This window comes from Pantherophis guttatus, chromosome 1 (genome assembly GCF_059756535.1).
Source record: "Pantherophis guttatus breed Tessera chromosome 1, ASM5975653v1, whole genome shotgun sequence".
Lineage (NCBI taxonomy): Eukaryota > Metazoa > Chordata > Lepidosauria > Squamata > Colubridae > Pantherophis > Pantherophis guttatus.
The window spans coordinates 319,592,042-319,836,080 of NC_142063.1; the positions used below are offsets into that span (position 1 = coordinate 319,592,042).

General features: G+C 39.9%; 3 protein-coding genes across 12 annotated transcripts in view; 2 read left to right on the forward strand and 1 right to left on the reverse strand.

The window, feature by feature from the left end:
* KIF13B (kinesin family member 13B) overlaps nucleotides 1–15,456 on the forward strand; it is a 147,755-nt gene extending 132,299 nt beyond the window's left edge. For both annotated transcript variants that reach the window (XM_060693089.2, XM_060693090.2), the window contains 3 exons: nucleotides 4,004–4,066; nucleotides 7,049–8,084; nucleotides 9,551–15,456. In XM_060693089.2, the coding sequence (XP_060549072.2) occupies nucleotides 4,004–4,066; nucleotides 7,049–8,084; nucleotides 9,551–9,849 (1,398 nt within the window). In that variant the 3' untranslated portion in view covers nucleotides 9,850–15,456. The remainder of the gene's footprint in view (nucleotides 1–4,003; nucleotides 4,067–7,048; nucleotides 8,085–9,550) is intronic.
* A 10,433-nt stretch (nucleotides 15,457–25,889) lies between these two features.
* Nucleotides 25,890–157,797, reverse strand: HMBOX1 (homeobox containing 1). 9 transcript variants are annotated; one of them, XM_087883314.1, is made up of 12 exons: nucleotides 157,468–157,797; nucleotides 144,318–144,381; nucleotides 90,458–90,542; nucleotides 73,468–73,947; nucleotides 71,041–71,126; nucleotides 61,763–61,873; nucleotides 50,469–50,622; nucleotides 42,539–42,621; nucleotides 41,209–41,304; nucleotides 37,965–38,056; nucleotides 37,627–37,728; nucleotides 25,890–27,867 (listed from the first exon to the last, which is right to left on the reverse strand). In XM_087883314.1, exons 3-12 carry the CDS (start codon nucleotides 90,478–90,480, stop codon nucleotides 27,730–27,732), a joined length of 1,365 nt encoding a protein of 454 aa, XP_087739440.1. In that variant the 5' UTR covers nucleotides 90,481–90,542; nucleotides 144,318–144,381; nucleotides 157,468–157,797; the 3' UTR covers nucleotides 25,890–27,729. The 9 variants fall into 9 exon arrangements, with proteins under 9 accessions (XP_087739440.1, XP_034277178.1, XP_034277177.1 ...); XM_034421287.3 differs by having other exon boundaries at nucleotides 37,965–38,059; nucleotides 157,468–157,771; XM_034421286.3 differs by lacking the exon at nucleotides 144,318–144,381 and adding an exon at nucleotides 156,752–156,787 and having other exon boundaries at nucleotides 37,965–38,059; nucleotides 157,468–157,517.
* On the forward strand, nucleotides 157,707–238,982 carry INTS9 (integrator complex subunit 9). Its single transcript, XM_034421284.3, has 17 exons — nucleotides 157,707–158,114; nucleotides 162,431–162,558; nucleotides 173,351–173,411; nucleotides 175,793–175,855; nucleotides 181,219–181,358; nucleotides 184,666–184,752; nucleotides 194,070–194,190; nucleotides 195,306–195,440; nucleotides 204,434–204,545; nucleotides 215,790–215,970; nucleotides 217,411–217,471; nucleotides 220,483–220,654; nucleotides 223,652–223,776; nucleotides 225,812–225,979; nucleotides 235,445–235,543; nucleotides 237,445–237,582; nucleotides 238,284–238,982. Exons 1-17 carry the CDS (start codon nucleotides 158,106–158,108, stop codon nucleotides 238,458–238,460), a joined length of 1,977 nt encoding a protein of 658 aa, XP_034277175.1. The 5' UTR covers nucleotides 157,707–158,105; the 3' UTR covers nucleotides 238,461–238,982.
* Nucleotides 238,983–244,039: the final 5,057 nt, after the last annotated feature.

The window sequence follows — 244,039 nt, forward strand, 5'->3', positions numbered from 1 at the left end:
AATCCAAGTGAAATGGATTTTTATTCTATTCAGTCACCTCTATTTTCATATGCTATTTTTACCCCATTATTTTTATTTTTATTTCTTTCACAAATATATATATTATTCCTCATCCCACTTGACATTTGAAATAGACTTTGTTTGGAAGGGCATAGAATTTTTTTAAAAATAAAATAAATGACCATGGCTTCCAGGATATTTTCTTGTATGCTTGTATTGTAGTGATCTGAGTATAACCCAGATTGTAGCACCATCCCACTGTGCTCAGCAATGAGATCAAATGTGTACTCTCTATTTGCCCCATGCTGACCTATATTCAACAGGCAGTTCTTCCATTCCATGTTCAAATCTAATGACAATAGTCATTAGATCATGTGAGTGCATTCTACAGTTTATTTCTTAAAAATGTTTGGACTCTATGGTTAGGGAGAAGTGATGATAGCAATGTTCATTTTGAGAGATCAAAATCTTTGAAGAAACCCTAGACCTCAACATATCCCACTTTCAACTACATTTATGGCACAAATTAAATATATGTGAAGAAGAAACAATATGTCAGGGTCCAAAAACAAAGAGAAACATTGAGATTCTTCTGAGCTTATTTCTTTAGTGTTTCTCATCTATAGATAGAAATCTTGCCAAACTAAAGCAGATCGTGTGATCACATATAGAGCAGACAACTATTAGTAAAAAGCCATTTTCACCCTCTTCCTGTCCTGCAAACCACGTAAACTACATTGTCTTTTGCTCCTCTGGAATGCACGTCCTGTCTCCTGGGAATTTGACAACATTCTATCACACAATGTGGAGTTGATCCATAACTTGGAGAAGGGAGAAGGAGAACTCCAAACTTCAAGGGAGATCTTACAAATCTGTGCATAAGCTTGGTGTGCTCTCCAGACTTGCAAGTTTTGTTCTTGGAGTTCTGGTTTGGATACTGTGTTCTAATTTGCTTTCGGTTACCTGCTTCAGCTCTCCCAATATGAAAAAGGAACTATATATGTGCCTGATGGTAGCACCATAGGGAGAAGAAGAAAAAGTCATGGATTCATCCTCTTAGTTACTGTAGATGTCTGTTCTCCTCTTACTCTTCCCCAAAAAGATATTTCTCTATTCCTATGAACTTCTTTTGCTCTTTTCATTCTTTTCTTTTATCTTGGAATTCTGGGGAATCTCTGCAGTTACCATTACAGCACCTCAGAATAGCAGAGTATAAAAAATATTTTATTCAGAAAGGAGTCAATATTCAGTCTTTGTTAGCATAAAAGAAATGTCTATGGATGCTTATGTGCATCGATAAAAATGCAAAAGATAGAATAGAAGAATAGAATAGAATAGAATAGAATAGAATAGAATAGAATAGAATAGAATAGAATAGAATAGAATAGAATAGAATTCTTTATTGGCCAAGTGTGATTGGACACACAAGGAAATTGTCTTTGGTGTATATGCTTTCAGTATACATAAGGAGAATCTGAACAATCTCTGAAGAAACAGCAACTGTGAAATGTTAGTAGGGAAAAAAAGGTACCCCACAGTTAAATGTGGAGTGGCAATACAATGGGTAGTAATGTGCATTGGTTAGTAGAAAAAAATGCACTAGCAATCACCCAAATGGAGGATCAAATTTTGAGAGGAGACTTAAAAGAGACCAAACAATCTTCCTGTTGTGCTTGCCAAAAAATGTTATTACTGCAAATGGAAATTATGGCTTTACAGTGCTGAAGGCTTACTGTGATTGGTGATTTTTGCCACAAGGCAGATACTCTTGGGCATTACAGAAATGGAAGATTATTTATTAGAAAGCAGTTAAGGTGTTAGATCTAGCTGGAAAGTGAAAACTGACTTCAGCAGCTGATTTTTTTTTAAAGGGAGGATTTAAACAAAAATTAAAGTGATGTAACATTTTCTGAGGGCAAATGAAGGATGGACATTTCTGCATTCGTGGAAATGGCAAGAAAAAGAGACCAAGAACAAACAGACATTGGTGTTCTGTGAGGGAAATTAAGAAACTGCTTTTGTTATAGGTAAAGGTAAAGGTTCCCCTCACACACATGTGCTAGTCGTTCCCAACTCTAGGGGGCAGTGCTCATCTCCGTTTCAAAGCCAAAGAGCCAGCACTGTCTGAAGACATCTCCGTGATCATGTGGCCAGCATGACTAAGTGCCAAAGGTGCACAGAACGCTGTTATCTTCCCACCAAAGGTCTCTATTTTTCTACTTGCTTTCGAACTGCTAGGTTGGCAGAAGCTGGCAAGTAATGGGAGCTCACTCCGTTACGTGGCACTAGGGATTCGAATTGCTGAACTTCCGACCTTTCAATTGATAAGCTCAGAGTCTTAGCCACTGAGCCACTGCAGTTAAAAGAAATGAGTTCACTTCAAAGAAAACAAGAGGGGAGGTTTTGTTTGACCTTCACTATGGGTTTTTGAAAAAAATTGGGAATGGCAGGGAAATTTCCCGTCTTTGAAGAAGAGCTTGTCAAGTGCAGGTAGTCCTCGACTTACTACTACAACAATTGTGCCCAGAATTTCTATCATAATGTGTTGTGGACATAAGTTGAGTCTGACTGATTTTTCAACAATTTTCACAGTGGTCTTTAAGCAGATCGCTGTGTTGTTAAGCAAATCACATGGTCATTATGTGACTCCAGCTTCTCCAATGAGATGGGTTCATTTTTTGCTGGAAGTAGGCAAAAAGTTGCAAACTAGCACATCACCAACTCCAAAGTAAATATGCACTTTTTCTTTTATAATTGTTCATATAGAATAAAATAGAATAGCAAAGTTGGAAAGGACGTTGGAGGTCTTCTAGTCCAACCCACTACTTAGGCAGAAAACCCTATACCCCTTCAGACAAATGGTTATCCAATCTCCTCTTAAAAACTTCCAGTGTTGGAGCATTCACAACTTCTGGAGGCAAGTTGTTCCACTGATTAATTGTTCTGTCAGGAAATTTCTCCTTAGTTCTAGGTTGCTTCTCTCTGTGATTAGTTTCCACCCATTGCTTCTTGTCCTACCCTCAGGTGCTTTGGAGAATAGCTTGACTCCCTCTTCTTTGTGGCAGCCCCTGAGATATTGCTGAGAACACTGCTATCATGTCACCCCTAGTCCTTCTTTCCATCAAACTAGACATACCAATTCCAGCAACCGTTCTTTATATGTTTTATCCTCCAGTCCCCTAATCATCGTTGTTGCTCTACTCTGCACACTTTCTTGCTAATTGCTAATTTGTTCTGTTTTTAAGAGGTTTATCATCTTAAGAAACCATTTTTTTGGCTAACTTTTTAGTTAAGGGGAGGTTTTAATAATCATTTTTAGGAGACTATTTTACAAAAGTACTTTATTGTTGGAATATTTTTACAGTTTAAAAAAAAAGATGAATTGAAAAATGCAAATATCAGCACTGGAAGTATATTGTCTTCAAAGAAAAGTATTACAAATGGTTCATCAAATATTCTTGGGTTGGGTGGAGATATAAATTTATCTGAATGTTTAGAAAAGAGCACCATAGAGCATGCTTAGGAAAGCATGCCGAAGGAAGTTAGTAACAAGAATGCTCAGTTCAAGAAATGATACTACACTGAATGTCCAGTCTTTTCAATTCAGGCAAACAGAGAATACTCGGAAAGGTGCTTTTGGGGGAGGCAGGCACAATGGATGCTAGGGGAGTTTTACTCTTCGGCATATTGTTACTGGCAGTAGCCACAATAACTACAGTGTGAAATAATTGGGAAATACTGTGTTCTCGTTGAGCTCAGGTTTTTAACTCTGATGTTGAGCAAATTGTAACAGCTTAATTTGCACTTAAAGTCATAAAAGAATGAAGCCCCCTATTTACAGCACACAAAAAAAATCTATTTAGCATTATAAGGGAACTAGGTTATCAGGACTCATTATGCCTAAACTATGATGCCTGTGAAATAAGTAACTTCCTACTGTTGTTTGAGAATTTTTTCAGCCATTCAGAGATTAATACAAAAGTAACGTCTTATCTTATTGCAGCCAGTCCCACGAATTACGATTCAGCCTGCCAGGATTGATGCCAGTCCTGCAAAAAGCCAACAGGTAGGTCCTTCTGAACTGTCCATGGTGCTGAATAACTACATTATTGTTACATGGAGATGGGAAGCAACAGTAATACCAAAACTACTACTAGAATAAGTAAAGAACTGAGTTTTCCAAAACATGGAGAAAGCTGTTATAGTTATTTATATGCTCGTGGTGCAGATTGGAGACATTTGTCTATGAATTATCCTGACTAAGCCCCAATGCATATTAAGCTTTCAGTGTCAGAAAGGGAAATCCCAGTTTATACCTTGATCCTGCATGAGCCAACTATTCTAATTGCTCAGTTTTCATAGATAAAGATCTAAGTCTTGTTGAATTATCAGTATCCTCTTGTAATATCATCACTAGTGTGTCCAGAGGCCAGCACAACCGCACTACTATGCCAAATAAGCAGTATTCCATGTTGTAGGTGTGCAACGGAATAAGAAATGGTTTGGGGGCTGTATCTCTCTCCTTATCTCAGATAATAGCACATTTTAGTTCGCATAATATCAGGTGATCCACAATTTTTCTTACGATTCTTCCTTTGCAAATATCATCTTGGAGTCTATTTCCTTGCTTCAGTTGCATCTACCGCACTAAAGTCAATTCTATTTTTCTGTCCTCCAAGGTCCTCTTGTAAGGACTGCACCTTCTTCTGCAGAAACATTCCTTTCCATGTGGCCTTAGATCAAAGATCTGAAGTTGCTGACTGGAATAGGGAATAGACGGAATGGGACTTTTAGTCTCCTACCTCCTTCTCCCCCAACGTTACTTTTTGGGCGATTCTCCTCTGATGTTTTTCCTTGGCTGACACGCCCCTAGCTGTTCGCCCTGGCCAATGAACCCTGGACCCTTCATCCCAAATGCTTTGGCGTGGCCAATTCACAGAAGGTGGGTTCATCTTGGGTTTTTCACCGCCTGGGACAGTTAGCTGACGGCTGCTATAAGCCAAACGCTTGTTAGGAGAAGGAACGGGAGGGGGTGGAAAGTAACAAAGAACAGGTTCTTGTTTCCCTTCCCTTTGAATGAAGCTGGGTACTTACCGCCCCTCCCCCCCGCTCTTCCCGTCCTGTTCTTTGTTACTTTCCACCCCTTCCCGTTCCTTCTCCTAATGGCGGCTAACTCCCGGGTGGCGAAAAACCCAGGACGAACCCTCCTTCTGCGAATCGGCCATGCCAAAGCGTTTGGGACAGAGGGTGCCATGGCCCATTGGCCAGGGCGAACAACTAGAGGCGCGTCAGCCGAGGAGAAACGTCAGAGGAGAATCGCCTGAGGAGTAACGCTGGGGGAGAAGGAGGCACAGCCAAGGGTAGGAGACCCACGAATAGACAAGCAGCAAAGCTTATCAGGAGACATTGGAAAAAAAATCTCATGATCTCAAGAGTTTGTTGAGGGCATGGGCTGGCAAAAGCCCATGTTTTTTCAAAGTTGGCAAGTGCTACTTCATATTTATTATATTGGGCGTATATGTATGTATGTGTAGGTATATATATCATATGCATATTATGAACTGTTAAGCATCGAAAGAGTCATTAATTCTGAAAGTGGTGGGTTTGTAGTGTTGCGGTTAACACATTTGGGAAGGAAGCCATCCTTGGCATATGGAGTTACACAAGGTGATACTTGATTTGGAAATGATGATTTATGTCTTCTGTGAGTTAAGCCAAATAACTGGGAGAGACTTATAAATCTGGCTTGTTTCCCCACTTCACATAAATTGCCTCTTTCAAACAGCAAACATATCTTTCTGTAATATAAATGATCTTTTAGTAAATAATAGGAGTCATATTTCATGTGCTATGTGCATTTATATATTAATCCTACTAGACTTTCAGCCTATTAGCCAGACTGCCTCCTTTGAGCCTGTTAATGCTCTAGCATAGAAATAAGCCACACACTCATTAGTATGTTATTCATACTATTTATTTTTACATATTTATTAACATATTTTTAGTTTTCCCATCACCCTAAGGATCTCAAAGTGGATTACAAGCTATAAAATGCATAAGATAAATAAATAAATGAGCCAGATAAAATATGTAATTCCATAAGCTGATACATTCATCCATTTTGGATATCAATGTATCCTAAATCGTTAATTTTGAATGTCTCTTATCCCAAATCATAGTCTTCTTCAGACTAGGAGAATTCTCACATATTGAATAATGAGTGACACTTTCTTCATAGGGATGGGGAAAGGAACTTATGGACACTTGGTATTAATGAATGCAAGGCCTCTTGAGTTGTTGGTATACTCTTAAGAATTCCTGCATGGTATACTGGGACTACTTTCTCTCTGTCCATGTATTATATATCCAGTAGCAATTGCAGACAATATGTCAGCCTTATGAAGTAGACCAGCTAGGAAACATGACCAGATCAGCTAATTTCATTTTATTGTAAAGCTGCATTAAAATGAAAATACAATTCTCCTTTCCCCCACCCAAGCTCCTTAACAGCCTGAGAAACTCTCCAGTTGTGGGCCCGCTATCCAGCCTCAGTATGTTGTTTCTTACTCGGCCACACCTTTGGCACTGTTGCTTTTCCCCAGTTTCCCACAGTTTTTCCCCACATACCATTACATAGTGGGGGGCATATATGCTTCCTGGAAGGGAAAAAACAATAACAGCACAAGGAAGTACAGGGAGAGGAATATGCTCTCTCTGCTTCTTTAAATTACAGAAACTGTATCTCAGAATCCAAGATGCTGGAGATCAAAGGATATTCTCTTCACCTCTGACTAAGCACTGTTAGAAAAGGGATAAAAAACCAGATGGATCTTGGATGATGCAGGAGGACTGCTCTTGTTTGCCCTTACCCAAATCCATCTTTCATCTTCAACTTCCTTCAAAATATAAATTAAAATGTTGCAAGCCTCTTTAGATATGGCAACAGAAGATGAACTAGAAAGACACAAATGTCTAGCTTATCTTTATTGTGTTGTTTTATGTTTTCTGAAATGTAACTTTGACAATCTCTGATCCTTTTCTGCTTCAGGTTACCCAAGGACAAGGAAGCAAAGGACCTTTTGAGGTGAGTTTGCAGTTGACCGAGTTGGGGAAGAACCTTGAAAAATCAACCAAAGTGCCTTTACAGCAGCCCACAGTGGACATCCAAGCACAAGATTCTCAAGAGGGTCCACCAAGTCCCTTGAGTGAAGCCTCCAGTGGATACTTCTCTCACAGTGTTTCTACAGCAACCCTTTCTGAAGCACTTGCATCAGGAAATGACCCCCATCTTCAACCCAGTAGTCAGATGTCCACCATAAATGATGCCCCCCCAAGTTCAACAACCCCTAAGGTGGTGTCTTCAACAGAGGGTCCTATAAAATCATGTTCTGATTTAGCTTCTCAATGTTGCCATTCTCTTCCAAAGAGGGATCCAGTTCTCCCTGGCCTTAAAGATGATCAAATTGACAAGGACAATGAGAAAGTGAGCCATAATGGCAACTTAAAATCAAGATCTGTTGATTCTGCCATTGCTCTAAATGACGATCAGGTTTCTCCTTCCCTAGTTACAGAGGATACACATTGCTGTTCTAGCTCTCCTAATAAGAAACAAATACAGTTGACACAGACAGCAGTCTTATTACCATCAGAGAGTCCTCTTTCTGTCCCAAAGGAGGCTCCCATTTATAAAACAGGACCTTCAAAGCCTCAGGCTATGGCAGACCTGTCTTCTCAGTCCAGCACTACAACTTCTCCCTTCAAAATCCAAAGAGTACGAACATCAGAACTCAAGTCCTTCTCCAGCATGTTGAGTGGGGATCCAGGAGCTTCTTTGTGTTCAGAGGAAGAAAAGAGCCGACAGAATTCAGAAGATTCAGACCAGAACAATAGCATAGATGCTGGTTCTGAAGGGAAATTGGACGCAGCAGCATCTGACTCAGAGGAAACCAATGAAATCCCAGATTGGCTGAAAGAAGGCGAATATGTAACTGTTGGCACGAATAAAATGGGCACCGTGAGATACGTTGGTCCAACAGACTTCCAGGAGGGAACCTGGGTTGGAGTCGAGTTGGATTTGCCATCAGGTAAGTGTTGAGAAATGTTGTTGGGGTGCAGTAAGGTGTACAGCACGGGTGTCAAACTCACATCATGTGACGTATCGCGATGTTTTTCTCCTTCATGGAGCTGGGGTGGGCGTGACCTGCGCATGATGCATCTGGCCTGTGGACCGCCAGTTTGACACCCCTGGTGTACAGGAAATGGTTGTGGCTGGCTTTGGTAGTTGTTTTTCTTTCCCTCAATCCATGGGCAATTCCCTCAGACTTTTATCTCTTATTAAAGGTCTGTCTAGTTTCTTTCACTGTTCCCCAGTGTAAGTCAGCCGCACATACAGATTTTTCTTAAGACATGTAGTGCAGTGCAGGTGGAAAAAGTCACCAGCATGATGAGCCTTTCTTCTTAATGTCCAGTATTGTTTGAAATTCTGCCACCTTCTACTTGGATTTATCTCTAGTGAAAAGAGGAACCGGCCTTCATTCAGATACAGTTCCTTCAACAAGAGTGATTGGAAATATGGTGGCCCATCCAGAGCACAGATAGAAATCTGGCTAATTGCAAAGGGTTTCTTTCCTGAGTGGCAGAAGCCACATTTTGCATCCGCAAGATTTATGGATGGGTTCACTTTGCCTGATTCAGTTTACAACATCTTCCATTTAAAAGATTTCGGTTGTGAAAAGTGCCTGGTGAATTAGTGATAGTAGCCAGAAATGGCCAATAGTGAGCAGCTTCATATGACCAGAAGTTCTGATTGTGAAAGTACAATTCCATCAGGCTTAACTTTGTATTTTGAATAGGCAAAGAAAGCTTGAAAACATATGATAATATATTTGAATTTATTTATTTATCTATCGGATTTTAGGTAAATAAAATAATTCTAGATGGTGTACAATTAAAAACAGAAAAGTCATATAAAATATATCAATAAAAGGAAGCAGTCAAGGATAGAATAATTAAAGTTAAAAGAGTGAGGGGGTGAGGGACTTCGAGGCACTAACTAAATCCAAGGTTTCTTGGTTCTCTGCCAGCCCCATATGAGTCTTCAGACTCCCGCCCAAAGACCAGGAGAGTGGGGGCCTGCCTCCACTCTTGGGGGAGGATATTCCAAAGGACAGGGACATCTGCCTCTATTTCTGAGCTTCCATATAATGATGAAAGTCTTGATAATATATGCTGAAAATATGCCATAGAAAGTAAAATGTTTATTATAAGACTGTATCATTACTCTGAATTAATTTGTGCAACTACCACCTCAGTTAGCAGGAAGGAGAGGCTTACTTTCCTATGTAATTTTTATGGAACCCAGGAAATATTATTGGCGGTAGAGGAAATAACACACAGATCCACTAGGAAAGTCTCCTGTGTGCTGATGTGTAGCCAAATGCTACCATGGGGTGCTATGTCATTGGGCAACATGTAGTATCCTTAGCCAGATGCATTTATTTCACAATTTAATGAAACAACCCTTTTCAAAGAAAATCTCTTTATCTCAAAGGGAAGAACGATGGCTCAATTGGAGGCCGGCAGTACTTCAAATGCAATCCAGGCTATGGGCTCCTGGTGAAGCCAAGTCGAGTCAAAAGAGCTACAGGCTCTGCAAGGCGCCGGAGTGCTGGAATGAAACTACAGGCCACAACTGGGACCGCAACTGAGCACCGGCGGAGTGGCACGTTCTCAGGCTCAGCCTCCAATTTGGCTTCTTTGACTGCTTTAGCCAAGACAGAAGGAGGATCAGTTCCACAGACCGAGAAAAGTAAAAAGAACACAGAAAACAGGAAATCATGGGCTACTTGAGAGCGTTTCCCAATGGTCATGTCTACCTGGCTCGCAACACTACTGTGTGAAGCTGACCCTTCCTTTCTTCCTTCCTTCCTTCCTTCCTTCCTTCCTTCCTTCCTTCCTTCCTTCCTTCCTTCCTGAATGGCCTTTCTTTGCACTACTAAGCCAGTTGGAGGAGATGGTTGATTTGTGTCAGAGTATATGCGTACTCTCAATTTCTCTTACTGAAATTTGTTGACCTTTGTCATGATGGAGTAACAATGAGACTCTTGATGCAAATGGTGACCTTTCCCAGTGTGTTCTTCCAAATCTCTCCTTTCATTCCCCGGCCGTTCAAAGGAAGTCTTCTATAAGAGATGTTGGCAGGGCTTATTTTCTAGAAAGACTGCCAAATGCTGCTTACTATCAAAACATTGTCCTTCCAAGGCTCATCATTAAACCACAGTAAACCATTGAGAATCATAGAATTTGGCAGATCACAGCCTATTGGAAAAAGTGCCTGTCTTCTTATGATCTTTAAACTGTTCTTGTTGATATCAGTGGAAAATATTGTCTCTTATTCTACTCGAATGGCGATTGGAGATTAGCCTACATGCATGTTGCTTTTCTTTTCTTTTTTTTAATTCCCAATTTTTAATTCTCAATGTGTTAGATTACAGTCTAACACAGGGGTCTCCAACCTTGGCAACTTTAAGACCCAGTCTTAGGGTCTTAAAGTTGCCAAGGATGGAGACCCCTGGTCTAACATATCTGACCTTTTCCATAAGGCTTTGCTTTTTTCCCCTCTTCTAGTGATTTATTATTATGGTTGACTGCAGAGTCAGCCAGATGTTTTGATTGGATTTGGCTTTTTTTTTAATCAACCAATCATGTCCTTCCCAAGGACCTTGGGTAGGGAGATGTTGTTGTTTCATGTTGTTAAAGGTATTATTAGTATTATTATTTTCAGCATTCCCTTCAGTGCTGTTGTATTTATAAAGTAAACCTCGGCATTGGGCATTCTTCGCCTTTGTTTTAAGTAACATAATGCAAAGAGGGAATTCAAAGCCCTAGAGGTAGGGTGGGCCTTCCTTATGATCTGGATTTTCACCAGTGATAACCCTGACTAAACTATGCTTGTCCATGTTGCTAGAGCTATATTATTTATTTGTTATTTATTGTTTTCTTTTTAAAGAGAAGCGTAGGGAATCCCTTGCGACTTACAATCAACCCACTGCCTACTGTTGCACAGAAACACACACGGTTCACGGTAATCCGCTTCTTTCCATATACTCACGCTGTCTTCCTCCTATGGAAGAAGAGGGGGTGAATTCAAAATGAATATACGTTATATATGCCTGCAGGATTTTGAGGTCACAACTTGAATGCTGCGCGTCATTTCCATGGGTGCAATTGGATCTTATCTGCAGAACTTTCAGCCAGCAGTGGCTTCTCCATGGCTTGAAAATCTCTTTTGGAAAAGTCCCAAACAGGGAGATGAAATTAGCTTTGTTGCCCAGATAGAATGAGGTTTAGCTATTTTTAAAATGAGGGCAAATAGCTCAGGGGTGAATCAGATGCTTTGCCTGCAGGAGGTTCCAGATTGAACCGAGCTACAGAGAGTGCTGAGAAAGGTCCTTGCTCAACAAACACTCGGGAGAACAATTGCCAGGAAGCTGTGTTACATGGGCCAGGGGTTTGGCCTCGGATAATCTGGCTTCCAATGCTCCTGTGAAAGACTGCAGAAATGTCCAAAGTAAAATGGTTGGAAATTGAGCAGAGGGATTTTATGGAGAACATTAGGCAATGGCAGACACACCTAAATGATGCCAATGAGAGGAAAAATCTTTCGGCTCCTCGGATGTAGCTAGCCACCAAAAGATATCGGAGACTGAGAAGGAGAACTGCTGGAATGTCTAAGGCAGGGGTGTCAAACTCAAGGCCCGGGGACTGGATCTGGCTCACGAGGTGCTTAGATATGGCCTGCAGGGTTGCCCTAGAAACAGTGAAGGACTGGTCTGAGCTCCATTTTTGCTGACAGAGGGTTGCAGGAGGCCATCCCAGCTGGAAACAGAGCTCGGGAGCCCGTTTTTGCTGGCAGAGCACTTAGGCCAGCACAGCCCCCCACCCCGACACAAGTGATGTCAAGTTAGTCACACCCACCCTGGCCACACCCACTCTGCCCCCCTCTCCCGCCAAGTTAAAAAACAACCCTAATGTGGCTCTCAATTAAATCAAGTTTGACACCCCTGGTCTAAGGGTTTGCTTAGCAGCCTATAAATTCTCATGACCTATATTTTTATATCCTCCTTCCATATGCTGCTAATAGACTCTCTTTGTACTGGTGAGCTTAAGGAAATTGATCTAACTATTACATCTTAAATGACTTCCTTCTGTACTAATTTGATTTTCTAACTGAAGAAAACTGTTATACAATTAAAGCTGCAGCTAAGGAGAATGAGGAAACTGGCAGCAGCGCTTCGCAGTTTCCAGAGCGCCTTCATTTTCTTGCTTGCTTTGTGTATATGGAATTGGAATATTTTATGCGTGTAGAACATTTACATGATTTCAAGAGGTCTTTCTTTCCAACAAAACAAAAATCATTTTTTTTTAAAAAAAAATCTTCCTGCCAATCCAGGCAGGATGAAATTATATTGAAGCCTTGTTAAAATCAATGCACTAATAATATTCTTAGATTTCTGCCCTCCTTCAAGATAGTTTTATTAGGTGGATGACAAACACTAGAAAAATGGTCCACCACTGTCCTGCTTACAACTACAACTTGGACGACTACTTTCTGTTTAGTTACCTACTGTTGAATTTTAATTTTTTAAATAATTTATTTTATTAGAAGTTTTACAAAGGACATAAAAATTAACATCAACTAATAAAAATAAAAAGCAGAAAAGGTAGACAAGAAAAAGAAAGAAAAAAGATAAAAATGCAGAAAGAAAGAAGAAAAAGATGATTATTTTTTTTTGATGTGCAGGCCTTTTCTAAGTTTTTTACATGCACTTTATCCTAAAGCAGGGCTGTCAAACTCCTGTCCCGTAGGCCAGATGTGACACGTGCTGGCCACACCCACACCCAGTTTAGTGAAGGGGGAAAATGTCCCAATATGTCATGTGATGCTGCCTTGACAACGTGAGTTTGACACCTAAAGGAAAACAGAGCTAGCCTCACAAGAAATGCTGACAGACTGTGGACAATTTAGAGTTTCTTTAGGGCTGTGATTTTCAAATGTTTTGAGTCCACATTACAGATCTTATTGGTTTTTTAAAAAAATTAAAAATCCCAGGATCCTTATCAAGAGAGCATTCCAGTGATAGAAAACTGGCTGCATGTGAGTGAACCTTTTTATTTTTGCCCTTAGACTCTCACATAAACCTATCAAGTTTTCACAAAACTCTAGCCTTCCATGGGATGCAGTTTTAGAAACCCTGATTTAGATACTTGTAAATTTGGGTTCATTATAATCTCTCTACCTCCTCTCTCTCTCTCTCTCCATCTCTAGTGCTGAGTCTACTTCTTCTCCCAACAATGTAATCTGTATTTTATTCAGCAACCAAGCTACACTATCTACAATGCAGAATAGCTTTCAAGGATTATTTGAAAAAATAGTGAAGGAAGAGGAAATAAGAAAGTGTTGATTTAAAAGCATACTGAGGGGGTAAAGAGATTCCCACTGGTTTTCTGGACTGGAAAAGTGAACTTTACAGGACAGAGCCTTTTCCAATAGTAAAATTCTTCTCTCTCCCTCCTCCTTCCCCAATTAAGCTCTATTTCTGTTCTTAAAGCAAATAGAGCAGGGATGGCTCTGGTGGAATAAGCTGAAGAGGTTTCCCCAGCTTGAGTAATCAGGAAGCTGTGTTAACAAAGGCAATTGCCTTGTTCAAATGGGTTTTGAAATATTGTTGAGGTTCTGCTTAGAAAAGAATATTCCTTTTGTTTCCGTCCATTAACTTCTAAAGCAAAAGCTTTCTGAAGTGCTCTACTCAAACCACCAGTCTTCTCTGCAACTAAGAAGTCTGTCTTAAACATTAAAATATTTCTAAAATGTTATCTAATTGATTTACTGCTGCATTCCTTTTGCACATGATTTGCATCCAACAATTTTAAGCAAAACAATGTTGTGATGGTTGTGATAGGCATCTGTAAGACTGCCTTGCAAGAAATGACATGTAATTCCAATAGCTACAGCTGTTTCATTTTAGCCAGGCCACACCATGGTGCCTTAGTTCAAAAGCTGGTTGACCATTACCCCTCCCACATATCTCACTGGCAATTGATTTATACTGCAAGCTTGGTTTTTTTCAGTGTGTATGGTTCAGTATCCCATTCTGAATGTTTTGGTTGCCATCATCTTCCTTTGTCAAAGTTCATACCTTTGTGGAAGAGATTTGAAGATTAGAAAGTGGTGAAAAATGTGCATGATGAGCATGTGCACCATGCAGCCTTCATAGAGAGGCTGTGTTATTTCAGTCTTGTCTGTAATATGTCAGAATTGGAAATTGACCATATCATGTGATGAGCAACATTAGTAGATCAGCCATGTAGTTGGAGCAGTTCCTTATAGTGAAACTAGGATAATGAATGGCTCTGTTTGTAAATTGCCCTGACAATGTACAAAACTCTTACGTTGAGATAGTATGGCATTGTCACTTAAAAGTTCTTAGGATCTAGGTTCAAACTCCCATTTATCCCCAAAGTTCACTTGGTGCCAATGGAAACTTCTACCAGATCTTTATCTAACAGGCTGCTTGTTACTTACTTCAAGTAATTGAAGTAATTTAAATGGAATTTAAATTAATCAATGCAAAAATTATATAATTCTCTTCTACATAAGTCTTCCTTTTATATCACTCTTCATAATCTTGATTGGTGCTGACTTATATGTTGCACCCATTGCAACATGCTAGGCAATGTTTAATAATGACAATTGGCACTCCATGGAATATAGGAGCCTGCATGATTCAAAGGCATCATCCTGTCTGTAGATTCTGCTTGAAAATTGAGACTCTTCATGGCAGATGCAACATCTCTTTACAGTTCTTACACAGTTCCTTTTCAGTGTCACAATGCCTTTCTTTTGGGCAGAAAAGTGGGATAAACTAATATTATTTTGTATCAGAATTTTAAAGTCATTTTTACAGAGATGAGGCCAAAAGCCACATGGAAAGCTATTCGGCATGACAGTATTCGCAGGGCCTCTCATGACTCTCATCACTGTCCATCTAACATAACTTAATGTTCACAGTTAAGGTATCCTGAAAGACCTACTGTACGAATAGAAGATGAGCTTGTATTTGGAGAACAAGATCACCTTCCAAGCAACTCTACCCACTAGGCTATTCAAAGCATTTCATTGCCTGGACACTAACTTCCTGTTTTTGAGAAGCTGTTTCTTGTCTGTTGATTTGTCATTTTGTAAATGTTGGGAACCTGTATATAAAGAACAAATGTTGAGACTGGTTTTCCAGAAGTATTGTTGGTTGTACCTTTTTAAAAGATGCTAAAATCCAAAGATTCTTGTAATGAAGTGTAAAGTTTGTAATGCTCTCTCTTGTATTATATACTAAACTTGTAATATTGTACCATATCTGTGACAAATGTTACCTAAATAAAATACTTTCCTTCTGTCAAGCCTCGTTCCACTTTTTCACCCTTCTTTTCTTAGTCGACTAATGCAGAATTGTTGGTTTAACTAGATTGGAATGAAAGATTCATACAATACATAGTCCAGGTCTCTGTTTGCTTAAAAGAGAAATGCAATTATATTGTCCAGCACGTGTTCTACAAAGTGAACAGATTTTGCACTATTTTTCTTTCTTTGCAAAGTTTACCTTAAGGTCCTCTGTGTGTGTGTACACAAAAAAACCCCCTGCTTACTTTTTTCTTTCCTACTGAGAGATTAAAAATGTACCCTATAGCACAAGGTAGATATAATTATAATTATATTGTTTGTTATCGGTTGGACACGACTTTGCAACTAACAATAATTATTATATTTTTCAAGATAGATGAAACTATATTCCCTCATCATGCCAGATTGAGCTGTGGTGCTCATTTTATGGTGCTGTGGAATGGTGGTTTTCGTATATTATTTTTCCTCAAATGAATTTGTAGGTTTTACTGATTGGAGCCCCAGCCATTTTCTAATGATATACAAACTGCATAACTCGTTCTAAAAAGAATACACATTCTGCTGGACTGAACATAGCTTAGGTTAAATAACTTACAGCTATATATTTACAGCTATACATATAAACATGTGCATCACACTACGAACTTTTGCCCCGTACAACTTCCTCTGCCATTTTTGTAAGCTAAATAACCCTCCATTCCTTGCAAATATGGTTTTCTTAATGAAGCTGCTCTAGTCACGGAGGGCATTGCCATTTGGTTTAGTGGCTAGAGTAGAGTAGAGTAGAGTAGAGTAGAGTAGAGTAGAGTAGAGTAGAGTAGAATAGGAGTATTAAGTATATTTGCCACCTTATAAAAATAATAAAGATGGGATACATACAACAAATAATGTAAGCCTGGTATTAGCAGTTTAAAGTCAACGTAGGGGTTTTTTTGCCTGATAATTGCCACATAAATATCAAAATTTAGGGAAGTGACCACCAGAAATCCTAATGGTGTCCTGATAAATCGCTGATTGTGTGTTCATGCCGTGTTGCGCATTCTGTCTGTTAGGACTTCTTTCCAACTTTCAGTACGTAATACATTTCTTTAAAGCTCATGTGTCATGCCATTAATCTGACAAGAAAACTTTTAACCACTTCACTAACTTCTATACTAAAAATATGTGTAATGTGTATTGTACTTGCACAAAAAAAAAGTCACCATGCTATTCACCCTTCATATGTTTTGTTCTTGTTTTAATGAAATGTCAGTTTGCTTTGCTTAGTTTTGAGAGCTATGTCCGGTAAGCTAGAAGGAGTAAACAGGTGCTGAATGTTTAGAGCAGAGGTCTCCAACCTTGGCAACTTTGTGAACTTCAACTCCCAGAATTCCTCAGCCAGCTTTGCTGGGAGTTGAAGTCCACAAGTCTTAAAGTTGCCAAGGTTGGAGACTCCAGGTTTAGAGGGTCTCCTCTCTTATCCAATCTCTCCTAAATTAGTTTAATTAATAACCTGACCATTGTCAAAAATCTAGGAAGTTTATATCTCCATTTTTAAGCTAGTTAATATTGAAATAATTTGCAAGACCTTGTCTCTGCAGGACTCAAACTAATTCTTTAGTGAGTTATTTCATTATGCCAAACTGTTAATTCAAGCATGATTTTCAATATGTATGTATGTCAGTAGTGGGCTTCAAATCCTGGCGCTACCGGTTTGCTATTGGTTCTGTGCATGCGCAGAGTGTTTTTGATGATGTCTGGGCAGGTGGGCGGAGCCTCCTGCTGCCGCTACTGGTTCGCCCGAACCGGGGCAAACCAGTAGCAACCCACCACTGATGTATGTATGTATGTATGTACGTACGTACGCTATGTATGTATGTAAAAATAGCCTGATATTTCCAGGATTTCTACCCTACATCTCTTCTCTACATCCAACTTCTTTATATAAAAAATAGTATTGAAATTATTATTTCCCAGTCCTAGCTACAAAGGCAAGTCTGAAGGACCAATTCCATCTTTATGTTAAAAAAGCATCAATTCCATATTGATTATTATTTTTAAAAAATCCCTTTCAGGGGGGTAATATCTGGAGTTTTCCCCTCTACTTCGTCCTACATTTTGTCAAACTACTGAACATATCTCCTTAAAAGTTTATAAACCAGTTGCATTTGCTAAGAGTAACAGTATAATACATGTCATCATAATCTCTCACAACACAGGGGATCTAAGGCTCCATTCTGCAGTTCTCCATAAATACTTTTGATGCTGACAAGATGGAGCAACTGTCTCATACAATATAAAGTAGCTTTCCTACATGTTTGCACCATACTTCTTTTTGTATGGTGAATCTAGGGCAGCTTCTAACAACCTGCAAGCGGGACTAGCCATGACTTCTGGCTATGGGACTAGGATAGAGAAGGTTGACTATAAACGTTCTTAAAGCAACTAAAGCTTACAGCTACCTCTTCACCTTCTGCAAATTGCCGAAATCCTGTCTATCCCATGTTTGGGCTCCCCATCATATAGCAATCTTTATCTTTTTTGATCTGGTTTCCCATAGAAATGATTGATATCTAAAACCTTATAATAAACAAACAACTAACTGAATACTGTAGACCCATGTATTCTGCCAAAGAGGTGGCCAACCAGGCTCTAGCTAGAAGAAAATCTTCTTCGTGTGACTTTGTGTTTTACCATGTATAAAAGCAGAGCGTTTTGGGGAAAAAATGACATCAAAGCAGGGTTGTTTTTTTTCAGTTATACATTTTAATTTTCTAGTAGGTACAATACTAAAATAAACACAAATTAAAAAAAGTTTATTAAAACAAAACTGTACAAAAAAGCAGTTATACTACAATTTAATTACAGAACAGTCTACTGTCCAAAAAGGCACTAATAATCCAGAATAGGAGATACAATGATACAGGACTCATTTGTTTTTTAAGCTAGTTTTTAATCAATACAATAGAGCACTTGTTTCTTTCCCCATTCACATACAGAAACAAGGACTTCTTCCACAGTCAGTACACACTGGTATAAATATGAGCCCTACTTAGAAAGATGTAGTGTCTCTCTCACCCCTGGAAGAAATGGTAAGGGTCAACAGTATGAGGCATGTAGCTTTAAAAGGAGAGAAAAGGTTTCCACCTGCAAAGGAAGAACCCTGGGAAACTAAATGGGAAATCAGTCAAGGACATTTCAATGTACAAAAGGCTCTCATAGCGTTAAATAAGAGCTTATACATAACTTTTTTTAAGTTGAGGGAAAAAAATTCTCAACGAAAGTTACACTGGAAAAATGTTTTGGAATTTAACATCCTGCATGTTCTCATACAACGAGGTAAGAACAGGATAGTTGTCAATGCTCCCACGGTTTTTCTAAAGAGTAGTAAGCCTCTTGCATTTTCTATTTTGTATTTCATCGTAGCCCGTTTTGGAGATTTCAGTGGAACACCAGCCTGGGTCTCTAGCCTGACCAAGTTGTATTTATATCAACCAAGACTGTGAGGTTAATAACCATTCTGAAAGTCAAATATACTTTAGAGGCAAAGAGGACAGATGCAGGTTTGTGGGAACTTGGCTTGCACTTTTCAAAGAAGAAATAAATCCCTTGACAGATTAAATTAACTGATAAAGTTAAGTGGCAGTTCCACTAATATCCTTCCAAAGAGGGAAGAAATATGAAAACTGAGAAATATTAATCAGATATGAGATAATCCTAATTTTTTTCTCTCATCACTCTACAATTTTTTTTAATCTTCCTATTTAGATTATTTGCTCTTTTATTTTTTTAATAGAATGGTTATAGGATTGGAATAAAAATATGCACAAGATACTTTGGGCATTTAAGACCATCCTACTTTTGTTCAAATCATGGCTACACTAGTCTGGCCTTTCAGTTTTCAATTGAGTAATAATTTCAACGTGGCTAAATGCCTTTGCCCTCAATTCCTGGGCTCGTGCTTAGGAATCTAAAGCCTGTCTGATTGACAATGATTTTTTTTCCTTGACGGAATGCCTTCACAAAGATATTTGGGATCTCAAACCAAAGACCGCCGAAAGCCTTGACCAACTTTAGCCAAGTGCCAAGTTGCTTCAGGGAAATAGAAATTCACTGACAAGATTCAACAACTTTGGAAGCAACTATGCCAAGTCCCAACAAAGCACATGTTGACATTGCTAAAAGCAGTGAGTTCTCAAACTTTTGAGAGTTTCTATATCTCTGCAAAACTAGTGGCAGCGTATACCCTGGCAATGGACCATTTTGGGGAGGAGGGGTTTAAGAGGAACAGGGGGAAGAAGAGAGAGACTGCAGCTTTTTCAAAAACTGTGTCATACATAGAGAAGACAGAGACAGAGAGATGAATGTTAAGAAAAATAAGTAGCAAAAGAAATTTGATTAAAAAAAATTCTCTCACATCCTATACTACATCCTCCTTCTGCTTAGCAGAAAATTGTACGTACACAAAAATACAAATACACAATTTTGTAGAACAGTCTGATTTTAATATATTTATATATATTTATATTTATATGAGTGGCAGGTTAATTTATTATATGGAGCTTTTTGCACTTTTGGCTCATATGCAACAAGGCTTATAAATTCAGCTTTAGCTTTTCATTCAGGTTTTTATTTTTATTTTTTTTTCTTCTTTATATAGCTTTTTAAAACAACTGTTTTATTCATTTTTTTTTCACATTTAAAGCAGCATCCAATCTGCAATAAGAACTGGTGGCAACAGCAAGGGGGTTGGAGAGTAGGGCGATAGACAGTCCAGTGTGGTTTGTGTGTGTGTTATCTATGCATATGTCAAAAAGGACGCTGAAATAAAAGGGATTGTGGCTGCAAGACAGGGAGACACAGAATTACCTCTTGAGGTAGGCTGAACTCAGTTATGGCAGGCCAAAACAACACCAGGCAAAGTGTCGGAGTGCCACCACAGTAGTGGATCAGAGAGGAACACAAGGAGAAAAGAGACAGGCAGTCCTGGAATGGAAGTTAGAAAATGCACAAACTTGGCTTGCCCATAAGCTACAGCAACCTGCAATTGATTAAGCTGCGATGTATTTCAGCTCAGAATGGAAGGAGGAAATAAATCTGGTCCCTCCTTACCCTCTTACACGAGGCATATTCACTTCCAATTCCCTAGTATAATGTTTTAATGCCTTCTCTCCCCATTATCTTAAAACAATGTTCTGGAATGAAAGATAACAGGTTTCTTCCTACACTGCTGGTTCCTTTCAATGCAGGAATCCAGCCAATGTAGAAATGAAATGTACTAATTGGGGGGTGGGGGGGGAAAGGGAGGGAGGAGTCGCTCAGACCTTTTTCACATTCATAAAAGATTGCTGGGAAGAATAGTTCATAACTTCTCTTCTGCACGTAGCAGGAAATGCAGATGAGGAGTTCAAAATGCAACCTTCCAACAAGGCGGCACTTTTTATGCAGAGGAAAATAAGAAGAGGAAGGAGGTGGACATGGACTCGCTTGCTACAGCACTTTTCTACAGCAATTCTTTTGTTAGGCTCTCTCATCATGGCCGTTTCCAAGATTATAAAACAATCAGGCAAGTGGTCAACAGTTGCGTTGGATTGCAATTCCAATGATTCCCAGCCCACAAGGGCAGAGTCAAATGGAGGGTGGGGGTGGGGAGAGAGAGAGAGAGAGAAAGAAAAGCAACTATGGTTGCTGTCCAGTTTATTCCGGAAGCTAATTCACATTCTAGGCTGCCACGTCCTCCCATATCAGAAGGACAAAGACCGGCAAGGCCAGTGTCTCCTACATAAAACCAGGTTCAGTTATCACATTAGGCACTTTTAGAATTGGATACTAAACATGGGAAACAGATTCTGAGCATCCTGAAAAACCAGGGAAACTGCTCAGTGCCATCTGCTATGGAAGTTAGCTCTTTCATTCACAGCAAATGGACCACAGAACTCACTGCTGAAAGTCGGTTTCCAAAGCTAGTCTTGTCTTGAACATGGGAGGGTGGTAAATGGTCTTGCCCGTTTAGACATGAACTTCTAGGGGATAAAGCTATTGCTCCCCTTCCACAACATCACAAAGCAAGGCAGACTTCCTCAGCTTGATGCCTCTAGATAAAACTGCATTTCAACTCTTATGTGGCTCTGTTGTGCTAGCTGGAAATTTTAGAAATTGACATCCAACACAACTGGAATTATGATAAAGGAATTTGCTTAAATACCCTCTTGAGATCCACATAGAACATCAGAGTTCTTCTCAGAATTATCTCAATCACAGAACACATTGATTTTAGGAAGACAATTGGGTATGATTATCCACAACAAAAGTTGCAAGGAGTTATGGAATTGACAACCAACAAAAGAACTGGGCTTCCCTATATTAGAACGCTATCATACCAAAAAGTTAGCGTTTCCTATCAAAAAATCAACTTATCAACTAAATCACATTTTGATCACAAGCTTCCTATGTATCTAGAAAAATGGCTATTGTAAGTCTCACACAGAGCAAGTAACAAATCACTAGAAGAAGTATTTTTCCTGGACAATAGATGCTACCAGCATTTTGCACTATGTTTTCTCTAGCTGGCTGAGTGGCTTAAATTGCTTGCACGGTTCAATATATTTTGCTCAGTGATCAAAGGCTGAAACTCATAATCGTTATGAATACGCCACGTTCGGAGGCAATATATTACTGAATGCCCGTTGCTAAGGGACTCACAACATAGTAGGAACAGAAAAATTAGTTTGTTTGCAATTTCAGTTAATACAAGCGTGGGAGGAAACTGTTCCACTGGAAGAAAGCTGATGTTACTCATAGAAGCTGCAACTAACATTTTATCAAGGGAGTCTTTTCAGGAAGGATGATGTCAACTACAAGCACAAGGAAATCCACTTATTGCCTTAAAAGTCTTTCCAGTCCAGGACACTGAAAAGAAGAGTAAATAGTATAGAGTGTTAAAAACCAGCGACACTATTTTATTAGGAAGCCCTTTTTAAAAACATTTGCTTCTAGTAAGAAATCTCTCATGTACTTGTACTAATAGTTTTCCAACAAGTTTCGATGTCTCCAATACCATGTCTATGACTAAGAAGAATGAATGAATGGAAAGCAAAGCAACATTTATAATATAAACAGATGCAGGATGCACAATATGAAATGAGGAGGGGGGCCAGTTGATGTAGAATGTTGTTGCTCAATTAGAGTTCTCTTCATGTGTCTTGACTCACAAATTCCAAAGTTCACAGTTAGGATTCTGACTGGAAATCATGGGATTGTAGTCCTCATATTTGGGGGCAGCATCGTATTGTAGACGGCTAGTCTATCAGAATCATATCTCAAACATTACATCAATCGAGTCTGAAGCCAATCTCAAAGCACTGCCTCTAAATCTAAGACTACAGAAGGTAGAACTGGGTATCGTGGACGCTCAAGAATTGAGAACTCATCCTCCAGTAGCAGCAATATTACAGTGATTTCAGAGAACCAGGCAATTCTGTAGTATTGAAAATATCCCAAGGCAACACCCTTCATCAGTTATTGAGAAAATATAATTTAGATTGTAGGTGGGCAAGAAGCTGAGAATTCAGACACAATTAAGCGATGCTTCTAGATCAAACTGCTTAAGATGATTCACAAACCATACTTGCTCATGGAGCAAGTAAAATATTCTATTCTATTATTCTATTCTATTATTAGTAACCCCAATTCCTCAACTATTCATAACGTAGGTGAGACACCTAATGAAAGATCAGAATGCTATATACAAAGCACAGATAAAAGCTCATCTTGGAAAGGCATTTTGGAAAGGCAAGACAAAAAATCAGTTTTGGGGTGCTGAACCCCAAAGCAACAGAGGATCCCAACAGAGGAGAAGAAAAGCCAATCACAATTTAATTGTTAGTAACAAGAAACTTAGCGCCTGAATTCAGTTAAAATGAAGAGCATTCAAATGCGGTAAGAACTTGTAACTTGACAAAGTTGGATCCAAATGTTTTTTGTCCTTTGAACAAAGCTTATCTTAGCAAAATGGGTCTTCTAGTTTACTTGCATTCACTCAACATTTCTTGCCGAGATCCTCTTTTTAAAGATTCAAGATCTCTTAACATGTCCACAATTCTTCTTGAATTAAGATAATTGTAGGCTACCTATTGTCCTAATGTTTTAACAAGTTCAGCCACTATACTGAAAGCTTGTTCATTGCTTCCTGTTACTTATTTGTATGTGCAATATATAAAAGGGGCTGAATCCAATAACTGTTTACCATAATTGAAAAGTGCTTCAGGCCAAGCCATGAAGACTTATGGCCCTTTCAGGAGACTGTACTACTAGATAAGCAGGGAAAGACTACAAGTTAATAGGAGAGACTGACTAAAAATGAATGACAAAATTTGCAATGGATGGCTTATTCAAGAATCCTGCTATTTCTGTTCATACCGGAACTAGCTGGTAGTGTCCTGCTAAAACTACATGCAAAGAAAGAATAAAACCTCAGTGAATAGCAGTGCCAAAACGGTCATGGGAAGCTCAGTGGCAAAAACCATGATGGCTTCATTTCATCAATGCTTCTCAGTTTAGGATATTACCATTATAGCAATGAGAATATAAAATTCTGTTGCAGTAGCTATATTTTACCAGGTCATTTAGCCCACAAAACAAAGTTGCTTCACTTCTTTGTTACCTGTCACGGAGAGACACATTTGCTTGTAAATGTCACAAGAAGAAATTCTCTCTGCAGCTACCAAACAACTCTTACATTTTTCCCTGAGTCTAAGGTCAAAACTCCTCATGGAGTTTACCTGCTCTTAATCGACAAACAAGACAGACGACAACAATTTGCTTCTGCTTTAGTGATCAACAGTTGATTTTTTAAAAAAATTACATATAATATAGCCAATGAAATATGCAAGCTGGAACAGCAAAATACTAGCAAAGCTCCAACATTTTAATTGGAATTGAATGGGTGTGATGAGAAGCCATCATCAAGGATCCTGATGGAGAAAGTGTGTGATGGAGATACTGTGTTTCCCCGAAAAGAAGACCCAACCAGAAAATAAGCCCTAGCATGATTTTTAAGGATGCTTATAATATAAGCCCTACCCCAAAAATAAGCCCGAGTTAAGACGGATGTATTTAGTACCGTATTTCCCCTGAAAATAAGACAATTAGAAAATAAGCCCTAATGCTTCTTTTGGAGCAAAAATTAATGTAAGACCTGGTCTTATTTTCAGGGAAACACAGTAGTAACTAGTCCCTGTTCTAGATCCATTGAGGGAAATAGAGGACTTATGTAGAAGGATTCCAGCTCAGTAATTATGCTCAGAAAGATCAGTTGATGGGAAAGATTTTTCTTTACTTCAGAGATGATGAGTAAGTCACACTAAGCTTACCGAGGTAGCCTGGCCAGCATAAGGAATCGTCCACTATTCTTAAGCAGAGGTCAAAGAGTAAAGAGCTGCTCCAGCCCCTTGAAAAGATGGCATTTTATTTTTCCTTATGGCCAATCACTTTTTCAAAATGTATTCATATCAATCTATTTTCAAAAATTCTGCCTAGTAATTATATAGCTAAGTACTATCTATGCAGTTAGAGCTAGTAGGTACCATACTACATGAAGCAACAGCATCTTGGCAGATATTCCCTCTTTATGATTTCTTTAATGACTTCTGAGAGCATTCAAGATATACGCAAAGAAAAAGAGAAACCATGACTACAAATAAAGTATTAGACTAGAGAATGGCCGAATTGCCCACCCAACTGCCCATACCAAAATGAGCAAATGGCCTGTCAATTTCAGGAACAGCATGACTTATTCCAACATTCTGAAGATTTTAAGCCTTTGGCCATTCCTCTACAAATTTCTATCATCTGCCTTGGCAAAGCACAGATGGGAACAAGGCCACAGACAAAGCACATTTCCAAATGTTGGGAACTGTGGCTCCAGCAGGGATTATATCATGGGAATGTCAGCATGTCAGTTTCATTCTGAAGTATACTAGTTGTTCATCAATGCACAGGCAGCTCAAAGGGCACAATGAATGGAGAAGAATTTCTGTGAACATTGAAGTAAGGTGAAAGTGAAAAGAGCACAAGAAAGAGGAAAAACACATGCTATGATCAAGTTGGTAAAGATACGTCTTGGGTTACAGGAATGCTTTTCAATTACCTCCCACTTCCTTCATTTCAAAACATCTTGCTCAGGAGAAACACCTGATGCTATTCGACCAGGTCCATTTCATCAGAGATGTTCCTCATGGACTATGTTCAAGGTTTATTATTGGATGACTGTAACATGAGCTTATAGCATGATATGGTTGATTTATCCAATGATATTTATTTTTTTAAAAATGCTCAAAATACAAATATATATATATATATTTTGTTAAGGAAAAAAAATACCAAAGTGCTACATATGATCAAGATAAAAGAACCAAAAAACCCCCCTCAAATTTGATTATTATTATTATTATTATTTTTGCTATATAGAAGTAGATTCATCTCACATTCCATCAGTATTTAATCACTAATTCTAATTTCCTAGATAGCCAATATCTGAATCCAATCTCAGATTGCCCTAACAATAGGAAAGTAAAAAAATAATCCTGTTTCCCAGGAGCACAAGAGCCACTAAATCCTTGGCTTGTGGCAACATCTAGTTCCTGCTGAAATATGGCTTCCAAGAATGAGTTAACCTGCTCAGACAGGTACAGCTTTCCAGCTGCTGAAGAAGAATAGAACAAAGAGAGACAAAGAATGTGTGGCTAGTTTAGAGAAGTAAAAAACATCAGGATGTGATACCTTGGAGAGCCAACACCACAAACAATAGATAGGGATCACTGCACGCTCTACTATGCAAATAATGAAAATTTACATGTATGCATATTTTCTGTAACTACCCTGTTTCCCCCAAAATAAGACATCCCCTGATAATAAGCCTAATCGGGCTTTTGAGTGCATGGCAATAAGGCCAAGCGCTTATTTCAGGGTTCAAAAAAATATAAGACAGGGTCTTATTTTCGGGGAAACACGGTAGTGAGGAGGAATATTAGGAGTTACTTCTTAATCCTTCCCTAGAGTGCACCATACTTTGGAGACAGGCTGTGGCAAGGAAGTAAGTGATTACCAACTTTTCAACCCAAGTTAATCTGCAACCTGATTACAGGCTGAACTGGAGAGCTATTTCTCATGTTTCATCACAGAATATGTGTGTGTAAAAATAAGTTATTCACTTCCATCAATGCTCATCCTATATTTGTATATAAATCATGTCTTTTCCAAGAGTAGGAATTCTTCATGAGGGTGTCTGAGAATATAATTGCATTATGTGGGTTTAGATGTTAATGAACTCGCCAGGGCTCATTTATGACTAACTGATAAAAGAATTGTGAATGATCCAATCACACCTACATCATTCCTTAGCCACCATCAGCCTTAGTGACCACTTATTGGAAGGAACACAGCCACAGTGGGTCTCATTCAGAGACACAGCCTCTTCTATAGATGGAAACTTTGGCCTAACTGGGGAAACCTAAGAATTGAGGGGGGAAATGCTTTGTTCCTCCCATAACACAACTTGCAAAGAAAACAGGAAGGTTATGTTGACCACGTCAGCAGCAAACATCAATCAAAACAAGCTGGTGGACTTTCCCTTTCTCCTTCCCAACCAGCCAGGACCTTTAGAAAAAAAGTACTAACCCTATGGAAAAGCAGTAAAGATTCTATTGCTGCACTGCCAAGGGAGGCCCAGTTTATTGGCACCTGGTAACAAGACGTTCACAACAGATCTGAGCTTCATCATAATCCCATTCCCTGTCCAAACTCTCAACCCATTTTCCTTCAAACCACTGAATCTCCATTGTCTCCTTTTGGTTTTGTAACAATAACAAGAGGAAATAAAAAAGTGTTAACACCAGGAAGTCTGAAGGATAATCCAAGTTTGTATGGTTGTTTTTCTACAGATTTAGCCTAAGGCTTGGAATCGAGGGCTGCCTACGACACCTGGAAGCACGTTCATGGAATGCTAAAGACAGAGCAGCAAAGGTTTTCATCTAGCTGAGGGGGGAGCACTGGGAGAGGGAGGTCAGTCGGCTTGGTTAATTATCTGACTGGGAGTTAATACTGAGAGTTTATACGCAGAGTCAGAGGGCACCATGCCATCTTCACAGGACAAGACCCTAAACGACGTACAAGAGACTGCAAAGTTATATTGTAAAGAAGGACACATATTAGGGACCAGGAAAAAGGCTGCTAAGGTGCTACGTCTAAAACTAAGTTACTTTCTCATCTGGGAGCCCTCCCCCTCCATCGCGTCATCAGTCATCATCCAGGGCCTCTGTTTTGATCTCGCTGGTTCCTTGCCGGGCCAACGCCAGAATGGTGTGATTTACCGCTGCCATCTCCACGGCTAGTGAGATAGGGTCTTGGTGGTCACTATGGCTAGTGTTGTCATCCTACATGAGCGGAGAAGGAGAAAGGAATGAAGAGGGGGAGGGGGAGGAACAAGTCTCATTAGCATCTTCAACAATAATTTCATCCAGTTTTAAAATATGTCTTATAAACAGTCCAATGTTTTCATTCAATGGGCTGGAGAAACGAGGATAAAGGGATTTATTTTAAAAGAACGTATTACATGCTGAACAGGCATTGGCTGAAGGGAAAATGGGAAGGAGGAGAGAGGGTATTTGGAGAAAATCTCATACTGGACAGATGAAAATGAAAAAGGAAAGGCACCCAAGGCAGCTTCCAAGCCTCAAGTTATTATTATGAGGCATAAACCAACCTACTAACCACCTGGAGAAATTCTGCCCTTGTCCTATACCTGCAAACAGAAACCTAAACTTGAAAATGGGGCAATGATATGACAACTAAATTAACAATGCCGTTTCCACAATCCAAATAACAGGGATGGCCACCAATGCTAGCTGACCTTACAATAACAATTTTTGTTTGGGTGTCTGTTGAAGTTGAAAAGTGAAAGAAGAGTCAGGGAGTAGGTGAGATGATTTGAAGTGGGTGCCTGGAAACAGATTCTGCAAGAACTCCAAATCTGTATAAATGTAGAACCACAACCTTATTCCACCACTAACCTATTGTACCAAATAAAATGTAGAGATGCAACTCAGTTTTAGACAAATGTCTATTAGACAAGTGAATACGACTGTGTATTCATAGAAATTCACTGACTAGTGGGTTTTTTTTCAATTAGAGAAGACAGTGAGTTAGCAGCAGAAGTTATCTGTTTATGTCCCAAAGGTGTTTTTTCAAGAAGCAACGGGACTTTCTGGTTTTTCTTTGAAGACGTTTCGCTTCTCATCCAAGAAGCTTCTTCAGCTCTGACTGGATGGTGGGGAATGGAAGGATTTATATTCCTTGCAGACAGCTGTATAAATCCTTCCATTCCCCACCATCCAGTCAGAACTGAAGAAGCTTCTTGGGATGAGAAGCAAAATGTCTTCAAAGAGAAACCAGAAAGTCCAGTTGCCTCTTGAAAAACACCTTTGGGACAACCATGACGTGGATGACTGAGAATCTCCATAGACATATCTATTTATGTGTTTGTATGAGAGAGAGAGAAAAAATGGGATGGGTGAAAGGATCTAAAAAACTTGTGTATGTACCTTTGGCTGCTTCTATACCATTTTTATTACTTAACATTCCAAACACTTTCAATGGGTTTTATGAAGGTCCAGAAAACAACTTCCACTTGCAATCCCTTCTATTTCACCCCACTCCCCATTTCTCCTGCCCTTTATTAAACCGCAACAAACATTACAAGAGAAAAGAAGAAGAACTAATTAGAATTATTTCTTTCTGAGAAGAATTTCTAGATATTCTTTTTAGTTTATAGTATTAGATATATTTATTGGTTGCTACCTAACTCTAGGATGCTACTCAACATAGGATATTTACAAATCAAAACAAAATAAAATTAAGAAGATACGGGAAATTATCTTTTATTGCTTCTCAAGAGGAAAATGGGAACAAGCTGTCTACCTTGTTATACCTGTATACCTTGGAGGCTATAGTGAATCCCTCTAAAAAATTTTTACTGAAGAGTCAAATCCTAATTTTGTTACCAAGCATGGGCTCAAGTGATGACCTGTTTTGTAATACATAAGCCCAAGTAAAAAGTAAAAAGTAAAAAGAAGATACAAAAGTTATTTTCTTATAGATTTAAATAACTTCGTTTTCCAACCAATCCAAATATATTAGCTAGGAATGAATGCTGTAGACCAGGGGTGTCAAACTCATGTCATCACAGCAGCGTCATGTGACGTATTGGGACTTTCCCCCCCTTCATTAAACTGGGTGGGGGCGTGGCCAATATGTGACACATAGGGCTGCCTTTGAAGACCATTTGGAAATTGTAACTGGTCCAGAATGTGGCAATGGACAGAGTTATGGTGTGCTGGTGGGTTAAATTGTGCCATAGGGCAGGCACCGCAACTGAAAAGGACAGACTTCTGGGTCTTATGAGACGAAAAGGTCTAGATTAGGCCTGTCAAACTGATGGCCCCGGGCCGGATATGGTCCATGCAGGCCCAGCTCCACAAAGGCAAAAAACATCCTGATATAGCCCACAATGCGATCGGGTTTGATACCCCTGCTCTAGAAGGTCAAGAGGAAAAGCCACTATGAAGGAACAGTCAGATAACAGGGGCCTGAGTCTGGGTCATGAAAGCAATTTAAGAAAACATCTCAGGCAAGCCTGTAATGCACAGAGGTAAAGAAAGGGAGGGGGAAGCACATTCAGGCTTGCAAAATTCTGTTACAACATCTATTACAGTGAAAGAAGTATTGACCTACATGGCATTTGTTTCTTAGTCTATCTATATCTTGTAACCTCATTGCACTCAACACTGTGTGTGCCTCTACATCCTGAACCAGTTCAAGCATCCAAATATTTTTCAAGGACAGAGCACAATCTCATAGTCCAACCAGGAAGTGTCTATGGCATGAGTGATTATGAGCAGAATCTCCCAGGAATGGATGAGCCTGTCATAATTTTATTAAATTTAAGCTTTTTTATATTACCATAGGCCTCGTCTAAATTAATGAAGGTATGTTTTCTTTCTCATATTTGTCCACTTCTCAATGACCAGTTGAGAACAAAAGAACAAACATTTGATCTGAAGCAAAAGCACTTTGCTTACCATCCCATCTCCTGCCTTTTCTATCAGACCTGTATGATATACCTTCCCATCTCTCTATAGTTGCTGTATTTTTCTTCATACAGAAATAACTGCATTTTTCCACTTGCACTCATATCCAACAAATCACACTCAAATCACATCTGTCCAGCTACATGTTGAGTAACATCTGAACCCCCGTCATCCAATATGATAGTATATCAATATCAGCAATCCCTTTATCTGGTCTACCCATGTGGTTTCCTTGGTAAAATATAGAGGTTGCTTATCACTGTCTTTTCTCATGCAGTATGAAATTCCTCTATCATGGCTACCTGATCTAGGTGCCTGTTTGCTCTAGCTGGGCAGCTGAGATGATTTTCATACCATGGGTGACCTACTGGGAGTTTATACTCTTGGCATTCACTCCCATTTTATTTAATTGTATCCTGCCTCTATTATTTTTACAAATAACTCAAGGGGACGAAGCAGGGGTGGGTTCTAAAATTTTTTATTACCGGTTCTGTGGGCGTGGCTTATTTTGTGGGCGTAGTTTGATGGTCATGTGACAATTCTTTAGGATTTAGCAGAGGTATTGGTCTACCAGGCTTTTAACTGCTTGCAGAGCTGTACCGGTCTACCCATTTGTTCTTGGAGGCTCCGATCTACCCATTTGTTTTTCGAGCACACTGGTCTACCACCACACTGCCTTTTAACACTGATCAGCTGTAGGGTGGTCCTTTGAAGCCCCACGGCAAGAGTTTAAACAGTTTTTTTCCTTCTAGCCGATCAGCTGGGACTCGGGAGGCAGCGAATAGATTGGGGGCGGGGCCAAATAAAAGGTAAGAATAACGTGGGGGGAGCAGGAGGGCCCAGCTCCCGAACAAAGAGAACCGGTTCGGTGATGTCATATCGTCACCGTTACCGGCTCGGCCGAACTGGGCCAAACCGGGAGGAACCCACCACTGGGACGAATGTATCTAAAACTCTTTCCTCCTCCTATTTTCCCCACAACAACAACCCTGTGAGGTGGATTGGGCAGAGAGAGAATGACTGACCCAAAGTCACCCAGCTGGTTTTCATGGCTAAAGCAGGACTTGAACTCACAGTTTTTGGGTTTCTAGCCTGCTGCCTTAACCACTAGACCAAACTGGCATATTGTATTATGACCATTTCCACACAAATCTTTAGATTATTCTTTCTAGCGTTCCCTCACTTCAGTTTCATCCTAAACTGATTCATCACTTTATTTTTAATTCCATTCATTCTATGGAAACTCTTTTTGTGGCCCTCTTTGCTCTCTGCAAAACCAATTCTTTACTTCCATCAAAATAACATCTTCTCTGCCTTTTTAATCTAAACCGTTTCTTCCTCTCGTTGATTATATTCTTTGCAGCTACCTGTTTTCCTCTACACACGCAGTACACTAGTTTTCTCTCATCTTCATTTTGGCAGCAATGTTTTCCTTAGATAATACAAGGCGTAGAAAGAGGGGCGGGGAGGATATTCTTTAAGCTGTGGTATTCATCCATTAAAACCAATTACCGGTATGCCACTTGATCAGCATGGCTATGGATGATCATGGTATAACACCTGCACCTCCAATTTCCTCCTTAAATGTTCTGGAATTCCCTATGCAATATGAAATGAAATTCCTTGGAGTGCTGATTCTTTGAAAATAGGAGGGCAATATACTGTATATCCTCCAGCCGCATGCAGGCTTTTTAATTTTTCAAATGGTTTCCAAATCTATTGAATAGTTTGCCATTGAAATTTGATTGTAGATTTTACTGCAAAACTGGACTGCAAATGTTAACACTAGTACAAACTTAGGAGTTTATATTTTTATTATTTATTAAATAAAGTTGATATCTTTTTTATCTTTAAAGGGTGTTTTTTTAAAAAATTTTTAAAACAATTCTGTTTTCTCTCAGGTCCAGAGACAGCTTCCACACAAAGTAAAATGTGTTTCTTAGCCCTCACAAAGTTGCCTGTCCTAATTCAAACAATGTAAATTTTACAGACACTTTTCGAAGCATGATTCTATTATTATAAGAAATTCTAATTAATGTATAAATAATATTTTAATAAATATTTAAGGAAGCATCTTCAAGTTTAAAAATCTATGGTTCATTCCTCACATTTGTAGTAGCCAAGTATATATGAAGGCATAAGAGCCCAGTGGCATAACACATGTAACATTTAAAAAAAAAAACTGTCTGAAACTCTGGAAAATTAACTGCTGTAAGCAGGTGTTGATAATACTGAGCTAGAGGGATCGATGGTTTAGTTCTGTGTTTGTGGAATATTGTAATTCATATAAAAATAGAATTAAAATGTTATAGCTATTAATCTACCTTAAATTAATTATAGCAACTGCACAATACACTATCCTGTATTCATTTGTAATTTTTTTTATATATTTCTAAAAAAAACCCATAGAGAATAAAATCTGGACAGAAAAATTGAACAGTCCAGCATATGTTCAGCAGCAAATGGCTTGACTTAATTAATATATTTTAAGAATGTATTATAGTCTTAAAGGCTAATGAGCCTGCGAAGACAATAGACACATTCAAATGATTATAAAACAAACTCTCAAACCATATTCGACAATACTATTCAAAAGAAAGTATTTTTTGGTTAAAAATAAAATAAAATATGAATGTAATCTAAAACCCAGGTGTCATCTGAAATAAATTAAGAAAAAACGCTGCCCCCATGTCTTAATTCTCTTTAAAACACAGCATGAGAGTAAAGTTAATTTTTCACATCGTGATGAAAGACTTTCTATAGCTTGTTGGTTAAAATGACACCCTCTAAGGCAGTGTTTCTCAACCTTGGTAGCTTGAAGATGGGTGGACTTCAACTCCCAGAATCCCCCAGCCAGCAGCGCTGGCTGGGGGATTCTGGGAGTTGAAGTCCACCCATCTTCAAGCTACCAAGGTTGAGAAACACTGCTCTAAGGAGTGTTTTCCTTCTGAACAGGTTAGCTTGGCTTAGTGTAGGAAGGAAGAAATCCATTGTTTGAATGGTCCACCTTCAGCTTATGGGCAGGCAGCTTTCAAAGGCCTTAAGTGCCTATGTTTCTTCTCTTTCATCTCCACTGTCATTCTATCCCAGAGGTCTTCAAACTTGGCCGCTTTAAGACTTGTGGACTTCAACTCCCAGAATTCTCCAGCTATGCTGGCTGGAGAATTCTGGGAGTTGAAGTCCACAAGTCTTAAAGCGGCCAAGTTTGAAGACCTCTGTTCTATCACAATGTCATATTCATTGTATTAAAATACATCCACCTGGCTTCTCAACATATGATGACTCACAGAGTTAACTCATGCCTAAATGACAAATCATAGGGGCTTTTTCATAGCTGCGGCCAAACCAACTGTTAAAAGAACCTTATTATCAGCAATAAAGTTGTAATGGATGGAGAGAAATATATTAGATACAGTATCTGCAACTTTTACCAGAAATCCTGGATTTGCTTGTAATGGGGAGGGAAATACATTTAAAGCCTTTCCTCCACAGACTGTTACACTCTGACTCTGAATATGTGGGCTAATACCACGGTTGAAATGTTGACTCACCTATGCTTTAAAATACGTTGAACTGGAGCCAGAAATTCAACTGGTATAGAAGAGATGTTACGTGTTTTGATCATTTTGCCCCAAATAATATACTGTACCAGCTGAAATTTCTAACCTGAGCATAATTAGATTCTGGGATCATTACTGTCTTCTCTAGTTTGAATTTAAGAAAGATGAAGTTTGAGAAATCTAAACAGACCAGTGCTTAAACATGTTTTTTTTTTAATTTTGATTAATTAATTTTAATTAATTAATTTTAATTAATTTGATTTAATTTTGATTTATATGCCGCCCTTCTCCGGAGACTCAGGGCGGCTTACAATGTGCTCAGCAATAGCCTTCATCCTTTTGTATATTTATACAAAGTCAGCTTATTGCTCCCACAACTGGGTCCTCAATTTACCTACCTTAGAAAGGATGGAAGGTTGAGTCAACCTTGAGCCTTGGCAAGATTCGAACCTGCAGTATTTGCAGGCAGCTGGTCTTAATAACCAGCTTAATAACAGGGTGCCTTACACCACCCTGTTGATTTAAAAACTGGGGTGGTATGGGAAGTAGGTGCGCTATCAGTGGTGAAATCCAAATTTTTTTACTACCGGTTCTGTGGGCGTGGCTTGGTGGGCATGGTGTGGCTTGGTGGGTGTGGCTTGGTAGGCATGGCAGTGGAAGGATACTGCAAAAACTCCATTCCCACCAGGGGTGGGTTCTACTTACCTTTACTACCGGTTTGCAGTGGGGCCGTGCGCGTGCTCTTCTGCACAAGTGCAGAAGCTTCTGCACATGTCCAGATGTCGGTGTCGGTGGGCAGAGCCTCCCGCAGGTTTTACTACTGGTTCTATAGAACCGGTATGAACCAGGGGCAACCCACCACTGATTCCCACCCCACCCCAGGGGAAGGATACTGCAAAATTTCCATTCCCACCCCACTCCAGGGGAAGGATACTGCAAAATCTCCATTCCCATCCCACTCCAGGGGAAGGATACTGCAAAATCTCCATTCCCACCCCACTCTGGGCCCAGCCAGAGGTGGTATTTGCCGGTTCTCCAAACTACTCAAAATTTCCACTACCGGTTCTCTGAACTGCTCAAAATTTCCGCTACCGGTTCCCCAGAACCTGTCAGAACCTGCTGGATTTCACCCCTGGTTTATATGTGGTCTCTCCAATACAGAATGATGTCAATCAAAAGGTTAAGAAGCAGTCATTACTTCTACTGAGATTTATAGAATATTATCTCCCATCATACTATTCCAAAACCCTCAAGAAAAGGACATGATTTTAGATGAAAAAACTGACCCTAATTCATCCACCTATCCTCCCACCCGTTTCGTTTTTTTTTTTTTCTGTTAAAATGCTACAAGCAAATATTTGATAGAATTTAACCACTGATATTTCCCTTCTTCATGTGGGCTCTGCGTCTCTTATTCAATCCTATGAGAGAACATTGGAGACAGTTCTATGGTCTATCCAACAATCCATTTACCAGCAGGATTTGTAATTTTAATCTGCATGTGTCTGGTTAAATGAAGAGAAAAAGAAATGCTGCCTCATCATGATCAAGACTAACTAACAAAAGAAATGTGGTCATCAGGTCACTAGAACCAGAATAAATTACTAGGCAGTGTAACATGAGCTCCTGAAGGAACAATAAAAAACCGTGGAAGCTCAACGAAACAATTGATTTCTCTTGTAGTCTTAATTAGATTTACACAAAGGGTACAGAAACAGAGAGTTGCATATGGCCTTACCAACCTATTGAACTTATACCCTGCTACAAACAATAAATCCAGAACTAGAACGTTCTCAGCCAATGGCTGCCCAATATTTGGCATAGTTAACAAGATTAAAGTTCTGTCAATCTGATTAGCTGAGTGAGAGCTTGACTACAGAAAAATTACAGACAAAGAAGATGGATTACAATAGATGATTAATTTGTTCCTAGCTGCCTTCATTCAGGTTAAAGGCTTATATTTTATCTGTTTTTATTTTCCATATTCCCACTAGAAACATTCAAAAAAGTATGATTCTTGTACAAAATATATCATTTCCATTAAAAACACACTGATCATAATAATGCCATCTGATCCGACCTAATTAATGCAGGAACCACAAAGCTGGAAGATTCTCAACAATGGAAGAAGACCAAGTGGGATTATCACAATTCTAAATAATTGGCCCCATTGTCCAACTGTCCCATTTGTCTTAATGATCAGCCAAGATCTACATGTGTCTAACTCAAACGTGAAATGTAGCCGAAGTGTCTCTTCTGTGAGAGAGCTTCTTTTTCTACTAATATCCCCTTATTTTCCTCTTTAGCAATCAGTTTCCTTTCAAGATTAAAAAGAAAAGTATTTTTAATTTCATTTCTTATATTTAAATTACCAAAATGTACCTAAGAGTAGTTTTAAAAATACGTGCATAAACTAACAGAAAGTATGGGGGAGAGAGGGGGAAAAGAAACATAATAAAATAGGAAGACTAGATGATAGTTACGGCCTATCAAGAATGCACAGGCCCTATAGCTCAAAGGCAGAACACCTGCTTTCCATGCCAAAGGTGCCAAATTCATGCCTTAGCATCTCCTGAAATGGTTAGGGGAAACTCCAATAAGTGAGATCTAGAAAATCATTGTAAACCAGTACTTCAACAACACTGTGCTAGATGGACCAGTGATGAAAGGCACTTCCTATGTTCCTAAGAATAAAAGCAATTTTTTAAAAAATAGTATTTCAAGAGCAGGGACAAATTATGAAGAAAGGTTTACCCTGCCTTAAAAAGGTAAACATGGTGGCACCAGGAGGTTAGATGGAATATTCTTGGTTGGAATTGAACTGCCGTATTATCAATTTACATCAATGCATTCAATTTTGGGAAGAGGAGCATGCAGCTATGCATTCATTGCACTGTGGGGGGGGAGGGGTGGGTAAGGAGAGAGTAAAACTCGTAGATCGTTATGTATAAGCAGGGCTGTGTGTTCCACATCAAATATGTGATTCAGAAAATTTGCAACTGAAACTTAAGCAAGTGGATGTGCTTTTATTTGGCATGAATCATTAACTATTTTCTTTCCAAAATTGAATTGTAATTTTTTGCAAGGCATAGACAGTGGGTATGACATGGACATCAAGGTTACATAAACAATGACATCAGAAGGCAGAAGATAATAGTTGTTAGAAAAGGAAAGAGTATTCGTCAATTTGGATGAGAGATGCTTGCCTCATCCAGCTGTTCCTCATACTTCATCGGCTGTTCAGGAACAGCATCCCTAAATTGACCATGCACAATTGCGCATATGCCCTCAGTCCAGAATGGTGAGGACAAAATGGATGCATTCTTAAAACAGTTTCAGAAAGGATTTCTGGGGATGCACACAGCTCTGGTTACAGGGGCACAGGAGAGAAACAGACACGGTGTTTACTATGCATGGTGGTGCAAATTGGGGGAATTCATCATGCCCCTGCATTTGGCAAATATGTGTGAACAGAGCGTCAACTTGCTTGTTTTGAGCAGATCCTCCTGTCTTCTTCTAACTTCTCTGCTTCTCTGCCTCCCTCTGTACATCTTCCCTCCTCCTCCCCATTGCGTACTTGCCAAGACTCCTGTTGTATGACAATAAATCCATGTGGGTGAAGGCTGGTCCATGGGGGGGGGAGGAATGTTGCGTTTTTCTGCCTTCCCCCATCGCACAGCAGGATAAAAGGCCACATAATCTTAGGAGGCTGAAGGATGAAAGACCCCCACCGCTCCACATTCCGCCCCCAAACCCAGAGGAGGAAGAGCAGCCTACAGGGGGACTCTCCATATTGGAGCCCCCTGACTTAGCTCATATACTTACCTGCTCTGAATAGTCATTTCCGTCTACGTCGTCACTGTTGGAGTGGCCTCCGGGGCTTTGTACATCTATCCCATGACTCTCCAGGATTGCTGCTTCTTCGAAAAAAGCAAATTGATCCCTAAATTATCTGCTGCAGGGTTACCAATAAGGATGAAGATGAAAAACCAGAATTTTCACAAGTGGGGCATCTTGTTTCTTGTAAGAACCTCAAAGAAATACTCAGAACTTTTTTTGTTTGTTTGTTTAAAGTCAGCTATAAGAAAAAAATAATTCTGCAAGCCAAATTCTGCCAAAGGCTACAAAGATTTACTCCATTTGCAGAATTTCTGACGCAGGCTTGGATAAGTTCTGATTTTACACAATTTCCTATGGTCTTACTAGTACTGGGGGAGAAACAACTGTCTTTTTACAGGATACTAAAATACCTTTCATGACTGCCTCTTTAAATTTAGAGAATTTAGCAAATGCTATTTATGGATTCAGAAGGACTGGAAACTTTTAAATCAAACTTCCTTCTAAATCAAAAGAGCAATTCTCAACAGCTGCATTCTGCAACTGGCATCATGGTTTGGATTATCTTCCTGTACTCCTGTAGAATCAGGTCACTCACAGAACTCGCCCTACCAAATAGGCTTGCATTTAGGAGGCCCTTCTTAAGAAAGGGACAAAATGCACATTTGATTAATGAAACCATAATCAAAGGAATAAAGCAACATCTCTCTTATTTTCTATGTAGTGATTGTGACTATTCCTTTTCTACAATTTTAATTCTGGCTTGATGGTTCTTACAATAAACCCAATAGACCCTAAGTGAAGTCTCCTTTTCATCTTCATTTCAATATGGTGCAAGCCCCTTTTGTGCATGTTGTTGCACTGTTAAAAAAAGGAAAATTAATTTGGTTGGAGGAGTATAAATGCCAATTTAAAAGAAAGGAAAAAAAAAATCAGTTTCTATCCAGGGTCATCAGCCTTTGAAAATATTTTATAACCCCAAGTGGATTTCTAGCTGGCACCAATCCCTTGGCTGCAGAGCTTGCAAAGCCTGTCCCTTGCAATAGAAATATTTCAGGTTGCAACTCACAAGTTATATGAAGATAACAAGATGCTTCATTATTTTTTGTGAGATTGCAAAGCATCTTAGATTCATGATACTTTATTGGTCTGCTATCCATATCACTGTTTGGAGTTTGGCTTTCTCGTGCTACTGGACAAAATCTGTCAGCTTCCTTTTGGTGGGTTTTTTTTCCCAGACACCATCTTCCTATCTTATTCTAAGGAAGTATAAGAACATAAGAAGTTCCCTGCGTGGATCAGCTCAAAGGTCCATCTAGTTCAGCATTCTAGTTCCAACAATGGCCAGAGAGATGCCTCCAGGAAGTCAAGTCAAGCAGGACTTGAAGGCACCACTTATCTCTGGTGGTTGTAACCTTCAGCAACTGGCATTTCGAAATACATTGCATCTAAAACTGCAGATTGCAAATAATCATTCCAGTTAACAGCCAATAAAAACTCTTCTGCTCCATCATTTGCTTTTGTGCCCTATGAAAAATAATTTAATTGTGGGGCAACCACCGTATTGTGTAAAACTGTCAAAAGTTTGCTTTTTCTTGTTTGTTCTCTCTTGAATGTGCTATCAGTCAATTTCACTGGAAGAACCTGAACTCTTAAATTATTTAAAAAGTTCAGAAATCTGGGGGGAAGATTTATACTTGAGGTTTTTCTCTGAAAGGATACACAAATTAAAAATTCAAAGCAAAAAGAAATTAATTTATGTAATTAATTGCACATTTATATGTTAAATATTTTATATGATAGATAGGCACAATTTAAAGCTCCTTTTCTGCATAATATGTTAGAAAATTGAAATGTGTTATTTACTATTCTATATCCAAAGCATTTCAAACTCTGGAAAGTACCGGATACCTATATTATTTATCAGTATAAAAGAAATGCTAATTAAAGTGAGGACGTTTCTTTAAATATTTATTTTCTCTAGCAGAATGTTAGGTGTTGTATGGTATTATATTTGTGACTGTGGTGAGATGATAAAGAGGGAGAAGGATGTGAAGGAAAACTAAATTGGGGGACAAAGATGGGAACATGCCACTGTCTATGGCATCAGAAGGGCTTAATCAGAAGACACATTAGTCTGTGGTCGAGAGTGATCAGCTGTAAGAGACATACCCAAGGGGGAACTCAGCAAACAATTATGCAAAGCTTTCTTCCTGCCCAGCTGTTGTTGCAGTCATCACTCCCTAGTTTAAACTTTTTTTTTAACCAGCGACAGCAACCCAAAATAGGCACATGGCTGCTTCACCAGCACATGGTTATCACTAATCCTTCCTCAGTCCAATTTTACCAATTCACTAAATATCTGCAGGGAATAACAGTTAAGGTGGGAGGAACAAAAATGCTGCTACTCCTGCCAGCCAACTCTATGTCTAGAGATATATAATGGGGAGTATCCATTGCTCACCTGCTTCTGTTCCATTTGCATGGAACACGAAGCTACAGCCAAGGCATGAAAACGTAAACCACAGTTTCAGATCATAGTTATGTGGAACATTTTAGTTACTCCTGGCCTAGAATAGATTTGGACTGCAGGCTAAGACAAGCTTTATAAAGATGTATGTGTCGTACAAACTTGTTCAATAGCTTGAACAGCTTCTGCTTCACTTTGAGGACATTGGGAGAAATAAGGCAGGTTTTTCAAAATAATCCAACTGCAAGGAAAGCTTTTCAAAGCAAATTGTTGGTCCCAAGCAATGTGGTATATTGTAGAACATTTTGAGGTATGTTTTAGGGTTCATATGTAGCACTTACTATTCTATTGGGCCTTATTGCCACCTTAAGTGTATTAAAATTCATTACTGTATGGCCTAATATTCCCAGGTAATCACAGTGGTGGACTAAATATATTTCATCCGTTGATCTTTTCATCAGAGCAAGTGCAGAGAAGTTTCCAACAAAACTGGAAATCTCTAGGTTTTCTTGAAAGGCATGATGAAATTCCCTGACCTAAGGGACTTAAAGATGCTATTATACACATATACCAATGCTTTTTGACAACATGTTAACATTGATGAACTGTTCAGTAACAACAAAGGATGAGAGAAAATTTGTTTTGACCATGTTGTCAAGCTTTTACTTTAAAAATATTATCAAGGCTCTGTTTTCCTGTTAAGAAAAGTCAATCATGTTCCATCTTTCTTCAGCAGTTCTTCAAGGCTGTCTGATACATTACCAATATTGGCTCGCCTCTTGATTTCCTTCCTTCTATTGGCAAACCAATTGTACACTTTGAGGGAGGTAACTCGCTCCAGATCTGACAGCTTCTTTCCTGTGCAAAATAAAAAAGAAACCATGTTGGTTATAGAAGCTTACTCCTAGAAGCTCCAGGGCAGGATTTAGAATAGAATATCAGAGTTGGAAAGGACCTTGGAGGTGGTTTTCCCAAACCATATGAGAGGCTATTTTCTAAATAATAAAAAAATACCCCAAACCTAAAAACCCTTTTAATAGTTTTTGGACCTGAGGGCTACAAAGTGAGTATAACCACATCACACATGGAAGAGTACCTAGGACTGAGGAGGACAGGGATCTTAGGGCTTAGTCTTCTTGTGTTTCCCACCAAATTCAATAAACAGCAGCACCTCTGAGATCCTCCAAAAAGGAACTTGGGACTGCAATTTGCTCACCCTACCTTATTTTCACAAACCACATACAGCATTTAAATCCCACCCTACATTTTGTCCTTCTAAAGCACCCTTTGAATATACTGTTGGGTATTACTCAGTGCAACTGCCAAAAATACATCCTGCCCTTTTGAAGGTAGAAACAGATGAACATTATAGCATAAGAACAAGGAAGTTAACACTATTAATTCAGCACTTTTTGTTTTTTAAGTAAAAAAATGGCTTGACATACTTTGAGCTTCACAGTTCTCTTTCAAAAAGGCTGTTCTGTTTTGAAACACTCCCCAAAACCTGATGGTCTCCCCCACCCCCACCCCCCCATCACAAATCTCTTTTCTTCTTTCCTTTTTAACATTTTTTTGCCCAAACAGAAAATATTCCTGGGATGGTGAATTACTACTGAAACTAAAAATGCATTGGGTCATTTTTGAAAATAATGATGGCATATTTGGATACTGTATTTGTTTTTCATTTTGTCTAGGGTTCACACATTTTCTATGATACCTCATGCATGGATGATTGAGTTAGGACCAATAAGAAAAATATATGTTTAAGTAAACAAGGCAAAATATATATTAAGAGAGAGGGGTGGGGTAGGGTAGGGTAGGGTAGGGTAGAAAGGAAGGGAAGGGAAGGGAAGAGGAGAGGAGAGGAGAGGAGAGGAGAGGAGAGGAGAGGGGAGGGGAGGGGAGGGGAGGGGAGGGGAGGGGAGGGGAAGGGAAGGGAAGGGAAGGGAAGGGAAGAGAAGAGAAGAGAAGAGAAGAGAAGAGAAGAGAAGAGAAGAGAAGAGAAGAGAAGAGAAGAGAAGAGAAGAGAAGAGAAGAGAAGAGAAGAGAAGAGAAGAGAAGCACATATCCCCTGCTTGGCTTCCTTGTGTACCTGGCTTTTGAATAACTGCATTACAAGCATTTGCAATTTCTTCTCTCTTGGCCTCATCAGGATATTGATTCTCATTGAAGTAGCTACAGAAACAAAGAGAGTGTATTCATCTTAGAAATCGTATTTCTTGTACCCACACAAAATAAAGACAACAAGTTCAAGCCACAAATCTTTAAGAAACCCTGTACAGAGGAAAAACATCACCAATTTTGAATGTATAAAAGAGACTTGTAGGCTGTGAAGAATAATGTTCTTCAGTGGTTCAGATTTGGAGCAGGGGAAAATGCCCATATAACTCATGTCAGCAACTCCTTAAAGCAGCTGCCTCTTTTTCTGGAATCATTGCAGGATAATCCCAGGAAGAGAGACCTTTGTCTTAAAGAGTTGCCAATGCGTTTTCTCTTTTGAATCAGAAGAGCTGCACAACCATAGCGCATATGAGTCAATGGTCGGAGTTCAAGTCAGAGGTAGCCAACCAGAAGCACTTCAGGTTCTTCTTCAAAAGGTTATCCTCCTGGTGATAGGTATGTAACAGGATTAAGAAAACTGTCACCATTAAACATGATTTATATCCAGGTTAATAAAGAGATTTACAAATTATGAATTGGCATTACTTGAAAATGTTACTAGCAAAATGTGATAACAGCCATCACATTCATCATAGACAAATGCATAAATATCCATGTGAGAAAGAAGATAGAAATGTGTCTCTAGCAACTAAAGTATGTGCTAACATATAACTGACCACTTAACAGGTAGGCTGATGAGATTTATTAAATATTACTTAGAGGTTCTGATGCACTAATTTTTTGGGCATGGAACCTAGTAAACTTCTAAATTGTATTATCAGAACATAGATCTATCCAGTTTCAAGACCAAGTTAGGGGCATAGGCTGCTTTCTACCTTCTGTGATATTTCAACCCATTTCTGGATTATATTTGTTGAATTTATATTCTACCTTTTTACTTACAGTAGCTAACAATCAAAAGTATAAAATACAAATTCCAATTTCAAAACACTGATAATGCACCATTAGAAACATATCAATAAAATCAGCCCTTCCCCACCCATTTAAAGCCCACTAAGGAGGCATTCTAGCTGACCCATCAAAAACCTGTCCCAATAAAATCATTTTGACCTGCTAGTGGAAGAATAATTGCTTGTCCGAATTATCCTAGTAGCAAAGCTTTTGTTTTTGTTACTTAAATGATCCCTCCTCTTTTCTTTTTGAAGATCTAAGGAAAAACTGAGAAGCATTTATTTATCAAATTTTGATATCACCCATCTCACAATCCAAGTGTCACTGGGAGGTTTATAAATTTTTAAAAATGTGCAAGTTCCAGTCTGTTGAAAGGGGCTGGCATAACTAATAAGCATTAGATTGCTATTAATATTTTTAAAATGTGCATATTTTGTTATCTAATCCAAGGAATCTGGCTAGAAGTTTGGACCAGCAAGGACATGTCACAGCAAAATTCAGTCCCATCCACATGTTGCTTTTTCAACCTTTCCATCCTCTTGGCCCAGAGCCCTCCAGCCTCCTCAGCTATTTTGGATTATCCCTTGGGTGTCTTTTTAGTCACCCTCATTAACTAGTGCCATATTTTTCAGACTGAGAGAACTGCTATATGGAGAAAGAGTTCCCTCCAGCTACACCGATCCAGAGAGTTAGGTGTCTGGCTATGCCTCAACTGGCTTTGCTACTGCTTATCCCACTGGGCCCAGGAATTTTTTTTGAGGGGGTGGTGGTAGAGAAGAGCAGGCTAGAATGAAGGGAAGTGAAATAGGCAACAGATGAAGGCAGCCAGAACTTCTAGTTCGTAAAACATATATTTTTCATTATGGATGCTTAAAAATAGAAGCCAAATATTAACATAGGTGCACAGGAGTCCTACAGCTCCTACTACAAATAACAGATATGAGGTGTTAAGGAAAGTCAGTTAATTAATGGCTATGGAAAGTATCTTTTTTTTTTCCTATTACCGTGTTCCCTGAAAATAAGACCCTGTCTTATATTTTTTTGAACTCTGAAATAAGCGCTTGGCCTTATTGCCATGCACTCAAAAGCTTGGGCTTATTATCAGGGGATGTCTTATTTTGGGGAAAACAGGATATTATTACCTGAGAGAATGGAGAATCATTTAAAAAAACAGAGAACCCAGGATGGAAAAAAGAAAAGAAAACCACTATAACCCACTTTTGAGATTGGCTCTTGTTTCCATGTTTATTTCGTGATTTGTGGGGTAGACGTTTGAGAACTCTCCTTTTGTGTTCCCCAGTCTTCTCTTGGATGCCTGCTTATCCCCTTCCTTTGGCCACCTAATAGTTTCACATCCCTCTCTCTCCATTCCTGGTTAATTATTCTTATGCGGTAACATTAAGGATACTTTCAGATTGTCATACAGAACAAAATCTTTCCCACTTCTATTAAAGTTACAGTACAGTATTTAGCTCAAAGTATTACACATGTACATATAAAAAAGAAGAGCCTGTTTGGTGAAATGGTTAAGGTATAAGGCTAGAAAGCGGGAGACTGTGAGTTCTAGCCCCACCTTAGATATGAAGCCAGCTGCGTGATCTTGAGCCAGTCCCTCTCTCTCAGCCCTAGGAAGGAGGCAATGGCAGATCAATTCTGAAAAATCTCACCAAGAAAACTGCAAGGGGCTAGACTTCAAAGCAAATGCATTAGAAATATGTGTTTAAATACAATTTTCATGCAGATCTCAGAATCTCTTGGTTGAACTGGGCGACTACAGAGAATGAATGAATGGATTAAATTGAATTAATGAATGAACAAACAAACGAATGAATGAACATCAAGGCATGCAAATACCGAAGTCTAGAACGTGACTGATACAATCTGTTTACCTCGCCTTCTGTTAAAAGCCTATCATGTTTTACCATTCCTACCACTATGAAGATTTTCTCCAACTGCCCTTTCATACCACTCACAGAAAGTATATGGTTTAATCAACATTTGAATAGTGCCAATATCAATAGGAACCCAATACAATAAAGAGAGATTGTGAGATATAAAGGCAAAAAGATATGTGATTGTTGACACCCTATTAAAGTGGTCCCCACTCCCAAATGGCTATCAAAAATTATTAGACTATACTAAGTTCAGAATGCATTGAAGCAGTGAAGCAAAAAAAAAAAAAAAAAAAAAGTGTAGCGTATGGGTAAATAGATGGGGTTGGGGAAGGAAGCAGCAAGATGTGCAGAATGAATGATTACAAAAGCCTGGGGATAAACCTTCAACAAATGCAATTGTGCTTTCTAGACAAAAGGCGCCCGTCAGGATGGCGATGGCTGATTGCAGAGAGAATCAAATGATCTCTTTTGTGTAGGGTGACAGTAAAGGATGAAAATGAAAAGTGGCCAAAATGTGTGAGCTGGACTAGAATGTGAAACAATGGCAAAAAGACTGAAATATCCTTGAAGCAGTTCATTTCTATGATTTATGTGGGATGTAGAAATACTGCCAACTTGTAGAAATCTGCACCATCAGAGACAGTATAAGCAGAGCACTGAGAAAACGCAACTCTGATTATTGGTTAGGCAAAATAATTTTTGGTTCTGCATTAATGTATCCTACATTGTGTGAAGTGTTACCATCCATCCTGCATATACAAAATTCTGTCAGGAAGCTGCACATTTCCAACATAAAACCTTGCTTTCCCTAAATGTCTGTGAAGATTCTCAGTCATCCAGGTCATGGCTGTCCCAAAGGTGCTTTTTCAAAAGGCAACTGGACTTTGTCTTTTCTTGAAGATATTTCGCTTCTCAACCAAGAAGTTTCTCAGTTCTGACTGATACGACTACCTACCTCCTGTTTACAACACAGTCCCTTTAGCAGTTCCAAGAAGGTTCTACACCTATTTGCACTATTCAGGTGATCCTGAGGGCACTGATAAACCTCCAGATGGTTTCAAAAAGAGTGCTAACACACAGATGACTGCAAGGAATATAAATCCTTCCATCCGCCACATTCAATCAGCATTTTACATCACTACTGCTTTCTCTATTTCTATATTCTTGACTCCAGAAGCAGCGTTGAGTCTTGCTCAGTAAGCAGGCCATAGACCTTTCCAGGATCCATCTATCTTTCCTTCTTTCCTTCTTTCCTTCTTTCCTTCTTTCCTTCTTTCCTTCTTTCCTTCCTTCCTTCCTTCCTTCCTTCCTTCCTTCCTTCCTTCCTACCTACCTACCTACCTACCTACCTACCTACCTACCTACCTACCTATGATTCCTCAAATCCCTTAACACTATTGTCACAAAATCACAAAAGTAGATAGGTGTATTAAAACTTCAGGAGGCTTAAATATATTTATTACTGTTTTAACCCTTCTCCACTCTCAAGAAAAGGGCCAGGAGAAAGGAGCCCCAAATCTTACTCCTAATCCCATTAAGTGATATTGTTATAAGTCTTGCTCATGTGGTCAATAGTCACTTAAACAATTGAAAAATGCCCTAGACTTGTTTGTTGTCAGAATTAAACAGACAAATTCCTCCATCAACTAAGAATGGCTATGCATCTACATGAACAGCTTAACAATAATAAATGGATGCATTTGTGTCTAAAGTTATTTTCACAATTATCAGGAATTGATAATTATCAGGAACTGCTGAATGATAGTAATTATCATATACTATTATGTTTTAAAGATTTAAAGAGAGACAGCATGTAAGTTTAAGATGGCAAAGTGGTATCCATTTTTTAAAGATGGACAAGGAATGTCACCTTATTTAAAATGTCTTACATGCCATTCCTTGAGACAAGCTTTCCCATAACTTCACTTTGAACAATGCCAATAGCCTATTTTGATGGAAGATATAAAGGATACATACTTTGTATGCATTTGTAATAATTCACCATTGGAAAATCTGAGCCATTACTTGCTTACATTGCAAGTTATATCAGGAATCTAGAGCTAGATTCATCATACCCTTGGTAACCGAACTGAATCCCTTGTTAATCCAACATCATAACCTTGTTAATCCAATTTTAGTTTGTAAGAAAAAAAAAATCAAATCTGATGACTGATGTAGATAAATATGTAACAAATAAAGTTTCATTGTTTGCAATGGCCACAAGGAAGATATGAAAGCACATGTTGAAAAATAGTGCTGTTAATATTAGAGGGGATGTATTGAATTGATATGGATTGTTGTAATTTTATGTGAATTTTGCTAAAACATATGGTTGCAAATAAATGTATAAACATATTATGCAACAATTGAAATACGGAACTAATTTATATCAAGAAAGGAGCCTTAATGATATAAACCAAGCATGCATGATACCTGCCAAGGCTCCAAGAGACAACTTTTTACCATAAAATAAAGTAGTAAAAATCTCACATCTTTTCAGATTAAAAAAAAATAACATCCAGGCATTGTATGCGCACAACACTCCCTGAAGGCAAGAAAAGCTTCCAAGCTCAAGTGCAAATGCAGTGATTAACAGACTGAGCTTTAGTCAGAACTGGAAACTCCTTGTTTTATGATTTCCCTGGGTGCCCTTAACTAAGCTACTCTCTCGTCCTTCCTCTTGCATTTGTAATATTGAGAAAATATTATTGATCTAATTTAATGAATGATGATAACGGATTACAAACCCAATCCTCATTTATTTGGAGAATTCTAGCTCTACAATATTTGGTACTGATAAATAGGGATTGCTACTTTTTGCTATTTAATGATACCTTTGTAAAATATAAACTGTGAGAATTGCTATCCTTCTCATTCAACCTCATTAATCCAAGAATTGTAACCTAGAGTTAAGGGACTCTATCTAGTCTCCAACACATACACATACTATAATACTAAGGTATCATATAATACTAAGCCTAAGGTAACAATTGATAGAAACTAACCAAAGAGAGAAGTAACCTAGAACTAAGGAGAAAGTTCCTAATGGTTAGAGCAATCAACCAATGGAACAGCTTGCCTTCAGAAGTTGTAGATGCTCCATCACTGGAGGCTTTCAAAAAGAGATTGGACAACCATTTGTGTAAAATAGTTTAGGGTTTCTGGCTTGAGCTGGGAGTTGGACTAGAAGACCTCCAAGGTTCCTTCCAACTCTTTTAATCTATGTTCTATATATTAACAAGCTTGCTGATTCTCACATTGGGGAGGGTCATTCTGAAATGTTAGAAAACTGATTTGGAACAAACTGAAGGCTAGTAGGCATAGATTTCAGAACAAAACTCTTCGATAATCTAGTTCTACTTTTATTGCAGATACTATAAAAGGTGTACTTAAAGCAGAATTCTTAAGCTTCAAATGATATATTTACATCAAACTGTATATTTCATTTTTCCACCTGTATGCCCTAACAATGTTTGTTTTACTGTGATGGTAGACATCTGCAAGTTGTTATTCCAATGGCCTTGCTGGTTCTCAGGCTCTTTGTACTCAGACACAATTCTTCTAGCCTCACACAAGTGTTAGTATGGCTGAGCATGGCCACCACTCAGATAGATGGGACTAAAAGTTTCAGATCATTTTTACGTACACTTTAAGTATGGAGGAATTCAAAAATTGGATTAAGGTGCCGACTTTGTTTCATAAATTGCCAAATCCATTCAGATGGATTTCTTTTTTTCAATAGGTTTCTGTATGTACTTTAAGCCATTATAAGAGTGTCCTGAGTCTGGATAACATTATGTGAAATATTTGATGTTAAGAAGTTTGTGTTTATTCATAACTGATTTTACTTACTTTAAGTCTCTAAGGCAGACTAGAAATGTGAATTAATAATCATATAATCAAACTGACTTCCCATTTATATCCAAAGCATTTATCTGGAGTAACTGTAGTTCCCCTCTCAACAGAGAAAACTAACTCATATATTGTGGTTATCCAGCCTTAAGTTTAAAAATAAGTATACATTTACTGGAGGTGCTTTTTTTCTTTGGCTTTCAGATTGTAAATACTCTAGAATTTAAAGTGCAGAAAAAAACAGGTTCTGAATATACTGAAGAAAAACAAACAAAACATAAATGATTGGTGACAGGTGAATTTTTGTTGTGGTATTCCTACAAAAAACATCAAAGGACGGAAAATTGAGTCTGAAATGGCTACAGAGTTTTAAGAATGTAATCCTCCTTTGGTCTTCATTGGAGAAATTAGTGATATCAGAAGGAGTGATTTGTCACAGGATGAGGCTAGCAAACAAATGACTGTTATCTAAAATCCTCATCTAAAACATTCCCAGAGTATTCTTGCAAATCTACAAAATTATGCTGCATATTTGAGAACCATCAAGACCCGTGAAGTGGCTAGTTTCCATTAATGAGTTATTAGGACTCAATTCTTGCACCAATGATATTACTCACTACTGTATATTTCCACATACCAGAGCAACATTGCTGTAGGGCACAACAATATTATATAATATGGCTTGTTCACTTGCATATCTTTTGGTGTGATCTCTTGCATATTTTTCACTGAGTAACCACTGATTGAATAGCATCACACACACACACACAATTAAAAAAAAATATCTTGGGCTTTGTGAGATGGTCTAATCCAGCGATGTCAAACTCAAGGCCCAGGGAATGGATCTAGCCTGTGGGGTACTTAGATCTGGCCCGCAGGGCCACCCTGCAAACAGTGAAGGACCGGCCCGCGGTGCTTCTGCCAGCGAAAATGGGCTCCCGAGCTCCGTTTTGCTGGCAGAGGGCTGTAGGAGGTTGGGGCAGCTGAAAATGGAGCTCAGGAGCCCATTTTCGCTGGCAGAGCACTTGGGTCACCACAGGTGTCCCCGACATGAGTAATGTTGAGCTGGCCATGCCCACCCCGGCCCCTGGAGGTCAAACACAACCCTAATGCAGCCCTCAAACTCAATCGAGTTTGACACCCCTGGTCTAATCTAACTCTCACTACATACTGTGTATGTAGTTCATCAAGTTCATGTATTACCTTTCCATGACAGCCAAACATTCCTTTCTCCAGGTAAACCGACTGCCACGTCGCAAGCGGAAAGTCCCAGAGGTAGCTGTGACTGGCGGAGGCGTCTGTCTCCATTCTGGCTCTTCAACTGGAAGAGGGGCTGGTCTCATGCTTAATGTAGCCCCTGGAAAAAGCAAAGCAGAAAGCAAAATGTTTCCTAAGGAACTAAAAATAACACCCACTCCTCTTCCCAGTCTGGCTGATGACAGGGAACATTTCCCAGTGGGATGAGACTTTGTTTCTCTGAAATTAAAATTAAGATAACTAGCAATAAAGAGAAACAGAGCCCTGTGTGTATAACAGAAGAGCTCCTGATAAAGAAATTAAGTTGAAGAACAGTGCAACAGCCTGCAAGTTGTCACATCAAGTCTCCTGACACCTCACATTCAAGCAACAGCTAATATTACAGTGCAGAATTCCAAAATAGAAGGTCCCATTACCATTTAGAGATTGTGAATGGCACATACATATACAGTCATGCCTCTTTTGACTGATGGCCTATAAATACGATGGCTAGTGGGAAGGAAATTCTTAGCATTCTGGGGCTGTCACTACATAAGCAAAGGACAGATTCTAGGCACTGTTACTTAGACTAGCTTTCCTAGCAAGCAGTTAACAAAGATAGTACACTTGATCCCGTGGGTAAAATAAACCGATCTTGGGCATGAAAGTAGTATTTTTTTCATGCTGTTTCTCTAGCCAATATGCCTCACCAATGCAGGATTTCTAATATATCAGTTCATGCGGTACCACTATAATTTAGTGTGATGGCTTATAACATATTGTAAGTAGCCTGGTAAGTATAAGAGATACTTGTTTTCCCCCCTCACATTGAGAGACTATTCCTATAAAGTCCCTTACATGCTTTCCCTCTTCTCTTATGCACACCCAAACACAAAGACTAATTATTACCTAACATTATGGCAGCACTGCCTCCTTCCTTGTCTGCACCTCCTCTCATTAAGTACTCCCTCTAATGTACAAAACATTTGGGGTTTTGTATCTGAACAGCTGGAATGTTCATTAACATTCAATAACACCTTAGCAGTTTAGACAACAGCATATTTAAGCATATGAAAGCACAGATATTCAGGCTAATTAAAAAAGCCAGAGACAGTCAAGCGACTTCAGATTAATAATGATTTACAAATAAATCTATATTTACTACAGATTGCTTATTTTTCCTGTTTAGTATATTTCATGTTTAACAGCAGCACAGCAAACCCAGAAGATAAAAGTTCAGAGATGTTGTTGTGGATACCTGTGCCAATGACATCAGAGAAATATCTACATAACTGTGTATGGTATGTATTGAAATAGGATCTCAACTTTTAAACGGATTTATTCAGCCTGCATTTCCAAAACATTGCAGATTAGAATACAGGTATTTACAAAATTCAACATTTTTCTTAATGCTGTCATGTAATCTGCAATTCTAAAACAATTTACAAATATATACTGTAAATTAGGGCAAAATAAGAGCAAAAGTATGTTCACTGGTTTTGATTAGGTGAAAAACTATTCAAAAACATTTATTTATTAAATTTATATGCCAACCATCTCGAGACATATAAATTCATATAGGAAATTTATATACATATAAATATTTATGTATTAATGTACATATTCATAAATATGTATACAGAGGAATGTACATACAAATCTGTACAATTTGAGGGAAGAAGGGACAAATTTGCAAGCGAAAACTGAATTTTGGGCTCATAGTTCATTTCAAAATAAATTGACCAAAAGTGAAATTTACAGTTTCATCTTCAAACTGTAGCTTTAAAATTTGTTTTAAAATAAAGTATCAGTAGCCAAATGCAAAATACTGAGAGGAGGCTCAGTATTTTTGCTGAAAAGCAAAACTTCTCTCTTGAAATCCTTTTTTGGTGAACACTGGAGCAGAATGGGAAAGAGAGTAGATTTCTGTAGCGTTTAGCTTCTAGATAACAGACACAAATAATTCTATGAGACAAGCATTTTAAAGATGCTTCTTAGTTAAAAAGGAAGACAAAAAAAAATCTATACATTTTCTTCGGCAATATTTCTGGTTCCATGTAAATCACTTATTATTGACAGGCCTGCTTTCTGAACACACAACACGTTTTCCCTGCTCTGCAGTTCCTCCTCTTAAGTATTAGAAATGGCCATGCAAAAGAGCAGCACAGCCAAGAGATTAGATCACTTGGCTACAACCCTGAAAGCTTTGCTACTTCAAAGCCTACTTTTAATTCAGTACGTGATGATTCTGTCATCCCACTCCTTGTAAAAGGAAAAACACGCCTACCTGGTAGAACTAAAACCCACTTTATAAGAAAAGAGTTAGGGATATTTGGCAGCCACCACACTGCTTGTATACAGCTAGTTGCTGCAGCTCTGCTGGAACACACATTCACAGTTCACTTCCTTTCGCCTGCACCATTTTCTAGGAACAAAGACCCAGTCATATCTGGGTTCATCACCAACTTCCTTTTTCTTCCAACTTCTGTTTTAGCATTGTTATAGTTTTCTGTTCTTTTCTTCCTCTATTCTCCTTGGCTTCTTCCACCAACAATTTTCATGGGTCACTCTTCGCATGAAAGGGCTGGCCTGCAACTTGGAACTACTCTTGGACTCTTAGCCCTTGCTAGAAAAGGAAGAACAGGAAAAGTGAGAGGAACCTTTGCTTAGCTGAGGTTGGTGTCCAGTTTCATATCTATTTGGACCCCTTGGTGAGATTGTTGTAACACTCTCTTCATGGTGCTGCTGTTGAAAATGATTCAAAAGACAGAGGGGATAAAAATACAGTAGCCAAGTTACTGGCAAGTGAGAGTTGCAATATAAAATTTATACTTATTTTTTAGTTGCTGTTTTGGTTGCCAACTGGTTTCTAATCCAATTCTGTTTTTAACCTCTAAACCCCTGTAAAGGGGTTCTATCATTCATTTTCTCCAAATGAAACCTGCCTGATGTATGTATCCATGTAGGACAGGGGTATCAAACTCGATTTCTTTGAGGGTTGTGTTTGACCTCGGGGTTTGGCCAGGATGGGCATGGCCAGCTTGACGTCACTCGTGTCAGGGGTGCCTGTGGTGGCCTGAGCGCTCTGCCAGCGAAAACGGGCTCCCGAGCTCCTTTTTTGGCTGTGACAGCCTCCTGCAACCCTCTGCCAGTGAAAAAAGAGCACGGGAGAACCGGACGTGGCCCTTTCAAGCTCCATTTTCGTTGGCAGAGGTACCACAGGCCAGTCCTTCACTGTTTCCAGGGTGGCCCCAGGGGCCAGATCTGGCCCCTGAGCCTTGAGTTTGACAGTCCTGATGTAGAAAGAGAAACTTAAGATCCTTTTTCTGAAAACAAGTGAACTCATCTCACAAAGGGCAATAGCACTTAGACTTATATGTTGCTTTATAGTGCGTTACAGCCCTCTCTAAGCGGATTACAAGAGTCAACATATTGCCCCCAACAATCTGGATCTTCATTTTACTAACCTCGGAAGGATGGAAGGTGGAATCAACCTTGAGCTAGTAAGAATCGAACTGCAGGCAGCTGGCAGTCAGCAGAAGTAGCCTGCATTCTAACCTCTGCGCCACTATGGCTCATTGAGAATGATGACTAGAGAGTAGTGTTTTCTATTAAGACCTTATTATGGAACAACCTGCTCCCAAATATGCACCTAGCGCCCTCCTATTTGCCTACAGGAAGTTGGTTGAATCTGTCTTTTTGAATGATTTTAAGGGGCTGAGTTGGATTGCTGATTGTATAAACATTCATTGGTATTTGTATACTTTGTTTGGATAGTTTGAATTTTATGGAAACTGTTAGGATTCATTTTTTTGGTAAAAATATTTGTAACAAACAAGCAAATACGTAACAGAATTGTGGCATTTTAGTTTAGAAAGCAGACAAACCTATGGATGTTAGAGGAATGAACAAAAATTACAAGGTGGATTTGCAACAAAATATTCTAATGTGGATTCCAGCAAATCCACTACTTTCCAAGCTTTCCCAATTTCTTTCTCTCTACCACCAAATTTATCTATTGTCCCATAGATATTAAATAAACCCAGTTTTCATAGTACTGTCTACTGAAGTACCCGACCCCACCTCCTTTTTTTTTTTTTTTTGTATTGCTACAATTGTCACGCTGCTTTGGGTTTGCTAGTAGTATAAACTTTTAGTTGAGGCTTCTTTGAAACAGTGGTGGTTCCAAAGTTTGGAATTAAATGGGAACAAGTGAAGTCCCTGGCAAAATGTCAAGTCAAATCTGAAATTATAAGACTTGCAGCTGTGTTTCAATCATGAATCCATTTCTTAGAAAAGAATTTGTAACTATACCTGTTATAAATGTGAACTGATATGAAGGTAGTCCCTAAACTTTCTAAGAATTCTATGGGTTCTTCATGTGCTAATTTCTTTAGTGACTATTCTATTTAGAATAGGTTTGCTCCTTTCTATTTCTATAGAGTGCTGTTGATTATGTTATCTCATTCACTCTTTCAAGCCAGACTTCAGCTGTTGATAGTGCCAAGAAGATTCTTCCGCAAAGTATATATTTTGTTCCCTCCCTTCCTTCTGCATTCTCTTCTACCATTTGTGAATAGTATCTCGTTCCTCCCTAAAATACTAGTACTATTTGGTGCTTCTCCATATTGATTGTGGGAGAATGAAAAATAAAAGTTCTGTTTAGAACCTTTTATTACAACATGCCTTGGATCTTAAGCATACATGTTCTCTGGCATATCCTGAAATTCTTCTAAAAACCAATGCCCGTGTACTCTTAATGGGTGCTTCTGGAAGTTCCTTGGCAGTCCAACAGAAATCTGGCAGTCTAAAGGAAGAGAAAGAGATGCATCCACAATAATGATGGTCCACATCAACCCAAGTCTTTGTATCCTCCCTATGTATATTTCTATATTTCCCATAAAAATAATGCTGAACGGGAACTGTGTAAGTTATAGTCCAACACACTTAGAAGCAGCGATATCTTGGGGAAACATGCATTTCAAACTGGGGTCATCCCTTTATTTACTTATTAAATTTATATGCTACCCATCTCACTCTGCAAAGTGACCCTGGCCAGCTTTTAGGCTGATTAGTGGTATTCTCAGGATAGACCAATTGTTAGTTGTGAAGTCGTGTCCGACACATCGCGAACCCCAATGTTCCTCCAGGCCTTTCGGATAGACCAAATATAAATATAAATTAAAAGAGACACACAGAATCTCTTTGTTGGCTCATTGTCCTTCCCCTGATACCCCATTCCCTATTTTCCCTCTTTTCCTCCTTTAGAAACTCATTGCATTTCCTAGAAGGGACTAGAAGGAATGTTGAAGTTAACTTATTAGAACCCATTCCTGAAACCCAGGGGGAGGGTGGAAAAATGATCCACAAAATTTGAAGAGGAAAATCACAGGGAACGGGACTTTTAAAACGTTTGTTTAAATGGGTTTGATGGGACAGTGGGAGTGGGAGGGAGTCTTTCTGTTTTCAGTGTTAGCTTGGCCCTTAGAAATAGTAGGCCAGACAGGGTCAATCACTTGCAAGCCTTGTTAAAGCAGTAACAAGCTGAGCAAATTTCTTTCTTATGGAAGAGGAATGTCTTCTCCTCCCCTTTCAGAGAACAAAGCCATACATGTTAAAGCAAGGAGAATATGGGATAAAACCCAAGGAGAAAAAGCTCCAGCATTTTTGCTTTAAAAATGCAGACAGCTATGCCTGGACTACAAGCCAAAGCCATCACATCTCTATGTCTGCTTAAATTGGTGACGACCTGGCGAAAGAGACGGAAAGTGCTGCCAAGGTTATGCACTCATCGACTCATAGAGGCTGCCCGGCTACCTATTTGCCAATAAGACTAATCAAGCCAGACCAAATGAATTAACATACTGGATGTCAAAACAAGGGTACCGCAATATCTGTCAGAGTGGCTTAAAAGTCTACCTTTGTAGCAGTACTCAAGTCTGAATCCAAATTTCTCAAAAAATGTACACATTTTTCAAATGGAAAGATACATAAAGGACTTTACTATTTGTTCAGCTGTCTATAGACTATGTTTCCTTTTGCTGTCCTAAAGTTTATAATGATAAAAGAATTATCAACCTGGTGCTATACATTGGTCAAAGAAGGGACTTATACAGGAAGTCCTCGACTTACAACAGTTCCTTTAGTGGCTGTTCAAAGTTACAACGGCATTAAAAAAAGCGACTTATGACCGTTTTTCACTCTTACGACCTTTCCTCATGGTCATGTGATCAAAATTCAGATGCTTGCAAACTGGTTCCTATTTATGACAGTTGCTGTGTCCCCCAAAATCATGTGATCACCTTTTGCGATCTTCTGGCAAAGTCATTGCAGTAGCCAGATTCACTTAATGACCGGGTTACTAAATTAACAACTGCAGTGATTCACTTAACAACTGAGGCAAGAAAGGTCGTAAAATGGGGCAAAATTCACTTAACAAATGTCTCATTTAACAACATAAATTTTGGGCTCAACTGGGGTCATAAGTTGAGGATTACCCTTATAAGTAATTTTGCAACCAAAAGCTAATAGCTATGCTTTGGGATTTTTTTCTCCCTCATCCCTATCAATTCTTTTTCTTTTTGCATACTTTTTTAAAGTTGTAAACATGAGTGCTCGGTCTTTCTTAATTATGCCTGTTTGATAGATGGCTGTCATTTGTGGTTACTTATCTAATATATAAGTGAAACTCAAATGTCCAGAGATTCTACGCTGTATTTTTGCACAAAAATGATATGCCACATGAAAAAGTCCATAATGTTCATGAGATGCCTACCAAGAGAGAAAGTAAAGACAATTTGCAACAACTTAACCAAAATTTAATCTAGCAAGGTAACCTCATATACATACAGACAGGAACTAAGCGACAGACTTCAACCAAAATAATATTAACAATGACAGCAATACCTCCAAGCTGGAGCAATTTAATTCTTGAAGTTTTGAGAATGAAGCAATTATTTGGCAAACTCTCCATATTCATACCTATCCTGCTATTCTCATGTATAAGTACCATTATACAAAGCAGGGGTTGGTTCTAAATTTTTTTACTACTGGTTCTGTGGGCATGGCTTATTTGTGGGCATGACTTGGTGGGGGGTAATGTGACTGGGTGGGCATGGCCAACTTTTTTTTTTTTTTTTACTTTTAAAAGCATTTTTCTACAACCTTTAAAATGCTTTAAAATGCTTTTAAAAGCCTCTGACGATCGGGCAACTCAGCTGGGATTGCCAGAAGCTTTTAAAGGCATTTTTCTTTCTACAACCTCTTCGGCCGAAGAGGTTGTAGAAAAAAATGCTTTTAAAAGTAAAAAAAAAAAAAAAAAGATCCTCTGATGAGGTGGGTGGGGTAAGCGAGCGGCGACCGGGCTGGGGACTGGTTCAGGGGCATGGCCAGCCAATGTTATTACTGGTTCTCCGATCTACTACAGATTTTTACTACCGGTTCTTGCGAACCGGTGAGAACCGGGATCAACGCAATACTGATACAAAGTGCAGAAGAAGTTAAGAAATAGCATGTCAAAGAAATAAAGGCATGAAATAAGAAAATTAATCTAATTAATATCAAAACCTTTCACTATATTCCTGTTTCTTGAAACTTGTCCCAAAGGTACGTTTTCAAAAGGCAACTGGACTTTGTTTTTCCTTGAAGATGTTTCGCTTCTCATCCAAGAAGCTTCTTGGGTTCTTTCAGGTATTTCCTGAAAATCATTCTTATTTTCACCACAACGGGAAACTGCTTCAAACATTGCTTTTTGTCTTGAAACTTCTCACTTCTCTTATCAATTCCATCTCATCGTGACTTTCCCAGTTTGTCCATTCCTCTTAACCTATTTACTCATCTGTTAGGTATTTGTTTTGTGATTTGATCCTGATTCATTTCATATTTCAATCCATTTCTTTTCACCCTGATGACTCACTTTCATATTCAATCCATATTCATTCGGCACTTACCGTATTTGTTCTTGACCTTATCCTCCTGTTTTACCACACACGTTTTTAAGTAACCATTCCCATTACATTTGATTTACTTTTATGTTTCTTCTGATATATCCAACTCTTACTTCCATGTAACAAAATGAGCAGAAGCAAGCTCTCATACACAGCAATTTTTTACTTCTTTCAACATTCATTTCACTCAATAAAATGCATGCTACCTATGGGTGAAATGCTCCCGGTTCAGAACGGATTGCCCGATCTGGTAGCGATGGCGGCGGGTAGTTCGGAGAACAGGTAGCAAAAATCCCTGTACGCCCCCCCATGCCCAGCTGAGCCGCGTGATCATCAGAGGCTGTTTTTTAACTTTTAAAAGCATTTTTTCTACAACCTCTTCGGGCGAAGAGGTTGTAGGAAAAAAAATGCTTTTAAAAGCCTCTGACGATCCCAGCTGAGTGGTCTGATCGTCAGAGGCTTTTAAAAGCATTTTTTTCTCTTCGGCTGAACCTCTTCTACAAGAGGTTGTAGAAAAAATGCTTTTAAAAGTAAAAAAAAAAAGTTAGCCATGCCCACCCAATCACATTATCCCCACCCACCCACCAAGCCACGCCCACAGAACCGGTACTAACAAATTTTACATTTCACCACTGATGCTACCCACTCTTTTTCTGCCAGGATTTTCATGCCTTAGAACAGTGATGGCGAACCTTTTTGGCACCGAGTGCCCAAACTGGAACACGTGTGTGCGCGTGTATGTACACACGTGCACCGGAGTGCCGGAAATCAGAAGAGCAGCTGGTTTCCTAACCCTAACCCAGAGCTGGTGCCCACACGTGCCATAGGTTCACTATCATGGCCTTAGAATCTCCGTTCATTTCCCATCTTTCATAAATACTTTACCAAAAAATGCAGCTTCACCTACTGGCGCTAGTTTTTAAACAGTTAATGTACTTTGCAACTGTTCCCTTAATTTTCTTTATCAAATGCAACTACCCTAGTGTTTGTTATACTAATTTTTAGTTCCTATCCTTTGTTGCATCATAAAAATAACAGTCACTGAAAATCCTAGTATTTCCTATACTATGTAACTATTACCAACACAGAGATTCCTACTGTCACCTGCACCCATCTTATGAGGAGATATAATGCATCCTACTTTTCTATTGCAAGAACATTAGTTGAGAGAGGAAAAAGATAGGCACATAGACATTAACAACAGCTATAAACTATGCAAAAGAGACAAATCAACCAGCCCAAAAGAAAACAAAAAGACTCCAGCACCTCTCCACCCATAATCAGCAACCAGATCAGCATAAATTAACTCCAAGGTTAACCTCCAACCAGGGGTGTCAAACTCGCATCCTTGCATCATTGTCACATGGCATACCGTGACCTTTTTCCCCTTCGCTAAACCGGGGGTGGGTATGGCCAGGGTGTGATGCATCCGGTCCCCGGACCACAAGTTTGACAACCCTGCCTCAGACCAACAATCAAGTAAAAAATACCCTATTCAAGGAACTGTCAAAGAGCCATCAGTAAACAGCCCAACCAAAGAATCTCTAAGACCATCCCCTACCCACACAGACAGGCAAGTCACCAGAACATAAACTGACAGCAAACAGCACTCCTTACTAGCACTGATGGTATTACCTAGTCTGCAAGAAAACAAGCAAGCTCAGAGAGCACCAAGGACCATTATTTCAACCCTGAGCTACAAACATTCACCTTTATTGGAAGAAAATCATGCAACTGCAGAAAAATCACCATAAATCTTATTAAGGAATGCACATAGAAACGATGGCATTAAATTACAATCCCCTCCCCAAAGCTTTGTTTGGCTCTGTTTTTTGAGGTTTGAAAGCCAAGAATAAAAAGGGAATCTCAAGGCAAGAGGAATTTCTTTTCTGAAATATTAGGCAGATGAAGTCTCACTGAAGTTTCATTTCCTTCATTTGAAAGCCATCCAATAATCTATACTGCTTTGTACCTTCACAGGTTTTTGTCCAGCATCTTCTTCAGACACTCTAATGAAGAATGGGGTGCTCTCTTCCGAAGCTCTCTTTCTATCACTGAAGAGTTCATGTTGTCAGAAGTTGTTTTATTTGTTAGGTTTAAATAGAAGCTGCATGGCCACCTGGCAGGGTATCTCAATAATAGATTTCTTGCATCTGTGAAGGTTGAACTAACTATATGACCGTTGAGATCCTTTCCAAATTTCATTTCAATTCTGAGTTATTTATATTTTAGGACATTCATCTCTCTCCTTGCTCTACACCAAGAAGGAAAATTACAACCTGGATAGATTACATGCATGTGGCCTTTCCAAAAGAGCTATGAAAGAAATCTTAATTTAAACTATATAATAATCGATACTCTGGACAGGACATGATAGCTTTATAAATATTTTTAAGTTATCCGCAGGACTGCCACTTCCTGAGGATATATGCCCATCCCACCAGTGCAGATATAATACTCCAGGTCCTTTCTCTTAAACATTGTCACCTTGTGGGTCCTTGGAAAGGTAGTTTTCCATTGCACCTGCCCTATAAAGATCCTCCCACTGGAGATCTGACAGGATGACACCCTTTTATCCTTCTGGACAGCAGTCAACACAAAGATTTTCCTCTAGGTGCTCAGATAAGGTAAAACAATAATGGAAGAATTGATGGGTTGCATCAGGAATATGTGATTGTAGTGCCAGGTTTTTCCTAGTTTTTGTTTCAGCTATATATTTTGTTTGAATGGTTGCACTGTAAGCTGTCCAGAGATTGGTTTTAAGATGGGCAGATATACAAATGTTTTGAACAAATGAATGTCCCTGGCTATTCTTCCTCCTTCCTTAAAAACGGCTATGTTCTTGAAGAAGAAGGCTACTTAGTTTAGTCAGCAGGCCACTCAGCTACCACTAATCAAGTATGTGAGCTAAAACAGAAAGTGGTGAGAAAATTCACAATTGCTTAAGTTTCTGTAACCTGGTCTCCTCTACATGTGTGGCAATTTACTGGAAGTTCTTTAAATTTCTAGCCAACATGTCTTTTGGTCGTCATTGTGGGATTTGTAGCCCAACATACCTGGAGAGCACAAAGTTGGGGGAAAATTTTCTTAGCCTAATTAAAATAATAACCCCAATTATAGTCAACCCTATTTGCAAAGTGCCTCAGCTGCCACTTTCAAATAATGATCTTTGACAGGCTGTGATTGGGGAGAGAGTGTGGGGAGAGTGTGTGTTCTCTGCTGGTTAAAGCATGGAGCCAACAACAATCACAGCCCTGTGACAAAAGGCGTAGTTTAGAAGAAACAGCCAGAATATCTTAACTTGATTTTGTTTACCTGGATTTGATTTCTCAAGCTGGTACCATCGGTAAAAGGCCCTTTTCTTTTGTTCACTCAGGTCTGATCCCTGCTGCAACAGCCAGTGGGAGATCCGACTCTGACTGATGCCTGCATGGGAGACAAAGAGAAACAAGGGAGAAACAACCATCAGATATCTCCTTCACTCCACACAGCCAACTTTGTTCTTTAAATAGCAAAGCGCTACCTATGCACGGAGGCTTTAAGCTGCTTGCAAAGAATCTGAACAAGGCTCAGTGAACCTGTCATTTGGCCTGTAGTATGAATTTCTGAAAATACCTTTTGATTTGATGAAATAAAAGCTCAAGTTTCCAACATAAAAAGGGAAGGAAGTAAAGTCTAAAGACGACTCAGAAAATGGAAAACAACTTTGAACACTGTAGAAGGGACAACGGTCAAGAAATATGGCTTCAGAGCAGCTAGCCCTCATTGAGAAAGTAGAGTTGTCCCCTCTATCCATCAGGGATTTACAAAACAAGCTAAGCAATTGGTAAGCCACCAAGTTCTTTATCGTGTTTTTGTCTCCCATATGCCACCAATTGAACAATACACTTTTTTTTATCTGTCATGTTAATGTTTTTCAATCTCATCTCTCTAAAAGTCTTGTGCTTGAAAGCTCAACTCTTTTATATCAATTGCCATTTTTAAGATCTGCTGACAAAACATTATCTAGCATGAGTTAAAAACAATAATGGAATAAGGCCTTATTTTCTGAAGCTGCTCCCATATCTTTGGAGCCCTTCTCTCAAGGGCTTGTTAAAACACACACTTGTGCATTTCTTATAAGTTATTTAAAGCATTTCCTGTACAGGGTGGTTTCAAGCGGGTATGGCCTGCAATTTTTGTCCAATATATCTTCTCAATTTTTTTTATGGAAGATGCATTTGTTGCAACACAACAGACTAGAAACATGAACTGCAAGTCTATATAGCCTCATCCACGACTTTACCACTATGTTTAGCAAGATGCATTCTTGGCAAAGTGTATTTAAAAGTGCAGCCTAAATCATGTTTATTGCCATACTTGTGAAAGAACTGCTCAAAAGAATGCTATCACATCTGCCTCTTCGTGGTTTCAAATCTTCCTTTGCCCCTGCCTTTTTTTCTTAATGCCACTAGCTGATCACTCTGATGTCACAGAACCTTTGGACATCACAACCAGCTTGTCTGTCCTTGGTTTAGTGTTATTGATGTTGCAGAGGTCATACATCTTAACCTCGGGAATTCCTGTATTTTGGAATCTTTAATGCAGAGAAAGGTATAAGCTTTGCATCAAAGGATCATTCCTTTGATTCTCTAGTTCATATAGCAAAAAATGTCCCCTACCTCTGTCAGAGGTCCTGCTTACCATTACCTGTTCTCATTACCTGACTTTAAAAAAATGCTGAGGAAATTCTAACTAGAAAAGCAGAATTAAAATGTTTAAAGGAATGTAAATAAAAGATTGCATTTGCATGATGTGGAATAAGGCAACCCTTATATCTTCCTGTGGTTATAACACTTCCATGCTGAAGTCTACGGACATGCTTATGCATGCCTCTCAACCTATTCTAGTGCATAACGGGCTTTTATAAAGCAACCTGAAACTGCAGATAGAAATGATTATACTTCTCAGTTATCGTGGTTAGATTGCACTCTCCCCTTTCAATCAGTAATCTCACGGTTTTGCTGTCTATGGGGAAGAATACACACACGGTACATTACAAAAACGCCAGCCTTTTTTTTTTTTAATATAAAAAGCTTTGAGCTCTTAAGTTGAAGAGACCTAATTTTCAAATGACATTATTGTGATTAATTGCTCCGACTGCTTGCAAAGATAGGGAACAGTGTAGTGAAAGGAGGAGGAAGAGGGAGTTCAAGATATCAGCTTAGAGGACATTATGAACACGTCCACCAGGAAATGGAATGACTCATTCAGCTGTTCATTTTGCACTGGTCAGAATGAGCAAAGCAGGCACATGGAACACCAGAGAGTGAAGGGCAATCAGCCATTATTTAGCACTGGCTTGGTCCAAAATGCAGGGAGAGAAACAGTCAAACAGCCCCTTTCCCTCACACACAAAGAAGGTGGTGATATTTTCCTAGCTGCTGAATTTATGCATTTTGTAGTGGGGGGGGGAGAGGGAACTGAGAAACATATAAGGGTTGGCATATGTGACTACATCTCAGCATATTTTCAAAGAGAGAGAGTATAGTCAGTTTAACAGAACTCTACCACAATGTACCATCTTTCAGCGCTACATTTCCCATAATAAATAGACCACACATCTGGAGGGGAAGTTCCTTTAGTCACTCAACCCCCTCCATCTTGAGACTGAATTGGGAGAGCGCTTTTGATAATGAACAGGGTTAAATGTTTTATAAAATTCACATTTGAGGAGACCTTTTCCTTTAAAGCATATTTCAATGTTCATTTTAAATTTTACTTTCCTATCAATTTTAAAATAGTAATTTAAAATATCCCTTTTGCACATAATTCTTTTTGGCACTGATTACACTGAATTCCTGTAAAGGAGCCTCTAATTCTATCTCCCACTTTCCGCTCCCAACATATGCTATTCTCCAATCTGACCTTTAGAGGGAGCAAGCACTAAAGAAAGAGCTGAACCATGACTGAGTGTTCTGTGCAAGCTATTCTTAGCTGTTCATATTGTCATTTGCCTTATCTGTATATTAATAACACCATGCCCAGCCTGCCACTGTCTTGTTTATCTCATTATGAAAACCCAAAAATATAGTTTCTAAAAAGAATAACAAACAGGCAAACAAAGCTTCCACATTAGCAGTTCTATGTAGGATTTCTTCTACATAGGACCCCTTTAGACAGTAATCATACAATTGTTTTTAATATGACAAGCAATAACAACTTTATCCCTTTTTATTTTAGATGTATTTTTATTTGATGGCTTTGGGGGCTTTTTTCTCTGCATCTCCTACTTTTAATCCTTCCAGGAAAGTCATCAATAAGAACAGGAATGTCTCTTTATATTTTGAATGAAAGTCCTAATCAACAAGTAGGTACAATTCATCCAGAATATTCAGTCTAGTTTGCTGACATGCTTGGCACCCATGTTGGCATCCCTAGGTGTCTACTAACCCTCAGCATCCTCCCTCCTCCCAAGACAGATGTTACTCCTCAAACTTCCTTTGAAACCTTTCTCTTATATTTTGCTGAACCTGGGGAGAGTAGGATCAGGAATAGGGAGAAAGAAGATTTTAAGACTTCCAGTGCTAAAAGTCAGGATGGAGATAGGGAAACTATATGGAAAGGAAATGGTGGGAAAGGGGAACAGTTGGATAGTATTCTGGCAGAGGAGAGAGAGTGAAAGAGTAGAAAGAAGAGCTGAAAAGAGTAGAAGAGCCATAGAAAAAGAAAGCAGAGAATAAAGATCTCAGCAGAGACAATTTGCTGAGGATGTGTCCTCACACAGAAATTCCATATTGCCACCAGTCTGATGTCAGAGCAGCCCAAGACTGTTTTCCCTTTTATGCTAGCTCCAGCCCCTCCTGAACAATTCATGACCCATGGAAGAGAGTCAACAGTGTCAACAATAATATGTAAGTCAACATATATTGAGCTCCAATTGGCCTTTTGCAGAACTGACTCATTAGATGTGGCTGCTGAATTCCTCACCTTTGTGGCCATTTGTATATTGGCTGCTTAAAAGACCGGACACTTCTTTAAGGGAGCTATTTTCTTCCATTTCTTAAGGTTTTGGATAGGGGAAAGAGTAACCTTGTGGAGGCTGGTATTTCCATTGCAAAGGAAAATAAGAATTGCAGCAAAATTTTCTTAACAGCTTCCCTATAACCTATGCTACTTTTGACTAGCAGGCAGTGACAATATGTAGCATTAAACAATTGTAATCAAGGAGAGACAATAGAGGACAACTAAGTTCTTTTCCCTTCCTCTACTGAAAGAGTTCAGATGGCCCAGTGGTAGCTTGGCAAGCAGTCCTTCTTCCCGATATTGAGTCTCAGCTAGAAGACAGAACTATCCTCCATCACGGTATTCATGAGCAATGACAGGATGGCCTCAGCAGTGCCTGAGGACACCTTGCTGGTAATCATGTTCATGCAGGGCTATTGAATGAAGGAACCTTTTCTGCCCCCTATAAATCTGAAGCTAAAGCAGACTTCTCCTTTTCTCAGAGTTCTTCTATGCAACAGAAAGTGGTCTAGGTTTCGTGGTTAATTTCACCCTCTCTTCCTCACTCTTTAATGGTGCGGGGAGGACGGTGAAATTGATCAGACTCAATCAGGTTTGGATGTGGAGGATTGGATGCTGAGCAAAGAGAGAATCCAGGCTTTCCCCTTGCTGATTTCTGCAAGGTAATTGCAGAAAAGAGATTTCTAAGTTCTCTCCAAGTTAACTAAGAATAAGCGTATTTTAGCAATTTGTAAAAGAGTACAGAAAAGTAGAATGGAAAAGACTGGATGAGTGGCATGGCAAGGCTTAAAATTGTGGAATGTTCCTTTAAAAAAGTTCCAGCTTATCATCTTCTTCAGAACCTGTCATTATCAGCTCTGATTCATAGCAATCACTCCCTCACATTCAGAGAACAATTGGTTGGTAACATAGGGAAGGAAGGGAAAGCATGTCAGAGAAGCCACCAGGCAAGAAATGGAAGTTCCATGGAATTGCTGAACTGGAAGATCAAGAAAAATTGTGGGAGCTACCCGGAACCTGTCAGATTTGCAAAAGAGATCCCAAGGATCATGATTTGCTGAAGAGTTTAACTGTCCATAGTACACTGTTACTTACAGAACTAAGATTTGTATCAAAAGAGTTGACAGAAGGAAAACTTTTCTCTGACCTCATCACAGAAATCATATTTTAAAATATGCAAAAGGAAACCTTGATAAGTTGGAAACATTTTGGAACAAAGTGCTTTGGACTGATAAAACAAAGATTGAACTGTTCAACTACAATCATACAAGATACACTTGGAGAAAAAGAGATGAAGCATTTAAGTCAGTGAAGAAAACTGAAGACAAAAAGAGGGTGGATATTTCACCAGTTTTGAAATGGTCTTTGCAGTCCCCACAGTTGTTTGTTATTGAAAAAGGGGAAAAAATTAGGAATATTTCTGAGTTAGAAGAGTTATGAAAGGAAGAGAGGCAAAAATTCAAAAAGCAAGTATAGAAAGGATCTTAATGACCAAAGGTAATACAGTATTTGGAAACTTGTTTTGCCAAAAGAGGCATTACAAAGCATTGGCTAAATGGGTGTCCAAGCTTCTGCAAAGCCATACACATAACTTTCTTGTGAATCTGCAGCAACTGAACATAAATAATAAATATGCATTTAAATCTGCTGAAAGATGTTGTTTTTAACTATGCCCATGTACAGGATGTGTCAGCTTCTGTTCACTTGGGTATTCACTGAAATATTAAATTTGATCAGGAATGCCTAAAAGTCTACCTTCAAGGGTTTAATAATTTGAATGTTAACAGTAAAGCCTTCACTTATGAAAACAGTCTGCTTATTATTTACTTACATGATTGGCACATAGGAAACAAGGGCACTAATTATGGCCTAACTGAACATTATCTTCTTCTGAACGGCAAGGAACATAACACTAAAAATATTCTACACACTTACATCACAAATTCAAAGAGCAAAGTATAACCAAAACAAGTTTCAACTCTCCAGAGTGAGAGTTTCAAAGATCATCTGAGTACTCTGCATTTTTGCAGAAATCACTCTGGAGATATAATGCTACATTGTGTGAAGAAAATCAGTTGCAACTAGCTGAGGTCTAGGCCATTTGCAGGCAGAGAAATACTGTTAAGCCTATTATGGGTCATTCTCTGAATCTTAGGCTGAATCCTATATGCCAGGGATGAGGGATCTATGGTCCTCCAATTGATGGTGAATAACAGCTACAGCAGGGATTATTATGAAAGATGATGGGAGAGGCAATTGACTAAGGTCTGGTGGATTATAGATTCCCTATCCTCTCTGTATATACTGTATAGATAGTCCTTGATTTATGACCACAATTGAACCCAACATTTTTCTGTTGTTAAGTGAGATATTTGTTAAGTGAGTTTTGCCCCATTTTACTATCTTTCTTGCCACAGTTGTTAAGTGAATCACTGCTGCTGATAAGTTATTAACCCGGTTGTTAAGTGAATCTGGTTTCCCCATTGACTCTGCTTGTCAGAAAGCTGCAAACAATGATCGCATGACCTTGGGACACAGCAATGGTCATAAGTATGAACCAGATGCCAAGCACCTGAATTTTGATCACATGATCACGGAAATGCTACAAAAGTTGTAACTCTGAAAAATGGACATCAGTCACCTTTTTTCAATGCCTTTGTAACTTTGAACAGTCACTAAATGAACCATTACCTCAGGTAGTCCTCAAGTTACAACTACAGTTGAAGTCAGCATTTATGTCGCTAAGTGAGACATTTGTTAAGTGAGCTTTGCTTTCTTGCAACAGTTGTTAAGTGAATCAGTGCAGTTGTGAAATTAGTAACACAGTTGTTAAGTGAATCTGGCTTCCCCATTGACTTGGCTTATCAGAAGATCGCAGAAGCTGATCACATGACCCTGAGACACTGCAATCATCATAAATATGAACCAACTGTCAAGCATCTGAATTTTGTTATCATGTGACCATGGGGAGGCTGCGAGTGTGTGAAAACTGATCATAAGTCACTTTTTAAAATGCCACTGTAATTTTGAACAATCATAAATGAACTGTTGTAAATTGAGGACTACCTGTATTCATGTGTTCATTCCCCTAACTGTGGTGGTGTTGCTTCATTTCTAAATTATCCTGGAAGCTATTGGAGAAGAACGCTAGCCAGATTTTTAACTTACTATAATATCAACTATTGTTTTCTGCCACATTTTATATGTTAATGAGAGATGTGGAAGAAATAAAAGTGAAGAAATTGGTCTAAGGGAAATCAGTAAAATCCTCTAACTAGTTTGAAAATGGAAATTTGAAATTCACAACTGTTCATAAGTAATTCTCTCTATATCAACTGCATAGAAAAGTATGCATCATATACATTATACATATGTCTACATACCTGACGCATACTTGTAAAATTATTTCTCTGTCCTACAGATATTAATCCTTAGTTCTGTAAAGTTTAAAGCATGTAATTTCTCCTTAAAATCTTCCCCACTTCCTCCAAAAATGAACAACTGGGACAATTTTTTTGGCCTCACCCACTCAGGGGGCCATAAAAGGAATGCTGATAGGCCATAGTCAATATAAGCCTAGCCATGTTAACCACTGATATTTGAAGAGTCATTCTAATAAGGTAGCAAAGAGTCCCTGACGTACAAAATTGGGATGGAATTTTGATCGCTAAGCGATGCGGTCATTAACAAGTCATCACGTGGCCAGACATGATTTTGTGACCTTTTTTACCAAAGTTGTTAAATGAAACACATGGTTATTAAGTGACTCATGTAGTTGTTAAAATGAATTTGACTTCCCCAACTGATTCTGCTTGTCGGAAGCTGGTTGGGAAGGTTGCAAATTGCGATAATGTAATCAAAAGACACTGCAACTGTCATAAATGTAAACCAGTTTGCCAAGCGCTTGAATTGCATGTGACTGCAGGGGTGATGTGATGATCATCACTTTGAAGATAGCTTGTTGATCACTTTTTCCAAGGCCATCGTAACTTTGAACCATTATTAAATGAACGGTTGTCAGCTGAGGACTACCTGAACAAATTCTAAGCTCAGAAGACAGCAACAATCTCATTCCAATCACTCCAACTACTAGTCACCAAAGCTCTCTGACTTGTTTTACAGTAGGTCAACGTTTGAACTAACCATGCAACAAAATCAAGCAAAGGCAACTAGAGACAATTCTTAGATTACATCTTCTTCTGAGATTCCTCAAAACATAAGCACTGTCAGTAGCAAAGTAAGTGATGAATTTACTAAATCAGATTACTGATCCATATAGATCAGAATTACCTACATTAATTGGGAGAGGGTTTTTTTTAGCACTACTACTTTTAAATTAGATGTACAGGAAATTGAAGTGGACTTTAAATCTAAATTTAAAACATGTACTCAACTGAGTAAGTTCCCTTATACAGAGAGTTTTCTCTCTTCTTCCTGAAGTTTTGAACTGATTGAAAATAATTGTTTCAACAGTATGTTTTTATAACTGGCTACCAATTTATTTAAAGAGTAACGGTTCTCCACTTGGAGGACTAAGTTTAAAATGTTGTATTAAAACTGAGAATATCCAGACTCCTCCAAAGTCAGGAAGCTTTCGGAGTTCATTTTGGATAGTCACTACATCAGCCTACTTTAGATAGTAATTACTGTATGGGAAAAATGGGGTGCAAGAGAAAACTGTGTATGCTAGCTTAAAATCCTAGCATAAAAGGTGGAATATAAATATAAAATTACTACATATGTCTGCACATTATATTTGTACAGCATCCTTATTATATATGAATATTACAAATCAAACAAGTCATTGGGCAAGAACACACTGGTTTAAAGACGCAACCTATGGTAGCAAAATTTAAATTAAATAGACAAATCAAATAAACTAAACTAAACTAATGATTCAAATTAAATACACAATAGTTCAAATACATTACACAATATTCACTTACATAGTATTATACAATAATATTGTTCTGGCTGAAATACAAATTCAATTTAAGGACAGACCTTGGGAATAGAACTCATTCTTAACCAGGGGACTATCTGTAAAAGGTAAGCACTGAAAAACCAAGCATGTGCGGGAGTAGTATTACCCACATAGCTTAAGTAGAAAGGTCAAATTATGGATGTAATATACCAAGTATAATTAAAAACTTTTCCAGTGTCCTGTGAACTGAGCTAATGTCTTCCTTAAATCAGCTAGTCGAAAGGATGCACTTTTCTACACTGAAACGAGATCACCATATGTGACTTTTAGAATTTTTAAAAAAGCCATTTCAAAAGCACTTGATACTCATTACAATATTATAGGGGGCAAATCCTGCTAGTATGAATCATTGAATGGAGCGGGGCTGAGGAAAAAATCAAGCAGTATTAGAGAAGTGGAATAAAAGCACTGATTCACTGAGGAAGTTTCATGACATGTATGACAATGGATATTAAATCAAAGGCATATATTATAACTACCTTGACAGATACGTACTGCAATGCAGAATGCCTCGCAATATGCTAACACCTGCACTAGCCAGCAAATGAGCAAGATGATGTAGCAACACTTTAGAATAGAAAAGGGGACATTTTCAAGCTCTTACCTGTAACCTGTGCAACAACTGCTTGAGAAATCCTCCGGTTGGCCAGGAAGGCTTTGATTTCCTCTTTTATCACGCTGCTGTCCCTCCTATCAAAATGTGTGGGGTTAGAAAAATAAAAGAGAGAGAGAGAGAGAGAGAGAGGACCAAAGTAGAATTTGAAGATGCATTTGTGGTGGATGGTGGGGAGGGGGTTGATATATTGCCCTTGCCAGCAGACATTTCTTTTAATCAGTGTCATTGGTGGATCAAAGCATACAAGGAAAATGGATGACTCGCGGTCTGTATAAATTCATGCAAGCCATATGGAATGTACAAAGTTTCATTACAGGGGATGAATAAATCTCTGCAACTAACATCTTGGGAGTGGGAGGAGAGGAAACGGCATCAGTAACAGTTTCTATCATTAAATAAGACTCCAGCAAAGAAAATATTGCTAAAAGGAGAGAAATCAGAGCAAACCACATTGATACCTAGATTTAAGAACCAGAGGGTCAGCAACCAGACTGAAGCAAATTGCCACAATTATTAAAGCAGAGGTTATTTTGTTTTGTTTTTTATTTATTACATCTATTAGAAGTGGGACAATTTGAATGTTTCTGGTGATTCATATAGAATGATTCTATCTCATCTTCTTTATTTTGGTGTGGAGATCTGTGGTACTGCAATTAGTATCCTCCTATAACCAACCCACAGTGAACAGTCACTGTGAAATTCATTAAGAAGAACTAAAGAATATGCATTGCACTCATCAGTGCAAAGCAGAACATAAAACTGATCTGTATGAATGGGTGTCTGTAGGAGTGAGAAGCAAAATGGAGCAAGAAATTCCACAAACAGGTCAGGAAGACACAATTGGCTATTTCATAATTACTCCTCATAAATCTATCTGCTCTAGACTATTAAATCTATCCTAATTATCACTGTAACTGTTCATTTTCTCAATGCTAGGAAAAGAAGCAATATTCACTATGAAACAATAATTAGAATGGATTTGTGAGAATGGACACTGAGTAGAAAACATGCTTTGCTGAGTAATAACAGACATAATAGACCCAAATTTTAGTAACTGATATAGTGAAGCAGTCAATAGATATGTTGGAACATTGTATGGCCAAAAACTAAAAGTCATATCCATAGCTCTATGCACATCAAAATTCTTTAAATTTCCATTCTTTATAACTGAGTGAAAACCATACTTCAGTAGTACTTTCAGTTGTCTTAAAAGTAATTCTAAATTTAAGCATTATCTTCCTCGATTCTTTGTTTCTTTTTATTCTGGCAAAATCAGATAAACCATGTAAAATACAATTTAAGGTGCATAAATATGATACTCTGGTCTGGATAATATATATCTGTGTGTGTGTGAGAGTGTGTGTGTGTGTGTACACACACACACACACACACACACACACACACACACACACACACATATATATATATATATATATATATATATATATATATATAAATTTTCTTACTTCTTCGTAGGGTTTATGTGTGTTTTCCTTCTAGCCAGGTTTTCCCTATGTAACCAAGGTTTTTTTGTAGCTCCAGCTCAGTAGAATCAGAATAGATGTGAATCAGAATAGATCAGAACCGAGTAGATGTGATTCTACTGAGCTGGAGCTACAAAAAAAACATGGTTACGTAGGGAAAACCTGGCTAGAAGGAAAACACACACATATATGTATGTATGTATGTATGTATGTATGTATGTATGTATGTATATAAATATATATATATATTTGCTGAGTTCAATTTTAGAGTTTGCATAATTATAGCAAATACTTTATGGCTGACTCATATATGAGTTCATTAATCCAAATAACTGGGTTTTTTTTTCCTTAAGTATGTCCGATTATTTGCTTTATATAATAATACAGGCACATTGGGTCTTTTAAAAACCCATATTCACTCCTGGCCTATATTCTGCTGAACTTCACAAAGCAACTGTGTTCCAAGCCCAGTGCTTGGAATCAGAATTTTTGAGTATCTATTTTCTTCATTAAACCAAAAAAAGATCCCCACAGCAGCTTTTCTTGACCTATTCTAATAGAGGATGATTGAAAGCCATTAGATTGGGGAAACTGTTATGCTTGAACCTTTCTGCACCTAAGCAATGCATTCAAGTGTTCAAATGACCAGTTGCCATGTCAGAAGTGTCACTCATTGGTAGTTTCACCATGTCAGTTTTTCCTTTAGATAATCATCCAAATTCAAACTAAGGCTGTGAAGAATGAACCAGATGAACAAAGAGCTAAGGTCTTCCTTCAGTCCAACTGGCCTAAGACAACTAAGCTTTGATCTGGGAAAATAAACAAAGCAATTTAGAACAATCCGATCCTCTGAAGTGCCTTTGCAGGGAATGGGAAGAAAAAGAAGCTGGGAATGGGTAATTCTTGATCCATAATATACAACTTTGCCTACCTCATCAATTCTTCTACTTTATCATCTACATCCAAGTCCTCCTCAGAGGCTTCAAAGCTATATGACCTTTGAGCCATGCTATTTGCCAGAGGGTAACGTGTAGGCGACATCTTCCCATTGAAGGCAGACAACCTCTCGTTACTCTCCCTCCCATTTTGATTGGTAGTGCAAGGTTGTGGGGAGGTATCATAACTGTTGCTTGGAGATGGGGACATCCCAGAGTGCTGGGTCTGTGTGGAAGCTGTGGCTGTAGAGGAAGACGCTGGAACATTGTTGGTGCTGTTACTACAGGATCCACTCCCATAGGCAGACCGCCGCCCAAACTTGTCACTGTGTTCCTGGTCAAGACGGTCAAAGGTTTCCAAAGCATGAAGGATTTCGTGGCGTGTCATACCAGTACGCCGCAGGCGTTGAAGTAGATCTATTTGCTCTATGGTGAATCTGGGTTCATCTGTGTAGTGAAACATGGTTTCCAGCAGACTAAGGGGAAAAAGATGAAAAACATATTTCATTTAAGCAGTTCCACTAAATGTAAATGCAGTTTCTCTCCTCAGCATACAACACTATCAGCCACTATACTCTGATAAGGCACAAAGATATTCTACCCACTCTTCAGAATGAGCCTCATGGCAGGCATATTTATTATTCAATAATTGATTGTTTTAAAAGTAAGAATTTCTCCTCTTCTATCATATGTTACTATTCCTATTTTCCCACTCCAGAAAGCCTATATTTCCACAGCAGTACAACTCTCTTGCAAATAGGATGCCTTAGTGTTCATCTGTTCAATCACCCTGATAAGCCTAGGAAATATAGAAAATGAACAAATAAATAAAATAAATACATAAAATCTTGCATCTGAAATCCCAGGGAACTCTTGACAGATTAGGCAACATTGAGCAAGCTGGATCAGAGATTTGACTGTATTATTTTGTTCCCATTCTTTTTTTCCTTTGTATGTCTGTTTATTTAGAATTATAAGCCTGCAGGCAGACATTTGTCATTGTTAATTGTACATTTCATACTGTACATTATATTTTAGTTTAGCTTCTTGAAATCAATAATTATCAATAGAGGTCTGACCCCCCCACACCTTTTTAAAAGCAAGTTCCCACATCAATACAGTAACCTGATTTTGCAATGCCCCACAATTTCAGAAGCAATGTTGTTTTATTTATATTAGCATTTTAAGTCAATTTTCCACCCAAAGGCCTTCAAAATAAATATTAGAATTAATCAATAAAATATACATTTTTAAAAAGAAAGAAATGTGCCCAGCAGCAGAAGAATATCATGAAATTACAAGTAAAGCAATAATCCAATATACTGGGGAAAATCATTCAAACTTTGACTTATTACATGGAACAGAAGATGAGATAGTAATAGGAAGAGAATTGTAAGAAACCTATCTTGCAAAAGCTATGGACACAGACGTAGAAGTCTATCTCCCTTCCCTAAAAAACAGGGGGGAAACACCATCAGAAAACAGTTTTCCTCTGTTTTTAAATCTCAAGGCCTTTTTTGTGTATTATTTTTTAAGATTGAAAAAAACATGAAATAGTTTAATTTTAGATAGCATATCAATCATACCATACTATATTTGGAAACATTGAAATAAATGAAAATGTGAAAAAGTAAATAAGTCTGAAAGTCTCCTACAATATCCAAAAATGACAAAATAACATAAAACAGTTCAGAACAGTTCTCGTTCTCGTTCTCGTTCTCGTTCTCTCTCTCTCTCTCTCTCTCTCTCTCTCTCTCTCTCTCGTTCTCTCTCTCTCTCTCTTTTGTGAAATGTTATGTGATTGTTGTATTTGTTACACCACAATCCTGATAGCTTCTTATGGCCAACATTCACTTTTTGCTGCCTGCCTGTCTGCCTATCTGTCAGATTAATATGACAAAACGTATTTTTTTAACATTGGATCTCTCTCTCTCTCTCTCTCTCTCCCTCCTGCCTGCCTGTCTGTCTCTCCTAAAGAGCAGAAGTTTAAGTGTTACATTCCTTAGAATTCAACAATTTGTATCTCCATTTGTAGATTTAAAACAAATTCATTCAATAGATGCATATTATTATACACAATGTTATATACTGAATATATTTTCATAAGTCAATCAAGTTACACACAAAACAACTATAAGTTAGCTAAGTCTCTAAGATAAGTCAACATTAATAAAATCAAATTATTTAATTTGATTTTATTCTATTATTCTATTTTTTAAATTTTGTATTGTATGTGTTTTTATTGTTTGGCTGTGCACCGCCCTGAGTCCTTCGGGAGTAGGGCGGTATAGAAATCTAATAAATAATAATAATAATAATAATAATTAATTATTGTATACAATTCCATTTTTCCACATATTTCATTTTAGGGACAGGGAAAAAATGTGTGTGTGGTGGGGAGGGGAGGGGATATTCCCATGGCTTCAATGTTTCTGGAAATTCTGCATTCATCTCCAGATATGGCCGGAAAGTGATTTTATTCCAAGCAGTGATTGGAGAAGCCTTTTTAATGCAGAGATAGGCAACTGGTATCTTCTAGCTCCTCCTGACTTAAAAATACAATATAAAATAAACACTAATCTGCCCTTTTATATTAAAATATTTCTCTAGGTCCAATCAAGCCTCCCAGTTATTCTGTTAAAAAATGAAGATACTGAATTACCACTTTACGCTGCTGGAGAGAATGTTTTTTCTGTCCAGAAAAAAAGTAGAAATTGGGGTGGCAAAGAGATTCTCACTGAATGGGTGTTTGGTAACTAGGCAGCCATTTTGTGAAAAAGACATCCTTCTCACGGCAGCCAGTTTTTGAACATTTAACGGTTCTCAAAATTCCAACTATGTCTGTTGTTCTAAAAGGACAACCTATATCCATCCTAATGACTACAATAGTAGCGAGGTCTTATAGTTTGGGGTGGAAAGTTTTGTCTGTTAATATCAACTAAAATTGAACTGGTGTTTAGAAAAGAATTTGAAGAATTACCACAAGGATGGAAAGTACATCTCAGCTGCTTTCATATAAAGATGCTTCTTATCTTACACCATTTTTCTGGACATAACTAATGGCCAATACAGCTTAAAAATGAGTCTTCTATTGTGAGGCTGAGTCTAAGACTACATGGCAAGTGCTCTACTTAAAGTGTCACAACTCCCACACAAATACATTACAGTACTCATAAGTAGAAATAATTCCCTGTAGCTTATTGGAGAAAGACAACTGTTTCATCCTTTCCAATATATATATATTCATAAATTCTGGAGGGCTTTTAAATTGGAACAAATAATTTTCATATAGGAAAAGAGGAAGCATTTTTAAAATGATCTATTCCTCAATCCTTCAAAAATCTGATATTTACACAAAGTTTATTAATCAACCAAGGAGAGTCATCTCCTTTCTTGCAAATCAAAAAGTCACTCTAAGAAAACATGATAAGCCCTTCCAAAATTTCCCACTATATAAATCCATAAAAATGACATCCTATTTCTATGTTCTGATACAAAACCCCAGAATTTTTGTGAACGCCACTTTAAATAATATCATATCAACTAGATTCTATATAATTTGTGATTTATTCCAATGTACCAATAACCAAATAACAAAAAACCAATAATGGGTAATGGAAGACACAGGGAATGAACTCAAACTTAATTAAAATAACATAAAGACTGGCAAAGGGCAAAAGAAAGCATGAAAATGCTAGAATTTAGATGTTTCACATTTTTTGTTTATTTTATACATGGTTCAAAATATATTTATTTATTTTTATTTTATTTTATTTCCAATTTATATACCGCCCTTCTCCCTGAGGACTCAGGGCGGTGTACAGCCAGAATTAAGAACATGAAATACAAATATTAAAAACAATTAATATATATATAAATTTGGCCCCAAAATTAAAAATCACAAACCAATTAAAACATTTAAAAATTTCTTCTTAAGCCAGCCCGGATTGCTGGAAAAAGTGGGTTTTAAGGGCACGGCGGAAGGCACTGAGGTCTTGGATTCTCCTTATCCCTGGGGGCAACTGATTCCAGAGGGTAGGTGCCCCCACGGAGAAGGCCCTCCCCCTGGGGGTTACCAGCCTACATTGTTTGGCTGATGGCACCCTGAGAAGGCCCTCTCTGTGGAAGCGCACGGGTCAATGGGAGGTCGTCGGTAGCAGCAGGCGGTCTCGAAGATAGCTAGGCCCTATGCCATGGAGCGCTTTAAAGGTGATAACCAACACCTTGAAGCGCACCCGGAAGACCACCGGGAGCCAGTGCAGCTCGCGCAGGAGCGGTGTTACATGGGAGCGCCATGCTGCTCCCGTCACTACCCGCGCTGCTGCATTCTGGACCAGCTGGAGCCTCCGGGTGCTCTTCAAGGGGAGCCCCATGTAGAGCGCGTTGCAGTAGTCAAGGCGAGAGGTGACGAGGGCGTGAGTGACTGTGCACAGAGAATCCCGATCAAGAAACGGCCGCAACTGGCAAATCAGGCGAACCTGACAAAAGGTCCCCCTGGTTACAGCCGTCAGATGTTCCTCCAAGGACAGCTGCATATCCAGGAGGACTCCCTGATTGCGAGCCCTTTCTGTGGGGGCCAAAGACTCGTCCCCAATAGTCAGTGATGGAGTCAACTGACTATATCGGGATGCCGGGAGCCACAGCAACTCAGTCTTGGAAGGGTTGAGCTTGAGCCTGTTCGTCCCCATCCAGATCCGCACAGCCTCCAGGCACTGGGACATCACTTCAAGGGCATCGTTGGGGTGGCCTGGGGTGGAGATGTACAGCTGGGTGTCATCAGCGTACTGGTGGTATCTCACCCCGAAGCCACGGATGATCTCGCCCAGCGGCTTCACATAAATGTTGAACAGAAGGGGCGAGAGGACCGATCCCTGAGGCACTCCACAAATGAGAGGCCTCGAGGTCGACCTCTGCCCCCCTGCCAACACAAACTGCGACCAGTTGGAGAGAAAGGAGGAGAACCACCGCAACACAGTGCCTCCCACCCCCAACTCTTCCAGCCAGTGCAGCATGATACCATGGTCGATGGTATCAAAAGCCGCTGAGAGATCTAACAGGACCAGAACAGAGGAGCAACCCCTGTCCCGAGCCCTCCAGAGATCATCAACCAACGCGACCAATGCCGTTTCCGTGCTGTGCCCAGACCTGAAACCCGACTGGAATGGATCTAGATAAGATGTTTCCTCCAGGAATTGTGGGAACTGTCGCGCAACCACACTCTCAACAACCTTCGCCATGAAGTGAAGGTTGGAGACAGGATGGTAGTTGGCCAATATTGCCGGATCCAGGGACGGCTTCTTGAGGAGAGGCCTCACCACCGCCTCTTTCAAGGCAGCGGGGAAGTGGCCCTCACTCAACGAAGCGTTGATAACACCCTGGAGCCAGCCTCGTGTAACCTCCCGGGAAGCCAGTACCAACCAGGAGGAACACAGGTCCAGTAAACATGTGGCCGCACTAAGTCTCCCCAAAATCCTGTCCACATCATCGGGAGTCACAGCATCAAACTCCTCCCAGGTAACATTCTCAAGACTATTCCTCGTCACCCTGCCCTGATCTACCCAGTCAGAGTCCAAATCCCCCCCGGATCTGAGCGATTTTGTCATACAGGTATTGTCCAAAATCCTCTGCCCTGCCTTCCAAGGGATCCTCCCGCACTCCCGGATGGAGCAGGGAGCGGGTCACCCTAAACAGGGCGGCCGGACGATTCCCTGATGACGCAATAGAGGCGGAAAAGTAATTAAACTTTACCGTCTTTATTGCCACTAGGTAGGTCTTAATATGCGACCTTACAAGTGTTCGATCAGATTCAGCGAGACTGGCCCTCCAACCGCTCTCCAGGCGTCTTTTCCGGCGCTTCATTTCCCTCAGCTCCTCAGTAAACCAAGGAGCCGCTCGGGATCGGCACCAGGTCAGAGGCCGTAAAGGCACGACTCGGTCCAAGGCCCCACCAGCCGCCCGATCCCAGGCGGCTACCAGGTTCTCGGCCGAGTCATGTGCTAGATCCTCAGGAAATGGCCCAAGCTCCATCTGGAACCTATCAGGATCCATCAGGCGCCTGGGGCGGAGCCATCTAATTGGGTCCACCTCCCTGCAGCGGGGGGCAACGGTTCGAAGATGCAGGTGAAGGAGCGAGTGGTCAGTCCATGACAAGGGTTCCATGTCTATATCCCCAATAACATCACTCAACCACTGGCCAGAGACAAAAATCAAGTCCAGAGTGTGATCTCCCCTGTGAGTAGGGCCATGAACTAACTGGGTCAGGTCCATGGCCGTCATGGAAGCCATGAACTCCCGAGCCACCTCAGACGTTTCACCAACAGATGGCAAGTTGAAATCACCCATGACTAAAAGCCTGGGTGTATCTACTGCCACTGTGGCTATCACGTCAAGTAGCTCAGGTAGAGCTGTTGCCACGCGGCAGGGAGTCAGGTACGTAAGCAACAAGCCCATCTGAACCCCACGACCCCACCTTACAAGGAGGGACTCACATCTGGCTATCTGAGGCACAGCGGTCTCCCTCGGACCCAGATCCTCATTAATAATAACCGCCACCCCCCCGCCCCTCCCCTGGGCCCTCGGCTGATGGAATGCTCTGAAGCCTGGTGGGCACATTTCAACCAGAGGGACGCCACCCTCCGGGCCCAGCCAGGTCTCCGTAATACCTGCCAGGTCCGCTCCTCCCTCTCGTATAAGATTGTGAATGAGGGGGGCCTTGTTTACCACGGACCTGGCATTGCATAGCATCAGCTGAAGGCCCAGATCCTGAGTATCTAAGCCACCTAGTATCTGAGCGGAGCCTTGGGGACCGGGGCAAGCAATTGCTCTCAGACAGCAAGTGCAAGCCCCCAACACATGATATGGTCCCCTGCTCTCGCCATATCTGCCCCTCCCATTCACCGTGCTGATTGAAAATTCCTCTTCCGGGTGGTCCTCCAGCCCCTCCCCAATCCCTCGACCTGCACTCTCCAAACCGTCCCCCTGTGCCGGGCTTGGCTCGGACCTTAGTGGGTTCGTCCCCCCAAACCCGTTGGTCTTCCTCCCGGTTCCCCTTAAAAAATCATTATTCCCATCCCTCCTCCCCGGTCCCCTTAAAATTTCATTAAAAATTTACGTAGAAAACCCCTCAACCCCCTCTTCGCTGCATGCCATCTCTTGGGGTTCCAAAACCCGTCATCAAGATAGGCCCTCGATAACATGGAGGGCCAGGCCCGCGAGAGGGGGGAGTCTCGCAGTGCGAAGAGATCAGCGGATATCTTATAGAAGTAAAATTTTATCCTTGTGGACAGAATTTTTTTTAAAGATTCCACTTCACCAGATACAATCTTTACAGATAGGAACTTTGTCAGCAACCAAAGAAATGAGTTGGCAGGCAGGCACTTTGCTGTTCCCAGGCACCATGCTGAAGGTGGGCTTAATTCATTCATTTTGAAAATGGAACATTAGAAGTAAAAGTATGGAATGGATTGATGCTTTATTGACATTTGCCATTAAGTGCAAGTAACTGAAATGGAAATTTGAAGCTTGACAGAATGTGACTGGTATAACACTAGTTAAATTAAAAAGCAGGTTATATATTGCTTATATTGCAGAAGCAAGAAAAAACACACAGAGAACTATAAATCATGTTTACGAAAGTGATCTGTTCAATTAAGTATTACGATAATTACATTTGGATAAACAAACACAGATTTTTGATATATAGTGCTATTTTAAAGAAAACCTTTACAAAATGTTCTACCGATGACACCTCCCACCGGCGCGCCTGGCCAAGATGTTCCCAAATATCTCTCCAAAGTGCTGGAAATGTAAAACACAGAAAGGGACATACTATCATCTCTGGTGGTCATGCCGAAAGGCAAAATAATACTGGCAAGAAATTAGAATAATGATCGAAGAAATTACAAAACAAAAACTGGAAATGAAGCCGGAAATTTTCCTATTGGGAATGATCACAGCACAATACACCAAAGAAATAAAATATCTGATTATCCATATCCTCACAGCAGCGCGTATACTATTTGCCCAAAATTGGAAATCTGAGCAGTTACCAACAAAAGATAAACTAATCGACAAAATCACTGAGTGCGCAGAAATGGATAAGCTCACAAAAGAACTACAAGAGAAGGACGATACTGATTACTATTTAGTGTGGCAAAGTTGGTACAGCTGGCTGGAGGGAAAAATAGGAACATAAAAACAATTTTTGAATATTCAATAGGAATGTATAGAATTAAAGAGTGAACAAAATGTCCTATATACAATTATGTAAATATGTGAACATATAGATAGATATGAATAGAGAAAGATAAGAGAACTTGATAACCCACCGATGTAGAAAATGTAAGAGTCAGTCAGGAGACTGAATTGATGTTGGTTTGTTTTGTACGTTGTCTTAATGTATTTATGTTTGTTTGTAGATTTTCTATCAATAAAAACTATTTTTTTAAAAAAGATATATAGTGCTATTTTTTATTTTTGTAATTTGTAAAAATAAAAGAGTGAATGGGTGTCAGGGACTTTGTGAGTTTTGACAATGACCAGCAGCAAAGCTCAGCCACAAATTTTGGATAATCAGACTCAATATCTACAAGGAACAAAATGTCCTAGAGCTATGTAACACTTCAGATTCAAAAGCAAAAAAAAAAAAAGAGGGCATTTGTTTGCAACAACTTAAACAAAATCTATCCTATCCTGAGATTATGCTGCTGTTGCTTCTACAAGGAACAAGTACATATTTCCCAAAAATACACAAGTACTTTAAGAAATAGCAGACATTCCTGAAGCACTTTTCGATCTTTGGAGCCAATGTGCTTGCATAGCCCTAAAATGTTCCATTGTAGAAAACCAAAGAAATGAAGATATAATAGATGCAGTCCTTAATACACTTACTCTAAGTCCCTCCCCCCCCCCCCCAAAAAAATTACTTACCGGTATTTCTTATGAAAAGCATGCATAGGACTATTTAGTACATGAAGATGTTGGATTTACTGGCAATTTTAAGAGTGGCTTGACATGTTTCCTCTTAGAATGTTAAAGGTTCATCAGAAAATGTCATCTAAATTCTTAACATTATCATTTTGCATACATATACACACACATCGCTGACTCCTAAATGACTATTTTAGAAGGAGAGAAACCCATTACCATTTCCCAAAGATGCAATTTTGGACAATGTGTGTAAATACTATGTACCGTATCTGTGTTACAGATACAGAATTAGCTGCTTCTTTCACCTGTGCTGACATGAACTTATTCTGCATTCTGTGCAACTGTTTTCAACAAGGCTGTCACACACAATAGAATTTTTCAAGCCACAGAGGAATACCAGTTTTTAATGATGCTCTACTCTTTTGAAGCACTCAGAAATTCAAGAAGAAAATTGCATGGTGGAGATAGAAGAGAACATACACCACACTCCTCCCAGCAATGTCTTACCTTTTTAATGGTAGAGTTAAACTCACAGCAATTCTACTTGTAAACGGCATGCAAATCCCTAATGTAAAGGTGTCCTGTGTTTAACAAGCCAATTTACGAGGCAATTCTGCAACCAGACATTTAAGAATAATGTGATGCTCCTTGTTAATTAAGGGACATGCATCCCCATTAGCAGTTTATCACTACATAATGTTTGAAGCCCTTCTAATTCGCTACAACTACTTTAATTGTATTACTTTAATTTGTTTCTTATGGGAGAAGGGTGAACTGTTTCTTTCTTTGCAGGAATTAGCCCATTAAAAAAAGAAAAAGCAGGATCTGGTCATTTGTTTTTTGATTTAATAAACGAAAAACAGAAACAGTTCAGATTTGCAAAATGTCATTCTGCTTATGAAACTACAAGAGCAGGAACATGTCAAATTTAACCATCTCTGAAATTCCCTCCTCCTCCCCCCCCCCACAATAGAAACCAACCAGGATTCTTAATTTCTTCTCATATTTCTGCATTAAAGTTTTTTGTCTGTCTTAAATCAGGGTGGATATGCATTTTTAAAAGCAATGATGGTGATTGGGAATTTTCAAAATTCATCTATCAAGAAATTGTTCTGAACTTGTTTCTTAAATTGCAATTATTATAGTTCTGCTCCACCTACTTGAAGAGAAGAAGTGAGAACTACTCATTAAATGTGCTGAAAATGTATCTCTAACTGGTTCCCCTTCTAGCTAAACTAGTTCTGCTTTAGGTCAGTGAATTATCATTAAAAGTACTAAAACTTTTAAGATGTTCTGTATATTGGTTACTTTATTTATTTGTTAATTTTATTTGCCACGTATCTCACCTGCAATGTGTGACTATTCTAGGTAGCTTACAATAATAAAAACAAACAAACGGAAAGGAGTACAAATAGAACAGAAGTAAAATAATAGAATAAAATAAACAATGGCAAAAGAATATTACAAGAATAATATGTCGATACTTTTTCCTCTTCTCTGAGGTTTTTTTTTTTTTTGCTGTTGTTGAATTAGGTGTTTTTTACTGTATTGTGCTAACATGATCTTAGACTCAGGGATTACCGTATTAAATCCCACTGATTTAATGATGTTTGCTGATATTTGCTGATGATGGTGGTGATGGTGGTGGAAGCATCTAGCCCACTCTCCATTGTTAAAAAGAAATCCCAAGACAATTTCAAGTAACCCAGTCTATGTAAGCAGGATAGAAAGAATATTAATTCTTTTCAACTTTGATGTTGGAGGAAACTCCTAAGAATACCATGGACAGCTAAGAAAACAAACAAATAGATCATCAAAGAAATCAGTCCAGAGTTCTCACTCAAGGCACGAGTAGCCAGGCTCAAATTATCCCACTTTAGACACATTATGTGAAGATCTTGCTCTCCAGAAAAGGCTCTAATGTTGGGAAAAGTCGAAGGAAGAGAAGAGAAGGGTGGATAGACTCAGTTACAGTGGCGATTGATGCAACTTTGGAAGTCGTGAAGGATGAGGTTAGAGACAAATTGTCATGGAGAAAATCTATCTATGTGGTCATAGGATTCAATACCAATTTGGGTCAGTACAGTATATGTTGTTGTAGACAAAGTATAGCAGAATAATAGCAAGAGGCTGCCAGTGCTCTTCTGCCCTGTGTGTTGGCTTCCTGGAGATGTCAGCTTAGCCACTATGAGAAGCTGTTTTACTTTCAACAAAGTGATTGAGTTTATTCTTAATCTTGATTCATTCAAAGGTGATTAACCCTTCTGAGAAGATTCCTATGCCAGAGGCTCATTGCAACAGCCTCTATCAGAGAAATCCAGAGAACAGGTAAACTTTAAATAGCAATAGGAGTGGGGTTTGTTTTTAAAGGAAATATTTACATCCTCTCTTGTTAACTTTTCTCCCTTCAATCCCACTTTGATGTTTAGACATCAGTCTCTTCTCACAACTGCTCAGCCCCAGCGACATTCGGGCTAAAACTATAAAACAGACCGAGTCTGCCCAGCTGCCTCTCCAAAATGTTCTGTTTAGGAATGCAAAACAGGATGCTACAAATGCAGAAATCTGTGGTGCACTTTCGATCAAAGCGATGACAGTTAATAAGAACAGCCTGAGACATCTGAAAATAAATCCAGCATAATCAAATGCTCGCCAACACGACTTGTACAACTCAAGGCAAGAATGGAATAGCAATAGAATAACAGAATGGAAGAGGCCTTCTTTTGTCTTGAAGTCCTTCAGCTACTAAGTGGAATTGGGGCTTTGTGTTGCATAATACTATTTTGCCTGGCAGAAGTTGATTTCAGATTTCACATCAAACTCTGCCTTGCACTAATAACGATTTAAAATCCACTTTGTTTGGGCTTTCAAAATCTATCATTGGTACAGTTAGAGTTGTTTGTATCCTTCATGGCACTTCCACATGGGTACTGGCCTCACCCTCCTACATCTGCAGTAGGGTTGAATTGCCACTAAAGTGGTCTTACTGCTCATCTCCATCCTTCTCACTGAGCTGACCAGCACCTACCCAAGCTTGCCAGTAGGAGGGCACAAAAAAGGCCAACCAGTTTGAAATCTTGTTCTACTCTGGACACATTTGCTTTTGTGGGGGGGGGGGGATGAAATACAGAGAACCCAATCAGAGATTGTGCAGGGTGGGAGTAGAAAAATCACCTCTCAGAGAAACTATGTTATGGAAGTGTGGGGTGGGGAATGTTATGAAGATTGCTATAGGAGGGGAAGAAAAATCCCAGCAGCCTACTTGATGGGTATCCCAAGGCTGGGATATCCATCATAGGAAATAGAAGGCTTGCAGTTCAAGGAAATGTTGGAAAACTAACTTCATAGTCAGCAATTTTGGGAGGCCGATTCCAAAAAGTACCCTATGTATCCTGTGTTCAAAGGACCACTGAAACTACAGCTCCTGTCCTGTTATATTGTGCACGCTATAAGGACCCTAGGACCTACCTTATAACTCATTACCTGATAAAATACCCAGAAAATTTTGATGTTTTGTATGTACGGATGTTGTCAGATCAATATCTTTCAGTCTCCTTGAACATAGCCAAATTTTATATATTCAGACAGATTTTGATTGCTCGTTGATGAAACCACCATTAATTATATTTTATCCTGTTTTGTTTAATTTTATTTTAATCTATAATTCTGATCTGTGACTGTAATAAAAATTTTCTCTCATTGCCTTCACAATTTTGTTTTTAGAGAAGGAGCTGAATGGATAGTTAAGATCCAGGAAATAATGGAGAATTGGGGTATAAGCATTGAGTTTAGATTGTGCCAGTATGTGGAAGAGGCTTTTTTTCTTAATTCAATAAACAAATCCTGATTTAGTACATTTGTCTACATTGGTTTTCCATACTAGCAATATCTATGGAGAAAGTCAATCATTGAGGCCACAATTGTCCCAAAGGTGCTTTTTTCAAAAGGCAATTGGACTTTCTTGGGGTTTTTTTCCTTGAAAATGTTTCACTTTTCACCCAAGAAACTTCTTCAGTTCTTCAATGAACTGAAAAGCTTCTTGGATCAGAGGTGAAACATTTTGAAGGAAAAAACCTAAGAAAATCCAATTGCCTTTTGAAAAGCACTTTTGGGATATACTAGTACTGGAAGAAATATCCATCTGATTCAGTTCCAAGCCGGGAGATAGACACTGGAAACATGGAGGCTGATTGGAAAGAGGGTTTAATGGTGAACAGAATCACCAAGCACATAGTCCTGATGCAGCTGAATACATGGAGTTGAGAGAGAGGAGTTTTTATACCTTCTCTTGGCCTTTGCACTTAAGCTTCCTGTTTCTGTGCAAGAACATGTATTCTATTGGCTGTTGTCAGATTCCTTAGGGTCATGTTTGTCTGAGCTCTCAGGCTTGGTTGAAGTTTGTTGAGTGATGCAATGTCCTTAGGAGATTGTGCCATGTGTTGAGCTCTGCTGCTAATAGGGTTAATCCTATTATGTCCTGGAGGGTCATGTCTTAATCCCATCACCCCAGAGCTGGAAGTCTTCTGTCTTGTAGATAGGCTGGCCCAGTCTTTCTTAATGGGCCCCAAATATCTGCTGGGGGCAGAGAGCTGCTTTCTGTCTTTAAAAACATGTTTCTCTTTTAGGGAAATATAATGTTCTGCCTTTAATATTTCTCAAAATATTTCATTCTTCTAGGCGAAAGATGGATGCTAACTTTCTACACTAGCAGTGTTATAATATGGTATCTCTCCTCTGGAAGTGAAACTCTGGCTATAACTATAGTTAAGTCACAAAGCTGCAAGAAGCAACTTCATAGTCTTGGGTCTTGATAATTCCTTCAGAAATCATGCAAAATCATGGCCTTAACTACAATGCAATAGGATACCTCAATTTAAGCAATGCACAGCCACTGAATATGTCCAGTGCAAACATTCTTCAATTATGTAAATCCACATCAAGTATGACATGAGTATAAGGTGCTTAGTGTTGCTAAAGCCTTCTCCCCCACCCCCCACCCCAAAAAGCTAGTCCTTTCAGTCATGTTGGGAATACAGAATCCAGAACTCCCAGTGACAACAGTCTGGGAAAGAGTGGAACAACAAAACATCTGAGAGGAGGATATTGCCACATTATTTTTAAAATATATATATATCAATACAAAATACTTCACTGTTTAAATAAAATCAAACCTCTGGTTAAAATGTATTTCTTCCACTCATTGATCATAAGTATCTATAAAAGCTGACAATGGCAAAATAGGATTTTTTTCCCTTAACATACAAAAAAATAATCTTCTTGCTGAGGTTTCTAAAAGAAAAATGCTTACATCATCTGAAAACAAACAAAATTTCCCCAAATGCTCCATAAATACTGCTTTTATACATATATAACCATTTCCCTGTGCTTTTCAAGAGCCAAGGCAGTTGCTAACCATCTCCTAAAGCCTCATTTCATGACGAAATGAACTTCGAAATCTCTGCCAAGTTATGACATGCCAGTTCATTCTCATGAATGAGGGCTTCACCTCTTTGGTCAATCCCACAACAATTTAGATCTATTGGGGAAGGGGATGCTTCAACCAAAAGACTAAGTCCTGCTCTTAATTTTCAACTTCATGCATTCATGTTGTTCATAGTAGAATCTTCAAATGCCCAGAGATTTGAATGGCATGCATATCCATGAAAGAGAGAAAGACATAGGGGAAGTGCATCAATATAGGTAAGCAGATTATGAATGGTTTCATGGAGTATATTTTTAGGGTTTGCTTATCCATTCCTTCTTCTTCCCATGAATTATGAGAACTTACTTGAAACCTAGAATAAAATTGTCTTAAATCTAAAACAGCACACACAATGCCTTTCAAAGCAGTAAATGGTGCATAAATTGGACAGATTATAAATAGTAATTTGCAGACATTTTATACCCCAGGAACCCTTTTTCCTTAGTTTGACTAGATGAGGATCCCCTATGCCACAAAACTCCACTGAAGAAGAATCTTCAATATGTCCCAAGATATTCTGGATTCATATGGAGCAACAACCAAAAATCAAGTTTCACCATCACCACAGGTGAAATTAGAGTTATATAATATGATTTGATTGCTTATTTGTATCATATGACTATCATTAAGTGTTGAACCTTATGATTCTTGATGAATGTATCTTTTCTTTTATGTACACTGTGAGCATATGCACCAAGACAAATTCCTTGTGTGTCCAATCACACTTGGCCAATAAAGAATTCTATTCTATTCTATTCTATTCTATTCTATTCTATTCTATTCTATTCTATTCTATTCTATTCTATTCTATTCTATTCTATTCTATTCTATTCTATGGCTAATAATTACTGCCAAAATATACTACCTTTGCCATTCTAATACCCTATCATAAATAATAACTGGGGATATGGGAAATCATTATCTAGTACAGGGGTGTCAAACTGGTGGCCCACGGGCTGGTTGTGTTACGTGCTGGCTCCACCTCTGCCCGGTTTAACGAAGGGGTAAAAAGTCCCAGTATGTCATGTGACGCCATGAGTTTGACACCCCTGGTCTAGTGCATTAGCAGGGCAATAAGTAGGGGAAGACAGACAGTTTAGGCAAGTTGAACAAATGATCTGACCTGGAGTAACTTTCTAAGAATAAAGAGGAAGGAAAAAAATCAGGTAAAATTAATAATTCCTGTCTCTGATTGCTTTATCCATTTCTTAATGATCTGCCAGGAGAAATAATCAGCATAAGAAAATAGTTTTTCTTGTTTGCACAGGTGTGTATTGCATTTTCAAGCAAACAGGTTAGAATCCTACTGTGGAACTGGATTTAGAATCATCTAGATTTGAATTTCAGAGCCTTCTTCCAGCATAGAAGCAACTCGCAGCATGTTGCACTTGTTCTTGTAACCGGCAGTCACTATGAAACCTTTGGCTTGGGCAAAGTCTGAATAGTTAAAGCAAAATGATCTATCCTTACTATTCAATTTAGTGGTAACCTCAGCTTTGCTCTGCAAGAAAGATTATAAACCTTCCTAGATTCCCCTGATCACAGCAAGGGAAAAAATGACTAACAAATTTACATTCTAGACTGTACTATATTTCTAGGGAATGCTTCTATGTGTAATTTAGTTTGGCTAAGAAAGAACTGAACTTCAAGAGCTGAGACTGATCAATGGCTACTTTCTCAGTTTACAGCCTAGCCGAAATTTGAAAACACAGCACTGTAGATCCAAATAAAACCCTTTCTTTTTCATCTCCTTGTACTATAAATAAATGAAATGTTTATTACTTAGAGCCATCCAATCAAAATACTTTATGTCTGTATGTCTGCCAATCACAAATACAAATATTGCATGCTACATATGTAGAAATGCTCAAGTTGAAGTTCAAATCCTTTCTGAACCATTTTAAGCAATCTGTAAAATGGAAATATTTATGACAAATAAATGTAGGACATTCATAAAACAAGCATCTCCCAAAATTTCATATTGAAAAATTGTATAAATGTAACAACAAATATGAGTGAGCTACTACTCTCTAGGGCAGCCATGTCAAACTCGCAGCGTCATGGCGGCCGGCATCACGTGACATATCGGGACTTTTTCCCCTTCACTAAACCAGGCAGGGCCGGGACCAGCATGTGACGCATCCAGCTTGTGGGCCGCAAGTTTGACAACCCTGATCTAGGGAGTCTAGGCTATCTGGAAAACATTTCCTATAACCTTTAATTACTGACCCAGTGGCTGGGATACATCCATGTTGTAGGAATACTCTTTATAAAGTTAATGAAAATCACTGTCACACGACCACATTTCTGTAAGCCTGGGAAGAACTTTCATGAAGTAAAATATAAATCACACCATCAGCATGAAAGAGCGTGAAAAATAAAACCCATATTCCTCTTGTGGCTTCCTAGGTCAGCCTTCCCTAACCTGATGCCCTTTTATGTATTAGACTAGAACTTCGATTATCGCCAGCCAACAGGAAATCCTTAATTCAGCTGTAGTCTACAAACTTAACAGAATTACTGGCTCTCAAGCTTTTGGCCACAGGCAGAGAAAAATTAGTTGATGTTGTACTTACACCACTGGAAAGGTTCTCAGCATAATTTACATGGGGAGAGGAAGGTCAGAAAGCCTCTTGGAGGTCTTCAGTATTTGTTATCATTCTGAAACAAATAAGAAGAAGGACATTAAATTTTTACATAATTTCTTAGAAGTTATTGCACACATCTAAACAAACACCTCACAAACAAGCAATGGTTATTTCATTTTCTACCAAACTCCCAAAAAGTCAGAAGCTGTCTTAACATAGACAGGACTCTGATGGGTAGGAGGGTCTTTTTGAAATATTTTAGTGTCTCACAACGTAAATGCATCTGGACTTGATGGGTTGCAAAGCTATAATTATTGAATAAAACACAGAACTAAAATACCAGTCACTCAGAAAGATATATAGCTTTAGAATGACAAATCAACATTAAGCTGACAACATGACTTGAGATGCATGAAACTATATCATTTTAAATTTGTTTTGCATCACTTAGAGAAACCAGACATATCTCACTTCAAAACTGTTAATGCTTTATTTGACTATGTACTATTTTGGGAATCCACAGGTACTGATCTCTGAAAGATCCAGAGAAATCTACAAGAGTGATTAAATAAGGCAGTAATAACATATCACAAGCATAGAATGGGAAGATTGAGCATATCAAGTCTAGAGGGGAAAAATAATGATGGTACATTTTAACAATTATCCAGTATTTGCAGAAAAATGGCAAAAAAGAGGGAGACTGTTTCAGATCACCTAAGAAGTTAATAAGAAATGTGAATAAGATTTGTAATAAACATTCTGCAAAGATATCTAAATTTAAAGGGACATTAAGAGGACACAATAGCTTTCTACCTTGACTTTGACTAGACTGGAATAATTTTTTCAAGGGACCATTACAAGAGGAGTAGTTCATGGCTGGAATTTATTTTTATTTCTAGAGCAACATTATGGATCTCACATATGCCAATAACTTTAACATGATTATGCTTAATAGTTTGTTTTGCTTTAAAAAAAGAATTCACAAACATCAGAAAAAGCCCCTCACCTTGATCAAGCCATAGAATTGACAAACATCTCTGCTAGATCAGGCCAAAGGCCAACTAGTTCAGTGTTGATGATGTTATCCATTCAGTCGTGTCCAACACTTGGCAATTCTATGGGTTAGGTCAGTGATGGCTAACGTTTTTGCCTTGGCGTGCCAAAAGCAGGTGGAGTGGATTGTGTGTGGGTGTGCCCACACCCATAATTCAATGCGCCCTGCCCCCCACGCATGCATGCGTGACTCCCCCGCTCTCCCCCTGCTTTTGGCACGTAATGGCACAGTGGGCCTGGTAGGCCCATTTTTTGCCCTCCCCAGGCTCGAGAGGCTTTCCTAGGAGTCTGTGGAGGGCGAAAATGGCCTCCCCCCCACCGAGGCCCTCTGGAGGTCCGGAAACAGCCCGTTTCCCGACTTCCGGTGGGCCCAGAAGACCTGAAAATCAGCTGGCCAGCGCGCAAATGCATGCTGGACTGAGGTAGGGCAACGCTCGCATGCTCACAGATATGGCTCTGTGTGCCACCCATGCCACCTGTTCGCCATCACGGGGTTGGTCTTTCCACATCTTCCGATCTTGCATTGCTTCTTTGAGTTTTTCTATGTTCTGGCTAGTTATCACCTTTGATACGTTCACCACCGTGTTATTTGGTCTCCTGGTTTCCTATTACTGCTAACTCTTCCCAATATAACTGCTTTCTCCAGTGAATTCCCCCACATGATATAGCCAAAATAACTTGAGATTCAGTTTTGTGATTTTTCACAAAAAAAATCATGTTATGTTATGTGCCTCAGTACATGCTCGTTGGCATCTAGTTCAGTATTCTGTGCCAACTAGTGGTCCTTGAGATACATTTGGAAAGTTTAAAAACCTGGATTAGAAGGGCATGCATTTCTACAGAAAGAAAAGTTGTGGTACTAATAACACACATTGTTGGTAACCTGTTAATTTAGGAAACTGGAAGATGTGCATCCTTTCAAGAATCCGAAATGACCATCTTGACCAGATTCAAAAGCCACATTTGTAAGGGCTATTTCCTACATTATCTGCCATATTTACCATGTAAATTCCCTTGTGGAGTAGCTGAGCTTGCTGCATATCATGCAATGATTGCAAACATTCGAATAAGTGAAGAAGCAGTTGCAAACTCAGGTTTAAAAACAGTACAGCACCTTTAAAACGTGAAAATCAAATCTCAGTTGGAGAAAACATATAAGACCTAAGAATGTAGACAGGGCCCTCTTTCGTGCGAGCAGTCCAAAGACAAAAAACAGAGTCCAAACATTCATAGTGACTTCCAAACTTAGTGGTCAATTGAAGAGTCACTTTTTCACTATATCATTTGTTTTGAAAAGAATCCAGTAGCTGAATACAGGCAGTATGATTTTTGGATATCTCTACCTATCATAGCATTTCAAAACCATAAGGCCTCAACCCTTCAGTCTGACAAACAAAATCTAAGTTTGTCTTCCTAGCATTAACCAGGCAGAACAGCAAGTATCATTAATCTGTATGACTAATGCAGAGGTTAAACCTGACAAACCTTTGTCCTGTCTGCATTATTCATTAATGAAATTAACTTGTTAAGGGGGGTGGGGAGAGAGAGGAGGAAAGGGAAAAACAGAGACTGAAAGAGGAAGTGAGCCTTCCTTCCCTCTCTGGTGCATAAATAGTATGCAAAAGAGTGGAGGAGAAAAGAGGGAGGAATTCCGTATTAGTATGAAAATTGTGGCAGCAACTGTAGGGTGGAATGAACAATCCAATCCTCAGCTTAAAAGCTGCTCTAAAAGGCAGCTCAAATTTACAATGGATGAGCCTTCATGGCAATCTGTTTTTCCGATATTAAAAATCTCATTTTCTCAATGCCAAGGACAAGTGGAAGCGTGAGGCACTGGAGTATCAACTCGGCATTTGTCTCATTTGACATTAAATCATTCTCATTTTCAACTTGCATTTTCTAATATCTCCTTGGGAGCCACTTCAGTTTTGTTCATTTTTCTTTGACTGCAATTAAGATATTGGAGTACCGTGTCTCCACCTTTGCCTCTACCTTCTACACTTCCTCTCAGAATGCTTTTTTTCTTTTTCTTTTTTGCTTTAACCAATTTCTGGGCAGTTAGAAGACCAACAAGTGTAGTCTTCTCACTAAGATTCACCGCCCAGAAAAATTAATTCACCTTAAACCATAATGGAGGAATGTAGTATGAATGGAAGAATCAGCTCATATTCATTAAGATTCAAAAGACAGTTTCATGACGAAGACACCAAAAGCGATTTCTTATTCTAAAGAAGTTACAGTACTTCCATCTTTTATCATAGCCAGACTGTGGCCCTGAAATCATTTATCAGATATTAATACATATCCTTCAGCTCAGGATCCCAAATTTCAAATGATGAGCTTTTGGGGAATGAGAGTCTGTCCTCTAAATTTTTGCAATAGCATTACATACTCAAACTGTTATTGTATAACAATACAATATATAAATAGGCAGAACATCCTCTCACCAAAGATTTCACACAGCAATCATCCTACTTTTTTTTCCTACTATTTTAGTTCCATTTTCATGAGTATGCCAATTACTGTGTTTCCCCAAAAATAAGACCCTGCCTTATATTTTTTTGAACCCCGAAATAAGCGGTTGGCCTTATTTTCAGGCAGGTCTTATTATTTTGGGGTGCATGGAGCAAGACGGGGTTCCTCTTGCCATCTTACCTGATTTCCAGCTCTGTCTCCCTAAGCCTATCCAGAGGAAATGGCGGGGACCGGCTGCGCGTGCTTTTAAATACACTGCTCAAAAAAATAAAGGGAACACAAGCAGAAGACATCCGAGATCTGAATGAATGAAATAGCCTTATTAAATACTTTGTTCTTTACATACAGTAGTTTTGTGTTCCTTTTAGTTGTTTGAACAGTGTATAAACTACTGTATGTAAAGAACAAAATATTTAATAAGGCTATTTCATTCATTCAGATCTCGGATGTCTTCTGCTTGTGTTCCCTTTATTTTTTTGAGCAGTATATTTTTGGAGAGGGCTTATTTTCAGGGTGTGTCTTATTTTCAGGGGGCCTTATTTTAGCGCACGGGCTCAAAAGCCCGATTGGGCTTATTATCCGGGGAGGTCTTATTTTTGGGGAAACAGGGTAATTCAAAGACAAATATTACAAATGCCCACATTTATTAAGGACACAGTATGGGTTTTAAAAAATAAAAGAATACAAGTTTCTAGTCCTTCATCTACACAGAAGAATTTGGAAATGACTGAGAGAGACCAAACAGCATTTCCAGAGCAGAAGGAAGGAATCAACAGGATCCAGAGCACTTGGTGCAGAATTATGTTTTAAAAAAGAAAAGCAAATTGTTTATATTTCATCTACTATATTAGTAACAGTCATAATTTTAAATTTATATTTTCATGGGCAAACACTTTTGGCTCTTAACTACCAAAGGGTCTAAAGACAAAGATGAAAACCAAACATAAGCATGCTAGTTCTACGTGCAAACCCCTTCTTCGATTTCTTTTTTAAATTTTTAAAACTTTAAAGGAAAGCTCCAGTTCCCAACTACCAGCCTCATTTTTTTCTAGAAAGCATTTGGGCCAAACGGTATAACTAGGAAAGCAAAACAAAATGGCAGGGCAGTTGGAACTGCTATCCATTGCCTTCAGCAAACATTGTTATTGTTTATTAATCAGGGGGATTGGTTGAAAAGTCAAGAGAGCGGACAGGACGGAGGGATCAAAAGTTCTGTCCACGATATGCACATTGAAAATGGGTGGAGCTTCAATGGCACCATTGGGCTGCCAACTTGACTTTTTGACCACACCCAATGAACACCGCTGTTATTACTATAATAATAGTAACCACATAAAACAGAAGCTGGAAAAAGACAAAATTAATATTTTGGTCTCTGTAGTGTTCTCTGGAGAGAACACTTGGGAGATGTTACTCTTTGCTGTTTGTGTGTGTAGGAGCTGAGCTAAGTGGGCTTTTTGAGTTGATGTTGGCTTGGGTTTTTAAAAATTAAATTAAAAATTAGTGGAATATTTAACTGCACACGGCAGTTTTCCTTCTGTGAAATATATCAAATTCATATTTTGGCCCAGAGGAGTCCATCTTCAACTGCTGCTTTCTTGCATAGGTTGCTTGTCTTTGTGACTGCAGCAGCCACTCAATGGTGCTTAGCAAAATCAGAACTTAATCTACTGAGATAAACACCCAGGGATTCTATACATTTAATTTCTCAAATTTCCTGCATTAGCTTTTCTATCCATATGACAACACTAGCTGCACCATAAAAAGACTACAATCTTGGTAGATACAGGATGACAAATGCTGCCCTATGCCACCTTAGACTACTGGATCATAGAGTTGAAGTACCATTACTTTTTCAACTTAGCTTCCCATAGTCTTTTATAACTAAAGATGCTGGGAATGTACTTAAGAGCTTCACCAGACAAAGCATGTGCTCTGGCATTGAACTGTGGCCCCTCCCAGGGCAAGAACTACCTTCCAAAGCAGTAGAGCAAAAGCTTCTAAGCCAAGGAAAAACAATCCCTTAAGTGGCTATTGATGCTTGCTCCGCAAGGCAGCAGGAAATCTAAGATACTAATAGGGCCTCTAAATGGCTATACTAAGTGCTGGAAGGTACTGATCCCCTTTGGCTTCCTCCTTCGGGTTCTCTGCTCAGTTTTGGACTTTGGCTTAGAAGACATATGCATGACTTTTCCCTCCTCTATTTAGATACAGCACTGGCACATTTTCAAGTGAGGTAACAAAATATCAAAAGCTTCATTGCCGCATGAGTTTTCCAATTCTTCTACTTGTTGATTACTACCTGTTAAGAACTGTTTGCCCCCCAACTGAGCCAAATGTTAACTGGTACCACCTCAAAAGTCAAAACCCAAATATTGTTAAGGAATAAGGCCCATCAGGCAATTAATAATCATCAATGATCACTGAAGTGCTTTGAGACGCCGAAGTGAAAGAAATGAACCGTTTATACCTCGACTCTGTTATGGATTCTTTAGGAAATTATTGGCCAATTTCTCTTTCTCTCCTTTTCTAGGGCAGCTGCCTTTACAATGACATGTATCAATCAACATGTATTAATAATTAATCAGTGGAACAACTTGCCTCCTGGAGTTATGGGTGCTCCATCACTGGAAGTTTTAAAAAATAGACTGGACAACCATTTCTCCAGGATGGTATAAGGCAGGGGTCACCAACCTTTCGGACCTCAGGGACTGCTAAATTCATAATTTTAAATCCCGTGGACCACTAATATGATCTGCCTAATGACTGGCTGGGTGAGCGTGGCTAGGTGGTCATGTGACTGGGTGTGTTGTGGCGCAACGGCCTGCGCGGATCGTGGCTGATCCCGACGAGGAGGAGGTTGGTGTGGGGTTGCGCCAGCAGCCTGAGCAGCCGGCGCTCGCGTCAAACAGCGAGGAGGCTGAAGAGGATATAGTGCCAGAGACAGAGACTCAGCCAGGGCCTTCAGAACCTTCAGAGGCTCCTTCAAGTGGAGAAAGCGAACGGGAGGAGCCTCTCCTCAATGCTCGAGCACGCAGGGCTGCCAAAAGGCAGGAGTGGCTACTCAGGAGGAGGAGGTCTCCTCAAGAGTAAGGTTTGAGGATAATTGGCCACTCCCTTAGCCTATTTAAGTCGCACGTAGTTAGTAATTTCTTGCTGGAAACAACATGTAATTATTACATAGCATATTGGAGAGTGAATGTCTTATCGTATCTTGTTTGCTGGGCTGGTTGCCAACCTTTGCCGGACTTTGTTTATTCTTGGTATATTATAACTTTGATAAGGACTGTTGGTGTGTGTCACAATCCTTGGGAATCCAGAGCTGGGGCAGAACAGGGTGTGGCCAACTCAATGTCACTCACATCGAGGGGTGTCTCACTGGCCTCTACTCACCTCTCCCTCCCAGCCACTCCTCGCCTCCCTGTCTGGGTTCCTTAGGGCCCCAACAGGAAGCAGTTGCTGGAGCTAAGCAGCCACCACAAGAAAGTGTTGGCAAAACAGCTGGCTCAGTTCAAATTGGATCTGACTGAGAAGGAGGCTCAGCAGAAGCACCTCACTGAGGACTAGAAGCATAGGCTTTCTAAGCAGAGGAAAGACCTGCGGGAGTGCAAGGCCAGGTACCGGCACCTGGAGACTCAGCGGGCTGAGATGGTCAGCCAGTTCCAGGCCATGGTGCAGTTCCACTGGAACAAGGTCCTCCATCTCTTTGCCACCAGCTGCATTTCCCTCCAGCCTCCAGCCCTCACCCAAAGCCCCGCACCAGGAGGCTGAAGCAGACCCCAAGTCGGAATTTCTGCCCCCTCTGCCCCGCACAAAAAGATCCCAAAGGGGAGACTCTCTGCAGTAACACAAGCATTCATTGCACGTATCCGGCCCAGGGGCTGTAGTTTGAGGACTCCTGATTTAGTGCAATATAAAAAATGCAAATAATTTATCTGCGGATCACCAAAATTTTCTCATGGACTACCAGTGGTCCACGGACTACCAATTGGTGACCGTTGGTATAAGGTGTCCTGCCTTGAGCAGAAGGTTGAACAACAATACCTCTGAGGTCCCTTCCAACATTTAGCAAACCTAAGCTAACATATACTAACTTACTATTAAATTCAAAAATCCCTCCCACTCTTTAACTCCCCTTTTAAAATTCTTCAATATTCAGTAACATCAAACATAAACATTTAATTATATATGCCTTTTAAAAGTTCTATAATCTCAAGTTAAACATTTTAAAATATCTTAATACTTCCTCATGTTCCAGTAAGACATTCTTCATGATCTAAATTTCCAGACTTTTGGAAAAAAAAAAACTATCCATTAAGTTTTAGGTTAACCACTTTAAAACTGCAATACATTTCAAAAAGCTATCCAACTTTAATTAAATCTTTTGTTTCAATAAAGCATTGTTCAAAGATAACCCTAAAAGTATTACATAGATTCCAAAACTTTCAAAAAGCTACCCCTTAAATTTTTGATTGACCCTTTTAATACCTCAGTAACTCTTAAAGAGCTATCCATTTTTAGTTAAACATTTTAATTAGATATCAATAGTCTTCCAAATATCCCTTCAAAAAGTTAACCTCACATTCTTCCTTTCTTTCTGTATTTTTTCCAGTCCTTCTTCTTCATTAACACTTTCTTCTTCAGTATTGCTCATCCCCCTGCTTTTATTTTCAAAAATTTTTGAAATTGGATTAGTAGTTGATATATCTCAGAAATTCGTTCTCCTTTCAAAATTATTTCTTTCACTTTGGAGCCCCCATCTCTGCTCCTCCTGCTTGTATAATCAGTCACTTCATTCTTTAAGTATTGACTCTGTCTGTAAAGCCAAAAATTGTCAAAATATTTTTCAATCTGCAGTGATAAATCACCTTGATACTTTCCAGTTAATTGTGTGGAAGCCTCCACCAAAACCTCTGTTTTCAGTGTGCTAAACTCCATCATAATCCTGTCAGCCTCTTCTTTGTCCTCCAAAATCACGTTAGCCAGCTTGATTTCTTCCTCTTTTCCAGCCAGCAAATCATTGTAATACTCCAATTTACAATCTTGAATAATCCTTTTAGCTGAATCCAGTATATCAGAAATAAAATCATTTAAAAGTTCTTGGAAAACCTTTACAGTCAGAACTTGTGAATTTGCTGACTCATATCCTCTTTTCTTAATGGCAGCCATATTTCAGTTTTAACTTTATATTTATTCAGCTATCGGATCAGTAAGTCCAATTATTTTCCACACACTTTAACAAAAGGTCCATACCATAGTCTTTTCCATTCCACTTCCACTTTAAATCTTTTTCTTTTTCTTCTCTATATAATCCAATACCTTTAACAATGTTGCAGGCGTTAACAACATTTTCTTCAGCGCCATTTTCCCCCCTTTTTGAATGGAGTTAAAGCTTTTATACTTGCATGTTCTGCTCTCCTGATTCTGCTCTGCCAGCATCCAGATTTAAAGTGTCTTTAAATCTCAAGGAAGAAATCTTTAAATCTTTAATCTTTTGTTGCTGGTGTGGTCGCAATGCCCCGTTCTGCCTGCCCGGTCCGCAGATACATCCCGGATCCAGAGCACTGAAGGGCTTCCAGGGAACTCTCACCCTGCAACCCCCCAGGCTTAAAAAAAAAAGAAAGCCTGGGGATCTAGGGGAGCTCTACCCAAACCCTTCTGCTCTTCTCTCCCCCTTTTCCCCTGGGGGAGAGTTTTGAGCCGCTAGACAGCTGTTTTTCGCTGTTCTAGCGGCTAACGAAATCTCGGGGCTGGAGCTCCAAAAGGAGCTGCCATCGGTGTTCGCGGCGCCACAGGAAGTTTGTTAGTTTGTAGTTTTTTGACAAGAGTCTGCATTCCTGCATTAGCCTGCTGGCCATCTGCCAAGACCTTTGGAACATTGCCTGGTAACTATTGGACTGATATACGCTTTGGAAGAGAACTATTTATTAAAGGGCCAGCTTTAGTCTCTCTAGCCTGCGTTTTTTACTGCCAGGCTATTTGAGCCTCTGCAAGGCCACTCGTGGGAGGCGACAGAACACCCATGTAACTCATGCAAAATCCATATCCACATCAGATTTGAACAATGTTTAATTTTTTAAAAATACATGTTGGATGCTTACCTCCTGAAAATATTACCAATTCCTGGAATACATATGAGGTTATTGGAAAGATGGGTATTGTTGTAGGAAAAATACCTACAACCATTCTTATCTCCCCAATCAGATACATTCCAGATATATTAGATCACAGTTCCTAGATAAAATGGACATGGGCAAAGCCAGCTGAGAATTAAGGTAATTATAACCAAACTCAACTGGAATTCTTTCTTTTATTTTTAAATACTTGATTAACAAAATCAGGACAGACCTTATGGTAGAGATTCTCAATCATCCAGGTCATGGTTGTCCCAAAGGTGCTTTTTCAGGAGGCAATTGGACTTTCTTGTTTTTTCTTTTGAAGACGTTTCATTTCTCATCCAAGAAGCTTCTTCAGCTCTGATAGAATAGTGGGAAATGGAAGGATGTCTGCAAGGAATATAAACCCTTCCATTCCCCACTATCCTGTCAAAGCTGAAGAAGCTTCTTGGATGAGAAGCGAAATGTCTTCAAAAGAAAAAACAAGGAAGTCCAGCTGCCTCCTGAAAAAGCACCTTTGGGACACTTATGGTTGAAGGTACCAACATCTAACAACTTAGAGCCCAGGCTTCAACCCTGATTCACTTTTAGGCAGAGCAAGTTAATCATGATCCAGCTTAGAAAGCATTTTGGATGGGGCCTTCTAATAACAGTACTGCTTTGTTATCCATTTGCTGTCCAATGCAGGGTTTACCAGAGCTGACTCTAGAAAGTCACCTACCACTTTAATTCTCCTGCAGTGCTTCATAGCAATATTAAATCAAGTCCTTTGGAGCTTGGTGGGAAAATCAATAGGGCAGGCACCATAAATCCAAATCAAGTGGGCAGACCAAAAAGGAGGAACAGCAGAAATTGTGGGTTTTGCTGGGATGCCTGACAGCTGCATAAAGATACTAGATGCTGCACTGTTTGTAAAGTAGCAAGTTCTTAGTTGCTGAGACCAGGGAAGAAAATGTGTGTACAGGTAATCCTCACTTAGCAATTGCTTAAAGGTAACTGTTTGAAGTAATAGCAGTTTTTAAAAAAACTAACAGCTGACCAATAATTGAATTTATGACCTTTGCAGCATCTCCTTCTTATTTAGCCCATATCAAGATGTCCTCAAAGAGAAAGAACCAAAGCCAAAGAAAGTAGCAAGAAGCAAAGGAAAAAGGTAGGCATAATCAAGACCGCATGATTTTATCTTAGTGACTATTTTGCTTAACGACTAATTTGCTGGTTCCAACTGGCAGTTGCTAAACGAGGACTATCTGTACTCATATTTACAAACAGTCCAATCTACAGTACAAAGGTTAACCTATCTTATGTGTTTACACGAAAATCTTTTAGTTGAAATTTAATTAAAATGTGGCAAGTCCAGCAGCAGAAATGAAAATTGCTTTGGGAGTCAGCTCTGGTCTGTGAGCTATCATTTAACAACTCCTAATGCAGGCTATATAAGGGTCACCCAACATATATCACTGTCCCCTAAAAACAGCACACAGACCTATTATGAAAAGAACCGGATGCAAAAAAAAAAAACAAACCAGTTAAGGCACAGACAATTCCTTCCTAACCTTACATAACTGGGTCCTTTATCCTAACAAAAATTTAACATTGGATTATTTTGGAAGGGACTTGCAGAACGCATTTCAACAGGGGCAGGCTAATAAAAGCACAAATATGGCAGTACTTCGAAATGCATAATTTAACAAGAGGACAGCCTGCTTGGGTTCATAAAAAGCGAAGGTCATGGCTGACAAATCTGCTTGAAATCTGGTTTTATTATACAACCAAATAGTTAGATTAGACGAGAATGAAATGGCAGACATACATTATCCGGGTCTTTGGAAAAAAAGCATTCGTTTTGATACCTTGTTGATTTACAAAGTCATAAAAAAAAAACCCCATCATGGAGTTGGGGGTGGATGGGTGGGTGGATAGGAATAAATGGATTAAATGACACTGGCCAAGGGGGAAGGAGGTGATGTCAGGGAACGGAAACAGTTTGGAATGTGAAGGGAGGAGGAAAAAGGTCAGCTTGCCATTTTGTTTACCTTGTTGCATTATAAAGGACTCCAAAGAGAATAAAAATATCTGTTTGCTGTTGGCTGTACAAAGGCAGCTAAGGCTTGGGACTTCATATCAGGTACAGGAAGGAAACTGTGTAAAGGAAAGACGGTTGTAAACATAGAAACAATGTTGGTTTCCTGTAAACCAGGAAGGGCCTGAATGTAGAATTAAAAAACTCCGTGTAGTGAATATAAGCGGATAAACCTAGATGGATTAACTACCATGTCCACAACTGGCTGGAAAGTAATGTACCAACAGCAAGCGACTTGACTGGAAGAGACAGATTGGAAAGCTGGCTTTGTGGCTGAAGACACAGCAGTGCTTCTTCAAAGAGGAGTTGGTTACTTCTCTTCCTAGAATTGCTGCCCCCCCCCCCCGAAAATTCACCATTAGGCTTTAAAGTGAGTCCCACTGTTCTGTTAAAGAAAGAACAGCAGAGTTTATTACTGATCAGTTGCTGACTGGGGGGGAAAAAAAGAGTTGCTTCCATGCCTGGCCTAAAAAGAAGGGATGGGGTCTAAGAAAAGACTGAGGACCTGAGAACCACAAAATGTCCACACATTGATGGTTCTCAGTGTCTGATCAAAAAGAGGCTCAGTGGCAAGGGTAGATTCTAAAATTTTTTACTACCGGTTCTGTGGGCGTGGCTTGATGGTCATGTGACAATTATTTAGGATTGAGCAGAGGTACTGGTCTACCAGGCTTTTAACTGCTTGCAGAGCTGTACCGATCTACCCATTTATTTTTGCAGGCACTGATCTACTCATGTATTTTTGCAGGCACTGCTCTACCCATTTATTTTTGCAGGCACCGATCTACTCATGTATTTTTGCAGGCACTGGTCTACCCATTTATTTTTGCAGGCACCGATCTACTCATGTATTTTTGCAGGCACTGGTCTACCCATTTATTTTTGCAGGCACCGGTCTACTCATTTGTTTTCTTTTAACACTGATCAGCTGTAGGCGGCCCTTTGAAGCACCACGGCAAGAGTTTAAACAGTTTTTTCCCCTCTAGCCATCAGCTGGGACTCAGGAGGCAGCAATAGATTGGGGATGGGGTGGGGGGGGTGGGCGGAGGGGGTGGGGGGGGCAGGGGGGCAGAACCGTTCGGTGAGGTCATATCGTCACCACTACTGGCTCGGCGGAACCGGGAGGAACCCACCACTGCTCAATGGTGAAGCCAAAAATCTTGAAGACATTGGTTGAAATCCTCCTCTGACATGAACTTTAATGCACTTCCCAACACACACACACACACATACTTCCAATAGAAAAATGTAGCCTGACGTGAGAACACTGCACTATTTCCCATCCAGTAACTGGTTCACACATTTTATTCTCAAAGCTAAGCTTCATTTTTTTCAGATTAAGTAACAAACAGCTGAATCACTCTTGAACGTCTCTTTTCAAATTATGAATATTGCACATGCAGCCTTGGTATACTAAAACAGGTTATGGTTTTCTGATAATTACTTTGGGTTGCCAATACCTATATTTTATTTAGTTTTATTTCAGAGCAGCAAGCCAAACTCTTTGTTGCAGTAGTCTCTACTAATATATTGGTTTGTTTTACCAATGGTATTAAAAGACTGCTTGCAGACAGCACTTTTTCACAGTAACTCAGACGGTGCCAAAATTCTGGCTTATTGTTAAATGCCAATACAGCCAATAAAGTCAATGAAAAAAAATGTGAAAAAGTCTGTCTTCATCACTTCCCTTTTCATAGGTCAGGAAATATTTACAGATTTACAGAATTGTTGAGAGGACAAAAAACAGGGTCATTATAATTAGAATGTTCATATCAAGTAATCTTCACCACTGTATTCAGCATAAAAGGATCAAGAATAATCAATTGTACTAAATGCATATGCTCTTAACTGCCTGGTTAATATTAATAGCTTAATTGCTACTAGCCAGAATAAAAAGTTGCAATCCTATTTAAAGAATAAAATAATGCAGCTAGCTTTCTTTAAGCAACCTCTGGCTTATTGACATGGCAATTTTATAGATGGTTGCAACAAAGTCAATGGGTACAAGTTGTGAACAACAGTGGACAGGTAGCCTGAAATTCTATTGCCCTATTTCTTGTTTATACTAAAAGGGGCATTATATGAATCGGCGAAATTGAGTTCTTTATAAACTGGCAGTACACTAAGGCATGGAACCTCTCTTAATAATTGATTCCAGTGTTGAAATGTTTTACTATATTCATTTTTTTCTTACAACAATTCCCTGATAATCTTTCGGCTTGTCCCAGTTTGTCAAAGTGCTTTTCAAAATATGACCACCAGAAGTTGTCACAATATACAAGGTGGGGAAAACTTTGGAGAAATGTCTACAGTAGCTTTTTGTTTTAAAACGCTTCCTTGGATGAGTTACAATTATTTGTATGTAGAACGTATTCAGATTCTTATATATGCTTTATGTCCTTAGCCCCTTTCTAAAACTTTAGTGGAGATGGACATCCATATGGACAGTCTTCCCTATCAGAAGCCCTCCAGATGTTAACTTCAAAGAATATGTCCATAATGGATTATGAGACCTGAAATCCAATATACTAAGCAGATACAAGACTAGAAAACTCAATGTTAATAGGGGCAGTATGAACATTGTTATTGAATGCATACACTTGGGCCTAGTAAACAGAGGTTTTGCCAAGTGCCAGTAGAGGTGACTGCAGAAAGAAAAGAGATATCTCCCACACAATAAAAGTTGACATCCATTCTCATGAGCAAATCAAAGCATAAACATGGTAAAGCATTTTTAAAATAAGCTGTGAAAAGTGCATTCTGAGAAAAAAATCACTAGAGTTCAATCTTGGAAAATAGTTAATTAGTTAATGAAATACCTCACTTTTCACCTTAAAAAAAATCAATATTTTAAAACTGTTTACAGTATAACCAGATTAGCAAACTGGAAACCGAGCTTTCTCAAGAGCTTTTTTTTTTTTTTTTTTACAAAGCCACTTTAGACTTCTACACAGGGTAACATGTTTTTATCAAAATGGACTTGTGCAGGTAGTCCTTGAATTATGACCACAATTGAGCCCAAAATTTCTGTTGTTAAGTGAGTTTTGTCCCCTTTTACAACCTTTCCTGCCTCAGTTGTTAAGTGAATCACTCCAGTTGATAAATCAGTAACCCGGTTGTTAAGTGAATCTGGTTTCCCAATTGTCTTCACTTATCAGAAGGTCGCAAAAGGGGATCACATGACCCTGGGACATAGCAATGGTTATAAATATGAACTAGAGGCCAAGCATCTGAATTTTGATCACATGACCATGGGGATGCTGGAAAGGTCGTAACTGTGAAAAACAGTCTTGTCACTTTTTTCAGTGCCGTTGTAACTTTGAACAGTCACTAAATGAACTGTTGTAAGTTGAGGACTATCCAGTAGTTTGCCTTCCTGTGAAATAAGGTCATTTAAAAGTCCTTTACTTTAAATAGTGTAATTAGATTACTTTATTTATTTATATTCCGTCTTTATTATTACTTTTATAAGTAACTCAAGGTGGCAAACATACCTAATATTTCTAATATACCATGCATTAAAGATATAGTATATTGCATTACAAAATGATATAACAAGTTTTCTATGTTGTTTGCTTTCTTCACATTGGTATCAAGCACACTGTTTTGCATGTTTTAGTATATTACATTTCCATTTAAAAAGGGTATTTTTAGTTCATGTCGGCCTCTTTTGTGCGCTTGCAGGAATCAACAAGGCATCCCATTGGTACAGGGAAAAAAGCCAGCAAGTAAGAGAAAAGACTAATCCCAGGACAAACAGAAGCCATTTCTGCTGCTAAATGTATAGGCCCCCAAAGACGTAGCAGTAAATGAGCTATTCTTAATTTGCATGTTAATAAGTCTACCATAAATTTATGCTAGTAGGAATTTGTGCTAAAAATAACTTCAAAATTCTGGACATGTTGAAAGCAGCACTAAGTCTCCTGAAATAACAATAATCTTTTCACATTACATCACTCATGTCACGCCATTTTGTTGAAACAAATGCAGTTTTAAGAAATGTATCTTAAATCATTTTCTTCGCCTGTGATAAAAGTGCACAGCTGAGTTAATCTTCCTGTCCTACTAGACACAAATATATATATATATATATTTTTGGCAAATATCATGCATCTTCTCTACGCAGCCCGATCAACAATGCTCCCATTCTAAGCTGCCGTATAGCCCACTGCCATTCTGCAAAGTCCTGCAAATCACTGATTTTCAAGCACTTTAATTATTCTGAATTCATATATATAGTATATATCATGCCCCTTTGTTGCCATTTGAGCAACAGGGAGTTTCCCTTCCCCCCCTTTTTTAAAAAAAAACAGTTTTTATTTGTCCCTTGGCTATGAATATCTGGTTATGTTGGTTATATCTGGTTGTTTTGGAACAGCAATGATGTACTGATTTTTGTTAATACTTTACCAGTCAATTGGTCATTTTAAAAACTGTCTGATGAATATGGAAAAAGAATTGTAATAGGTAATTTCTTCACTATGTTTCATGCATTTCTTCAAAACATAATTAAGGTGATTGCCTTCCTTTTTCAACAGTTGCAAGTGGTAATATTTAATATTCAATTTAGCTCACGTTAAAGGCTGCTAACTTTTAATTTTAGTTGGGTTTTTTTTTCATTAACTTTCCCCATGATAGTCACAGTTTAATTGTCTTCTTGCTTTGCTGTAAGAAAAAAAAAAGAAATGGGAAATGGGAAAGAATAAAAAGACTATGTACAGAAGGCAGATATTTCTTCAGAATGTAAACTGATGATCCTAGATGTAGGATCTAAAATAATCCTCCTTACCTGAGTGTGAAAGGCAAAAATGATAGGAGCTACAGACATTCCTCATTGAATGAGTGCCTCGTACAGCAGTAGTAGGTTCCACTTACCTTTGTTAGCGGTTCGGAACTGGGAGCGTGCGCATGGCACTTCTGCGCATGTGCAGAGTGTCCATTATGACGTCCGGGTGGGTGGGCGGAGCCTCCTACCCCCGCCACTACCGGTTCGCCCGAACTGGGGCAAACCAGTAGAAATCCACCACTGTCAAACAGTGATCATTCGCAGGTATGACGCTGATGACAGTAACTTATTATTTTTATTTATCTTTTAATGTTTACTGGCTTTTAATGTTCATAAGCCGCCCAGTCATAAATTAAAATAAATAAAACCTTGTGACCAATCCTCACAATTATTACCCTGACAAATTTGTGGGCTCCTTGGTACTCTCTGAACTTGATTGTTTACCAAACTAGGTAACATCATCAGTGCTTCCTCCTGGTCTACCAGTTTGTTCAATTGAGATCTGAGAACATTTCTCATAACAAGTTAGCTCCACTGCATATTGCTGAACATATCTGAATAAATGTGTACAGGGCTACAATACAGATTTATAATTTAACACCTAAATACCTAATCAGAATGCTTTAAAAGCTTACCCATAATAGAAGCAACAGATTTTTGCATGGGAACAGGCACTTTGGCTACAATTGTAGCATTACCATTAAAAAAATTAAAAGTAGTAGCTATAGTACTTAAACTTATATACCACTTCACAGTGCTTTACAGCCCTCTCTAAGCAGTTTTCAGAAACAGCATTTGCCCCCAACAATCTGGGTCCTCGTTTTACTGACTTTGGAAGGATGGAAGTCTGAGTCAACCTTGAGCCAGTGATACTCGAACTGCCGAACTGCCAGCAGTTGGCAGCCAGAAGAATTAGCCTGCAATACTGCATTCTAACCACTGCGTCACCACAGCTCATTATTTATTTATATTCCAGCTGTATTATTTTTACAAATAATTCAAGGCAGTGAACACATCTAATCCTCCTTGCTCCTTCTATTTTCCCCACAACAACAACAACCCTGTGAGATGGGTTGGGCTGAGAGAGAGTAATTAAGGTTACCCAGATGACTTTCAACAGATTGATATATTAATATTGTTGTGTCCTTGATTAGCAACAACTTTACTCCTCTGAAGAATTTGATGGATCTTTTGAGAAATGACTGTGAATAAAAAGCTATTTACATACTTAGCTAGGGAATATTAAAATTGTTTTATTTATTGAAATATGTGAGCTATATTAAAATAAAACTTTGAAGATGATTAAGTGCATATTAAATTTATCTGCCTACCTGCATCATTTTGTAGGTTTAGTTCTGCAATGAGGAGTAAATTTATAATTAAAAGGATTTTGGGGAGAAAAAGGAATTGTTGTCAACTAGCTTACTACTAGCAATTTAGTAAAATGTATTTTCCATAAAAGCTCCATGTATTCTTAACAAGTAAGCAATCAACATTATTGCCGAGATGCTTTGGGAGAAAACATTATTTTTCCATTATTCCAATGGGAATGTATTCAAACTGAAAAGACAAAGGCACTGGCAGTATTTTGGAGAGACCCAATATTTACCTATTCCATATGAGTCATTTCTCAATTAAAGGAAGTAGGACTAACATGCATTCTAACAAGAAAATGTAAATTATGTAAGCAACTAATATACTGATATGAGTATTCAAAAGGAATACCTTGGGAACTAATGAGCAGGGGAGAAAAGATAAAAATATCCAGCTTAGTTGCCTGTCTGAAAATGCAGCAATCTGTTTTTCCATGCATTTAAATCATGGCATGTAATTTTTCTCAACCATGCTTATATCCTCCATATGAAGCCATTGAGTGGAGTCATCTGTCGCTATGTGATGAGGTACCATCAGATACCCAGCTGCGTATCTCTGCCCCTGGCAAATTACACAGTGCTGTTGATGTCAGTGTTTGGGGGTTGTGGGAGTTTGAATAGACAACCACAGGCTTTTTACTCAATCCTGACAAGACTGAGTGGCTTTGCGTTGGGGGGCCTTCAAGATCCAGAAATTTACCACTGGGGTAAAGCAATCTGGAGGTCCATTTGGACTCATAATTGATGTACCAGCTACAGCTGGTACAAAAAGCAGCAGTGTGAGCAGTTATGTGAACTCCAAGATCAGAGCACATTACACCTCAAGCTGCGCTAGTTGCCAGATTGCTTCTGAATTCAATTCGAGATGCTGGTTATGACCTATGAAGCCCTAGGTGGCATGAGGTTTGGGTTATTTGTGGGTTCACCTCTCCCCTGTTACATCTACCTATCCCATCAGTTACAGCAGAAGTTTCATCTGATGGGATCAGGAGGGCCTTTTCTGCCATGGCATCTGCCCTTTGGAACATCATCCCTCCTAAGGCTAGATGGGCCTTTTGGAAGTCCCTGTAAACATACTTTTGCCATTCGGGCCTGGGGATCCTGTGGAGATATGGAGCCTGCAATATGTTTAGTGTTTCTAAGTTCTTAGTTAGCACTCTCTTGCATGTTATGGTTTTGGTAAATTGTTTTCACTTGTTTTTAAATCATTTTTATTTACATGAGTTTTATTTTTTGTTATTGTAACCTGTGAACTGCCCAGACTCTATAAACTGAATAAATAAAAAAAGTTATGTATAGTAATACCAGAGTCAATAACATGGTATCCACAATATCCTGAAATGCTATCTCAGCACCATGAAATTAAACAAGGTTTTAAAAAACACTTCTTAAAAATGTCCATTATCTCATTTCATAACGGCTGTGACCAGGGGGGCCTTCACACAGGTTCGCCTGGTGCGCCAGTTGCACCCTTTCCTGGACCGAGATGACCTTCGCATAGTCACTCATGCCCTGGTTACTTCCCGCTTGGATTACTGCAATTCCCTCTACATGGGCCTGCCCCTGAGATGCACCCGGAGACTCCAGCTGATCCAGAATGCAGCTGCACGGGTTGTTATGGGAGCCCCTCGTTACTCCCATATAACAACCCTCCTGCGTGAGCTGCACTGGTTACCAGTGGTTCTCCGGGTCCGCTTCAAGGTGCTAGTCCTCACCTATAAGGCCCTTCATGACTTAGGTCCGGGATATTTGCATGACCTTCTCCTGCCTGCCTCTCACCATCCTGTTCGCTCACATAGGGCCACTCTCCTCAGGGTTCCGACGGCGAGCCAATGTCACCTTGCTGTGCCCAGGGGTAGGGCGTTCTCTGTGGGTGCTCCCACCCTCTGGAATGAATTATCTACTGAGCTCCGGACGGCTCCTGATCTCCGCTCCTTCCGTCGGGACTTGAAGACTTGGCTTTTCAAACAAATAGTCTGAGACTGATTCCGGGCTTTATTATTTACTACTAATTAATTATTTGGATTAAATTATGATTTTATTGTACTTGTTTCTTAACTTGTGTTTGCCGCCCTGAGTCCTTCGGGAGAATGGCAGCATATAAATACATGTAATAAATAAATAAATAAATAAATAAATAAATTTCAAGGAAGACTTTAGTATTGTTACATGTATTTTTTTTAAAAAGGATTGATCCTTGTCCTTAATGGGATGGCGACACCCTGCCAAAGGACAAAAAATGAAGGAGCACCAGATATGCTCATGAACAGTTTCAGGGAACCCTAATTATTGATAAGTCTGTCTTGAGACATGATCTGGAAAAGACCCTCAACTATCCTGCTTACAATCTGAGGAGACTAATAGAAGAATCACTTTTGTTCTCCTTGTTCTACAAAATGCGTAGCTTGCATTGTGATAAGAGACACAAGGAAGCCATTTTGACTATTGTATGCAAGTGGGAAAAGGGGCATTTCCTGATTTTCTTTTTAAAGCGTAAGATTTTACCATCATGTTCAAAAGAAAAGAATCATTTATGATTAGCAATGAAAATAAATAGGAGGCAGCTCTAAGAGTTGCTTTCTACTGCAAAAAAATAAACACAATTTCCAGTCAGTGCTACTGATATAGTAATAAATTAGCACTAAGTACTCCATTAGGATCCAGAGCTCTTATGTTTGGGTAGAATTTCCCTTGCCATTCTGCTCACCCTGGGCATATCCTTCCTCTCCAACTCCCTAGTGGGCATGGCCTCAGGGAGATGGACTGATAACTAGGTGTTATTCAATGCAATGGTAAAAGGAAGTTTTGGATTAATTTGAAGGACAGATCACCAAGGAAGCTTTAATCATTCCCCGCTGCTTGTTTAGAGCGATGAGCAGGCCAGGTTGAATGTGAACCTGCCATCCGAAATATCTTTAAGATATATATATCACTTGATATTTAGATTGTAATCTCCCCAGGGCATGCACCTAACTTCTAATGCTTTGTAAAAGAGCTATGCATACTGATACTGTATGAAAATAAGGGTGGAAATATGAGTGATAGTAGAAGTCGTATTCAAATCTAGAAAACATCACATTAATTTTGAGAAACCATGCTAGAACACTAATGACATCAGTGTTCAGTCTACTAAGGAGCATCATCTGGTGGGACCCAGGAAGAGAACATGATGCCCACCAACCTAGTGATCTGAGTGAATGAAGCTGAACAAACTTGATTTGTTAAGACTAAAGGCCAGATCCTACTGTGAAGTTCCGGGAACCCACCCCCCCCTTAAGCTAAATGAATGATTAAGGTTTCTGATAAGCTTACATAATAAAGTTTAGTAAATTATAGCTAGGAAAATCTCCTGTTCTAACTGCAGGGTTGGAAGAACAGAACTCCCCCACCCCCACCCCCAGTGTGTTTCACTTACCACTATTACTACTGCAGGAGAAAAGCCATGTTAGTCTATGGGAGCCAAAATCAGGTGAAGATTGATAGTATCTTTTAAGGCTAACACATTTTATTAAAAAGCACACGCTTTTGCGAATTGTACCTCATTTCATAAGTTGCAAAAAATAGTTAAAACTGATATAAGATTTAACTGGGGTGAGGCAAGGGAAGGGGCAGAGGAAGACAGAATAGTTATGCAGATGTAGGTTACATACAACAGATTACAAGTACCTCATCAATTAACAGCTGTAATGTGTTAAAAGCTTATTGAATTTATTAAGACCTTCTGAGATAGCATGAACCTTTTTGATATGAGTTTCACAGTCTTTTGCTCTATAGTACTGGTGAGGTTTCATTGTTCCAAAAAAGTTAGCTTGAGATATACAATTAGATAAACTGGGATGTTAAAATGCTCATTTTGTCCTTGTTTTGAGTTCTGAGGTCCAAATTTTTGTCCAGCAATTATTTCATACAAAGTCTGGCCTGTATGTCTAATGTAGAATCCAAAGGGACACTGTTGGCCGATGATGACCTATATATTACATTAGAGGAAGAGAATCTGAAGGTCCCTCTAATTTGTGTATGAAATTTTAAAGGCCTGTGATGATGCTGTTGGTGCACATATGGGTGCAAAGTACACATCTGGATTTCTTGCAAGGTCTGATTCCAATGTTAGCAGCATTGTACTGTTGTTTCTTGTTGCTTATGAGAATCTGTTTTAGGTTGGGTGATTGTCTGTACTCAAAAATGGGTCTGCCGCTTGAGAAAGTAGGGTATCATTGTCCACTATGATTTGTAGCTTATTAATAAGGTATTTGAGTGGCTTGAGCTGCAGATGACAATCCATTTGGGGGGGGGGCGATTGGTGATGATCTTTATTTTAATAGATCCTCTTTGGGAATCAATTAGGCTCTATTGATTTGTCTATTCAGCTTGTTGGGTGGCTAGTTCAGTTTCCTGAATGTCTGGTTTACTTCCATCAATTGAGTATCACTATCAATGATCTGGAAAAAAATGAGATAGCACAGAGCTTTGCTATAGATGAAAGATTTGGTGATATGTTCTTGGTGAAAGCTAGAAGAGTGTAGGTATATAACAGGTACAATTTTGTTCTAGGCAAGACTGCTCAGAGGGATCAAAGAGTGTATGTAAATGTCAGATGTCTGTGTATGTACACACACATATATAACAGTTGTGTGTGGATATACACAGACCTTATTTAACATACATAACCTTTATTTAATACAGCAGAGTACTGTGAAGCAAAGACTCCCCACCTCAACTTTAAAATACTTTATGAAGATTCCTTCTGCCAGTCATTGTTTGAAATAATTTTGATAGAATTCAAGAGAGCTCAGAAGTTTTTTCAAGCTGAGGAACCAGGAAAGGCCATCTAATTTCTTTTCTGATTATCTTCTGCTCCTGAACAAAGTTTTATTATGTTTTTAACTGAATCAGGTTTCCCACTACATCTGCCTAAATCATGGTAAATGTCAACAGACTATTTCCTAAAATTTATATTCTGATGTTTTTACTTAACCTACTCTGTATTATATTGGTACAGATATGATAACTTTTGTTTCGTCCAACATCAACCTACCTTATAGTTGCTACTTCAATGACATGCAAGTAACATATATTCACATACCTTCCACCCTCCTTAATCCAAGCAAAAACCTTTTAAAGGTATGCATTTCATTTTGCTTTAAAATATAGTTTTCCAAAAGATGTTATGATCTATTTGTTGTAGTGGTTAAGGTACTGGCCAAGAGGATCTTAGAGACTGGGGGTTCTAGTCCTGCCTTAGGCATGAAAACCAGTTGGGTGACTCTGGGCCAGTCACTCTCTCTTAGCCTAACCCACATCACAGGATTGTTGTTATGGGGAAAATTGGAGGAGGAAAGAGTATTAGGTATGTTCACCACCTTGAATTATTTATAATGTAATGAAAGCAGGATAAAAATCTAATAAATAAATAATCTAAACAACAACATTCCTTTATACTGTTGCAAAGAATGAAAATTAGCCTTTCACTAAGCAATATAATTCTCTCTCATCTGGATTTTTCAATTAAAAGTTAGTCAAATATACACGATACTTCACAATATTCATCTTCAATATTCATTCATTCATTCATTTTCTTCACACACGTATTTTGAATCTGGACTAGCGAGGAACCACAAAGTTGTGGCTGAAGAAATAATAAATGTGTATTATTTACTGTTGGGACAGAAACCCTGCCATGCCGGATCCCTCCAGGAAATTCCTGCTCTGTGTTGCTCAGAGTTCTCTCCTTCAGAGGTTGGAGGAAAAGCACAAGAACTTAACCAACTGAAAAGACTTAGTCAAGGAAGTGAAGTAGAAAAAATAGTTATGGAGGTAACATCGTAACATGGTTGTCCCAAAAGTGCTTTTTCAAAAGGCAAATAGGCTTTGTTTTTCCTTGAGGACATTTCACTTCTCATTTAAGAAGCTTCTTCATCCAAGAGCTTCTTGGATGAGAAGAGGAACGTCCTCAACGAAAAACAAAGTCCAGTTGCCTTTTGAAAAAACACTTTTGGGACAACCATGATCTGGATGACTGAGACTCTCCATAAACATTGCAATATGGAGTTTTGATTTTAAGGGGAACAAACTATGTGTAATCAAATGCATGTATATAATGGACTTCAATGTTAATAAACTCATCAGAATAGTTTTATTGCAGTACTAACAGGCAGAAGAATGGCAGAGAGCATCCATAAATACCAACTAGCAGTCAGAAAACATTAGGAAAACTCTTTAATTTCACAACATATGGACAGTCTTAACATAGTTTCAACTGGGAAACTGACAATCCTAGACCAAGCCAAGTACAAAAAAATTAGGAAATTTCCATCAATAGACACATAGACATAAACAATATCTCCATACTATGCAAAAGAGACAATCAACAAGCCAAAAAGGGAACAAAAAGACCCACCAACAATCAGCACCCAGAACAGCATAGATTAACTCTAAGATTAACATCAGACCAACAATCAAGAAGTAAACAATACCCCAATTAAGAAACTGCCAAACAAGCTAACAGTAAACAGCCCAATGAAAGAACCTCCAAGGCCACTCCACCAACACTGACAGGGGAAACCATTAAAATATAAACTGAGAGCAAACCCCACTTCTTAGTAGCCTGGATGATATTACCTAGTTTGGGTAATGAAATATCTGCAAGAAAACAACCAAAGAGCACCAAGGACCCTTCATTTCAACCCTGAGCTACAAATATTCTTCTTTATTGAGACTTGAATCTAGATCTCCCAGTCCTCATCCAAGACTCTAACCACATAACCGTTACAGTACAGTACCCTGGATTGCATATGCATGACCTGTGTTTAATTTGACTATTACAATAGTAATTTCAAGTAGTATCTGAGAAGCAACTGATTATCCCAAAGCTATAAGTAGTCTGTTTTCACCCTCTCTTTCTTTCATTTTTTTTCTTAACAACAGATCTTCAAGAAAAATAGAATTCATAGCCACTCAAAGTTTACAAACTAGGACCGGCATTCAAAACTCTTAATATTTTAACAACTGAGAAGTTATGCTGGAACTGTAAATCACACACAAAAAATTGTCAAGTGTGTTTACAATATCCCAATTTTCACTTTGCATTACTTATGTGAATTTATAAACCATTGGGACGGTTCCCATTGAGTTCTGTTCCCTACCCCTAATGCACTTTACATTTCCATCATGTTAAGAGAACACACATACCATAGTTTGTTTGTTTTTATTTTATCATCACAACATGCCTGTGTGATAGTCACAAACTCTCTCCAAATCACTGAGCTTTATAGGAAGTGAACTGATGTCTTCAGCATCAAACCTTAATGGCAATACCCCTCCGGAGATGAATACTCTGATGACAAATTTTGTTATTCCCAATTCATGGCAAAGGAGTCACACTGAATACCAAATTGTCAATTAACTGTTTGGAACTTGGTTAATTAAAAAAAAAAAACACCTAAAGATATTTATTTATTAAATTTCCATGCTGCCCATCTCGCTGATACAGCAACTCCGGGCAGCTTACAATAAAGTAAAAGATAAAAAATACTAGAAAACTAGTTAAATTACAAAAAAATGAATTGAAAGCTAAAAATCAAATGGATGAGTGTTCTGAGGATACAGCTCTTCTCTACTCGGCCACCCACTATCGGGGGCCCAGTGGCAGAGCTAAATTTTTAGGCTCTTCTGGAAGGCTAGGAGTGTGGGGGAGGACCTCTGGTGGGAGAATATTCCAGGCGGTGGGGAGGGTGCGGGGGAGTCCACAGCAGAAAAGGTTCTTCTCTTGGACCCTGCCAGTCAAAATTCTTTGGCCAATGGAATATGAAGTAGGTTCTTTCCTCTAAAATCAGTGGGGCAGGCTGGTCCCATTGGGGTGAGACAACTCCTCAAATACCCTGGACCCATGCCATAAAGGCAGGGTGGATTTGATTTAAATCATGATTTAAATCATTAGTAAAAAAGCTTGATATAAATTAACTCGATTTAAATCATAATTTTTAAAGAACAACTGTCATCTCTGTCCCACAGCGGCTCCTCTGTTGACTCACCGACAGTCCCAATATTGCAGAATATACAGAATATAACTAAGCTCCATTTCATGCTGAATAAACTAAATTATTAATGTATCTTAAATAGAAAACTATCTTTAGATAGATTTTTACTCCAAAAGCATTTTATTAAAATAAATTTGATAAAAATAAAAAAAAATCCGAATTAAATAATAGAAATCTGATTTACATTTTTTTAAAATCTGATTTTTTTAAAAAAATCATCGATTTTTATCCACCCTGCATAAAGGGCTGCTGTTTGGTTTTCCTTTAAACATTCATACAGCTATTAATAAGCTGAGTGCATTTTAATCCACAATTAAAAGAAATATTGTTTAAGCATTCTCAGAAATCAAGCTTCTTTATTCTATGTCCACCTGTTCTCGCCTGTAATTAAAGCGAAGCACATGGTCCCAACAAGCATTGCAGTATTATGGGTGAATTTAGAGGCTGCCCTCCCAGCCTTAAGAGCTTCTCTGCAAAACCAGAACATCTGCTCCATAAAAGAGTAGCTGTTGGTTTCATTTCAGAAGGATAGCTCAGGATGGATTCAGGGTCGAGACTTGATGCAGAATGACCAGCTACGCATTTCCTACCTCCCAAATGCTACTGTTTAACTTAAAATAAAATGTTAAAAGGTTGCAGCCAACTGACTTTCTCTCTCATTAAAGCCTGATGATTCCTAATTGAGTCAGTATATTTTTACATTTAAAATGGTGATTTAACAGCTATATTTAACCCTTAATTTGGGGAACTGCTGGGTATTAAAAATCAAGGCCCAATTTGAAATTAAAAACTCAATCAATTTTTATTTGCCCTGATTACCAGGCCCAATTTGCTCCAGTTTATCCCAACTCAGCTACATAATGGTACAAAAAACAGATGAAAAGCTGCCAGTAGCTGGTCCTCGACATATGCACCTGTTTGAAACAAATATATCCTGTGTTCTTCTGCATAGTAAATATGCGCACAATTCTTTAAGTGTAATTCTTATTTCTAGTGAAGCTGAATTCACACAATTCATAAATAAAAATAATTTTTCATAACTAGTCAATTGGCTGTAAGTCTACAAGGAGACCCTGAAGCCAATAGCCCACCCTTTTCTCTATTTTATTTACAGGTAGACTCCTTTGATATTAAAAGTATCTATTTGATATTATGCTCATAAACCCTTCATGAGCCTCTCTTCCTCAAATCAAATGCCTTTTAGTTTGATTATATACTATTTTTCTACATTGGTCCAAGCAGCTCATAGTAACAATATCATAAACCTCGCAGAACATTGTCATTTAATAACATGATTTGTGACAAAACATGGGACAACAGGATAAAGTCAACTTCAGTGCTGCAATAAAATAATACAATCACATTTAATAATACATCAAATCAAAAGCACGATCAGCATTAACTCAGAAGAAGAAATGGGGTAGGGAGAAAAAAAATGAACCAATCCTCCCTACATTCCAAGGAATCAGTTAAAATTATCTGCTGTATCATTTCTATTGCATATTTTCTTCTAGCACGATTACTTTTAGTCATACTTGTTGTATATCATTCTAGTATTTGAATATATGAATTGTGGTTTGAAATATTTTTCACAACAGTAATAATACTAAATATAGCATAGCAGAGGTAGGCACTCAAGATCTTTTCCTTGACCCTCTGCACCATCTGACTGGGTTTAATGTTTAAAAGCTGGGGAAAAAGCACATTGCAAAGCATAATGTAAGCCTTTGTCTTTATGAGCTGAGGTGGCGCAGTGGTTAGAGTGCAGTACTGCAGCTACTTCAGCTGACTGCTAGTTCAGCAGATCAGCGGATCAAATCTCACCGGCTCAAGGTTGACTCAGCCTTCCATCCTTCCGAGGTGGGTAAAATGAGGATCCAGATTGTTGGGGGCAATATGCTATTTAGTATACTGTCTTTGGTGTGAGCCGCCCAGAGTCCTCGGAGAGTGGGCGGCATAGAAATATGAATAATAAATTAATTAAATAAATAAATAAATTTGCAAGAACAGTCGTGGGTCCTCCAAAAATGATAGATGGCTACAGATCACTGCTTTGCTTGGAAATATACATACTATCCCATTGTGGTGTGGCAGAGCAGGGACAATCTGACTAATTTTGTCTTCTGGTAAAAGAGACGTTTATGATTGGATGTGCTCACCCTGCTAGTCATTTGCAAATAGGCCACAGAGTTGGCCTTACTTTTAACTTTAATGCAAACTTAGTGGCCAGGACATGGGCCAGCAGCAGCATAATTCATCAGTTAATTATGATTCATCTTTAAGATGTTTCTTTTTGTCGATTGTCCATTCTTTGTGCCCGTTTTACAATCCATCTCATTAGAAATGATATATAAAAACTGAATCCATTTTAATAGTTTGCACCTTAGGCAGCTGGACTCTCCAAATACCACAGGCTGAACATATTTTTAAAAAGTGAATACATTTCCATACCATGTTAACAATCATTTGTCAGATTGCACAATCAAATTCTCTGGCCTGCATAAATTATCTATAGATACAGAATCCACTTCATTTTACATAATTTATTTCTCTCCCACTAGGGAGGAAAGAATGGGGAGGAAAGAAATATTTAGGGAAGTGTTACCTATAGAGCAGAAAAAAGGCGTAGTAGGATTCTGAGGAACAGGACCAAGAAAAAAACTTTAAATAGAGCTTAGAGACAGAAGTGAGCTGGAAGATGATGAGTCAGATATCAAGAGAGAAACAGGATCAGTCAGTGAGAAGTTCAAGTTGGTGAAGGCCATATATACAATCCAATCCATGACTGAATAACTTTTTTCGGACAATTTATTTTCAAAATTAATTTTGACCCCTCCCTGAAAAACAAAAGACAGTGGCATCACTGTATGGGGGGGGGCAACACATTCACTCTGGTATATTTTGAGAGGGTTTAGTTAGGAAAACTGAGATACAAAGAAGGTACATTAATTCTCAAGGAGGCTTAATAGCCCTATTTTGCATTGGGGGGTGGGATAAAGACATGAAATCAAAGCACTAAAATAGAAGTGCTTACTGAGAGCCATGTAATATTACATGAGAGTATAGTGTAAATCCTAATTTAATCCAATCCTTTGAATGATACAGGAGATCCAGAGATAATGCATCCCAGAGAGGTCCCCAGTTTCCAACTCAAAATCCTCAACAAGGTAAAGCTCATCTCAAACATAGTAATTGGCCCTACTGATTAACTGCTTTTACCATCAAAATTATTTCTCCTAAAGTTAAACCAAAATCTGCCCTGCTGCAATTTATTAGGAAGTCTGAACCAGGATGAAGTTTCACGTCCTGTTCTGTATTTAAACTAGCCAATCAAATACTGTTGGATATATGCTTTCATAGGTATACTATACTCAGCAGTCACTTTGTTATTCTGTGCGTATATAATAAAGCAGCTACCACATCTCTTGCCTTTTTTCCTTTATGCTCCTTTGCCAGCATAAACACTGGCAATAAGGATATCAGAACCACATTTAAGGGGGAAACAAGCAAACACTTCCTGTTTCCCTTCTCTGCACTCTCAAGCAGAAGTGAGCAGACCTGAGAAACTAACATGATCCTTTCCAGGAACCTGAAGAGCATTTTGAGATAAGACCCAGGAAGTCCAGCATAAGTAGTAGCCGGACTTGTGTTGCTTTTTCTCTAAGGAGATAGTGAAAAGTAAGATGCTCTGAAGAGCAGTAAATACAGAATTGAGAAGCAACCTAAGACCGCTTCATGCCCTGTTTTCAAAAACATCTTAAGTACCCTGGGAAAACTGCCAATGTCAATATGGACTTTGCAAAAATGGGCTCCTTGGTATCGAAGAGAACATACAGTGCATTGCAAACGGAAGACTCTCCCTTTGCTGCCACAGAGCAGATTACAGAGAGAAGCAAGCATTTTAAAAGACCCAACGTATTAATCCGGCAGAAGGTTATGATGAGACAGCAAAGCTGAGCATTCTCTTCTCAAAAATAAAATAAATACATCCTTGGTACATCAAGGTCATTCGAATTGTTTCCCAAGTAAAGCTGAATTCAGCACCCTGTGTGGAAATCATGCAAAGCAAGCAAAATTGAGCATATTGACTCATTTAACATGATTCATTCAGCCTCTAGTAATCATGGGGCATAGCAAGATGTAGCACAAGGACCCAAAAGAATAATCCATTTCTACATCTGGCACTTGAGATTCACTGGTAAGACTGCAGCCTATTGTTACAGCCCTGAAAGCAAATAGTCTTTAAAAAAAAAACCTTTCAAAATCTTTATTACTTCTTCTAAAGTAAAGTAATTACTTTATTACTTCTTCTAAGTATACAGATTGCCTTGCATGCTATATACCTCATTTCAATCAAAGTTATCAAGAAAGCTTTATAGTTTAATAAAATCCTGAACCAAGTTTGAGTTCAGTCTTATTGTTATGGTGGACTTGCAGCTGTTTGAAGCTGGCAGAGGAAGTTTGAGAAAAAGTTATTTTAAACCTTTTTATGCCCGCCTATTTTTCCACCTTTTTTCCTATTAGTATTTTTCTCCAAGTTGCAGTTTTATTACCACTAAAAAGAATTCAATTATGGTCTGCCAATTTAGAAAATCCCACTAACTAACAGATATGAAAGCAGCACACTGGCTACTCTTGGCTGTGTTACACAATGATGTATGACAGAGCCAACTCAGAAGAAGGCTTTCTGACAACACTACAAATATACAGTTAAGAAGCTCTACAAGAGCCTGTAGTACAGTGAACTAAGCACTGTTATTAACGTCTGCTGCTTGCAATTACTGCAAGTTCAAATCTCACCAGGCTCAAGGTTGACTCAGTCTTCCATCCTTTCAAAGATAGGTGAAATGAGGACCCAGATTGTGGGGGCAATAAGCTGACTTTGTATAAATATACAAAAGTATAAAGGCTATTGCTTAACGCATTGTAAGCCGCCCTGAGTCTCCGGAGAAGGGCGGCATATAAATTAAAGCAAAAAAAAAAAGCTTATTCTTGGTCATCCCCCCTTCCCGTTTTTGCTCAAAGAGGCAAGCTTTTTCCATCTTGGGGAAATACTGTAGCTTCTGAATACATTTGCGCTGCAATTCTCAACAGAACTGGCAAAAGGCACTCATCAAAGGCAAACATTGTGAGCAGTTAGCTGGACACACACACATTTCAGGGAGATATATGCTACTGAAATGCAGGTGACACTCTGACTCGCTGCTCCCCATCCAGATTGTGGCTTTCAATCTGAAGCCAGAAGTGAAGGACTGTCTGCAAGATTTAGCCTTTCAGCCTCAAGAGAGGCTCAGTTATTAGAACAATTTAACAGATGAGTAACTTGAATATCTGCCCAGTTGGTCAAAGTTCTAGGAGCTGTAAAGATAGAAACACAGAGATATGTAGCTTTTTCATTCTTCCACAAGGACACTGTAAAGATCTCTGTGGAATCTTCAAAGGTCAACCAGTATAAATCGTTGTGTGAGGAACTTTTGCTCCATTTTAACTGTCCTTTGGAAATATGATAGTCAAATTCTCCCTCATTCTTACTAGTATTGTGATCATTTTTTCCCCTGGAAGATGCTAAGGATTGAGTTGGGGTACTATACCTACATGCAAGGCAAAGTCCTCCCCCTTATCGTGCACACCTGCAGGGGTTCACAAATAGCTTTGCCAACTTTTAGTGAAAAATACATTCTCTCTTTTGCACAAAATTGTGCAACCAAGAATTGCAAGAGGTACCTAAATATTCCTAAATAGGAATTTATTCTAGAAGCTTGCCATTTAGTATGTACATATGTATGTATGTATGTTCTCCCTTTATTATTTTTATAAAATAACTCAAGGCAGTGAACATATCCAACACACCTTCTTCCTATTTTGCCCACAATGATTCTGTGAGGTGGGTTGAACTGAGAGCGAGTGACTGGGCCAAGGTCACCCAGCTGGCTTTTATGGCTAAGGACTAAAACTCACACTCTCTCGCTTTCTAGCCTGGTGTCTTAAATCATTAGACCAAACTAAATTTAGGAATATCTATGACACACAGTATGAGCCATGATGGTGCAGTGGTTAGAGTGCAGTATTGCAGGCTACTTCTGCTGACTGCAATTTGGCGCTTCAAATTTCACCAGGTTCAAGGTTGACTCAGCCTTCCATCCTTCCGAGGTGGGTAAAATGAGGCCCAAATTTTTGGGGACAATATGCTGACTCTGTAAACAGCTTAGAAAGGACTGTAAAGCAGTATATAAGTCTAAGTGCTATTGCTATCTAAATGTTTAAGACAGAATGCATTTAGAAATCTGAGGTTCATGGACCAAAAACTAAGCAGAAGGAAGTAGGCAGAACCAGGAAAAAAATATTAATCTGATTTAATTTTAGATCAACACTGTTACCAAATTTATCCATTTTTCCTTTTCTAGCATATTGAAAATTGCAATCTGCTAATAACTTTTGGAAAGACTCTGGGAAAACATACGTAGAGTTTGTGTATTTCTTTTTTTAAACAAGAATTTCAATTTTGGGGGCAGATAACATATTATAATCAATAAACAATGAACAAAGAGAATGGAAATTAAACATACTAATAGTTGGAACTTCTTCAACTTGAAATCTGATACAAATTTATTAATGGCAAATTGACCAACAGGGAACTTCATAAACTATCTTTTGATGTTAAGCTTTTCAAGTCAGGAGCACTTCTCCTAAAATTTCTGAGAAGCAATATGTAAGGATAGTGGCAATAGTATAGCCTCTGCCTGTGCCAGGAAAACAATTTTAGAGCCAGTATAAATAATAAAGGCAGTTCAAGTAACAGATAAGCAATCATGCATGATGAAACAATAAATTCTTCAACCTGTGAAATTCAAAGAATAACCTCAGATAATATAATCATTATACATACACAAAACTTACACCAATTCCTGACATTTTAAACACAATATAAACATCATATTATGAACCTTATGATCTGCCTCTGCAAAAGAATGTATCATTATAAGGTGGAATTTCATAGAAAAACAAATATTTTTGAAGTGGAAATAAATAATCTATATACATTTACATATGTTCGTGCGCTGAAAGGCTAGTCTAATCCATGCCTTATTTGTTTATTCAATTAATTTGTATGGTTGCCGAAATTGCAAGGCTCACACAGGATGATATTAAAAAACATAAATTGATAAAATTAAAAAAACAAAATGAAAATGTAAAATAATGGAAGCTAGTCCATAATCAGTTCCCAACTATTGCAGCTGACTCATCCAGCACCCTGGCCAATATCCAGGGGGAAAGCCAAGTTTCCGAAGCATTATGGAAAGCCAAAAGGGAGTGGAAATTTAATCTCAGGTGATATACTGTTCCAGGTGGCAGGTGTGACAGAGAAGTGTTCATTCATTGACAGAATGTGTGCACTGGGGGTGACAGGATACATAAAGAGAAGACACCAATCGACTCATTTACTTTTAACAATGTAAGAACATTAGAATAGTGTTGATAAATCAAGTCAAGGTCCATCCTAATCCAGAAATTGTTTTTCCCACTAGCCAACCAACAGATGTTTCCAGAGTGCTCTCAAGGAAGAGGCATATCCTCTCCCATCAATTTTTTTCTTCAACCAGTATTTGGAAGAAGCCCTCATGTGCTCCAATTCCCTTTTAGGCCATCCAAGTTGATGGTTTAATCACCACATCTTGTGTAATGTATTCTACAGGTTAATTATGTACTATATGCAAAAATACTTCCTTTTGACTTCTGAACCTCCTTCCAATCAATTTAATTAGATGAATCCTGGTCCTGCTGTTTTGTCTGAGAGAAAAAAAAAATCTTCTCATTGCCCATCTTCTCCATGCCACACATGATTTTATACACCTTTAAAGGAGAATATTTGTAGCTCATGGTTGAAATGAAGCTTGCTGCTCTCTGAGCTTGCTTGTTTTCTTGACGTTTCATTACCCTAACTAGGTAACATCATCAGTGTCAGTAAGGAGTACTGTTTGCTGTCAGTTTATAATCTAGTGACTTGCTTGTCTTTGTGGGTGGAGTGATGGTCTTAGAGATTCTTTGGTTGGGCTGTTCACTGATTGCTCTTTGGCAGTTTCTTGATTGGGGTATTGTTTACTTAATTGTAGGTCTGTCCTATAATTGTACAAATGTTAGGTACAATTCGTTAACCCTGGAGTTAATCTACGCTGATCTGGTTGCTGATTACTGGTGGAGAAGTACTGGAGACTTTGTCTCTTTTGCATTGCCTATAGATGTTGTTAATGTCTATGTGTCTATTGATGGCTGATTTGTCAGAATGCCAGGCTTCTAGAAATTCCCTGGCATTTTTGGATTTGGCCTGGTCTAACTTTTTGTTAGAGGAAAGATATTTGAGCTAACAGTGAATTTGGTTATTTCTGCATTTTTTCCATCTCTGTTATTTTCAAATGTACATACTTGTCTAGGAAAATGCAACCTATCAGAAAAGATGGGAAACACATCCTTGCTATTATAGATCTGTGTTTTCACACTGAGAAAAATATTCTTCACATACAAAGGAAAACATTCAAATTCTTAAAATGGTGAACTGGTATTTAAAAGACTCTCTTTGCTGATTTTTCTAAAGCTCGTGATGACCTTCCTGCTTCAGAGAGTCTTCCCCTGCCATCTTCTTCTTTTCTTTGTATTTAGTATAGTGCTGACGTTTTAGACCTTCTAGCTCTATTCTGATTGTTTTTTCTTTAAAATATGCATTTGGTTTATATTGTATTTTTGCTATGTGAATCACCAAGGGTCAATTAGTTTACAGCAGCATAAAAATAAATTTAATAAATAAATATTATTTACCAAGGGTCCAAAGACCTAATCAAAGTATTGTGTATTGTCCATCATTAAAAGTATTTTCTAAATATACAGGACATATTGTGAAGGGCTCCAGATATGGTTCAAAGAGCACCATTTTTTTTTCCTTTTTAGAGAAATAATATAGGGAAAGGGGTACCCTCTTAATTAATCAGATGGACACTGCAACTACATGGAAACTGATTTACAGGTAGTCAGAAAGAAAACCTTTGGGAGGAAAACAACATTCTGCAGCGAAGGCCAGGACATTGCAAACAGAGGCTGAAAATGAACAGTCTGTGATATCTGAATTGTTACCAACAAAGGTTAAACATTTCCATGCTTAATCAGCTGTTGCTACCAGCTCTGTTGGTAATCATTTCCAAGAACACTTCCGTTGGGACATGGGGCCTATTGTCAGGAAAAAAGAAGGCCAGTTTACATCAGATTTATGTATGCCTAACACTGGCTTTTTTGACTGGCAATAGCTCTTTGGAGACTGAAAGAGAGAAATATCACTTTGCATTGCAGGTATTGGAGCCGAATCCAATATTCTGGCTCCAGTTCTAAATTTAGTCTTTTTGTTAATTCCCCCGTAAAAGGAATTGGAAAACAACTAAGGTGTGTAATCTTGATGCAGACAGTATAATCCCACCCATTTCTATCTGGAAATCCTGCTGAATTTAATGAAGGTTGCCTTCAGATAAGTGGAAGTAAAATCATAGCTCTCATAACAAATCCCCTTCCTTCCTCACTCCTCACCACCTCAAAATACTTCAAACCTGATCCTTAAGAAAAATTATAGCCCAAGGATCACATCCTGTAGAGTGAGATGCCTGCATGATCATTGATTATGCTGAGTTCTCATGTAGATTATTAAGGCTGCGCAATGCTTCAGAACTGACTTGGAAAGGGAGTTTTGAATGCACAAGAAAAATCCTGAAATCAAGACATGCCTGCTTCGATGAATCAGATCTAGATCCTCTGCTTGTCTCCAACCTAAATCCAAAGCAGTGCATCTTCCTACAAATTATAATTAAAACAATATATGTCTTACTTACTTATTTGTTTATTTATTTATTTATTTATGATTGATTGATTGATTCGATTTTTTATGCTGCCCTTTTCCGGAGACTCAGGGCGGCTTACAATGCGTTAACCAATAGCCTTCATACTTTTGTATATACCTGCTTAGTAGGGCTTTCGCCCCCCCCCCCCAAAGCGGTGTTCTTTTTTATACAAAGTCAGCTTACCATCCTAGAAGTGAATCCTATCACAAAAAAGAACATGCAAGTTCTCTAACCATGCTGGTAGGGAATTTTGGAAGTTGTAATCTGCCATATCTGGAAGATACAGGGCTAAAATATTAAATTGAAGGTGACATATTAGAGAACATGACTGTAGCAATACAAGAATTAGAATTCTTTATTGGCCAAGTGTGATTGGACACACAAGGAATTTGTCTTTAGTGCATATGCTTTCAGTGTACATAAAACGAAAAGATACATTCATCAAGAATCATAAGGTACAACACTTAATGATAGTCATAGGGTACAAATAAGCAATCAAATCATACTAGGAAACAATATAATGGTAAGGTTACAGCAACAAATTACAGTCATACAGTCATAAGTGGGAGGAGATGGGTGATAGGAACGATGAGAAGATTAATAGTTATAGTAATGCAGACTTAGTGAATAGTTTGACAGTATTGAGGGAATTATTTGTTTAGCAGAGTGATGGCATTCGGGAAAAAACTGTTCTTGTGTCTAGTTGTTCTGTTGTGCAGTGCTCTATAGCGTCGTTTTGAGGGTAGGAGTTGAAACAATTTATGTCCAGGATGCGAAGGGTCTGTGAATATTTTCACAGCCCTCTTTTTGACTTGTGCAGTATACAGGTGCAGTATACAACAGACTCCAATCAAAAGTATGTGTAGAAAGTATAGTCACTGCTCAAAATCTCACAGGCCAACTTTTACGATCTAAGCATTTGTAGTTATACATTAAGTTACAAATATCTGGGAACATTTGCCAAAAAAAAAAAAAAAAGTTTAAACTGCTACCAGGAAAGCAGTACAGTATTGTCTATAGAAGTTATTACTTTGATAAAAGATCTGAACATGAACTTCAGAGATTAACCAGTTCAAGCAGACTGCAGTTAACAGTCCATATTATGAGAAGAGGTCAGAGTTAACTTTTCTACCCAGCAAATCACCTTTTTCCCCAAGACTCTTTAAACCTATAATAGTCATGTGGAATAATGCCAGCGTTTGAAATGATGGAAAATCCAATTCACATACAGTATCCACAGTTGTAATCACATGAGGAAAGCAGACACAATCAGTGCTACTGATTTTTAGAGAAGCAGCTAGCCTGGGAAATAAAAACATAACTTGCAAAAAGGCAGTAGCAAGCCACTTCTGCAATTACCAAGAAAACTGCATTGATGTACCCATTGTCCCCAGGAGTCAAACCGATGTTGGAATGTTTCAGAGCCAGTATCTATGGGTGAGAGAATTGTCCATTTTGCTGGGGTTAGACCTTATGACTGGGCAGCCACAGATTGAAGACTGAGGTGACTTAAGGAAATGGGAAGACAGAATGCAAAAGAAGCAAATCAAAAGAGAATGAAGCTTAAAGAAAAGAGTTGGGGAAGCAGGGAACAGAACTGTGATGGTCCAATCAAGAGGAAAGACACATAACACATAGTCTATAACAGATAAATATTATCATGTAGGAAGTTAGCACCCACCCCTCTCCTAGGAAAATGAGATATTTTAGGAAGGGCAGAATATTTCCCCTAAAAAGGAGGCAGAAACTCACCCCCCCCACCTTTGTCAATGGGCCATTAAGGCCTGGGGCAGTCTAGTTTACATAAAAAAGATCTACCTCCTTCAAGGAGAGCCATAACAGGAATTGCCCAAAGCCTTTTCATTACATCATCACCCAGCAAGGCTCAACCAAGCTTGGGACTCGAAACACAACCTACAGAGTTACCCCTGCATGGCCCCATGGGAGTCTGACAACCAATCAAAACACAAGCTCAAATTCAAAGTCCAACAGAAGGTATAAATCTATCTCTATCTCTCTCACCCATGCGCCCTTTTGCCCAGGACCTCAAACCATGTGGTCCTCTCCACCACTAAAGACCATCTTTCCAAACAGCCACCATGTTTCCAGTGTCTTTCTCCCCACTTGGAATTGAACCCAGATGGACATTTCTTCCAACAATCATAAATGAGGAGGTGAAAGAGAGAGACAAGAACATTTAAAGAAATTTGACAAAGTGAGCTGAAAAGAAGGGATCTGAAGAAATAAAGGTTGACAGAAACACAAGCAGCTAAACTGAACTAGGGAGATACGATACTACAAACACACCATTGTCTTGCCCAAAAAGGAGGGATAGAATCAGGAAGCCAAACTGTATCAAACCAACAGCTATAGAGTAATTGGGCAACCTCCTTTCAGAGTTGCTCAGAAAGGTATTTTGGTAGCTTGGGTTGCAACTGTCACTGAGAACCCTAAGAGGCAATGACAGCAAATCAGCAAAGTGAGGTGAGAGACTGAATTTTATTAACTTGACTTAAACAAGTCAGGATTAAGGATTAATCAAAAGACAGACTGGCAAAAGGGCAGAGTTATGAATTACTCAATACAGAGACTGAAATAAGGTCTATTTTTGTACAATACACCAGTAAGACACAGTAAGAAATCACTACCACACACACTTGGACGTATGCTGGTTTTGCAAATGTTACAGAAAAGTCAACTGCCCTATGGAAAAAAAGGATTTACAATAGCTAAATAGAACCTCCATGTTTAAGGACATCATAACTCCACATACCAGATGCTATGGAAGGATACTGTCTTTATCCTCTGTTGACCTTCCCAGAGATAGCCGACTGGCAACCACTGGGTGTGCTAGAAGGACTCTTACATTATTTAGGAAAATAGATAATCAATTACATTTATTATTCACAGCCATTGGTAACAATGTAACATGAGCAATGAATAGGACTGGTTGAGAGGGTCATTGCATCAGAGTAAAGATGTGAGTTGTGGCATTACACTGCAGTAGCAGAATCCCAAGGTCACAGCACAATAAGTTCAGCAACAGAGAAAAATGCAACCACATAATGCATGGTTATCAGGTGTCAGCAAAACCGAAAAGTATAGAAACACAGGAAGCTACAGTGCTTTACTCTAAATCAAATCACTGGTTCAGCTATCTCAGTAACATCCACACTGACTGGAATTGGCCCTTGAGAATTTCATACATATTAGTATGTATTTTCTAATACTAATATTCTACCCTTTTCTCTAAAAGCTCAAGCCAAATGTACAGAAGGGTACCCCCCCGATTTCATCCTCATACTAACTATAAATTGAAATGTAAGATGGGCTGATACCTCTCTTTGAAGTCTAGCATCTTAAATAAATTTACAATCACTCTAGAATTAGCAGGGCATAATGAGAGCTCGGACGTCCCCATATTCATTTGGAGATGATTAGGGTTGCACCAGGAGTATTATCGTGCAAAATAAGCACTCTGCACTGGGTGATGGACCTATGCTGTCACTTTATTGTATAAACACTCTCACATCATCTCTGGATCCACCCTTTTCATTAAGTTGGCTCAATTGAGGGACTCTGTTAGAGTTCTGGCTCAGTTCGGAGCAAAGTACCATTTCTTTTCTATTATTGTTGGCATTGCTTAACTTGGACAGAATTTGTTTTTGTACAAGCTTTGCTCTCGCTTTACCCTGCACTAAAGGTCTGATACTAAGCAAATCCTTGCCCAACATCTGCTGCAACCTATCTTGTTTTTCCCAAAATAAGACATCCCCTGATAATAAGCCCAATCGGGCTTTTGAGCACATGGCAATAAGGCCAAGTGCTTATTTCAGGGGTTCAAAAAAAAATATAAGACAGGGTCTTATTTTCGGGGAAACACGGTACCTATGCTGAGGAAAAACATAGGCAACTTTGTAAAGAACTGATCCTATGCCTTGCAGTCTACTTCACACATCTTATAAAAAAGTTTGATTTTTTTTTAAAATTATTTAAGCAGCATACATCCTCATCACATCCTACCGGTATATCCCAGCCTCAAGCTTACGGAACCAACTTATTCTTTCCACACACATATCGTCAAATCTACCTACCAACATAGTTAATGCGATCGTGAAAAATGCTATCTATCCTTTACATTTTGAGCTGAAGGGAAGACAACTGAAGGTCAGCTTCAAATATTTTGTGTGATATGGGGACAGGGTAAAACTGGAGTGGGTAAAAAGTGTGCTGTGTGAGTACCATCCTTTGTCACAAGATGGTTTTCCTAACTGCATAAAAAGCAGCTGTGTCATCAACAGTAAACAAGACTTAGCCCACCTGAGATATTATGTTGCACAGAATATTCAATCAATGCTCCGCTTGATTTTACATATACCCTTAAATGGCCCACTGTCTGGCCACCCGTAGCAAAAGAACAATTTCTTCCATGTAAGGGAAGAATACATAAACCAGGCAAGAAAGGTGTTATTTTTTTCTTTTGTTTCAGGTCACTGCTGCACAACAACTGCCAACAACACGTAACCTCCAGGAGCTTCATTGTGTGATGAAATTAAGAAAGTGGATGGCTATGGATAAAACTGAGTATAGTCAAGTGTGACCAGAGTGACACTGAAATTTGTCAGAATTATCTCCAGGAAATGAACCCAGGAAGGGTAATTCATGAGCAAACTCAGCAGCTATCTGTAAAGATTTTTCTGTGCCACCATTACAATGTCTCCTGTTAGACTCTTCTCAGACGGAGTCAATGCCAAGCCAATACTTGGAGTCATTATAATTCTCTCATATTACCAAAAATATCCTACATGCACAGAATTTTGTATATGTATTAGCTGCCAGATGTGCCAATCTATTTGTGAGCTGAATACTGATTGCACTAAGGAAACAGGTCCTGGAGAGAGCTTTGATTACATTTCAAATGACCCTAATGATTCCTGCTGGTAAGGAATTTTGGAAGCTAAGGACCTACAACATTCAAAGACAACTGCTTCAGAAAGCCTAATTAGAGCAGTCCCTCATTCAAACAGAGGCTGAATTTACATAAAAACTAAACTTGGTTTGCTTAATCATGGCTTGTTGAATAAGTTACCAGTCATTTGCTTCATACAACATACATAACCCAAAACAAGGGCTTATAACCTATACTAGCTAGAATAGCATAATATTATAAATAGGAAGCCAGATTTTGGCCTTAGCTAAAGTTAAGATGGAGTTGACCCCTCCTTTTTTGGGGGGGATGAGTCTTTGTACATATTACATATTAAGTGGTCTGATTCCATTCCATTTATTTATATGACATAGCAGTGTGGTTTTATTTTGTTGTGTCATATCACAAGTTGCTGAAAGTTGTTTTGTAGTAAGATGGTGCCCACATCTAATAGATCAGTGACCCAACCTTTCTGACTCTGTGGACTGGCACTGGTGGTGGCAGAGGAGAGAGGGCATGATTTTACGTATGTGCTCGCCACTTGCTCAAATGGAGCTTCGCTACTTACACGGCCCAGTTCCCAATGGGCCACAACCTGGTACTGTAGACCAGGGGCTGGGGACCCCCTGTAATAGATAGTTGCTATAAGAACTCATCCCTAATCAGAATGTATATTAATCATTGTACTGATATTATGGCATGGTTCAAATATAAAGGTAATCAAAAATGTAGGTTACCTATCACATTAAATGAGATACTGACAAACTTGTGGCTCCAAGATTACATGTGGGTCTATTTCACAATACACTTTCTCACTAGCTTGATGTAGAAAACACACAAAAACTATTCCATAAGCTCTGAAATAGGCTTAACAGATTTTTAAAAATCCCCTTGAAAAATAGGGGGGGGGGGAGAATCTTAGTTATTCCCACATTCATGACATACATTTATTCATCCTATAACTAGCTTGTTAAGGCTGTAAACTCCCTCCAAATTTAAAAGAAGCCACTGATTGTGCAAAAGCTGCCCAGCACTGCCATAAACCAAAAACAAAGAAGCCATATTATGGCTTTGTGTTATGTATGAACTAAGGTAGAATAATATATTCTAGACATTTTAAAACAAGAGGAGCTTTCATCCTCCTCTTCTTGTCTACATTTTGCAAAATTTCACGACTCACTTTTGCTTTTTTGCAAGTGTTATCTCTTATATAGGTCATTCGCAAGTTCATCCCTTTAAGGAAATAAACCATGGTTAGCAGCACCATGGTTCAACATTATTTCTGTTCAGGATCCTTGGAAAAGCTTGGCTACTTCCTAGAATTCTTCTTGAAACTGTTCAAGCCCGCAGGACTTAAACACTAAGTTCAGAGGCACGAAGTTGGGACTTTCTCACTGCACTTCAAGAGCAACAACTGATGTAATCACTGATAAAGCGTTCACTGATGTGTTTCACTTTCTAAAAAGCAAGAGTGAGAGAAGCAAGTAAGTCTCGCCTCTCTTTAGAAACCGACCATTGAAAACAAATGCTCCTTTCCCTTCCCCCCCACTATTTCTGGCAACAGGGAATGGATGGACAAGGATGAAATGAATTTTTGAGACAGAGGCCAGAGAAGAATTTCTTCACAAAACATAGAAATTATTAACAGAATTCAATATTGCAAGATGTGGTGATGGCCACTAAGTTGCAGCTTAATCCTTTGCATTCTCTGTCATCCACCATAAAACAAAAACATAGAACTATGCTCATCCCTGGCATACCAATTGCAAAGGGACCGCTCTTTCCATGCTCCCTTGTGGGATTCCTGAAGGACCTGACGACCCATTGCTGTAAACAGAATACTTCATCTAACCAAGATGTACAGCTGTGACAACAGGAACAATATTTGGCTTGGAGAAAGCTTCGTTTACATGGGAAGATGGCAAAATGAGATAGAAGAGGGAAAGAATTTTATTACATTTTTGGACATTTTTTTTTTTTTTGGACATTCTTTCAGCTTAAAGATCAGTTTTCTGAACTTGTGGAACAACTTTTTCATGACACCATTGTCCTGGGTCCATTTTGAATGATTCAGGCAAGTAGGAAAAGCCTCACACTTAAAGAATTCTGCTGCTTCAGGGATACATAGACAGCACTTAGATTTTAGTAACGTAAGTCAACACTTATGCCTGATTTATTTTCACCCTGTATTTTAATTTTGTTGTTGTTAGTTGCAAAGTCGTGTCCAACCCATCACGATCCCATGGACAACGTTCCTCCAGGTCTTCCTGTCCTCTACCATCCTCTGGAGTCCATTTAAGCTCACACCGACTGCTTCAGTGACACCATCCAGCCACCTCATTCTCTGTCATCTCCTTCTTCTTTTGCCCTCAATCATTCCCAGCATTAGGCTCTTCTCCAGTGAGTCCTTCCTTCTCATTAGGTGACCAAAATATTTGAGTTTCTTCTTCAGGATCTGGCCTTCTAAAGAGCAGTCAAGGTTGATTTCCTCTAGGACTGACCGGTTTGATCGCCTTGCAGTCCAAGGGACTTGCAGGAGTCTTCTCCAGCACCATAGTTCAAAGGCCTCAATTCTTTGGTGCTAAGCCTTTCTTATGGTCCAACTTTCACAGCCATACATTGCAACTGGGAAAACCATAGCCTTGACTATACGCACTTTTGTTGGCAGGGTTATATTTTAATATAAATATATACAAACCCTTTAATGTTTCTATAGAACTCTGTGTTGCCTCTTAAAGGCCTGAGTTCAAATAATACTGTTTATATTCCTCAAGGGCTGCTTCTTTTCCTTCTCTCTGAACTGCATTCATTTTCTCTTTATGCAGTATTTTCTTAGCCTATTCACTCATATTTTAGATTTGCGGCTCTCTCCCCTGGAGATTCCAGATAAATAAGTCAACTTCAACACTCGTATCAGACTGTAGATTGTTTCTCCTTTGTTTGTGCACAGATTTCAGCTGACTGATTTTTTTTCTACAGTATTAGCCCTACAATGATTCAGCTTTTTCATTGGCTGTCCCTCATCATTTTCTTCCCAGACTTTTCCTTTTGGTCTTCTTCAGGCAAATTGATGTCTGCTAGGATCAAATTTGCCACTCCACTCTCCAATAGCATCAGCCACTTAGGTATCAGCCATCAACAATTTGGGTTTCCTGGAGTCCTTCTGCTTTTGTCTGAGTGCCATTTATCAGCTACCCTTTGATAAGTAGGCCAAGTACATATAGAGATTTTTGTTCCCATTGGAACAATTGCAAAATCTTACTTCTTGGGAAGGACTTGTTCCTTCCAAAACTCCAAGTCAGAGAAAAAAACGAACGTTGTCTTACCTGAACGTTCCTTTTCAGCTCTCTGCGACTGCAATCCACCTCTGGGTTCTCTTCTTCCTCGCTTCCTATTGACTGGGTGATTCTTTTTAACTGTCTCTCCGTGCTGTGGCCACGCCCACTTTCCCATGATGCACCAGTCTTTGAACGAAGGCGTGACCACCTAGTAGGCAAATCAAAATCTCAGAACAAGCCATATAAACTTCAAAACTCTGGAACCCGTAAAAACACAAGAAATCAGAAATCAACAGGGCGGGTGTGGATTGCAGTCGCAGAGAGCTGAAAAGGAACGTTCAGGTAAGACAACGTTCGTTTTCCAGCCCTCTGCTCCTGCAATCCACCTCTGGGATATACCAAAGTTCAAATCCCAGGGCGGGAAAAACTACTTGGACTCAGCCTCCTGGACCTCAAGAACACTTTGGAGAACACGTTGCCCAAAAGATGCTTCGGCCGAAGCATACGTATCAATTCGGTAATGTCTGATGAAGGGTGTCACCGAAGACCAAGTAGCGGCCCGGCATATGTCTGAAACTGAAGCCTGCGTAGCCCAGGCGGCCGACGCTGCCGCACTACGAGTAGAGTGAGGTAAGATGCGACTCGGCACAGGGCGAGAACGTTGCTTGTAAGCTGTAGCTATGCATGTCTTAATCCACCTGCCCACTGTGGATGAAGAGATCTTTTGGCCCAAGGAAGGTGGATGAAACGACACCAGAAGAGCCTCAGTTTTACGGATGGATTCAGTCCTGCGAACATAACGACGTAGAGCCCTACGCACATCAAGGGTATGCCAGTCTTTTTCGCGTTGATGTTTCGGCGACGGGCAAAAATCCAGAAGGATAAGCTCCTGAGCCCGATGAAAATATGAGTTCACTTTAGGTAAGAATGCTGGGTCCAAACGTAGTATTACTGTATTAGGTTGAAAAATACAGAGATCTTTTCTAATCGATAGGGCGGAAAGTTCAGACACCCGTCTGGCCGAAGTGATCGCCAAAAGAAAGGTCAACTTGAAAGACAAAAACTTTAAAGGAATAGACCCCAAAGGTTCAAAAGGAGGGTACATCAAGGTCTGAAGAACAAGGGAAAGGTCCCAGGTCGGGTACCTATGAACGACAGGTGGGCATAGGTTTACTGCTCCATGAAGAAATCCCTTAAGTAACGGATGCATAGACAAAGACGAGTATGGGGGGCACCGAATAACCGTAGATAATGCAGCCGTCTGACGATGAAGGGTAGATGGTGACAACCCTTTGTCTAAGCCGGATTGAAGAAAACACAGCACGTCCTCTATCTGGGCTGAAGTAGGGTCCACCAGGTTGGCCGCACACCAGCGACAGAAAGCCCTCCAGGAAGAGTCGTATATCCGTGAAGTTGACGGCCTACGAGAAGCTTGAATCGTACTTATGACGGAGTCGGGCAGTCGGTCCTTTCGCAATATAAGCCGCTCAAACGCCAAACGGCCAATTGGAGCCATTCTGGCTCTGGGTGGTCGATGACCCTTTGGCGTAGGGCGATGCGGTCTCGTGGAATCAGCCATGGTGGACGAGACGATAAGGCCACAAGATCTGCGTACCACTGTCGACGAGGCCAGTTGGGAGCCACCAGGATCAATTCGGCCCTTTCCTCCAAGAGCCTCCGAATTACCTGAGGAATCAAGGGAATTGGGGGAAAGGCGTACAAAAGCCCCTGGGGCCAGCGGCATCGCAGCGCATCGTGATCCATCGCCGACTGGCAAGGGTAACGAGTCACATATAGTGGAAGTTGAGCATTCGACGGACTGGCGAACAAGTCCACGACAGGCGTGCCGAATAGAAGGATGGCTTCGTGAAAGAGCCGCGGATGCAGCTGCCATTCCGAGTGATCGAGACTTTGTCTGCTTAGCCAGTCTGCCCGCACGTTGTCTACGCCGGAGATGTGATCGGCTCTCAAGGAAAGAAGGTGGCGTTCCGCCCACCGGAATAGACTCTCCGCTTCTAACATCAGAGACCTCGAATGAGTCCCGCCTTCTTTGTTTACATGGGCCTTGGCTGCAATGTTGTCCGTGAGCACAAGGACGTCGTGACCCTCCAATTGAGATTGAAAATGTTTGAGGGCCAGGCGGATTGCTCTGAGTTCCAACAGATTGATGTTGTGGCCTCTTTCTGGAACGGACCAACGACCCTGCACCACCTGATGTTGAAGGTGGGCTCCCCAGCCGCGAAGGCTGGCATCCGAAGTTAGAGTCATTCTGTGTTGAATCAGAAAGTGCGAGCCCTTGCTCACGGCTGATCCCATCCACCACCGAAACGACAGCCGAAGTTGGGGTGGAAGGTATACTTTGTGAAGGGAATCGCTGCGTCCCGAGCGCTGGTAAGGGAGCAGAAACCATTGCAGTGGCCTCGCGTGATGTCGTGCCCATGGAACAATTGAGAAGCACGACACCATCTTCCCCAGTAGTCGTGACAGCTGGAGAAGGGGGACGGAGCGATGAGACAGAACTTGACGTATCAGGTCTTGAAGACTTGAGATCCTGTCTGGCGATAGAAAAACCTGGCCCCGAATAGAATCTATCACCGCCCCCAAGTGCAGCAGTGATGTGGACGGGTAAAGGTGACTCTTGGGAAAATTTATGGAGAATCCGTGATTCTGGAAGGCCATGACGACCAGATGAAGGTCTCGAGCTGCCTGACTCCTGGACGATGACAACACCAGGATGTCGTCGAGGTAACAGAGTACCCGCACCGGGATCTTTCGGAGTGACGCCGCCACTACAGCCACTAATTTTGTGAAGGTTCTTGGGGCGGATGATAAACCAAAGGGCATTGCGCAATATTGATAATGATCGTCCCCAATTTGAAAGCGCAGAAACTTCCTGTGTGAAGGAAACACTGGGACATGCAGATATGCCTCCCTGAGGTCGACCGATTGAAGGAGGTCGCCACGACGAACCCCCCCCAAGATGGACCCCAGGGAGTGCATCTTGAATCTGCGATAGCAAATGAACAGGTTTAGTTGTTTCAAGTTCAAAATGGCTCGATAGCCTCCGGAATGTTTCGGAACGAGAAAAAGTGTCGAATAGAATCCCAAGCCATGTTGTTCTGGCGGGACCCTCTCTATCGCCTTGATGCTGAGTAGGTGGAGGACCTGTTCTTGTAGTAAGCGACCCAGTTCGGGAGAACGTGGCGCAGGGCAGCAAATGTGGCGAGAAGGAGGACATCCCAGGAACTCGATCGACAGGCCCGAAGACACTGTGTGAAGGATCCAAGAGTCCGTGGTCGACTGCTCCCATTGATGGTGGAAAAGCTGCAGACGACCTCCAATGGGATCCTGAGTCCCGCAGTCATTTCCCCCTGCGGAATTGTCGGTATCCGGATCCTCGAAAAGGACGCTTGGAGACCGTGGGGTTCCTGGTTCTGTCACGGAACCGCTGGCGATCAGAGGAACGGTCGGGGCCGAAGAATTGCGAACGTTGCGAATAGGCGCCCCCTGACCCCGATGTCGCCCGAAAGGATTGTCTTTGATAGTAAGGCGTATAGCGTCATTCAGGTCTGCGATATGAGGAAGTTGGCATAATCTTCCTCTTATCCTTATCCTCGATAAGGACAGGATCTAGGGCGGAGCCGAACAGATTCGGAGCCTTGTAGGGTGCCGCTGCCAAACGCCATTTGGCCTTGGCGTCGGCCTTCCAGTTCCTAAGCCAAAATAAACGACGGGACGTAATAGACGAGGCCAATGCCCTGGATGTAAACTTCACAGAATTCAAAGATGCATCGGCCGAATATTCTGTGGCCGCCACAATTTTGTTTATGTCCTGGTGGAGGCGTGTGTCTTCTGGTGGTAGCCTGTCCTGAAGCTGCCGCAACCAAAGCAGAGTTGCCCGGTTAAAAAAGGATGTAGCGGTCGCGGTCTTAATAGCCCACGCCAGGGCTTGATGTTCTTTACGAAAGGAAAGCTCAGACTTCTTGTCCTCCGATTTAAGGCCGTCCAGCGCGTCTGTTGACAGAAAAGACGAGGAACACAGGTTGGCAATGGGTGTGTCCACCACGGGCAAAGACAGCATAGTGTCCAAGTCTGGTGCCGCACAATATAATTTCTTATCAATGCTATTGGGGCCCGTTGACGACGCTGGTTGAGACCAAGGAGATTGTAGGACGTCAGAAAAAAGTTGAGGACAGGGAATGAAGTCCCTGCCCGGCTTGGAAGAGGAGAACAAGGCCTCGTGGGGGTTCGACGCGGCCGCAGTCTCAGATGTTGCAGGCGCAGAGGCAGACATGTTAGTGACCTGACGAGCCTTATGTAGAAGAGATTTAAACAATGAAGGCCTGAACAGCCCCGTAAAGGCAGGAACATCAGGAGCGAGGCCCTCGTCCTCTGAAAATTCTAAATCCTCCACAACATTCTCCCCCTGATCGGACTCATCCGAAGAATCAGGCGCCAAAAGGTGAGAAGGCCTCGGAGTCGGTGCCATAGGAGGTTGTGGCACCTGATGGGGGGCCATCTGTACAAGAGGCAAGGACGGTTGCTGGATTCCCGTGGCCAAAATTGAAGACAAGGCGTTAGACAGCAAAAACTGCAAGTCCATCTGGGGATGCAATAATTGTCCATCAGCCCCGCGAAGACCAGCGGCGGTTGGTGTGAAAGTCGCCTCAGGGCGAGAAACAGGAGGGGGGGCGGGGTTGAGCAAGCCCACCGATGAAACATCAGGCAACGAGATTGAAGCTCTTTTTGACAGCTGTCCAGAGGTACCTGGCTGTGGTGGATCAGGCACCTGGGCCCCGCCAGACGCAGGTGCCAAAGGTGGTGGATTCTGGCCAGTCGGAAAAACAGAGGCCAATGTGGCCTGCCTGGCCTTGTCATATTGGCGCTCCAGAGCCCTGTGGCGTCGTTGTGCGTCCTTATCCGCCGCTGCCGATGATTTAGGCTGGCGGGAGTCCTCAGGAGCAGACACGACTCCGCTACGAGATTTGGACTTGTGCTTGGGTGGAGCCCTAGGGGGGCTGGGCTCACGCTCCTCATCAGAGGAAAAAAAGGCATCTGCCATGACTAATAAGATTAAATATAACCAACCGTTTTTTGTTTTTTTTTTTAATATATATATATCCAAACACAAGCTGAACTATATACACTTAGCCCTCTTTAACTCCGAGGGTGGCCGAGGCAGCCCAGCCAAAGCTACCTCCGCCAGGAAAAAAACAAAGGCTGGCCAAGATGTCACAGGGAATTAATAAATACTGCCCAGGCTCCAATAAAATTAGTGGGACAACAGACAGCAGGTCCACTTAACTGGGCAGGCTGACAAGCAGGCGTACACCCCAACTACTATATGGCTTAGAGAGAGGGTGACCCAGGAAAAAAGCGGCCTTTAAAGAGCGACTTTGCCGTTCAAAATGGCGCCCGCCAAATCGCTGCCAGGAAAACTGCGACAAAATGGCGGCCTTGGGCCATTCAGAAATGGCGGCAACACAGGCGGCTGGAACTCGCATCCAAATAGGGATCAAGGGCAAGCTTCGCCGGACGCCGCCCGAGGGACGGGTGTCAGCACAACCTCACCACCGCAGCAGCCGACACTCTCCACGAGGCTGCGGGCTGGAGCGAAGTCTCCGACTCTGCCTGGGCGCCTGAAGCCCCGAGCGGCAACTTTGAAAGGCTGACAAATGGATCGCAGCGCACACAAACGGCAGCGGTGAGAAATTGAATAGTACGTCAGAGGCCGCAGAGCAAACCTTGCGGAGCACTCCGGAGCCGCCCTAAGAGAGCCAAAAATAACGTGCAGAAAATTGGTGTGGGGGAGGAGATGCGGCAATCGCAAACCCCCGCGCTCCACACCGGCGGCTAGAAATAAGAGAGGGAACCGCCCCGAAGGGCCGGTAACCCGAGCTGCTGTCAGAAATGCGAAACCCCCAGGCGGAGGACGTGCCGGCTCCCCAGGCACCTATCTCGCGCCCCGCAGCTCACCAAGAGAGGCTCTCACCGATCAGACAAAAAATTACTAAGAAAAATAAATAAAAAAAACCTAACGCAAACTGCTAAATTCTCCAAAACGTGAGCACGAAGAGAAAAGCACACCAGTCAGTCAGCGACTGAGTGAAAAGACTGGGGCATCATGGGAAAGTGGGTGTGGCCACAGCACGGAGAGACAGTTAAAAAGAATCACCCAGTCAATAGGAAGCGAGGAAGAAGAGAACCCAGAGGTGGATTGCAGGAGCAGAGGGCTGGAAAATCTGCACTTTTCCAGTACAACTACACTTGTCTCTGTACATACATGCAAAGGAAGAGTTCTCGGAGATGTCTGATGAAAACACAAGAAAGGACCCTCTTGGTGGCTGTTCCCAGGATTGAAATTCTCTGCCAAAACGATCAGACTGTTTGCCTTTCAATCACCTTTCTGCTGGCACACAATAAGTTTTTACTTATGTAGTACTTTGGTGTGTAAGTGGGTTTTGGCTGCTGAGTTGAGTTGGTGGTACAGTTGTTTATTATTGTGTTCTTAATGGACCTTGAATTATTCAATATTGTTTTTATTCTTATTCTTAGAAACACTGAGTGCCATTCATTGGCAGAAATGCATGGTATATAGCCAATAAATAAATAAATACGTTCATAATGTCTGATTTCAAATAATGCAACTCCTCATTTTACCTTTCTCTACAGAGGCATGGAATGTACGGCCTTCCAGATGTCACTAAATTATCTCTCAATAGCTCTGTAAATTTGAGATTCTTGGACTTATTCGATAGACAAAGGAGCACAGCTTCCCTATGGGTTATAGACAAAGTTCTGGTGGACACAGGCATCTTCTCAGTTACTTGAGCATAATAGTTGACATATTGGATGAGTTCAAAAAGCCTATTAGTTCTGGAACTAGATGGCAACCAGCAGCTAGAAGTTCCACAAAGCTTGTAAATCTGATAACCAGAGGCATATGCTTTAAATAAAAATGTAAATAGCAAAACAATTCAGCTAAGGTAGGATTCCGGAAGAATTTGACTACCCCTGGAATATTTTTTTGCTTGCAGATAATTAAGCTTTTCATTAGCGTCTTAGTCCTTGCTCAACCAAAAATAACTACTAAATAACCCCTTCGGAGTTGCGAATTTCTCTTTTCATTTGTGTTACTTTTTTAATGCTAATTTTTAAATAACAAGCCTCTGAAATTGTTCTTCATTGGAGATCTACCAGGTTTTTATTCCTTCTATGCCTCTGGGAAATCCTTTCAATTGTAGCCCAGTACATCCAGAGAGCACCAAGATAGGGGAAACTGATTTATAATCACAAGACAGGGAGAAAACTGAAGTTCAGGGCAAGTATCTACTCTTCCCCTCCCCCCCCCCACATACTCTCAAAAGCAAAATTTTGCACTTATCAACTGCTTTAAATCAGATTATTTTAAAGTAGATCAGGGGTGAAATACTCCCGGTTCGGACCGGATCGCCTGATGCGGTAGCGATGGAGGCGGGTGGTTCAGAGAACCCGTAGCAAAAATCCCTGCTCCCCCCCCCCCATGCCCAGCTGAGCCACGCAATCATCAGAGGCTTTTTTTTTTTTTAAAGCATTTTTTCTACAACTTCGGCCGAAAAAATGCTTTTAAAAGTAAAAAAAAAAACCTCTGATGATCGTGCGGCTCAGCTGGGATCGTCAAAGGCTTTTAAAAGCATTTTTTCTACAACTTCTTCAGATTGAAGATCCCAGCTGAGTTGCCTGATCGGCAGAGGCTTTTTTTCTTTTAAAAGCCTCTGATGATCCAAGCTGAGTTGCCTGATCGGCAGAGGCTTTTAAAAGAAAAAAAAGCCTCTGTTGATCAGGCAACTCAGCTGGGATCATCAGAGCCTTTTGAAAGCATTTTTTACAACCTCTTCACCGAAGATGAAGAAAATTTAAAAATGGTTTTAAAAGTTTTTTTAAAAAAATTGGCCATGCCCACCCAGTCACATTACCCCCCCCCCACCAAGCCACACCCACAGAACCGGTAGTAACAAATTTTAGATTTCACCACTGGAGTAGATTCACACATTGTGCTATGCTATGGTTTATTTAGCAATGATTCATTGAATAAAGTACAGGTGGCTAGGTTTGGACAGCACACTAAACTACGTAGCATGGGTTATAAACCACAAAGGCTAGATTCAGATCTTACATTAAGAGAAATCTAAACAAACCATACAAAGGATTAGCTTGAAAATTAGGATCTTGGAAAGTTTGGATCATGGCACCATCTAACTGTGAAAATGACGCCATCACTTGCACCTCAAGTTGGTTTATTGGTTGACTGATTTACCTGTTAGCCTTGTTCTCTTGCCTTAGCTGTCTCTTTGGGCAATGAGGGCAGAAATATTTCCCTGATTCCAAGGCCCTGAAAAAAAATTTATTTAGGCAACAAAATGGTTGACTATTTCTTTGTTTTTAACGATATGAACTTTGGCCTCTGTTTTCTTAAAATGCTAACTCTTAAAATATTATTAATATATGAATTAATACATGTATCTTCTGCTTTTCTGCTGAATGTAATTTAACTTGAAGTATTAAGCTTTCACCTAATTTTGCAAAACAACAACAACAGGTGCTATGATTTCTGCAGATTTACTGGCATCTTTTTAGACCCTCTACTCATCTCAGTAAAAAGCTAGATGATCCAGATGCCTTCCAAATACCAGTATTATTTCCCACCTGCCCACAGTTGATCACACAGTCAATTCCTTGTATTCACCCATTGTCTGCCCACATGCATCCAAGCTGTTCTTTGAACCATAAAAATTGGCAACTTCCTTTATTTTGTTGCTGTTTTTATTTTCAAAGATTTTCAGGATGCCAAATTCTTCTGCAGCTTGTGTTATGAAGGGCCTAGGTAGTACAGAACTGTTCTGACAGAAAACAGATTTTTATATAAATATCAGAACTTCACATTAGCATTTAAAAAAGGCAGACAGAAGATAAAAATAAAGTGTGCATTTCACAGTTACACTGTGAGAATTTGAGCCAACCCACTATTTGAAGAATGATTTCCCACTCTTGAAGCTGGAAGGCAGTTTTACAGTGAGAAAGCGATTTGATGTTTGTATGTGCTAATCTTATACTTAAATTGCATCTATTTGCGAACACACTCGAATCTTCCCTTCAGTGTTTAATCAAAAGAACTTCTCACACTACTAAAGAAGGAAAGAAAGAAAAAAACAACATCTTGCTCACAAGAAAACTATTTCAGGATGCATTAATTTAGGAAGTCAGGCTCCAAACAAAAGACGACGATATGAAAACAAGCTCAGATATCACCAGGAGGGAAAATGATGAGCTTCTTTTGCAAGGCTACCTGTTAGTTGTATCGGCCATAAATTTAACAATCCCTTGACTGAAAGGAGGTGATAAGAAAGTGGTAGTGTCCAAAGAAAGTGGTGTAAGCTATGTCAGATAGAAACTGATTCTTTTTTCTCAGTACATCATAATTAAAAAGTTTTGTGTATCAGATATATGGATATGCTTAAACTCTGGTCTCTATCTTGGTAATCAGTTACAATTAAAATAATGTATGTTTCCATGTGCAAAACAGAGTGGTGTTCTTTTACTTTGTAGTGCTGGAAGGCCTAATCTTGCCATCAAACAGAATAAGGTGGTCCAGTTTGAAAGTGGTAATAGAGAACTGCTCCTAAAGTTTCAGATATTTTATTGTCATTTTTAAAACACCACTTTGGAATGGAGCATTTTTTATAACTAAAGAGGCAGTACATCAGGAAGAAACTGGATATGTCCTCGCTCTTTGCTATGCTTATTTTCTAATTGCAATGAGTTCGTGTAAGGCAATGGTTTTTTTTTTCATTAAAATGTCTCACCTACCTGCAGCGTGAACTAGTACAGCCAATTCTCACTGACACGTCAATCTGCCATTTTCAGTTGAGATCTGAGAGAAAAAACAGCACCGTGCTACATGGACTAAAATCCACAAAAGATTGTTTCAAATATTTAAGCACATATCCTTCCTATTCACCTAGCATCATAGGTACTGAAATGATAGCTCTCCCAAAGTGCATGATTACAAAAATGCCAACATATAAGAATACCAAGCAATATTCCAGCTTTCCTACAAACTGGACCCTTCATATTTGGGCTGCAAAGATCTAAATGACCAGAAGAGGACTGCAAAGTAGTAGAATATTCTACCTCTCTTTGCGACCATCTGGAGGTCGTCTGGATTTTTGCAGTTCATATATAACAACCTTACCATAAACTCTACACTACTGACAGTATTTCCAAAGGCAAAATAAGAGGGAAACAGCTTCACAACATATATAGCAACTAGATTTGTACATATTGCACAAAGCCGAATTTTATATAATTGTTTTTCTGAATAAGCCAAAGTGGCTGGCTTCACACCCTGAATGTTAAGCCAGAAAGTACAATTTATAAATCATAATGATTATATTCACAAAAGATGCTAAGACAAATCCAATTAAGTCACACCATGGAATGGTATTTGAACCAATGACGAAGTCCATTCCACATGGGCCCATTCCACATCACAGTAGGCTGCCAGAAATCCAAATAAGCTTCAGTCAGTGAAGAGCATCTCTTCATCTACTTTGTTGTTGTTAGTTGCGAAGTCATGTCCAACCCATCGCGACCCCATGGACAATGTTCCTCCACGCCTTCCTGTCCTCTACCATCCTCTGGAGTCCATTTAAGTTCATGCCTACTACTTCAGTGACTCCATCCAGCCACCTCGTTCTCTGTCATCCCTTTCTTCTTTTGCCCTCAATCTTTCCTAGCATTAGGCTCTTCTCCAGTGAGTCCTTCCTTCTCATTAGGTGGCCAAAGTATTTGAGTTTCATCTTCAGGATCTGGCCTTCTAAAGAGCAGTCAGGGTTGATCTCCTCTGGGACTGACCAGTTTGATTGCCTTGCAGTCCAAGGGACTCTCAGGAGTCTTCTCCAGCACCATAGTTCAAAGGCCTCAATTCTTTGGTGCTCAGCCTTCCTTATGGTCCAACTTTCACAGCCATACATTGCAACTGGGAAAACCATAGCCTTGACTATACGCACTTTTGTTCGCAGGGTGATGTCTCTGCTTTTTAGAATGCTGTCTAGATTTGCCATAGCTTTCCTCCCCAGGAAAGCTTCATCCACTAGTATAACAGAAAACTGAGAAAGGAATAGGAAAAAAAGCACACAATAAAGGACATGTATCACTGAGGGGGGAAGGAATACATCACAAAATATGGCAGGCAATGGTTATATCTAACTTAAATTTCTCTTTCTTTTTAATGGCTAGATAAACCTACTGACAATAGACTTTCGTTATGAAATATATGCAGCTGTTTCTGTACCATGTCCAGGTATTATTCAGGAATAGAATGTGTGCTCCTCTAAATTAGGACTGTGCATGTTTCTAAATGATCCCAATGTTTTTGAATACACAAGAATGCAAGCATAGCATCTATTTCTAGTAGTTGTTTCTTTTGTTAGGCTTCCAATCATTATTCTGAAAAAAAAAGAGATAGCTGCTTTAAAGAGGTGCTTATGCTTTTGCTCTAATACAGGGATGTCAAACTCAAGGCCCATGGGGCCACCCTGGAAACAGCGAAGGACTGGCCCGCAGTGCTTCTGCCAGTGAAAACGGGCTCCCGAGCTCCTTTTTGGCAAGGATATACTCAAGGGCCGCGTGTGGCCCTCCCAAGCTCTGTTTTCACCGGCAGAGGGTTGCAGCCAAAAACAGAACTCGGGAGCCTGTTTTCACTGGCAGAGAGCTCAGGCCACCACAGGTGCCCCCGACAGGAGTGACATCAAGCTGGCCACACCCACCCATCCCCAAGGTCAAACACAACCCTGATGCAGCCTTGAATGAAATCGAATTTGACACCCCTACTCTAATGCATTCCGTAACATTTCTTTCAAACCGCTCTTGAAACATTCTCAGAGCTACTGTAAACTCTTTTATACTGGAACTGCCTGAAATTGCCCTTGAGAGTTTTGGAGAACACTGCTGTTGATTGAACTATGGTCCCTCTCATTTTTCTGGGAAACCTTCAGAGTTCAACATCTCAGTCAATAGATGTAATAATAGTTTTTTAAAAAGCTGTCACCTTCCTGTCCTCACTGTCTATTTTTCATGAACATCTGCCTGGTTATTGCTAGCAACGTTGCTAAGCTAGGACTTTTCATCTACAACACTTCTTATCTGATGATGAAAATGGTATTGTCTCCTCCAGTTCCCACAGGTTAGAGCTTCCAGAAAGGCAGCAAGATATTGAATCACTTAAAAAGTTTTTCCATCAATAACTTCAAACTAGATCCATAAAACTGCACTTTTGAACCACATTTTTTTGTTTCCATGGCACTAGCTGCCATTTAGTTATTGTTAAAGACAGCTTAGAGAAATTAATGGATGATTAGATTACCAATAACTGCTAGTCATAATGTATTTGTTATAATGTCTTTCTCATACAATACTTACTACTTTCTCTGCCAAATCACCCATTATAAAGGGGTAAAAAAAAATCAAAACTAGTTCGCATCATCATTCGATGTCTATTGTTTGGTACTGTATTCATCAAATTCATCATATCAGTCCTTATATTCTGTCTCAAATAAGCACTCCAGAAATTAAAAACAAACTTCTTAATATTCAGAAATTGATCAACCCACTGTAAAAACATACTTTATATTAATCTTCCTTGAGTATATCCTTGCCAGATTTCAACACTCAGATATTTGAGCAAGCCAGAGAGAGTCACCAATTGGCTTTCTACATGCTGTTGCAAAACTTTGTCCCAGCATGAAATATCAACAATGGAAGGAACAGAAACTGTTAGCAATTCCAAGCAAACTCATCAGTGAAGTTTCCTTGAGGACCTGGAGAAAAGACAGGATATAATTCTAAAAAAAAAAAAATGAATCAATTCAGTAACGTAAAAAAATAAAGAAACATCATCTTATTCTGCTAGCCTGTCATAGTGCCTAACAGAATAGGTAACAAATTACAAATACTTTTTGTGGATAAAAAACAAATCCAAAGGTCAATTCTTTGGGAAATTTGTCTTCCTCTTTCTTCCTTCCTCATTTCCTTATGTGTCATGTTAATCCTATTATCCTGACCCAAAGGTCTCGGAAATGTGCTAAACCCCCATGCCACAAAATTGAATACTGCTTCCCCTTTAAGAAACAGCCTTAACGTATGAAGCTGCTTTTCACCATTATCATCTAAGACTGGGTTGCAGATCTTCTTCTGGCTCAGACATCTTAATTTTCAAAGTTCCATATGATGATTCACGATACCCTTCTACACTGCAGAAGGCTGTAATCTTTTTTTTCCAGACAAAAGGACATAAATCTCCCATAAATGCATTCACTGGTAAATGAAGAAACATCTGATAACAATGGCAATACTTCCCCATTCTCCTGAGCCCGATTCTCATATACATGCAGTATGCACATCTCCTTCGTTTACCTGCGGTACAAAAGGATACCTGCAACTTATTCCCCTTCCACTGGCTCACTTGCACTTAGCTTTCTCTTTTAGCTACCTACAGATTACTGAACTGGGACAGAGGCACATCATTCAGAAATAACCATCAAAATGTTCAAACGCTTCTTAGAAAATGATCATTCTAAAACTGCCAGTATTTACCTACTGCAGTGAGAACAGCATCTACTTGAGTATTTGCCATCTACATTTTTCCAGAGCTTCAGAAGAAAGAGTCTAATAGGCAAAAAAAAAAAAAAAGAATCAAGTTTGGACTCATTGCACTGCAGGTAGGTAAGCTTTATAAATGAATAAAGAGAGCAGGATAACTTAGGAGGAACCTTATCACACAGTGCTATATCCCTGCTGAAAATTTCCTGGGAACTCCAAGTCTAGCAATCATTTTACTAGTGGATGTATCTTATACATTAGCTGGCAGTGGTAGCAAGGTCCTAGTGGATGTTCTATAGTATAGTGCTGTGAATCAAACTTCCCCGTGGCAAAGGTTGCTGTCTTATTCTGCATGCTTGATTTAATATCTTAAGGCAGGAAATAATTTCTGATGACGGACAATGCTAATGCTAGCCCAGCATTTTAAAGAATATGGCAAGGTTTACCCTGCCTTAAACCCCAAAATTGATAGACATCTACCAGCAGCATTGCTATAATTGCAGACGGTAGAGTTGTTCATTCCGTGGATTAGGGGATTACAATGAAAAAAAAAAAACTTGATCATACTTGCACAGATTAAATAGGACAACTGCCATAATTCACTCTGGGCTTTGTTTCTTATTTCCTGTCCAAACTCAGTGGTTAGTATTGTACTTCAAAGTGTGAGAACTTCTGTGAAAGATAAATTAAAATATGCAGAAATGCAGTATATATATTTCTTCCCAGCTCTGATTAAATTATTAGTTTATTCATGGGGTGGGATCCAATAAATTCATCTATCATTTCAGCAGGTTTGAGAACTTCTGATTTAAGATAAACACATTCTACTTCAATGTACTACATGACTCACGAAAGAACTATTCGATGCCAGCTAATTTAAAAAAATACTACCAGTACTAACACCAGTCCTACAAGTATCAAAGATACATGCTAACCCATTAACTTATATTTTGAACCAAAGGACTTTGGTCAGTCAACCAACAGGCTCTTGGAATAACAAAGTTCTTTCAGGGTTCACTTTTCTCTCTAAAACCATCATGAAAGAGAAGATTTCTGCCTTGTATACAGATTTTTTCTATTCATAGATACCCATCCCATGGAACTGACATGTGTTTAAAGTGAGTCCTATATTTTTACATTTCAGTTTGCAAAGGTAAATCCCTATGTATTATATTTTATAATACATTAAAATATTAAAATATTATATTTTAATATTATTAAATATTATTAAATATTATATTTTAATAAGAACGACAGGGAACTCCTTTTGGGGGGGGGGGTAGGTTTGAGGGTGGTTTCTTTGCCCATGAATGTCAGCTGAAAGTCAATGTATGTTCAGTCCTTAAACATGTCTTACCATTTAAAATTTCCAGGAGAGAATTGAAAAACCAGAATGACTTTAATTATAAAACAACAGCCATCAGTACAACGGAACTAAATTGGGCAGATATTGAATCCAGTTTATTTTATTTGTTTACAGTATTTTTATGCTGCTCTTCTCTTCAATGAATGCTGAAAGGAAGTCCAAACTGTTTGATAATTTCAGTTTTTATTTTAAGAGAGCTACATTTCTGGACTGCAAAGCTACAAAGATGGATGGACGATACTAATGAATTCTTAGAGAAAGAGGGTGGTTGAGAAGTTATAATGGTCCAGCTTGAATATCAGGGGCCACGCTGAAAGCGTGGCCCCAGGAGCAGGAGGCACCATAGAACAGCACCATACAGGTATGGTACATTTATATATTCACATAGGTTGCAGTAGGTTGCAGAATTCTTCTCTTCAGGCCCTAGAAAGGCATTCCGTTGTTTGTAATTGTCTCTCTTTTGAATAATCCTCCAATAGGGACCTCATCACATCTCTTTTTTTTAAGACAACAGCATGGCAGTATAGCATATACTTTGCATACAAAAGACTCTCTGGCACTCAAGTTAAAAGAGATCTCAGTTATCAGGTATGGAAATGACCTTCACATGGCATTCTGGAGATTTCTGCTAGTCAGAGCAATAGCATTCTGCTGAACAGGACAATATCTCATACTGATACAGACAGCTTCATCTATATTCCTGAAAATTTATCCAAACAAATTAATCTCGGGTAATCCTTAGACTGTATTACTTAATGTGGAGCCGTTCAGCTGCTTTGGAAGACTTTTTGGAAAATTCTACTAGCAGAAGTATATTTTTCAGACTTTATGAATAACTCATGCCTGTTCAGTAATAACTTTACCAACTGCCAACTCATGTCTGAGCACGATGCAAAGTAATAGTGCTTTTTAATGGGCTTTATAGGTGTCTTCGATCACAGCATTTGAAGGATTGTCTCTTCCCACATTTCCTCACCTGTATTATGGTCATTCTTAGAAGCAGTGCTCCAGGCATACTCCCATACTGAAGTGTAATAAGTAGCTTCCAGGGAACAACCTTCTCAGTACTAATAGTCTCCTAAGCTCTAGAATGCCTTCCCCCAAGCATACCTATTTTCTTATCTTTCCGGACCCAAATAAAAATAACTTGTTGTATTTCCAGTATTTTAATTCTTAAAAATTCTGAGCCTTTCAGCCAATTTTTGTGTGCTGTTTATGTTTTCATTGTTATACGCTGGCTATTTTAATAATAGTTTTGATTAAGAAAATTAAATTGTAATTTTAGAGTGTTGGCAGCTGCCTTGAGACAACTATTTTGAGGACCACATACTTTAAAAATTATGTCCTACCCCTATCAGATGCCATATCAAAGTGTCCCTAAGGAAAATATTTTTTTTTAACTTTTTATTATGAAGCTCATCTATAGAATGTAGCACCTTGGCAAATATTTATGGCTTTTTGCATTGGCCAAAGGCTACTTTATGCCCCAAATATCAGCCATAATTAGTTTGCTCTTTTAAAGTCTTACCATACTATTGTTTACTTATCTTGTTTTAATTGATCATTTAATACTTTATAAAAAAGAAGTAATACCTAGAAAAAGAGCTACAGTGGTAGAAAGGGAAACCTTACAAGAAATATTCAGCTATCGCTGTACACACGCTGATGAAGGATTGATCTTTATTATAAAGATATCTATATCCTGTATTTCAAAGACTAGGACTACACAAAGCAGCTAACAAGTTTGTTAATTCAACAAAAAAAACCCACCCTGTTAAATATAAAGATATTTAAGGCAGGCAACTATTTAAATCACATCTTGCAAATGTGTGGGACTACATTCCTGTTATCCTTACGCAGAAGTTCTGGGTTAAGAGAAGCCAATGATTAGCAATCAGGTGGAGTTGAATTCCACCAACACGGGGATTGCTGGTAACTGCCCTGAGTTTGCAAAGTGGGATATAAACAAGCACCTACAACCCACACATTATTGGTCCCTCACTCCACCCCATAAAGATGTGTTCAAAAGGAAAAGAGAAAGGTGTGGGGTGGGGGGTTTAGGTTCAGCTCATTTTCTATTATGAGGATAAGGTGGGGCTTCTTGCAAATTATGAAAGCTATGAAATAGGTCAATAAGACTTTTTTTTTTAAAAAAAAAGATTGAATAAGTAATGAGGAGCCATGGTGGTGCAGTGGTTTAAAATGCTGTATTGCAGACAAATTCTGCCCACAGCCAGGAGTTTGATCCTGACTGGCTCAAGGTTGACTCAACCTTCCATCCTTCTGAGGTTGGTAAAATGAGGACCCAGATCGTTGGGGGCAATATGCTGAATCTGTAAACCACTTGGAGAGGGCTGTAAAAGCACTATGAAGCGGTATATAAGTCTAAGTGTTATTGCTAATGGGTGGGGTATAACAAGTTTCGTCTATGGATGGCCCTTCAATTCAGATGTAAACCCTGTATGCCTATCAGCTAGGTTCATCTGTAACACAGCATCCTGCCTCTTCCGTTCACCACAGTTTAATATTACTATGTGAACGCTGAATAGATTCCATGGCTAAATGGGATGGAATCAAGCTCCTTGACTATAAACCCCCCCCCAAGATAAAACTGCTCACTCTCAGCCTTTATGGGAAGGAGAAAAGCATCTGATGGCTCCACCATCACAGGAAAGAAACAGCATTCAGAACACTGAGCCAAGCCCTCCGCAGTGATGTGAGCCTATGAGCCAGCACTTTCTCTCCCTCTTTTTTTTCACAAGTGCTGGGTTTTTTTAAGCAAGTTTAATTTTATGCCATATCTTTCATGCACAGTAAAACATACTCCGGAACCTTTCTTACAGATTTCTTTTCAAAGAGAAGTGGGACATTTTAAAAAAATAAAATAAATGCTGTTCCTTCCTTCCTCCAATTTGTGCAAGATGCACCACTTTTTAAATAGCCTCTTTTGCAATGCAGCTATAAAAAAAAAATTGTCCAGAAACACATGATCCATTGCTGCATCCACAAAAAAGCATAACCTTACATTCTGTGCTAATTAACCTGAAGTGATGATATCATCTAGTTCAATACGCACCGTCACAAAACATGGATAAAAACCCCTCACAAGCAAGCATCAAAGGTAGAGGATGGGGGTAGTCCACCTTTCTGCTAGAAAGTGCAAAACAAACAAGGTATAAAGGGTGTTAAAAGAGTAACTAATCTGCAGCTGAGTGATTTTTATAGCTTGCCAAAGGTCATGCTGTTGTATGGTCACAATCCTAGAGATACTTACTATGGAACAAGAACCACTCTCTGTAGTGGACCTTATAGCAAAATAAAGCACACACAGAGTCAATGTATTCATTTGCGTTTGTATTTGTTCAATTCAATTCATCTGTATTTGTTCAATTCAATTCATTTGTATTTGTTCAATTCTATTATACATAAGAATATTAGGAGATTTTTATTGTGTTTCCCCGAAAATAAGACCCTGTCTTATATTTTTTTGAACCCTGAAATAAGTGCTTGGCCTTATTTTCGGGGATGTTTTATTACTTGGGGTGAATGGAGCAAGATGGGCTCCTCTTGCCATCTTACCAGCTCTGTCTCCCTAACCCTAACCAGAGGAAATGGAGGGGACCAGCTGTGCATGTATTTAAATATTTTTGGGGAGGGCTTATTTTGGGGGGCTTATTTTAGTGCATGCGCTCAAAAACCCAATTGGGCTTATTATCAGGGGATGTCTTATTTTAGGGGAAACAGGTTAATATATTTTCCACATAATATATTAATCCATATAGAGTGACTTCAAGAAGACATCTGTACAGACGCACAAGATATTCATATCTAATATATGCCTGAATACATGCCTGATCAATGCACTGTCGCTCCGCATTGTTTCTTGAAAACCCACCATATTGCATAACCCTAACCCTCTCATTTTTAATATCTATTGATATGTTGAGGGAAAAGGATGTTTGGTGCTCTACGGAAAAGGGCACACTGCACTAGAGAGCCTTGCATTTATGATTTGCATTTCAGAAGGACCATTTATACTTTTTGTTTCTCTAGTTAATTACCTTGAAAGATAACCTGATAAACTGGAAATAAAAAAGGTGCTGCATTAGCTGGACCTTTCATCAGATCCAGCAGCATTCTTTGTACATTTTTCAACAAAGAGTCACCAAATTCTAACTAGTGCATATTTATTCATACATAGGTTATAAATACATGGAATTTTGAAGAAACAAGAATGACAAGACCTTTGGCCCAAAATGATCACACAGCAATAAAATACAAGAAAAAGGAAGGATAACAGAGGATTAAATACTGTATCTTGTCCCATCATTTCACAAAGGGGTAATGATCAGACAGGAGAGTATTAAAAAAAGGTCTTCCAAGAAAATGGCAAAGAAAGAAGTGACAATCTAAAATATAGGAGATAAAAAAGTATACCTCTACTTCATCTTATAAAACGTAAAGCTAATTCATTGTCAGTAGTAAACATGTGTTTAAAATCCCAAAAGGCTTCAAAGGAATGGAAGCATTCCCCACAACTTATTCTTAAGTATGTCCGATTTGTAGATTTTACTTTGGTCTAAAGACTGTTGGCTGAACTCCATGATTTGGCTTTGTGAAAAATGAAGCCCACTTCACTATGAGAAAATGTACAACTTTCAAAGAAACTAGGCTCTTAATCCAGGAGTAGCAGTGGAGAAAACAGAAGATGCAAAAATGCATTTATGTCAAACTATGACAATTTGTAAATATCAACTTTAGTCACTGGAGGTTAGATATTCATTTCAAATATATTCCATGTTTTTTCCAAAAGCATTAGCAAAACATTTCAGGTCAGGTCAGAAGACCTGTGTTTTAAGTACCACTCCATACTCAACAAAAATAACAGATATTAACATTTTTTTCCACAGAGAGATGAATGATCAATGAAGACAACATTATATGATGTTCCCTATGTCTGAGTAAAGGGTCTGCCTGCAGATGTAATCTGTTCAATATCTCAAATCACTAGTTAAAAGACCTCAGACAGCAATCAATCAACAAAATTCTTGATCTGTTAATCAGCAGGCGCTAAGGCATAAGGCTAACTTTGTATTAGCCAGTCTGCATATTGATGTAGCAAAATTATGTCAAATCAGTTTCACACAGGCACCACCAAAAATGCTACCCCTCTAGTTTCTTACTGCTTCTGTGACAATTTAAACCACAATCTTTGCTCATAACATTCTCTGGCTAAACTTGATAATTGTACTAAGTCATGTTTTACTTTATTGTGGTTTACCGAATAAGTCACAGTCATTTGGATACATGCACATTAAGTCAATATAATCACAATATTGCTTACGCTATTGTGTCAAGTCAGTTATTGTACATCCCTCTTAATTAATCTTTGGTTTTCTTACATAGAGCTCACTTTTGCAAAATGCTCATTATGAGGAAGGAAGGAAGGAAGGAAGGAAGGAAGGAAGGAAGGAAGGAAGGAAGGAAGGAAGGAAGGCAGGAAGGAAGGAAGGAAGGAAGTTAGTTCTGAGATAGTCTTGCATTCTTCTATACTTTTCAATCTCTTCAGGCAGATAGAGGATTCACAAATATTGTTTATTTAGATTACCAATAGAGATGAGAACCAGTAGCAAGACTCCGCTCTCAATTTCATTTTACGCATAAAGTCTAAAAAACAATATGATAAATTAGTACTCATACAGAGCTTCTGAATATTTATAGCATTCCACATGCATAAAGCTTTATGAATAACCTTGAAAAAGAGCAATATCAATTTATCACTATAATTCATATGCGAAACGCTGAGACTGAGAAAAGGTAGTTTGCATGAAGCCATTTATGCTGTAATCCTATATGAATTTACTTGAATAAAGCTGAATAGGACTGTGTTGTTAATGATTTCACAGCTAAGATAGAATGGGAACTAGAGGACTTCCCACTTCACAGCATAATTTCTTAAGCACCATGCTGCATCAGCTCACATTAACTTGCACAATGAATTCACAGCATCTGAGGTTTAAAATCAAACATCTGAAGTCGAAACACGGTACTTTAAGCATAGAACTCTTGAATAATGCTTTAAAGAAGCTTCAAAATATAGCTCATTAATTTTCTAAAAATTGGTGTTGGAAAGAAAAATGGTTCCCAAAGGGCTCAAACAAATTGCATAAACTTTTTTGGGGGGGAGGAAACTTAAGCTATTAAAACTGCCTCCAAACACAGAATGAGAAAGTATATAACACGGCCTTTGATGATGCTCATAACCGATTTGAATCAGCACACATTAACTTAAAGAAACCAGGGGGGAACTGAAGTAACTTAAATATTAACCTCTCCAGTTTGAATCAATATTCCCACATCATATTCCACACCTGCAAAGAGCTGAATACAGCAACAGCTGACAACATTTGACTTGTCATGCTTTTCTGTTTGCAAGAAGATCATCCCTTCCTCATCCTGCAATAGCTGGCACACCCCAGTCTCCAGCGACTACTCCCTCTACACTAGCCTCTCATTTCGTGAAGACAGAGGTCTCCTTTTTCAACCTGTGTATATTTTGCACACTAAAATTGTCAATATTTTCTCATTTAAAACCCTGTCAAGAAACCCATGAACAAATGCTTCTTTGGCTAAACAAGGTATATAAAAATTAGTGTTTTACGTACATAATCTATACCTGAAACCCTCAACTAATTTCAGTGTCCTGGAGTCAACAATGTTATTAAAGTTTAATTAAAAGCAAGCACTTAATCTTAACGAAGCTATGACTACCCACCCTAACCCTAACCCTAAATAATCTGAACATCAAGTGCCCCATTCAATACCTTAGTAGAATCAACTCTCCAGAAAAACTTAACAATGAAGCCAAATGTCTCTCATTTAGCTCAGAATTATTTCACTTTTGCTAATATCTATTAATCAAACAAACAAAAAGAAATACTCCTCTCCAAGATCATTTTAAAAATCATTGTCCTTCCCCTGTTAATACCCCAGACAATAATTTCTAATATGATTTTAATAATAGCCCACCAAATCTCAATAGTAAGGTAGGAAGTGAACCCCACCACCATCATCCCACATATCACACCATCCAGGATTTCTTGTCCATATCACTTGCATGGAATGTGGAGACTTACAAATCTAGCGAATCCCTCTTTGACCTTTTTACATGCCTTGGAAAATCATCACCCTGACCTATGCAAAAACAGATACTGTTGGGGAAAATATTGTATCGGATGAGAGTAACCCTGCCCAGATAAATGTATTGCAAGGTTACCTGGGTGCTGTAACAGTAGCCCAAGATTTCCAGAAGCTTGGGAAAATCCAAAAGGAAAAAATAAAACAACACAGAGATATTATTACTCTCTACTTTCCCCCTGAATAAAAACTAACCCAGAAGAATCATTATCACTGTTTGTAAAGGTCTCCCCACCCACCCCCCAAAAAACCGATCCCCTCTGGAGCACAGATCAAAACCACCATTACTTTAAAAAAAAAGATTGCAAATGCCTCCATCCTATCTCTCTGCCTGTTTATAAAAAGAGTAGCTAAACTGGGGTAACAGATAACTAATCTGTGATAACGCTACTGATCAAACAGGGGGAAAGAACTGGCTGCTGTACCCTCAAAACTTCTGATCGTCTAAATAAAAATAATTAAAAGAGCTTGTTTAACAGGCTCTTCTCCTTCGGCTGCAAAAAGAAAAGAAGATAGAAAAAAAAAAAAACCTACATTTTTTCCCCCCTCGTCCTCTGTCCACTCTAAAATTCTCAAGATCTCACAAAGTCACTCGGGATGCGTTCCGAAAAGAAATACTGTACTCTCATCCCTCCAGTCCCAAACGGACAAAAAGAAAAAGAAAGACCACTAAGCCCGATCAAAACAAAAGGAAAAGACAAGAAGACCCTCTTCTCCTCCTCTTCTTCTTTGCACGATCGCCCTTCGCTCCCGAACAGCCCTGATCGTGCCCTTCGCCGTCAAAAGGATACTCACGTTTTGGTTCTGGCTACTTTTTTCTCCACTTGACCATTTAGAAGCAGAAGTTGGGGGTGGCTCCCAAATAGGAAAAGCGAAGAGATTTCTTTTTTTAGGGGATCCTGCAAAATAAAATGGAAAGGAGCTCCAAGGGGGGGATTGCTTCAGACTCCCAAGCTCTGCTTCCTTTGAACCCCCCAAGGAAAGAAAAAAACCCCTCCCACTTCTTCCTGCTCCCTTTTGGGCTCAATCAGACCAGACTGACTGCCTTTGTCTGTCTGACAAGCGCCATGTTGATATCAACATCCAAGCTCCCACCTGCTGCCGCTGTGAGACCCTGGGACTTGTAGTTCCTTCTTCCCAAGGGGAAGAAGATAAAGTGGGCCGTCTAGGACTACGACTCCCAGAGACCTGCGCTAGAACTGCCACACCAATGGCTAACAGTAAACGGGAGAGTGATGATCAGGGCGAGAAAAAACTACGATTCCCATCGTGCTCTCCAGGTCGGCGAAGATATGGCTGCTCGTGACATCATTTTGCGGTGGGCGGAGTGAATAAGAGGGCGTGCTCCAGAAATGGACTACATTGCCCAGGATGCAAGAGGTTTAGACCAGGAAAGAGAAGCATGGTCCGCCGTATATAGAGCCGGGTAAAGCATGAAGCTGGTGAGTTGGGTGCACTATTGATGGGTTTTGATGAAGGAGGTTTAAAGACGGACACGAGGGGCCACTTAATTTCTCTCTCTTGTAGTGCAACTCTGAAAGGAGGGTTTGCTGTTTCTCACGATTCATTTTGTTAGGGAAGCTTTAATTTGATGAGTCTCAGTTGTTGGGTTCTTTTTTCCAGCCAACTCAAATGTATTGTTTTTAAGTGTTGTTAGTTTGGTTAGTTTTATTTACAACTCCTGCCCCCACCCACCTATATAAACTCTTTGGATATTTCTGGGAGAAAGAATGATATAGAAATAAAAATAAATGGTAGATTCCTGATAGGCAAAAATCTTTCTTTGATTACTCTTCCTCGTGTTATGACATATTGAATTAAATGCTAAGATCTATAGAGGTTATGCAGCATTCAACAGTTGCATCAGTTTCTGCCTCTTCCTATCTCCCCAGTAAGAGTTGCAGTTCACAATTTAAACTGCCACACAATATAAAAGTGCACTATTAAATACCAGATACATTGCCTCTCACCTGTTGGATGTCCAATGTCATTCTTTACTATTGCATTTATATAACTTTTTTTTTCCTCTTGAAAGCTCCAAGTACATAAGATTCTGCAGCAAATACTACATAAACAACTCAGTGATATGGGTTGGACTAAGAGAGAGTGATAGTCCAAAGTCAGCAAGTGAGATCTATGGTTGAGTGGAGATTTGAAACTTGGTGCCCCTGGTTCAAGTCTACATTTAGCTTCTATACTGTGTTGGCTTCCTTGCCAGCAGGATTGCAAAGGTTCTGGCTTTCTGATTTTGATGTCACAAGCTTTTTTATTAATTGCATATCAGAATTATTTTGAAATCAAGTATACTTTCTTCCTTTAAACAAAATCTGATGCTGCGGTCATTGTGGACATCTCCTTTGTTCTCTGCATTGTATAAATAACACAAAGGCTGAACATGCAAATAAGACTACAAATCTCTGGAAGCCTTATGGGAAAACTATCATGGCATAACATGCCCTTCATTTTACATTTGATATTAAAAAGCATCAGTTATCATTTTAGTAATAGTAAAATGATGTTGTTCAAAGCTAGACAAAGCACATCCTTACAATATATATCTGTTATATAAGGTTTCTGGGGTAAGAGAATAAAATTTTAGCCGGTTACTTGTATCTCATGCTGTATTTGCTTTGTTTTGTTTTGTTTTATTTTATTGTTTAATAGAAATTTTGAAGTGTCAGATCAGATGATAAAAAAGTTAACATTTCAGGTTTGCTTATTTGGAAAATTTAGTACTTTTAAACATTTTTAACAAAATATTTCTTGATTGCGTCATTTTTATTCCTTTTTAGTGAATTAAAACCTTTTAGGGAATTGAGACCAACACATAACATTCATTGCATTTTAAAGAGACTAGCATATTACACTTTTGCTCAAGAATAGGCTGTTCACTTATAGCACAGGTGTCAAACTTGCCACATCACGTTGCTGTCACGTGACATTTCGCAATGTTTTTCCCCTTCGCGGAGCTGGGATGGGTGTGGCCTGCAAGTGACGCATCCGTCCCATGGGCGGTCAGTTTGACACCCCTGATAGTCTTATAGTATTTATTAATTGTAATTTTTTTGTTGAAAAGCTTCTTGGCAAGCTTATAGACACCAAGAAAGGGATAGAGGAAGGAGGAAAGGAAAAAATGAAGGAGGAGGCACTGGTTCATAAAATGTATAATGTTTGTTCATTTTGATTTATTTTTCACTGCTTTAAATAGGACTTGCTCCCAATCCTGAATATGGACAGGATTGCAGCCTAAATGTTGCATCGCTTTTAGTGGCTGCATTTTAAGCCTGCGAGGGTAAACATATTATGCCTTTCCATGTGTTACTTATTTGAAATGTAATATATGATTGCTCCCATTTTGTGGTTCTTAGTGGCTTATGAATATCTAAAATCCAATTTAAAATTCAATATAGTGATTAAAACCATTGAAATATTGCCAGCATAACAATATCTAAACTAAAAGAGCTTGGTAGAAAGATGTTAGAAGCCGACCTCTAAGTGCAGCAGTCTAAACTCCACAATGAATTGTTTTTTCTACAGAAAAAGCAGAGTTAGCTACACTATAGATGTTACTTGTATCTGTAACCTATACCATAATACTGTAAACCTGTAGGTAATTGGCTTTAAGCCATATGAGTTTAGACACATCGTATTTCACACCATCAGTCGTGTCCAGAAATCAAATGGTAACTAGTGTATCTGTTTAATATGGGAATGATAAATAGTATTATTGTTTTTTATTGTTCAAAATTTCCATAAACCATAACAGAACAGAAAAGGGTGAAAGGTTTTGTTTTGTTTTTGTTTTCATTAACTTGTTTATTGTTTCGGTACTACCCGTGTTTTCCCGAAAATAAGACCTGTTTTATATTTTTTTGAACCCTGAAATAAGCGTTTGGCCTTATTTTCAGGGATGTCTTTTTACTTTGGGGTGCATGGAGCAAAACGGGGCTCCTCTTGCCGTCTTACCTGATTTCCAGCTCTGTCTCCCTAACCCTAACCAGAGGAAATGGCGGGGACCGGCTGTGCATGCGTTTAAATATTTTCGGGAGGGCCTTATTTTAGTGCATGTTCTCAAAAGCCTGATTGGGCTTATTATCAGGGGATGTCTTATTTTAGGGAAACAGGGTACCTTCCATCTGAAACTGATTTAACCTATAAACTGGCTTAGTTCCTAACATATACATTTCCACTTTAACTTCATTTGGCTTTATAATTGGGCTTTTTTTCTCACATGCACACACACATACATACATAAATACATAAATACATACATACACACATACATACATACATACATACCTGTATACACACATTTGCTGCCCATTGAATATGTTGCTGATATGGGAATCCCTGAGTCTGAAAGACTTGAGCATTCTTCCTCCTCATCTTCTTCTCAGAAGATGGGTAATGCTTTCTCCTTAATGTCAGTGTACCATGTCCACATCTATCAATAGCTCTTAATGGCTCTGTACCCTTTCCTCTTTCTTGTTCATGTCTCCAAATACAAGAGTGCACAGATATTGGAAACATTCAATGAAAGATCAAGATTCTTGATCTTATTTCCTGACCTTTTTCTCCAGCTAAAAGTTTAAACAATAGGAGTTGCTCAGGTTTGGGAGCAACATATCTCAAATTTCACTGCTTCTGCTAACAGGTAAAGGTTCCCCTCGCACATATGTGCTAATCGTTCCCGACTCTAGGGGGCGGTGCTCATCTCCGTTTCAAAGCCGAAGAGCCAGCATTGTCCATCTCTGTGGTCGTGGTTGGCATGACTAAACGTCGAAGGAGCACGGAATGCTGTTACCTTCCCACCAAAGGTGGTCCCTATTTTTCTACTTGCATTTTTACATGCTTTCGAACTGCTAGATTGGCAGAAGCTGGGGCAAGTAACGGGAACTCACCCCATTACATGGTGCTAGGGATTCGAACCGCCGATCTTTCTGATTGACAAGCTCAGCGTCTTAGCCACTGAGCCACCGCGTCTGGCAAATCTGTTTCTCTATATTTCTGGATCTTTTCGAATGATCTTTCTCTATTTGAACATCTAATCCCAGAAAAATGGACTGAGTTCCATTCCTATTCAGAAACTGAATGGTAAACTGTTCATTGCAAACCATCATAGCATTTTGCTGCCACAAATACAATTGTACTCAGAGTGCATTCTGCATTTCAGTGGCTTCTGTTGCTGTTCAGTGAATATAGCACAGCTTGATGAATATTAATTTAAGAAATGTTAATTATACTCTGGTAGGCATAAATAGCCATAAATCAAACAAATAACAGAACGGGAATAACAGAGTTGGAAGGGATTTTTGAGGTCTTCTAGTCCAACCCCCTGCTCAGACAAGAAACTCTCTGTACTATTTAAGACAAATAGTTGTCCAATCTCTTCTTAAAAACTTCCAGTGTTGGAGCATTCACAACTTCTGGAGGCAAGTTGTTCCACTCATTAATTGTTCTAGCTATCAGGAAATTTCTTCTTAGTTCTAGGTTGCTTCTCTCCCCTCAAACAGGAGTGAACCGAAGTCAAAGTAGATGCTGAGAAATACTGCACAATAGTAAAATTATTTTTGTATGTATCCAAAGGAATGGGTTAAGAATTATCATCACCTAGTAACCTTTAAATAGTATTAAAATATTAAAATGGTATTTAAACATGGTAAGGATTCTTAGATAGTATTAAGTCTCCTTCCTGTTTCTGATTGTGTACTATTATCTTTTCCTAATGCTAGATATTTAATCTGATTTTTTTTTTTAGTACTGTTTGTCTGGGCATCCGACTTTACCATGCAACGTACTCAAGTTCAAATCTACCACCATCATGTTGGACTGTGGGCTCGATATGACCTCAGCTCTCAATTTTCTCCCACTGCCGTTGGCCCAGAGGTACACTGCACTCTTGAGTGTGTCTGTGTTTTTCCACACTCCAGTTTTACTCTGTACTGGATACACTTTTAGGGAGAGAAGGGATTAATTTAATGTGGGACTGAAGCTGGGGTGGAGAAGGCCTGGGATGTGTTATAGGAAAGGAGTTTGAAATGAACATGCAGTATCATCTGATAGCATAAAGAGTTTGTCCACTTAAAAATTCCCTTTATCAAAATAACATTCTTTGGCTCAGTAGATGGAAAGCATTTTATGGATTTATCGATTTGGTTTCCAGATAATTTATTCTAAGCTTCACTAAAATATTGCAGCAGCAGCTCAGCACAAGTGAGGTCAGAACTGTCCTCTCTTTGGCTTCTTCATGCAAGAGGAGACAAATGAGAGAGGTAAATGTAAAGTGTAAGCATGCCAGACGTATATTTCTCCCCCAGTTAACCACCTGTGCTGCAGGTTGTTTGTTGTGGGCGAAGGAAAGTTTCTCAATGATTCTGAGTCTGGGAATCTTTTGCTACTACGTATTACAAAAAGCAAGAAAAATGCATGTCACTCTGGTGCTAAAGGACAGTTAGAAGGCACTAGATCTATGCAGAATTATGGATTTAAAGGCAAAAAGATGCTTAAGAGTGGGCAGAGGCACATACAGCACCTATCTGCCAACACAACATCTGGTGAAGTAGCTCAGCATCTATGCAAGGCGTGATCCCCAGAAGAGAAGCAGCTGTTTCAGGAGTTGCAGACAGATGTTATATTTGCGCCCTCTTGTGTTCCAGAGTATTCTTTTTTTTTTTAATCTAAAGTTTTGCACAGCCTTAGAAGACTTTTTCAGTAAGGAGACTTCATCTAAATAGGTCTTTGTCCGAACAGAATGCAGAATAACAGAGAAAGGAAGGAACTTGGAGATCTTCTAATCCAACCCTTTGGTCAAATAGGAGACCCTATAACATTCTGGGCAAATGGCTGTCCAATCTTTAGTGGTCTCTAATTGAGAAGACGCAGTGGTGAAATCTAAAATTTGTTACTACCGGTTCTGTGGGCGTGGTTTGGTGGTGGTGGGGTAATGTGACAGTAGGCGTGGCCAACTTTTTTTTTTTTACTTTTAAAACCTTTTTTTCTACAACCTCTTCGGCTGAAGAGTTTGTAGAAAAAATGCTTTTAAAAGCCTCTGACAATCCCAGCTGAGCCACGCGATCATCAGAGCCTTTTTTTTTTACTTTTAAAAGCATTTTTTCGGCCAAAGAGGTTGTAGAAAAAATGCTTTTAAAAATTAAAAAAAAGCCTCTGATGATTGCGTGGCTCAGCTGGGCATGGGGGGGGGGGGGAGGCAGAGATTTTTGCTACTGGTTCCCCGAACCACCCGCCTCCATTGCTACTGGATCAGGTGATCCGGGAGCATTTCACCCCTGAGAAGAAGCAAGGGATACATTTTTATAAATAGGCAACATGCTATACTACCCATCGACACACAAATATCTACAGCCTTTAGCTAGCCTTCCTTCCCCATCTGACTTTTTAAAGAAAATATTCTTTGAATGCTGCGACTCAAACTTCTAGCATCCTCTTTATTTTAAAGGATGCAGCACAATTTTTTTCTCCGATGCTCTTTAAAGGATGCCTCCGGGGCTCACCTAATGTTCTAAAAAAAATAAATATGGTAAGTGACAGCAGTTCAGTGCCTTGCTTGGAAATGCACCCATCTGCCAAGTGTAATGGATCGTGGCCTGGAGAGAGGATTGGAGGAGACAATACAGGCAAAACGCTTGCTTGTCTGCTCATAAAAGGGTTGTAAGAGTAGAATCCCTTCATGGCAGCCTTCTTATGAAAATGCTTGTGACCTGTAATTCCAAATATACTTACTAGATCAAGCCAATAGATATACCAGCCTCCATTTGACCTTCTTGAATCATAGCCTCTATTACTGCATTCCTTGGCTACCTATCAAAAAAAGAAAAAGAATGCAGCACTATGCTGAAAGATTTACGAAGCTTGATCAAAAAGTTACCATATCTTATGTTATAAATGTTACCGGTTTGTCCCCAAATTTTTCCTGAAGTCTAAAACTTAAAGCATCTGAAACTGCTCCTCTGTCACCATCTTTCTCATCTGTTCCTCAGGACTCAACTCTGTATGCAGGAGCACATTATTGGTTCCACTGTCAAATAGCTTTTATTCTCGAGACATTAAAATTTACCGTTAGCAGTTATGCGCTTTATATTGAGCTGGATGTAATAACATTCAGCATCCGTGTTCTGCCTTCTGGTACAAGCTTTCATCTTGACCTTCTATGTAACACTCTTTCAGGGAGTTAAAAAGGGCTGTCATGTTTATTTCTTATTTTTATTACTTTGGTTTTAAATTCTGACTTTCCACCAAGATCCCAAGATGACCTACCCAGCACTCCCTTCTCCAATTTGATTCCCCACAAAGACATCTAATGAGCTTCCTTGGCTCAGGATGGACATGAATAGTGGTGGTATTCAGCCGGTTCTATCTGGTTCGGGCGAATCTGTAGCGGTGGCTGCGGGAGGCTCCGCCCACCTGCCCGGATGTCATCACGTCCCGTTTATGATGCTCTGTGCATGCATAGAAGGTCCTGTGCATGGGCGGAGGTGGCACGGGTGAGTGAAGCAAACGCGCACTCACATTTGCAAGCTGGTAGCGAAGGTAAGTGAATACCACCCCTGGACATGAACTTGGGTTTCTTCAGATCTGGTCCAACCCCTTAACCCTTGTCTCACACTGGTTCTCATATCTTTCCCTAGTCATTCATCGCTCCACGTAAGACTTGCAGTTCTCTAACCATCATCATTGCCCTTATCTGCGTCAATTCCAGTTTACTATATGTTCTTTAAAATGTGGTGCCCGAAGCTTGACACAATACTCAAGACTGGGTTTGACATATGTAGAATATAGTGGAACAATTACTTCCCATGATTTGGAAACTATAATTTTATTTCTGCTTTCTAAAACAGCATTATGTTTCTGCAGCCGAAATAAACTGGTAACACATATGGTGTTCTTCTACAATACCTCTTTCACAAGTGGTATTATCATGCCAGATATCCCCATCCTAGACGTGTGTGTTTGATTTATTTTTCTTATGTGTAGAACTTAGTACTGTATTTATTTGTCAATCAAACAATATTTGTACCCCATCTTACTCCTGAAGGACTCTTGATGGCACACAGCACCACTAAAATCAGAGATTACAGTAATTACAAAAGCAAAGCAAAAAAAAAAAAATGTCATTCTGGTGATCAAAATATTTACAATAGAGATACCGTATTTTTCGGAGTATAAGACGCACCGGTGTATAAGACACAGCTTAGTTTTTGGGAAGGAAAATAAGAAAAAAAAATCTGCCTACCAGGTATTCATCTGGCTAGCGTCCTTTGGTCAGCTTCAGAACATTAGTTTGCTGGTTTTGAGCTAGTTTTTTATCCCCTACTTGGGGATAAAAAACAGCTTCTAAAGCACAACTGATCTTTGGAGAGAGAAGCAATGAGAAAAGCAGGCAAACCACAGAGATTGCTTCACTCATTAGGGTTGAAAAAAACCTTCACAGTTGAGAATCGGAGGCTTCACTCGCTAGCGCCTCATTAGGGCTGAAAAAAAGCTTCACAGCTGAGGCAAACCAGGCAAACCACAGAGATGCTTCACTCGCTAACGCCTCGTTAGGGCTGAAAAAAAGCTTCGAAAAAGCTACATTTGGAGTATAAGACACACCCAAATTTTCAGCCTCTTTTAGGAGTAAAAAAAGTGCATCTTATACTTTGAAAAATATCGTATTTTCAATCAAATCACCTAGGGCTGAATGTAGGGGAGAATATTCCACAGGTTGCCATGGAGAATACCTGGTACCTCTTCCTTTGGTTCTAATGAGGGGTAACATTCTCAGTAGGCTTTCCCTAAACAACTGGTCCAGATGGGAATATTTAATTCTATCAAATAATCGCCTAATGTATCCCAGTGCTGCAGTTTAAAGAATAATTTAAAGATTTAAAGATAATGACCACTTTGAATTAGGCCCACAAGCTTACTTGAAACACAAATGTTGAAGCCCAGTTTTTCCAGGGAGACTGTTAACCTTTCTTGATTGAGAGAAGCTGCATAGCAATTTGGAAGACCCGAAGCACCAGGTTGGAGACAGAACGTCATGGAGAAAATTTATCTATGTTAGTAACTAAGAGTCAACATTTGACTTGATGGCACATAATCAGTCAATCAATCAATCAATCAATCAATCACACAGCTGCTTGTTTTATTTATGAGAGAGGTTGAACTATTTGGAATTAATCAATCATTTCATTATAATGTCAGCAGTCCATCAGTGAGAATTGTTTTATTTTGATAGCTTCTGGTAAAGAACCTCAATATCATAGGAAACGTGGCTCTTTTCCACTGCTCATTTACATACCCTAATCAGTTGGGAACACTTTGTACTTATAAATATGGAACATAAAATTCTTGAACCAATCCCTAAAACATACTTCTATCTTTTAAAAAAGCCCCTCTTTGTAAAAATATGGTATAGCATCTATATAAAATAATGTATAATTTTATATTTTATCCTATGTAATGCATACAATATCAATATAATGGATATCAAATGCAATTGTATTCCATTTTTTGTCCCAAGACAGCAAACCTGGAATTAGTCCTTTAGTCTTCTCACATCAGCCATGGACCAGTTTTTTAGGCGAGTACCGTACTTTTCGGAGTATAAGACGCACTCCCCCCCCCCGAAAAGAGGGTGGAAATGTTGGTGCATCTTATACACTGAATACAGCCTTTTTTGGCCTCCTGAAACCCTGCCCCGCACATCCCGTTTTTGCCAAAAACAGGCCTGTTTTTTGCAAAAACGGGGTACGCAACAGGTTTGGGAGGCCTGCAGAGTGCTTCTGGGGGCTGGGGAGGGCAAAAACATGACACGTATAGGGTTTGGGAGGCCAAAAGTGGGTCAATTGTTTGTAAAAAATGGGAGCATTTTTGCCCTCCCCAGCTCTCAGGAGCACTCTGCAGGCCTCCCAAACCCTCTGCAGGCCCTGTTTTTGCGAAAAAGGGCCCATTTTTGTGAAAAACGGCCCATTTTTGGCCTCCCAACCCCCCCACATCACATTTTGCCCTCCCCAGCCCCCAGGAGCACTCAAAAAAGGAGCCCGTTTTTCACAAAAATGGAACACAGAGAGGATTTGGGAGGCCTGCAGAGTGCTCCTGGGGGCCGGGGAGGGCAAAAATGTTTTTTTTTTTCTTGTTTACCTCTTTGAAAACTTGGTGCGTCTTATACTCCAATGTGTCTTATACTCCAAAAAATACGGTAATTAACTCAAGACCAACAGTACAACCAAACTTTTTATTTCTCTCACGAAATTTTTGCTGGATTTTTTGTCCTTTATGACTAGGCCTTTTTTGTAGTAGGAACATGAACAAGCAATGGAGAGGCTCAGTTCAGATCTTTTAGTGTATTAACCCCATAGATGCAACCGTTCCAGCTTCTTTTAGACCTTTTTAATACTGTCAGTCATGATATCATTCTACATTGCTTTGGAGGGGGAGGGTTACTGGTTTATAGTGACAGAAGAGAAAGGAATCTATTACTTACTTGTGCTGCAAACTGGAGTTCAATTCTCTCTCCTCTCTTCTTTAACATATATCTGAAGCTACAGGGAGAGGTCAGTGGTGTATTAACCATTAAGGAGACTAAGCACGTGCTTAGAGCACCAGGCCCAAAGGGGGCAGTTGAGAAAGAAAAAAAAAATAATGAAAATTTGTAAAAAAAAATTGATAAGAGGACACCAAGATTTGTCTGTGCTTAGGGCACCAGTGAGCCATAATCCACCACTGGGAGAGGTCATCTGTCATTAGGGGCTAAAGTATCTTGTCACACAGGTCCTATTCAGATCCAATCTGGCCTGAGCTGAATATGCAGTTGGAGTCTTGACCTGGTTCTTGGAAGCTGTGAGGAGATGGATGGAAAGAAATTGGGTGAAGTTGTTAAGGCAGACTTGCCTTTTTTTTTTTCCGGAAATCATCTGGCTCACTTTATGCTGTGTTAAGAGTTGTGCTCTCTTGAAAGAGCAGGTCTGCACATTGGTTTTCTCCCAGACTCACAGAAACAATGAGGTGGAGGGCATGGCTAGTGGAGTCTTGCCCAGCTTTGATTGATGTGCTAGCTATGGCCCTTCCTGGAAGGAGAGGCCCCGGTGGCAGTGAATCCTTCCCTTATCACCCCTACAACATAATACAGTACTGCAATTTGCTTTTTTATTTACTGTGCCTTCTGCAGATTACCCAACAACTGCAGTTGATACAAAATGTAGCAGCCCGCATATTGGTGGATGAGAGCTACCATTAGAATATAATAGAATAGAATAGAATAGAATAGAATAGAATAGAATAGAATAGAATAGAATAGAATAGAATAGAATAGAATAGAATAGAATAGAATAGAATAGAATAGAATAGAATAGAATAGAATAGAATTCTTTATTGGCCAAGTGTGATTGGACACACAAGGAATTTGTCTTGGTGCATACGCTCTCAGTGTATATAAAATAAAAGATACGTTCATCAAGAATCATAAGGTACAACACTTAATGATAGTCATAGGTTACAAATAAGCAATCAGGAAACAATATCAATATAAATCGTAACGATACCAACAACAAGGTTACAGTCATACAGTCATAAGTGGGAGGAGATGGGTGATGGGAACGATGAGAAGATTAATAGTAGTGCAGACTTAGTGAATAGTTTGACACTGTTGAGGGAATTATTTGTTTAGCAGAGTGATGGCATTCGGGAAAAAACTGTTCTTGTGTCTAGTTGTTCTGGTGTGCAGTGCTCTATAGCATCGTTTTGAGGGTAGGAGTTGAAACAGTTTATGTCCAGGATGTGAGGGGTCTGTAAATATTTTCACAGCCCTGTTTTTGCAGTATACAGGTCCTCAATGGAAGGCAGATTGGTAGCAATTGTTATTATCTTATTATATTAGTGTTACATTCCATGATTGATAGCTCTGCACTGGCTACCAGTGTAGGCTTCTGAGTATCATTTAAAAGTGCAGTTTTAACCCATGAAATCTACATAGCTCGGCATTCAAATGTTGTAAATCTAGAACTGTCTCCTTCAGGTAAAACCTATCCATCCAGGCTACATGTCCTGAATGTTGAGGGTCTCCTTCCCATTAAGATTGGGGAGGGCTCAGGAAACAATGCATTATATTTGTTGTGGTAGTGGGGCTTGTTCTGACTTGATCCTTTTAGAATAGCCCACTCCAGTAATTTGTATGACATCCTCCTGCCTATTTAGGCAGGCACTTTTTCTTCCCAAATGTATAGCCTGCTTTTCAAAAAAGAGAGCTTTGCTATTATACTTTCCATAACATTTTTGCCACCCTGTGGAATTTTGCTTGTGGTACAAAAATGAGTACAACAAAGTTAGGATGAATAAAATAATGACTGTATGTCAGGAAGCATTAGCGTTATGACTCCCATGGGATTGAAATTTGGCAGGTTTGTGGCTGCTTCATTACTCCAGCACTGCCAAGCTGCTGCTTGGAGCTTCAGTTGAGTGATCCTACCCTAGCCCTCTACAGAGGTTGGGGAGACCAGTCCTGCCATTAGCTCCTGGAGATCAGGTAGACCAGTCCTGCCATAGCCCTCTGAGGAGATGGTTCCTGCCCAGTACATTTATGTTGAAAGAACAAGAAGGTGGTTTGCAAATAATTTCAGAGTTCCATCTCTCCCATGACAGCTTTCAATACATATTTTTGCTTCCTCTTGGAGATGATGGCTGGCATCATCAGCTTCAAACGATAATCAACAAGAAACTAACAGCAATGCATTACTATGCATATTGAATAATGAACCATGAGAATGAGTTTAATAACCTTCTAAGAGAAGGATGTCTATTACAACAATGCATGGTTGACATGACTGCTGAGATTGAAAGCACGAGGCTGACTTACATCCAAATGAATCAAGCAATCTTGAGAACAACAACATACAGCCGTCTGACTGATTGATTGAATGATGATGATTTTAGAAACAAAAGAAAGCGCATCGTCCTCTCTCCAACATTTGTTGGAGGACCAAGATATATGATGAAATGATGTCAAGATGTATATACGGCAGTATGCAATACTTCATTTTTCATTATAGTGACATGCAGTTCAAACTGGCTAGAAATACACAGCATTTTTTAAAATCAGCAGCCAAATGATCAGCTGGATTTAATTGTGAGTATTCAGCTTGAAGACAAAGTTGTTCCTGAAGTATCACTCTGGAACCCATGGTCTCTTTGGTAGGTAGGTTATGTGCTAAGTATGAATACCAAAAGCAGGATTTCTCTCAGTTGCACTCTTTGATGTAGCTTGGTGAAGCGTTCAAGCCAAGACAGCTATGATACTTTTGTGCAAGCCAAAATACCAGACCTAAATGAACATCCAGAGCTGGATAAATTGCTATTAAAGCAAATGATCCATAGTCCGTTTTGCAGCAGTTACTCAGGATGTTGGGGAAATGATTCATTCAGTAAGCAGTACCAAAAGCCATTCAATCAGCGTACAAGGTGTAGTGATTATTCATATCCTATCTACAGGAGGATTTGAAGTACACCAAGCAGGATGACAGAGTTGACCTAAAACTCCTCAATGGGTGATACTCCAGAATACACAACTATTGAGGGTGTCCAACTGACATCTCAATGGTATGCTCATATGCTCATCTGTCAAATACATCAAATCCAACATCAAGTATACCAGGAAGGGGAGTAATCAAGCAGAGAACAGAGAAAACAAAAATCACACAGCACTTGACAGGCAGATACATTAGGTCCCCTGAAGCTGTTGTATCAATATTTGGATTTCAGATTCATGCACAGGAACTGGCTATTGTTTGCCTTCAAGTGCACCTTCCACAAAAGCGTTGACTATTCTTTCGAGATAATACTGCTGTGTACTTAATAGTGATAGGGCAAGAACAACATTAACATTAATTCATGGATCTTTGCAAACATAGTCCATTTGCAAAAATGCTGAACTAAATGGATAGTTCAAGGTTCTACGCTTGGAATAATAAAAGATGGGAAAAAAGGAAGGATAGGGAAAAGACTGCTGGAGTTCTCTGGAATTTTTGTAACCAGTGTTCTTGGTTGAGTGTATACTATTTCTCCACAAAGTGGTGACCACTGCTTGAGGTTGCTTCTTCATCACATAAAGGGGCTACTATTTCTCAAATCATCGAAGTCTCATAATGGATATAACCTTCCATTATTCAGAGATGTCTGCAGACAGAGAGGATTGTTGCAAGCTGATGGTCATTGGCAACAAACTATGCAAGATGTTGAAAAAACAAGAATCCCCAGAGCTATGAGTGATTTGTTTATCATCTTGCAATCAAACAGTAAAGTCAACAATTCACAACAATGTGGAATCAGTTCAAGAGTGCAGTGTCTGAAGATTTCCTCCAAATTGAGGGGAGAAATATTAATGATCCTACAATCATGATCAATAAGAGGCATCATGAAAAAGTTCTTCTGTATTTCCAAGTAAAACTTAGGAAATTGGGAAGAACCCTTGAAGAATGTAACTTGCCCAAATCAACAAATAATACGGTGTCAAAATGCTATCAATCAGGAATTATTGCATGAATTGCAATGCAACAGAGACAAACAGCAGGAATTTATACTATACAGCAAGCCTCTATTGAATAATGAGCAAAGAGCAGTATATGACAGTGTGCAAGTGCTTGCAAAGCAATCTTTCTTCAATAATTTTCATTGATGCACCAGGAGGAGCAGGAAAGACATTTATTACTAACTTGATCCTCACTAAATTTAGGAGAGATGGAGATGTTGCTATTGCTATAGTATCCTCAGTATTGCAGCATCACCAATGCCTGGTGGTAGGACAGTACATTCAAGATTCATATCCATCAAAGTGAATGAAAATGCTCTCTGTAACATTGAAAAAGTCTCCAATGCTGCACATTTGCTTTGACAAGTGAGGCTTATTTTCTGGGATGAGAACCCCATGATTAGGAAGCAGAACTTTGAAGTCATGGGGTGGGGGAATTTTAACCATTTGCTATGGCGGTATCTGTCAGCTTCTACCAGTTTTAAAAAGAAGAAATGATTCTGATGTGGATAAGTTATGCATCAACAAATTCTATTTATAGAGGACCTTTGACAAGTTTCAATGGAAGAAAAACATGCAATTGAGTGAGGGAGAAGGAAGATATTCTGAGTTTTTATTAAATCCTGAAGTAGATAAAATTCATTAAAAAATCAGAATAGAGTAGAGTAGAAAGAATAGAATAGAATAGAATAGAATAGAATAGAATAGAATAGAATAGAATAGAATAGAATAGAATAGAATAGAATAGAATAGAATAGAATAGAATTTTCTCCCCATTTTTTAGCATGCAGTGAAATGCCGGGATAGTGTGGGGTCATTTTATTTATCTCTTGTATCCACATTGAGAGAATATTGTTAATAGGCTTGGAACAGTTCATGATAATAATCTAGAATTCTAAGTTAATTTATGATCTTACTTTCTTCTGAAGTTTTGTCCTCTTAAAACAGAATACTAGAAGTTGAAGTCCACATATCTTCAACTTGCCAAGTTTGAAAAACATTGAAGTAAATCTTTAGCTTTTAGTCAAGCTGCTGTTACAGCAAATTTTTCTTAAATGCTTACTTAATATCATTTTGAAGTGTGTACAGTATCAATGTTTTATATGCAGATCTTGGAAAATGGGTCTGATTAAAACAATGTTTTTCACTTTCCTACAGTCCAAGGCTATCCAAGCTCCCAGGATGGATCTTAAAAGATGGAAGCCTTTTCTTGGACAAGGTAATGTACCAATGGGATTAGGATTCTCAGTGAATTTAACTAATTAGGCAATGAAACCATCTCCAAGCAAAATCCATTTACCCAGTGAAGAAAACAAAGCTGCCATCAAAATGAGCGGCATTTTCAAGTCCAATTTTGAGCTGGGAAATCAAATATGTTACAAAATATCATCCCTCCATTTACTTTTTTCAGTTACCTCTCTTCGAAATTGTACCTTGTTTGATTAATATTCCCTGGTCTTATAACAAAGGAAAAATGCATTGGAACAATTACAGTTCCTTGTCTATTTCCAAGGTATTGCTTAAATTGTACTCATATTAAGGGGGAATGCCCAAGCTTGATAATACATGGCCCTTGGAAGATCTAGTGAAGTCATCTCAAGCTTCCCTATATGGCCAGATCCCATATAGGATTAGAAGATTTGTTTCTTTGCCCAGCAGATTCCTTATGGTCCTTGGAAACTCTTGAAGGCACTTTTTAAGATTCCTCTGCAATGAACCTCTCAAGAGTTTGGGAAAGATGTTGCTTTGCAGAATATTTTAACTTTGGGACCTCTATATATTCCTGCCTTTATCAGGATAATGGGTAATCACTATCCTGTTGCTTGACAAAAGGGTCAAGGAGTATTTGCCCTAATTAATTTAAGAGATGAAAGGGTTGTTAAAGTAAACATAACCAGTGGGCAAGATTTCTGTAATACAAACCCCTGTTTTTCCTACCTTTTTAATGTACAGTAACTGCTAAGGGCTTGACAGATATGCCCCTTAAAGATCTCAAAGTCACCCAAGTCACCCCCTTAATTATCATGGCTGAAGTTCACCTTGAACTTGGGTCTTCCCAGCACTAGTTCATCACTTAACCACAACACCTGACTGACTCTCCAGTGACTCTGATCCCTGAGAGAATCCAAAGGGACACATAGTAACAAGTTTAAAATTAGGGCTTTCAGAGCAATTTGATTTAGCCTCGATAGGGACCATTCTAGGGATCTAATTTGCTTAGAATGAGAAATTACTTCCCTAGTTCTGCTCAGAATGGAGCTGGGGTAAAAGGTGAATACTTCATTTTGTAAGGAGAATGTTGGTCTTTGCTGCAGTTTGGATGCAGTTATTTTAAATCCAATATTCATTGGGGCATTGAAATTCCCCTTGCTTACCCATTATTCACCTTCTAAATTCTCTTGATAAGGTTAAGGGCTTTCTGTCAGATATAATTGCTGATGTGTATAACTTGGCAAAGTTGTTGAGAGTTTCTTAAGAACTGAATCCAAATCCTAATGCTGGATTTTTGAAAGAGGAAGATAGTGTGTTGTGTTTGGGAAAGCTGTGATTTCATAAATGGAGAATCCCTCCTCCAAAAAAATCCCCTTCTCTTTAGAATTATAGAGACATAGCACAACTTTTCTCTACTTCCACAGAGGTAAAATTAGTACAGTTTTCCATTTGTGGCCATTATTTCATCTCAGACCTATTTCCATGTGCTTCAATTAGTGATCCAGATGTTAAGGAAAGGCACAGACTGCTTGAATTGACCTGAAAGCAAAGAATCTAGAATATTTATGTGAGCATACTTTGCTAAGGAATTAAAAGCACAACTTCAGACCTGAAAGCCAAATGAATGAAAAATGAGGCTTTAGTTAGTAGAGAAAGCAAAGAATCTAAGAGCCAAGGAATAAAAATAATACAAATCAAAAGGAGATAGAGGTAATTTTCAACTGTGCCCAGACAGAGTCCCTGGTTAAAAATTGACCATATTTTGACTTTTAAGCCTTTGCTGAAGTCCAGTGTTGTTCAGCTCTAATGCCAGGTCAAGGAAGAAAGATTGGATTGGTACTCACCCAGTGGAACTGCATCTCCTAGGATAGGAGTCAGCAACCCACGGCTCTGGAGCCGCATGTGGCTCTTTCATCCCTCTGCTACGGTCCCGTCGCTCAAAATATGCATCACAACAGCTAATGTGTGACACCTGCTGGCAGGCAATGTATTGAGCTTTTCAACCCCCGGCAGGCCAACCATGGATAAATCCAAGAAAAGAAAAGTTTCAGAAGAAAACAGAACATTTAATTCAACTACATATGCTAGTTTTGTGGCCGCTCAGGAAATAGTCAGGCACGGGAAGGGTTTTGTGGCTCCCAGTGTTTTCTGTGGGAAACGGGTCCAAATGGCTCTTTGAGTGCTTAAGGTTGCCGACCCCTGTCCTAGGATATATTTACCTCATCTGACTAACTGGTTAATTATTTTGCAATTTTCTTCTAAAACGTTATAACATTTTAGAAATTGAATGTTGAATGTCATCGCGGTCTATTTGCTTATAGATAAATTTCTAAATTTAAATATCTAAATATAGTTAAATTTCTATTTTCTTTCTACCCCATTTCCTAGGAGCTGAAAGACTGTTCTGGACGTGTCTTTGTGGACTCTGTTCCTGAATTTTGTTTGCCAGAGGTGGGTCTCCTTATTGGACACAATTCAAAATATTTCTCTTAGTGCTTTGGTTGTTAGTAGTGGAAGCATTGGTGTTCTAGCCAGAACTGCAATATAACCCCAGAGAAATCTGATTGCTTACTAGTTCTGTATTCATGTCAAAGTGGCATCTGTGAGTTAGGGTGGTCCAGAACATCTACCTTGAATAGGAGAAAATATTTCTAGAAGAATACATCATAAGCTCTTACTGAAATGCTATTTTTTCCCCCAAAAAAAACATTTAGGGCAGGATTTCCTAAAGTGGGCAACTTTCAAGACATGTGGATCTCAGCTCCCAGAATTCCCCAGCCAGCATGGTTGACTGGGGAATTCTGGGAAGTCCACGTGTCTTAATGTTGCCAAGATTGGAAAACCCTGAATTAGGGCTTTTTGTCAAATTACTTGTGACTCCTGTTTCAGTCTAAGGAAAAGAGAATCCCAAATCTTAATTCTGCTTCTTTTCCCCTCTGAAGCCATCTTATGGATCTGCCCATACAATTTCTAATATAATAAAATAATTAGTCCCAACATGTTTATATCCTAATTTTCAAAAGAGCTCACGGGTCCCACACTGGAATGTCTTTCAGCAGCCCTATGAGATAGATCAGTTCATTACTCTTATTAAAACTGATCAAATCTGTATTATAAAGTTCAGTTGTGGAATTCAGGTTGAAATGGTTGTTTTTCTCTACTCAACTAGTAGCCAAAAGCTTTTTATTGTTCACCCCCATTATATTCTTTCAAAGTGTGATGAGTTACAATATGTGTAGTGCTTTTTCCCTTAACTGATATAGGGCAATTCATGGACCACTGTTTATTTCTGGCTAATGTCTTCTTCTGGCCATCAAGGATACCCAAGGTATCCAGGAAAGGAGGAATTAAAATCTGCAAGATAGTGAGCACTCAATGGGATTCCTGATTAAGGTTATTCTTGTCGTTTTGTGTGAGATTACCAAATGGAAGAAATCTCTCTATGCCAGATGGAAGTTTTGAAGTTAAAAATGAAGTTGATTTTGTTCTGATGAACTTTTTCAACTCCCCCCCACCCCTTAAATATATATTTGTTTCAATCTGTTCTAAATGTCAATTTTCCTACCTTTTAAGGCATAATTATACAATCAGAAAGCCCAGTGGCAAATTGAAGCTGTTAAAAGATTTGAGTATAGCCTTCAGAAACCTCTGGAAACGTGTAGTTTTTAACAGTTTTAAGTTATTAGAAGATATCTGGAGAGTAATCTGGTTTATTTTTATTAACTTTATTTAGTAATAAAGATTTATTTTAATTAAATCAGAATGTAAATGAAATAAAAGCAAAAGTAAATTTTGTCCCAGCCTCACCTGTTATTTTTTAGAGTGTGACACCTGGCATGTATTTTGCCTCCAGACTGGAGAAAGGTGTGCACCCCATTGATTAATACCATGTTTCCCCGAAAATAAGACCCTGTCTTATATTTTTTTGAACCCTGAAATAAGCGCTTGGCCTTATTATCATGCGCTCAAAAGCCTGATTGGGCTTATTATCAGGGGATGTCTTATTTGGGGGGAAACAGGGTAGTGTTGAGATTGGTTTGATGGATCAGGTTAAGATCTGATTATCTTCACCTAGCAACTTGCTGGATATTTTATAAATTCATAAGAAGGAAAAGAGATTGGTATTTAACAACTGTAAGCTGCCCAGAGTCACCTGGAAGTATATAGATTTAATAAATTATTATTGTTGTTGTTGTTTTTACTGTTTATCCCACTTCTAAAACAATGATTCTGCATATGAAGATTCCTTTAGTAGGCTAAAACCATTGGAATAAGCCTATTCACTCACGAACTTGTTTGACCTTCCTTTTGATTGATTGATTGTTGGATTGATTATTTTGCCGTCAAGTCATCTTCAATTCCTAGTGACCACATAGATTGATTTTCTCTTCTCTTTTCTTCCACCTTTCCAAGCATTAGAATTTTTTCCAGAAAGTTGAGTCTTTGTATAAAGTATCTGAAACAGAACAATTTGAACCTGGTTATTTGTGCCTCAAATGAGAAACCGGGATTTTTTTCCTCCGATGGTCCATTAATTTGTTTTCTTGGCTGTCCATGGTATTCTCAAAAATCTTCTCCAACACCAAAGTTCAAAAGCATTTTCCTATTCTCCTTCCTTGATGTCAAACTTTTGCTTGCATAGAACGTCACAGGGAATTTTATGGCTTGGCACAGTTGTAATCTTTGTAAGTATTGACATATCATGGCATCTAAATATTTTTTCCCAAGGCTAAAACTGGTGCCCATTATTTTATTATAGTGGCAGATTTCATAAGCTCATTAAGTTAAAGGGAACCAAACAACTGTTCTCTATGAGAAAACTTTTCTAATACCTGTTTTAGCAAATCTCTCCAATTCTAGTCATGATTCTGCACTGTATTAATTTTAACAATCATCCATCGGTGCAATTTTAATCTCAACATAAAAAGGAACCCCCCCAGGTCAGTAATTAGTTATTAGGAGACATTTGGTTTTTAAACAGCCAATTTGATTGATCTCTCCACCATTAACTTCAAATCAATAAGTTTAGATTTGTGTACAGATAATTTTTTCTCCTTGATGACTATTGAATGTTGTTAGTTGCTCCATAATAACTGAGTTAGAGGTTAAGCTTCTGGTAAATTCTCCAGATTGAGTCCACCAATGTCCCAGCCATACCTGTAAATATTTCTTATTACAGGAAGCAAAATCTTTTTTCTTCAGCCTTGCAAATCCATTTTATCTGATTCTATTCCTGTACTCGCAGAATAGTCTGAAAACGATTAAACTCATTTTCAACCCTGAAATTGGACAGTTTTACAGCTAGCAACAAGAAGACAGAGGAATTAATTTCAGATGCTGTAGAGAAGAGAACATAACTAGAGTCTGAAAGTTTCAGCCTTTCAGCTGCATCTTCATTTTCTGAGGATTTTCTGTAGACCTACTTTTCCTTCAGTGTGGAATTATTTTTTTTTATAATTAAAATCCAACAAAGTTGAAGGGCACTGCTTGGGGAAGTCTGCTGCATACCAACATGGTACAATATTTCAGATTTCTAGGCAAAAAGATTCTTTCGAACACGTGGCTTGGGGATTCTTATTCTACCTTTTAGGAACTCCTTGAATAGACTCATGTTAGGGTGTTTGGTTTAAGCAGTTGCTGAGCGGTTTTACATTCCAGCCCCCCATACTCTCCAGAACAGGGGTCTCCAATCTTGGCAACTTTAAGCCTTGTTATTGTTAGTTGTGAAGTCGTGTCCGACCCATCGCAACCCCATGGACAACATTTCTCCAGGTCTTCCTGTCTTCTACCATCCTCTGGAGTCCATTTAAGCTCATGCCTACTGCTTCAGTGACTCCATCCAGCCACCTCATTCTCTGCCATCCCCTTCTTCTTTTGCCCTCAATCTTTCCCAGCATTAGGCTCTTCTCCAGTGAGTCCTTCCTTCTCATTAGGTGGCCAAAGTATTTGAGTTTCATCTTCAGGATCTGGCCTTCTAAAGAGCAGTCAAGGTTGATCTCCTGTAGGACTGACTGGTTTGATTGCCTTGCAGTCCAAGGGACTCGCAGGAGTCTTCTCCAGCACCATAGTTCAAAGGCCTCAATTCTTTGGTGCTCAGCCTTCCTTATGGTCCAACTTTCACAGCCATACATTGCAACTGGGAACACCATAGCCTTGACTATACGCACTTTTGTTGGCAGGGTGATGTCTCTGCTTTTTAGTATGCTGTCTAGATTTGCCATAGCTTTCCCCCCCAGGAGCAAGCGTCTTTCAATTTCTTGGCTGCAGTCCCCATCTGCAGTGACCTTGGAGCCCAGGAAAATAAAATCTGTCACTACCTCCATTACTTCCCCACCTATTTACCAGGAATTTAGAGAGCCGGATGCCATGATCTTAGTTTTCTTAATGTTGAGTTTCAAGCCAATTTTTGCACTCTCCTTCTTCACCCGCAGCAAGAGGCTCTTTGTTTCCTCTCTGCTTTCTGCCATTAGAGTGGTATCGTCTGCATATCTGAGGTTCTGAGAACTCCCAGAATTCCCCAGCCAGCAAGAGTTGAAGTCCACCAGGCTTAAAGTTGCCAAGGTTGGAGACATCTGCTCTAGAACACCTTTTCCCCTTGAATCCAAAGCACTGGCCAGTTCTAATGTGGGTGCAACCTCTAATGTTTGGTAATTCTAAGACTTTGAGATAAAACCTGAATAGACTCTAAATTACCAGCATTCTTCAGAAAAGTGTGTGACTGTATATATGTTTATACACATATACATACAAATGTGGAAATTACTAAGTACACAAAAGTTATCGTATTTGCTGTAGTTAATTAAGTGAACATGTGTCACATTTAAGTAAATTACCACCTAATTTTAAAATTAAAATTAGTTTTTGCCCTGGGTTGTTCTGGCTTGGCCATTCACTCAGGCCATTCAAAGGTTTCAAAGGCTACTCAAAGTATTCAACTTTGAAACTTTACGGAGAATGGATTATCCATGTTATTAGAATTTCTGCTAATAAAATGAAACAATTGATAGGTAGGCTGGATACCTTTTATTCAGCATATTCTTATTCAGAAAGCCAATAATTTCACTGGTAATACACAGAAGCTGTAATTTCTTCAGAGTATTTCAGTCAGCACCAACATCCAGTGAGTAGGAATTAATAACCACCCTGGAAAAAAATCATTTTCAACACTGTCCCCATGCTACCTCAGTTTGAAAATTGACATTAAAAAGACACTAATTTGATGCCTTCTTTAACTTCCAAATGGCACTACACGTGTGTACTTTTGTACACATTTGTACACGTAGGCCTTTTCGTTCCATGGATTTTAGTAATGCAATGTTTCGTTTGTGGCTATTCAGTTGTTATAAGAAAAATCACTTTTTTCTTTTGTTTTCTTTGGTGGCTATGAGGCATTCGTAGAAATAAAGAGGATACGCACAGTAGCAGTTTTCTTTGTAAGATGCCAAGTTCCTGTTTTTAATATTTTTTAATGAAAATATCAAGTGCGGCCAGGAACCCATTGGACAGCAAGGGAGATGTATGAAGGCTCCCTGGCTCCTCAAACACCATATTGGAGATATAAATAAAATTAAGGTGAAAAACCAGATAATTCTTCACTGTTTATATAGAACAGTGTGTTACATAAATAGGAACTAACAATAATCTGAAGGCGTATTCTGTCCATGTTAGAATTCTCAGGTGAATGGTGGGCAAGATTTCTTTAATCCAAGTATTTCTGGGTGGTGGTGGTATATATATATATATATGAAAGGAACATGGAGAAAGCTAAGTTTAAACATCTGTTTTTCCAAATGATTTCTGGGTCATATTTTCAGATGGAACTGATTGACCTGTCTACAGTGGATGTGATCCTGATCTCCAATTACCACTGCATGATGGCCTTGCCCTACATCACAGAACACACTGGGTTCACTGGAACTGTGTATGCCACTGAGCCAACGGTGCAGATTGGCAGGTAAGAAAAATCCACTTAAGGCAGTGTTGTCTAATCTCTTTTCTTCCACTGCTGAAAGAAGTGGCAAAGGGGAAGAGAAGGGGTAACCGAGAGCAGAGAAACATTGCTTCTCATGAACTTAAGGAACTTTTAACTGGGTTGAAAATAAGCCAGAAAAGTCTTTGAAACTCTAAGCATATGCACATGCTTAACTCCTTGTTTCCCAAACATTGAAAATCAATCATTTGAGCATTTGGCAAAGTTATATGAGTGTTATGAGTTATTTATTTATTTGTTTGTTTGTTTGTTTATTTATTTATTTATTTATTGGTTCGATTTATATGCAGCCCTTTTCCGGAGACTCAGGGCGGCTTACAATGCGTTAAGCAATAGCCTTCATACTTTTGTATATACCTGCTTAGTAGGGCTTTCGACCCCCCCCCAAAGCGGTGTTCTTTTTTTTATACAAAGTCATCTTATTGCCCCCACAAACCGGGTCCTCATTTTACCTACCTCAAAAGGATGGAAGGCTGAGTCAACCTTGAGCCTGGTGAGATTTGAACTTGCAGTAATTGCAGGCAGCTGGTGTTACTTAACAGTGCTTTAGTCTGCTGCGCCACCAAGGCTCTTATAAGTTATAAGACTTGAGCATTTGGCAAAGTTATATGAGTGTTATGAGTGTTGCAGTACTGCAAAAAGGTAGCCATGAAGATTATGGTCCTACCACTGTGAAGAAAAAGGAATCAAAAAGAATCACTTGACAGTCCCCAAATTTTGCAAGTTGCTAAAGATTATTACTGGGTCCAAGAGCCTAAGCACTCACTGAGCTTGAATCATAAAATCTTACAACTGGAGAGGGGCTTGTAAGCCTTAGAGACCCATTCTTGATAGGAAATCCATAGGCTCAGTCTCCGCATGTTTAAAGAACTCTAGTAGAATGGGGAACCACCCCTTTGGTAATGTATTTGTCATTGTGTTATTTAACTTAATGTTTAACAAGAATCTACCTGTTGGTATCTTCTAATCTAACTGTTCAAGCTAGTTCTGCCCTGTGAAGTCTGCCTTCTAGATATTTGATCTGTATCGTATTTCCAATCTGATATTTTGCTTTTGCATATTAAGTGTTCTAATGTCTTTCAGCCTTTCCTCATAGGATTTATTTTCCATGTGGTTCGCCACTTTTGGCATCTTCTGAAACCATCCACCTTTTAACTCTACATCTAGTACTAGCGAAAGGACACTAAATGAAGTCAGACATAAACAGAATGATGTGGAAGTGTTATGCCTTGTGATTTTGCAAGAATGGACCCATCATTAAGGGCTTTAGACCAGTTACTAAATGCTTTCTTGTTACATTCTAATTGAGTTAGGATGTTACCAGAGCCATTATGTTTTATAAAAAGTGCAGATGTGGCACTCAGAATTGTGGATGACCCTGAGCTTCTTCAAAATTTGCTGCCAAATCTATATATATATGTGTGTGTGTGTGTGTGTGTGTATATATATATATATATATATAAAAGCGAAAACCACTCACACATCATCTCAAAATCTTCAGAACCGTAAAGCCTACAAACTTGAAATTTGGCACGTATATTCCTCTTGGCTTCTAGGTGCTTGCTAAGAAAGGATTTTTTTGAAATGATCATGAGATCATTATTATTTCATATACAGTATTATATTCACGTGCTCTGATGCTAAGGAGTTAGACGTTCTACTCCCCCCCCACCTGAAAGGAACTCTGTTCCAACTGCCAGTTGCTGTATATTAACACGCTCTGATGCTACCCCATCGCTAAACCAGGCGTGGGCGTGGGCGTGACTCATCCAACCTGCAGGCTGGGACATTCTACTCCTCCTCCCCCTCTGTTCCAACTGCCAGTTGCCTTATATTAACACGTTCTGATACTACGGAGTTACACATTCTACATTAAGTTTCAGGCTTTAAGTGTCAATTTATCATGCCTGATCACATAGTTTCGTAGCGAAGCACGGGCATCCAGCTAGTTATATATATGGGAATAAATTAAAATATGGTGAATAGAACTTTTTAAGTACCACAATTTCAAGTATATTTACAAAGAAATTAAAATTTGTTTTTGTCCCATCCTACTTTCTGGCACATGATTCAGTGGGTAACTGCTTCTCTTAGCTCAAAGAACTGTAGCTGAGATATTTGCTTTCAATAGTAAATTACAAACTTTTACTATTGTTACTGTTAAGGAATTTTGCGTGTAACAAAATGAATATGTGCAAGTCAGATGCGCAGGTGATCTTTGAGCAAATGCAGCAATTAGTTGATTCAAGAGAAGAAAATAACAGGTGCTGCCTGTGTTCTGTGTCACTTCTAGTCACTTTAGAAAAAGAGACCAACAACTTATTGATTCTAAACTTGAATTTGGGAAGAAAAAAAAAACTAACTTTAAATACTTAAAGTTAAATGAATAGTGCAACAACCATGCTACAACGGACAAAAACTATTGACATTAAAACAATAATAAGTAATGCTGATGGCTAGGTACTCTGATGGTACTCTGACCAGTTCATCTCTTCTAAGACAGTGTTTCAAGATAGGATCATTTTTCACATCTGGGCTTTGTACTGGGCAATTTACTGGTACTGTCACAATGTTGATGGTTGGGTAGTGATTTGACAGACAGATCAACATTGGCATCCATCAATGGTTCCATGGGAGTAATTCCACTTAATTTAATCAATGGAGGAAACAGGTAAAAGAATTAGACTCTGACCCTTCAATGGTCATCTGAGATGTCTTATTCCTGGCAGCCTCTGCTCCCTTTTCTAGAATAGATGAATTCTGTAACCAATGTGCCAGGGTGATGGCAGTAAAGCTTAATGAAACAAGCCACAGTGTAGTTGCTATGAAAACCTGAAATGGAATATCTGACAAAGTTTACCTGGGGAGATAACTTGTAATTATTTTAAATAAATTAATATAGTCACGCAGCCTAAAATTATATTTGCCTCTGTTGCAGCAGTATCACTCAGCTGGTCTTGTGTTCACTGATCAATTAGGGTAAATATTCATCCACTCTGTTAAGAATGCTTCATTTGGAGAAGCATTCTCCAAAGAAGAATTGGTCCAGTTTGAGAAATCAAACCGTGCATGATTCAGCTGTTTGGAAAATCCTCAGAAACTTATTCTAGTGCAATTTATTCTTATTCTCAGCTTTGCTGGCTGGGGAATTCTGGGAGTTGAGGTCCACCAGGCTTAAAGTTGCCAAGGTTGGAGATCCCTGTTCTAGTGTGTCAATTCAACCTACTGTGTTTTAATATTGTGGCCTTCAGCTGCCCTTTTCTGTTTTCAGGCTTCTTATGGAGGAATTGGTCAACTTTATAGAGCGAGTGCCAAAGGCTCAGACTGCCTCCTTGTGGAAGAATAAGGAGGTGCAACGGTAAGTTCACTCTGCCACTTTCCCATCTTCCTCTTCTCCATCCTTTTGAAAGGCATCTCGGAGAGCTCACTATTTCTTTTATAGTTCATTTCCTTATTCTATCCACAGCCCTCATGGGTTTGGCCTCATCGGGCAAGCTTATCTGGAAAAGGATTTCTCAAGACAGCAAAGAAAACTGTGCCAGGCTATGGGAGGGTATTTCAAGTTGAGGTGGCTGAGGCAAAGGGATCAGATTCTACCAGTGCAGGTGACATGTTCAGAACATTGGCAGCTACCCTGCAGATCTAGAATAAAACAAGGCTTTGCTCTGTTGCCTGAAGGGTCAGCAAAGGCAAGGATTGAAAAAAAAACATCTAGCTCAAATGTTGCTTCAGTGAAAAAACAATATGCTGGGACCAAAAAAAAAAGGGGGGGGGCTTCAGGTCACTTGGTTAGTTACAAGACTCTAATATGCCTCATATGCTATCAGTCAGCTTCAGGGCCATTGTCTCCAGAGATCCTTTCAGGATGGAATTTTTGGGTCCAAAGAGACCGATGCAACCTCCAGAAGCTCAGAAGGCAATAGACCAGATGAGCCTCTGGTTCTGCAGAAAGGGGCTCATTTGGGTTTGTGCTGAAAGCAAGTCTCCTTCCTCCAGCAACATATGTATGTATGTATGTGCTTCCCTTTTCACTATCAAGTGATTCAAAGTGGCTTAAAAGTAAAAGGTAAAGGTTCCCCTCGCACGTATGTGCTAGTCCTTCCCGACTCTAGGGGGCAGTGCTCATCTACGTTTCAAAGCCAAAGAGCCAGCGCTGTCTGAAGACGTCTCCATGGTCATGTGGCCGGCATGACTAAACGCCAAAGGCTCACGGAACGCTGTTACCTTCCCACCAAAGGTGGTCCCTATTTTCCTACTTGCATTTTTTATGTGCTTTCGAACTGCTTAGGTTGGCAGAAGCTGGGACAAGTAACGGGAGCTCACCCCATTACGCGGCACTAGGGATTCAAACCACTGAACTGCTGACCTTTCGATCAACCAGCTCAGCATCTTAGCCACTGAGCCACTTACAATGCCATAAATAACAGTATAAAACAATTTAAAAAGTTTAAAAGATTAAAACATTGGACACTGAAAGTTAAAACATTAAAATTGACAACAGAGGTGTCCTTGGTGCTCTCTGAGCTTGCTTGTTTTCTTGCAGACGGTTCATTACCCTAACTAGGCAACATCATCGCTGCTAGTGTCTTCGAACAATCAGGGATGTAACTATAGATGAGGATGAAATCATGGTCTCATTGATGTCACAGCCCTGTTCATATCTATAGATCCATAATTAGCCAAAGAATCCATGACTGTATTGCTTCACAGTACACCTGATTTAATTGAAGACACAAAGATCAAAACACCCAGGATTATGGATCTCATAAACCTCTGCTTAACTACATACTTCCAATTTCATGACCAAATTTACCATCAAATTAAAGGGACACCTATGGGATCACCGCTTTCAGGACTTATAGCGGATGTTGTCATGAAATGATGTTAACATAGTTAGGGAAATGAAACGTCTGCAGGAAAACAAGCAAGCTCAGAAAGCACCAAGGACCCCCCTCATTTCAACCCTGAGCTACAAATATTCTGCTTTATTGACAACAAAGTGGATAAAAAGAACCAGTAAATAGACTACTTGGAGGTGGGATCTTCTCCTGATCTACTAGCCACCTCCCAAATGGGATGCTCTCATCGAGGCCTCAAGCCAGTTGGCAGAGCCAGGTTTTCAAGCCTTTCAGAAATCCAAGAAGTTGGGGGGCAGATCTCACCTCAAGAGCATGATATTGTAAAGGGTGGGAGCCATGCAGAACAGGCTCTTCTCCTGGACCCCGCCACTTGCAATTTCTTGGCTGATGGGATCTGGCCAGAATGGGACTGGCCAATGGACCCATGCAGTGGTGGGTTTCTACTGGTTCGCCCCAGTTCGGGCGAACAGGTAGTGGCAGTGGCAGGAGGCTTTTCCCACCCGCCTGGACGTCATCATGGATGCTCTGTGCATACGCAGAAGGTTCTGTGCATGCGCAGAAGTGCCACACGTGAGCAAAGCATGTGCGAGCATGCGCGTGCTCCAGATTCCAAACCAGTAGCGAAGGTAAGTGGAACCCACTACTGGACCCATGTGATAAAGGTTTTAAGGGTCTTTAATCTATTATTCAGTTGATGATCTTATTTCTTCTTCCCCTTCCCCTCTTTTACTCCTACTAAGTCATAAGACAGTTTATCTCAAATGTTACTATTTTGTTTGAATTGTTATTTTTGGTCTATACGTATTATCTGCTGCTATACTATTTTTACTGACTATTTGGAGTGAAAATTTTTGGATCTTTTCTCTTCCTTTCCTCTATTTTTGTTCAAAATCTGCCAGCTGTATCTTCAGAATGCTCTTCAAGGGTAGCCCATGTAGAATAAATTGCAGTAGTTCAAGTGTGTGATGATCAGGACTGAGCACAGGGCCTCACAGTCTAGAAAGGGCACAACTGGCGTACAATATGATCTTCTTAGCATCCATAGTCTCATGCTCAACATCCATAGTCTCATTCTCTAAACGTGGGATATCCATTATCACACCAGCTATTTCTATACTGGTAGCAGTAGTGAAATCTAAAATTTGTTACTACCAGTTCTGTGGGCGTGGCGGTGGTGGGGTAATGTGGGCGTGGCCATTTGTTTTTTAAACTTTTAAAAGCATTTTTTCTACAACCTTTTTGGCGAAGAGGTTGTAAAAAAATGCTTTCAAAAGGCTCTGACGATCCCAGCTGAGTTGCCTGATCGGCAGAGGCTCTTTTTCTTTTAAAAGCCTCTGCCGAACAGGCAACTCAGCTGGGATCGTCAGAGGCTTTTAAAAGTATTTTTTCTACAACCTCTTCAGAGGTTGTAGAAAAAATGGTTTTAAAAGCCTTTGACGATCCCAGCTGATCCGCGCGATCATCAGAGGCTTTTTCGTTTTTACTTTTAAAAGCATTTTTTCAGCCAAAGAGGTTGTAGAAAAAATGCTTTTAAAAATTAAAAGAAAAAGCCTCTGATGATTATGCGGCTCAGCTGGACATGGGGGGAGGGGCGCAGGGATTTTTGCTACCAGCTCTCCGAACCACCCGCCTCCATCGCTGTCCGAACCGGGAGCATTTTACCCCTGACAGGTAGTCCTCGACTTACAACTGTTCTCTTAGTGACCGTTCAAAGTTACAACAACATTGAAAAAAGTGACTTATTATGACCATTTTTCACACTTATATGACTATTGCAGCATCCCCACGGTCACATGATTTGCATTCAGATGCTTGGCAACTGACTCACATTTATAACAATTGCAGTGTCCCGGGGTCATGTGATCCCCTTTTGCGAACTTCTGATCAGTGGAGTCAATGGGGAAGCCAGATTCACTTAACTATGGTGTTACTCATTTAACAACTGCAGTGATTCACTTAACAAATGTGACAGGAAAAGTTGTAAAAATGGGGCAAAGCTCACTTAACACATTTCTCACTTAGCAACAGAAATGTTGGGCTCAGTTGTGGTCGTATGTTGAGGACTACCTGTACTTGGCAATGTCATTTTTGTCATGCCTTGGTTACTTAGTTTCTTCATGTTTGGATTACTGTGTATGGTTATCTTCAGAAACTTTAATCCGGTCAAGGATGTTACAAACTACCTTAATTAGGGTTCATTATAAGTAGCATGAAGGTCTCTTGTTAAAACAGTTTTACTGATTCTAATGAGTTTCCAGTTCAGCAAATGATAACTAAAGCCCTATGCAGCAAATCCTTTCCATCAAAAAATGTACTTATTCTGTGTACGCTTGGCAAAAATTGGTTTCAATGGCAGTTTACGTATATATCAGTGGTGGGTTTCAACATTTTTTACTACCGGTTTGGTGGGTGTGGCTTGGTGAGCGTGGCGTGGCTTGGTGGGCATGGCAGGGGAAGGATACTGCAAAATCCCCATTTCCTCCTGATCAGATGGGAGGCAGAGAATAGATGGGGTCAGTCAGAATTTTTACTACCAGTTCTCCGAACTACTCAAAATTTCCGCTACCGGTTCTCCAGAACTGGTCAGAACCTGCTGAAACCCACCTCTGGTATATATGAATTAGCAGCATTCTGTCTTTAAAACGTCTCTCCTCCCCTTTCCTTCTCCCTAGAAAAATTGAGGGCTTAAAGCCAGAAAACCCCCCCCCCCACTTCTTCAGCCAGGTAGATCAAATGAAGGCACTGCTAGCTAAATTCCTTTATTTGTGTGAATTGTGTGAACATTCTACTGGTGTAATGTCTCAGAATCAGATTGTTATTCCTTGAATTAGGATTGATTAGCACAATGCTGGCATTTAGATTTTATTGCATGCCTTGTGTTGGTTCTGTGCTGCTTAGTGGTGCCATGTGGGACTAGGCGTATATTGACTTCAAGATTTTGCTGAGAACGTGGCACCCTGTACATGTCACCAGTGACTTCGGAAACTCAACAAGTGTCAGTGCCCATAAATCAGCAGCAATTTCCCTGCAGTCTTGTTCTCAGAACTGTTTTTGTCAATGGCAACCATGAGTAGGCTTAGTCTTATTGTGTGTTACTGTCTGTGACCATACTAGAACCTCTTTCCTGAGGGCAATGCTGTCTATAAAATACAACGTTGACATGACTGTTCTTTTTGTTTTCAGTTAGCTGTAGTGACTGTGCTGGGCTGCCACACTCTCTGACTCTCATAACTGTCAAGGGTGTTGCTTTATTGCAAGATGATGTGTAGCTTAGCTGCTTCAGTCCTAAATAGGCTGCATACAATTGAGTTGCTTTCTTTATTGAGTACGGCTATAAGCTTTGGAGTTCTTGGGGAAAAAATGCTTTGTAGAAAAATATACTAAGTGCACCGGAATAGTTTATGTTTCCACCCCATTACTCTGTGCAACGTGAGCCAACTGCTGACAACATCAAACCCCTTTGAGGCTTTGTAAATCAAATGGTGTCATAATGGATTATAATAAAGGTAATGCTTTTCTCTCCCCTTCTTCAATAATGGCACATTCTCTATAAATGTTGGAGAGATTTGTTGGAAAGCCAAAGGGGACACATTGGGATCTTACCTAAGGGCAGGATTGGCCACTTGACTAGCCTCACACAGGGAATTATATCAGGGGAAAAAGAAGTTCCTCATGAAGAAGAGCCCGGGTGGCATGGTGGTTAGAATGCAGTATTGCAGGCTAATTCTGCCCATGGTCTGGAGTTCAATCCTGTCAGCTCAAGGTTGACTGAGTCTTCCATCCTTCCGAGGTCAGTAAAATGAGGACCCAGATTGTACTCTGTAAACCACTTAGTGCTGTAAAGCACTATGGAGTGGTATATAAGTCTAAGTGCTATTGCTGTTGTTATCTCCATGCAAGGGAAGCCTAGACCATTTGAAAGGCAAGTAAAGGGAAAATAGGAAATGGACACTGGATGATAGAACCAGAAGAGATTTCCTTGGGATCTGAACTAGAGCAACAGAAAGAAAGCTGAATGACAACAAGTAACGACTTTCCGTAACTCAGACAGAATTCTTAGTATAATCTTCTGTGCCTTCTGGCCTGAAGATGTTAGTCTCCCATCAGTGTTAAATGATACTCTCGTGTTTCTATCCTCAGATAATCCTAAAAATGAGAAATTATCATGAAGACTCTAATCAATATCCAATAGGAATTGAGAAATTCAAATACCAGAGTCAGTAGCATAATTAACCCTTGTTATATTATTATGTGATGTTATAATCCTTTGGTAAAACACCAGCTCTCTTCATGAAAAGGTACTGCAGCCTTCAATGGTGGTGTCCAAGGTCTTGATTTGTAAGCTCCACTTAACCAGATATGACTTAATTTTACCAAATAAGAACACACCAAATATGTGCCGGAGTCTAGTTCCTGTGAGATTTCAGACAAGGCAGAATACTGATGAGGTGATGAAATTAGAGCAGAGCAGGGGTGAAATCCAGCAGGTTCTGGAGAACCGGTAGCAGAAATTTTTGAGTAGTTCGGAGAACTGGCAAATGCCACCTCTGGCTGGCCCCAGAATAGGGTGGGAATGGAGATTTTGCAGTATCCTTTCCCTGCCACACCCACAAAGCCACCCACGCCACACCTACCATGCCACGCCCACAGAACCGGTAGTAAAAAAAATTTGGATTTCACCACTGGAGCAGAGTACTTGGTGAGGCAAGAATCAGCAATTCTCAGGCAAGAGCAAACTTTTATATCAAAACTGAGCAGATGCGTCTCAGTTTCAAAGCTGTTGAATGTCTATGCCATGACACAGATTACCCTGAATCTTTTACTGAGTCATGTTGGATCCTGCTTAATCCCCTAGCAAATATCTACCAATGAACGTGGTGTGCAGAAATCTCATTGCCATCACCTATCTTGAAGGGAACATCTCATTTGGAATTCTCCCACCTTATCTAGTGTGTAGAGAGATGGGGCTCTCAATTCCTGTATTTCTGGCAAAGAAAAGAATAAATCTCTTTCTCCAAGCGACACCAACTGGAATCAGCCCGAGAGAAAGGAAAAGCACCACTGTAAACCGATGCCTCCAAACCACAGAATCAGCTCAAAACAATACTGTGATTGGCAGTATTGAAAGCTGTCGAGGAAGGAGCACAAGGATGAATACCTACCACCATCCCAACTCTGTCACAGGTCAACTAAAAGCATGACCAAAGTGGCCGCTATATTAAATCCTTTCCTGAAACCTGACTGAAATTAGAATTAAAAATGAGTACAATGAAAATACTTAATAATGTGCAACTATCCAATGTTACTTATTTCTTGAGATGATTTGATGTCTAAAACTAAAATCCCCTCAGTGCTCCAGCAAAGAAGTAATTTAGAAAGTCACTTCAAAAGCAGTTCTCTCCTTCATAAAACCAGATGACTTGTCTCTTATGGATCAGTGTTATTCAAAAGTCATAAAGTGGAGTATAAAGTCCATGAAGCAATTTTTACAGTGGCTGGAAATAAACATTGGAATCCCCCAATGATTTCCATTTTTAACTTGTTCGTAAACCTTTGGAATTAGGAAAGAAAGAATTAAGTGGCTAAGTCTGTTGGTATCAGCACAGCTTTTATAATTATGTAACCCCACCGCCAATGAAGATCTTCATTCAAATCTCCAGATGACAAATAATCCAGATTTCTCTGTAAATAGCAGATGAATTTAGGAGCTACTGTGTTTCACTAATCATCTGTAATGCTGTGCTTAAAATGCTAGATATAATGTTTTGTGTGTGTGTTGGAAAAGGTTTTTCTATTCCTTAAATTTTTGTTATTATTCAGAAGAGGACAAAATATTCCTTACTTTCTGTTGGGATATATTGGAATGGCAGTTTGCATACTATGTTCACAGGCAATCTTGGCAGAAGCCATCATTAATGCTTCCTTTGGTGTCTTAAATTATAGGAAGAAGGTCATTGACCCAACAGCTTCCCCAATAAATTAAGTTCTTTTAAATAAGCAAATCGGCAAAACTTGACCAATTTCCATAAATCATTGGAAATGAGCTGGAATGAGCTTTTGATTTAGTATCTGTTTAATATACAAAATAAGGACCCTATTCTTCTTCCACTCTTTGGCAGCTTTCACTGCATTCCTGCCTGGTTTCCTAGTACGGCAAGAGATTTATGTCCCAGGAGATAACCATTCTTTTTATGTGCTACAAATGCTGTCATTTGCTGTTTCTTGTATGTTTCTCTCTCTCACTTTCTCAGTATTTATAAGCACTAGCTTTTCCAGGGAGCAAAATAGCCATCATAATAACAAAATTCACAGAACTGTGGTTCCCCTCCAGGTGTTTTGTGGATGTCATTACCTTCTAGATAAGTTTGATCATGCGTGCCCCTCCAGGGCTCTGCTTTCGCTGGCAGAGGGCTAGCAAAACAAACTAAAAATAAATCAAAGGGAGAAATGTTTCCCCTTTTGCATTTGAGCATCCAAGAAGGGACAGGAAAGGAGAAAGGAAACGAGGAAAGACAAAGAAAAAGATGGGAAGAGAGCAAGGAAGGAAAAATAAGGAAAGAGGGGAAGGAAGAAGAAAGGAGAAGGAAGAGGGAAGGAGAAGGAAAGAAGGAAGGAAGGAAGGAAGGAAGGAAGGAAGGAAGGAAGGAAGGAAGGAAGGAAGGAAGGAAGGAAGGAAGGAAGGAGATTATAATGAGAATGAAGGAGGGTATGAGGAAGTCCTACCTTAACACTTGGCCACCACAGGTGCCCCCGACACAAATGATGTCAAGCCGGCCATGCCCCCCCTGGCCACGCTCCCCACCCCCCCGAGATCAAACACAACCCTAATGCAGCCCTCAATGAAATCGAGTTTGACACCCCTGCTCTTTAAGGAACCATCTGGCAGGTAGATGTGGCAGAGCAAAGGGGACAGATTAGAACAAGCCAGTGATCAAGGCAATGAACTCTATGTCCCCCAGCACTATTTTCTGCCGTGGTCTGAGAAAGACTGGAAGCAACACACCAAATCCCATTCCAGTGAGGCTGCCTAGAAAATTACTGTAAATAGTTGAAAGAGTTCTCCATTGAAAGCACCGAGACCGCCAACAGGGGCATGTTTCTTAGTGTAAAATGCCTACTAAGTGTGACTGATGTTTTTCTGCCAGTTAGTGCAGAAATCACCAGTCTTCCTGGTGGGCCCATCAGGATTTTGGGGAGTGGAGCAGCTGTCAAAGAGAGTAGATCTATCTATCTATTCACATGGCCAGTCAGGAACACCCATTTCCAAAAAGCCAAAGGGGAAGCTTAAAGAATAAAAATGTAGCCATAGGAACATAACTCAGCAGCTGACCATTTTATTATTACAAAAATTACCTGTAGGCTAATCAAGATTGAATGTCCTCTATGCTGTGAAGGATACAGAAACTGGATTGGTTTCAGTGAGATCACTGTAGGTTTATAGTATGGGGAGGATGGGGTTTGGCAGTGCCAGTCCACTTCAGCTGTGGGCTTTGGATCAACCCTAATCTTTCTCTCTGTGATGAAGCAATTGCATCTTACTAGGCATTGAGACATCAGCAGCGGGGTGAAAACCATGGCTAATCTTTGAATTCCTCAAAAATAAAGCATGCTAGAGAAAAAATAAAGGCTAGACTCTCACCTCATTTCATTAGATGCGAATTGGCACAAGCTGAGAATCGAGGTGCTTGTTAAAGGGCTCTTCTTCAGGCCGTTCTTTTTTCCCCCTTGTGATATCATTTTCTGGAATTTTAGAAGATGAGTCCAGAATTATATTATGCTGGCAAGCCCTCATCCTCTAAATGTGCCTCTATTCCAGGATGCTTCCTGCGCCCCTGAAAGATGCTGTTGAAGTTGCAACATGGAGAAGATGCTACAACATGCAGGAAGTTAACTCTGCACTCAGTAAGATCCAGCTGGTGGGATATTCCCAGAAAATTGTGAGTTTCTCTAAAAAAAAGGATTTGGGGAGGAAATCTGTAGCTGTCTTCTTTCCTTCTGTGTCCATTTTATCATAGGATAGTAATCTGTTGTCTGTATTAAAATCTGAATGAAATAAAAACCTGTCATATTCATTGATTCCTTCTTCCTGCCCAAAGCTTCCAGGTTTATCTGGGAAGCAGTTCCACACAAACCTTCTCAGTTATGCTTTTGTATCCATTCTTGTGTGTCCATGTGAATGCCAGCCATAGGTGTTCTATTTTTATAGTCTTTTAAAAGAATTTTGCCTATAATTTTTTGCTGATGCTTTTCACATTTGTGTTTGTTTTTCTGTGTTTCTTTCAAAAAAATAATTTCCATATCACTGTCTTAAATATAAACATTAAATTATCTATGGAGATTCTCATCCAGGTCATGGTTGTCCCAAAGATGCTTTTTTCAAGAGGCAACTGGACTTTCTGTTTTTTCTTTGAAGATGTTTCGCTTCTCATCCAAGAAGCTCCTTCAGCTCTGACTGGATGGTGGGGAATGGAAGTCTACAACACAGTCCTTTCAACAGTTCCAAGAAGGCTCCACACCCATTTGCACTACTCGGGTGACCCTGAGGACACAGATAAACCTCAAGGTGGCCTCAACAACTCACTAAAAGAATGCAAATGGCCCGCTGTCTGCAAGGAGTATAAATCCTTCCATTCCCTGAGCTGAAGAAGCTTCTTGGGTGAGAAGCGAAACATCTTCAAAGAAAAATCAGAAAGTCCAGTTGCCTCTTGAAAAAAGCACCTTTGGGATAAAAATTGAATTAATTGTAGAAAGAAAGAGAAAACAGCTTTAAATACAGTCATTATAGATACAAGAAGATGTAAGTCCAAAATTCTGTTCTCACAACAACCCAATCAAAGATTCTGGGAAAACCAGAAGCAGATAATAGTTCTAAGCATTCGCTAGTTCTTGGTTATTCACCATTTGTTTACCATGGATGTATTGCCTTCGAACATGGAGATCAGCTCAGTGAGCTAAGACTACATCTCACCATAAGAACAGCACATGTGGAAATTTATTTTCTGGGATAGTTTCATTCAGAATTCAATTGTTTTCTTCTCCCTTCCTCCGACAGGAGCTTTTTGGTGCAGTACAAGTCTCTCCTCTCAGTTCTGGATATGCACTGGGCAGCTCCAATTGGATCATCCAGTCACATTATGAGAAGGTTTCCTATGTCTCAGGATCCTCACTCCTTACAACACATCCACAGGTACCACATCTTTGCAGATTTGGTGGTGACATTCCCCTTTTTAGTGGTTTGTGTTGACTGGATTTAAATAGTAGGCATATGGCAATTCCCCTATTTTCCTATCCATAGGGCAATATTCTGCATGGATTGAAAAAGCTCAGCATGCTTGGGGGTTGACTTGCTGGAAGGATTCTAGCCCCATTCTTTGGTTCCTTCCATTTCATAATTGATTATTGGGGGATACCTATCTGGAGAGTGGAGGAAGATAAGTCATGAGTTCCAGAGTTCTTACCTGAATACAGTACAATACTGTCTGTAAACATACCTGGTTCTGTCATCACTTAAACCTAGTTTTGGCACCAACCCAGCTTAGCAGCGAAGGCTCCATCATGCTCATTGACACCTTCCTGCCACACCTGATTTTATAATTACAAAAAAAAAAAATACTGTATTTTATTTTATTTTACAAAGGAAACTGTTATAAAGGAGAGTGGTGGATTCCATATCCTTATTTTCATGGGTGCAGCCCTGGATTCTATAAATTTCACTTTTAACCCTGACTATAGCCCCTTGCTTTGTCCAATCAGGCTAAGAGCCTATAAAAGTGGCTGCAAGAGTTAGATTTGAGGACCTTGGATGCAGTCTCACTCTGACCCAATCCTGATGGCTGTCCTTGGATCATGTCACCCTCCTATCTTATTTGATTGTTATATAAGGGATATCACACACAATACCATTTGAACATCCTAAATCAGGGTTCAGTTGATGGAGGGGTGTGTGTGTGTGTGTGTGAGTGTGAAACACAGACGGAGGGAGGGAGGGAGAGGGAGAGAGAGAGAATAACTAAAGTTTGGATGCCATACTTTACAGAAGCCTAAGCCATCTTTATTTCTGCATGGATTTCTGCAGAATTTATGCTGCTGCTTTCTTGAACTACAGCCATCAGCACACTGAACACATAATTCCCAAGAATCCCCATTCACCTGCATGAGATTCTAATGAAGTGCAGAGATCTGCAGTAGGAAGGAAAAAATGGAAGCCAGGGAAGTCCTACTCTACAAAGGGAACTCCAATTGCAATCCAAGCCTGGACACATATAGTGAGGTTATGTATCTCTTCAGCAAAGGAAGCTCTTTGGTTGAACAGAGAATGAAAGGAGCAACTCCTTGCTATCAATTTAAGTATCCTTCTAATCCATTGACTATGAAAGGGCCATATGGCCTGAATAAGATGTGAAAGATTTTATATACTGTACAATAGACTTGCTTTGATAGATAAAATACATAAAGCCTTTGCTTTTTCCCAGAAATGGAGAGACCCCTCTCCTTTTATACATAAACACCTCATTCAAACATCAGATGAATCAAAAGTTAAAATCAGGGTTTTGTAGACATAAACCTCTAGAATCCTTAATAAGAGTTGTGGCAAAGGAGAATGAATGCTCTGCCAGGATGTGCCAAAGGATAACCCAGGAGTGAAATTCAGCAGGTTCTGACAGGTTCTGGAGAACCGGTAGCGGAAATTTTGAGTAGTTCGGAGAACCGGTAAATACCACCTCTGGCTGGGCCCAGAGTAGGGTGGGAATGGACATTTTGCAATATCCTTCCCCCAGGAATGGGCAGGGAATGGGGATTTTGCAGTATCCTTCCCCTGGAGTGGGTGGGAATGGATATTTTGCAGTATCCTTCCCCTCTCATGCCCACCAAGCCATGCCCACCAAGCCATGCCACACCCACCAAGCCATGCCCACAGAACCAGTAGTAAAAAAAATTGAATTTCACCACTGTGATAACCTATACACTAAAATTTCACTAAGGAATCATCAATAGGATGTATTTGCTCCTTATGCACTTACATCAAGAAAATTCAATTATAAGTATTCTTTCATATTCTAAGGGGAAATGCTTCTTATTTAAAGTTTTGGAAAAGAAAATCAGTATGTCCAACATAGCCTTGTTTGATTTCAAAAGAGGAACTTCTGTAAAAATGGATTGCTAAAAGGGGGATAGAAAAAGGAAGCAAAGTCTTCCTAGGGTACTTAAGAGTTGCTTAAAACTTTGACAATAGAAATTCATTTAAAAATATTTTGCAGGCCAGAAAAGACATTAAGTATAGTTAACAAGGAGTTTCAGGAAAGTTTCTGGAAAAAAGATGGTGTCCTTCAGAAAACAGAATTATTCCCAGACAAGAAGTACTAAAAAGAATGTAAACATGCTGTGAGACAATGAGGCAGGTGTGTGGTGGAGAAGTGTGATATTAATAATGTTAAGACCAACTGGTAAACATTTATTTCAGAATATCACAAATAAGCAATTGGCAAGGTATAGTATTTAAAAGAAAAATAGGCTAGCAAAGAAGGTGAATTAATTCTTTGCTTCTGTCTTCATTGTAGAATAAAAATATAAGGTAAATATATCTGTCTTAACTAATATTTTTAGGAGGCGTGTCTAAGGAAGCGAAGCAAATACTTAGAAACAAGGTATATAAAAAAACCAGTGTTTTTCGAACTTGGCAACTTTAGGATGTATAGACTACAACTCCCAGAATTCCCCAGTATCTGATTGCAGAATTCTGGGAATTGAAATCCACACATCTTAAAATTGCCTTGTTTGAAAACACTGGTCTAGGTCAGGGATCAGCAACCTGTGGCTCTGGAGCTGCATGTGGCTCTTTCACCCCTGTGCTGCAGCTCCCTGTCACTCAAAATATGCGTCACAACCGTCAGTGTGCGACACCCGCTGGCACGTGATTTATTGAGCTTTTCAACCCCCGGTAGGCCAACCATGGATAAATCCAAGAAAAGAAAAATTTCAGAAGAAAACAGAACTACATATTTAATTCAACTACATATGCTAGTTTTGTGGCCACTCAAGAAATAGTCAGGCACGGGAAGGGTTTTGTGGCTCCCGGTGTTTTCTTATCTCTGGAAAACGGGTCCAAATGGCTCTTTGTGTTTAAGGTTGCAGACCCTGGTCTAGATTATATTCATAGACTGAAATCAATACCAAACTAAATAGTATCCATCCAAGAGCTCAAATATACAGTGGCTGATGTTTTAAAACAAGGACATGTGACATTTTCCTGATATTACCGTTTCCCCTGAAAATAAGATATCCCCTGATAATAAACCCATTCAGGCTTTTGAAAGCATGCACTAAAATAAGCCTCCCCCCAAAAATAAGCCCTCCCCGAAAATATTTAAACACAGAGCTGGAAATCAGGTAAGACAGCAAGAGGAGCCCCATCTTTCTCCACGCACCTCAAAATAATAAGACCTCCCCGAAAATAAGGCCAAGTGCTTATTTTGGGGTTCAAAAAATAGAAGACAGGGTCTTATTTTTGGGGAAACATGGTAGCATCTGAATAAGAAAACTGGGAAATGATTGGTTTAGCATTCTTTTTAAAGTCTTGGGAACTCAAAGCAATTACAAGTTAGCTTATCAGTTCTGAATAAATTGCAGGCAGGCAAATTTTGACTAAACATTTTAGAAAAACTCTTTAAAAATATGTCCAGCAGTGGAAGAGACTGTTTAAAAAATATATGCAGAAGATTTCTTTCATTTGGAGGCAAGGACATAGAGGGTAAGTTAAGAGGGTCTGTTAGGAATTCTGTTCTTGTGTCCTGCATTGAGCAGAGAATTGGTTGCCCTTTACCTTACGGTTGGGAAATGCTGGTAATGTAAGTAGTTTTGTTATATTTGACCTTGCCGTTCGGTTTGAACATTTCATTCATTTCATTTCATTTCATTTCATTTCATTTCATTTCATTTATTGAACTTCTATACCGCCCTTCTCCCAAAGGACTCAGGGCGGTGTACAGCCATACTAAAACACATAAACCACAAAATTTAAGAACAATTTAAAAACAAATATATAAAATTTGGCCCACGAAATTTAAAAACTAACATTCAAGGCAACTTGTAAAATGAAAAGAATTCAGAGACATGAATTGAAACAAATGCATATACAGGTAGTTCTCAATTTACAACCCCAGTGGAACCCAAAATCTATGTCGTTAAGTGAGAAATTTGTTAAGCACGTTTTGCCCCATTTTATTACTTTTCTTGCCACATTTGTTAAGTGAATCACTGCAGTTGTTAAATTAATATGTTGTTAATGTTAATGTTAATTTTATTTATATACTGCCCTTCTCCCGAAGGACTCGGGGCGGTGTACAGCCAATTTAAAAACATAAATATACAGACATCATCATTAAAAGTAATTAAAATCAATTATACAGTTTCGGCCAAAATTTAAAACCCCAAGTTAAAACTCCAATTTAAAAACTACTTAAATAGACAGCCCTGCCTGTCGGAACAGTAGGGTCTTGAGGGCACAGCGAAAAACCCGGAGGTCAGAGATTGTATGTATTTCCAGGGGCAGTTCGTTCCAAAGGGCAGGAGCTCCCACTGAGAAGGCTCTCCTCCTGGGTGTCGCCAGCCGGCATAATTTGGTCGATGGCACCCTGAGGAGTCCCTCTTTGTGGGAGCGAACTAGTTGGTGGGAGGCTATTGGTGGCAGAAGGCGGTCCCGTAAATACCCTGGTCCTATGCCATGGAGCGCTTTAAAGGTGGTGACCAACACCTTGAATTGCACCCGGAAGACCACTGGGAGCCAGTGCAGCTCGCGCAGGAGGGGTGTTACATGGGCGCAACGAGTTGCACCCATAACCACCCACGCGGCCGCATTCTGGACCAGTTGGAGCCTCTGAGTGCTCTTCAGGGGGAGCCCCAGGTAGAGAGCATTACAGTAGTCCAGCCGGGAGGTGACAAGGGCGTGAGTGACTGTGCGTAGGGCGTCCCAGTCTAGAAAGGGACGCAACTGGTGGATCAGGCGAACCTGATAAAAAGCCCCTCTGGCCACGGCCGTCATGTGCTCTTCTAAAGACAGCCGTGCATCCAGGAGGACACCCAGATTGCGAGCCCTCTCTGTGCGGGGCAAAGATTCACCCCCAATAGTCAGCGATGGCACCAGCTGACTATACTGGGACGCCGGTATAACATGGTTGTTAAGTGAATCTGATTTCCCCATTGACTTTGCTTGTCAGAAGGTCACAAAAGGGGATCACATGATTCCAGGGCACTTCAACTGTCATAAATGTGAGTCAGTTGTCAAGCAGCCGAATGCAAATCACATGACCATGGGGATGCTACTTGTTTCAATGATGTTGTAACTTTGAATGGTCCCTAAATGAACTGTTGTAAGTTGAGGACTACCTTTAATTAAAATAAACATGATCCATGTTGGGGCTGGAACAAGAACATAACCCAACTTTACTTACGCTGTGGAGGTTTTATGAGCTGGTAGCGACTGTACTGGAGGATTCTTAAGGTTGCGGTGGCCAAATTGACCTCGTGTGTGGCTCCTGTTGGGGGAATAGGATCAAAACTAAAACTTCTACTGCCAACTTTCCTGTGTGTGATCACAGTTAGAATAGCTTTCACAGTTCTAATCACTGCATTTGAGAAAGGATATTCAAAGGTGGAAAAAATGCAGAAAAGAACCACCCAAATGACTAAGAAGTAAAGCAAAAATTGGAAATCTGTTGCTTTTAGATGTTTTGGATTACAGTTGCCATATTCTTAAACCACTAGCTGTGCTGACAAGGGTTGACATGGAGTTGTAGACCAAAATGCCTCCAGGCATCAGATTGTCCATGCTTGCTGCAGGCTAAAGTTTTTAATGTGTATTTAGGCTTATTGCTAGACACTATAAATAAGCCATATAGTAACAATCTAACATGGTTTACTGTAAGCCCCCTACTTACAGTACTTGTTAGCTTCCCTATTTAAATGTTAAAGATTTCCCTGTTCTCGCGTATAAAAAAAGAAAGGGATTGAATGCAACATATTTTCCAACAAGACTGTTTCATTGATATCACTGTTGGAAATATCTTTTTTTGAAAGAATGATAGCCAAACTTGCCCACCCTCCTCATCTAAGGTCTTCATTGTGCTATAGATGTTGTTTCTAGTACATTAACTCTCACAAGATCCATAATTTGTCTCCATAGCCATTGCCTTATATGACTTTCAAGAGAAACAAAGCAATGTTAGAAGACTCTAACCAGATACTGCCTTTGAGAAAACAAACCTATGACAAACTCCGTGAAATTGTGGCAGAATACAAAGTGGAAAGTATTCTGTTTTAATACTCCTCCCCATTGGGGTTCATTCCCCCCCCCAAGCATTCTATCAGCACCCCGTGATCTCATTGAGCTGTTTAGAGTTCTTCTAGGATTTTCTTCTGAAGCTTGTTACATCCTCCAAATATGGAATTTAACAGAATAACAGAGTTGGAGGAGACCTTGGAGGTCTTCTAGTCCAAGCCTCTGCTCAAGCAGGAAACCCTATACCTTTTCACAGGGGTGGGCTTCAAAAATTTTAGCAAGGGGTTCTCTGCCCGATTGCTGGGTGGGCATGTCTAGTTGGCTTCTTGCACCATGGTGAGGTGGGGTGGCGTTTTTGCCCTCCCCAGGCTCTGGAGGCTTTCCTCAAGCCTCCAGGAGGGCGAAAACAGCCTCCCAGCCTCCAGAGACCCTCTGGAGGCCTTTTCCGGCTTCCCTGAACTTCCGGTAGGCCCGTCTTTTGCCCTCCCCGAGCCTCCGCGCACACCCTGCATTTAGGAGAGGAGGGTTTTTTTGCGCTACCCTAAGCCAGGGATGTCAAACTGGCAGCCCATGGGCCAGATGTGTCATGCATAGGCCACACCCACCCCAGCTCCGCAAATGGGAAAAATGTCATGAAACATCACATGATGGTAACATGACGCTCCAAGTTTGACACCTGTGCCCTAAACAATGGCTCTTGCAGCTTGAACTTCTCAGGAATTATAGCTAAATGGGCCTTCCATTTTCAAAGGAAGAATACTGTAGAATCATATTCCTGAGAAGACTATTGACTTCAGTTTTCTGGGAGCATCAAGATGCCCACTGTTTGATAGGCTGATTAATTTGAGCCCTTCCTATCAGAAAGTTTTATCTTGTTTCACAATGACTGAAACTCATAAGATGTTTTCTGGTTGAAATTTGAAACGAATAGTATCTACAAGGACACTTTGCCTCAATACAACTCCCAGCAACAATAACTTATGAAAATTGACTCTAGACTTAGAAAGCAAAATTGGAGCTGATAATGGCAGGGGAAGGAGTTAGGGCAGCCCAGAAGATTTGTCAAAAGTCTTTTAAAGTATATTATTTTGAAGGTTGACTCAGGGAATCAATAGTAGCACCTTGGGTCAATAGAAGATGAAATTATGACTATTGAATCTTGCATGACCATTATGTGTATTTCCCACAGCCAATTCAATGATACTTTTACTGGTTTATTGGCATTTTCATTTGACAAGCATCTCATGGCTATTGCATTTTGTTGTGTGTTGGTTTTTAGAAAGTGGCTCTTAAGTACTTTTTTGTCCATCCACTATGTCACACTGCTTGTTTATTGTTGGCTTTTGCCCAACCTTCCATCACTGGGACAGAGGTATCTTTTGAAACAGTATAGACAGAATTGTCCAGGAGGCATTTTCAGCATTTAAGAACCACATATACTGGAAAGGTGTACATACGCAGGAGGCCAGTTGTTGCTGGCAGCTGCAATAAACAACTGGTATCTTACATCCAGTTTGTTCCTCAAAGCCAAGACAAGGTAGAGGTATATCCGAGAAGATCCAGAAACATCTTAGTTCCTAAGATATACTCTTGAGTGAGAAGACTTGTAACTAAACATCACATCTCTTTGACACATATTTCTTGGAATTTGTTATTTGGATTTGGAAATACGTTTTTGTATGTGTGTAGTCAACTAGCTCAATAGATTTACAAGACAGAAATTCATTGCCAACTTCAAAATTAGCAAATCCAGAGTCTATAACATCCTTAGGATAACTATAAGCTGTATTTGGCATTTGAGTAGCATGTGCGTAACTGCCCTTTAAAATGGGGATAGAGCCAGGCAATTTGTAAATGTAAATGTAATGAAAAGTGAATATGGTTGCTTTGCTGCCTTTAATAATTTCCCTTTTCTATAATTCAATCACTATATAATTCACCAGTAGCTTTTAGAGGAACTCTGGGGCTGCATGCAAATCTGTTTAGTAAAGTTGTAGAACTCTAAACTAAAGGGTGATCTTTTGTAAACTCCCTGAAGCCCCCACAAATGAGGCACATCTTTTAAAGGTACTTGCCTAAATATTTTTTCTCATGAAATATTTGTAGGATTGCCTATCCCCAATAGTTTCTGTTTGTTCTACAGATGTGGCTGTCAACCCTGAAGCTAGCCTGACCGAAGCCATTTTAGGCTTCAGGTGTTGCTGCACTGGAGCTGAGGGATAGAGAGGGGGGAATAGAAATAACTGGGGTTTTGTAGCCAAAACAAAATACTTCCTCCTGAGAACCAAGGACATTCCCACAGGTGGAGTGATGTTAACAGGCACCTTGATTGGACCATGTGACTGATTGTTTGGGAAAGGGGAAAAACTTTTAATTAAGGTGAAAATTTAGAGCCAGTTTTCACCAGCCTATGTCAATATGATATGTCCAATAAAACTATTCTTTGAGGAACTCACCTGCCTTGGAGTTTTGTTTGCTATGGGGGTATTACTTGGAACCCTGACAGTGGCAAGGTGGGCAGGCTTTGGGTAACTTTGGCGAAACAACCTGATGAGACCTAGAAGCATGCCTTCTCTGTCATGGTGCTGTCCCCGTCTCCCCCTGAGATTTGGATGATCCTGACCACATTAGTCTTCTGGAAGGCTATGAAGATCTAGCTTTGCCCCAGTCATTGGAGCCTGGATGCTAGTATAAACTGGCAGTATAAGCTAGTATAAGTATGTATATAGCATTTATATGTTATTAGAGCAATTTTCTCTAATAGGGCCCTTGCTAGGTTTTCTTTAATGAATTCTACTTGTTTATTGTCTTTCTTTCTTTTTCTTTGCCTTCCAAAATTCCACTGCTTAAGATGGACAGCCCTGTCCATTTATTAAATGATTTTTCTTTCAAAATTTGCCTTTCAGCCCATGGACCAGGCGTCTCTTAAGAACAGTGATGTTCTCATCCTGACTGGACTCACCCAGATTCCCACTGCCAATCCGGATGGAATGGTGGGCGAATTCTGCAGTAACCTTGGTAGGTGGCTGGGCAGTGGTTTTGCTGCTTTTCGTACTCTGACTTGGAAAATATATGCAGTATATGGGAAGTAACTCTATGGCTCATTTAATCGATCCAGGTGACTGCTTCTTCTCTCTTTCTATGGCATCACATTAGCAGTTCAGATGGTATTTTTACAGGGTGCCTTTGTTTCTCTCTCTCACACACACAAATATAATTAGCGAGAAATGCAAATTGTACTTGGGGTGGGGGGAGAACTATTTTGGAACAGATCTGGCATAATGAGATTAAGTTATTTGCTCCTGTTCGCTCTCTGCTAAATAGTAGCAACGTTGCTGCCAAATAAGTTCTGTTTTGATGGAGCTCTGAGGAGAATCTCCCAATCTTATGCCATCTTCTGTTTGGCTAATTTATAACCCATTTGCATTCTTTGGAAGCATCATTTTCCCTTTGCCATTTATCCCCTTTCCTACACTTGATCACTGAGCACTCTGCAAGAGCAAAAGGGGCCATGACCCGAAAGCCAGAAATGCAGGCTGCTTTTGATTAACATTGGCCATGTGTCCACAGTTCTAGAGGCTGGACTTCATGCAGCAGCTCTGCATGACATGGGATCAATTCCTGTTCCCTTCCTCAGCTTCAGGCTTAAAAGCGAGAAATGTGGGAGGTTGTAATTTAATAGTGGACTTCACAGTTTGCATGGAAAATGTCCCAGATTCAGTTAAGAGTGAGGACAATGATCTAAAACTGTATTGGAAAAACTGCCAGCGTAGAGAGTGGTAAGCTAGATGGATCAGGGATTTGGCATTATAAAAATTCAGCATCCTGATTTGTAAGTCTGCATGTGGATTTGTCTTCTGGTTTGATTGCTACACAGTCTTTTGTCTCTCTGCTATAGGGTAGGAAAAGATGGAGGAGGGTTTAGTGGTTTTTTTATTACTTTGTGCTCCTTTAAAAAAATCCTCACTGCAAAATCCTCCCAATTCATATTTCTGCAGTAACCAGGCAGATGTCTCTGCGGAACTGATAAGCAGGATAATACAATATAACCCTCTATTTTGCTGTCTTTGATTCAAAAGAACAGGTCTCCTGCCATATTTTTGCTAGCATGCTGGCTAAGGAATTCTGGGAGTTGAAGTCCACCCTTCTTACCGTTGCCAAGATTGAAAAACACTGTTCTAGGGGGATGCTATTCCAGAGGGCAGGTATCATGGCAAAAAGCCTGCTTCTTAGGCCTCATCAGATGGCATTGTTAGATTGAGAGAACACAAAGTGAATCAACTTTATCAGATCTTATCGGACAGTCAAAAACAATGACAGAAAGGCTGGTTCTCAGCTATCCAGGCCTTCTGCCATGAAACGTTTTTCGGGGACAACCAGCTCCTAAAGTTGTAGCCAGAAACTCAAAGAGGTTCAATACCAGGGCACAACTCCTAATTGCCCACGCTGGTGCTCTTCTGGGTCAGTTGGATGTTCTGAGTGGTCTTCAAGGGCAACCCCAGGTAGAGGACATTGCAGTAATCTGCATGTAAGATGACAAGGCATGAGTGACCACAAGAAGGGACAGTTGCTCCAAATCTGCCATTGATACTGTTATTACTCCCAACAATATGCTGAGGATAGCGCTTTATGCTCCAGAATGCTTCCAAAGCACTCAGGCAACTCATTTCCCATCCTTACTTTTTCTGAAAAGTTCAAGGTTTGGGGAAGGAGATGGAATTTCACTTGCTAGCAACTTTCCAGAGGAGCTCATTACGTTTGATACATACAGGGAAGAGGAAGGAGAAGGGAAGGGAAGGGAAGGGAAGGGAAGGGAAGGGAAGGGAAGGGAAGGGAAGAGAGGGGAAGGGAAGGGAAGGGAAGGGAAGGGAAGGGTTGTTGATGGGTAGAGATCTGGTAGCTGCAATGGTTTATTTCTTTATGAACCCTCAGCAGGCAACAACGGAGGGACTTCAGTAGCCTTAGGGACAGTGGTGGGATTCAACCAGTTTGCACCTATTTGCTAGAACCAGTTGTTAACTTTCTAAGCAGTTCTGAGAACCGGTTGTTGGAAGAAATCTCCTTTTGTTTTTTTCCACTTTACAGGGTTAATCCTGTAAGGAAGGCAGGAAGGAAACATTCTGGTGTTGTTTCTAGCCTAATCTTTATTGCCCTGCTTACAGAAACTGCCTCTCTGGTTAATCCTTATTACATTGTAACAGCTAAAGGTTCTTGGCAGTACGCCCAGACTTACTGTCGCCTGAACTTCTCCAGAGGTTTTTTCCCCCTTTGCTGGTACTTTGCTGGGGCTTGACTTTCTTAAAGGGGAAGGGTTGCTTTAAGCTTTTTACAGTACTGTTGGGAGGAAATACTCCCCTGTTAGAGTTTTTCCAGCTGGGATGCAACGATCAGCAGTTTGAAAAAATAATTGAATAATGAAGCAGAGCTGCAGGAAAGAAGCTTTTAATGACAAGGAACCAAGATGAGTGACATTCAGCAAGGCTTTTTGGCTAGCTAGAAAGATCGACATTCAAACATGAGTTTACATACCCTTTCTGAGTTTTGGTCTAAAACTGATTTTTGGTACAGTTTAATTCTGTGTTTGGGGACGTTTAATCCTGTGTTTATTGATGGGGTAATTTTCCCTATTCAGCTTTGTTTGGAAGGAAAAAGGTTAATCTCTGTTCCTGAAAAGAAGCAGGGTTCAGAAATCTGGCTAGTTCCTGTGTCTATTTGTTCTGGTAATTGGTTTAACAAGCAACAGATACTATGTTTGCTCTTTTGCTACATTCTAGCGCTAATTACTTTCTTTGTGTTTACACTTGAGCTTGCCTGGGGTGTGAACTCTGGAAATGAGCCAGACAAGGTTTGTGTTTTAGTTTTAAAAGGATTTTAACTGTTGTGATTTAATTATTTGTATTGTGTTTTAATTTTTCCCTGCCTAGTGGTTTCTTTTTCTATGTGGGGAGGGGGTCTTCATTCACTGCTTTAGTGGTTCCTGGCACTGTCCTTTTGGGTTGTACTTCCAAGAGGCAGGATGCAAGCTTGGCACTGATTTTTTTTACTGCCATTCTGGGGGGCATGTGACCTCTCTGCTAAAGGGCTTCACTTTATGAACAAGAGTTGGCTGCTGATAGTTATCATTGCATTTTCTATTTCTATGTGAGGAGGGGGTCTTCCTTCACTGCTTTAGTGGTTCCTGGCACTGTCCTTTTGGGTTGTACTTCCAAGAGGCAGGATGCAAGCTTGGCACTGATTTTTTTTACTGCCTTGCTGGGGGGCATGTGATCTTTCCTTAAATCTGGATGATTTCCTTAGGATATCTTGTGAGGTGAATGAGCCCAGCCGTGCTTGACAAACTTGGGAGGGCAGAGACGTGAACCTGGGTTCCCTATATAGTTTGTTAATTTGTCTCTTTAGCTCAGTATTTTGTAGCCCAAATATGCCCACCCACTTTCTGGAGAGCTTAAGTAACCTTTCTGCTAAAAGGCTTCCCTTTATGAACAAGAGTTGGCTGCTGATAGTTATCATTGCATTTTATCTGTTTTAATTCCTCAAGGTACTTTGGCACCCTGCCTAATTAGTAACTCTGGGTTGCAGGTATTTCTAATCTAATGATTGGTATTTAGGGCAGGGTGCCAGTTCTTTTTGCAAGCCAAGAAGCTTTTTGTATTTTTGTACAGGTAATCCTTGCTTTACAACAGTTCATTTAGTGACCATTCAAAGTTACAATGGCAGTGAACAAAGTGACTTATGATCATTTTTCACACTTACGACCGTTGCAGCATCCCCACAGTCACGAGAGGCCTGGCGAGAAGTGCCCCTCGATGTGAGTGACATCAAGTTGGCCACGCCCACCCAGTCACATGACCAACCAGCCATGCCTACCCAGCTGGTCATTAGGGCAGAGAACCAGTTGTTAAATTATTTGATTCCCACCACTGCTTAGGGAGGAAGCTTTTTCAAGATAGGGTTTGGTTTTTATTTCTGCTATTATTCTCACCCTCTCCCATTACGATTTAGGAGATAAAAATAGATATAGGTAGCTGTAAAATTTGGGTGGAAGCGGCAGGGTACACTAGAGGAGACTGTCTAGGATAAAGTAAAGTAAATTTTTTTGGTGAAACAAAGTAATCTGTTCTTCCCCAGTGGGGAAAGGGGGCTCTATTTGAAACAGAATTGAAAATATGTGAATCTCATCATTTTAATTCTATTAAAACATTCTTAAGTCTATTTTAGAGTTTGTCCTTGGATTTTTATTTAAGGGACTGATATTATATGTATGTGCATATGAAGGTATGTCTTCTTAATTATAATTAAATTTAATACCATATTTCCCATAATGGCATTAATTACTATGCACAACATACATAGTCCAGACTGGCTTTTTATTTTAGCAATGGCTTTTGAGTAATTGTTTTTATTATGGACCCTTGTCTCCATTTACATAAAGTAATTGTATTCTCTGTTGATTGTTAGCAACCCTTGGCAAGGACAACCAAACTTGTCAACAATTCCCTATAATTCCCATTTATAAAATTGGTATGGACTTCATTTCTTTCCTTTTTTCTCTCTCTTTTGGTTTATAGATAGGTATCACCACAGCTGTGATTACAAATTTAGAATTCGCTAGGAAATTAATTTTCACTATCAGCAAAACTGATAATTGTTGAGCTCTACAATGTCACGGGTGGAAACAGTATAATTTCCCAGCTTGCCTGAAATAGTCCATGTGATTGGGAGGGGAGAAGCATTTTATTGCCCAATTTTATAGCCTGTTTTTTTAAATGGTGTCACAGCAACTTGCAAGAAAATGAAGTTACTAAAATAATGACAAATATAGAATAGAATAGAATTCTTTATTGGCCAAGTGTGATTGGACACACAAGGCATTTGGTGCATACGCTCTCAGTGTACATAAAAGAAAAGATACATTCATCAAGAATCATAAGGTACAACACTTAATGATAGTCATAGGGAACAAATAAGCAATCAAATTATATTAAGAAACAATCAATATAAATCTTAAGGATACCAGCAACAAGGTTACAGTCATACAGTCATAAGTGGGAGGAGATAGGTGATGGGAACGATGAGAAAATTAATAGTAATGCAGACTTAGTGAACAGTTTGACAGTGTAGAGGGAATTATTTGTTTAGCAGAGTGATGGCGTTCGGGAAATAACTGTTCTTGTGTCTAGTTGTTCTGGTGTGCAGAATTAGATAATTAGATCTTCTAAGTGGGAAGAGTTGTAAAATATTTTTTTTGTTTAGGCTGCCAATCCTACTGGTGTGATTCTGTTCACTTTCAGCTGGCTAAGCTTTGTCTGTTGACTTTTATATTAACTGTAATTCTTAATTATTATCCCACCTTATACAACTCCAAGTGGTATCTGCATGATACTTCTGCCCTCCTATTTTCTGCCCAACAACTGTGAGGTGAATTGGGCTGAGAGAGACTGATGGGTGCCAACTCACTCAGCCAGCTCCAGTTAAATCGGAACTAGAACTCACAGTCTCCTGGTTTCTAATCCAGCACCTTTACTACCACACCAAACTGTTGTAGCTCCAGTTCCCAGTCCAGCTCTGATCTGAAAGGACTGAACAGGCTCTTCACTGTCCTGGTCCTATATGCATGTTCTCAGATGTCTATGGAGATTCTCAATCATCCTGGTCATGCTTGTCCCAAAGGTGCTTTCTCAGGAGGCCACTGGACTTTCTGGTTTTTCTTTGAAGTTGTTTTTGCTTCTCAGCTCTGATTGGATGGTGTTGAAGCCATTTGGAGGAATGGAAATCCTTCCATTCCCCATCAACCAGTCAGAGCTGAAGAAGCTTCTTGGATGAGAAGCGAAACGTCTTCAAAGAAAAACAAGAAAGTCCAGTGGCCTCTTGAAAAAGCACCTTTGGGATGTTTTCAGATGTTTACCTGCGATTGAATTCCTTATAGAAGAGTCTTGTATTTCAGGCAACCTTTACCCTATAATGCATAGATATGCATTGGATTACTTTCCTCATTTGTCTGTTTCTCGTCTAAGATGTTCCTTGCTTTTTGATTGGTCCATGGTTGTAATCAGGATTATGTTGTCTTCTATAGAATTTTGACATCATCTATCAATTACTTTTAAAAGGGATGTGGTGGCTCAGTGACTAAGACACTGAGCTTGTCGATCGAAAGGTTGGCAGTTCAGCAGTTCGAATCCTTAGTGCCGCATAACGGGGTGAGCTCCCATTACTTGTCTCAGCTCCTGCCAGCCTAGCAGTTCGAAGGCACGTAAAAAATGCAAGTAGAAAAATAGGGACCACCTTTGGTGGGAAGGTAACAGTGTTCTGTGCGCCTTTGGCATTTAGTCATGCCAACCACATGACCACAGAGACATCTTCAGACAGCGCTGGCTCTTTGGCTTTGAAACGGAGATGAGCACCTCCCCCTAGAGTCAGAAACAGCTAGCACATATGTGCGAGGGGAACCTTTACCTTTTTATCAATTACTTTACAGTTACATTTTTTGGAGCAATTTGTCCCTACATATAGCCCTTTCTGATGTTTTACACTATCAAACCCAACAATATTCCCAGTCAAGCTCATGGGCAATGACGATGTTAGTCCAAAGGAGCTCTTGGCTCTACCTTCCTGCTAGCTATGAGAATCATTTCATTCCAGGAACTCACAAACCTTCCCTTGTATGACTTACTAATTATTTTACATGTTTGGGCTGCAGTTGCTGGAAAGCCAGCATGAGGACACTTCCAGAGTTTAATCCGTCCTATAGTTTTTGTCCTTTGAAGGATATGTATATATGTGTTTATGTGTACGTGTGCCTATTCATGTACCTGTTCCAGTACCAGCACCTGTTTCCTGACTTTTCTTTCTTTTAAGTCAAAATAGCTTTCTGGAACTCTGCTGCCCTCTCCTGGCGATAGGTGTTATTATGGGCTTTAAGGCAGGGTTTTGTCGTAAGCGCTGCATAAGGATGAATTTATTAGCCTAAAAGGGATGCAACGCTAAAGTGTTTTCATACCAAGCGAGTCACAAATGAAGAAAATAAATAGAATGCCATTAAACACTTAATACTTTTTTTAAAAGCTAGACTGTTAAGCAGAGGTGCGAAGGAATCATTTCACTTTGGCCACTTAACTGGCAGTTTTTTAAAACACCAAATATATAATGAACTCGAAAAATTATGGGTAGGATGATAGAATCAGGGAAAATATCTCAGCAAGATCAGTCTTAACCCTGCTTTTCTTTTGCTTCTCTCTCTTTGCATTTTCAGAGAGCCTCAGTCTTGTTCTTATTTGCTTCCTCCTATTTTCACCCTGGCTGGTTCCCGTTTCCTAGTGTAGAGATTTTGCTTGCTTGCTGACTTTCCCAGTAGAAAGCAGCTCTTTAAGTTATTTCCTGTGTATCTCTCAAGCAGTCCCGGGATCTCATCCCATTTTCCCTGTCCAAGCCTTAGGTATGTCTAGTCTATTGAAAAGTGTGATAAGATAGCAGTCTTCCGGTACTTGAGGCCTGTCACAGAGAAAAGGTGGTCAACCTATTCTCCAAAGTACCTGAGAGCAGGACAAGAAGTAAAGGTGAAAGTATCAAGCCTGAATCTGACCAGGCTGCGGGGTTGTTCTATCATGGATTATGCTCACGTGAATTCAGGTTGACACTGGTTGGAGCAGAAGGGGGAGAGCAGAGGTCTTCAGCCAAAACAACATATGAGTCAGATACATTCCAATGGTTGGCTGGCCAGAGGAGGAGGAGAGACGTCGCCAAGCAACCAGCTCTTGTCACGACTGTACAATGTGACATATTGTTTTGGAAAAATGAGAAATGAAAAGTTTCTGGGGTGGAAAGCCCAGAACCTTTCAGTACTGGCTTTCCACCAGTTCATGCCAAGATGATGTATCTAAATAAATTTATTCTTTGAGGAACTGAAATGCCTTGGAATTCGATTTGTGATGGGTACATTAATTGGAACCTGACAGAAAGATCATTAAAGAGAGATCCAACCTAGAACTAAGGAGAACTTTCCTAATAATAAGAATAATTAATCAATGGAACGGTTTACCTCCGGAAGTTGTTGGTGCTCCATCAACAGATTGGACAACCATTTGTCTGGAATGTTATAGGGCAGGGGTGTCAAATTCAAGGCCCAGAGCCGCTCTGGAAACAGCAAAGGACTGGCCCATGGTGCCTCTGCCAGTGAAAACGGAGCTTGAGAGGGCCATACACAGCCCTCCCGAGCTCCATTTTGGCTGGCAGAGGATTGCAGGACGCTGTCGCATTTGAAAACAGAGCTTGGCAGCACATTTTCACTGGCAGAGCGCTCAGGCCACCATAGGCGCCCCTGACACGAGTGACGTCAAGCTGGCCACACCCACCCTGGCCACGCCCACCCCAGCCCCCTGAAGTCAAACACAACCCTGATGCCCTCAATGAAATCGAGTTTGATACCCCTGTTATAGGGTCTCCTGCTTTAGAAGGGGGTTGGACAAAAAGACTTCCAAGGCCAACATTATTCCATGTTCCTCTCTCCCATTGGCCAGAGAGTCCAGGGCCATCTGAAAACCTGTACCATGGAGCACGGGATCAGGCAAGGATTTTTAAATTTAAGAGATTTTAGATCCTGACTATGTGGCCTGGCTGACCAGGAGAGCTCTGGGGTTGGGTTGAGTTGAGTTGAGTTGAGGCACCATCACATTTCATTCTAGCTCCTGGAGTGCTTCTCATGGCTTAACCTCTGTGTCTATGTAGTGTTTTGCATCTGCTGTTGCTGGGCATTTCCTTAGTTCCTATAAAGTGTTTTTGAAGCCATAGAAACAGATTTAGAGGCTTCCAAATGTGCAGTGCACCAGCCAAAAATTTGAGATTCTTGCATTAAGTTATGTGATGGCATTGCCAGTACACAGATACACATACACAATTTCTTTACTTACAACTAGACTGAAAACATCTCCAGATGATTAATTTGCCACCTAGTGGCCATTTGGATTTTGCAGCCCAGACATGTAATTCCTAAAACTCTTACGTGAATTGCTATATGAATGGTCACACATGATGCTACATACAACTAGTCCTTAACTTACAACCAGTTGCTTAGCAACTGCTTGAAGTTACAATGGGCACCCAAAAAAACATTCCAAAGTTCGGACAGCCCCCTCCCAGTAATGTAACCACATTTCAAGTGCTTGGTAACCAGCCCACATTTACCGTTTGCAGCATCCTACGGTCACATCGCCATGATTTACCATATTTTTGGAAGTATAAGACACTCCAGACTATAAGATGCACCTAGCTTTTTTGGGGAGGAAACAAGAAAAAAAAATCTGCCTCGGCCTCCCAGCCTCCATCCAGTATTCATCTGGCTCGTTCGCTGCAGCCCGTTTGCCGTGGCCCATTTGCCGCTGTGCATCTGGTGGCAGTGCCCGTTCAGTGCGGCCCGCTGACCCTGGCTCATTCGCTGCCACTGCAGCCCGTTATCGCTGCACCCCATTTGCTGTGGCCCGTTCACCGCAGCCCATTCACTGTGGCCCCTTTGCTGAGGTCCGGTCGCTGCCACTGCCCGTTCGCTGTGGCCCGTTTGCCACTGCCCCAGCCCATTCGCCGCAGCCTGTTTATCGCCATGGCCCATTCTCCACCGCCTGTTTGCCGCCAGCGTGGCACGTTCACCACCGTGGCCTATTCTAGAACAGCTGATCGGCCCTCCCCCCCACCGTAACATTCACTGTATAAAGACTCACTGAAATTTTCACTCACTTTTTTTGGGGGGGGGAGTACATCTTATACTCCGAAAAATACGATATGTCATTTTTGCCAAAAATCAAGTTGTATGCAAAAATGCCTCATAGCAAACAATGTCAGGCTTGGACATGGCAATAATCTGCAGTCAGTCTGGAGGTTGGAACTAAAAATCAAAGGCAAAACAGTAAGTCTTACCTAAGAAATAAACCAGAGACAGAGACAAGGATGAAGCCAGAAGTTCAAGCCAAAGAATAGATGTGGAAGCAAAAATGCACCAACACTTAGAAAGGAATTATTATTGCAGCAAGTCTAAATTGGAATAGGAAGACCTCTTATATACCCACCCTGTCCTGGAGAATCTTGGATAGGTTCACTTTCTCTAAAGCCAGAAGATTTTTCACTGAGAAGGCTGCCGCCTATAACTCAGAATTTCCCTAAGCAAAGAAATAGTCCCATGTTAAAACTATTTTTCCCAGATCTTTTATATATTTTGACTTACAATCTTGAGTACGCTTGTATAATGCCCACAAGAGCTGCCATAATCAAAAGCCTTTCCATAGGCATGTGGGGGGATCCATGAACCCACTTGATTCTATTTTTAAAAATCTTCTTAGTTAGAAAAAAGCAAATGAGAAACTAGCAAACTACAAAGCAAGACCATCAAACCTCAAGCACAATTTTTATTTATATTGGAGCCATCCTGAAAAATGAAAATAATTGCCTATTGCTTTCTCTGGAAATATACCCGCCATGGGGTATTTTATGTCTGATCCTGCCTCTCATGACAGCCATAATATGTCTATAACATACTCTCAAAATTCTTTTATGTTCCCAGTGGCCCCAAAAGTCAGCAACACCTGATTTATAATTTTGTTTTTATTAACCAACTGCATTAGTTATACTGTTTTCTACACCTTTTACAGGAAAAATGGGGGGTGGGGGTTGTTTGTTACTTTTGTAGTTAGATTCTCAGTTTTTATTGTGAGTTCTCCAAGAAAACCTTTGTTTTGAAGAGAAAAAGTAGATGCTTTAATTAACTAATAAACAAAGAGATAACCTTAGTTTATGCAGACTTGAAATCTTGGGAGTAGCCATGCATAGAATATAGAAGTGGGGTGTAGGCATAAAAGCCTTCTGAAAACATCTGGGAAAAAATGGGAAAAATGCAGTTTTCAGGATTACTAATATATAAAGCCAAAAAATGAATAAATGCAGAACTCTAGTATTATTAATGAAATGGACCAGCATGAAGCGCTGGTTCTGTTCCCAGAAAAGAGAGAACTTTGCACAATGCATGGAAAATATGTGAACTTAATAACTGTGGACATAACTGTCTTTTTCCAAATTCAGGGGAGTCTGTCAATGCTTGTTTGCTTTATAGCCAATTTATGAAACCCCTGTGTTCAGAAACAATATACTTCAGTATCTTCATGTTGAGGAGGAACCACAGGGACAGCTGCCTCCATTTTGCCATGTTTGTGAGTTTTCTTCATTGGACACTATTGGAACTATATATCTTATTATTATTTTTTATTGCCTTGTGCCTTTGTTAAGCTCTTACAGTTCGAAATGGAGGGAACGTGCTGGTCCCTTGCTACCCCTCTGGAGTGATCTACGATCTTTTGGAGTGTCTCTATCAGTACATTGATTCCGCCGGACTTTCCAACATCCTCTTCTATTTCATTTCACCTGTGGCAAACAGCTCTCTTGAGTTTTCCCAGATCTTCGCTGAATGGTAGGTGACAGCGGCTTCTGTTTATCAGCAAAGAGATTCAAGACTTTGGCGGGGCACTTCATTTTTTAATATGTTTCTGAGAAATGGGAAAAATCACTCTGGCCTGGGGAGGAGGTATTCAAGGCTCTTTTTTGGGGGGGGGGGGTCATGAAATGGAGTTTTAAGCCTTTAGGGTTTTGTCCTTAAACATCCTTCATCCAATGGTTGGATTCAGCTGGTTTGGGCTGGTTTGGGCGAATCGGTAGTTAAATTGCTGGCTGGCTCCACCCCTTCCTGCCTCGCCCCTTCCAGGAGTCCCCACGCGCCCCCTTTTGGCTCCCAGGTAAGTGCAGGAGGCGAGTGCTGCCTGTCACACCCCCTGGCCATGCCCACCATGGCCACGCCCACCCAGCTGGTCATTAGGGCAGAGAACCCTGATGTGGCGCAGCAGACTAATGCTACTGTTAAAGGTAGTATTTAGCTTCCAACTGCCTGCAATTACTGCGATTTCAATTCTCACCAGGCTCAAGGTTGACTCAGCCTTCCATCCTTTCTAAGGTAGGTAAAATGAGGACCCGGTTTGTGGGGGCAATAAGCTGACTTTGTATAAAAATATACAAAAGTATGAAGGCTATTGCTTAACGCACTGTAAGCCGTCCTGAGTCTCCGGAGAAAGGCGGCATATAAATCAAAATAAATAAATAAATAAATAAACCAGTTGTTAAATTATTTGAATCTCACCACTGCCTTCATCCAAAAGTTTGAGCCCACCTATTCCAGTGACTTTAGAAACCTATAAAAGGGAGCAACCCAGGCAGTAGGTTGTCCACTCTTGTTCTGTACATTCAGAAGTATTTCATATTTTTCTGAGCCAATGGTTGTAGAAAAATGCTGGGTGCCTTATTTATTATTCACATATAATCCATGCGATGGATTCAAAACTATGTCAGTGCTATTTCAACAATCATCCTCTTGATTTTTGATCCATGAGATTCCTGAACGAAAGCCAGTTAGTGAACTGGTAGTCAACCAGATTGCTCCCAGAAATTCTTTCCCCAAACCATAGTAGCTGGTGTCTCTTTCTTCTATAGCTGCACTTTCTCTATAAATAATCAACAGAAGGGGAAGCATCTGAGTCTGATACAGGAAAAAAACCCCAAAGAGTCATTTTAATCCCTTCAAGACATACTGGTTTATTATGACATAAATGTCCAGGACCGATGCCCATCAAGGGATATACTGTGATTACATTGTCAGTTTTCAAAGCACCCCCAGATGTCTTGTTGTGCCTCTATTCCAATGGGATCCTAGAGAAGGTTCCAGATTTATTTAACTATTTTGCTGTTGCTGCCACCAAACTTTGGCTGAAGAGCTGGGCAGTAGGTGGCAGCAGTTACTTGCTATGTGTGATCAGACAGGCATATAATTCTGGATTGTTTTGCTCTCTCCTTTCAACTTTAGGTTATGTCACAACAAGCAGACAAAAGTATACCTACCAGAACCTCCCTTTCCTCATGCAGAGGTAAGTTGGTTTCCCTAAATGTGCAGAGCTTCCATTTCATTCATTTAAAATGAGAAAGGATAGAGATATTCTCTTTAGCTGAACAGGACTATTGGATCCTAGGCAGGGGTGGGTTCTACTTAACTTTACTACCAGTTCGCAACAGGGCCGCACACGTGTGCTCACTTTGCTCGTGCACGCGCTCACATGCTCTTCTGTGCAAGCGCAGAAGCATTTTCATGACATCAGGGTCAGTGGGCGGGGTCTCCCGCCGGTTTTACTACCGGTTCTATAGAACCGGTGCGAACCAGGGGCAACCCACCACTGATCCTAGGGCTGTGACCCCCCCTCCAACTGCAAAATTATTGATTAGTTGTGAACTTAGATGACAGAAAGGGAGTGCATACATAAGCTTGTTAAGCTATTTAGTTTTAATTTAATTTTAATTAAGTTTCATTTTTGTCCTGGCCACCCCTATTTCTTAGACTGCATCCCTGGCATATCATTCAGAGACCAAGTGCAGTCCAGATATAGCTTAGTCTTGCTTCCATTGGCTAACTGTAATCCTTCATGGTCTGCAGACCCAGATAATTCCTGTGGCTGCTTTTTCTTGGAATTATGGTTGAGTTGAGGCAGGCAGCCCAGGTGTTGTGAGTTTGGATTTCTGCATTGAAGAGGAGATTTGATGACTGGCCCTTTTCTATTCTGTGGGTTTTATGTTTTATAAAAAGAAGACCCCCTAACTCTTAAGCCCAACTTATAAGTAATTTAGAACAATGTAACTTTCCCATGGTGGTTTTCTGGGACAAATGAGTGGATGTTCATTAATGAGGACTTATTCAGTGGTTTCTGCATTCCAGATGTGGCTGAAGTGGGTGTCGTTTTTAAGTCTAAAGCTATGGAAAGCTAATGTCATTTCATTTTGTTAGACTTAGACTTAGAATAACTTTATTGTCACTTTGAATGTAGATATTCGGCATACATTAAAATGAAATTTTGTTGCATACAGCTCTCAAAGGGTCTCCATCTCTAATATACACTACATAAACATGACTAAATATATACATACGTAATTATGCATATACCTACATATATTATATGACATGGAGAAACAACACAGTTTAGTTTGGATGTACACATGGACATGGCGAGAGAAACAAATCTTGCGAGTTTACCAGACAGGTGGCATAGGGAACAAAGCTGATACAGAATGTGGAAGTCCTGCTAGAAATACTTTGACACCTCCTCCCAGAGGGGAGCAACAGAAAGGTCCACTACAGCTCCTTCTTTACCAGTTGTGAAACTGGGAGAAGACTGGCTTGGAATTGCCAATTCAAATCAACGCAATATGTTCCCTCTTTTTTTTTAAAGAGTAGCCTCATAGATTTCTGCAGTTTACACCTGTATTTATTGACCTTCCAAACTGCATTCACTTTATATGAAAGAAAAAGAAAGCAGTTGGAGAATGCCCTTGTTTTGAATGCTGCACTTTAAGCTTAGAAAATGTATTTGGTTTTTGTTTTGAGTTTTTGTTTTTCCATCTCCAGCCCCTGGAGATTTTGGTCAATATAGTGTAAAAGGTATCCTTGAAGCAGCTTCTTTTCCTGCCATCAATAGGAAACAAGAAGAAATTGAATATCTTTTCAAAAGTCTGCACACATTTATTTAATGGATTATTATTAAGTCGTTCTTGTCAAGGAAAATAATCCATTAGCCACACCAAGGCAAAAGCCCCACATTTTTGGGCTGTGGCAAGACCTGCTTACAGAGCCCTTTATCTCTGCTCTCTAGAGGTGAAATTCTTACAAAGGAATTTATTCATCTCCTACAATTGCCTGCTGACCCTCCAGGTTTCATTGCTGGAAGAAATGCTCAGAAGACAAGAACCATATTTGACTTGGGAGCTGCACTTTCTTTCTCTGTATGGGAGCCACGGAGTGTATAGCTTACAATATTGCTATGTTATTGGGGACACGGTGGCTCAGTGGCTAAGATGCTGAGCTTGTTGATCGAAAGGTCGGCAGTTCAGCAGTTTGAATGCCTAGTGCCGCGTAACGGGATGAGCTCCTGTTACTTGTCCCAGCTTCTGCCAACCTAGCAGTTCGAAAGCACGTAAAAAAAAATGCAAGTAGAAAAATAAGGGCCACCTTTGGTGGGAAGGTAACAGCGTTCTGTGCGCCTTTGGTGTTTAGTCATGCCGGCCACAAGACCACGGAGACGTCTTCGGACAGCATTGGCTCTTTGGCTTTGAAATGAAGATGAGCACCGCCTCCTAGAGTCGGGAACGACTAGCACATATGTGCGAGGGGAACCCTTACCTTTACATGCTATGTTACTTTATTTATAAACTAAATCTTGTAAGATCAGACATTACAACCACATGGTCTTAGCTGGAAAACTGAGAAGCAGAACCAAATTCCATTTTTAATCCTCTGGGAACAGAGGCTGGAGGGTGGAGAGCAGGGGTGAAATGCTACCGGTTCGGGGTGGTTCACTCGAACCGGTAGTAAAAAATGCTACTGGTTCGCCAAACTAGTAATAAAAAATGAAAAAAAAAAAGTTCCGACAATCAGCTGAGCGACACGCGATCGTCTGAACTTTTTTTTTTTACTTTTTTAGCATTTTTTTTACTATTGACTTGGGTGAATAGGTAGTAAAAAAATGCTTTAAAAAAGTAAAAAAATAGGCCCCGACAATCACAGCTGTGCCGCACAATCTTCGAAATCTTTTTTTTACTTTTTTAAAGCATTTTTTATTACCTATTTGCCCGAGCCAGTAGTAAAAAAATTCTTTTAAAAAGTTTTTTAAAAGGTTCCCACACGCGCCACAGTTGATTACCCCCCTGGTGCGCTGTTCTACTTACTTTCCCAAGCCTCCTTTTTGTGCGCACTGCGCACGCACACAGTGCGCATTTGGCACAAGCGCCATCAGCAAATCGGTAGTAAATCGGTTCAGATTTCACCACTAGTGTAGAGCCAGTTCAACAGCCACTGAAAAAGGCAAATAACCATCTTCCTCCTTCTGAATACCAGCTCATCCAGTCAAACAAACTGAAGCATTACCCCAGCATCCATGGAGATTTTAGTAATGACTTCAAGCAGCCTTGTGTGGTGTTCACTGGTCATCCCTCGCTTCGGTTTGGCGATGTGGTGCATTTCATGGAACTGTGGGGGAAATCCAGTCTCAACACCGTTATATTTACAGGTATGGTTTCGAATATAATTAATAGCAAAACAGAGCTGTATTTCTAACGTGTGGACCTGGGTAAGTAATTCACAGACTGTATGCATCATCTTTTTACCAAGCCCACAGAGACTTCACTTCCAATAAAAACCAATATGGTTTTCCACAGACATTTTATCATTATGGAAAGTAAATGGGGCCTTAAAAATAAAGAGCAGCAGTTTTAATTGGGCCTGAAAGGGAAATGAGTAGCTAATAAAGTTCTTCTGAAATTGATCAAGTTTGAACAACTAATTAAAATGTTGGCATCCTTCTGGCTGAAAGCGACACTTTAGAACCATCTCCACGGGCAGACCCACAAATCATGTTTTGTGACAGTGTGTTCAAGAAAAAGCAGGTTTGCTGAATGAGACCCAAAATAAATCAGTCCAGCACTTGGAGTTCAACATTAGCCAGTTAAATGTCCTACGTGGGTTCTCAGAAATTGTTTTTTTCTGCTTTACTTAAAATATCTTGTCTAGTTACGTCTAGATATGTGGGAACTGTCCCAGACAGCCTGGCCATTCTGGATTTTCCCACAGGACTTTAGGTTTTTGCTATAACGCAGAGAAAAGACTTCCTACTTCAGTTTACGTAACTTAATACTGAAGTTGAAACAGGGCTGCTAAAGTAACTTCGGAAAAATATGTTGGGCTGAAGCCCACAACTTTCTATTTATACGTTGGAAAGCTATGAAGAAATATTGCTGTCTATTGTATCAACGTTTTCTTTCAAAGATAGGGAACTGTTTAAAGAGTACTTCCTTTTAAATTCAATTTCCGTGTTGCAGAATGAACTATTTCAAATCTGACTCTGGTTTAATAGAAAATTTAATTAAATGCAAGACATAGTTTCCTTGTCTGTCCATCCCCCCACCCTCGACCTCTTGCCATTGCCTCTTGATTAAATTTCCAATAGGAAAGAAGTGATAATTCTTCTAGATGAATTGCTACTGTCGTTCTACATGAGACTAATTGTTATAATTTTCTATTGATTATCTGAAAATAACTAGATACCCTACCGTGGTATCTTTCGTATGATGTGTTGGTAATGGGAATTGTGATTCATTATGTGATGTTGAGGGATGTCAACAGATAGAGATAAACTGAACTAGATATCTCTTCCCTTGAAGTCCTTGAATAAGAGCACCTTTTTATTTATTTATGTTAAATTTGAAGATACAGTAGAAGCTCTGTTTTTATAGTGTTATACAGCTCCTTACTTTTTAGAGAAGCACTGCGGTGGAAGTAGATTTAATATATAAATCTGATGATAATCCAATTTTCAGGCCCAACTATTATGGGACAATCCTATTTGTGGCTACTCAGAATTAGGTCCCAAAAATTTGGTGGGAATTGCCTGAGAATCAGTCCATCCAATAACTTTCCTCACCTTGCCTCTTCCCATATGGATGATGGGAATTGTAATCCAAAATATCTGGAAGGCACCATGTTGTAGAAGAATTATGGATCAGATGGCAACTTCAATTAACAAAGCTGTTGTAAAAGCCAGATGACAAGAAACTTTAATTCTTAATGGGAATAGTTGTACTGCTTCTGAACTTTGTTTGAAAATGTTGGGAGGTACCTGTGTTTCCCTGAAAATAAGACTGGGTCGTTATATATATTAATTTTTGCTCCAAAAGATGCATTAGGGCTTATTTCCCAGTTAGATCTTATTTTCGGGGAAAGACGGTACTGAATACGTCTGTCTAGCTCCGTGATGGCGAACCTATGGCACGCGTGCCAGAGGTGCACGCAGAGCTGTCTCTGTGGACATGCATGCTGTCACCCCAGCTCAGCCAGCTGGTCGTTGGGTTTCCGATGTGTGCATGCATGCTGGCCAGCTGGTCGTCAAGTTTCTAAGGCACGCATGTGCGCCAGCCAGCTGCTCGTTGGGTTTCTGGTGCTTGTGTGTGCCCGCATGTGCACGCACGCCTTCCAGTTTAGGCACTCGGTGACTAAAAGGTTCGTCATCACTGGTCTAGCTGATGATCTTAACCAGAGCTTATTTTGGGGGTAGGTCTTATATTACGAACATCCTGAAAAATCATACTAAGGCTTACTTTCCTGTTGGGTTTTATTTTGGGGAAACACGGTAGATGCGTCTTGGCTAAAGCTTTCCCCTGTTGAATTCTTCTGTCAAAGTGATTTCATTCAAATCAGGAGCCTATGATGGGTGCGAAGAAGGGAAAATTAAATTACTTAAAATAATGTGTTGGAGAGTTGACAGATTCATAATAAAGAAGGTGGTAGTAAAATCCCTGAGCAAATATGCAGGAATCTCTAAATGTAAATTTCTCCAAAGATCCTGCTATAACATTGCTCTGGGGCATTGTGGGAAAGAAAACTGATGCTAGCAGGCACAACCATCCAGTCCAGGGAAGCTCGGTATCAATGTGGTTTATTCCCTCGTGCATCTGTATTCAGTTGTCAGAATTTGACTGTTTAGATCAACAAAGGCTTTGAGTAATGCCAACACTTTCTCCTTTTCCATGAATGCATAAGCCCTGTCACCAGCCCTCTTTTTCTTTTGGGTATCTTTGAGTCAAACTTGATTCCTGGTGACCCACACTGAATTTTCTTAACAACGTTTTCAGAAGAGGGTTGCCCTTGTCTTCTTCCTATGTTGAATGAGATTGACTGGCCCTAAATCACCCAACTAGCTTCAGGCATAAAGTGGAATTAGTACTCACTGTCTCCTGCCGTGTAGCTCAGTGCCTTTAGCTACTACACAAAATTGATTCTTATACTCCTCTTTATTTGCCTTGCCTTTGTTTATTCTACGCATCCTCTTTGTCTCAGGATTTGAAATCTTGATCATTAAGATATCCCCAAGCCATATAGTCCCTGTTTTCTGGTTTAAATCAAAGTCCCTAGTCCTATAGAGGAGTGTGTGGTTTGACAAAGTTTTGGCATAATATTAAACACTAGGTTTCTTTCTTTCTTTCTTTCTCCCTCTTCCCTCTCCTGTTTACAGAGCCTGACTTCTCTTACCTGGATGCATTGGCCCCCTACCAGCCACTGGCCATGAAGTGCATCTATTGTCCTATAGACACCAGGCTGAATTTTATCCAGGTGTCCAAACTACTCAAAGAAGTACAGGTAATCAAATTTACTCATCTTAATTTGCTTACTGCAAGTCCAAATTATACTTAACCCAAGTATAGGTGCCCCCCAAAATTTATTCTGCTATATATGATAGAACTGAGGCACCTGTGGAGGGCGAAGGGGAAGGGTTCAAGCATTGGAGAAATGATGAAAGCAGTGCCACACCACCAGGACACAAATTCCATCCCTTTTGTAAATGTGTTCTTGTGGTAGAGTTTATGTTGCAATGGTCCAGGGTTGCTTTCATCATTTTAATTTTAACATCATTTTAATGAAAACCTCTGCTTTTGCAGATGTGCCTAGAAATATTCTTTATGTCAATTTATTGCTCACTGAAGAAAATCCCAAAACATTATTATTAACTATATTTGAAGACTTCCAAAGAGGCTAATATCTTTTTAGAAACTGGATTTTTGCCAGACTGCATTATGTGAAGTTTTGTTGAGCATGTAACTGACATTCGTCCTCCTATAATACAGACTTGTATTACAAAAGCAGAAAACATTCCAACCTCCAATCTAGGTTGCCCTGACCCCATTTTTCCAGCCCTCTAGGGCTCCTTGTCATTTATGTTTGTCAGTGCAATTGTCCAAAATCAACCATGTGGCTGATTGCCGTTTTGAGATGAGGAACATATGGGACATGGTAAGTTCTAAAATAATTTTAACAGCAATTGGAAAAAAACCCAACCATAAAGAAAAAACAGAATAACAGAGTTGGAAGGGACCTTGGAGGTCTTCTAGTCCAACCCTCCTGCTTAGGCAGGAAGCCCTACACCACTTCAGACAAATGGTTATCTATCATCTTCTTAGAAACTTCCAGTGTTGGAGCCTTCACAACTTCTGGAGGCAAGTTGTTCCATTGATTAATTGTTCTAACTGTCAGGAAATTTCTCCTTAGTTCTAAGTTGCTTCTCTCCTTGATTAGTTTCCACCCATTGCTTCTTGTCCTGCCCTCAGGTGCTTTGGAGAATAGCTTGACTCCCTCTTCTTTGTGGCAGCCCCTGAGATATTGGAATACTGCTGTCATGTCTGTATGACTTGTTCTCACCCACTTAGCATCATCATGTTAAAGTATAGTCCTCAGGGCCCCCCCAGAATTTAGCAGGTCACTGTGAGACAGCTGCACCTTTCAAATATTATATTCCTTAAAGCATAGTGTCTTACCAGAGCTGTAGTAGTACAATAAAACCCCAGTTTTCCACATCTCAGCTCAACGGGAGCCACATACAATGGACAAAATTCAGTTGGAAGTTGCATAATGGTATGATTGGTATCCATTTATGTTATTTGTGTGATGACATCATTATCTAAATGATGTAATTTTGGTATCATTTGTGTAATGGTGTGACAATATAAGTGTTTACAATATATTTACATTTGCATTACCCAATGGTGTACTTCAAGTTTAACTGTAATATAAACCTTACATGAACTGATCTGAAATCTTGAGACAAGCTACCATTTCTTTCAGTTTTTCAGTATAATCAACTTTTTCTAGTTTTCCCCAAGCAAGGCATTCTCCAGATTCATGGACATTCCCTCCAAGAATTCTCAGTAATGGCCCCGTAAGGTGAAAAACTCTGTGATTTGAAATTCACCCATCTGCAGATCTTCCCAGAATAGCTTTTCTGTCACAAGACTCAGGTCTTGGCTTATGGTCCTGTAATGGTTGAATGTACCTTGAATTTGTAGGCTGGAGTTTTGAGGGGGTGGTGATGGAAGGGGGGAAATATGTCCTATTTTATTATTTTATTTCATTCCTTTCCAAGCAGAAAACAGACTGGTCTGGACATTTTCTCCCTGACATGCTATTTTTTAGTTTCTGTAAGTTTTATTAGGCAAAGCCTTGGAAATAACACCTCCTTCTACATACAGTATATAAACTGTATATGGAGTCATTGGGAGTTAGCATATACTCTTAATTAATTTATCTTGAAAAAAGTGTGTGAAAAACTTTTTTTCACACTTTGAAACTGCACTGTATCTTACTGAAAATCTCAGGAGTGCTTTCCTTGTTTTCTTAACAGCCTCTCCATGTGGTTTGTCCTGAGCAATATACTCAGCCTCCTCCAACCCAATCCCATCGCACAGATTTGATGGTTGACTGCTTGCCTCCACCCATGTCCTACCGTAGAGCAGAGGTGCTAACTCTTCCATTCAAACGCCGCTATGAGAAGATTGAAATCACCCCAGAGGTGAGGAATGAAAGGTGGGCTCATGAAGGGACTGATAAGAGAGCTCTTCAGGATTGTTTGGGGAGGGGGAGTGAAAGGCCTTGAAGCAATGGGTGAAGTGCATGAATAGAGCACCAAGATGTTGTTGATTGACATACTGTAACTGGTGTCAGCAAGACACAGATACGTTTTGTTCAGATTTTCTTGAGAACAAAGACCAATAGCTGTTGCTATTGATGTTGCTGAAATGAGGTCATATTTTGCAGGGGGGAAAAGTCTGTTGTATGTCTTTCTCTTCTAGCAAACTTTCTAGAACCTTTCAGTTCTAGTAAGCAAAATTGGGTTACTTGCATCAGTGCTCCGACTTAGTTTTGTAACAGATTCCACCTTGAGATTACCAGTGTGTTGGCTACATGCACCAATGTGCCTTTGGGTAATTTTCTTGCTGCCCTTACAATGACCATTCCCACCGGGATGGTTTGTTTGGAGCAGGGGTCAGCAACCCACGGCTCCAGAGCCACAAGCAGCTTTTTGGGTCCTCTGATGCAGCTCTTTGTCCCATCACTGGTTGGCCCCGCCCCTCATTTCTTTTTTGGACTCCAGCCCGAAGCGGCAGGAAGCAAAGGCTGCCTCAACACAGTTGAAATTACTCCCTCAGGAAAGACACATGCGTGTTCTCTCTCTCTCCCTCTGCGCTCGGCTAAAGAACTGCCGGGGGTGGGCGATGACATGGTAAGGCGATGACCGGAGCATTAGTACAGGAGAGAAGCCGTGTCCTGTTAAGATCCTCCTGAAGTGAGCAACTGCCCACCCCGCACGGGCCTTTGCTGCACTTTGCTCCCAGACAGGGAGTTACAAGAGAAGTGGGGAAGGAGAAAGACAGTCGGCTGAAGGGAGGGGGGAGACACACACACACACACACACACACACACACACACACACACACACACACACACACATACAGAGAGAGAGAGAGACATAGAGACACATACAGAGTGATACACAGAGAGCAGGTGAGAGAGGGGAAGAGAGGGAGAGAGAGAGATACAGAGGGAGAGAGACACGGGGGGGAGGGACAGAGCGGAAGATAGGAAGAGGGACAGACACAAAGATACAGAAAGAGGGGGGAGAGAGGGGGAGATAGGGAGGGGGGAGAGAGACAGAGAATGGTTTTGTGGCTGGGTAGGTGTGGCTGGGTGGGACTGGGTGACTGGGTGGGAGTGACTGGGTGGGAGTGAGTGACATCAAGTTGGCCACGCCCACCCAGGTTTTGTGGTTCCCGGTGTGTTTTTTTTTTCTGTAGGAAACGGGTCCAAGTGGCTCTTTGAGTGTTTAAGCTTGCCAACCCCTGGTTTGGAGACTAGCTAAATGATCATGGCTAATCATTCCACCAATGGCCTAGCCCATTTTTTATGGCAGCTACACAACCTAGGCACAATGTCAATATTCCAAGCATAGCTACCAGCCAAAAAATAAAATAAAATAAAGGACCTCTCTCTTACAGGATATATACAGAAATATTTAACACATTGTCCAGTTTTAATTGAGGTGGAAGAAAATAGAAAATATCAATATTTTGTTTAAGGTTCCTATTAGCTTTGCTATTGTGCATGAGAACTCCATTTTGGACAACTAATTGGGGTAAATAAATTATTTCCTAGTGATTGGTTTGAAGCTCTTTTGAATCCTTCTTGTGTTTCTTTGTTAGTTGATTGCCATGTCTGAAGTCTTGTTTGATGATGTGCTAATTGTGCTATTCCATTCTTCCAATTACACCCCCTTCCAGTGATCAGACACACACACACATATACACACACACACCAGCTGATGTCAACTTTAACAGGCTTATTTTGGGATGGGTGGGTTAGGGCTTGCTAAATTTTTTAGGAGCATGCTAAAAAATCAGGCTAGGGCTTATTTTTTGGGTGGGTCTTCTTTTCGGGAAAACATGGTAGTTGTCCTATAATATAGTGTTCCACATTGATCAATGCCTTTTATCAAATAACACTTGAATTAGATGGGAGTTTATAAATGAGAACTGATAATTTGGTATAAATGGAAGACGTGTATTTCGGAAAAATTGAAAATTCTGTGACGGGCATAACATTTGTCAGTGTATTATAAAAACAATAGTCCATGAAAAATAACAAACAGAATAGACAAGAGGGGGGGCTTCTATATTTCATTCTGAATAGGCATCTGACTACCCTATTTGGGATACATAATTGTAGGTTTTTTTTCATTTGATCCAGCTTTGTTTTACAAAAGGGAGGGGATAAAGACTTCTAATGTTTGTGGGCTATATATTCAAGTATTGAAAATTGGATGTTTCTACTCTATGTCTTTGGGGCTAGTATTATTTCTCAGAAATGCTTCCATTTTCCATCGTGGTTAAATCAGTCAGTCTCCTAGAAACTTACATTTCATGATATTGAACACTGGGGAGGCAAAACAAAGGAGAGCTATTATCCTCCTAACCAACTTCTATCTGTGCTGCTGGAAAGAAGATGCTACTGAGCTCAAGTGGCTTCTGTCTGATGCAACAAAGCCTTTCCTAGATTTTGTGTCCAGGCCATCGGATTTTCCATGTACATTTCTGTTTGATATCAGACTGAAACCCCGAGCGTGTGGTCTTTTCTTCAACTATCAGTTGAGCAGAAATAATGGGAGAGCAGGCAAGAAAATTTTCAAGACTAGTACACTGTGGAATTGATACCTTGTTCTGGATTGCAAAGACTTGATTACCACTTATTGGGTTGTGTGTCTGTGTGTTTTTCAAGGGCAGAATATAAAACGTGTTATAACATAGGTAGTTTCACTGTGATCCAAAGCCCAAAGTGCTAGTTTCAGTTCCTCTGGTACCCATTTCTGCCAGTCAGAATCAGTTTTGGTCCCCATCCTTGCATCCCAGGTGCCTGGCATCGCCATCTGCCAATTAGCGTCCATTTCTTCCCATAAGTTGAGCGCATCAAAGCCTGAAGAGGGAGCTCTTCCTCTGTGTAATTTGTTTTTCACAGCAGTGGGGCGCAACAATACATTGGGGGTGTGCATTGGTGATAGGGGGGTCAAGTCATGCATCCAGCCTTGTTGAAAGCCTCAAATACAACAGGTGCTCCTGAAAGAAAAGGATGCGTTCTGTTCTGAAACACGGAAAAACCTATTGCAAGCCGAGCATTTTAGAAAGAAACTACCTAAAGTGGTAAGAACCTCCCTCTTTAGTGCAGCTCAAAACATCACCGTTTAGTATAGAATGTAAAACTCAGCACAAAGCCACAAGCCACTCTGGCATGTACAATTAAGCTGCTTCCCGAACAAATACTGGCTTCCCCCATTCCTCCTGCCCACCCCCAGACGCCCCCATTCAATTGAAGAGGGAGCTCTGATTTGCATGCCAAGAGCCCATTAGCCTGAACAGCAGCTGGAGTCCAGGAGTGTCTTTTAAGTGGGGAAAGGATTGTGCCAGTTGCAGTGTCTCAGTGAGCTCTTAAAGTGGGAATATTAATCAGATTCTGCTAAGATAGAGCATTGTGATTGTTGTTGATGGCAGCATATTGAATAAAGTTGTCCCATAGAGAGGGATTCTGCTAGGTTTCTCTGGATCGCGGTTCGTGTTCACGCACTTAATTCTCAAATCTTTTGATTTAAATTTGCTTGAAAGATTCTAATATCTCGAGCGTTAAATCCAAGGACGATTTCTCATTTGCGTAGATCAGGGGTGTCAAACTCACGTCATCACATGACATACCGCAACTCTTTCCCCTTTCGTTGAATTGGGTGTGGGCGTGGCCAGCGTGTGACGCATCCGGCCCACAGGCCGCGAGTTTAAGACCCCCGGTTTAGAACTTAAGCACAGCAATTACCCAACAAATTTTGTCCCTTTCCCACTCAAGTTTTCTTAAAATCTCTCCTGCAGTGCTAGGTTCTTTGTGATTTCTGTCATCCCTGGAGCTCCCCCCACCTAGCCAAATATGTGATGAGGACAAAATATTCAGCAGGAGGACTTCACAGACCTGTTTCTTTCATCCGTTGGGGTTTTTTTTTGCCAAAAAAGCTAAATGTACATGATTTGTTAATACATCTATGGTAGGTCTTTTTTGTTAAAAAGACCTACCATAGATTACCTTTTTTTACCATAGACCTACCTTTTTTTTTTGTTAAAAAAAACCCCAAACGTCAAAGAAATCAGCAGCTGGGAATGCCAGCCTTGCTTCTCTAGGTTCACCTGATACTACCTTTGCAGTCCCAGTCATTATCTGTGCTGGCTGGAGGACACTTGAGTCAGTGGTGAAATTCAAATTTTTTTACTACCGGCTCTGTGGACGTAGCTTGGTGGGCATGGTGTGGTTTGGTGGGCGTGGCTTGGGCATGGCAGGGGAAGGATACTGCAAAATCTCCATTCCCACCCCACTCCAGGGGAAGGATACTGCAAAATCCCCATTCCCTCCCCACTCCTGGGAGAAGGATATTGCAAAATCTCCATTCCCACCCTACTCTGGGCCCAGCCAGAGGTGGTATTTGCCGGTTCTCCAAACTACTCAAAATTTCCGCTACCAGTTCTCCAGAACCTGTCAGAACCTGCTGAATTTCACCCCTGACTTGAGTTCTTCATTTGTCTCTTAGCTCCCGTTCACCTAGTGCGGTCTTCAAATAGAGCTGACCAGGGATTATAACTTCCATTTCTGGAGGATATAATGCCCCCTAACCTTGCAATAAAAGCAGCATGGCTCACAAGAAGTAAAAAGGCTTCTGGCTAAGGCTGTAATGCCGGATTTGCCACACATGACAGTGCAGCGGCATTGAGCCCCTGCAGTAAGACAGAAAGCGCCCTGGTGAGTGTGCCATCATTTAAAGGCGGATTGTGATCACTTTGCCTTCTAACGTGGTCTGTAGTTCTGGATCTGCCTTCTTTGACATCAGTCCTTTAAAATGTGTCCTTGGGAAATGAACTTCTATGGGTTTATGAGAATTCTGCAAATAGGTGAAGGTGGCTCCCAACTTCGTCTCTAAAATGTTTCAAGAAACCCCTTGAGGCTCGTTACAGACCAAAATGGCTTTAATGACATCCAGGATGAAAAGCTGTTAAATTAAAAACCTCCCCACCATGCTTCCTGCTTCAGTAATAAAAGCAAAGGGGGTAATCATGCCTGCTAAACTTCCTGAGACTGGATTCAGCTGCTTCTGACGGAATCCACTGAACTGGATGGTGACAATTTGCCTTCATGAAAGACCTCTTCATTCCTCCTCTCTCCCTACATTTCTCTTTAACATTCACTACCAACACAGCAGGTCCTCTCCGGGGAAAAGAAATTGTATCCCTCAGGAGACCCAGAGTTCACTTTGAGTCTCTGGAACCTGGAATGAGGCATGTTCACTAAGCTTTTCCAAGGTGCAGAATGGGTCATCTCAAGACGATTCTCTTGGTAGTGAGGGAGAGGTTATTTTGTAGCCCCAGATGTTTTCTGCCTTAACTGGCCTAGTAGATGATTGGTGAGAGCTCTAGTCAACTTGGGTTTCTTGTTTTCATTCTTAAAAACAGGAAACTTCTTTCTAATGCTAGCGGCAGAAGAAAGTTGGTTATTGTGGGGACCTTGATGCTCTCTGAGCTTGGTTGTTTTCTTGCAGATGTTTCATTACCCAAACTAGATAACAACTGATGAATGGACAATGAAATATCTGCAAGAAAACAACCAAGCTCAAAGAGTACCAAGGACCCCTCATTTCAACCTTGAGCTACACATTCTCCTTTATAATGTTGGTTACTTACTTATTTTTATTTATGAGTGGATATACAGTATATCCAATCTTTTATCCAGGAACTCAAGGCAACATATATAATTCTTCATCTTCCCAGTTTTCTCCAGAACAACCATTGAGAGGTAGGCTGGACCAGGAGAGAGTTATCCGCCCAAAGTCATACAGTGAGTTTCAGTGGCCAAGAAAAAACTTCTAGGCCTTGCTTTGGTCCAGCTCCTTAAACATACTCCATCGTGGCATAGAAAAGGAAGCAGTGCCTTGAAGCCGCTAATCCCCTAGGGCAGTGATGGTGAATCTTTTCTGGACCGAGTGCCCAAAGCGTGTGTGCGCGAATGCACGCATGTGCGTGCGAACCCCCAAATGCAATGTGCGCCCCCTGCATGCGCCCCGTCCCTGCATGCGTACGAACCCTGCATGTGCCCTGCCCCTCCATGCATGTGCCCCACCCCCGTACATGCACATGTGCCCCCCACATGCACCCCGCCCCCCCTGCATGCGCGGCAGTGACCCGAAGACCAGCTGGCCCATGGGAGGTGCACACACATGCGCGGTGGAGCTGAGCTGGGGTGACGGCTAACGTGCCCATAGAGAGGGTGCTGCGTGCCACCTCTGGCACCAGTGCCATAGGTTTCCCATCACTGCCCTAGGGCCTAGGCCAATATTGTCAAGGTCCATATTTTAGTGGCCCATGTTCTCTTTCTCCCTGTATCATTTTGGGTAGGTGTAGGAATGGCGAAAGTGAAGATTATTTAGAAAGTCATGCAGCTAAAGTAAATTTGCCTTCTATCTGTTGATCTAATATATATATATTTATTTTATTTATTACATGTATTTATACTCCGCCATTCTCCCGAAGGACTCAGGGCGGCGAACACAAGTTAAGAAACAAGTACAATAAAATCATAATTTAATCCAAATAATTAATTAGTAGTAAATAATAAAGCCCGGAATCAGTCTCAGACTATTTGTTTGAAAAGCCAAGTCTTCAAGTCCCGACGGAAGGAACGGAGATCAGGAGCCATCCGGAGCTCAGTAGGTTAATCATTCCAGAGGGTGGGAGCACCCACAGAGAATGCCCTACCCCTGGGCACAGCAAGGTGACATTGGCTCGCTGTCGGAACCCTGAGGAGAGCGGCCCTATGTGAGCGAACAGGACGGTGAGAGGCAGGCAGGAGAAGGTCATGCAAATATCCCGGACCTAAGTCATGAAGGGCCTTATAGGTGAGGACTAGTACCTTGAAGCGGACCCAGAGAACCACTGGTAACCAGTGCAGCTCACGCAGGAGGGGTGTTATATGGGAGTAACGAGGGGCTCCCATAACAACCCGTGCAGCTGCATTCTGGATCAGCTGGAGTCTCCGGGTACATCTCAGGGGCAGGCCCATGTAGAGGGAATTGCAGTAATCCAAGTGGGAAGTAACCAGGGCATGAGTGACTGTGCGAAGGTCATCTCGGTCCAGGAAAGGATTTATATTTTATATAAATAAAACTCAGCCCATATAAATAAAATAAAGCAAGAAGCCAACTGTCTTTTACTCTCCTTGCTTTAGGGAGGATTTTTCCTGGCTGTTAATAGATTTATTTATTGGGGTGTAAGTGCGTTGGAGGCCCTGAGGCACATCACATTTTTATTGAAGACAGTCATCACAGCTGCTATTTAGGACCTTCACCTTTTTTATGATACTCTCAGGAAGGTGTTTTTTATTTTTTCCGATACATAGTTTGAATACTAATATGGTTTGTAATGCATGGTGTAGCTGCAGGAATCTGTAAATAGTGGAGACTCAGATAGATTCAACGAAAAGGTTAGAAAGAGAAGCTGAATTGCTTGATTGATGTACTATCAAGTTGAAATTGCCACACAGATTTTCTCCAGAAAGCTCAGTCCCCAACCTAGTCATTCAGGTGTTCCAACAATGTGCTTGTTGCAGTAATTCGATCAGAAAGGGGCTGTCTCAATTCAACATCTTTGTGCCCACTTTGGCCAGCCATCTTCTCTTGGGAAATCCACAAATGGAGCAGGAAACCAACAACATCTCCCTAGCAAAGGTTTTTTTTATAGAATCATGGGTTGGAAAGATTGGAAGGTCTTCCAGTCTAACTCCCTTCCCAGAGCAGGAATACTCAAATAATCCCAAATGTTATCCAGACTTTGTTTAAAAACCTCTAGTAATGAACATGGGAGATTCTCGGTCATCTGGATCATGATTGTCCCAAAGGTGCTTTTCCAAGAGGCAACTGGATGAGAAATGTCTTCAAAGAAAAACGGGAAAGTCCAGTTGCCTCTTGAGAAAGCACCTTTGGGACTCTAGTAATGAAGGACCCACAACTCACGGGAAAGACTGTTTCATGGCTTCATAGCTCTGATAGTTAAGATGTTCTTCTTTATTGTAGATTTGGATCTTTTCCTATAAAGTTTCCACCATTGGGGTTTTTTCTACCCTTGGACACTACCAAAAATAAATTCACACCTTCTCCCCTATGGCAGTCCTTCAAATATTAGAAGACAGCTATCAAGTGTCCCTTTAGCCTTCTCTTCTTCATGCTAAACATGCCGCAGTTCTTTTAACCCAATTCATAGGATTTAGCTTTGAAGCCCTTCAGTGTTTTTGTTGATCTTCTCTGAATCTTTCCAGATCCTCAACATCCTTCTTGTATTGTGCAAACAAAAACTAGACACAATATTCTAGCGACAGCCTGACCAGCACATTTTAGATTAGATCTCTACATTATAAGTCTTTTGATGTAATCCAGGATTTATTTGGCTCTTTAGCAGTTTGCAGCACACCACTGGATCATGCTTCATCTGTGATCTGCCAGGACAGCCAGTTCCATTTCACAAGTTCTACTGCCAAGCCAACTATTACTTATTTTGTACTTGTGGATCTAGTTTTTCTTACCAAAGTGCATGAAGTGTAACATTTTTTACATTGGAGCAATTTGTTGGATATGGCCCAACATTCAAGTCCATCAAGATCCTTTTGAATCTTCACTGTCTCTTTGAAAGTATAAACAATCCCACCAACACCCACAGCTTTGTGTAATTTGTGCATTTACTGAGCATCTCATTTATTTATTTATTTCCTCTAAATCATTTATAAAAGTGTTGAAGAGCACAGGGCTGAAGATAGGTACCCTACTGAAATATTTTCAGATATATTGCCTCTGACCATGGAGGTTTAATATATTAATTAAATTTAGTATAGCAAATATATTTAATATATTCTATAATGTCCATCTATTGCAAGCTTGAAGATCCTCTATTACATCAGAGATGCCTAGAAGTCCCAATTAGGAAGCCCCATATTCTATTAAAGTCTATATTTTTAAGGCCAACGGAACCAGTGGTCATCACTGTACATTTAACTAGTTTCATAGATATGAGGGTCTCTTTCTCTTTAGCTGCTTATATTGATTATATAAAACTGCTAATTAGTTCTATTGACCCATTGCCCAAGTCCTAAACTATGAGGAAGAAAAGAAAAATTCCTTCTGACCACTTTCACCATATCACAGGTGATTTTAGAAACCTGATGCAATTGGCTATGCTAGCTGGGGAACGTTGACAATTGTAACTCCAAACATTTGAAGGATATTGTGTTGGGAAAGACGGTCATATTGTATTCATGTTCAGAATTTTTCTTTCTAAACTACCAGGCCAGCTGTGCTAAACTTTTTTTTCTCCATCAAGGAAAATGCTCCGGCTTATTTTTAACTCATCTTTTGCTTCAGCTTGCAGATTCACTGGTACCCACCGAGATGAAACCAGGTATTTCCTTGGCAACTGTTAGTGCTGTTTTGCACACTAAAGACAACAAGCATGTGCTCCAGGTATGATGTGACTAGTACCGTGGGGTAGTCATGCATGAAAGCTGGGGGGAAGTGGAGGATTCCAAAGATTTGCCAGTTCATAGGGGCACGATTTGCCTTGTTCAAAGAGGTGTAATGGCCCAGTGGTTAAAGACACTGAGCTTGTCATCTGGAGAGCTGACAGCGCAGGTTTGAGACCCGAGCTCCGTGCAATGGGGTGAGTTCCCATTCCTGCCTCAGTTTCTGCCCACCTAACAGTCCAAAAGCATGCAAATGCACGTAGATTAATAGGTAACACTTTGCTGGGAAGGAAACCGTGTTCTGTGTGCCTTTGGCATATAGCCATTCTGGCCACATGACCCTGGAAATTGTCTTTGGACAATGCCAGCTCCCTTGGCCAAGAAACGGAGATGAGCACCGGGCCTCAGAGTCAGACACAACTGGACAGGGAAACCTTTAGCTTTTTTTATTTTAATCATTTTGATTGATGTTCATCTTGTTTTTCTAGAAAAGTGTTCTCCCCACCCCCCATGAAAATTTGTTGATTTTCCAGTCTAGCCAACACCTGGGATTCTTTTTGGAAATCTCCCAGTGAAAGATAGGCAAGTCTGACCCCTCTTCCTTTTTTATTTTAGATCACCCAAGCCACTTCTTTAGCGACTATATTGCTGTGGAACTCTGTCTCCAATTTACATGATAAACCTGCTCGCTTTTAGATATGTATATAACAGGGGTGGGTTCTAAATTTTTTTTACTACCGGTTCTGTGGGCGTGGCTTATTTTGTGGGCATGGCTTGATGGTCATGTGACAATTCTTTAGGATTTAGCGGAGGTACTGGTCTTCCAGGCTGTTAACTGCTTGCAAAGCTGTACCAGTCTACTCATGTATTTTTGCAGGCACTGGTCTACCCATTTATTTTTGCAGGCACTGGTCTACCCATTTATTTTTGCAGGCACTGGTCTACTCATGTATTTTTGCAGGCATCGGTCTACTCATTTGTTTTCTTTTAACACTGATCAGCTGTAGGGCGGCCCTTTGAAGCCCCACGGCAAGAGTTTAAACAGTTTTTTCCCCTCTAGCCGATCAGCTGGGACTCAGGAGGCAGCAATAGATTGGGGGTGAGGCTAAATAAAAGATAAGAATAATGTGGGAGGGGAAGCGGGGGGGCAGAACCGGTTCAGTGACATCATATTGTCACCACTACCGGCTCGGCGGAACCGGGAGGAACCCACCACTGGTATATAAGCCTTATACTGCTATTGTGCAAAAAAGAAAAAAAAAAGTCTGGGCAAAACTGATAGATTAGACAATACTTGAAACCAATGGTAGTGTATAATGAAGCAGTGGATTGCTCATATTCAATTAAAACAAATTAATAATTAAGTGGATGCTTCTTTGAAAGATAGATAACAGAGATTGGACAGAAAGATGTGGAGAGGATTAAGAGTAAGGATAGGCAACGGGATAGAAGGAAAAACAAAAGGAAGGCAAGGAGAAGGAAATAATTTAATGTATGAAAGAAAAAGAGAAAAAAAAAACACTAGCCCCCTTCTGCAAACAAGTATTCAGAAGTTTTGTTGATGTACCTCTAGACAGATTTTATATCCTAGACCAGGGGTTGGCAAACTATGGCCTATCGGCCATATCTTGCCCATTGCTTGTTTTTATATGATCCACAAATATTTATGCCTTAAGACGTCTATATGTTATATATGATGGGCACGGCTATCTTGATTAAATGGCTTGACCATTCATAAGAAGTTGACTCCCCAATGCTTGATTGGCTGCATTGACTGAAGAGTTGAGGGTATCTGTTCCCAGGCCACTTGAGGCTTGCAGACTAGTAGAAGGCTTTGATGTAAAGCTTTAGCTGCATACATGCTCTTTATCTTTTTCATCTCCAATCTTCTTTTATTGGTAGCTCCCGCCAAAACCTCCCCAGCCTCAGCCTGGCAAAAAGAGGAAGAGAGTAACGGATGACGTGCCAGAACTCAAGCCTACCAAACCTCTCCTAAGTGGCTCTATCCCAGTAGACCAACTGGTACAGACTCTGGAAAAGGTAAAAGGGAATACTAATAGAAAAAAACCTGGTCGATTGGCTAAGCATCTAATGCTAAGAAGCTGGTCCTGTTGATCAGCGTTTATTTTTAAAGCATTTATTTCACTGTTCTCCTAAGAATTCCAACAGAGCCACAAAGGTCATGGTTTATTAACCTTATCCTTTCTGAGCCTCATTTCTAAAAGAAAGAGGCAATTTTAACTTGTTTGTTGCTTACCTTGTCCCACATAATTGAGCAGGAGCCATTGAGCATCAAACCACATCCGTTTACATAGCCTTACCCAGGGTTTTGCTCCTTTAAAAAAAAATAAGAGCAGCCTTTGCCAGTCTGGTGCCACCCGTATCATCTTCCAGATATATTGGACTGCAAGTGCCAAATCCTCTAGCCGGCCATGTGCCAACCAGGGGGGAAAAAAACATAGAGGAGTTCTTTGCTAACGCACTTGAAGGATGCAAAATTGAGAAGGCTGTGAAAGAGCCTACTGAATGTTGGATTGCAGCAAGTAGGACAAAGAAAAAGAAGAAATGTGGTGATTTGTCTATTTTGAATACATATGTAAAGATATCATTCATATTCCTAAACAACATATGGCACAGACTAATATTAACCAGATGCTTATCAGATGGAGGGTTTTAAATAGCTCCTATTTGGGGCGGATTGTTTTTTTTTTTCTTCTTCTTCTTGTCCGTGGTGGCTACAGCATGGCTTCAGCGACATCAAAGTGGAAGATACCCCGAAAGGGCATCTGGTGCTATTCCAGGATGTGGAAACTCTAATCCGCATTGAAGAAGATTCGACGCACATCATGTGTGAGAATGACGAGTCGCTTAGGGTGAAGCTGCAGGACCTGGTCCTCAAATTCCTGCAGAAATTCTAGACTTTATCCTGCCAAACTTCACACGCCCTGCTCTCTTTAGCCTTCTGAAGAGAGAGAAGCCTAAACCAAGGATTTGGGGTTACAAGGTGGGGGAGCAAGCTTGAAAACCATGTCTGCAGTTGCCCACCTTTGATTTGTGAGTGACTCAACAGGTAGGCGTGCTATTCTCTCTCTTGAAACGAAGATGATAAGAACCACTGTTTATAGGAGCCAAAGTTAAGGAGACCCGATTAATTCTATCTAGATACCTTGCTATAAAAATGCCCTTCTGTTTATTAACTGCAGCGTAGAAGATGGGATTTGGCTTATATTACAACTGCAGCAGAATCCAGAACAGTTATGAACAGCCTTTCCTGTCATCTGTCCTTTTTTTTTTTTTTTTTACTAAAATTGGGGGAGAAATAGATGTTAAAGATGTATTTAGTTTCAAGTTTAATTTTATTTTTTAAACTTTGTAATACTGAAGTTCTTTATACAGACCTGATATAGACCCGAATAAAATACAGACCTGCTTTGTTTTAACTGAGGGCTCATTTTAAATACATGATAAACAAAAAGCTAAGAAATTACTTCTTAGCTGAAGATTATTCAGAAGCTGCATTGGGCTTTCACATGTATGGAAGTAGCATCGATGATAGAACAAATATCCAATTCCTCCAACCTCACCTCAGATTTGAAAGCATGCTCTTAATTTGTCTACTGTTCCTCAGAACTAAAACAAGAGATGACAATCATCTATCAGATCGGGGAGCAATGGAACTTTGTATGAGTTCACCACCAGAGGTGGGTTCCAGCAGGTTCTGACCAGTTCTGGAGAACCGGTAGCAGAAATTTTGAGAAGTTTGGAGAACTGGTAGTAAAAATTCTGACTGGCCCCACCCCCATCTATTCTCTGCCTCACAATTCCCAGCTGATTGGGAGGAAATGGGGATTTTGCAGTATCCTTCCCCTGGAGTGGGGTGGGAATGGAGATTTTACAGTATACTTCCCCTGCCACGCCCATCAAGCCATGCCACACCCACCAAGCCACACCCACAGAACCGGTAGTAAAAAAATTTGAAACCCACCACTGTTCACCACTCTCCATGTGATTACAGTTGTGGGGAAAGTGTTCTACTTGGTATTCTACAAATCTGATGTCACTCATGTAGTTCCTTCCATAATCTCATGAAACTTGTTTGACCAGTTCAGATTATGGAGCACTTTTCTCTTCTTTAGATTCAGAGATCAAGCAATAGCACTGAGACTTATATACCGCTTCACAGTGCTTTTACAGCCCTCTCTAAACGGTTTACAGAGTCAGCCTATTGCCCCCAACAGTCTGGGTCCTCATTTTACCGACCTCAGAAGGATGGAAGGCTGAGTCAACCTTGAGCCGGTGAGAATCAAACTGCTGGCAGTTGGCAGAATAAGCCTGCAATACTGCATTCTAACCACTGCCCCACCACAGCCCTGAAAATCATTTCATGTCAAGCTCTCCTGGCTCATGCATCATAAACATGATTTTTATTTAAAAGTACATTGGAACTTACATGGTAGTTGTAAGTCTTACCCTTAAGTAGTGCCCTGCTTACAATAGCATCTGCTCCAAAGTATACCTTTTTTTTTTTTTTTGGCTCAGTTGATCAGGCAGAAATATTACGATTATACAAGATTAGTCGTAATGCACGACTTCCTCCTATTGCTGTTTTTTTTCTTTTTTGGAGAAAAAGAAAGAAATCCTCTAACATTCACTTGGGGAAGGAGTTGTGAATTGCATTACTTCCTCTATTCCTGGCCCAATCATGCAGAAAATGAATATCTGGTCAGCTACAATGAAAAGCTTAGTTAAATGATCAAAGGATAGAGCAGTTGCTGCTTGTCGAGGTCCCATTGTCACAATTTGGCCCCAGGACAGCTATTTAAGACCTGCTAATCTTCTCCTTTTCATTCCTGAGCAGACCCTGCATAATATACTTTTTTTCCTCTCCTCCCTTGCTTCTTGAAAGGGCAAATTTTGGCTTATCTGTGAATACTACTAAAACAAGCACTAGTTTTATTATTGACCCCAAATGAAAGAGACTTGAGGGATTTTTCCCATCATTATCCCCCCACCCTCCCCAGGCTATGATACAGCCTCTGCACACTTTATGTCAAAGTACTGTAAAGCCCACAGAGAGAGGTTTGACTGCCTGTGGCTGAGACATGACAACTGCTTTACAGAGCATGAGAAAGAAAAGCTATTATCGCTTATAACAGTTGGTGACGCAGGTTACATGCCCATCACATTTATGTTAAATTGAAATAACACAGATGCAAACAAATTGGAACAGCGAGGGGCCAGAGACCTCCCCTACCGAGAAGCAATGCACAAAAGCCGATGTCTGAAAGCAGGAACGTATTTCCCACTGGGGACCACAGCAAGTCTGCAATTACTTAGTAAACACAGTGGAGATTGAATAAACAGAGGCACAAAATGAAAAGGCTTCAGCACCAGCCCCATTGCCCCTCCCCACCCCCACCTGCCCTCTTACTGTATCTTGCTGGGTTTTGCAATTTTCCTCCCAAATTGTGTTCTGTCTTTAAAAACTGTGTTCCATCAATGGGCAATCCCTTTAAGTTTAGCAGATGGATGTCAGCCCTCCCCGAAATTGGGGTGAGGTCTTTTTTTTTCTTCCCCAGTTCCATTAAACTGTAATTGTTTTCTCATCTTGGGAAAGCAGACCTGGTTTTAGCTTTTAGTTGTGTTAATAATAATAATAAAAAAAAGATGAAAAGAAAATTCAATGGGCAGCAGTACAAGGATCCCAGGATTTTACTCAGTGGGTAGAAAAAGACAGAAAATATACAACATCTGTATAGCAGACAATCATTGTTTTCTGTATAAACAAATACAAAAAAACCCCACCTAACCCTTATGTGAATGCAGATGGGCTAGGGTTAGGGGTGGATTCTGAATAAGACAACTAATGTTTGGACATGGAATTGGTTGCTTTGCTCCCGTTTCTAATAAAGCACCAGAAAAAAATGCAGCTTTCCATTACAGGATTTGAAGGCTGTGTATCTTCAAAACAGATCTCTGCAGTCAGTGAGAGCTTTGACTAGAGATCATTAGAGGCTCTAATACCTGCCTAGCAGTCATTAAAGTGCTTTGAACATCTGAAAGTTCCACAGAGTGCATCCTTCACGTAGCAGGACTGTTTCTGAATCATTAGCTGTGAAGCCTCTTCATTATCTTGTTCTTGCCGTTTAATCTATTATCCTTATACTTAAATGCCACAGCAGTCAACAGCATTGAAGTTCATTTTTTGCTGGATTTGGAAGTTGGATTTCGGAGACCACCAAGATATGCCAGAAGTGTGGACTTAAAAGCGTTCTAGCAGGAAAACCTGGCAGGAGTACATCATGAAGCCTCCAGGGTGGCTTGACTTTTAGCAATGTGGCAGAACTAGGCAGATCGTCAGTGCCTGAGCCAGAAAAGGAATTTATTTGGTATTGGATTTATATCCCACCCTTTTGTGTAGATGGTCAAGACAGCATTCAGTGTTCCCTCTTAACAGTACCCAGTTTCCCCCAAAATAAGACACCCCCTGATAATAAGGCCAATCTGGCTTTTGAGCGCATGGCAATAAGGCCAAGCGCTTATTTCAGGGTTCAAAAAAATATGACAGGGTCTTATTTTTGGGGAAACACGGTAGATTGGGCTGAGTTTTTGTGGATTTTAATACTCCTTTGTTTTCCTTGACAGCATGTACCTCTTACTCGGTGTTAGGATTCTACTGGTTCAGGCGAACCATTAGCTCCGACTTTCAGCCATGAGTGAACTGGTTTGCTCTGATTTTGAAGTGGGCCTACCCGCCCGCCCCTGCATTATACTCACCTATATTTCCATTTCCAAAGCCCAGCTGATCGGCGCGGCAGAGTGGATTGCCGCACCTCAGCTGTTTTCTTTGCCGGCAGCAATGCGGAAGGCAAGTTTTCTCCAAACTGTGCACGCACGCACAGTGTGCATCTGGTGTGTGCGAGCATAGCGAGAGCATGCATGCGAAGCGTGCTTTTAGCAAACCAGTTGTTGAACCGGTAGGATCCCACCCCTGCTTTTACTGGTTTGTATCAAATAGGCAATTGATGACATTTTATTCTGAATGGAAATGTAAAGCACTAAACCAGTTAGCATGCTTGGTAGAGAAGATTAAACCTGCTTTGAACGAGTCACTTTCTGCATGTCCCCTAAGAGACAGGGTCTTAAGACTGCATCCAAGCGCCCGGGTCTTTCATAATGCCATTATTTGGCTGCGTTGAGACAATACAATTATTGGGTTCTTGGTGTTCTCTTACTGGGTTGTTGTCCTGCAGTAACATCAACAACCTAAGCAAGCCCAGCCCAACCAAGATTGTCAATATATATAATGCATGTCTTGCCTTGACAGTTTTGGCTGAGGTGGAAATAAGTTTGCAAATAACCAAGCTCAGAGAAAATCAAGAACTCAACTGTTTAGCCTTGAACTATATATATTCTTTATTAATGAACCAATGCAATTAATCTGGTTACTGAATTAACTCATTTTCTGGATTTACCCAATGCTTTTGAATGCAAGAGACCTTAAAACTGATTTAATAGTGCACAGTTAATTTGAGTAATATACCAAGTAGCAATACTTAAGGCAACCTTGTATGTTTTGAAAAAGCCAAATAAAACTTCCCCCAAGTTGGCATGCCGAGTGGTAGGGAGATTTGTTTCTCTTGCCAACAAACAGCTGACTTTGCTGCCAATATTGGTTCTTTGGTAGCCTGCTCCCTAGATCTGAATGGGAACAGTTAGGAACTACCCCACACATGGATGATGGTGTAGTTACCCAGGAAGAGGAATCTTGAGGATCACAATTCCCAGAAGGAGCCATTGGAAAATTGGATCTCCATCTTTCCTTTCAGCTGTTTGGGGTTTTTTTTAAAGCATACCTTGGTTTTAACTGCACACTTTGAATTTTTTATCTCAATCTTTCTTTTAAAAGTTAACTGACTGGCTGAATGCTGATTTACTCCAATCCCTTCCCATTTTTTAACTGTTTTATTCTGCCATTCTGAATTACTTTCGCTTTCTCTGTATGGAAGTTGGACATTTTCTGGGTAGTGAAAGTGACTTGTTTGGGTTTACATTTACGTTGGGTTTTCACTGCAGAGATTTCTCATTTTCTTAACTTTTAAAAAGCTCTGGTCTTAGTTTTTTTAAAATCTATTTTTATTTCATTCAAAAAGGTAAAGTCCAATTTAAAAAAAAGAACAAAACAAACATTTTTAAAAGTGCATAAAAAAACCTAACACATATATACATATTAACTTTTTTAATGTTTGATGGATGAGTTTTTCTTTTATGTTTATGTTTCTGCCTACAATGCATCAACTTAAAGGTAATGGTGACTGGGAAATGGTGTTATAACTAGTAAACAATTTGGACTGGACTTTTTTGGGAATATGGGTCGACAACAGATTTATGATTCTGGGGTAGAAGATACAATTGTTAGGAAAATTCTCAACCAAAATCTTAAGGAAAAGTTATTCTATTAAGATTCAAACAAGAATATTTGATCCCGGACTGATCT

Coding starts and splice junctions, on each gene's coding strand:
- HMBOX1 (XM_034421285.3), bottom strand. CDS start 90,480: ATGCTGAGAACCTTTCCAGTGGT. Junction 73,948..90,457: donor CTGAGAACCTTTCCAGTGGT/GTAAGTACAACA, acceptor TTTTCCCCTTAG/TCTGCTGGAAACCATGTTTC. Junction 42,622..50,468: donor TGTTTGGCTGTCATGGAAAG/GTAATACATGAA, acceptor TTGTTTCTGTAG/CTACTTCAATGAGAATCAAT.
- INTS9 (XM_034421284.3), top strand. Junction 215,971..217,410: donor TCCCAGATCTTCGCTGAATG/GTAGGTGACAGC, acceptor TTTCAACTTTAG/GTTATGTCACAACAAGCAGA. Junction 220,655..223,651: donor CAACACCGTTATATTTACAG/GTATGGTTTCGA, acceptor TCCTGTTTACAG/AGCCTGACTTCTCTTACCTG.